Source organism: Leuciscus leuciscus (assembly GCF_965113295.1).
Source record: "Leuciscus leuciscus genome assembly, chromosome: 7".
Classification (NCBI taxonomy): domain Eukaryota; kingdom Metazoa; phylum Chordata; class Actinopteri; order Cypriniformes; family Leuciscidae; genus Leuciscus; species Leuciscus leuciscus.
Genome location: NC_138731.1, coordinates 22,049,690 through 22,318,117, shown reverse-complemented (window position 1 = coordinate 22,318,117; position 268,428 = coordinate 22,049,690). Strand labels below are relative to the sequence as shown.

At 38.6% G+C, this 268,428-nt stretch overlaps 9 protein-coding genes and 1 long non-coding RNA gene across 14 annotated transcripts; 2 read left to right on the top strand and 8 right to left on the bottom strand.

Moving 5' to 3' along the window:
* Positions 1-36,560: 36,560 nt before the first annotated feature.
* On the bottom strand, positions 36,561-45,328 carry LOC309503722 (UPF0524 protein C3orf70 homolog B). The gene is made up of 3 exons (XM_082176490.1): positions 44,459-45,328; positions 43,961-44,149; positions 36,561-37,291 (listed from the first exon to the last, which is right to left on the bottom strand). The coding sequence occupies exons 2-3, from the start codon at positions 44,142-44,144 to the stop codon at positions 36,702-36,704; spliced, it is 774 nt and encodes a 257-aa protein (XP_082032616.1). The 5' UTR covers positions 44,145-44,149; positions 44,459-45,328; the 3' UTR covers positions 36,561-36,701.
* A 3,337-nt stretch (positions 45,329-48,665) lies between these two features.
* ehhadh (enoyl-CoA, hydratase/3-hydroxyacyl CoA dehydrogenase) lies at positions 48,666-57,504 on the bottom strand. The gene is made up of 7 exons (XM_082175671.1): positions 57,183-57,504; positions 56,764-56,867; positions 56,438-56,607; positions 56,121-56,232; positions 54,908-55,012; positions 51,204-51,545; positions 48,666-50,005 (listed from the first exon to the last, which is right to left on the bottom strand). Exons 1-7 carry the CDS (start codon positions 57,254-57,256, stop codon positions 48,753-48,755), a joined length of 2,160 nt encoding a protein of 719 aa, XP_082031797.1. The 5' UTR covers positions 57,257-57,504; the 3' UTR covers positions 48,666-48,752.
* A 384-nt stretch (positions 57,505-57,888) lies between these two features.
* tmem41aa (transmembrane protein 41aa) lies at positions 57,889-66,063 on the top strand. Its single transcript, XM_082175695.1, has 5 exons — positions 57,889-58,127; positions 62,724-62,874; positions 63,736-63,897; positions 63,995-64,133; positions 64,211-66,063. Exons 1-5 carry the CDS (start codon positions 57,955-57,957, stop codon positions 64,429-64,431), a joined length of 846 nt encoding a protein of 281 aa, XP_082031821.1. The 5' UTR covers positions 57,889-57,954; the 3' UTR covers positions 64,432-66,063.
* Positions 65,660-134,950, bottom strand: igf2bp2a (insulin-like growth factor 2 mRNA binding protein 2a). Of its 2 annotated transcripts, none has more exons than XM_082175673.1 (16): positions 134,520-134,950; positions 133,414-133,474; positions 99,918-99,966; positions 98,746-98,797; positions 93,474-93,537; positions 92,363-92,650; positions 90,864-90,998; positions 90,650-90,772; positions 87,245-87,380; positions 86,119-86,253; positions 83,231-83,299; positions 81,511-81,627; positions 80,466-80,540; positions 80,128-80,259; positions 70,783-70,896; positions 65,660-69,720 (listed from the first exon to the last, which is right to left on the bottom strand). In XM_082175673.1, the coding sequence occupies exons 1-16, from the start codon at positions 134,692-134,694 to the stop codon at positions 69,625-69,627; spliced, it is 1,821 nt and encodes a 606-aa protein (XP_082031799.1). In that variant the 5' UTR covers positions 134,695-134,950; the 3' UTR covers positions 65,660-69,624. The 2 variants fall into 2 exon arrangements, with proteins under 2 accessions (XP_082031799.1, XP_082031800.1); XM_082175674.1 differs by lacking the exon at positions 134,520-134,950 and adding an exon at positions 134,083-134,469.
* A 1,536-nt stretch (positions 134,951-136,486) lies between these two features.
* On the bottom strand, positions 136,487-146,498 carry tra2b (transformer 2 beta homolog). Of its 3 annotated transcripts, none has more exons than XM_082175691.1 (8): positions 146,311-146,498; positions 144,779-144,924; positions 142,505-142,685; positions 142,224-142,412; positions 137,653-137,768; positions 137,306-137,425; positions 136,993-137,069; positions 136,487-136,830 (listed from the first exon to the last, which is right to left on the bottom strand). In XM_082175691.1, the coding sequence occupies exons 1-8, from the start codon at positions 146,341-146,343 to the stop codon at positions 136,820-136,822; spliced, it is 873 nt and encodes a 290-aa protein (XP_082031817.1). In that variant the 5' UTR covers positions 146,344-146,498; the 3' UTR covers positions 136,487-136,819. The 3 variants fall into 3 exon arrangements, with proteins under 3 accessions (XP_082031817.1, XP_082031818.1, XP_082031819.1); XM_082175692.1 differs by having other exon boundaries at positions 137,315-137,425; XM_082175693.1 differs by having other exon boundaries at positions 142,517-142,685; positions 146,311-146,497.
* A 1,235-nt stretch (positions 146,499-147,733) lies between these two features.
* On the bottom strand, positions 147,734-162,538 carry tspearb (thrombospondin-type laminin G domain and EAR repeats b). The gene is made up of 15 exons (XM_082175672.1): positions 161,924-162,538; positions 161,416-161,493; positions 161,053-161,183; positions 159,564-160,437; positions 157,055-157,275; positions 156,690-156,916; positions 156,469-156,559; positions 156,203-156,359; positions 154,690-154,821; positions 154,022-154,254; positions 152,305-152,494; positions 151,533-151,765; positions 150,703-150,881; positions 150,501-150,602; positions 147,734-148,881 (listed from the first exon to the last, which is right to left on the bottom strand). The coding sequence occupies exons 4-15, from the start codon at positions 159,643-159,645 to the stop codon at positions 148,728-148,730; spliced, it is 2,001 nt and encodes a 666-aa protein (XP_082031798.1). The 5' UTR covers positions 159,646-160,437; positions 161,053-161,183; positions 161,416-161,493; positions 161,924-162,538; the 3' UTR covers positions 147,734-148,727.
* Positions 162,539-169,966: 7,428 nt separating this feature from the next.
* LOC309503012 lies at positions 169,967-172,361 on the top strand. Its single transcript, XR_014207464.1, has 2 exons — positions 169,967-170,329; positions 170,456-172,361. It is a non-coding gene; the product is annotated as an uncharacterized lncRNA (long non-coding RNA).
* sumo3b (small ubiquitin like modifier 3b) lies at positions 171,675-174,683 on the bottom strand. Its single transcript, XM_082175700.1, has 4 exons — positions 174,527-174,683; positions 173,744-173,872; positions 172,891-172,962; positions 171,675-172,576 (listed from the first exon to the last, which is right to left on the bottom strand). The coding sequence occupies exons 1-4, from the start codon at positions 174,545-174,547 to the stop codon at positions 172,514-172,516; spliced, it is 285 nt and encodes a 94-aa protein (XP_082031826.1). The 5' UTR covers positions 174,548-174,683; the 3' UTR covers positions 171,675-172,513.
* A 987-nt stretch (positions 174,684-175,670) lies between these two features.
* On the bottom strand, positions 175,671-181,017 carry pttg1ipb (PTTG1 interacting protein b). Its single transcript, XM_082174480.1, has 7 exons — positions 180,861-181,017; positions 180,052-180,104; positions 179,784-179,892; positions 179,216-179,318; positions 176,513-176,578; positions 176,330-176,376; positions 175,671-176,218 (listed from the first exon to the last, which is right to left on the bottom strand). The coding sequence occupies exons 1-7, from the start codon at positions 180,997-180,999 to the stop codon at positions 176,175-176,177; spliced, it is 561 nt and encodes a 186-aa protein (XP_082030606.1). The 5' UTR covers positions 181,000-181,017; the 3' UTR covers positions 175,671-176,174.
* Positions 181,018-183,991: 2,974 nt separating this feature from the next.
* Positions 183,992-262,139, bottom strand: myo10l3 (myosin X, like 3). Of its 2 annotated transcripts, XM_082175659.1 has the most exons (40): positions 261,843-262,139; positions 243,563-243,661; positions 230,769-230,927; positions 229,332-229,519; positions 228,043-228,177; positions 227,722-227,860; positions 227,530-227,614; positions 227,328-227,434; positions 226,710-226,839; positions 226,068-226,186; positions 224,216-224,362; positions 224,021-224,121; positions 222,156-222,222; positions 220,814-220,906; positions 220,429-220,497; positions 218,966-219,048; positions 216,241-216,349; positions 214,723-214,803; positions 211,028-211,152; positions 210,686-210,800; positions 203,277-203,383; positions 201,642-202,070; positions 201,481-201,514; positions 199,918-200,763; positions 196,976-197,099; positions 196,585-196,828; positions 196,327-196,422; positions 196,056-196,149; positions 195,919-195,974; positions 195,327-195,469; positions 194,200-194,394; positions 193,956-194,113; positions 192,424-192,547; positions 191,019-191,316; positions 190,002-190,209; positions 189,539-189,675; positions 189,208-189,328; positions 187,779-188,237; positions 186,508-186,699; positions 183,992-185,414 (listed from the first exon to the last, which is right to left on the bottom strand). In XM_082175659.1, exons 1-40 carry the CDS (start codon positions 261,861-261,863, stop codon positions 185,310-185,312), a joined length of 6,342 nt encoding a protein of 2,113 aa, XP_082031785.1. In that variant the 5' UTR covers positions 261,864-262,139; the 3' UTR covers positions 183,992-185,309. The 2 variants fall into 2 exon arrangements, with proteins under 2 accessions (XP_082031785.1, XP_082031786.1); XM_082175660.1 differs by lacking the exons at positions 243,563-243,661; positions 261,843-262,139 and adding an exon at positions 232,273-232,287.
* Positions 262,140-268,428: the final 6,289 nt, after the last annotated feature.

The following is a 268,428-nucleotide window of genomic DNA, read 5'->3' as shown; positions in this document are numbered from 1 at the left end:
GGAGGTGCATTTGACAGATAAGAACATGATGTGGTCCCTCTCAGTGGGGAATACTGAAGTCATTTAGAATGAAAGGGCAAATAACGACCAGTACATTTTATAGTTAATTTTTTGATCAGACGTAAAACACTAAGACAACAAGACTATAGTTGACCGAACAAAAAAGACAATTTATTACGCATGATTCTTTGCATCCAATTTCTTGTAAAGACATTCCTTTGAAGTAAGGTAAGGTTGCAGTCTGATTGCATCGCCGCTCTCCTCTCTGAAAACACTTCTATTTTTCAGAATTCTGCAGATCAGTCATTATCTCACAGCCAATTACTTGGGCACATGCCTATTTAGTGATAATGGAGTTTGCTAGTTTGAGAAGTAAACTTTGTGACACTTATTGGTGCTCTCTAACCCAGCGACTGCATCCCAAACAGTTGCTCTCATTACTCAGTGAGCTTCTGCTTTGCCCATTATCCTCTTCAATACAAGAGTGGCTAAAAACTTCTTAGTCAAGTAATTCCACTCAAGCCAACCCTCCAGTTCAGCATCATCTCTGCACAAAGCAACACAGCAACTCAGTACTTTTGACTTTTGTCATTGTCATTGTAAAAAAAAAAACTGAAACCATTCAGCCAACAGAAGATATAGGGTCCTATCTTGCACCCAGCACAATTGACCTGCTCTTAAAGGGAATGTGAGATGACGCTCTGATTGGTTTATTTCACGTTACGCCCAAACCACACCTATGAATAATGAAGCTACTTCAGACCAACCCATTTTAGATTTGCGTCGGGCGCAAGAGTCATTTATCCCGCCGGTATAATAGCAACAGCGCCCAAGACCCGCCTACAAAGCTTGCGTTTCGCATTTGATACTTGCATTTCAGATCGTTAAAATAGGGCCCATAGGCTTAAAGACATCTAAAGTGTGACCCATTTTATTTTACGTTTACTTCTGTTGGGTCACCACATAGGCAAGGTAAACCCTGGGTACTCAAAACCTCTTGAGAATAAATGAGTTCGAGGAAATCCTTGAATGTGATGATTTCTGAGCTAAATACTGTTTGAATCACCTCCATGTTTGCCAGGGAATCCCAACAGGCTGCTGTGACTGGGCTAATGACAGCAATCAATGATTATACACATACACACACACACACTTATTCACAGTCTCAGGCATTATCCATCACCAAGGAAACAAAGTATCATGGGAAAGTCCTTGATTGTTGTCTGAAAATAAAGTGAATCAAAACTAATGGATCTATTATCGTCATGGATAGACTGCAAGTGATGCTATTTCTTTTTACTGCGACAAGAATATGAAATGCAACATATTGCCAAGCTCTATCCTTTTGATAGCATTTCTGATTATTTTCCCCAATGAATTTGAACTCAAACGTCTTTTTTTTTTTTTTTTTTATGAATTAAAGTCGGAAATCCACACCACCTAAATGATGTAACCCACAGAGGAAACCTAACAGTTATGCTAATGTAATTTTCAACTGCTCTTGTGTATGGTGTTACGATGAAGGATAAAGATGACAGGAGAGGCGAGAATCCAAATGAAAAAAACCTGTTTAATGAACAAACAATTCACATTTATTTGAATAGTGCTTTTCACAATACATATTGTTTCATAGCAGCTTTAAAGAAAATGCATGTGTCTACATTACAATTTAGAGTGATCTGTTATCAGAGAACATAATACAGATCAAGAAGTTAGCTAACAATGTATTAATTTAGGGCAAAAACAAGAGCTCATTTAAGTCATTATTACAACTTGTGAACAATGATTACAATATATAGAAATTTAGCATTGGTGTATGTTGATTTGGAGTTGGCACCATCTCTTCACAGGTGTTGGGGCATCTTAAGTCTTCGTAAGGGGCTAAATCCAAACTGGAGTTGACGTATTCTAGCTACCTCAGGATGGGCATCTCAAAATAAAACAGAAAAGCAAATGGAAAATAGTTAGCATTGCTGCTGTTCATAACATTAAGCAAAGACAGCCTAATATGCATTTAATCTGATATAAATGGATTACAAGGTAATGAGATGCATTATGTTAAACAAAAATGAAAACAAAGGACTCGGAGAAACAGAACACTGGAACCATGAGGCAGCTCCAACACAACCAACCATATCAAAACAGGCCAAAACAACGGCTGACAAAGAACAGGAGAAACACAAGGGCTATATATAGCTACAAACAAGAGGCTAACAAGGAAACACGAAACACCTGTAGAAATAATCAAGGAACAAATCAAGGAGAAAAACTATGGGACATGAGACAGGAAGTAAAACAAAAGTCCCAAATCAAACACAGAGATCACGACATTTGCTGGAATGTTGAAATGCTTCCGACTGGGTGTCCGTAAAACATGAGCATTGAGGACTTATGGACATGTTTTAAGATGGCAGTGGTCATGTGGGATTTTTAGCCATGATCTAAACCGCTTTAAAAATGCCTGAAGGATGGGATGATGACTCTGGTGCACATTGACATGACAACCACCACATTCACAGCACTACATGAGACCAACGGCACAGGGCTGAGCTGAAAAACAAGCCAAAAGTGCATAACATCAGCATGATGCTCAGGCCCTGTGCTTGTTAATTCACCATCATTGAGCTTTGTTTGATGTGCTTGAAACAGCTGTAATCCTGTTTCTTTCAGAATAACGCTTCATCGTCTAATGTCAAAGTTACCATCAGCAGTTCGGTCCTGGTGTGATGAGAAGTGGAGAGCAGATGGAAAACTTACAGATGCAGGTGTCTGGGTTTGGATTTCACAAATTCCTCAATGGTTGTAATTGCAAACATGCATTGAAATAAGAAGACTGTTATTTGTTTAATCATTGAGCTTCTCCTAAAAACTGAAAGATTAAAAAGCGTTATATGGATAAAATTCATATATTCACTCACATATTCTCTATGCTCTGCTTTGACAAGGTTTCTATGCAGAATGTTATTCAAAACCTGAAAGGTACTTTTTCAGTATTCGTAATAACCTCTGATCTCAACAATAGATCAAGCTAGCCAGTGCAAGGTTATTTCCTTGTCACTGCACTCTGGGTTGAATGATAAATGGCTCTAGAATTTCTACATCCATTGAGGTAATTCACCAGTACAATCATACAGGCAACTCTTTAAAGACAGGTAAAATGAGCAGTGGCTACTTGCATTGCATGGTAGTATTTAACACATTTTAGTTCTTCAAAATGCAAATACATAAAAATATATTAACATGTAATCATAAACAAATTTCACTTTGAATCTTTCTTTACACTCTCTCTTCACATTATATATTTTTTAAATGGCATATTTTTATTAAGTATTAATGAAGGTCAGGATCACAGACATCAACACTGATGGCTCTATATATTTTTTTCCACTTCAGGAAAGTTATTACTAGTATAATGCATAAAGGCATTAAAAATCTTTTAACTTTTACTTTAAGTAAACTTTAAGCAAAGAATATTCACATAAACCCCATTATAATGAATGTCGCATTTAGCGTTGCCTTGTGTGTTTACTGCTATCAATGGTCTGTCAATCAGCTCTCTCTGGCGTTTTATTTTTTTTTCCACACCTTAAAGTTTATTTTGTGCATTATTTTCATGATAAAGTAATAATAAAATTACTGGTAAAATATTTTATCTATATTTTTATGTGAGGTTTGATCCTCACAATACGTCAGTATCACGGATAATTTCTTGAGTAAACCTACAATGTCCCTCCTTCTGATTTACATTTAAAAAAAAAATCCAACAGTGATTCTAACTAACAATTTTTAGTCAACTTTACTTAATGTCTTAAATTAATTGTAAAAATCTAGTAATTCACATGCTTTGTTTACTCAGAAAACCCAAGTAAAGATGAATTGATTGGTTTGAATTTGGTTTTTGAGGCAGTTACATTCTTAATGGACTTTTCACTAATTTCCTCCACTCCTGCAGTTATTTTTCTCTGTTTGCATTCCCTCATTTCCCAAAGTCATCTTAAATGCTGAATTGCCAATACAACTGAAAAATTTAAGAGAACATCACAAAAGCTGACTTCATAAATTGATGTTGATTTTCCTAAAATGTTATAATGTCACCATTATGGCGATTGGTTTTACATTTGGTTGGGCATTTGGAATTTCATTTATTTTATTGTAATTCTCTTGATTGGTGCAGCGATGCAGCAAGAAATCAGTTAATTGGTTTTAAAGGAAGAGAAGTAATATATATATCAATCGGTTGCATGCTTTTTTTAAGTAAGTCTAACTAATTAGATTTTACAGTGTGGACAGTCACTGTCATCTTTACCCTTTGTCTTTTTTTTTTAACTGCTAGTTATAGACATCTCTAGTTAATCATATTCCCATCAGTATTGGGGCCGTTCTTACCTGTCAGATTACATCCTGCCATGATTCACAAATGACTACAGATTGTACTCAAAGTGAAGGAAACCAAGCAGAGAGCTTACAAGTTCTGCATGCCTCAGCCAGAAACACAATCACTTATCATAACGGCTGCAAGTACATGCACAGCATGACCCCAGACTGCCTTGATTGGAACTTCCACAAGCCAAAGACCATGAGCATTCGCACATTAAATGTTATTCACAGAATGTCATTTTTACCAGCTGGATTCTGATCCTGACCGAAAAAGACCTGAGGCTAATCATCACTATGTGCCTGTATTGAGACACGTGCCCTAGGTTGCAGTGGTTTCCTGCAGTGGTTCTCAACTGGTGGTTTGCGACCCCAAAAATGATTGCACTTCAATTCAATTTTCACTTTATTGTTGGAATCTCTTCCAAAACATTTCTCGCATCCCATGCACAGTATTTACTGTCTCACATCAGTTCACATCAATACATATCCACACCAAGTAATAAAACACTATTTAATAAACACCACTTGATACAAAAACAACATATAATTATGTAAATACACAACCAGCTGCAGTGCATTGATTTATTCCTTCTATTTTTTTTTCCAGAACCCTGAGGCCTACTTAGACCCACAAATCTTGATTTATTAATTTTACAGACTGATGATCAAAAGATTTCCGTAATCTGTTTATTCTAGCATATGCTACTCTAAATCTTCTGTTTGATGGAAAAAGTTGATAATGATATTCCTCAAACAAAATATGAGAAGGGTCAGACATAATTTTACCTGTAAGGGGACAACTTTTATTTTTTTCATATACAACTCATGAAAACTTGACTCAAGCAATTGGCCCACAATCTTAGAGCAAACAGCAGATAGCAGCCACATGGACATATCCCATCCCATATTGCCTTGTTAATAATTTTTACATATTATTTGGCTTATGAAGTTAATAGTAATATGAATATATTAACGTTAAATATATTTAGTTATTTAATTAATTTAATTTAGTTGTTTTAGGAGCACTGATTTTTTTTCAGAGTTTTTTTTATATATTTTGAATCTGTTTTTATTTTATTTGTATTTTCTGTTTTCATTAGAATTTTTAAAATAATTAAAAAAAGTTATTATGTAGTGTTCTTGTAATTTGTTGTTATGGTTTTGTAAAAAAGGTCTATGTACTACTTTTAATTGTAGTCGTCAACAATTTTTTATTTCAGTTTTAGTTTTAGACTTAATGAAAATAAAAATGGTTTTGCTTTGGTAAAAAGCTCAAATAAAATAAGTGTAAGGTTATTTTATTTCAGTTTGTTTTTGATGGTTTTAGATTTAGTTAACTATAACCCTGCTTGATGCTTGACTTTAATAGTACTTGATTAACATCATGTTGTCTAAGCCTCGGCAATACAAACAAACATTAGGTGAAGGCTGCCATTCATTCATCAAGTGCTTTAAAACGTTTTGAAATCAGATGCATCTGCATACCTGACCAAAGACATATTTGTTAATACGTTTAATGAATCTTTTGTTATTAGAAAAGTCCCAAGGGAAATAGTGGTCTCTAGCTGTAGTGCTTCCCATAAAAAAAACGTTGCCAGGGTGACGGCCAAGGCTAATCATATGCATCAGCACTAAAACTGCCTCTAAAAGCATCATTTAATTTTCTCCACATGGCCCTCATCTCCCAGGACATTTAACAGTATCTCGCCGATAAACCCAAGCAAATCCGCAGTCAGTTTTGCATAAGTATATTTCTTTTATGTACCCAAACAGGGACGCTGTTAAACTCCTTGCATTGCTGTCAGCTCCAGAGACATTTGACTTTGAAGTCAACATCAGTTTGGCTGACAATTATAGCATGCCATCAGATTCATTCAAAATAGTTTGGTTTGTTTACAGTTTCAATAACCTTAAGAATAAAATATGGACCATATGGAATTTGATACTGTAGATGAGGCTTCTTTCTCATTACACACTAAAAGACTTTCATCAGAAATATCATTCCAACATTTTCTGCTTTCCTTAACCATCTAGACAGAATATCCGCTCTTCTTCTCTTGCTTCCGTCAGCACTGTACCATAACCCTACAGAAATTGTTTTCAATTAAATTTCTCTTTTTATTGCCATTCATCCAAGCCCATGATTATTGTGCGTGTCTCTGATAAAGAAAACAGCATCCAGCAGCAGCGTTGAAGATTAAATACTTAACTCTATTCATTTTTTCCCCTTGCCCTTCGGCATTAAAAATGCATCCATTTTTTTTATTTTTTTTATAAAAGTTTATTACGCAAGACTCTAAATATACAGTTCAGGGACTGCTTGTTCTCTGTCTTCAGCATGTCCGCTGTGGCAACTTTTTTTTTGCCTTTAACAGGGACTTGAGTAGCTTTTAGTAGCTGAAATGACCCATCTGCTCTTTGCAGCCATCAACGTTGTTGGTCAAAAAGCATTCAGCTCTGCCTGGCCCTTCATGCAGAATAAAAGATCATTAAAATAATAATATCTGTGAATAAAGGGAAAATAGGCACATACTTCTGAAATCGTGCACATTTCAGTTTGTTGGAAAGCAGTGAAAAATACATTGTAAGAACAAAGCAATTGGTGGAATTAAATCTTTGAAATATACTCAGTGTATATCTGAATATCACAGAAATAGCTAAATAGAACACCATTAAATGTAATCTCTGTATAGTTTCATGAGTTATGCTTGTAAAATATTATTTTCAATATACTGTATCTATTGCTATTGGATGCACTGACACTATTGGATGAGAACCGAACTTGAACGATGATGACACCACTGTTTACTATTGAGCTGCTTTAAAGCTGATTCAACTGTTTCATAATTGACACATTTTGCAACATTGACACTGTTATTGAACTTTGAATTAACATTGAACTGAATTGAGTTGAATAACGACACGGTTGTCTTCTGTAGAGTTGTTTATAGCTGAATTCAACTCATTTCATAATTGATTAACTTTAAACAGTTATTGAACTGAACTGAATCAACACTGAACTGACTTCAGCTGCAAAATGACACCATTGTCTTCTGTAGAGCTTTTCAGCAGAATTTGTATTTGTCTCATGTTTGATGAAGTTTGCATCGTTATTTTCCTGTTTATTACTATGAAGCTGCAACAATCTGTGGGCTACTGTATAAAGCGCTCTAGAAATTAAGGTGAATTGGCTTGTTATGGGTCAATGACATATAAGATAAAAAAAAAAAAAAAAAAATCTAGTTATGTGTGCTGAGATCTTAGAATTCTACTCTTTGTATTCATGTTGGTTTTATGTGGTTTTGGAAAAAATTGTATACCATTTTCAAGAAGAGTTTTAATGTCATGTGGTGTAGCCACAAAGTAAAAAAGGAACATTGTATTTCCCTAACAATTTAAGTGTAGACCTGTCACAATTATGTTCTGTCTTGTCTGCACCTGTTCTTGTTAATCCCTGATTAGTTAATCTTCCTCCACCTGTGTCTAGTTAGTTTCCTCCCTGTTCTGTTCAGTCCCTTGTCGGTTCTCGTTAATGTTAGATGTGGTTGTGTATGTCCTGCCTGAACTCATCAAGTAAAGTTTTTGTTTAACCCGGATCTTCGTCTTGTGCCTTCAACTACCACCACACCATTACAAGACTGCTTAATCATCATTTAAAAAATAAATAAAAGTGGTTAAATATATTATACAGTAGTTTACAGATTGTTGCAGCTTCATATAGTAGGCCTAATAACCAGGAAAATAACGATCAAATAGTAAAAAGTAGGCTACAAATATTAGTATTTTACAAATAAATGTGTAAATTTATTTCATAAATATCCTACCTGATCAACAGAGATCAGAGATCTCACACAAAGATCAAATGATCTGATATTTTATTTTCCTGAGATTCACTGTCATCATGAGGGTCTTCAGACGTTCTCCCTAAAACATAATTTCCTGTATGTTTCTGCATGTTCTTTTTTCTTCATTATGATGTCAGGACAGTTGTATCACCCTGACCCCCAAATTAAATTTAACTTATGAAATAAAAACATGCAGATCATAGAAAACGTAGGCCTATATTTGATTAATTATATGTTTGAATTGCATTAATAGATCCGTTTATGCCATTTAGTTAAAGAACTGGCCACATGAGACATGGACTGCACTCTGCAGAAATACAGATCTACAAAAGACCAACAAAGACACAACTCCCATGCATCCCGCAGGTGACAAATAAAGATGAAAACGCAAATTTAACTGTTTTATAACACCCGTTTCAGGCCGTTAAGAACTTCGCTGTCAGTGTTGTGCATTCGCCATGGTTACTGCCAAAAAGTCATTATAGGAACACAACACGATGCCATGCTTGACTGATTGATATATGAGTAAAGCATTCAGTCACAGCAGGGCAGGGTTTAAGGGGTCTCTCTGTGCTGTCGGTCTTTTTCTTTCCTTAGTCTTTTTCAGAGCAGAATTGCCTCCAGTCACATCGCTTGCTGCCCTTGCCGTCCTATTAGATGAAAAGCTACAGTAATTGCCTGTCATCACATAGGCTACACTGCCCTTGACCAAATGTGACCGAAAAATAAAAGCCCTCCTCTCGTTGAAGCAGGGATCCATATTTTAGGAAGAAAAAAGCAAATGAGCGCTTCTGTTTCATTATTGTTATTTTGTTGAAACAAAAACAATAATTCCCAGTTTTAAGTAAGATTAAGTAAGTTATTTCAGCAATAGCAGCAGGCTTGACATGCAAGTAAATTCACCATCAGTAGTTCAAATTTAAAGGTGATAAAGGGAGTTATTTTTATTTTATTATTAAATTATTCCAGTTCAAAGGAACAGTTCCCAACAGAACCCTTTTTTTTTTCTTTTCTTTTTTTTATATCATGATTTACTCACCCTCACATTTTTCCAAACTTGTATACCTTTCTTACTGCTGCCGAGCTCAAAAGGATATAGTGGATGTGAATGTAAGTGACACATTGATGTTATGGTGTAATATTAACATGGGTCTAGATTCAGGGAATGCACAAAATGTATACCCTCAATGCAAACTGTTTGGAAACAGTCATTCATTTTTCAATTCCCTTTGGTGCCATTTGTAGAGCAGAAGCAACACAGCTCACCTTTAAACTCACCAGTGGTTTTGTTATGTAGTGTGTGATAAATGGCAATGTCAGGTACTGTAGTCACGGGAGGTTTATGTGACATGAGATAAAGCATGAAAATGCACTAACATCAGCCATGAATTGAAATATGTGTATGACCTTTGCATCATTAAGAGGCTTGAATGTGTAGTCTCTTCATTAAGCAAATGAGTGATTGTATGCTAATTACCAAGCAAAATCCAATTTAATATGGGGATCCGTCTCAATTTAATTGAGCTTGGAAAGACCCGGAGAGCAGCTGCGCTGTCATGTGTAATCCTATGTTCTTGTCACAGAGAGAAATGCAAATGCACAAATATTCTCACCCTTTGGATCTCTCTCTCTCTCTCTCTCTCTCTCTCTCTCTCTCTCTCTCTCTCTCTCTCTCTCTCTTTACTTCTTTCTATCTAAATGAGGATATACCGTTGAACTATTTTCTGGAATCTAAAGCGTCCCGCCCCCTACACATTATAAATAGATGCTGAAGCTGCAGCTGAAATTGGTCACTTGTTCACACATTTACTGTTTTCTAAATGGTGAATGGCACAGTGCACTATTTAGGGTATAAGGAACTATTCAGACAGTGTAAATATGCTTTTCATTTGGGCGAATTAAGTCTGGTTTCACGTTAGAGTCACGCGACGTGAACTGCCGCAGCGAAACCACAGTCTGCTCCGGTCAAGAGACACGATAACACAGAGCGGATCATGCAGGAGTCGGCGCAAACCACAAAACGTATCAGATCTTTTGAATTCTGCACAGAACGCTATATAGAAACAATTAGAGATTAGGAGGAAACTGCGGCTTTACCAAGCTCAACAGCTTTGGGCGAACTGTGGTAGAAACTAAACGCTATTGGCATTTTAAAATGTATGTGTGGAGTCCTGTTCTATTGAAATTGCAATGCGTGTGATAGCTCTGTTATTAAGATCTATGAGGTTGAGTGTTGGTAGACCTATAACTTTCGCAGCAATATTAGACACCTTTGTAAGTTTGGTCCGGTTTTTAACAGAAAGCATGCTAAAAAAACAGACAGAACAATACAATACAATACAATAGAATTGGCTGAATGATGCTTTGATAAAGTAGCAATAATAATCGAGGAGCAACGTTGAGTCCTTTGAGTTTTCAAATGACTGACATTCTTTGGTGACTTCTTTTCTGAATGTCCATAATATGCTGATCAAAGGAAAGTGTGTTGTCCAATGTTACTCCAAGATATTTGAAACTGTCCACTATTTCAACTGTTTGATTATGAATAACAATATTCATAATCAATAATCGCTTGGGTGAAGGGGGACTGACTATCAGCTCTTTTGTCTTGCTAATATTAAGATTCAGGTGGTTATCCTCACACCACTGGGCACAGTTCATTACAGTGGTATGAGAATCCATAAAGGAGTTGTTATATTGGATCAGGGCAAGAATGGCTGTGTCATCTGAATATTTTAAATATTTTATGCTGGATAATGGACTGATGTTGTCATTTGTGTAAAGTGTATACAAAAAAGATTGATGATGAGAGCAGAAGATGTGATTGAGGCCATCCGTACAACCTGCTGCCTACTGCTAAGGAAATTGTGTATAAAATGAATCAGCCGAATGGAGATATTGAGGTGATACAACTTCTGAATCATCAGATGTCTTTGGATGGAATAAAAAGCAGAGCTGAAGTCCACAAAAAGTATCCAGGCAAAGTTGCCAGGGGAATCCAGGTGCTGAAGGAGGAGATGGAGCAAACAGGCTACCGCGTCCTCTGTGCCCCTTTTAGCCTTATAGGCAAATTGAAGGAGTTCCAGTTGTGGATTAACAGCTGGCAAGATGGTTTTCAGCAACAGCCTCTCCAGGCATTTCACAATTAAAGATGTAAGAGCAACAGGTCGGTAGTGGTTAAGCTCCGTGGGCTGTGGCGTTTTGGGGACAGGGATTAAAATGGACATTTTCCATATGGAAGGTATGGTGGCAGTGAAATAAGCCTCACTGAAAAGTAAGTAAATAGATGAGAGCTCCTGAGCGCAATTCTTCAGCACCTGTGCCGAGATGCCATTGGGACCCGGGGTCTTGCCCAGCTTACATCTTGTGATACTTATACATAATCAGATTACTTTTTGCAAGTAATATGTAAAGTAATGCATTACTTTTAAATTTACATAAAAATCTGAGTTATTTTTCAAATAAGTAATACAAGTTACTTTGTTTTCCCATTTGTTAACCGACACCTCTCCTGTTCCCATATTGAGTTAAACATCACATAGGTGTTTCTTTCTTTTTCTTTTTTTCTTTTTTGCTGAAGTAAGACTGTTGAACTTCCGGTAACACTTTATTTCGATAGTCCACTTTAGACATTCTTTTAACTATCAGTAACTTTGCAACTACATGTCAACTAACTGTCACTAGAGTATTAGTAGACTGTCTGCTTAATATCTGGTAACACTTTATTTTGATGCTCCCCCAACAGAAATTCTACTGGCTATAATGAACTTGGCAACTACAAGTCAACTTATTCTACTAACCCGAACCCTAACACCTAACCATAACAGTCTACTGACAGTCTACAACAGTCCACTAATACTCTAATGAGAGTTAGTTGACATGTAGTTACAAAGTTACTTATAGTTAGTAGAATGTCTAAAGTGGACCATTGAAATAAAGTGGAACCGAACTTTCTTCTCCTGCCTCATTTCACTTTTGGATGTAATGGGCCTTGACATTTGCCAAAACTACAACTTTTGATTTTTGTTATTAAAAACAAACAAGCAAGCCCAGCCCATCTGAGAAAAAGTAAAGCAAACGTATATCGTTATGCATACTTTCCAAGAAAAGTAACGCAATTAGTTACTTTTTTAGGGAGTAATGCAATATTGTAATGTATTACTTTTAAAAGTAACTTTCCCCAAAACAGTAAGAATCACACATACATATTTAACATTTGAGACAGGCAAAGAAGCCGGCTGGGAAGAGGATCCACGTGCAGGGTAAGCTTTGTCCGAACACAAAGTAACTGAAGAAAACACGGAACAGGAGGGAACACACAGGCAGACAAGCTTAACAAGATATCAAGGGGGCGTGGCTAATAAGAAACACCTGGGGAGACTAATCAACGTTAAACCTACAAAGAACTGCAAAACATGGAGCAAGACAGGAAATAACATAAAAGTCCAGGAACATACAAGACGGGAACAGGTTAGAATCATAACAACATAATTCTTAAGTAATCTGCTCCTGTTGTAATCATAACTTGTGTGAAAAGGAATAAAAGGTTTTTTTTAAAAGGTTTTTTTGACTGCCACTCGTGTTCATTTCAGCTGGAAACTGCAGTGAATTGTATGAATACACATTTTGGGAGTTTTGCAAAAATGTAGGTAGAGGCACATTTTTCCATCTGTCCTCAAATGGAGGTTTTGTCTACTTTATCTAACTTCTGGAGACAAAATTGTCCCCAAAGTATAACTGAGTAAACGCACACACACGCACACGCACTACAAGAGACAGATAAATAGAGCAAAAAGCCATCTGCCTGACCATTTAGAAGGGATGCGACTTGGTTGAATCTCAACAAATCTCACAAGATGGAGAATATCATCAAAAGAACATGCAGAGATGAGAGCCCATCTGCTTCAGTCTCACAGCTCCAGAAATGGCCTCTCCTGCCAGCTCTCTCTCTCTCTCTCTCTCTCTCTCTCTGTAGCCTTTAGCTGTTCTTCATTGAGCTCATTATACAATGAATCATCAGAAAAGATGCTGATAGACTCAACTCACAAAGGTGTTGAACAGGTGAGGTGCTGAAACACTTATAGCTAAGACACACATTGGAAATGTTCTTTCTAAGTGTGTGTGTGTGTCTTTATCGAGTGTGAGGCTTTCATGGCAGTGTGCCTGGGGCAGAGGGGAGCAGGTGTAACAATTTTTGTATCAACCGTCCTGAATGAAGCTAAAACAGACTGGCTTTTCATATACAACATGAAAAGATTGTATCAAGCTATAAAAACAAAATGTGTTTAATAAGTATACAGAGGCCTTACAAACAATACAAATCGTTCTTATACCACATTGAACAAACGTTCCATTAGAAGCACTTTGGGGATATTTCTGAGTCCAGCGCTTTCCCATTGATTAGCTGAGAAGGGCTCACAAAAGACTAAAGATCACGGACCAAATTCCAAGTGTGGTTAAAAGGATGCTGCAGGGTTTAGCCATGGAAGGTCATGCTCGTCATTCATTTCTGTCGTTTACCTGTATCCAGGTCAGTGTCAGCATTGATTTGTCAGGAAAAAACAAACAAACAGAATGTGCCTCTTTATGCCACCACTGCTCACCCACTGTGAAACTGAGAGCTTTGGGTTCACTTCTTTGTTCACTTTTGTGAAAATGTCCTTTCTGCAGCACAACGGCCCTCTTACATGTCTTCATGCTGCTTCATTGGTCTGCTCTCCTCCCCATGGGTCTCATTTGGGGAAGCTGCCTGCAATTGGAAAGAGATGCGCAACAGAACCGTTTGATAGGGTTGAACTAGCAGGGATCCAGTGGTCCTCTGGGCTTTCATCTGCCAAATAACATCCGGCCCACAATACTTTAACAACCAGCGTGAGCCTTTATTTCCTCTCACACTTGCATGTAAAACTGCTGTTCTGAGCTTTGGTGACTTTTAATGACTTAAAGAATCTCAGTAGCACCCAAAACACCAGATGTCTGCTATTTTTGTGATGTGTCTGCAAAGTGAATATTGGGTCTCATTGAATTTAGCATGAACAAATTCTGTATTTATTAGTTTAAAACTTTATTTCTGAATGTTCGAGTATATATCAATTTAATGCACTTTTGTTAACCCAGGCACGTCCTGATTTTGTTGATCCTAGAACAACATTCCTGTCTGAAAATTTAATCATAACCATATCTTTACCCCTAAACCTAACCATACCCATAAGTTATCCCTAGAATCAGAGGGAAATTATGAATAACACTGATATAGTGATATAAACCTTAACTTGATGTAAACTTCAAATCTAATTCACTGTCGTTCAACTCCCCTAAAGAAATATGAAATATGTTCTCTCTGGACACACAGTTAGAGCAATCAAAACATGTTTTATTCCCTGAGTTATTGACTGAATTAAGGTGCATATGCTGAAACAGATGTCCATGCAGATGTCAAGCTGAAGTTTGAACAAAATATATGAATTATGTGTGCCAATAAAAGGACGTTTTATAGCATATCTTGAATGGGCATTTTGTGTTTCAATAAACACATAAAAAATCCCAATTTCATTAATTTACAGCTCATATCTAGTGCGTACTGTGGATGTGCAAAAGCCATTTTTAGCTAAGCCCCATTTTTAACAGATTAAGAGAGGAGAGACATCTCTCTTTCTTTAAAGATGAAGTGTGTAATTTTGGAGCTGGTAGAATTGTTTTTCCTATCTTAATATGCATAATTCAGTTGTAGGTTGACATCCCCAAACATTGCTGTGTTTGTTTGAGCATCAGTCCGAACTTTGTAACTTTGTATTAACTGAGTGCAACAATGCTCACCCACTTTTTCAGTGTCCTTGGTTTCAGAAAGAATTCCTTTCTATCCATTTTTCCGATAGGTTTTTTTTTTTTAAGTCTTGGTTTAGAGTCTTTTAAAGTTAGAAACCATGAACCAAACAAAGCTAAAGTAAATCACAACATTACAAACTTAGATTTGAAGCAAAAAAGTATTTGAAAATCTGACCAAAAACAAAGGTGCATCGCTGTGTACTCAACGGCTTTATTCAGAGAAAGAATGGCAAAATACCTGATTACTTAACTGAATTAAAAACAAAGGAGAAAGAGCAAACTATTGATTTACAGATGTTAAGTGTAATCCAGAAACAACATATTTTAAGTTTTTGCAAAATATGCATGTGTATACAGTATATATGCAAATATTTAAGCGTATTGGAAAACTGATTTGATGTCATTTACAGTGGAATTGGTGGCCGCTAAAGAGTGTTATTGACGTGATTTACCTGTTTCGATTCTTTGATGGGTGATGTCTTTGCAGAATCATGGGTAATGTAGTTTTTCACTATGAATTCTGCTATTAAAGATTATTTAAAAAATAAATTGAAATAATGAATGGCTTCAACAAAAGTATATACCATCAATTATCAATATCATAGCTCACAGTACAGCACAGGCTGTCTTTAAGTAAGGAATAATGTATTGTGAGGCGGTTGTTATAGCGAATAACAACCCCGACAGGCTGATCAGGAGCCCGACGCGAAGCGGAGGGGTCTTGAATCAGCCTGAAGGGGTTGTTATTCGCTATAACAACCGCCTCACTATACATTATCCCGCTTATTACATGGCTACCTACAAAATAAATAAATAATTTGACACAAAATATTGATTTAAAAAGGAGTTTATTGATTTAAAAACGACTGTATTGCTTCCGCTAAAGAAAATAGTCTGTTCCGCGTCCATAGCAACCCTCTGTTTTTCATGGCAACGGTGTGTTATACTTCGCAGCGGTCTGTTATCAAGAAATAACAGACCGCATTCTACATTGGAATTCAACCAAGCCATGTAATAAAGGTTTATAATTTATAAGAAAAATCAATTCCCCCATGGAGAAAATGAATGGAATTTTTACTTCCGTAACCCGACTTTTGCACTATGTGTTTGGAGGCGGATTATCTGTTTTTATTACATGGCTTGGTTGAATTCCAATGTAGAATGCGGTCTGTTATTTCTTGATAACAGACCGCTGCGAAGTATAACACACCGTTGCCATGAAAAACAGAGCGTTGCTATGGACGCGGAACGGACTATTTTCTTTAGCGGAAGCAATACAGTCGTTTTTAAATCAATAAACTCCTTTTTAAATCAATATTTTGTGTCAAATTATTTATTTATTTTGTAGGTAGCCATGTAATAAGCAGGATAATGTATGGCGAGGCGGTTGTTATAGCGAATAACAACCCCTTCAGGCTGATTCAAGACGCTTCGCGTCGGGCTCCCGTTCAGCCTGTCGGGGTTGATATTCGCTATAACAACCGCCTCGCAATACATTATCCCTTACTTTACAGACCAATGGCAGACAGGAGGAGTCTTCAGGAAAGCGGTTTGGCACAGTTAATGGTGCAGAAATGTTTAAAAAATGCTTCATGCTGGCATCTAAAAGATTTACAGTGTCCTAACATCTTCCTTATTACAACCTGACATGCAGTTTTGTTCTAGTACGTCCTTCATACTGATATATCAATAAAAGAAAGGCAAAAATTTGAGAGAATCAAATAAAAACTCTTGAAAATCCATTTCCTTTTGAGTATGAGCTAAAAATCAGCCTCACCACAGCTTGATATGCAGTTTTGTTCGGTTAAAGTAATAACTCTCTCCTAAATCTCTCTGATCCTCCAGAGTCTAACCAGCACAGCGACATCCATCTGGAATCTGTGAAGCGCAAACAGTCTTTGGCCAGTTGACACAACATCAGAATATCTCAGCGAGATTACTGTGATTGTATTCAGAAATAGATCAGACTTTCTGATTGGTGATAATCTCCTGCTTTTGACATAGAATTTGATGATAAATGAGATTGTGTAACAGTGTGTGAATAGCCAGTGATGGGGAGTTAAAGGGGTGGTTTGGGATTTTTGACATCGGACCTCATTTTTAAGTCAGCCTGGTTGTTATTCATCAGTGGAGACATTTTTTTTTCAAAATGATCCAGTCCTTATATTTGGATAGTTAGCCGATGCTAGGCTAGCGCGAGTCAATGGTATATGTTAGCCAGCCATTAAAAAACGTTTTACCCACTCCACAGTGCACCAAACGCAAATCAATTATAACACTAGACTATCGATGCAAATGTCCGTTGAGAGAATAATGTTAGAAATCAAACTTGCCTTTCATCTCAATGATCCCAAAGGAACTAGTTTCTCAGCAGCTGCGGAATTTGACTTTGCTCCGGTTAGCAATGCGGCAAAAAGTAAACACAGAACAGAAGCGCACTACAGTCGTTACATCCAGCTAACGTTAGCTAGCATTCCTCAGCGATATCAAAGTCGCGGCAGGTAAATACACTTGCGTCATGTGTGTACCGGCTCACTCGGTTGCCTAGGTAATCAATATCACTCCGCTGCTGCTGTAGACAAGGCTTATGATTACAGGGAACAAATTATAACTAATGCAATGTGATTAAAAGGTAAGTTTGATTTCTAACATTATTCTCTCAATGGACATATACATCGATAGTCTAGTGTTATAATTGATTTGCGTTTGGTGCACTGTGGAGTGGGTAAAACGGTTTTTAATGGCTGGCTAACATATACCATTGACTCGCGCTAGCCTAGCATCGGCTAACTATCCAAATATAAGGACTGGATAATTTTTTTTTTTAAATGTCTCCACTGATGAATAACAACCAGGCTGACTTAAAAATGAGGTCCGATGTCAAAAATCCCGAACCACCCCTTTAAATCAGTAAATGCAAAGTATAACCCTAATACTACTTGGTGATTACAGGGACTCATCAAATCACGCATTTAACCTTTTTTTTCTGAAATTATGGAAAAAAAAGATTAGTCAAGAATAGAAAATGATAAAAAATATTCAAATCAGGAATGCCAGAATCAGAAGGAGTTTTGGCATAAAAAAATGTCCGTCAAAAACAAACCATGTTGAATGATGTTCACTTACCCGGCAATTTTTTTCAATTTACCTGCCGTTTATTCTCCTTAGCATGCAGTGTGAAGTATTTCATTCAGGTCCCTGATCATTCCGATTCAATTTCAGTGAGTAAAGAACACATTTATACTCACATGCATTATGTATTACGTACATTAGCGTCTCTGACAGACAGCATGTTGAAGCCCCTCAGGCAGCCATTTTCTCCCTCTTCTCGGAAAGCGATAACACATTCAAAACATCCGGTCGTGGGTTTTCAAATATATTTGAGTTGTACTTCAAATGTCTCATGGATCATGCAGTTATATGCACCATTTGGGATGTTTTTGGGAGAATTTGACAAGAAACACTGCTTGATGTAGTGGATACTTTATCAACTGCATATTAAACAGTCTAATCACCCATTATATGAACATACACAGTAATGAAATACCATTTCAACAAGTTGATAATTTGATGAGGTAAATTTATCTATGTCATGTGATACCCCAAGGTTCAGCATTGTTAATTGACATTCCATTACTCAACATGCAAATTTAATGTCACTTCATATAAACTAAATGTTAAAGTTTTAGGAGAAGGAGCGGATAGTTTTACAGTGAGAATGTTTTTGAGATTTTCTAGATCCAAGACAGTGGAAAAATGCAAGCAAGCAGTTTGATCTTAATTAGATGTACTTCTACAGATCTGACACACAGCAAAATACCATGCTTAGACAACAAAACATAATGAAGAATGAATGTTGTTAAATACTGTGGGGAAAGACGGCATTCTTTAAGACCTAGACAAACAACAAAGATAAGAGTAACCCAGACAAAAAGAGCTGACAGGACACAAAAAAAGTTATGAAAGCGAATTCTTTCATTCCCTCCATTTTTTAGGTTTTCCAAGCATCTTGTAACAAGAATTAAACATCTTTCACTCTCACATTTAACATTTTTTAGAAGCCCGTTTCTTTTTCCCCAAAGATTCTTCATTTTGAAAATGATGATAATTCATCTCTTCTCTTCTGTATTCAGCCCTCCACACTCACTCACACATACACGTCATATATTCTCCCGTTTACTTTCTAAATGATTAGTCAGGTGGGCCGGGATTTGGGTGTGAAGGGAGCAGAGGGGAAATGTAGTGCCAAGCACTGTGTCATGAGTTTTATTGCACATCCACCTCATTAAATTCACTCAACTGACCTGCAACTTCAGCTATCTGTGCTCAAAACACACATCTTCTTTCCTCAAACAGGCTTTCCAAAGCCTAACCAGATCTCTCTTCAGCATCAAACCCACAATTGCTGACAAACAAGAAACCATATGAAAATTTCAATAAGCAGTCAGGCTTATTTAGCATGCAAGCGATGTTCACCCAAGTGGTCCAACCTTCAAAGTGGCTACTGCTGATTATAAAAGAGAGAGATTTACATCAAATAATATGATCAATATTCAGACAACACAAAAGTGCTGAGTGATAGAGCTGAACTGCAGTCTGTTATTGGAGTATGAATTTAAAATATTCATGATGGTGGTCAAAAGTTTTGAATAATTAAGATTTGTTTAATGTTTAAAGAAGTCTCTCATGCTCACCAAGGCTGCATTTATTTGATCAAAAACAACAAAAACTATAATATTGTGAAATGTTATTAAAATTTTATATGACATTTTTCTATTTGAATACATTTTAAAATTCATTTCTGTGATGGTAAAGCTGAAATGTATAATGTCACAAAATATTTATATTTTACATAAATACTGTTCGGTTGATCTTTATATTCATCAAAGAATCCAGAAAAATATATTTTAGAGTTTCCACAAAAATATTAAGCAGCAAAAACTGTTTTCAACATTGATAATAATAAGAACCATTATTACTAATTGAGCACCAATAATAATTGATAATAATTAGAATGATTTCTGAAGGATCATGTGACTGAAGAAGACTGGCGTAATGATGCTGAAAATTCAGCTCTGACATCACAGGAATAAATTACATTTTAAAATATATTAAAACAGTTATTCTAATATTTCACAATATTGCTCTTTTGATCAAATAAATGTAGCCTTGGTGAGAATATATGTAGCTTTGAACAGATAAGCACATTTAAAATGTACAACCTTTCTTCCCTGTAAAAATAAAAGGTGCTTGGAGGAACATTTTGGGGTTCTTCACTTTGCCACACCGGCGAAACCGTCTGTAGATCCTCTAAGCACCATTTCAAAAGGGGCGGTTCTCTGAGGATCCACACAGGTTTCCTGAGGAACTCTTATATGAAGCACTGTGTGGACCTGCTGTGGGTGCCTCCCAAAGCATACAACTTTTCTCAAGCTTCTTCTTCTTATTGTTGTGGTTTAAGGTTTAAATGAATCTATAAAATATGGGCTACTGAATAAATGTAAGCCTATTGTTAACCTTTCCTGCTTCTGTCTCCTAACCGTGGTTGGGAGACACAGATCCGTCTTCTCCAGGGCCGGTAGTTCTCCTCCCGGGGTTAACTCCCTAAACTTCACGCTGTTTAGTGTGATGGTAGCATATAAAAACAAAGAGGCCGTCTTGCCGAAGAGTTTAGGTGCTTTATTTTGCTGGCTGCACTGAAATACACTGCACATACATAGCTAACTACCTGCACCGGTCACCGTATCACTCTCACACCACTCTCATCCGCTGCTTCGTGGGGATCATACAGGGGGAGGGGCGCGCCTCGGACACGCGCACTCACTCACTCTCATTCACACACACACACACACTGAGCTGTCCTAAACTAAACACATTGGAGGCACATCCCACAACACTACCCCCACCATGGACTGGCAATTAACACTAATTCCATTCCATCTAAATGTACTTAGCACACACTCTCTATATTTGTAGGCCTAAAATGTGAAGAGATAGCTGTGTCCCAAATAGTATGTAAATCCAAATAGGTAGGTTATACTAATTTAACAAGTGCCTAAACAGTGCTAAAAGTTCTAAAGCTCATTCAACAGTGAACACAGGAGTGAAAACTTAATAGAAATGCAATAGTCTCTAATAAAACATAAGAGTACATCACCTTTAAAATCCTATTCTTCGGTGACCAGAGGTAATACTGTCTGACTAATCCGGTAATAATCAAAACATACATTGAATGCAATAAAGTGCAAGCATGTAAAAGCATTGAAAAGCTCTTCAGCTTTTTCTCTCTTTTTTTTTTTTTTACGTGAAAAAGTGCTTTTTGTAGAAAAGTATAGAACAAACTAGACTAGAGTCCAAAAACGTAAACTGTAAAGTCTCTAGTACAAATATGAACTGTCATAGGTGACTCACTCAGTGACCCAGTCCCCATACCGGAGTGGTCCTCGGCGCTGACGTTGGGGCAGAGGTTCGCGCGGAGACTGGTGGTGTGGCTCTCCCACCGCACCCCCACCATGGTCAAGTGTCACGGCAGGGAAGGAGTGGATGGAAGAGACCTGATCATGTGAGACTTAGTAGCAGGTGGAGTGGACGGCCGGGAGTCGCTGGGGCCATCACTCGAGGCAGTAGAGTAGAGGCTGAGCAGGCCGAGATCCTCCCGGTCTGCTGGGTGCCCGTCCACAGCTGGTGGCAGGATCTCAGAAGGCGTCCAGTTCTGGGATTGGTCCAGGACCTAGGTGTTGTCCAGGGGCTCACGGCTGCGGTAGCATTTGAGTTGATCATGGTGGACGACTTTGACCTTAGCTCTGGGGCCCTTTTGGATCCGGTAGACTAGATCGTCTAAATGTCCCATAACAAAGTAAGGTCCTTCGTAGGAGGGGAGGAACTTTTTGACTTTGTTTTTGACATGACGTGTTCCTTTGATGAGATACCACACCGCGTCGCCGACTTTGTACTGTGTATGGCAAGCGTTTTTGTCGTATTGTCTTTTTGCACGCGTGACTGACTCACCGAGGGCTTCTCGGGTGATGTTGTGAGCCAGTTCCAACCGCTCACGCATTTGTTGCACATACTCGGGGGCTGAAGATGCATGGTCAGAGTCCGGGGGCAAACCAGCCACAAGGTCCACTGGCTCACTTATTTCGCGGCCGAACATCATGAAGTTGGGGGTGAAACCAGTAGCGCTGTGCTTGGTCGCTCTGTTGGCCATAACTGCATATGGGATCATCAGATCCCAATCCCAGTGACAGTGTTCTGCAGTGGAGGCCAGGATCTTTTGGAGTGTGGCGTTGAAACGTTCAACTTGGCCGTCGGACTGCGGTCTGAATGGTGTAGTGTGGGTTTTATCGATGCCAAACAAACGGAACATTTCTTGGAATACCTCTGATTCAAAAATGCGTCCTTGATCGCTGTGCAGAGAGTGAGGCATTCCAAAGCGACACACCCATTCAGTTGCAACAACGTTTGCCACTGTCACAGCCTTTTCGTCAGGGATTGCGAATGCTTCAGTCCATTTTGTGAAATACTCCTGTATTACGGGTATATAACTGTTTTTACGTTCTGTCTCATTGAGTGGGCCCATAATGTCCAGTGCAATGCGTGACAGAACTCTGACAGTTCCCATGGGCGCTTGTGGAGTCTTGTGGGGTCTGGCTCTGCATGCGCAGTTTGTACAAGTCCGGCACCAGAGGGCCACATCTTCTCTCATGTGGTACCAGTAGTATCTGGTTTGAAGTCTGGCCACAGTCCTTTCAATACCAAAATGTCCACCTACTGGCCCTTCATGCATTTGGCGCATAACATCGAGTTGCATTTTACGTGGGAGAACAATTTGAGGATAGAACTGTGTGTCGTCTAAACAGTAAAAGCGGCGGACCAGTACTCCATCTCTGAAGTACAGTCTTCTCCATTGACTCCAGTACGTTTTGGTGGCTGGGCTGCATGGGGAGACTGCGACCCACGGGGGCCGCTCACTGCTGACCTCTAACCAAGCTCTGATTGGTGCAATGTCTGTATCAGCAGCTTGAGCCTGGCGCAACCCCTCCATAGTCCAGCCAGGAAACAGTCTGGTCTCGTTTGTGTTTGTCACATAAATAATCTCTGTTTGTTTTAAAGTGTCTGTGTTGGTAACATCGCTTACCCCCACCGGACTCAGCAATAGGGAGCTAGTGTCAGAGTCCAAATCACACTGAATTGCTTGGTGACTTGTGGTTCTCGGCTGCGAGGAAGGGTCCTGCATATTACAAGGACAGGACTGGCGGCAGGGCCTGCGGGAGAGACTGTCAGCATTAGTGTGTAAGCGACCTGGGCGATGGATGATTTCGAACTCGTACTCCGCTAGCTTCTCAAGCCACTGGGCTAACTGACCTTCCGGCTCTTTCATTCGCGTGAGCCAGCGCAGGCTGCTGTGGTCGGTTCGTACCTTGAAAGGCCTCCCAAGTAGGTACTGCCGAAAATGAGATGTGAAATCGACAATGGCTAGCAGCTCCCGTCTCGTAGTGCAATAGTTCTGTTCAGCTTTGCCTAGTTTGCGGCTGCCGTACGCCAACACACGTTCTGTGCCACCTTGCATTTGCGACAGAACAGCGCCGATACCTGTGTCGCTGGCATCGGTGTCCAGGATCATTTCACCATGGTCCAGTGGATAGCCTAAGACAGGGGCTTTGGGTGAGGCGGTGCTTGAGCGTGTCGAAGGTGGCTTGGTGTTCAGCGTGCCACTGAAAGTGTGCATTCTTCTTAGTCAGGTTATGTAACGGTTCGGCAATGGAGGCAAAGTCTTTCACAAACCTGCGATAGTAGGAGGCGAGGCCAATGAAACGTCTGACCTCTTGGACTGATGTGGGAGTGGGCCAAGCTTGGACTTTGTTGACTTTATTGGGGTCAGTGGCCACACCGTGCTCAGACACAATATGACCTAGATAGGCAACTTGGCGGCGGAACAGGCAGCATTTGGCTGGTTTCAGTTTGAGATTTGCCTGTTTAAGTCTCTGGAACACTTGGCTCAGTCGCTGCAGCATCTCGGGCACATCCTTGGCCAGCACGATGATGTCGTCCAGGTAGACGAGGCAGGTCTCCCACTGCATTCCGGCAAGGACGCGGTCCATAAGGCGTTGGAACGTCGCCGGCGCGTTACATAAGCCGAACGGCATAACGTTCCATTCAAATAGTCCATTACGTGTGCAAAAGGCGGCTGCGCGGCGGGCTCTTGGTGTTAGCTCAACTTGCCAATAACCTGAAGCAAGATCCAAAGTGCTGAACTATTTGGCGGTGGCGAGAGTGTCCAGCATGTCTTGGATGCGGGGTAGCGGGCACGCGTCGGTGATGGTATGGTTGTTGAGTGCCCTGTAGTCTATACAAAGGCGATAAGTCCAATCCTTTTTACGCACCATAACGATCGGTGAGGCCCAACTGCTGTGGCTGCGTGTGGCGATGCCGCTCTGGAGGCCCTCACTGATCTGCCGTTCTGTGCTTCGCTGCTTTTCCCCAGCCATACGACGAGGAGGCTGCTTCACTGGAGGTCCCGGCCGGGTTATGATGTCATGCTGCACAAGACTGGTCCGGCCCAGATCACCAGGTCCCCTGGAAAAGACATGGCTGGAAAGCCTGCCGCTGTGGGGACACTGGACGAGGACAGAGCTTCAGCTGGCTGGAGGAGGCCTGCAATGGCACCTTCTTTAATAGTCACAGCTTTGTTGCCAGGGTTAAAGAGGCGTAATGGAACGATGTTGGTGGGCTGTGAGTTGACTAGGGCTCTGGCAATGAGTACTTTGTGCTTTTCAACGAAACCTTTTGTGGGGCTAAGCATCATGTCTCCCTGAGCTTCTCTGCAAAAGTGCACGTTGCCCTTGACTAGGTACTCTTGTCCCGCTTCAACCACAACAGTTCTGGCTACTCTTACAGCGTGTGACTTTGGAACAGTCTCTGGATGAAAGTAGGGCACTTCTTCTCCAAACAGTTTTATGCGGTGCTTACCGAAATCAAGGCGGGCCTCAGCTTGGGTGAGGAAGGGATGGCCTAGCAGCACCTCATTGCCCTCTATGTCCGCTACAAGGAAGTCCACTTCAACTTAACGGTTGTTGATACTGACCGGTACCTTGGCCTCACCAAGCACTGGCACGTCTCCTGGTCCCACCCCGAGCAAAGTCTCTACGATGGATGACTGAAGCAGTGGTCTCACGTCTTGGTGAATGGCGTTGTATTGGTGAAGGGGCAGCACGTTCCTCCGCGCTCCACTGTCCAGGACTGCACATACCTCCAGCTCAGATATGCGCATGTGAATGTTCATTTCATGGTTCTGGCTTTTAATGTGGAACACAGTGGTCAGCGGGCTTTCTTTGGCGGCGCTTGAAAGGAAAGTCTTTGTATTTCTTTGAGGGGATGAGCACTGGCTCTGTTTGTGACCCCAACCATTACAGTTATAGCAGCGAATGTCACCCTTTTTAAAGTTCTTGTGCTGCTTTAGTGTTTTTGCAGATGTATGTGGGACAAAGTGATTGGGTGATAGGCTAACTGCAGAGGTAGTGGTAGTCACAGTCTCATTTTTGTCTCTTTCTCTGACAACAGCGGCCCGGGGCCTGCGTTCAGTGAGGTTGCGGGCCCCTGGCTGCATGATGCTGGTGACATAGGAAGCAGCTCTCTTGGTAGTGTCATGACGGTGGGCTATCTCGTAAGCTTTGGCTAGTGTAGCTGGACGTTTTTCTAGCAGCCTTTGAACTAGCTCCGCATCACCCAGGCCGTTTGTGAAAACTTCAACAGCTATAGCGTCTTGCTCAGCCTCTGACCAATCAACATAAGCTATAGCTACTTTTCCATAAATGTCATCTCTGAACACATGAAGCGCCTCACCAGGTTTACGCACTCTTTGCCTCAGCTCTACTGCTACAGCCGCTGCATGATCTGAAGAAGGGCCATAAGCAGTTTCGAGTTCCTCCAGCAGGCGGCGGTAGTCCCATTTGGATGAACGAGGGTTTCTGTGGACGATGGCGCCTGCAGCTCCGGTGAGGCAGAATTTCAGCTGAATGGCCATTGTTTTGACTGACCAGTAATTTGCCTCTGCACAGCTCTCAAACCTGTGCAGAAACTCTCTCCACGGTGTGCTGCCATCGTACTGGCCGGGACGTAGAGTGGGGACTCTCTCTTTGGGGTTATAGTCCTCAACACTGTCCGACAGAGGAGGCTGACGGGGCGCAGAGCGGCTCTTACGTGTTGGAGATGAGGGACGGGGCTGGCGCAACGGAAATGTCCATGTTTTACAGTCATGTCTGGATTAATAAAAGAATAGGGCCTGGGAAGCGTACTGGCTTCAGGTTTGGATATAGCTGGTGTGCTATGTACAAAACTTCCCATGTGAGCATTGGCAAAGGGATTTGTGACTTCATAGTGCCCCTCAAATGGCATGTCTGGAGCGAGATAAGTGAAAATGTGAATGTCTGGCCTTCCCACGGAGCCGTGGCTTTGACTGTTGCCTCTGCAAAAGGGATTTGTGGGCGAAAAACGGACGGGGCTGTCGAACGGCACGAACAGATCTTCTCCATTAGCAAGTGTGTTAGTGCAACTTTCATCACACAGGAATGGGTTATAATGTTTGCGTTTTCTCTCAGCCTTGCGTTCATAAGCTTTCACAGTACCTTGACTGTAAGTTGTCCTCAACATTAGTTAGCGACATGAACGGGTTTGAGTAGTTGGTTTCTCGTCCGTAAACATCGGAGGGATAGCGAGCGGCCGCCATGTTGTATTAGCTTATCCGCGCCGCTATTACAGTGGTATTACAGTCACTCGGCTTTACTTTTTATTGCCCTTTTATTTTCAATGCTCACCAGTCTTTTAACAACGTGAATGTCCCTTCGTGGTCGCCAGTGTTAACCTTTCCTGCTTCTGTCTCCTAACCGTGGTTGGGAGACACAGGGGAGATCCGTCTTCTCCAGGGCCGGTAGTTCTCCTCCCGGGGTTAACTGAGGAGAGGGACAGCTGTTTTCTCAGCTGTCCTAAACTGTATAACTATAACTTAACTGAGACACACTGAGCTGTCCTAAACTAAACACATTGGAGGCACATCCCACAACACTATGTATAAGGAATCAAACTTAAAGGGTTAGTTCACCCAAAAATGAAAATTATGTCAGTAATTACTCACCCTCATGTTGTTACAACCCCGTAAGACTTTCGTTCATCTTCGGAACACGAATGAATATATTTTGTTTAAAATAGTCCAAGTGACTACAGTGGCTCAACCTTAAGTTTATCAAATGACAAGAATACTTTTTGTGCAAAAAAAAAACAAAACAACTTTATTCGACTATTCATTTTCTTCTGTGTGGGCCTCTGACGTGAGTTCCAGAGAGCACCACGACACATGCGCGAGAACTGAGACACTCACGATCATTTGATGGGGAAGTGTGAAAGGTAAGCCATTCATTTTGCGGCACTTATAAGGCACTTTTACGTTTTTTCATTGGTTTCTCACGATTCGGACATCCAGGAAATGCACACTTTAGAACCATTTTAAACACTTCATCGAGACCCATTGCGTCATCTTCTCAGTTCTCGCGCATGCGTCGTGGCGCCCTCGTGAACTCACGTCATTTATTTTGCGCACAAAAATATTCTCGTCGCTTGATAAACTTGAGGTTGAGCCACTGTAGTCACTTGGACTATTTTAACGATGTCTTTACTAACTTTTCTGGGCTGGCAGATGCAATTACATTGCAGCCTAAGGAGTGAGACAGCTCTCAGATTTCATCCAAAATATCTTCATTTGTGTTCCGAAGATGAACAAAAGTCTTACGGGGTTAGAACAACATGAGGATGAGTAATTACTGACAGAATTTTCATTTTTGGGTAAACTAACCCTTTAAGTAATAATAGGCTAATAATAAATGTTTAAGGTTTAAGAACATTCGGGTTCCTCCAGATGCTGGCTTTTACGAAAGGGATCTTCCAGGAACCACTTAAAATATTTACAGATCTTACAATAACCCTTTTATAGAATTTGAGTTCCTCAAATTTCCCCCAAAGCACTTCAAGTTCTTATGGTAATGAAATGGTGACTTCAGAACCACAGAACTGAATACAAATTGCTTAAAGGATCCCATAAGTTCCTGTAAGAACCGCAACAACTGTCAATGGTTCCACCGGTCACCCTAGGGCACTTAAAATACATTTTGAAGTTCCGTGAGTATATTTGAGGCAACTTTAGTTTTTACAATGTACAGTCAAATGGTTTTACGCTTCAAAAATCTAATTAGTGAGACTTCATCTAAATATAATCTGAGCTAATTTAGTTAAAAACTGGGCGTAACTCAAATTTGTTTAAAAAACAATCGCAGAATGACAAAACCAGGTGCGCTTAGGGTATGGTTACATGACAAATGGCTAATGACAAAAAGTTATTTCATTAAGTAAAAGCATATGAATAAACATGCCTTCCTGTCTGTATGGCATTCTTGCCATCAGTTTCAATGATGCATGCCATCATCCACTAAATGCAAATCGTGATGCTAGAGTGTTTGAGAGACCAAAACTGGCACCAGAAATATTGAGACTTAGTATAATCAGTCTTTTTATTGCCCTAGAAGAATAAAACACTTTTTTATTGCCCTAGAGGGATATAAAACTAACAAAGATTATAGGAGCCTAACACATCTAAACATCAGAGGTAATGGCTCCTAAATACATTAAAATGTTCAGAGGGCTGGCATGAGGTACTTGAGCTTCTGAACAGATGAACTTATGAACTGTTGTCTGTTTATAAAGTTATTATTCAGGGTCTAAGGAGACAGGCTGAGGCAGAAATGAGAGAGGAGAGATAGAGAGGTAGACAGTGATCATCCATCACTCACTTTCAGTGTTGATTAGGATTCTTCCTGAAACAGCGGGATTAACAGTGACGGTTCAAATAGGCTTGTGTCCGCTGACTCTGGAGCTTTGCAGATGTTCGACAGGATTCAAGAGAGCAATTTGTCTCTGTCCCATGGGAAGGTTTACTGATTAGAGTTGGATTTACCAACGCTCGGAGAGAATAAAACAAATTTTCTGATGCAAAACGGCAAGGCAATGAGTCTGGACAGTTATGTTGCAATAATTTTTTTTTTTCAATTTTTTTTCATGCAATAGATATGCAAAATGTATAATAATAAATTATATAATTATTTACACAATAATTATATTTCAATAAATATTTGATATATTTTACTATTATTTTTCACAGGTTTATAATAATTTTTTCATTATAATAATTGTATTCACTAGATACAAATAGATCAGGGTTTTTTTTAGTTTTTTGGGGGGGGTATTTAACAGAAATGATGCCATTGTAATACCAAATTGTAAACACTAATAAGTCATGGTGCATTATTTATTTATCTATTTTTGTCATTTGCATGCAACATGTATGCAAATTTTTATTTTTTTATTTTTTTCATACTTAAATATTTAATATACTGTATTGTACTATTTTTTTAAACAACAACAATAGTAAAAAAAAAATTACTAAAAAAACAACACCAAATATGGTTCAAAACATTTTTCCATGGGCTTTATTTCTCATGTTTTCTGGAGGGAAAATGGTGAAAATTAAGAGTGGAGAGAACTGCTGAGATGCTGAAAAATGGTTGGACTAAAATAACTGCTCATTACAAAAGCTCACAGAGCTTCACTGCTTTCTATTGATAAACCTTTCTCTGGAAAAAATAACAACAAAAAAACCTTTTGCTGGCCTGTACATTGATAAAATGCTTGGCATTTAAGAACAACAGCATAGATTGAGCCCACATCAGACAATCTATAAAAGCACACAAACCAAATCACCAAAACAAGCACTTAGCACATCTGTCATTAAACATAATCCAGCCACAATGGCCTTCCACTTATCATCACAAAGCCCATCAGTATTCACCGCCAGCGAGCATGCTGCTCTTTCTCATGATAATAGACTGGGGGTGGAGAGGTGATGAGAGGGGAAAACCGCCAGCGTGCCGTATTCCAGGTCAACGTGGCACACGTCCCTGTGATGTGGAAAACCATCTGCTGAGCCCCCATCTGCACAGTCTACAGCCCCATTTACATGGCACTTCATCAGCAGAGTTGTGTTTGCCAGCCCAGCCCTTCCCTCACGGTTTCCCCACTGCACTCGGCCATTCAAACACAAATGAGTCTGCCACATTCAACTCCCTCGAGAATTTGACGACGGCCGCTGGGTTTTGTTACCATTTCATTTCCATATATTGAATGGAGGAGAAAATTGCTCAGTTTTGGATATGAGAGGAAATGAGAGGGGGAGAGGGAGTCCAGATGTACCTGTGAAATAGGCTGCTCTACATTAGCATACTTTATGGCTGGCTCTACCTTTAACGGTTTGGTGTGCAGATTCGAGGAATATTTGCAACGTGTTTTTACGAATACATGAACTAAAAGTATAAGCACAGAATTGGGAAGGCCTGGGATTGTCAGTGAAGTCAAAAACAGCTTTATCTTAACAGTAAGGATTTGAGCCAAACACCAATTACACCTTGTTTAAAACCCTCTTACATTTTTTTTAAGAATTAAATAAAATTACAAATAAATGTTGGTTAGATAAGTGAACACAATGAAACCACACTGGTATGGCACACATGTAAAACATTTTATTTTTACTTTTTTTTACTTTTGTGTTTAAATGTAGTTGAAATAGGTTGTGTTATGGCAGGTTCCATTGTGACAAATCACTCCATATAGAGGGAACACAAAAAGTGTACGTGTTCAATTATCTTTTTGTCCTGGGCAGTAGCCTTCTAAACACATACTGCTCAAACTTTTGGAAAATATACAATCAAAGCAACATACATGTATACGACTTTCTAAGTGTGACTACACCAAGTGAAGACTGCACAATGACAGTAAACACTACATATGTTCTCCTATAATGCAATATGTACTACGTGCAAGAGATGGTTTCTAGAAATAAAAGCATACTGAAAACATTTTGCCCCATATTTGAGCAGATAGATCGTATGTCTGCCTTGCCCAATATTTATCCTACTTTTAGCACTCTTTTTTGGGTATCATTTTGTTTAAGCATTTAGAACAATGAAAATCTGAAAATCTGCTATTGTGCTATTCTCTCATAGATTGAGTGGCTCATTTGTCACAAGTGCTTCACTAAAATGGAGTAAAACACTTGTGCTATAATTTGGATATAGACTGATTACAGATTTTGTCAGGAAAAAACACTCATGAATATGAATTATTCATATTTTCATGAATAATTAATAAGCACTTCATAATAATGAGTATAAGTTACAAGTGAGGATAATAACCAAAATAATTTGGCCCATTTAAGAACCTTTGGGCATGAATGCCGATGCTTTAGCTGTTTATAAATAAATAAAATTTAGTTTTGAAAGGAATTATGTGTAGCCTCATTTTTCATTTTTGTAAAAAAATAAATAATTGTAGTATGTAAGTAGATTCTAAATGTTCGGAGTGGATTATTAAAACCGTTGGAGATAAAAGCATCTGTAAGATGATCTTTCCTTTCACAGCCGGTTATCTAATGCTTCAGGGTCAGAAGTCTTCAGACTTCAATGAACAGAGAGACACTTCAAAACTATTACCTTAATCAGATTCATAGTCTCATCTGACCGCTGAAATCATTTTGAAGAAGACACAGACTCACACTATTATGAATGTATTCTTACCCGGGAGGGCTAATAACACACTCAGAACAATAAACATCTGTGCTACTGTCAATTTATAAGGTATAAATGAATTTGACCCTGTCTCATCAGCATTGGTTTTCCTTGAAAAATCTCTGTTTGTGCACGGTTAGTGTAATGAATGTTTGAATAGACTGCGGACTGTGGAGTCAGGGCCATGTTGAAGAAAAACAACAACCCCCCAAAAAAAAATCTTTGAGGAGAAGAGAAAAGCAATGAATATTTTACAGGGGGAGTGCAACTGAGGGCTCGGCGGGTGACTCAGAGACATTTATGGAGCTTATCAAACCCAGATCTCCAACAGAGGTCTGCATACGGAACACAGACTGTGGCAGCTGTTTATCAGGTGAACTATTGGTGAGGTCCCGATCCAGTAGTAGCTTGATTTACCTCAATCAGAGGGGAATTATTCCTGCAACGAAGGAGAGAAAAAAGATTGTCCTGAAAATAAGAATGTTCTCTCTGCCCATGAGATTGCACATCATTCGGCACATGCGTTTGCATGTGTGTGATTTCATTGAGCTGACTCAGTGTGTGTGTGTGTGTGTGTGTGTGTGTGTGTGTGTGTGCTCAGTCTGGTGTGGGCTTATGTATTAAAATATTCATAATTTCAGAGGAATATGTCATCTCTGAAAAGGACACAAGCAAAGCGATGTTGGAAAACCAAAAGGATGAACCTGCCATTTGATGTTCCGATTTTTTTTTTATTCTTTATGTACCATGCATTTATAATGGGGGAAATAAATGTCAAATTATAATTAAGATTGCTTGTGAGGGATAATTCACCCTCAAATGTAAATGTTGTCATTATTTACTCGCCTTCATGTCGTTTTAGACCTGAATTTAGAACTTTCTTTCCTACATGGAACACAAAAGGAAATGTTTTTAAGGTGCAAGAAGTGACTGGTGACTATATGCTTTTGTTGTATGGAAAAGAGCAGCATCAATATTCTTCAAAATATTTCCTTTTGTGTTCCATTGGAAAAAGGGATTTGGAAAAATGTAATTAAGATAGAGTTTTCATTTTGGGGGATAACTGTGCCTTTAATGTCATTCTGTTTGCAACTATTATATACCTAAAGGAACTATTCGTTTATAAAACAAAAGATGGTCAAACAAGAGCAGACATAGTAAGTGCTGTATTAAAATGCAGAGTAAGAGACAGTGTGCTAACAAATATGACACCACACAGAGAAGAAATCAATCACTGCACGTGATGTTTGCATCCGGCCAGCCACTGAAGAATGACTAAAGCACATTGCATGCTCTGTTTTTGATATAGCAGCCTGCATGCAGTGCAATATGACTGTTGCTTGTGAGGTTTTTGCATACAAACCTGTTTCTGATGGTGAATTGGGAAAGAATTGTTAGAATTTGATGATAATATTAAGGCAAATATCACCATTATCACTCATACTAATCTGTAACTCTAACCCTAAAGCTTTCTGTGAAATTTAGCCAGCAAAAAAGGTCCATTCTCTATTGTTAATATATAGCAATGTAAGAGGCATAGCTCACACAGAAATCCCTTTGAAACCAAGCAGTTTTCTGTTGCTTAATGTGGTAAATTTGTGTGACCAGATTGAACCTGTTACGAAATCTGCACGTGGAAATCTACCGCCTTCATCTGGTTCACATGGATTCCTATTGAAATTACTGGATTTTGCACATTCAAATTTGCTGAACAATGGTAAAATGCATCCTGTTTGTGATTTGAATATGAATGATTCCTCAAATGAAAAAAAATGTGTGCTATTACTTTTCACTATCACATTTCACTATCACATTAAAATAACCAACCATCAATGCCTTAGCAACCAGCTCAACCAAATGTGCTTGACGCGTGAGAACAAACCTCATTGGTTCTTGTTGAAGCTCAAACTTGCTGCGTAACACAAGAATAAATCTCATTGGTTTTCGGAAACTCAAATGTGCTGCGTAACACGCAAATGAACCTCATTGGTTCTTGCTGAAGCTCAAATGTGCTGCGTAACACAAGAATGAATATGGTTCTCGCACATCAAGCAAACATGCTTGAGCTTCCGTTTCCAACGTGAATAAAAGCCTAAATTTCCATCTTTTCATCATATAAAGTGATTGTGTCTCTTCAGAAAATTTGGACTAAACCATTAGTCCAATGGAATCCAACCATATGGATTAGTTTTATGATCTCTTTATGAACTTTTTGAAGCGTCAAAATTGCGTAGCTCTCAATGGAGGTTAAAAATCAAATAAAAAAGATCTTCATTTGTGTTTCGAAGATGAGCGAAAGTCTTAGAGATTTGGAAAGATATGAGGGTGAGTAATTAATAAAATAATTTTCATTTTTGGGTGAACTATCCCTTTAAAGATTTTTTTTTTTCATCATCCACTGATAGACTCAAATAGCACTTCATTTTAAGACAACATTTTTGGGGAAAGATATTTTTTTCAAGCAGGCTAAGCTGATTTTGTGATAGCTAGATGCACTAAAATATCATGACCTTTGCAAATTTCATCAGATTTGACATGTCCATTGTTTGATCTGAGCTCAGGAAATACTGACCAATCAAACTGAGAGTGAACATAAACATAATCTCCTCTCTCTGTTTAAACTATATCTAGTTGAATGCAGTGTGCCATCTGGCTGGTATCTTAATCTGGGCACCTTTTTTATTTTATTATTATTTATCATAAAGGCTGTATCCTGAAACAGAGCATGTGAATCTAAAGGTTTTATGTGGATTCACATTTAAAAACTATGACATCTTAAAATGACTAAGGCAAAAGAAAAACATTTTAGGTGTGTAATCATGAAAATTACAATAATAAGACCTTAGAAAAAGCTTCTCATTGAATGAGCACCATAACATTAAAGATAATGACTCTAGAACTAGAAGAAACCTTAATATCAAAAGACACCTGCACCTTTTTGTTCAACCAAGAGAACTGACGGAAAGAATTTGACGATCATGGCCATAATTGCTGGGAACATTTATGACTAATATCAATTATAATGGCAAGAATATAATTTGCACCCAATGTTCACAATGTGCCCTATTCATGTTCTGTGTATTGGAATAGGATTAACCATGATGAAAATGCATTATGTCAGCACTGTGGGCTTTGATTGGTCTTGCATAAGTCATTCGAAAAGCCAGTCATCTTCTGCACAGAGTTAGACTGTTAAATTATCAAATACCAACAAACCCTTTTCCTCTCCCAAACTATTAGGAATGGTGAACCTGATAAAGAAATGCCAATATGTCTTAATTGCACCGGCCACTGTAGTTCCTCTGCTAGCATAGGGTGCTAACAACACCATGGGTTTGATTTCAGGGAACACACATAATGGATACATAAACGTTATACCTTGTCTGTTACTCTGCCCTTTTAAAAGAACATGAAAAATGACATCTAAAGCACTGACCTCTTCGATGATGGTTGTCGAGATGCCAGCTTCATCACTTCTATACTTTAAACTCATGAAAACAGAACTCCTTCAGTGAAAATGAGATATCCACAGAGAAGGGTCCAAGGTGGCAGATATTTCACATTGAACTCCATATGCTGGTCAACTGGTTACAATCTGTTATAATGTGATTGAACAGTTTTAAGAACAGAGGTGTCATTTATTTGTTATTTTTCTTAAAGCTGCACTACAAAACATTGGCCTCTCTATCGCCATCAGTGGTGGAAAGAAAGTTGCAAGTTACTAAAAGAGTTATTAGGTGTGTTCGACTTAATGCAGCGCTGTGCAGACCGACCGATGTATGACATCAAAGTGACCCGAGAGCGATTCGAAAGCATACAGAACCGTCTGCTCTCGAATCCCTCTCACAGTACGTTGAAGTTATACTCTGATTGGTCTGTGCAGCGTCGCTTCAAGTAGAACACACTATCTTTTTATGTTGGTGGTGAGTCAACCCTGCTCTTCTGTGCAAATTAATCTGATGGTTTGAAGTTGTAATCTTACTAGCTACACCACAATTTACTAATAGTAAAAAGAAAGTCCAACAAAAATATATGTCATTTGAGCAAGTAACATGTCTGCCACAATAGTAGCCCGACCATCTTTGCTTGGTTTACTGACATGACTTGACGTAAACACAAAATATCCCACAAAAACCTGTCCACTCAAAAAAAGAATTCATTTTGAATGAATTACCCCATGTTCCCCAATTCATTTTGAATGAATTGCTAAACGAATACAAAGTTATGTCATGATATAGATGGTGCAGGCTAATAGGTCCATATCTCAGACTGCTTGCAATCACACCATTCTCTATAGGGCACAGCTGATTGGTTCCTGCTGTATCAGTAGCCAATGAGCTCAAGTGCTCAACCTTCAAATACTTGGTTAACATTTGCCTTAGCATTGCAAAGCGCTTTAAGAAACCCTCCAACTTCGCCAGCTCCACCTGTATAGATACGCTATGGTTAATTTGTACGCTATATTGCACAGCAACAGCATGTCCTACTTGCCTACAGCAGCGTGTCGTGTGTATGTATTGGCAGTAGCAAGTCCCGTTGCTCAGCAGCAGCAGCAGCCTAGCACATCTTTTCGGCCAAGTCCAAATATATCAACATTGTCATACCCATTACCATGCCAACACTCAGAGAGTTGTCATGACAGAACTATAATTCACCATGGCTTAGTGAATTGGGGTAAGGCAAGAACCCAATTCTGAAAAGTTTTTTATTTTTTTTATGTAGCCTACTCACTCACTTTTTTTTCCCAAAAAAGTATTCCGTAGTGCAGATTTAAAGTCAAGAACTGAGCTGTTAAACTTCAAACATAGGATCATATGACAATGAGAACAGAAATATAGATTAGAGACAAATGTAAAGTGTAGCAAAGTCTTTATGGGTGTAGTATTTTCCTCTACATACAATATTTATTTTAACACAATTAGTTAATCTTGTCAGACAAAGAGAGAGAGAGATGTGAAAAGAACAGAAAAAGAAAATATGCAGTCTGGAAATATCACACAGTAGTTTCAATATTTTCAATAATCTCCACAATGGATTTGGAAGGGGACAATAGGGCGCATTCATCCTGGTCCCATAGACTTCCCGGACTAGAGTGTCCATCCATGCTAAGTTCGTCCTCTTCCTCAGACTCTTCCTCATAGGACTCCAGATAGTGACCTCCCAATGCATTGATTCCCGAGTCCTCAGAGCTGGAGGGCGAAGAGCAGTGGCCCATTTTTGGTCCTTTAACGGTCTCCTCAATTGTCTGCTTGTCTTCAGTGTGCTTTTTCTGTGCTACCAGACAAGCAGGGTTTATCTGAGGTGGGCTAAGAGGAGCCTCCGTGTGAACTGGGGGCCGCTGAACATAGCACATCTTGCCGTTGATACGTTTGACAATGTAGTCATCGATAAACAGTTCGGCAATGTTGCAGTACTTCGGGGACTCGGGGCAAGGCGGTGGCAGGAAACAGGGGGAGATGCGGAGGAAGCGTTCAGTCAGAGAGATGGACAGATCAATGGTGTTGGTACAGTCAGATGGAGCGACCGGCACAGGTGTGCTGGGTAGCTGAGCCACATTGGTCATGGGTTGGTACACATATTTACCTGTACAGACAGAGTAAAAGGAGATCATTACCTGAATATCTATCAAAAAGCACATACTAATTCGTGTACTAAAATTGTTTTACCTCAACAAGGCTGAAGCAAGCAGTAAATTCAAATTAAGGCTTTGAGAATATTTAGCTAGCAAAACTTTAAGTGTAACTAAAACAAAAAAAGGAGATATGCATTGCATTAAAACTCACAGGATGCTTCATTATGTATAATCTCTTGCAGTGCACTGCAGTATTAATGCCAGCAGCCTCTGGTCTGAAAGTCATCATCATTTACAAATACATTTATTTTTGTTTTCAGTAAAGCATAATACATCAATATCTCACATGGAGACGGTTATCCAAAAACCTGTGGCGTCTATCTACAGCTAATGAAAACTACTGCAGCACACCAGTTTAGTTCATCTTTGGACTTGCTGTCAGAAAAGAGAGATCAAAATCTAAAATAGTCAAGTGTAATTCATTGAAACATATTTAATTACATAATAATCATTTAAGATAAAAACACATTTTTGGGTTGTATTACAGAGCAGCAACACTACTTTCACAGAATGAAATTAATGCTTATTCTACACATTGTAGCATTTCTTTTTTCTTTTCTTTTTTGCATAGTCTATGTTAAGGTCAATGTTTCTTGCCCCCAAAAGAGTTTTACATGATCATTTTCCACCCTTCCTTTGTTACTGTAGCTTTAAACGTGTATGTATACTGTAAATTACCTCTGTTTTGATTGGTTATGAAATGAGTAACAGTGCAACTGCCAAGATGCTGAATGTTAAATAGGCTTTGATATGTACACCTGGTTGTTTCTCATTTACTTTTTAATTAAGGGCCATTCACGTCAAATACTTCAAATGATCAAATATGTGAAATAAATGATTAATCTGTTGGCTGTTAATTATAAAATCAAATCAACATGAAATACAAAAATAGCAGTAAATACAAATGTACATATATCATATCATATAATAGAATAAACACTCTTTTACATAATTGGACTGCTTCTTATTATATTATATTATATTATATTATATTATATTATAGCTTTCTATTGTTTGCCATTACAGTACATTTTAAATGGAATCTCTGTTCCAAACTTTGGATTTGGAAGTGTTTTCTTCACATTTTAAGAGCTGATTTGAAAAAATTACCAAAAACTACTTTTTATTAGCTACACATTTAACAACATTGTTCTACAGATCTAATCTGACAGCTAATATGTCACTGTGGTGTCTGCAGACAGTAAACCTACTAAACCAGCTTGGCCTAGAATAGAATAGAATAAACTGAAACCACATGTGAGATATAAAATAAAAACATGTTTTAAAGGTTGTACTGATTACAAGATAGACATTTTATCTTTTATTTTATAATATGTTTAAATAAAATTCACCACATGGGCATTTTTGACCCCACGTTTAAAAAATATAAAGCAGTTTTTTTATGCCATTTTATTCCTGTGTCCCACGTGAATCCATGTAAGTCCTAATATGTGACCCTGGATCACAAAACCAGTCTTATGTTGCACGGGTATATTTGTGGCAATAGCCAACAAAACATTGTATGGGTCAAAATTATAGATTTTTCTTTTATGCCAAAAATCATTAGGATATTAAGTAAAGATCATGTTCCATGAAGATATTTTGTAAATTTCCCACCTTAAATATATAAAACATTTATTTTTGTGAATGGATGCAGCACTATCGCCAATAGAAATGGACAACTTTAAAGGCGATTTTCTCAATATTTCGATTGTTCTGTACCCTCAGATTCCAGATATTCAAATAGTTGTATCTCGGCCAAATATTGTCCTATCCTAACAAACCATACATCAATGGAAATATTATGTGTTCAGCTTTCAGATGATGTATAAATCTCAATTTAAAAAAAAAATACCCATAAGACTGGTTTTGTGGTCCAGGGTCACATATGATGATTTCTGATCTAACTCTTCTGCTTTGTTAACAGCTTTGTTAAAATAGGCTACTATCCCTATTATATTTTCACTTTTATAAAAGCTACTTAAATTTCCTAATTGAACTAAGGTCTAATCCTGGCTTAATCTAAGCCCTGTCTGTGAAACCGACCTTCAACATAAAAAAAGAAAATCTTGTTTTCCATGAAAGATCCCCTTTAAATCATAGTGTAAAAGTTTGATCAAGGAGGATTTTTTTGTCCCATTTGTCTTTTTTTATATTTTTTATTATTTTTTGCTCCCCTTTGTTGAAAAATGGGGATGGGGGTATGGAAGCCAGCACCATACAGTTAATTTCCGTTTCGTTCCACATATCTGCAGAATCCAGCCGGGGTGTGATCAGGACATCTATGACAACACTAATCCCCTGTTATCTAAGGCCCAGATCCACATCCACTCACTCGCTCATGGCCTTTGACAGTAAGTCTCTTGTCTCATATCTCTCTGTCTAAAGGTCTTTCTCGCATGCACACCCTCTGTCTTTCTCTTTCTCAAAAGCATCCCCTGAATTATACAGGAGTCAGCTCTACAGAGATAAAATATGACAGCAGCCCCATCCATCCCATTCACTTCCCCAAAACGGATTTATACAGGTCACTTAAGAATGCATTAGACAGCAACTGTCAAATATCTTGTGTTTGGTGCTGTAAACAGATGACTTTAATTCCAGGGTATAACTAACTAAAAGTAGTGACACTACTAACTAAACTACATTTCAAATGGGAGTAGTTTTTTCAAGTAAAAAGTGTAATGACTCTCTCATATCAAGCACTACAGGGAGTTCGATTAATTTTAGTGGATGGATATTCATTCAGATTCAAAATGTTCAAAAACAAAATTCTCAATTTATTTGTGCTGCATTTTACATCCTATTTTCGTACTGATATACAAAATAATAATATATACTGCAATAATTTAATGAAATCATACAATATCTGGGTAGTGTAATGGAACAGATACTACTACTACTACTACTACTACTACTACTAATACAGTATATTATTAATAAATGGCATTTAAATGTTGAAAGTAATAGTAGTTCTAGCAAACAATTCCTGCAGCCCCGAGATTTGATATGATTTCTTTATCAAATTCATGAGATGAACTTAATAAACATATCTGGCCAAGAAAAGCAAAGACAACAAAAGCAACACAAAAGCAAAACAAACTCATTACATTCTAATGAGATTCCAAAATGCACGGGGGTGCCGACTATCTCAACTGAGCGGAACACAATTATTTCACCGCACTTTTCTCATGTGCAATCAACAATAGAGGTTCCACTTGTACGGTTTGGCATTCATTTACAGACTTCTGTCGGTTCTTTGTTTTATAAATCTGTTGGACAAGGACCGGATCTCCAAGCCAGAACGGAGCTCAGAGAGGAAATCAATGTTTGACAGCTGCAGCTGCAGGCACAGAGCCAGAAACAGGAGGCTTCCTTCTTGACGTTTCACACATGGCCACATAACATCACTAAGCAGCACGTACACGCCTGGAGCGCAGACGCCACTCTCACAGCTTCTGCTCTCTCACCACAGCCCTGGATTTACTCAGAGGATGACTGGGTACTGTCAAACCCAAACACAGCACAGGTGCTGTGCAAGAGCAACGTTAATAAATCATCACAATGTACACCATAACACAGCGGTGTCCCGTTGGGGCACTCGTTGCACCCTAAGAACAGTCAAGACAACAACACAATAAAGACTGTTTGTCTAGAATGGAAACAGAAATGCAATTTGGGGGATTTTTTATTGTTATTTAGCAGTGCCCATTCAGTGGGGTCAGTAAGATTTTTTTTTAAATGTTTTTACAAGAAATCTCTGATGCTCAACGAGGCTGAATGTATTTGATAAAAAAATTTGTAAAAACAAAAATATTGTGAAATATTATTACAATTCAAAATAAAGGTTATCTATCTGGAAATCCTGTTATGGTAAAGCTAGATTTTCAGTATCATTACTTCAGTCTTCTAATATGCTGATTTGCTGCTTAACATTTTTGTGGAAACTTTTTTCATATTCTTTTGATAAATAGAAATTTCAAAAGAATAGTATTGGTAACTTTATTTTAAGATGACGTAGTTACACATTACTAAATTTACGTACTATAGTAATAACAGTAAATGATGCACTTATTACAAGTAACTAACCCTAAACTAAACCCTAACACTAACCGTATATCTATAGTAATTACATACTAAGCACAATGTAACTACGTCACAGTAGGGTGTAACCACAGTATTTACTTGAAATAGATTCAAAATAGTCTTTACTGATGCATCCTTGCTGAATAAAAGTGTTCATTACTTTCTTTCTTTCAAAAAAAAAAAAAAAAAAAAGTTCTGACCCCAAACTTAAAGGGATATTTCACCCAAAAATTTAAATTCTGACATCATTAACTCCCCCTCAAAAGAAGATATTTAGCAGAATATGGGTAATCAAACAGTTGATGGGCTCCATTGACTTCCATATTTGAAAAAAAAAAAAGGGAAAAAAATAGGGCACATCACCTGTTTGTCCATCAACATTCTTCAAAATATCTTCTTTTGTGTTCAGCAGTAGAAAGAAATGCATACAGGTTTGGAACAACTTGAGGGTTAGTAAATGATTGACTGATGACAAAACTTTCATTTTTGGGTGAACTATCCCTTTAAGTGTATCACATTATCTCCACTAAACCAAAAGATCTGTAGATCTGTCATAAAATGAAAAGTGCTTCCCCTGATGATAAGCCATGCATGGAATCGTGAATAGCAGTCGCCAATTGTGCAAGGTGTCATTTCAAAAGACTTAGTTTCTACAGTTCCGCAACAAAGCTCCAGGATTTCCAGCCATGAATTATTTAACAGATCCGGCATACTAAACAATACATATCAGGGTGCGCTTGTTGTGTTTGTAATTTTATGGTACATTTAATGCTTTTGACAATGGCACACCAGTCAGAAGTTCTCACAGGGCAAGTGTGCCGGCTGATAAACCGCGAGCACACATTAACATAATGCTCTGTCTCTCTTGCAATAATGGCAGATTACAGCTGTCATCATGAGCACAAACTGATAAAGGAAATACACACATAAAAAATAAATAAACCACAGAGTGTCTACCCCATCCTACAATCCAAATTCATTATTTTGCAACCTCATATCTCACACTGTGGATGTATGCGATCATACAAAATGATAAAACTGCATGCAAACAATGATGCACTGCATAGCTGCATTTGTAGACCAGTATTACATTAGAATTTATGTTGATTACAGACATGCTTTTATTGATCAGATAAACAGAGTAACCCTATCTGTGTTGTAAAAGTAATCACAAACATAGGACTAGCCAGTAGCCTAATAAAATATATAGAGGAAAATATAGAGGAAATCAAAAAAACTACTGATGGCCGTTGAGGATAATAATCTTTTATTATTTGATGGCTGAACTTAATAAAGTTCAGCTCCCTTGGCAGAAGTGTCATGAGAGGGTATTAAATTCGGTTTGATCTGTTCACACAGTTCTAAAGGGCTCGTACTGACATTTACCTCCCTTAAAACTCAATGAAAGCTTTTCCAATCACTCGGGACCTGAACTCAGTCAGAGTGACGTGAACTAGAGGAAGTGAACATCATGCTCTAGGATCCGAGCAGACGCTTCCTGTGTGTATTCGCTCATGACTGGTGGATTCAGGGTCATGTCCAGCTAACGACTGGAGAATATAGAGGTGACGCCAAGGTTCAGGAAGCTCTGATAAAGTCAGCTATAGAGGTTTGAACTCTCACAATGGATTTGCTCCTGAGATATGTCTGGGGAGATCTAACACATCTTGCTTACTAAGAAATTGTCAAGCTTGTGCTGAAGACATATAATGCTGAAAAAGCATCTGTGTGCAGTTACTGATGACATCACAAGCTCATAAGTGTTCCCAAATCAGGTTGCGTGATCATAGATGCAATGCATAGTGGTGTTCAAATAAATGTCATATTTGAAACACTACACTCAATTGGGTTAATTGATCCTTAAGGTTCTTGACTCAATTTTAAAGAACCCTTTGTGCCCAAAAGGTTCTATATAAGGAGAAATGTTTTAAAAGCTTGCGTAATAATTTCATGTTTAATGGGTTATTTAAGAAAATCTAGTCATGAAGTATGTTTACGAGTTGTTTAATTCATAACATTTAATAAAAAAAATTATTAAAACTAAATGAATTAAAACTAAATCAATCAAATCCATCATGGGATCATTTCATGGATTTAGTTTTAATTAATTTTGTTTTTAATTTTAATTCAATTTTATGAATTAAACAACTTGTAAACATAAGGGAATACATGAAGCGCCTGACAGAACGCTTTAAGGTTTTATAGAACTTTTTCTTATAAGAGATGAGATTCATATAAATAGTCAAAGAAAATGGAAAATGATGTATTTACTACATAACCAATTTTTTCTGCAAGATGATTGACAGTAGATTTCTTTCTGCTATATAGAATATTTGGGTAGTGATCTTTAATCATACTATCAGCTGCATTATTGTGTGAAGTGAATGATATTTTATACCACTTCTCATTTTAGAACAGTGCACACTTACTATTGTATCATAATGTATTTAGAATAGAATAGAATAGAATAGAATAGAATAGAATAGAATAGAATAGAATAGAATGTATATGCATGTCAGAAGTTGGTTACTTACAGTGACACCAGCCTAAATGGCAGCACCAGTGCAGTTTGAAACACTTTCCGTGGCTGTGTGTCGCGCAGATGGACAGTCCATCACAGGGAAGAAAGTCTGGTCTGCCTGCACAGCTTCTGGCCAGAGCTTGAGCTTCATCTAACTTATCACTCTTCAAAGCCTTCTGCACTCCGGTGTAAGCCATGGTTACTGTAAGAGAAGAGACATGCAATGAAGATACACTGTCAAACAGGGGGTCACCTACTGATTTAAGATACATTACAAAAAGGAAGGTTTTAGTCTAAAGTAATAAGAACTGATAGAGGAATGAAATGTATTTATGTCAGACTTTACGGTATATGACACGTTTATTAATTATTTATTGTATTATATAATTATCATGTAATACACGTAGGCTACTATAATTTGTGTTATGTCAAATATTACTGTATTAAAAACAAATGATGAACAGCAGAGTGTTAGTCTCAAATAACACGAACTATAAAAGTATTTGCTTACCTCATTCACTTACAGCTGATGATATCCTACCATCACACAACATCTGCATTAAACTTCCCACAACATCAGCATTAACATCCCTGTAGCCGTACTGAACATGAAGAATTGCATTTTTCCATATTAAACTGAAATGGCTTTCGATGAGGATAATCCTTCATAGATTTCCAGAGAATTATCAGCTGATTAAAATAACGGAATCTGGCAGATCCGTACTGAGGAACAATCATGCATGTAAAAGGTCCTGGAGCGCTCGCTATTTAAGGAGAGAGAGAGCGAGAAAAGCTCAGCAAAGCAGCGCAGATTGAAACTTATGTTTCACATGAGCTCCTCGTGTTGCAGTCGCAGTGGATGCTGCTGCGGGACTGACTGAGCGCTGATCGCACACTGACGGGAAATATACTGCACACACACAGCTGCAGTGACAACACTTGACCAGAAGACGGCGCTCAGAGTCACTACAAAGGTTTTCTCATTCACATGATTTTATTGTATAGTAGCCTACATAAGGAAAGACGGCTACACTTTATTTTAAGGTGTCATTGTTACAGTGTAATTATATATTTAAGTACTGAGTAATATTAATTAACTACATCATGTACTTTACTCTAGGGTTAGAGTAGGATTAGGATTTGGTTGAGGTTTAGTTGCATGTAATTGCACAATTTACTGTTATTGCTATAAGTAGGCTACATAACATATGAATGTTTTATTATTGCTATTATTAATAATTGTCTTAATTTGACTACCAATCTTTAAATATAGCAGTGGAAAAAGCAAAAGACGTAAAAAAAAAAAAAAAGGAAAATGTATGAAAAAGACATTGATTATTTGACGAATCACTATAAAAGACATTTTGAATTAAAAATTCATATTTGAGTTTTCAACGAACATTTAAAAGATTTCTTTAAAAGAAAAGTGAGACATTTTTTACATTTGTTCCCCTCTAAGCGAGCTAAAATGATATTTCAGTCAAATTTACACATTTCCCATTAATTCAGGATGTTTCCAATGGAAATTATTAGAATGTATTCAGGACGAAGGGCAGTGAAAATATGATTGTTTTTAAAAAAGTGGTCTTGTGTCTCACTTTACCCCAGCTTAGGGGTAAACTGAGACAGACCAGAGAAATCAAGGGGGTAAAGTGAACCAGCTGGGGGTAAACTGATGCACTTACTTTTTCCACTCTGAAACTTCCATAACAACACATGTTGTAACAGTAAGAATCTTGACAGCTAGCTTGACAACCACACATTCCAGAACTAATGTCGAACTAGTAACAGAATCATGGAGATTGGTCAATTAAGCAAATTTTTTTGATGACCCACCGGTGCGCATCCAAGTAAAGGTGCAACGCCCTTGGCGTGCTACGGGTGAATGGCACACTGGAGGAAATTCCTCCTAAAAAAAAAAAAAGAACTATGTCCAAATTATTGTGATACATTTGGAAAACTCAATGTAGTCAGACCTCCCCTGGCCAGCCCAGGGAGGGTGGCCTGTCCTGAGCCAGATTCGTATTTGTCCGCCACCGCTGGAGCTCCGTCTGGAGCAAAGTCGGTCCTAAAACGGACCTTTGGGTCTTTGTGGAGGAGGGACAATGCTCTGCTCAGACAAGGAACATGGACCAGAGAACCGTGGTGGTCAGACCGGGTGGGGAAACAGCCTGACCCAGCCCAGGGAAAGTGCACTTTGTGCGGGCGAGACTTCCAGTAAATAGGGTCTGGTTTGGACACCCAGTCCCTTGGTGCCAGGGCGTGCACACCGGTGAACGTGCACCGTCCTGGGTGAGCTAGGGGTGAAAGACACACTGGAGGATATTCCTCCTTGTAAAAATGTCCAAAAATATATTGTATTTGAAGAAGAGCTCCATGCTCGCAGACCTCCCGGGCCAGCCCCAGGGAGGGTGGGTCATCTCCGGTCAAAGTCAGATCCGTACACCTGCTGGCGCTCCTGCTGGAGCAACCACGGACCCTCGGGGTGTTGTAGAGGAGGGAGACGACACTCTTATCGGACTAGGTAATGGAAAACAGACGCCTCCGGGTTGCCTGGGGCCCAGAGGAGCGCACCCTCTCCTTCGGGCCGTCAAGTCGGGGTGCCTGGTCGATTGGAGCTTCGGACGCGCCTGGGGATGGAGCAGCTTGCTCCTCCCCGATTTGCGTGTTGACCTCGGGAGACTCAGATGGCCCGTCTGAAACAGATGTCCGCAAAGGTGGCCGCGGGCGCGTCGGGAGGCTTGGATTAGTTGGGGCCCCCCTGGCATGTCTTAAGAGCCAAACTTTGCCCTGCGCCTCCCCCCGCTTTGAAAGCACCCTTCCTGGTTACGGCCTCGATCCAGATGCCTCCTGCCCCTGCCCCCGGTGGATGGTTCCTCATGCGCCCTATGAGTGGCCGTGTACCTGCGCATCGCGGTTCACCGTCCGGAGCTTCTCAGTAGATCCCAAAGGTAAAACGTATGCATGTCGAACAGTCGGTCTGGGTAAACGGCGAAGCGACTCCAGGGGCTTGAGACACCCCTGGAGAAAAAGCGGTGGAGGAAGGTCCTCCTCCGAAAACAAAACGGACAGTGTCCGTGAGGTTGCAGATGGACGAGATTCCCATGCTGACTTTACTCCCTAGCAGGCTCCCAGGGAGAGTGCGGAGCTCCTGTCGGAGCGACCTCGGTCCTAAAACGGACCTTGGGGGTTTTGTCGAGGAGGGGACAAACGCTCCATTCGGACAAGGTGAGACGGAGCAGGTGCTCCACCTCTTTGCCTAAGCTACTGCACCCCAGGCTACTGATTTTACTTCCCCCTTCTTTTTTTTTCTTTATGAATCTTAGAAGGCTTGACTTGTCAATATTTCTCTCCCTTGCAGCTGCTCTTATAGACTTCTTTCCTTCCTTGACCTCAGCGGCTGCACTCTCCATCTCCTCGAGGGGTGTTTTGCCCCAGGTTTTCTTCCAGGTGTATTGCCTTGGCATGATGGCTTTTCTACTATGTTTATGACATTAAAAATAAAACATATGTCATGTAATATTACATTAAAATATGTTTAAGACTAAACTTAACTTGTGCCTCATGTCTCACTTTACCCCACAGCATTTGTCTCACTTTACCCCACCGCCACATTTTAGAAAAAAACGATCTCTCTTAGCAATTCAGGCTTATCTTCAGCTAGCATCATCACATGGTTTTATATGTTGGTAGTTCATCAACATGTATGATATAAGTTTTTTTACCTGAATCAATTTGCTTTGGCACAACAGTTGATTAAGTTGACAGCAAGAAAATGTACTTTTACATGCAAAAAAAATATTTTTGTGAAAAAAACATGCTTACGACAGCACCATGAGGTCCTCTCCTTCATGGCCAAGGGGAAATGGAAGGGGCTTGAAAACATAATGGTCATATGACCACAATTGTGTTCCATTGCCTAGATATAGGGGGTGTCTCACATTACCCGATGTCTCACATTACCCCGTTCTCCCCCTACAAATATTTTTATAAAAAAAAAAACATAGTTGTGTTTTCATATTTTATGAGGACTTTCAATAGACATAATAATTTTTATATTTTACAAACTGAAAATGTACAACACAACGGAAATGAGCCACAACGGAAAATGTACAGCACAACGGAAATGAGCCACAACACAATGGAAAATGTAGAACAGTGCATGGCATGGAAAACTAACTCGCGCTCCGAGAGCCCTCTAGTGGTCGGGGAGCATTTCCGTTGTGTTGCGGCTTTATTAGTTATGTTGTACATTTTCCGTTGTGTTGTGGCTCATTTCCGTTGTGCTGTACATTTTCCATTGTGTTGCGGCTTTATTTCCTTGTGTTGTACATTTTCCGTTGTGTTGTGGATTAATTTTGTTGTGGATAAATTAAACATTGATCATGGTTCCACAAAAATATTAAGCCATTTTAATATATAGATTAAAAAAAATTCTTGACCACCAAATCAGCATATATAATGATTTCTGAAGGATCATGTGACACTAAAGTCTGGAGTAATGGCACCAATGGGCATGAGACCAGTGCTGCGCAAAAAATTAACCAAGGTAATAAACCACATTACTAACAGGAATTTACAACCACAGTCCTTTCTGCCAAAACTATATATATATATATATATATATATATATATCTGCTTCTAAGAAATGCAAAAATACACAGACACAGGACATTAAAACCTATTCGTGGTGAAATAATAAGCCGACACGACATAGATAAGAGTTGAGAAAGTCGATTCTTTATTAATAACCGGCTTTATGTCGAGTTTTAAACTTAACATATAGCATGTTGTTCATGGCGCTCTTAGAGATGGCTGTGCATTGTTTTGATATGCTCTCTCCATTTTTGGATAGGAGGACTGCCACAAGCCACAAGTTTTTTCAGAAGAGGACTGGGCTCTAGATGAGACACATCAGGATGGGCTTGGTGGTAATGCTCCAATCTCTCCAGGACTCTTTCCAGGCCCACCATGCTGGCGTAGAACATGGGCCCACCTCGGTGCCTTGGAAAGCCATAACCGAACTGATAGATGACATCAATATCCTCCGGTCGGGCAGCTATGCCATCCTCCAGAATACGAAAGCCCTCGTTGGCCAGGGCGAAAAGGCATCGCTCGATTATTTCCTGATCTGTAATATTGCGCGGTTTAATGCCGTACCTGCTCCTGTACGTCTCAAGGAGGTTCTGGATCAGTGGGTCAGGCTTTGCGTTTGTGCCCCCAGGTTTGTCGTACATGTACCAGCCACGACCGGTCTTCTGGCCAAACCTGCCTTGCTCACAGACCATGTCTGGAATGGGACAGTACTTACGCCCTTGGCGCCTACGTGGGGGATTTTTCGGGTCAACATCAGGCCCGGTCAACCCGGATTCCTTCCGGACTCTCCAACCAACATCAAGACCTGCAAGGTCAGACATCCTAAAGACACCCATCGCAAAACCAAAGTCCTCCAGAACCTTGTCGATTTGTTCAGGTGTGGCCCCCTCCTCCAGCAGGAAGGTGGCTTGATCAGAGTAAGGCTTCAGCATACGGTTTCCGACAAAACCAGGGCAGTTTCCAACAGCAACACTCACCTTTCCCATCCTCTTCCCAAGGCTCATCGCTGTAGCGACGGTTTCACTTGAGGAGCGAGGCCCACAGACAACTTCTAAGAGCTTCATGACATGTGCCGGTGAGAAGAAGTGCATCCCAATCACCAGCTGCGGTCTATCCGTCACACCGGCCAGCGCATCCACATCCAGACCAGAGGTGTTGGAGCAGAGTAGAGTGGTTGGTCTACACACCTTGGACAATTCTTGGAAAACACGCTTCTTAAGTGCCATGTCTTCAAAGACTGCTTCAATAACAAGGTCCACATCCTTCAGGTCCTGTAAGCTGAGGGTGAATTTGAGGAGATTGAGAGAGGCACTCACTCCCCGTCTTTTGGCATCTCTCTCCAGCATGCCAATCACCATCTGCCTGCCAGTCTCCATGAGTTTCTTGTCTGACTCTACAGCAATGACAGAAATTCCCACACGTGCAAGAGACACAGCAATGCCCCTTCCCATAGTGCCCAGACCTAAAAGGGAGACAAATTAATGGTCAATATGGAGTAAAACAAAACCACCAATTTAAAACAACATAGGCACAATTAGACTTGTTAATTGGCAGATGGTGAAACTGATCAGAGCACAAAACTGTGCCATATTTCTATGCATGAGGGTTTGTACACTGCCAGCATTCTTCCTCTGTGATAACAGAACATCTCTACTTGTCTCAAACGTAAAGCAAACAGATGTTTCAACACTTCTGAAAAACAACATTGGCACACTAACAACCTATACGTGTGCATAAAGCTGTCCAAGATAAGAATATTGAACAGAAACAAGTTTTTTTAAATGTATTTTTACAATATCAAATGTATGGTTTAAGTCGCTTGGGTTTAATAGATGGAAGTACATATAAAAAAATAATTAATGTAAAAAAAAAATGTTGTTTTTTCTTTGGAATATTAAAGGGATACAGAAAATGTTCAATTCTGTCATAATTTATTCATCAGTCATTCCAAATCTGTACTTTTTTCTTTGAAAAACATATTTAGAAAAATACTCTTTTTTTTGTCCATTCAATGAAAGTCAATGGGGTCCAATGTTCTTCTCTATTTCAAAATATCTTCTTTTGTGTTGCACAGAGGAAGGAAAGTCATATATGTTTGGAACATCATGAGGGTGAGTAAAGTTACCATTATAAAAATCATTATAGTTTTTATTTAATTAGCTTTTATGTTTTATTATGATTTAATAGTTATTTTAGTAGAATTTTTAGTGAATGTGTTTAGTAAATGTGTTATATGCTTTTGTCATTTTTACACGTTTTCTTTTTAATGTTACTTTTTTTTTACTAAACTTATTAAGATTTAGTTTTTATTTATTTCCATTTAGTAATTTTGAGTGCTTCAACTTATTTCATTTATTTGCCAAGGCAACATTTCTAATTTTTGTTTAGTTTCAAACAGCTCAAACAGCAGAACACGACTCTAGAAATGCCAAGGTCATAAGTTTGATTCCTATGGAAAGCAAATACTGTAAATGTGCATCTTGAATGCAATGCAATCCGCTTTGGATAAAAGTGTCTGCCAAATGCCTAAATTTAATACTTATAATAATTGTTTTTTATTATTCCATTCACAACATTTTTTAATAGTTTTAGATAACCAAATAACCCTGCTAACATCCCCAGGTCTTGTTCATGCACATAAAGACATTCTCTCTTGGTACCTATAACGGCTGCACTCCGGATCTCTCTGGGTTTGGTGTCATTCCATTGCGCTCCACTAGGTAGAGTCCATTTCCCAGCAGTCCTCTCAGCAAAGAAGCAGTACTGAAGAGCCCGGGCCTGGCCAGAGTTGAAGAGAGTGGCCATCAGTTCACTCTCCCGCTTTATTCCCTGGCTGTAAGGCATTGTAGCGGCTGCCCGCACTGCCTGAACACAAGCCAAAGGTGCCAACATTCCCCGAGCCTTCTTCTGAATCTGCATAGTGACCGCTTCTAATAGGGCATCCAGATCTGGAGGGCAGGGCACGGTCAGCGCGCTCAGTCTTCGGGAAGACAGCGGTTTGGCTGTGAAATATATAATGGATATTATATCAAAATATAACCTAAAGTGATAAACAAAGGCAATGCTAAGAGGATTGAACCTCATGTGGTATTTCTGTTCATTTTATAACAAACATGGCAATTACTCTGAATCAGTAGAAATGGAACGGTCAAGAAGAAATTCCAAAATACTTATGGTAATCAGTTTCTAAAATATGTTAGATTTATGAAAGTGTGTAATCGTAGCATTCAAAATACACAAACACTAGACCTGACTTGAGTCATCTGCCTATCTCTTGGCACGCACGCACACACACACGTTGTGTTTTCATGTTTTATGTGGACTCTACACAGACATAATGATTTTTATATTCTATCCTAGCCATCACAGAAAACTTTCTGCATTTGTAGTTTTGTACATTTTCAAAAAACATCATTTAGCATGATTTATAAGCTGTTTTCCTCATGGGGACCAAAAAATGTCCCCACAAGGACAAGGATTTCGGATTTCCCAGGAATCATAATTAACCTAATTATAACCAAGTCTTGATCCTCAAACAGGCCTTTAAAGGGGGTGTCAGGACCGGCCAAAATGTCTTCACTTTACTCTCTTGGTCCTCACTCCAATGGTCTAAAACTCAAACCAGTCCGAAAGAAAGATAGACACACACACACACACACACATTACACAACAGCCCATCAAAACTGCATTTTTAGTGTTTTGACTTCCTGCCTCACTAAAAGGATTACGCAGGGCGGTACCTGATTCAATATAGCTTTTAACTGCATTAGATTCATCTTTCTCTCTGGAATCTGGGTCACTCTGATGAGCCTTAAAGGGCCATCGGGACCAGAAACCAACAGTATTGTCTGTTTTCTGCTCTGTCCTGTTTTGAGCAATCAATAGAAAGTATATTGACAGGAATTAGCATTTCAAACAGTGTTGTTCCTTTCAAGAAACACATAGAAGCATGAGTGTCCAGTTTGATGTCTAGTGTGCTGTGCTATAGTGCACAATACAGATGTTGCTGTGGTTAATCTGTGGTGCTGTGGGAAGGACTTGAATCACTAATGCTGTGATTTATTGTAAGTAGGGCTGGGTCAGATCCTGATAGGTGCATTTGGCAGATGTTTCAACGACTGGAAAACAAGATAAATCTCTGTAGCTATGAGTGCCGAGAGAAAGATTCTACAAAAAGTGTTGAGGGAATATGAGTGTGGCACTTTTGATTACTTTTTAAATAGTTTTCTGTTATGTAAGTAAATTAATAAAACAGAGCAAACACAACAATCTTGGTTCAGAGTATTTTTCCCATTCATTGTAAAAAAGGATTTGAAACAATTCTTCAGGTAAAGAGTTGTAATTCAAGAACTAAACAAACCAGCTACAAGATTAATCACACCATTTCAATATTTGATTTTAGGCAACAACAAAAAAGACATTAATGATGAGTAAATAAACTACTCATCCCATGAAGCACTGTGAAAGATATTACTGAAGTTAAATCAATGATATAATATAAAACGATTGACTTACAGTATAGTAATTATGAAGTAAGAATGCCATTAAAAAGGGTGGAGTCAGTAAGGCTGCATTTGTTTAATCAATAACAGTAAAAACAGTAATATTATGAAATATTATCATAAATTTAAAACAACTTGTTTCTGTTTTAATATATAAAAAAATGTAATTTACATGATCCTGCATACATCATTCTAATACGTTGATTTGCTGTTCAAGAAACACTTATTATTAATAGTGCTGACAATTTTTTTTTGTGGAAACTGTGATAAGAACAGCGTATATTCATATATTCACATGTGATTATAGGTTTCACATGGGAATTTTACGTTTCACATGTGAGCTCATGGGTTTCACATGGGAATTTTACATTTGTTTCACATGTAATCACATGTGTTTCACATGTGTAAATGTTACAAAAGCACACATTTCCCATGTGCAAAACATGTTTCACATGTGATCCACATATTTCACGTCATGTCCATTTAACATGTTTTTACATGTTCATTTCATATGTGCAAAATCACATGTGCATGTGGTCACATGTGAAGGTCATGTGTTTTTTCTGTAAGGGATACTTGAAATTGAAATCTTTTGAAACAATGTAAAAGTCTCTGTAACTGTTGAATAATAAATACGCGCTGAAATGCTTTATTGGAGTGGGAGGTCTCTGCTGAGCTCTATCAATGGAGAAAATTAATGGGATTTCTTACCTCTGGGACTCTACCGTCTCACAATAGATATTAAGATCTATCACACACATGAGATTTATCATCCAGGCTAATTCTCAGCCATTCTCTTTAAACAAATTCTGTGTGGCCGCAATTTGAGATGGAATCAACCCGTTTACATTCGGACAAATTTGGACCATTTGCAATTTACCATTAGTCAGTAAATCAGGCACATTTGGCTGTTGTCCACCATACCTGTGCCACGTTTGCTCTTGCTCCTCAGTTCCATTTAGTTGACTGTTGCAAGGATTTTGCCGGGTTGATCTTCGCTCAGCGTGCGATTACAGTGAGAGCATTAGCTTTTGTGGCCAATCTTTAATCTCCCTCCACAGCTTATCCTGACTCTAGATGAACCCTGATCTCTCCGTAAGAGTGTCACTCACAACATTCACATTACAAGAGATCTGGCTCCCTCACTCTCTGTAGAGCATGATAAACAGCTGCACTTACTGTAGACCTAGAAAAGCCGAATAATTTGACAGAAATACTTCAGAGAGCCCAGCAATCGTTTCAATGATTTAATTGCTCTCATGTGACTTTTCATTACTGGAGGAAATGGGGGTCAAGCAGGAGGTGAAGAATTGGCATTCATTTTTCAGAAGCTGCAGAGAATCTCTAATTATTTTTCAGAGAGAGCACAATTTAACACGCTCCAAGCGACAGTATAAACAAAGATTTTTGACTTCACTTGCCCCGTATATAGTTAAGACGGCTGTACTGAAAGTCAGTACAAATATAACCATTAACATTTTGCAGGTTTTTAAACCAGTTCGAGGGGATTTAAAGACCATCTTATCATCAAAAGCGAATAAAAGATCTGTAATAATGAGAGCTGTTTTTACAAATAAAAAAAATATGCCATTTGTTTAAATTGTTCTCCAATGCTCAGAAGGTTCACAATTAATATTCTAATAATGTCTGTTCCTTTTGACTTTTTGAAAAATAGATCAAAAGCACAGAACGACTCTGAAACTCGTTGACAAGGATATGAAACATTAATTCCATTTGCTGTGACAAAGGATTTATCTGGAACCCTGACTCTGAAAGCCTGCCAAAGACTCGGCTTCGCTTTACTGTTCAGTCTTTTAATATCCGCATTTCTGCTTTGCAAGCTCATGCTCATGCTGACATACCTACAGCTCTCAGGGCAAACTCCACAGCCACCTCACAAGCATTCTGCTCTGTGACCTGGTCAACGATGCCCAGCTTCAGAGCCTCCTGGGAAGAGACATGGCGGCCTGCAATATGAAACAATAATTCCGCTGTTGGTAAAGGAGAAACTGAGCGATGTGGGGGTGCTTGTCTTGATTATTGTTTTGCTTTATACATTATGACAATGGGTGAGGAAAATCCCATCATAACCATAAAACAACTGAAATCTCACTGCGCATTTTTAAAGGATTAGTTCACCCAGAAATGAAATGAAATTACTCACCCTCACAGCGTTTCAATCCCATATGCTGTTATTTTACCAGTGGAAAACAAATGAGACTTTTTAAAGAATGTTCTTTACAGCTCTTAAAAAAAGAAGATATATGTGGTTATTATGAAATGTACAGAAAAAAGCACTGAAAAATTCATTCATTTCCTCTTTTTGCATTCCACCAAAATAATAATAATAATAATAACTATTATAATACATACATTTGGAATGACATGAGGATGTGTAAATAATGACACAATTTTCATTTTTGGATGAACTGTTGCTGACACGATTTTCTTTTTAGAGGTGTTTTACAGCAGAACTGAACACTGTTTGCATCATTGAATCATTATTTTCCTGTTTATCCCTGTAAAGCTGCTTTGAAACAATCTGTATTGTATAAAGCGCTATATAAATCTGTATTGGATAAAGCGCTCTATAAATAAAGGTGAGTGGATTTGACTTGTTGCTATACAAGCCATAAAGCAAATCAATCAGAAACAGTGCGCAATGCTGACACCTGGTGGGAAAAGTTTGATTTATTACTGAAAACAAAATGTAGTCCCCTACTGTTTTCATTTTTATCATAAAGTGCATTGGATGATCAGATTAACTGTAGCACTTCTTACAGTGAAGAATTAGTGAATTATTTATGAAATCCCTTTGAAAATATCAGAGACATGGCAGTTATTGAGCAGAAAAAAGAAAAAAGCGAGGGGCTCAGCTCACGCAATTTTAGCCAATCAGGAAATTCAGAAACAATCTCTGCAGGACATATTTCAGTCACTTGACTTTGACTGTTATGTTTGTTTTTTTGCGGAGCTGGGATTTACAGAGTAGGGCATGTGGCTGAAATTAGCAAAGAGGCTGAAATCTGTTGGGGTGAATTGTGGGTGTGCCAATAGGCTAAGTGTATGATTTACCCGTGGTGATTAGTTCTAGGGCAGCAGGAATGCCAATGAGCCTGGGAAGACGCTGAGTTCCCCCAGCAGCTGGCAGGAGGCCCAAAGTCACCTCTGGAAGTCCAAGACGTGCCTGGAACGCATAATACATTAAAGTACATTACATAGTGCATAAACCACAAACCAACAACCTTTCCTTCTCTTAATAAACTTCAAATATTGATATCAAAGTTCAACCCATTAACCTACAACATTGCAGCACTAGACAGTATTGCACAATATTCAAGCATGTAAGCATGCATGTTCATAAGAATACACAGCAGTATAAAATGGTTTACCTTAGAGTGTGCAATACGGTAGTGACACACGAGGGCTAATTCAAGGCCCCCGCCTAGAGCCACCCCCTCTATGGCAGCAACCACAGGCTTCTCTCCGGCCTCTATGGAATCCAACAAGGGTAGCAGAGGAGGTCCTCTCATAGGCCCAGCAAACTCACGGATGTCTGCACCTGGAGAAAAATGCATTATCATCAGATGGTCTTCTTACATAACTCAGCCAGAACAAGCAAATCAGTGAAAGACTTGTGCAACATACATGTGCCAGCATGTTTAACCTGAAAATGTCATTTTTATTTTTGGTGGATGTTTGACTGTGATATTCTAACCTCCACAGAATCTTCCATTCTCTCCACAGATCACCACGGCCGTGACCTTCGGGTCACTCAGGGCTCGATCCATGGTCTTTGCAATGCCATGACGCACAGCAGAACTAAGGAAAAAGAGCAGATGGGCATGTTAAAATCACTATTGTTCATTGACTTTAATGGGTTTGTATTAATGCACTTGAAAACACTTTCAAGGACACTTTGTGGAATTTGAACTCTGTCTATGTGGAAGATCATGTGTAACAATCTTATTTATAAAAGTTTTTTAACTACGTTTTTAACTAATGTTGTTACATAACAATAGGAAAATACATGCAAGATTAAAAAAATTGCTATACTTTGGTCTTGCTTTAATAAGAACAAGTACAAATGATTGCAAAATATGTAAATGCATTAATTTTTTGTAGGTTTTTACTCACCTTAAGGAATTGACTGGTGGGTTGGTAAGAGTGATCAGAGCAACTGATCGTTTAACAAGTTCATATCGAGCCATTGTGTTGAGCTGAACTGTTTTGTTTTGAGTTGAAAGAACTGCAGGACTTTGGAACTTGTGACCTGCAAACTCAGTGCGTCAATGCACTCTGATTTATTATTTGACACGTCACATCTCCTAAGTGTCTTCCGTGACGATTAATTTTTAATGCGATAGTATAAACACATTGCTTTTCCAAAAAAGCTAACGTTATTCAAATAACATCTGGTCACCGCAGGAGTCGGCTTCCATTCCCGGAAGTGAATTTACAAATTCTACTATGGTCAAGGACTGACAGAACATTAATCAAACGTCACATAAGTTTTGGAAACACACACATTTTAAATATTATTTTTATAATACGGAATATATTTTTATGTATAAAAGCTTTTTGAACACAAAATATTCAACTTTTCATGTATTTATTTTATTACATTACATTTATTACACTGTGGCATCTTTTTATTTTCAAAAAGGCAATGTTGATTTTGTCTGCTTGGTAAACTGGCGAATCAACGATTTCCACTAAAGCGAGGGACTTATGAATATTAAATAGATCGCGTGGCTATGCACGCCAAGAAGGTTACCAATCCGCGGTCACATAGAATAATTAATATTCATAAGTATGGCCTTCGCCTACGTAGGATTCGTACTTTCGCTCCCGGAAGTTATCCGCAGTGAATGGACATGCAGTATCTGCGCTCTCTAGTGACTTCGTCATGCGCTCGCTTGCTGGACTGATCGCTGTAATAGTAACGGCTACATTTTACCTTTATTTACTCTCCTCTTATCTCCCCCCTGGACCCCAGCTGCCTAAACAGGACCATGAAAGAGACACTGCAAAATCTAATGGTGAAGACAACCAAAATGAAATGGAGACTGCAGCCTCCAGGTGTGCCTCTCTAATGTTTGTGTGATGATAACTACGGTCTGTCTTTCGCTATATAACGATCGCTCTCGCAGCTGGAATTGTGATTTACCAGTCTTATGCAAAACATTCTGAGGATGTAGCTTGCATAGTGTAGAAAACGTAAACATTATTAAAATGGATGCTCTCTATCTTGTCCTTGTCTCCAGCTGTCATTTGTCCTTCTGCAGTGAAATTAGATCTGTTCTGTTGCTGCCATGTTCATAATGTAGAAGTTTTACTCGTGACCATTCACTACTATTATCTGCAATACTCTACCTAACGTTACTCATATTAGTATATTCATTTATCTATTATCTTGACATATTTCTAGGATAGCTTTTATTTGCTTTTTCCTCTCTTTATGTTTTTATTTTTATCTTACTGTTTTTTTTTCTATGCAAGCATAGAGAATCTTGCACTTGGTTCAACGCACCACCATTTCCGTTCCATACTTATTGCGTTTCTGTTTCACGTTTGTACACCTGCACGAACAAATGGCATTTCAGTCTGCTGGGCAGGGCCATTCGCCTATATAAGCCAGCTAAGAATACCATTTTTCTCCGAATCTTTTGACTGAAGAGCGGCAAGCAACAACTTTTGTGCTGGAGCGGTAGCCCGGCCAGCTACGCAATGCTCATTCCTGTTATCTCAAGGAACCAAGGTTACACTAGTAACTGGGACGTTCCCTTTTGATATGGTTCACTCACATTGCGTTAGTTGCCAACGCAATGGGAACGCAATCCAATAGCGCCGTGCTAATAGCACAGAACGAAGAAAACCGTCCTGCGAGCCCAGCCTATAAGCACTCAAAAATTAGGGTCCTAGATAAACTGCAAAAAGGCCTTACTGGGGCAGGATTGCCTAGGGACAAACAAAGCCATCTTAACAATCTGCAACGAACTGGAGCAAGTAACCTTATCTGATCATCTTTAGGACCCATCCTGACACTCGCACTGGGACGGGGAGCCAGCGCTCGCGTTTTTGCAAGCGTGAAGAGGAAAAGTGCTCTTTTTGTGAAGGTGTTTGTGTTTTATTTTTTGGCTCGCTATAACAGCGGTGAACCGCGTGGATGCGTGCATGCATTTTTTGTGGGTCAGACAGACCAGTTACTGACAACAAACACATCGTCGCCAGCGGCCAGAACTGAACAAGGTTGGGAGGCGGGAACAAATTCTCTTGGGAGGTGGTCTGGCCTCGGCGGGACCTTGCCTTCCCCTTTTTATGGCAAACGCATCAGAGCTGCTTCATCTTTGGCTCAGTGTCCAGCGCTATATTCGGGCAGGGACCCTGGTATTTAGGAAGGGGGTAGCACTTGCAGCTACAGGGGCGCTGTCTGACCTCATGCTCTGGTTGAGGCTGAGCAGGTGTCGGGCTGGTTTGGTTGGCTGCCGGGTTGACAAATGTTTTTTGCAACCTAGCACAGCCAAACTGGACCGCTTCAGCAGGAAGTGGCGGATGGCTTGCAATGATTTCTGTGCCGCAGTAAAGCGGAGTTTGGCCTGAAAGGCCTGGAGGACCGCCATTGTATGTAGAACAGATTCAGCTTGGCCAGCCGCAGAGTAAGCTCTGGCCACTAGGGTGGACGTGGTCCTGCACGGCTTGGAGGGATGAACAGCCTTGACTTTCCAAATCAGTGCTGTGGGTGGGCAGAGATGCCCGGCGACGGCTTCATCGAAAATGTTCTAGAGGGTGATTTTGTGCCTCTCTGTGATGGTACCACCAGCCACCGCTCATTTACCGACCATAGGCCGTTCTGGTAGGGATGTAGACTCGTAATGCTGCTTTCACACCAAACGCGAATAGTACGTCAAATTCGCGTCTATCGCGTCTAGTTGGACGCTTGAACATTTTGAATCCATTCGTTTGCGCGCGCAAGTGCTAGGCAGTTGTCTGTTTGCAAGATGGCTAATGTTGATCGAGCGTTCATCAAGAGATCACCGCTCGTATTTGCTCTGGAGAGCAGAACAGCGGCGTAGGGATCATCGTTGTCGTACTTGGGTCCACCAGACCCTCGATCCGGAGGCGTACCCAGTTTGGCGAGTTTCACCACTTGCTCCAGGAGCTGCGCCTGGATGATGGCCGCTTACAGCGGTACTTCCGCCTGTCCCACGCCCAGTTTGATGACCTGTTGTCCCGCATCGGAGCGAGGATCACCCTCGCCCTCACCCACCAAATCTGTAATTTATTTTTGTTTTGATGATAAATGGAGCCAGCCTCCAAAAGTAATTAACCTGTCCTGTGATTTTCACAACACTGTCCAGACACAAACTATGTTCTTATACACTAAAGTATGTTGGTTGTTACATTAGAATAATAATGTTTCATATAATCCAGATTTAGATATGGAATAAATAGCATTCAATACAAAATGAATATGTCTCATATATTGAAATCAAGTTTTTATGTGATAAAAGATTGCTTTGTTTTTACTTCACCACGTGACAGCAGCAAGCAGGCTCCTGATTGGTTAACGCGTCACGAACAGACGCCAAAGTTCAGATTTTTCAACTCGAATTCGGTCAAACGTGTGAATGCACAAAAATCACCAAATAAAATCACTTGCGCCAGATGATCAATTCGCGCGAATGAGGCGGATTCGCGTCCACCGCGCCGCGCTAAACGCCTCATTCTTGCCGCAGGACCTCCAGACGCGCGTAATCACGTCTTTACATTGACTTAACATGGAAATCACTCACACCAGACGCTCTATTTGCGGTTGGTGTGAACGCAGCATAACTGAGTGGAAGTGGGAGGGTTCTGAGCCTGTGGTAAATCTGTAAGCAAGCGTCAATACCTTGAATTTGATGCGAGCTGCAAGTGGTAGTCAGTGCAAAGAGACGAAGAGAGGTGTGATGTGGGCCCTTTGGTTTCGTTGAAGACATTTTACATTTACATTTACATTTATTCATTTAGCTGACGCTTTTATACAAAGCGACTTACAATTGCTATATATGTCAGAGGTCGCACGCCTCTGGAGCAACTAGGGGTTAAGTGTCTTGCTCAGGGACACATTGGTGTCTCACAGTGGATTCGAACCCGGGTCTCTCACACCAAAGGCATGTGTCTTATCCATTGCGCCACCACCCCCCAAGACAAGACGTGCTGCAGCATTCTGAATCTTTTGTAGAGGTTTGATTGCACATGATGTAAGTCCAGCCAGAAGAGCATTGTAGTAATCAAGCCTGGAAATGACCAGGGCCTGGATGAGAAGTTGTGTTGCATGCTCAGTTAAGAAAGGCCTGATCTTCCTGCTGTTGTGCAGTGCAAACATGCATTAATGAGCTGTCTTAACAATGTGGTCTTTGAAGGTCCTCAAAGATTACTCCAAGATTTCTGGTCGACCTTGAAGGGGTAATTGATGATGAATCTAGCTGGATGATGAAATCGTGCTGTAGAGTCAGATTGGCAGGGAAGATGAGAAGCTCAGTCTCAGTGCCAGGTTGTGGCACAAGTGAAGCACTCACTGTTCTCGCCCCAAGGTGTATAGGGCACTCGTGGCGTGATGCCACGTGACTAAATGCCGATGAAATTTCCTCTTTCAGGCATGAAATTTGCTCTCAAGATACGCTGGATGGCAGCAGGGGAGCTGCAGAGCTCATTGGCGCTGGTTAATCCACTTCTTTTCTTCGCAGTCTTCTTCAGAGTCAACGAGGAAATGATCTTCGCACTGAAGGAGAAAGATTCTGAGGAAAAAAGCATACCGAGCCACCTTATATTTTTTTTTCCTCATCTCTGATGAGGTGGTTTAAAGGGTTAGTTCCCCCAAAAATGTAATTTCTGTCATTAATTACTCACCCTCATTATATACCCTCATTAATTACTCACCCCTTCGTTCATCTTCGAAACACAAATTAAGATTTTTTTTTATGAAATCCAAGAGGTTTCTGAACCAGCCATAGGCAGCAATGTCACTGCAACTTTCAAGGCTCAGAAAGGTAGTAAAGACATTGTTAAAATAGTTGTAGTAAACACACAGCAGTGCTTCCATGTTCTACGTCAGAATGCCGGCTCACCATCGTGGTGCTCATGTGAACAGCATCGGCCAATAATGAGCCGGCATTCTGACTTAAGACCCGGAAGCGCTGCACTGTCTTTATTCCATCAACAGCATAGGAGACGGACACAGAAGAGAAGAAATTGTTGAATAAAGTTATTTTTGTTTGTTTTTTTGCACACAAAAAAGTATTCTTGTCGCTTCATAACATTAAGGTTGAACCACTGTAGTCACATGGACTCTTTTAACAATGTCTTTACTACCTTTCTGGGCCTTGAAAGTTGCAATGACGTTGCTGCCTATGGCTGGTTCAGAAACCTCTCGAATTTCATCAAAAATATCTTAATTTGTGTTCAAAAGATGAACGAAGGTCATAGAGTTTGGAACGACATGAGGCTGAGTAATTAATGACAGAAATTTCATTTTTGGGTTAACCCACCCCTAAGGCTGGTAACCAATGGGCTGTTAACATTGCAAAAGGGTGATACTTAAGGTATTACCAGAATGTATTTGAACCAGATAGGTAATGTCCAGATACTGTCCTTGAAAGTTTACCAATGTCATGTGACTTTATTTTGGTCCAGGTTGAAGTTCCCATCAGACCTGGATGAGCTGAAAGAGATGGCCGAGCTGTTGCAGTTTTATAAAACAGAGTACACAGGATATGTGCTGTTACTCTTTTGCAGTGCCTACCTCTACAAGCAGGCTTTTGCCATACCCGGTTCCTCTTTTTTAGTAAGAGCACAACTTTTACACAGAAACATTATTCTTGAATGTACACATTTATCCTTCCTATTGTGTTGCGGGTGAATTTAACCCGCATTCTGGTTAAACTGTTCATTTCTTCTGGAAATGTTTCTTATTTATGGTTATGAATGTGCATTCAAAGTTTTCTACACAGATATGTTTTGGAAAGGCTGTAAACATTTTGGTGACAACGATCAAAATGACCCTCACTGGTTTCCATGTGATTTGTCAAAAATCAACACCCAAGTCAGGCAAAAAACTGAAAATGTATAATGTAGCTTGCCAAAGACTTAAATATGAAATGCATGAGAACATGAGGACTGAGAATTATACAAATTTAAGAAGATAACCATCCAAGAATTCTGTTTCTTCATCTACTTGAGTTTTCAGTCACAATTGTATGTTTTTTGGATCTTAAATACTAGACTGTTGCAGCACTAACAGGAAGTTTGAGAAACCCATTTTACCCTGAAAAGGCTCTGAGAACCAGACATAACAAAAAGGCAGAGGCTATTTATTTACACCAAGTACAAATAGCAATAAATTCCACTTACACAAAGCACAAATAATGTTAGATGCTATTTATGCTTAGTTGTAATAATTTTCACCTCCTGCAAATAGTCACTGCAAGTTGTCATAAAAAAAAAAAAAAAAGAAGTTTTTTTGTTTTTGTTTGTTGTCTCTGACAACATTGGTATTGGCTGTTTTTAGCGAATTGCATGGGGTTAATTTGACCCCCCACACTAACAGTGTTCCCATATTATGGTCACAGCTGGAGGGTTATGTACAACATGCACCTTCATATCCTTTGATCTTGACTTCTACATTAAATGACTTTATCCCCCCCAGAACATCTTGGCTGGGGCCTTGTTTGGGACGTGGTATGGTCTTCTTCTCGCCTGTGTCCTCACCACAGTAGGTGCCACTCTCTGTTTCCTCCTGTCCCAGGCGTTTGGCAAGGAGCACATTGTGAGACTGTTCCCTGACAAGGTGGCCAAGCTGCAGAAGAAGGTACATCTAGTCATCTTCTAAGAAGTCTGAAAGCACGAAGTATTCTAATCATCACTGGATTTCATTTATAATTTTACTAATTTTTACTTTTTTCCAGGTCGAGGAAAACCGAAGTAGCTTGTTCTTTTTTCTACTGTTCCTGAGATTCTTTCCCATGAGTCCAAACTGGTTCTTAAACATGACTTCCCCAATACTTAATATTCCTGTCACTCTTTTCTTCATGGCTGTCTTCATTGGTAAACACTGTTAAATGAAGGAACATTTCCCTTAATATTTGTAGCATTTATTTGAAACATGTTTGTTTGTCTTTCAGGCCTGATGCCATACAACTTCATCTGCGTCCAGACGGGATCAATGCTGTCTCGTATATCCTCTCTGGATGACTTGTTCTCCTGGAGTGTGTTGTTGAAACTGCTCCTTATTGCTTGTGTCGCCCTGCTGCCTGGAGCTCTGATTCGTAAATACAGCACTCGGCATCTCCACCTGGATGGCCTTGAAACAAATGGACTCAGGCAAGACAAGAAGAACAGATAAGGGACAGTGTGGGGTCATTGATCTGATCCTACTTAGTCACTTTATGGGTGGCTACTATTTGAATTCAAAGTGTGTTTTTGATTTTTGTGGCCTAACATTTTTAAAAATGGAAGTGTGATTTTTTACACATTCTTTACTTGGAAAGCTGCTGTGTATTTTTTTGGCACAGGTTGTAATGTATGTGAGACAATGAGCTTTTTGGTGCCATTTTGGGATGTTCTGTTGGGTCTATTATGTTGGTCTTGAATTCTGAATCCTTCTTTCATGTACAAATCACAGTTTAAAATACACACTGTGCATTTACTCTGATTTAGCTGTCCATAACAGTCTTTTGTGGTTTAAAAGACATGGAATCTTGCAGTAAAGTATATGTATTTGAGGTATTTAATGCAGACATTGTGGATATTTTAAGAACAGACATTATGGATATTGTGGATTTTGGTTGTGCGTTACTGTTGTGGAAATTTCACATTAGCCTTAAAAAGTGAGCTACCTCACTGAGTGGGAAAATATTTAATATTTTAACATGCTGGAGTACTTGTTAATATTAAAATTGTAAATATTCACTATGGGTTTTTTTCTATATGGAAAGGCAGACATTCAATATGTGAAGTCATGCCTGGTCACTGAAAGCCCATCCACTTTGGTAGTGTTTAAATGGTATGTGCCAGTGCCATTAGGAACGCTGTGAGCAGAATGCAGTATTTTCATTCATCAAACACCCCATTCATATGAGTAAAGCTGTTTATGATGTGATCAATCATCTGACAATAAACTCATTCCATTAGCTTCTGTCAGAACATTTAATCACACCTGCATGGTGTTCATTCCAAGCAAGCATTCATATGCACAACTGAGGAGTATTATGAATGCTGCTTTAAAATTAAAGGGAAAATTTCATCACATTATGATTAGTGCATTTTGTTTAACCCAATCATTCATACCCAATAACAGGGGTGTCCAATCCTGTTCCAGCAGGGCCATTGTCCTGCAAAATTAAGCTCCGGCCTAACCCAACACCCTTGCCTGGAATTTTCAAGGGCTGTGTCCGAAACAGTCACCCCTTTTATAGTGCTAGGGCTACATGATTTTGGGAAAGAGTCTTGCAAGTTCAATTGTGTCTAATTAAGACTGAAGCTAAACTCTGCAGGACAGTGGCCCTCCAAGAGAAGGACTGTACACCCCTGGCCAACAAAGATGTCAACAAGATGAGCTTCGGACACAAGAATTGTATAAAGAATTTTATTGCTCAAATCCATGTTGATCAGCAGTACAGTTCGCCTACATTTCAAAACAACATGGTTGTTAGCAAAGAAAAACAAAAAAAAAGATCAGCTCTCAGTCCCCCTCCCCCACTACCCACAATCCAGCTAAGGGGAGACGGCAGGCAGTGCAGCAAGCCCAGTCTCTGTTTCACATCGCTCGAAATGAACTAACGTGAGAAGCTAGAGAGCTGCGTAGGAATGGATCTGCCGTGGAAAAGGCGCAAAGAAGTTTTCACAGCCTATGATTTGCGTTGATTTCTCATGCATCGCTCTGATTTCCTGCTCTCATCCCAAGTTAAACGCAATTAGAACGGTGTCTTCATACTGTGAGCAACTATAGCTGTGTTTGTGGTCTATTCTAATATCATTCGAATATCAAAAAACATAGAACAGCACCTACTTTAAGTCTCCGTTCACCCTAAAAGGGTGGCCCAAAAGCAAACAACAATGAGATTTCATGCCAAGACTACAAACAACAGCTAACCCTAAACTGACCTGATTCGTTCGACTTATATTAGCTATGACTTATGGCCTAAAGATAATGCAAAGACCTCAATTATCCCTAGCGTTATGTTACAGGATATCGTAATGGATAGCGAGACAGCGTGATTACCAGATTACAGAGACAATAAAACAGTGTGATGTTAGTTAATGCATGTATCGACTAATGCTTCTGTAAAGTTAAATACTGATGCACGACTGATGCACACGTGACAAAGCTTCGAAATACAAACTCTTTAAGAAAAGTTAAGAACCACTGTAGAACTTTAGATAGGTGTCTATCGACAGCGTGGCGCGTTACAGTTACAATAACACTTAAAAGTGAACCGAGTTACCATACTGCTACACAACCTGAACTCCATCAATGAGCAAACACCTGAGATTAAGCAGAAAGTCAATAATTCAGGGGAAATAACGCCCTCATTTGGCTACGAGCCTTCACAGAGACAAGAACCGTAAGAACCATGTTCAGCTTCTCAAGTGAAAACTTGTTAGAAGTCACTTGATCTACCAGAAGCCTCAAGCCTTTACAAACAGAAACGGCATCGGCACCTGGCATCTGTGCTACTCTTTGTGGATAAGTGTGGACAAGTTGCTTCAGTGGGTATAAAACAATTTACACAAGTCTACGGTAACACACCCCTTCCGAAAACGGTTACTAAAACTATAGAGCGGGACTTCTTGCAGTTCAGTAAACAGACAAATAATGTGAATTACTGTATGAATGCAAACCAGCTTTGCAAGTACACACACTTGGACCTGACCATGTAACTGTCTTCCATCTCGATTTGACATAGGCCTCGGTCTTTGAGAGATAACACGCATGTACAGTAGACCAGCAATAGATCCACTGCATTCAGAGCAGATCTGAGGCGACAAAAATACCTGCATTTGTGATTTCTGTGTGATTACAATAAACAAACACAGTGACTCTGTGATTATTATATCAAGTTAACAGAGCTGTTTTATTTTTTATTTTTTTTATTCATATCAAACCAGTTTTGTTTTGTGAAAGGCCCTGATAGAAAAACCTCAATTAAAAAAATTGGTCTTACTGTAATTCCTGAATTTGGACTCATTTTTTTTTATAAAATGAAAGCTGGCTTACGCTTCAGACAATGTAACTACTCCTGGAGAATGCTTTGAATTAAGCCATTCTACTTGATATTCATAGTCTTTTTCAACCATTTGTCATTGATCTAGACATCAGTACACAGTATCCATATTTAGAACCCCTTTCGGGCAGCTAAGTACACCTCAGTTACACATTCCATAAATCACGAGGTTGTGATCGGTAAAAGAACGCAGTAAATTCAGATACAGTTTTGAAAGCTTTAAGATCCATTCTTTGTCAGATGAACCTGAAGACTTCAGACTAGTCTTTTTCTTGAACTTGTATGATTATCATAAAAAAAGAAAACGTTCAAAACTTTCAGTTTACAAGGCATACAAAATGTTGGGAGAAAAAAAGGGAAATTAAGATTGGACTGAGGTACCCTGACGCCTGAGGTAGATCACAATACTGACATGCGCGCCAATCACATTCTGATCAAAGTGTTGCGTTGATTCATTACTGTTCTTACTGTTAGTATACTACCAATATTCATAGTCTACTTCCAAGAAAATAAACACTTCCCTTCAGAATAACATGGCAGTGTTCCACCCAAAAAAAAAAGAGACCTTTTCTGTTTGTTTCTGATTAATAGCTCTCATCACAAAATAGGAAAAAAATAGATTCATAAATATTTCTCTCTCTTTATATATATATCTATATACACACACGCATACACACAAATGGAAGCTGTGCGTATTGGCATAAACCTTGCGTCTGGAAGATGAGGCTTAGCTCTCATTGAGCGAGGGAGCTGTCTGTGATGTCATAGACTGGTGACGTTAAGGCCACGAGCTTCCATGGTCAAAAAGAAGAAGAAAATAAAACATAAAGTGATATCCATGCTGTCGATCAGTTTCCCAAAAACAGCCAGAGTATTGTAAAAAAAAAAAAAAAGAAGATAAAATTAAAACAAAAACAATATCGCTGACCAACCAGCTCACTGAACATGACAGGGAGGTGCTCTCTCTAAAAGGCTGCTTATTGTACATTCACAGCTGTCATGCCGTTTAGAAAGCTCCCTGACAAAGAGATTTAAAGCCAAACGCGGTCGTGTGTGTGTACCACAGGTGCCTCCTCGTCCCACAATCAACCTGACCCTCCATCACAGTTTGAGTCACCCATCTTTTCGTTTGCTTTCAGCATAGATTAAGGCAGAGTTCTTGGTGCACATTCGATTTCGCTTCTGCCAGTATCGCCCAATGTCAAGCCAGTAAAAGTGCGCTGTCATTCAGGCGCTGGTGCTTGCTTCAGATTTTTTTCATACCCCCTAAAGCAAACAAGGGGTGGTGACTCCCAATCCACATCTACTACATACCTACTTCGTCTCGTAATGACTGCCGCCACAAGAGTGTGGCAGTGATGAAATAACAAAATGCAGAGGCTGCAAAAACACTGGCGTTAAAATAAAAATGGAGTGTAAGAGCTGGATAGAAATAAGAATAAACGAAAAGCTAAAAAATTAAAGATATGCACAGTAAGAAATGTTTCAATGTTTGCATCCGTTGGCACACACAGGCTTAAGTAACAAGGATCCGTTGCGTTGGATGATGTGTCCTGAAATGCAAACAGGCTAAGATATGAGTAAACGTTCTGTCCTTTACATTTCCAAACATTCTCACATCCCATCATCGCAGAAATTAGAAAAACATAATGTTATGCGTACGCAACCGCGTATGTGCACTAATCGCCCGCTTGCTGGCTTGTGCAAAACAAGAAGAATTATACTTCTGCTTCAAAAAACTGTATATTTGTTCTAGTGTACTGGTGACAATACTGCTGAGGATCACTGAAATCGCAATCTGAGCATAAAAAAATAAATTAAAAAAAATCCGTCGCCAATTGCCAACTAGTGCACACCCACACTTACCTACCCAAAAAAACAGCAACACAACTCAGTCAAAATGCATCAGTGTACACGTGTTAATGGAGCGTCTTATCTTTGTTAACCCTATGTTAAGCCTAAATTAAGAAGTTTCTAAAGAAATTGTTACTTGGGGCGACCATGATGTGTCCCGTCCTGATAGTAGACGCCCCATACCTATTCGTCTCTCAGTCAGGGTGTGTTTGAACAATAAAAGGAACACTTGTCTTCCTTGCACTTCCTTCCTCCCCCCCCCTCCCTCCCTCCCCAAGCTGGCAGTGCACTCAGAGCCCTTCTGCCTGTGGCTCCTTCATCTCCCCTAGAAAGAAGTTCTTTGGTTTTGATCCCGCGGCTGCTGGTCTGCCCGGCCGGTCCCCTGCATCCGGTCTGGTCTGATTCCAGTTGGGAGGGCTACATTCATTGGCAGGTGCCCGCTGGGGCTGCCCTGATGGTCACTTGGAGCGGTGTGTCACGGGGGTGCCTTGCTGGTGCTTCTGTTCCTGTTGTTTCACCTGCTGGATGATCTCCCTGATTTTCCTCTGTGCAGTCTGTGGGACCAGAGGAGAGCATGTTTATTGTGCTAAATGTTTGGTTCCACTTCAGTTTCAATAGGAGAGAGGCGACTGCTTGAAGGTGGCACCACAAGACATCATGATTTCATGTTTGTGTTTTTTTTATTTACACACCCAATTCAACAGCGTTTAGCTTTTACATGGTCAAGGAACAAAATTAAGTAAAATACACTAACATTCAAAAGTTTGGGGTCGGTAAGATTTTTTCTGAAGTCTCTTCTGATCATCAAGGCTGCATTTATTTGATCAAAAATTTTAATTAAAATTGTGAAATATTATTACAATTTATATAAACTGTAATCTATTTTAATATATTTTAAAATGTAATTTATTCCTGTGATGGCAAAGGTGAATTTTCAGCATCAATACTCCAGTCTTCAGTGTCAATGATCATAATATGCTGATCTGCTGCTCAAGAAACATTTCTTATTATTATCAATGATGAAAGCAGTTGTGCAGATTAATATTTGTATGGAAACTGAGATAAAAAATAAATAAATCAGGACTCTTTTATGAATATAAAAAGCCTTTATTTTAAATAAAAATGTTTGTAATAATTAAAAATGTGTTTACTCTGACTTTTATTAAATTGAATCTCTCCTTGATGAATACAATTTTAACCCCAAACTTTTGAATGTTAGTGTATAACACTTGATGTTGCAGATTTCAATTCAATTTTGAAATGAAATGTTGTGCACAGTTAAGGTGAGCATTATTTTGGACCAATGAGTGTAGATGGGGCCACCCAGCTTGAAATAAATAAAGCCATTCATCCATGTTTCTTTAAGCAGTCCTGCACTGCACGGATACATTTACATACAGATAAATCTCTATTGATTGACAGTGATATCGCTCAGCCCTACTCTGCGCCTCCCTGACATGCTCTCACGCCCCACACTTTGAAAACCCTTGGAATAAAGCATAGCGTGTCTTCAGATTAAAGATCCATTACTAAAGCAGTACATACTAGAGCTGTAAATTTCAGACCTTAAGAACAAAACAACACAAGGTTTCTGAGAAATATCATGTATAATTTACCTGGCTGGCAAAGAAATGCCCACTGATTTTGACAAAGACCTCATCGTTCTCGTCTGGCGTTTGGTCCCGTGGCACTATGACCTCTGCACTGGTTAGGTTCTGCAGCTCGTTAACCTGAAAGAGGTTCAGAGAAACAAGCTGATGACATCACTACCTAACAGTCATAATGCCAGTTGGGTCAAAGTGTGCCAATGTTATGTGTCAATCAGATTTATAAAAGAACAAGCAGCACATATCCAGTTGCTCACAGGTACATGACATACATCAAGACCAATCTGCTGTTATGCCCTTGCCTTGGGTACCAACTGCAACGTCTACCTACTCTACAAATGATGCCCCGGTGGCTGAAGCCCCCATGAATAGAGACAAATATTTACAAGAAGCAAATCGTACAGTTCCTGAAACACATAACCCTGACTGAAACAGGTCACAGTGATTTGGATCAGCCTGCTCTCTTCAAAGCCTTAGACCAAAACGTAACAGTTATATAACATAATAACCAAACTTAATCAAGTTTTTTTTTCTTCTTTAAATAGCTTGAAAAAAGCTTTCATAGACTTTTTCAGTACTTTTGCACAGCAAATTACATGGAAAAATCAGTCGGGTACATATAAAACATTGATACATTTTTTTTACATATTCAAAATTTGCTCTGGTGGCTTATATGAGCTCTCTCAGGAACTATTCACACCACATTAACTTTGATTAATCAACAATGTTCCCATTCTTTAACAGTGAACATTTCATTGTTTTTGGGAAAGCTATTTTAAATGTTTTATGGATTCTCAGAATCAGTTTACTACTGCAAACACACTTTGACTCAATCATTTATAATGGTGCATAATGAAAGGAATATTGACTAGTGATGAGCAAACAGCTGTGATGATATGTGCTACACAACAACTTGTTTGAAACGGTGTAAACATTTTATTGTGAATCAGAATCATATGTTAGGTCTGGCATATTATTCAAACTCAGAGTGAATAGGGCTTTCAGACTCTGAAATAAATAAATAAATAAACCCTATTGAACACTCTGTTTCCCCCATTGTAATGTTTTTTTATTTTATTAATTCCACACTGAGGGCTGATGCCACATCGTCTGTGTTTGCTCACCCTGTCACAAAAACGGGTGGCTGTACTAAGATGAAGGAGATCAGCAAAAACCAGGGAGGGAGGAACCAGATGATATCCCAAGCCACAGCCAGTGCGATTTTCCAAGGCGGAGTCACAGGAGGGAGGAGCCCAGTTGGAGGCCTGTGCGATGGAACCAGGGATGTGATCTCCTGTGACGGAGCCGGCCATGGTGGAGACCCAGACGGAGCCGAGGAGACACGGAGCCAGGGGGTCAAGGCGGAGCTGACGGCTCATGGGGCCGAGGCGGAAGCGGGAATCCAGAAGACCGCAGTGGAGCCAGTGCGACTGAGGACAAATGTGGAGCCGACGGGAAGGCAGAGCCCAGTGGAGCAAAAGGGATGGAGGGCAGAAGTGCAACTAAGAGCCAGGAACCCTGCGGTGGAGCCAGGGTGACGTCTGACCAAGGTGAAGATCCATACCTTCAAGTTCCACAAGCATTCCCTCTGGGATGGGCTTTGCTGCAGTCTCGCGCACCTGGTCAGACGTGTCGTGGGGCTCAGGCTCCGGGGCGGAATAAGACTCAGTAGGGCTCACTGGCACGGCTCAGACTGGCGATGTAAAAAACGCAGAGCGAGCAGTCTGGATAGTGATTTAGGCATGCCAACTCCAAAAAGCCCCTGGTGTGTGACTCCACCCACAAATGGCAAACTGCAAAGTCCATGGTGATAGGAGGAAGGGGGAAAATTGGGTGTAAAAAAACCCCCGCCTAAATAAACTATTGATTCTGCACGAAGATGAAGGAGATCAGCAAAAACAGTCTTTAATCCAATAAATTCAACATGCAAGGAAACTCAGGAAACAATAGTACAACCACGTAAAACACTGACGAGACAGGACCAAGAACTGAACAAAACGGACTATATATATCAGACTAAATGAGGGAACACCAGGGGCCGGTTACAGTTAAGACTAGTCTTACAACTTAGTCATCACATTTTTTTCTGTCAACACAGACTGTTCATAACTGTTTCAAGTCAGTTATTGTCAAGTGTCTTTTCTAACTGTGCTCTTTCCCACTCTTGAAAAATATAGGTTCTCACTATATGAAGATGTAAACTGGATTCCATTCAATGATAAGGCCTTGTGAATTATTTCCATCCATTTATTTATTATAGCATTCATGTAGGTGAAAAACCTTTAAAGAAATAAACATAAATGCATACAGTGTTAATCACCAGCAAACCCAATAAGTTCATAAATTGGCAGGTTTAAACATGACTTAATTTTAACTTTTGCACAGAACTACATCAAATACATCAGTACCTTAAGTTAATGAACCATTTAAAACATGAATATTTAGCCTTAAATATATTTCACAAAGGTCTGAGTTAGTCAATATTACACATTCCGTTAAAGCTGGTAGGTATTATACAGCCCAATAACAATACATTACATATGTAATTTATTTTACATTTAAAGTACAAAATAAATGCATTTTAATAGCTTTTACACATTTGTATAGGTTAATTGACTGGATTTTAACCACAAAGGCTATGAAACAACCTATGCTTTTAACCATATTTATAAATGAATGGCTATTTTAATAAGTTACTATACTTAATACTTTTTTCCAGTCATCTCAATGGCAAAAAATTTCACAATCAACCTGAATTCACCCTATTGTATACAACCCTCCCGGCTCTGAACTCTTGCATCAATGGGATGTTCGTTTGCAAGATTGGCTGCAAGTTGAAGTGCTGTTAAGAACTCGCTGAAAGTGAGGTCTGACCCTTTTCCAAGACTTTGGAGAGCTCTCTTTGTAACACGCACTGCAGCTTCCGCAGCTCCATTTCGGTGTAGTGAATCAGCTGGATGCACTCTCCAGGCAAACTGTGTTCCATTCTTAACTGCATACTCCTCCAAGGTTCCTTTATCTTGACTTTCCAGGAAAGCATACAGATCCTTCAGTACAGGTTTTGCACCAATGAAATTGGTTCCTGGGTCTGACCTATAACTGCAGTAAACCTCTGGTATGCCAATAGGAAGCTCTCTGTAGAAAGAGTGTTGGCCAGCTCTGCATGAATAGCTCTACTTGCCATACAGCAAAAGACAACTCCCCAATCTTTCATTGACGCTCTTCTCTTGACATCGTCCTTTACTTGGTAGGGTCCGAACAGATCGATGGCAGTGAACTCAAATGGTGAAGCAGGTCTCGTTCTCTCTTCAGGTAGTTTACTTGTTGACATACTCTGGCTTTTGCTTTTTTGCAGGAGAAGCATCGGTCAACGACTTTTTGAGAAACTCCTCTTCCTCTTAAAACCCATGCTTTCCTTCTCATCCTCAACAAGGTGCCTGCCACTCCATCATGCCTTCACAAGCCAACAAGGTTGCGATCCAGGCATCAAAGGGCAAGAGGGGAACAGTTTTGAGGTCCTCATGAAAGACTTGAACTCTGCCACCACACCAAAAGTCCAGTTGCCATGTCTCTGTAGACAACCAGTCGATCTATTGTGGTGTTTGAGAAGATCACACCTTTTTGCACTGCTAAGCAGAGGTCCCTGAATGCATCTTCTCTTTCTTTGAGAGTGATAATACCAGCTGATGATACCACCTCCCACTTTAGTTTGTCCATTGTTTTGACTTGAATGAACTTTTTTGCAGCTCTCCAGACCAATGCCACCGTCTTGATCAGCCGTGTTAGATTGTTGAATCTCTTCACATCAATTAGCTCTTGAACTGCTGTTCCACCAGGTGGTCTACTTGGTCCCATCTGGGTTGAACTCCGATTTACTTCTGGCTCTTGTTTCTTCAACTGAGCTCTGATAAGTGCAGCTTTTTTCTGGATCTTGGTGATGTTTTCTCTGGCTGCAGTAGCAACATCTTTAGCAGATTTAATTGGCCACTCATTCACTGGTGGACTGAGGAACTTTGGACCTGACTACCACTCAGAGTCTTCATTCAAATCTTTAGGGCCAGCTCCTCTCGTGATGATGTCTGCAATGTGCATTTGCCCTGGAACCCATCACCAATCCTGGACGTTGGTGCTGCTTTGAATCTCTCCAATGCGATTCGCAAAGAAGGTTTGGTAGCCATAACTTTCACGCTGTACTGCTCCTAAGACGGTATGACTGTCAACGAGATGATACCACTTCTCAATTTGGACCCTGCAATGTCTTTGGAAGTACTTTTTTAACCGGGCAGCAAAGACAGCTCCGCACACCTCCACTTTTACGGCATCTCCCTTATAGTCAAGGGGGGTCAGTTTGGCCTTGGATTCAACAAGCCTCATGGTTATGCCTTGACTGCAGCTCCAATGCAGATACAACAATGCTCCGTATGCATGTTCACTGCCATCAGAAAAGGTGACACCAACGGGTTTGACAGCAGAATCTGGGGGTGTCATGGGTCTGATGAATTTATTCTTCAGGTATTCTTGGTTGGGCCGTAGTTAACTTTGGACTCTTGGAAGGCCAAAACCTAGTGTCACCAGACCTAGTGGATCATACAGCCCTGAGACTTGACTTAGAAGTTCTCTTCTGGTGAGTGGATTTGGCGCTTGTGATCTCACCTGCCCTTTTAATAAATCTGAGTAGACTCAGGGCTTTATGTGGAATCTGCCAGCTTTTAGGATCTGCTCAACATTCGACGTGATGACCTTCAGTTGATCCATGCTGTAGTGGGAAGTCAGGATGTCGTCGACATAAGCATCTTCTTGCAGAATCCTTAAGGTGATTGAATATGGGTAGGTTTGCGGTCTCTCGCATGGCCAGTTGAGCAATGCAGCCTGCTGGTTTGTCTACAATATTTACCCTTGTTATGGCATATTCTTCAATTTCATCTCCTCCAGAATCGCGCCAGAGGAATCTGTGCAGATGGACTTCTCTGTCTTCCAGCCAGACAGAGTTATACATTTTCCCTATGTCGCCCAAGGCAGTGAAGACTCCAGCTCGGAACCCCAACAGGACAGCACGAATGGGGTTGAGCACGTCGGGACCTTTGAACAGCAGGTTTTTCAAGCTCAAGCCTCTAAACTTTTGGCTGCTGTTCCAGACGAGCCTCGCTGGGGTTGCGACAGAGTAAGGATTTGGAGCGATTAGGTGACTGATGTACCACAGTGGCCCAGTCCAGCTCTCAATCACCTAATTTGACAACTTTACTGCAGCTTTGCGATGGACCATGTCATGCACTTGCTAGGCAACTTTCCATTCTGGTTCCTTTGTCAGTTGTTTTTCTGTCCTGAGGAATGTTGCTTGGACAGCCCTTTTGTTGTCTGGCAGGGAAACTGGATCCTCTGTCCATGGGTATTTAGCATGCCAGTGTGGTTCCTCACAGTGCTCATCTCCATTTACATGTTAAGCCATTTTTCACCATTTCCGCTTCTCTTTCTTCAGCGAGTGTCATTTATTTGCCCAATTGGCTGGCAATTCCCGCAGCGACAACCTCCACACTTGGGCTCACAGGTGGCTCCAATGCTGTCCCACTTCCACCATTCCAGGAAGTCTCGCTTGAGGGTTATGGTGCTATATTAAGGCCCAATCCCAATTCTCTTTTATACCCCTTCGCCTACCCCTAACCCTTACCCCTTGCCCCTTGAAACAGAGTTGCAAGGCGTAGGGGTGAAAATATTCCCCTAAGAAATGGGACACCACTACTACACCGTTACACGTCATTATACGTCGTTGCTAGCGCCTACGTCACAGGGGATGCACCAATGTTTATCACAAACTTCCAAGATGCCGTCGTCAGCGGTAGTCGTGCGTGAGTTACAGCTATTTTTTTGCATTTTTCTTCTGAAGTTTGCAGAAAACAACGGAGATGACGATATCTTCGACGTTCACACCAAACGCGAATAGAGCGTCTGGCACGAGTGATTTCAATGTTAAGACGCGCGTCTGGAAGTCTTGCGGCGCGAATGAGGCGTTTAGAACGGCACGGTGGACGCGAATTCGCCTCATTCACTTCACTTCAAACTTTGGCTTTTACAACCGTCATATTGTTAACGAACTTTAGCGATTTTTTTTTTGCAACCGTTTCTTTGAAGAACATGACCGTAAATATGAACACAAGATTGAATGCGACATAAAGAAAATTATTATTGCCAGTCATGTTGCCTCTGTAGCCGGTGTATGCAGGTACATTTCTCATACCCCTTCGTTTGAAGTGTGGTCCCGAAAAATCTTCGTTTCAAGGGCTATCTGGCCCTTCCCCTAACCCCTACCCCTCCAACCAAAAGAGAATCGAGACAACCCTACCCCTTCACGGGAACGCGCAAAACGGAGGGGTAGGGCCAAGGGGTAGGGGCAAGGGGTGAATTGGGATTGAGCCTAAGCGGCAGGATACACAGGAGACTGATGAGTAGCTGGACTTTTACAGGTGAATTTTTCGTACTTGACTGCCGCAGTCCTCTTTGAGTGTGCAAAATGAGTTTTTGACATATGTCTGTCTCCATAGACAATACAACCTGCTGGGTCACTGCTCAATTTGGTGGCTCTTGTTCTGGCATGCCTTGGGTCAGACCTGGTCTCCTTCCTGCTGAGTTCATCTTCTCTTAACTGCTCCAGCTGCTCATATATTGCCTCCTGCTCTTTGAGGAATTCGAGGAGCTTGTCAAACCGAGTTTGTGGTGCAACAGCATTTGTCTCATCAGCAATATAAACCAGCCATTCCTTCTTCAGTGACTCCGTTTAAATCAGCTCCACTATTTTCCTGGCTTGGTGACCTCTTACTGCCGGCATTGCTTTCAACTTCCACAATTTCAAGGGCAATAGCAGCTCTATTCCCAAAGCGATTCTCCAGGACACGGAATATTTCTTCTGCTGTATTATAAGCTGTAAGTCAAAACTCTCTGGCCACTTTATCATCGAGACTGTCCAGCAGCTGAAATTTCTTCACCTCTTTTTATCCGGTTGGTTTGCCATGCCAAGCAGAGCTTCCCATTCCTTTCTCCAGCGATGAAAATCACGTTTACTTCCAGCAAACTTGGGAAGGGAAGTAGGCTTCAACTTGATGGCTGGCCTTGGAGAACTATGGGCTGTAACTGCTCTCTCAGAATCCTGCTCGATTTTTGCTTGAATAAATTCAGCCTTTCTGGAAACCAGCTTGGGGAGACAGACCTCAAGCTCCCTCAGATGGCTTTTAAAGTCTCTTTGCTCAGCAGAAGGGGCCCAACGATTCCACCGGACATGCGCTTCTCTAGCAGCTTTAACCAATCCTCCCAGGTGGCTCAGCATGAAGTCGTATGGTTCCAGGTTCGCACAAGGTTGAACAGAAAAGACCCGGTCACACTCCGCCTCTGCCGTTTTGGTCCCCAAAACTGTCCCAGAGAGTCTTCAAAATTAAATCTTTACCCTCCTTCGGTTTCTGGTCACATTCTCTTGCTGTCTTCTCTAGGTCAGCCCTTAGCCCGAACTTAATGTTGGCACGTCCTCTGCATCCAGCTCAGCGTAAACCTCTGTGATGAAAGCAACCTCCACGTCCTCATTGGCTTCCATGACTTTTGTGGCTTGTAGTGAAAGATTTTTGAAGCTTTCTTTGAGCTCTTCCTCACACATATCCCTATGGGTCCTAGAAACGGAATTGGCAAGCTGAGAAAAGAATCTTTTTGCGCTGGTTCTTTCAGCTTTAAGCTACTCCAACGACTTTGTCTCCGCCATACCCTCTGGTTGGAACAACAGAATAATAATGCACTCTTTGCGATGACACCATGGCAGTTTACCTTTCTTCTTCCAGGCCTCCAGGTGAGTTTCAAGGTCCTCCAATCCTGGCTGCGGTTTTTCACTGTCAAGTGTCTTTTCTAACTGTGCGCTTTCCCACACTTGAAAAAGATAGGTTCTCACTATTTGAAGATGTAAACTGGATTCCACTCAATGATTAGGCGTTGTGAATTATTTCCATCCATTTATTTATTATAGCATTCATGTAGGTGAAAAACCTTTAAAGAAATAAACATACATACATACATTGTTAATCACCAGCAAACCCAATAAAGTGCATACATTGGCAGGTTTAACATGACTTAATTTTAACTTTTGCACAGAACTACATCAAATACATCAGTACCTTAAGTTAAAGAACCATTTAAAACATGAATATTTTACCAAGCCTAAAATATATTTCACATAGGTCTGAGTTGGTAATATTACACATTCAGTTAAAGCTGGTAAATGTTATACAGCCCAATAACAATAAATTATTTTACATTTAAAGTACAAAATAAATGCATTTGTATAATTTAATTGACTGGATTTTAACCAAAAGGCTATGAAACAACCTATGCTTTTAACCATATTTATAAATTAATTGCTATTTTAATAATTAAACAATCTATTTTTAATTATATAGTCAAATCACTTAAGTCATTATTTTTATTTATATCAAACAGGTTTTAAGCAGTATTTCATAGTATCTGAAGTATTTAAACAGCTGTCCAAATCATGAGTTACCAAATTAAACCAAGCAAATTAGGCAAACTAAGTAAATTAAATTTAAATAAATGTAAAAAACTCTAATTGTTAAACGAAGTATAAACATATATACGACTAGGCATATTTCAACACACTACACCAATAAACACCTTATAAGATAAAAATACGCTACTTAAGAACAATGGCGCGATTTACAGAACGTCATTGAACGCTATATTCGTTCACATTATTATTATAACAGCAACTAGCAAGCATGACAAAGTAATGCGTATCTTAACCAGCAGAGCTTCAGAGCTTACCGGCTGTCACTTCAGAGTTCTTTGGTGAGTACCCGATCCCGCACAGTGTTTAAAACAGACATCAAGCTCTAATACTCGAACCAGCGCTGCTGTCTGCCGTAGCCTCAGCTCCCGGTGCACACAAACAATAGCAACGGTGCGTTGCCTTATCCGGCCTGGGCACACGCAACGGATTGCAGATTAGTTTCACCTGGTACTAATGAGGGAATGCGGGGTGACAGGCGGTTTGCCGCAACAGTTATATAAAAACGTAGATTGGTCTAATTTGATACTAGAAAGTAAGACTGATTGCCAGTTGACTCAACACTTGTTGGTCATACTAGTATTTAAGACACAGTCAACATAAGGGCTATGTTTATACAACCGGCCCCAGGTGAACAGAATGAAACTGACACAGACTGAGAAACTAGGTCACAGGAAAACAGATCTAAAACACACTGAACAGAACACAATCCTGATACATGAAGGAGTCCTACTGTTTTATATGGCGCATCACTGAAAGTTTCTGATCTTACTTAATACCTTTATATTTCACTGTATTCTCACCGTTTTGCCGCCTTTCCCGATGACCCTCCCAGCTGCTGAAGAGGGCACTTTTATATGTGTCTCCAGCTTCACTTCCTCTTTTGCAGTAAAGAAATTCTCTTCTTTCAGCTTCCCAAATATCCTGCCCTGGGCCTGAAATGCAGAAGCAAAGACACTGTTCATTTTTCAGGGGCATGATAGGGTACAGCAGTGCTAAAGGCCTTTACATTTCTTATCAACCGTCATTTACTTTTGGGACCAAACTCACATTTTCAATCATTCATTCATTCATTCAATTGCACCTAGACTGAATGTAACAAACTGTACTGGGCTTTTAAGTATGTATTACATTCCTTTACCTTAAACTGAGCTTCTGGTGGGCCAGTGATGATGACCATCCTCTGAGTGACGTCAGGACTCTCTGCAGGTGCGATCTGAACATGAACAACAACAGGAACAAGAACAACATACCTTCAACAGATGAGCTCAGAGGAGAGTTCCACTATGAGTGTATTTCTGTACACATCTTTTTGTTCAAGATATTAATTCAAGATATGAATCAACAATATTTTCTGAGATAATCAACAACATGCCACAAATGCTGTTGACATAGATTAATTTGCTTTAAAGAATATTCATTTTATTTCTAGAGCTACATCTGAAGTGTAAACCGTTCATTCAGGTCTTTCTCTTGAAGTCACATCACACAACCACCAGAGGGATCTTTTCCAAATTAATAGAGGTATAAAGTTTCAATTTATCCATGTTCGGTTTGTATTATGACTCTGTGGTCAAGAATTCAGTTTGGTAAAATATTTGATGTCATTAAACCATATGCTGCAGTAAAATGCACCACACTGTAAAATTACATACAACAATTCACACTTTGTGAAAAGTCTATAAACATCTATAAACAGTTCTGTTGCTACTGTCAAAGGTCACTGACAGTGTACTGTGTACACTGTTTCAATGATATTAAGAATTACTTTAAGTATTGTTGATCAAATTAATGCAGCCTTGGTGAGCATAAGAGACTTCTTTCAAAAACTTTTTAAAATCTTACCAACCCCAAACTTTAGAACGGTAGTGTAATAGTTTACATGCCATTCGACATGAAATGAACCGAGGCACAAACACATACTGAAATATGAGGTTGCGGAACCCTACTGATTACCCAGCTTCCTACAGGACTGGCTGAATCAACAGTTAGGAGGTTACAGATGATTGGCTCACCCACACTAGGCACTAGGCCAAATCTTGTTAGATTCAAATCAAGGATCTCAGCAATGGGACACAGAAAACTAGATGGATAATTGTGCTCTGCGTAACAAAAACATACAAAGAACCTTCATTTTGCAGATGTGACATGACAGCGCAGGCATTTCAGTAGGCAGGAACTCCTACCTTAATAGAGGCTCCTGCGAATCGTGCCAGTTGTTTAATATGTTGACCCTTCTTGCCAATAATAGCACCGACAGCCTGAGTTGGGATAAAGAGGTAGACCACCTCCTGTTCAGGAGCCTGCAGTGGAGAAGGCAGAAGAAACATGCAAAATATTACACCTCTAATTCAATTTGATGCTGTAAATCAGGGATTCCTCTAAAATCCACCCGAGTATGTGATCCTTTTACAAAAGTGATTCGTAAAAATGTCCATGTGTCTGTTTACTGCAGTTACTGAACTGTACCTGATACTGCTCAGTTCAGCACAGGCTGGAGGTTGAGCCCTGAATTCTCCATTTATCACGAAAGTGAGAACACAAACCACTTATCTGTTTCTAAAGCCCTTTTTACACCTGGTATTAAGATGTGTTTTGGTCGATCGGATCACAAGTGGACAACTCTAAATACAGGTGTAAACAGGGTCTAAAACATTTAGAGCTTGTTCACTTTCGACCACTTCCAGAGGTAGTCGAAAAAGCATTTGACCGGATTGCTTTCGTAGAGTAAACACTGTTGTGGTCGAACAGCCACAAAAGACCACCTACTCTCCGCCTACTGACCTGATGCATAAACATTATGGGAAGAGCCAGACAGACAGGATTCAAACTTTTTCGCCTGAAGACCTAACTTTAGTTTGATGACGAAAAACGTACCAAGCAATGTTCTCTCGGCATTCCTGATTTTCTAACAAACACTCGCGTTCAGCATGGTCTTGCGGTTGTCAGTACAGAAACGAAAGCTGCTCTCCGTTTGTTTTTCCGTCGTCTCTGGCCGCGTTCAAATATAAATTGCGTGTGATTATTTCGTCCATTAGATCGAAAGATCTGAAAAAAACCCATATATTTACCCACCCATAGACCCTCTGCTAGAAGAAATCAGGACAGAAGTGGTGAAAGTGGACAAAAGAGACGGATTAAAACACCAGGTGTAAACGGGAGAGTGTCTCTCGTCTACTTGTGATCCGATCAACCAAAACGCATCTTAATACCAGGTTTAAACATGGCCTAAAGGACCTGACCTGCCTGGCACCCCAATGTGAACCGTACGAAACCGATGACTCATGGTTCAGACTCTTAGCATGGGTGACAGTGATACATTGAAGAGGTCTCAGAGATTTTTCATTCATAAGTTAACAGCATTAGCTTGTGGTGCTTAGTACTGTCGGATGGAGAAAGAGGTTGTTATTTGGTGAATAACTACCAAGTTATTTATTCAAATAACATGAGACATTGCTGTTGCACTGGATCACAGTAAAGCTGATAACTCTGTCCATTGTTCAATTGGTTCACTAACAGATTTAGTCACTCCATTTTGTGTCAGTTACAGAATCTACTAACAAACCATCAATGGATAGGAAACATTTTCTGCGTTTAAGTATTTCAGAGAATTTTGAGTATATATTGTGTAAAATAGGTGTTTATTTAAATAATCATTTAAATCATTTTGGGGACATCATATTTGCCATCATTAAATTGTATTGCACATAAAATACAATATATATCTGCATTATATATCAGAATTATATTGGCCACCCCACTCTCTAGATACAGTATCAATATATGCAATTATAAAAAGAAAATTTGTTGGCAGTATTTTTTTTTGTGGCTGGAACACTATTCACCAGTTATAATCTAGAAGCAGAACTATCTTTTTTACGGGACAGTTTCAGTTCCAGTACTCACTGTGTGCTGGTGAGAGACGGCACTAGCAGGCGGAACACCGTACAGCCCACCCAGCTGTGATGAGTGACCCTGGAACGGATGAGATAGGTCAATTTACAAATGGTTTACATCTCAAGAATACTTCACTGGCTCTCCTTTATTACACATGCAAATACTGAAATACTAAGTCCATAACTGGAAACTGAAGAAAAAAAAAAGAACTGCCAACACTCATTCAGAAACCTGAATGAATAATAAACAAAAGAAAATTCACCAGCCACACTTTGAAATGATACATTTATAAGTTATATCTTTAAAAAAGACATCGGCCCTTTTAAAAGCTGCAACCTACAGTGGCCTTCACAAATATTGGCAAATATATGATAAAAATAAGCAAAACTGACTGTGAAAGTTTGTTTTTGCAATTTCTCCTCTTGGTCTTTCATTCAAGATTTTCACAAAAACCTAACCTTTAATTAAAGTCAAATAGTTGAAAGAAAAAAAGTCTTACCATATTTGTTTTCTGAAATGTATGTATACCACAATTATTGGCGCCCCTAACTAATGAGTAAGAATCTAACTGAAGTATATTCCACTTCATATGGTATGTTTTTAAGTTCACCTCAGTGATCAGGAACACTTAAATGATAAGTCATCATGACTTCCTGTTTCACTTGGCTCTAAATATGACGTGACACACAGGCCAAATTCCTATAGTCATCCATCACTATGGGAAAGACCTGAGAATACAGTAATGATCTGTGACAAAAAGGTTGTTGAGCTGCACAATTCATGAAATGGCTATAACATCACAGTTTAATTGTTATAAGAATACTTAATTGTCACTATCTGGGCAATAATTAAGAAGTTTAAATAAACTGGTGATGGTAACAATCTACCTAGAAGAGGTTTTGTAACAAATTGTAAAGATTTGGAGAATTGCATTATGCTAGTTGAGTCTTGGGGTCAGAAAGTCTTCAAAACTATGATCAGACCTCACCTATTTAACCACAACTTGTTTGGGGAGGTTAAAATAAAATAAAAAACACCAGAGGTGGGTTTGACATAGACAGAAGCATAGCCATTTATAAAAGTACCTCATCCCCACTGTGAAGTATAGTGGGGGGATCTTTAATGCTAATTTCTTTCCAAAGACCCTGGACAACTTGTTAGGATATACGGTATCAAAAACTCCAAGTACCAGCAGATATTAAATCAACACCTTATCGACCCTGTCAAGAAGCTTAAACTGGGCTGTGGTTGGATCTTCCAGCATGACAATGATCCACAGCACAACTCAAATCCAAACCCCATAAAAAAAAACTGTGGGATGAGATGAAGAAAAGAGTCCACAAGCATGGACCTCTGATTCTGAAGGATCTGGAGAGATTCTGTATGGAGGAATGGTCTCAGATCTCTCGTCATATGTTCATCAACCTTATTAAGCATTATAGGAAAAGATCCAGAGCTGTTATCTTGGCAAAGGGAGGCTGCACAAAGTATTAAATGAAGGGGTGCCAATAATTGTGGAAAAATCTATTTTATGATAAGAATTGTTTTCTTACAACAATGTGACTTTAATTAAAAGATTAGATTGAATAAAAGACTAAGGAGAAATTGCAAAAACTAATTTTCATAGTTTTTCTCATATTTATCAAGGGTGCTAATATTTGTGGAGCCCACTGTATTTAGTATTTTATATATTTTTTATTATCATTAAAATACTCTTACAGTTTTTATTAATATCTCATTTTGAATGAGATGTTTTGTTAATATTTCACATTTCCATTTTAATTTCAGTTAGTAATGAAGGTTTAGAGGAAATGGCTGAACAGCTGGCTTACTAGCATAACTAGTAACTAGCTGGCTGATGAGGATACTAGCATTCTACTAGCATTTGATTTTCAACAACAGTTTGCAAGCAAGCTTTGTTACTTATTGACAGTAAATGCCAAAGTTTGTAATATTATGTAGAGAGCTTGATTTACCGTAAGCAAAGAACTGCACCAAAAAAAAAAAAAACTGTTGTAATAATCAAGTTTTACAGTCCTACTGAGGATGATAAAAACCAGCTAACACTCATTCAATGAGTGCCTTCTCACACACCCACACACTCATTCTACCTTCATTAGTTCATCCGTGAGCCATAAGCTGTTCTGTCTGACTCATCACTAAATATGAAGGGGAATCCTGCAGCACGTTAACCGAACGGAAGGATTACACAACTCAACAATGAGTAGATGCGTTGTAAGGTGAGTGCTCACTGAGAAAGAGATGATGTGTACAATGTGATCGAGAGGCTAAATGTCAGGATAGTTCACCATTTAGATTAGAATTCTGTCTTTAATTGCTGAAATTGAACTGAGGTAGAAAACATGATGTAGTCCTTAAAATTTAAGAATGTTAATGGACTGAAATTCGTTGTTTCTGCAAGAATCGTTTTTAAAAATGTAATTTTTCAGGATAAATTCCCCATAAAAAATATTATTATACACAACATAAGGGTATTTCCAGAAATTCATGAGATTTATAACAACTGTTTTCAAGTATAACCTACACAAATTTGTATTGTTTTAATGTTTGATCCATTTTGATAATTTAACTTAATGAGTGTCTAATTACTTAAATAATTATAAATAATTAGTACAAATTAATTATATAATTATTAACATTTTGTTACAAAATGTGTGTTGTAATAATGAAATTCCTTGTATGACTACATTGCATTTCTGTGAATTACAATTCAGTAAATTTGTCCTGTTATTCCCATTCAAATTTAATTTTGAACATTCTGTGGTGTGAGTCCAATTGTTAAAATCTGAATTTTGCCTAGCTAAATGTAATGCATTCCTGAGGCTGAAACATCCAAATATGTTGTAGTTATAAAACTGTGGTTTGTTTGCACTCACAAGAAAAGGGTTGTAGCCAGTTGGGGGTATGGGTGGGACGCCTCTGGGCCCAGCAGCTGGTGGCAATACTGACAGACCGGTTGAAAAGATGCCCAGTGCACTCAGGCTTAACCCGGGGATAAGGTTGGTTTGTTGCTGCAAGACAGAGAAATAACATCATGGATTATGAATGATTACTCAGGTCATGAACACAAGCTATCATGTTTTTCTTGATAATAACTCTAATTTGAGATTAGATTTCTAAGTTTCCATGTATTTCTGAGCTGTATGAACAGTCTTAACAGTGTGAATATTTGTTATAAAATCTTGTAATATCGTTCCTGTCACGCTAGGTGGCTCCATCGACCCGGTGCATCATTTTATGTGGTAAGCGCTTTTAGATAAGTTTGTATGCTGTTTAGTCTTGACAGATATATACTTGATTTTTCATTTTCTGTCTGATTCATCTGCTGTGCCTCTTTCATTCAAAACGGAATTAAGTTTACACGGTTCAACTAACAGACAGTTACACATGAAACTGTCGCAAAAACACTTGATCCAAGCATTAATAATTTACCGTATGCCTGACTGAGGACTGACTAATGTGTGACTATAAATGAAACTGCATTAATTTGATCTGTGTAGTTGATATAGGCCTCTACCGCAAAATAAATGACTCACTAAAGATGAAAGGAGTCCTCGGATAATGCGACGGTGTAAACTAGAACGATGATGCTATTGTTACAGTATTTGCTCTGTCTATGGCTTCAGCTCCCCCAGGCACAGGCAGTGACGTCATGTGTGTAAACAGGGAGAATGGTGTACATGTGCGTGCATGTCTGCGTGAATGGCTGTTGACAGGATGCGTTCTCCTTATGCACGGCAGGGGATGAACTGACTCAAGGCTGTTTCCTATAAACACAGTCAATAACTGAACACAAGCAAACAGTCTAAAAGCCTTGTCGTCTACTGCAGGACTCTGACTCAAGGCTGACCACGTTTGACACATTATAAACAGCATTTTTATGTAGAACATATCAGTGTTTCTTTAAGTTAAATCTGAAAAATGTCATATTGAGTATAACATCAAAGACAGTGGATTAAAATGAAGTGTGAAAATCCTGTCATCAAAACCGCAAACACTTACGTTAATAGCAGCAATGTCATTCTCATAGGCTTCCCTCAGCTTCCTCGTGATCTCCACTTCAGCCCTACAACAGGCCTCGATACTCCCTTTCACTATAATGGTTCTCTCTGGATTATAAATAGTTAAATCCTGTAAACTGTGGGAAGAATGGACCAAGAAGGAGAAAAAGCAGAGTAAAATTACTGGTACATATTTAAGAAACACACAAATTCCTCCTGTCAGATTGGAGCAATGTTTGAATTGAGGGCATTTTTAATGATTCATTATTATATTGTGCATATGATGTGACCATATTTCTATTGGTTAATATTAGAATGTTTTAAAAAAATATTACTTCAGTCTGAATGTGTCAATATCTTTTCTATTATTATTATTATTATGGTAACATTTTACAATAAGGTTTCATTTGTTACCATTAATAAACTACAATATTTAACATGAACTAACAATGAAAAATACTTCTAAAGCATTTCTTAATCTTAATTTCTGCATTTACTAATATATTTTTAGAATTAAATCGTATCTTAACATTAGTTAATGAACTGACAAACAAACAATGAACAATTGTATTTTTAATTATTAACATTTACAAAGGTTAATAAATGCTGTAAAAATATATTGCTCATGTCACAGTTATGCTCAGTTAGTTTCTGTTTTCATGGACTTTTGGTTTATTTTCAGTCACGTGTTCATCATCATTACCCTCATTTACTTTGTATTTAGTTGCAGTCTTTTCAGTTCCCTGGTGTCCGGTCACGTCTATGTTAGAGGTTGTGTTATGGTCGCCTGCCTGTTTGGATTGCCCTTTAAGTGGATTATTAAAGAGTTTTGAAACTTGATCATCATCATCTTCTTGTCCTTCTTTCAACCTTGTGTAACAGATGACTGGACCACAACTAAATATGGACTGTGCAGCTCAATTCACTGCTTTAGCCTGCCAAAGCCTTAATTTTTTGGACTTTTCAGTTGACTTTTGTCGTCTTGCCATCACCTGCCCTTGCGACAACGAAACCCTGAAGTCATTGTTCTGGATCAGGGCAAATTACCACCATCCAGTAGACCTAGAGAGTGTCTACTCCCGATCCGGAACACAGCTGAACCCAGAGTCCGATTCACCACCTTTGACCGCGGAAAATTTGTGTGATCCCCCGCAGACGGAGATCTACCGTGGTGAGTGAGCCAGAGCCGGAGGAAAGGAGAACAGCGCTGACCATCACCCCAGAACAGGAGCCCCAGAGTGAGTCTGACCAGGGGTGTGAGCCCCAACACCAGTGGCAGAGTGAATGCCAGTAAAAGTGGACTCTGAGGACTGCCTGATCGTTCTCAGTACGGAGGTATTGCTTCCAAACCTATCCCACCCGGTATTGTACTCTACATCATCGCTGCCTAAAGACATTGAGATCGTTATGGACTGTAATTTATCTGTTTTTTCTTTATCATTGCTGTTTAAAGACAGCATTGAGAATTGAATGGACTGTGTCTTACCTACATTGATCCCGTCAAGTTTCCTGTCATCACCATCACCGCAGAGCTCAGCCAGTCCTCCAGCCCCGCTTCTACTGGATACTTGCAGCCCTTGCGACTTCTCTGGATACACCTTAATGTGACGTGAAGCCTCAGGTCGTGCAAACACCAGCCTCGCCTGGGCAAGAGGATCCTGTGGCTCTGCCTCGGATCCCTTCGCTCCACCTTGGCCCGTCAACCTGTTGGCCACGCCTTGGCTCCTCCCACCTTCGGCTCCACCAGAGACCCTCGGCCTTGTGGCTTCCTTGTTGTCTGTCCACCCCTACAGCTACAGTGGGTTTCTGTAGGGGGGAGGGTCTCTGGGGAGGGTCTCCGACCTCCATCGGTCGTCCCCCAGATGTCGTCCTCCCTCCCTCGACTCCACAGTGGGCTGTCGTCACTGCCAGGCTCTAGGTCCGCACCATTGACCTATCACCGTCATCGCCGCCAGGGGATCATTGTCATCCACACGTCACCATTCATCCGTCACCATATCCGGTCGCTCCGGTTCCACCGTGGTTTCGGGCCCCCCCCCTCTGCTCGCTCCCATGAGCCATCAGCTCCACCTTGGCCCTCCAGACCTGCGGTGTCACCCTGACTCCGTGTCTCCTCGGCTCCATCTGGGTCTCCACCACGACCGGCTCTGTCACAGGAGATTGCATCACTGGTCCCTCCTCCCAGGCCTCCACCATGGCTCCTCTCTCCTGTGATTCCATTCCAAGTCATTGTGCTGGCTGTTTCCTGGGTCCCTGCCTGGCTCCTCCCACCCTTCCACTACCCCATGGACTATATTGACTGTCTCTGTTTGTTTACACCCCTCTCCAGCTCCACGTCCTCCTCCTCAGATGGACATTTTTACTGCTATAGTGTTTTGGTTTTGTTCCTGTTTGCCTGAATGTCCTGTCATTTGACCTAGTTTCCCAGTGTGTTTGATTAATGATTCCGTTCACCTGATCTTTTAATTATCTTATTAGCTCTCCATGTTATCTAAGCCCTGTGTTTCCAGAGTTCATTGTTTGGTCACTACTTGATTTGAAAAAGGGGGAAATATTTAGGGGGATATTTATTATTATCATTATTATTACCGTATCAACAACATGTCAATAGCAACATAAAAAGAAACAAAATTTTACCCTGCTACTTTGCTTATTTAAAAAAATATTATTATTATTACATTTTCCATTTAATTTCAATTGATTGTGTATAATAATTTATTATACAGAGGTATAATGTCTGATCTCGCTGAATGCACAATGTAAGCACAACAACCACATCTTCAAAATATGGTAAGGACTCTAACCATAAAGCGTGAGTTAACTGGAGCACAGAATACGAGAGATCTGCGCCATGTCATAGAATTTGATGTCATGTCACAGTGCATAGATGTTTGCACTGTATCGTTGCTGTGTTGTTCTTGTGCTGAATATTCTATTGCATTCCTCTCTTATTCCACCTGGAAGGAAGTGGGACTCTATGCAGAGAGCAAATTATTTGAATCTGTATTGATGAGCATAAGTAAATAAGGCTGTTTTTAGAGGGAGAGCAAAGCAATGACGTCAGGAGTGCTGGTTAGGGTTTAATTGGGTGACTCACTTCCTAAGCGATCTGTGTGACCAGCACACACTTTATTTCTGGGAAATACTTAAAACCACCTGTACACTGATGCTCTGCACCACATCCTAGCACTCAGCAGCCCATTACAAGGTCACATCACATGTTCAGGTCATGTTATGATCAATATCTTGACAACAAAACAGCATTACCTATCAAAACAAGAGCTACAGCTTTGATTTAAAAAGACAAAACATAATAGATTTAAAAATAACAGCCACAAAAGCAAAATAATTATGAGCTTCCATTGTTTTCACCTGCTGAAAGCCATCAAACGTAACAGACACTCACGAGGAGATGGTTATCTTGGTCTCTGTCTCTTCTTCAATCTTCTTCAGGTTTCTGCCCTCCTTCCCGATCAGTCTTCCAACCAGACTGTTGTGGGCCAGGATCTTCATAGGAATATCCTCAGTTCTACAGAAGCAAAAACACAAGTTAACAATTACATAGATGCATTTAAAGAACACCGCAAAATAAAAGCAGACTTCGGAAGAATCAGACTTACACTTTTGTGTCATCAGCCTCTTTCTGCATGATGTCCATGATCATACGGCACGCGGCGGAGCAGCCCTCAGGAGTTGAGTGGATGGTGATGGGCTTCTCTGCCGCTCCCGCGTTCTCCTTACGATGGATGTCCACCCTAACAGGACAGGAACATGACCATTCAGCAGCGATCAAACTAAGCTTTGTGAAAAGTTGTCACTGTAAATCAAGCAGGTATTTATAATCAACGTGAATTGATGGTCACAGCCAGATTTGATTAATAAATGTGATATTTTAAGGATATTTCATGTCCAAAATATACCGATGATCTTATCAATGGATAGTACACATTTTCTGTGTACTAATATCATATATTATGTAAATTTGTATTTAAGCAATTCTATGTACAGTTTGAAATAAATTAAGGGCTAGATTTACTAACAGCTTGCGCCAGCGCAAACACTTTTGCCGTTAAAAAAATAATACTGTCAGGATTTACTAAAGACAAGCAGTGAAAAAATTTCGCTAAAAAGGCGTGGACATTCATTTTTGCGTCTGAGCTTATCGTATATGCATTTGTAGGAGTTTCCCTTTCAGACACAAAATTTATGAGAGGAGAGTATTTAAATGAATCACGCAAGGTGATTTACTAAGGTTTACGCTAGTCGATTTACTGGTATTTGCACCATTTTCTATCGCTCAAAAAAAGCATGTCTTAACCCATTTTGCACCTGTGTTGTTAGTACTTCACCCGCTTTGCTTGTTTGCGACTCTGCGCTAATTTGAGCTGCTCTTGGTAAATTGCGTTAGTCATTAGGGAAATGATCCAGCTGCGTCTGTGTTCTGTAATTTGTGTGTCATAAGTAGATCACGCGCAGAACTTTCCACTCCCATCAACGCTTTTATGTAATTGTGCTCTCATGCTAATTGCCCTGTTTAGTAAATCTGGCCCAAATACTTTTATAAATCCAAGAAGCATTAAACTGATCAAAGGTGGGAGTAACAGCATTTATTTGAAATATAAATCTTTTGTAACATTATAAATGTTGATCTTTTTAACTTAATATTCACCAAACAATCCTGGAGAAAAAAAATCCACAAATATATTAAGCAGCAAAACTGTTTTCAACATGGATAATAAGAAATGCTTCTTTAGCAGCAAATCAGCATATTAGAATGATTTCTGAAGGATCATGTGACACTAAAGACTAGAGTAATGATGCTGAAAATTCATTTGCCATCACAGGAATAAATTACACTTTAAAATAAAAAACAGTTCAATTAAATTGTAAAATTTTTCACTGTTTTAGGTCAAATAAATGCAGCCTTGGAGGCTCCTATCAAAAATATACTGTATATATAAAAAAACAATAGTACCGAACCCAAACTTGTGAACGGTAGTGTATATCACATTTGTAATTAATAAATGTATTATATAATTATACAAATAATAATTGTATTTATATTAATTGAGGTCCACAAAATGAACTCTTATTAACCACATCAATACATCACACTCACTTAGACTGTGTCTGTTTGGTGATGTTTTTGATTGTGAGACCCTCCTTGCCAATGATGGCTCCCACAAACTGTGTGGGCACCAGCATGCGCAGGGGGAAGTCTGGCTGTTTCTGTCGGAGCCCCAGGGAGCCTCCAGAGGTCCCGGGCAGGGAGTCCTGTTCTCGTGATGTCCTTCCACCCCGGCGATTCCGGGTTGCAGGCAGTGGTGGAGCAGCATCCATATCCAAAATATAAGACACTTTAAAGGAGTAATCCTCAAACGTCTGTCCTGTTAACTTCTCTACAGCGCTGAAGACAAGGACAGAGAAAACTATCAGTGGAATACAATGACAGTGTAAAGGTGGAGAGTTTTGCCATTTTTTTAATCAAAAATCAGGGCTGGCAGTGTGATGGTAAATACCCAGTGACAGTTGTGTCAACCAGTGGAGGTTCTGCAGAAGATGAGGTTCAATGCAGACAACTTCACTGCATCAATATCAGCTGGTATGCATGTATATTTAGCTGCTATTTTACAATGGTGTCAAAAATGGCTCCTCATGTATAATCTATCACAGTTTTGAGTGTTTTAAACTCATGTTACATAATGTATAGCAGTTTTTGCACTAATTTCAGACTTGTTCATTTTTCGCAAAAAAACAAACAAAAGAACACAGATGAAGTCTCTTTAATTTTAGTATAAATGCCACAAAATTAATTGATTATGTAATATATAAAACATTTTGGGATAAGATTTTTTAGGAAAAAAGTGTATATATATACACACTATTAATGTGACAAAATGTTTAATTTTGAGTAATTTTATATCACAATGGTGGTGTATGTTATGAGGATATAGTTATTTTGCTGAGTACTTTAAGTTCCTTAAATATGTGCATTCAATTAAGATGACATTAATATGTGTTTAAGCTTGAAATGTATACAATTATAAATATTTTATATTACAAATATTACATATTTAAATATTATTAAACAAAATTAGCAAATATTACAACATTAGGTTTTTGACATACCATTACCATGATACATTTATTTATGCTCTTACATATGATTTTGGTCATATCCCTATCAATAATAAATAAAAAACTAGAAAACTTTATTCTTAAATTCTTACATTTTAGCCTCCTCTTTTGTTGAGTACGTCACATTCACCACTGCTGTTTCTGTATCAGTGTTAACTGCAAAAAGAAATGAAATCAGGTGAGAGAGGGAGTGAGAAGTCAATATTTAGAAACAAAGAGCTCGGTCATATTCATAAGCATATGAGACTGCAAGCTTTTGTATGAAATGCATACAGACAAACAAATGCAGTTTTACATTAGTGCTGTGAAGAGCCACTTGTGTGTGTCTGCATATTAAATGAGGATTACTGTGCCATGGCCACATGTGTACTTCACAAGAGAAGCACAAAGCAACCCTGACGTCCATGGATCAAAGCTCTGTGCATCATCTAAATACAGACACAATGAGGGCAAGACCCTACACTTCAAGAGTGTATGCTGCTATACACGTTCAACTGCCAACTATACACTTACAACTCAGGACCTTATGATCCTGATCAATAGAATAAGCATCATATCTGCATGCAAATCCTTCCCAGCTAACACACTAAGTACAAGTTATGTAATCGACTGGTACTTTCTGGTAATTTCATGACTTACTAATTGACAACGTAACTACGACATTGAATGCTCGTAATTTCTTTTGCTCTTTATATATAGTGAAGTGATATAAAGCGCACACCGCGAGTCCCGGCTCACTGACCTTTCCCAATCCCGTCCCTCTCTCTCTCCCACCTCACTTCCTGTCCACTCAATACTATCTTATCATAATAAAGGCAAAAATCGGCAAAATGAAATCTTAAAAAAAATAAGTCTTGATTCAGGAAAAACATGTTGTTTCTTTGACTGCACACTCTGCGACCCACCAGTTGAGAAACGCTGTGTTAAAAGGTCAAGCTGTATTATACTTTCTGAAGACTGTGAAATGGGACTAAATGAAAGCTGTTCCACATTACAAGAATTCCTCTTAGGTCACTGCAATAATTACAGACAGAAGCCACTGCAGAGACAATGTGTATGCGTATGCGTATGTGTATGTGTATGGTATTTTTAAGAGGAAAGCCTGCCTCTTTATTGATTAGATGGAGTTGTGTGTCTAGAGAACTAGACAGTCTGTCTGAAGGAAGTGGGATGGCTGGGCAGAAATCCAGAGCTTCACACATGAAGAGAACCACAAAGCCTCACTATAATGCAGCTCAAGCGATCAATCTCAGAACCAATGAGTGTCACCAATGAAGACACATCAATAGGCCCTGAGAAAGAATGACGAGAACTATGTGTCCTCATGTTATGCCGACATCATATTTATTTCATAAGATGAAATTTCCTTTTCTAAACAATGCTGGAGTTACAATTATTATTTAAGATAATGACAAGATCATTATTTTAGATCTATTGACTTATTCAAAAATACTGGGAAAAAAAATTGAATAGCTTGAATATACCTCTTCTATTATAAGCATTTTTAATTTCTGACTTAGAAATTAATTTCTATATTTTTTTAAGGGCATAGAGTATAAGATATAAGAAGGATAAACTCTCCTGATATTTACTGCTTATTAATATTTGATTTTTATATAAAATATGACAAACTCTCAGATAATTTAACTTTTTACTAGGCAAAAATAGTTCAGTTGAAACATATCCCCAAAAACGTAATATGTGACCCTGGACCACAAAATCAGTCTTATGTGTCTTTTTTTATTTTTATTGAGATGTATACATCATCTGAAAGCTGAATACATAATCTTTCTATTGATATTAGGTTTGTTAGGATATGACAATATTTGGCCTAGATACAACTATTTGAAAATCTGGAAACTGAGGGTGCAGAAAAATCGAAATATTGAGAAAATCGCCTTTAAAGTTGTCCATTTCTATAGGCGATTGTGCTGCCTCCACTCACAAAAAAATTTTTTTTTATATATTTAAGGTGGGAAATTTACAAAATATCTTCATGGATCATGATCTTTACTTAATATCCTGATGATTTTTGGCATAAAAGAAAAATCGATAATTTTGACCCATACAATGTATTGTTGGCTATTGCCACAAATATACCCGTGCGACTTAAGACTGGTTTTGTGATCCAGGGTCACATATTATTTTTGAATTAGTAATTAATGATTTTAGTAAAAATGTCATTCACATGTATTCAATGTTTTAGGATAAGATTTGTACTTGACTGTTACACCCCATGACAGTTTTAGAGTCATTAAAATATCATATAAATATAAACTTTAACTTGAAAACCATTCAAAACTATTGAAACCAACATAAATACAAAGAGTGCATTTCTAAGAACTCTGTATGCGTTTTAAACAAGATTTTAAAAATATTTCTCTTTTCTTTATTGTGGACTCTCATTCTGGATATCACTGACACATTTCCAAAGATGAGAGAGTTATTGTCTTGATCATGAACTACATAAAAGGTGTAAACAGAGTCCAAAACATTGCTCAGTGAACATTTGAAGTGAACAGAAACTTCTGAGAGCCCTTTGCATTTGGACAGGTGTCTGCATCTGATATCAACATAATATGACAGATCATGTAAAGCACCACTGTACCAACATTAAGTTAACACACTGATAAAGTAAGTGATGTGTGTCATGAATTACAAGAGTTCACAGGAGACGCATGTTAAAGCCAGGTGTGAACGCAATCGGTCTCTGAGAGAGAGAGAGAGAGAGAGAGAGAGAGAGAGACCACAGGCGCCTACATTTACCTCCCTTCTACCATGCTGCTCCTCCCTGAAAACACACACATTACAGCTGGAGCCTCGCCACACTCTCCCACTTCAATCCACACACTGCTGCGCCATCACACTGCTCATTTCAGCCATAGTGTTCATCTCTCTCTCATGCACTGTCTGTCTGAGACTTCCTCTCATTCACACTCAGTCTCAAGAGCACCCCCCCCCCCCCTCCCCTTCTCTTTTGGGAAAGACAATTACAGAACCTCACAACTGAGACGTCTCCACTGGCAGCATGTGTTGATGGGATTTAAGTTTGGATAATGTGTGATCTAAATGCACACATTGTCTCTGTAGTCCATAGTCTGTTAGCAATTTAAATTCATCCACACACGGGTATATCAGCAAATGTGCTATTTGACAAAGTCCCCAATAGAAAAGATAGAAAGGCTAATGTTTTATGAGCAGGGAAGAGTGTCTTAGCATTTGTCGTCTAGTCATAGCCAACGTGGTCCTAAATAGCCTGTTAGTAGCACTTCATCATATTGTCCAAATGACAGAAAAAACTGAGTGCTTACACAACTACAATAAACTTTATGGGCCCTATCTTGCACCCAGCGCAACTGACTTTGTACACCGACGACGCATGTATAATTCCTATTTTGCACCCGCGCACAGCCGACTTTTCCATCCACAGACGCACGTCGGTAAATTAGGGAATGAACTTGCGCTCCCGGGGGCGGTTCAGCGCAAAGAGGAGGCGTGTTCCGGAGCAAACGTTCCCTGATGCTATTTTGCAGGTTTAGAAAACAATTCCGCCACTGACCAGGACGCGTTGCGCATGTTATTCATATGCTATTTTAAGGGCGCATGCTTGGCCATAAAATGTAGGGTGTGCACAACGTGCATACACTTTGATTCTCTCATCTACACAGAAGCAGCAGTTTTCATTTTTGCAAATCATACATTATTACAAGGAAAAATATTAACACACGAGGGAAATCATTGTTGTGTCCTTGAAGATGTGAAAAAATAGGCATAAATCTAGCTTACACATTTACCCAAATTATTATACGCCTGTTTAACCAAAGCTAATTTGGGTGTGTTTCTCCCATCCCCAATGCCACTTCTCTGTGTTTTACGGCCCTGACGAGAACGTCGGTCTCCTCGGCTGTGAACCGCTCCGGGCGTGCGCCTGGCAAATCCACCGTTTTAATAGCAATCTGCCATGAAACAAGCACGCCTGCTCTTAAAGGGAATGTGAGATGACGCTCTGATTGGTTTATTTCACGTTACGCCCAAACCACACCTATGAATAATGAAGCTACTTCAGACCAACCCATTTTAGATTTGCGTCGGGCGCAAGAGTAATTTATCCCGCCGGTATAATAGCAACAGTGCCCAAGACCCGCCCACAAAGTTACTTGCGTTTCGCGTTTGATACTTGCGTTTCAGATCGTTAAAATAGGGCCCTATAACTGTAAGTTAATGTGATGCACTTACTGGTTCAGATGCGGCCGTTCTAATGACAGACAAAACATGTATGTCCAAATTCTCTAAAAAATTTGCTGGTCAAAAATATAACCTTGTAACCTCGCAATTTGAACTTGATTTTGGTCAAATGTGACCCTGGACCACAAAACCAGTCACATGGGTAATTTTTTTCCATTGAGGTATGGTTGTTAGGATAGGACAATATTTGTCCGAGATGCAACTATTTGAAAATCTGGAAACTGAAGGTGAAGTTGTCCATTTATGTTCGCGATTGTGCTGCATTCACTCACAAAAATAAATGTTTTATATATTTACGGTAGGAAATTTACAAAATATCTTCATGGAACATGATCTTTACTTAATAGCCTAATGATTTTTGGCATAAAAGAAAAATCTATAATTTTGACCCATACAATGTTGGCTATTGCCACAAATATACACGTGCGACTTCAGACTGGTTTTGTGATCCAGGGTCACAAATGTTAATAAAATAATGAAATATGCAAATGTGTGTCTGACCATATACAAAGCCACAATATCAACTTTGACAACACAGTCTTTAATTATTATTTTTTTTAAAGTAACGGGTTTGAACATATCAGGTTTCCGCTCAACAACGATGATATGCATTTTTAAATGCTGTAACTAGTTAGTAGGGATGTCAAAAGTCAATACTTAATAAAATAATTTGTGTGCATGCTCTGCTTATGCTTCATGGTAATGCAGCTTTTCAAATTCACCTTTTTTTGAGTAAATGTAAATGAACAGACCTGCCATTTTCTATTATTGAAAATATGAATCAAACAAAATACTCAAATTTTTAATATTAATAAAACAAATGAGAAAAAACTCTGCACATGTACATTAATATTAAATAATTAAGGGAACGTGTTCAATTGCATAATATATCAAATTTGACAACCTTAATAGTCACCATTTTCTTTCCCAAGTTCTTCACTATTTATTAAAAACTATTTTGTCTTCACTAGTTCAATTAATAGTAGATCATACAAGCAGAAAGCATGGTAATTACAAAATAATTGTATATATTGTTAGATGGAATATAGCATGTCATACCATGAGGCACTGTTTGAAATGTCAACTAACCAAATAGAAAATACCATGGCAAGTCTTTACCTTGTTCCACATTTTCTACAGTACCATACTGTGCTAACAGGCTGTCCAAAACCTGCAACGAGAAGAGCACAATAAGTTAAACACAATCAGCAAAACATATAAACACATAAACTGTTTTTAGATAGAATACTAGAAAATAGGAGAGTTGGAAAATAAAAGGAATGCTTTACCCCAAAATAAAATATTCACTATTATGTCAAATATCAAAATCTGTATCCTTTAAATTAAGAATACCTGTACATAGACTGCTGTTCAAAAGTTTGGGGTAGGTAAGAATTCTCTTATGCTCACCAAGGCTGTGAAATTAAATTAAAAATAACTTTTCTGTTTTAATATATTTTAAAAATGTATTCCTGTAAAGGTAAATTTGAATTTGCAGATTCATTACTCATCTTAAACATTTCTTATTATTATCAATGTTGAAATCAGTTATAAATCATGCTTAATACTTTTGTGGAACCCATGATACATCTTCTTATTTTTTTGATGAATATAAGGTTAAAAAGGACAGCATTTATTTGAAACAGAAATGTTTTGTATCATTATCAATTTCTTTATTGTCACTTTTGTTTCATGTAATGCATCCTTGCTGAATAAAAGTATTTAAAAAAAATCTTACTGAACCCAAACTTGGTAATTAATGGTAACTACCAAAAAAAATGGTAATGTAGCTCTTGCCATTTCATAGTTTTGTTTGAGAAAAAGACTGAATTTTTATTATTCACTGATATTCTGCAGTTCTACCAAAGCTTGTCCAGATTCAAAAGTGGTGTGCAAATGTCACAAAAAAATGGCTTTGTTATAGAATGAACACATCGTTTTTACACAGTGAGCCACTAAACTCAAGAAAGCAATGCAGAATACAGAGGCACAGTGTCCAAATACACAAACGAAGTGTGTGTGAGCGTGTAAGTGGGCCAGAGCTCACTGTGATGATGTCATCAGGATTTACAATCGGGTCACCAGGGCTGAACACTCTCCAGACAGATTCACACGGACTGAAGAGGAAGTGTATTTGTGTGTATGGGCGGAGATTCTCTAATGCATCGTCAGTTAGAGAAAGAAAGCGCTGCAAGCCCAGAGAAGACAGACAGAGTCCTGACCACACACACACACACACACACACACACACACACACACTATTCTCTCTGCCTGAGCAGTTACACACTCACCTCCCACTGGAGATGAGGAGGAATGTTCCGGATCTGAATCTTCCGACTCCTGCAGACACAGAAAGAAAGCGAGAGAGACAATGAGACAAAAAAGAAAGTGAAAGAGAGAAAGGAGAATTCAGAAAACAGAAGCGCAGCTATATTCAGCGTACGAGTGCTACAGTGTTAAAACATACAGGCTTGCCAATCAGATCCAACAGGGACTAAAGAAACAAAGTGAAACAAAACACTTACAAAGCTCGAGCATCAAAGTGATGCCAATGAAAATCATGATGGTGTGTGTGTGCATTGACAGAGATTTACAACTAAAGCAAGCCGAAGTCATTCCTCTTCAGCTGTCCACTTATTGCAACATGAGCAACAGTAACCATATTCTTGAAATATTTTTCGATCTTACTAGAAATATAAAATTGAAAAATATTGTGAATATGGTAAGGATTTTACTGTCAAAGTTTGAAAACAGTCTATTTTGCTCACAAATGCTCCATTTATGTAATAGCCTATTCTAAAATATTATTACAAATTAAAATAACAGTTTTCTATTTTAATATATTTTAAAATGTAATTTATTCCTGTGACGGCAAAGCTGAATTTTCAGCATCATTACTCCAGTCTTCAGTGTCACATGATCCTTCAGAAATCATTTTAATATGCTGATTTGATGCTCAAGAAACATTTATTATTATCAATTTTGAAAACTGTTTTTGTTGCTTAACATTTTTGCAAGATGGTGATACTTTTTTCAGGATTCTTTGATGAATAGAAAGTTCAATGAACAGCATTTCTTTGCATTTATTAAAATCATTTAATAAATTTAGTAAAGCATTCATTAAATAGAAAGCTTTTGTAACATTATAAATGTCTTTGCATCCTTGATGAATAAAAGTATAAATTTTTTGCTCTTTTTTAAAATGGTATCGTTTCCACAAAAATGTTAAGCACCAAAAACTGCTTAAAAAATTCAACTGCACCAAATCAGCATATTAGAATGATTTCTGAAGGATCCTGTGACATTGAAGACTGGAGTAATGATGCTGAAAATTCAGCTTTGCCATCACAGGAATAAATAAAAAATTGAAATGTATTAATTTTTTTTAATTGTAATATTTCACAATATTACTTATTTTACTGTATTTTTTATTAAATAAATGCAGCCTTGGTGAGCATTTCTAAAACATTACAAATTGTAATGTTTCCAAACTTTTAACAGGTACTGTATATATATATATAAAATAATAATAAAAGAGAACTAAAAAAAAAAAAAAAAAAAAAAACCTGGCCCATATTGATATGGTCACCGACAGATTGTGCATCCCTTTCGGAGCATTTTTTATTTTTATTTTTTTGGGAGAATTTAACATAGATTGCAGTATTTTGATATAAAGTCATTACCAAAGTCTTTCTACACCAAGGTAAAATTGGCTCAAATCACAAGCTCTATGATTCATTGCGGGAAACTGTCCAATGATGCATGCTCAGAAGAGAGAGAGACAGAGAGAGAGAGAGAGAGTCAGAGAGAGAGAGAGAAATGGCTTAGTTAAGAGTGAGCAGGTCCCTCATTCACAACTTTGCACCAGAGCGACTCGTCTGTGTCTGTGCTCCATCATTCGTCGAGTCCGACGCTACCCAACAACTTCTGAGAGTTCTGTACCGACACCAAAGCCACACAAACCGCTCCACCACAAGCTGTTAACAACTACATTAAAATGAGTGGAATCGAGCAAGCCAGAGGAAAGAGATTTAAAAGAGCAGTGAGAGAGAGGCAGAACGAGATCTGCAGAGGCACTTTCACACTCCGTTCATTAGGGCTCTCCTGCAGGTAGACTTTGATTAGACAAACGGATAACAGTGAAGCGCAAGAGGCTTACAAAGATGTGCCGAGCATCATCTTCCACCGTGCCCGAAAGTAAGAGATTAATCTCATTCATCCAGAGTGCACTGAATACACAGTAAAGCTGCCCTGACTGTTACACATTTCCTCACTCTTTGCCCCAGCACACTTTGCAATACTCTAGTGAGAGCTTTGCTCTACGTGGTATCGAACACACACACACAGCTCTGTAAACCGTGACACTTCCTCCACGCCCCTCAAACCTTCTAACTGCCTCAGTCTTAGCGCATCCCTTCAGCTTCGGCTAATGCTGTGGCCTGCTAACTGTCAATCCCTCTATGCTTCCTGAGAAGGGGTAATTTCCCATTTCAGCATGGCAGTTCAGCTAGCTCAAACCTACACCTCCTCATCCTGACCCTCAAATTAGAGGGTTCAACAGTAACACCGTCTCTACAGCGGACATGAGCAGCACCTCTTGATAAGCTAAATTGCTCTCATTATAATCAATGGAAGAGTTCACTGTAGCAAGTTGTGACACCTTCAATTGGCAGACATGCTGTTTCCATTCACGATGCACTTGTAAGGGCTACTCCAGTCACACTATTAACCCCGTCTGTCTACAAATAAACAGCTTTTACTTAGTTACATATATTGTATATATGATTTTTTATTTATTTTTTGCCATAAATTGTTGGTCATAAATTGTTGGCCATAAAAAATCCTGATCAATTTTAAGCAAATCTCAAATACTGTCCACCCCTAATGTATTATTATTTATGAACTGTATACCTAATGTATAAAAATTTATATTCTGTCATAATTTACTCCCTTTCATATCGTTCCGACCCCTGTATGTTAGATCTCGATTCAAACACCTACGCGATTTTATTCCTAAATGACAACGATTCGTCTGTGACTATTGTTATAGTCTGACTGTGACTACTACCTCTGACGAAATCACAGCGAACATTCAGATCTGCGTTGGCGCTGCCACTGAGCCAGACAGCAGTTGTCATGTTTAGGTATGAAACACCTTCACAAACAGTCTTAGTATCATTATTTAATTTATACAAGTTTATAGTTCGAATATAAAACACAGATGTCTAGTGATCAAAATAAAATGAATCAACTTTTGAAAGTAAATTGGCACTTCAAATAAAGATTGTATCAATTAAATTGTTACACCAGTAGGTGGCGACAAGAGACTTAAAAAGATTAGTCAGAACCTCTAGTAAATTACACGTTATATAGTCTTTTCAGAGTCGTGATCTCAATTTATTCCGAATCGTGCATCTCTACTGTATGACTTTCTTTCGTCTGTGGAACATAAAGAAGATATTTAGAGAAATGGTTAAATGTTTTTTGCCCATACAGTGGAAGTCAATTGTAACCAAAGCTGTTTGGTTACCAACATTCTTCAAAGTATCTTCTTTTGTGCTTCAGAGAGCAGATAAAGTCATACAGGTTCAGAAATGAATAAGGGTGAATAAAGAATGGCAGATTTTTTTATTTTGGGGGAAACTATCCCTTTGATGGTTCATTTACTTTAGGCACATAGAACTGTTTCTAATAGCAAAAGGTAGATTTGTTTAGGTCTGTGAGTTATGAAGGGGAAAAAAGCGGTCAGCTGTCCCCCCTAGTACAAAAAATGAGAAAGCTGGATCAGAGGAAAGGAAAGAATAGCAGCAACTGTTAATTTCTCTGTCATGCCTTGTGTTGAGGTTCAAATGCCGACGACACAACAAGTGGACGACGGCTTCTTTTTTTCTGTCTGCTCACTCTCTCTCTCTCTCTTTCTAACCACCATAACCATCCATGTTCTTTCCCTCTCTTTTCCTCCATCTCTCCATCTTTCCTCCACCCTGCTGGGGTGGAAAAAGTGACAGTGCTCTCCACAACTCTTCAGGGGCTCCTCATTTTCAGCATGCCTGTGGCAGCACTGGATTACTGAGCCCTTCCTGGACGTGCACAGGCTCAGATGCACACGCCCTGCCCATCACAGGAGGATCATGGCAAACCTCAGCATGAGCATCTCTCTGCCTATCTTCTACGCATTCACACTCACAAAAGACATGTACATAAGGACTTTAAGCTGTCCACTTTGTTTGCATGCACTCAGTCTCCTGCACAGTGGTGTTTACCACTGTAAAAAAATGATATGATCAATAAGTTATGAGAACATTATGTTTTTACAGTTTAATGTTATTTAAGTTGAAATGACTTAAACATCAGTTGATTGTACTTAAAAATTTAAGGCAGCAACTTTTTTTTTATAGTAAACAAGTTTGAGTCCAAGTCCAACTTGCGTCATAATCCCGTTTCCAAATTTATTTATTTTCTCACCGTTCCTATGAATAATGTGGCAAAAAAGTCCCCAAAAATTGGTTATCTGGCAAATTTTTAGAAATGTATTTTTAATGTTTCAGTATCATAGAAATGATACTGAATTATTGATACTTAGCTGTGCATGCTCATTTCGCATAGTTTGACTAACAAGATGCATTTTATTTTTTCACACTGTACATTATGGGCCCTATCTTGCACCCAGCGCAATTGACTTCGTACACCGACGCATGTATCATTCCTATTTTGCACCTGCGCAAAGCGGACTTTTCCCTCCACAGAAGCACGTCGGTAAGTTAGATAATACACTTGCGCTCCCGGGGGCGGTGCAGCGCAAAGAGGAGGCGTGTTCCGGCGCAAACGTTCCTTCATGCTATTTTGCAGGTTTAGAAAACAATTGCGCCACTAACCAGGAAAAAATAGTTTAAAGTCAGTGGCGCGTTGCGCATGTTATTCATATGCTATTTTAAGGGCGCATGCTTGGCCATAATCAATGTAGCGTGTGCACAACACGCACTTTGATTCTCTCATCTACACAGAAGCAGCAGTTTTCTGTTTTGCAAATCATACATTATTACGATAGATAGATGATAGATAGATAGATAGATAGATAGATAGATAGATAGATAGATAGATAGATAGATAGATAGATAGATAGATAGATAGATAGATAGATAGATAGATAGATAGATAGATAGATAGATAGATAGATAGACAATTTATTATAAAAGCATACATAGCTTACACATTTACCCAAATTATCATACGCCTGTTTAACCGAAGTTAATTTGGGTGGGTTTCTCCATCCCCAATGTCCCTGACGAGAACGTCGGTCTCCTCGGCTGTGAACCGCTCCTGGCGCGCGCCTGACAAATCCGCCGTTATAATAGGAATCCGCTTTAGAACAAGCACGCCTGCTCTTAAAGGGAATGTGAGATGACGCTCTGATTGGTTTATTTCACGTTACGCCCAAACCACACCTATGAATAATGAAGCTACTTCAGACCAACCCCTTTTAGATTTGCGCCGGGCGCAAGAGGCATTTATCCCGCCGGGAAAATAGCAACAGCGCCCTTTGTGCGCCCACAAAGTTACTTGCGCTTTGCGCTTGACACTTGCGTTTCAGATCGTTAAAATAGGGCCCTATATGTTTTGATGCCCAAATTCGTAGCATTTGTTGCATTTAAAATGATGTTTTAATGTTTTAAGCTATGAAACTTGAAAGATGTTCTCATGGTACAAATTACCTCTTATATGTGACCCTGGACCACAAAACCAGTCACAAGTCGCACGAGTATATTTGTGGCGATAGCCAACAATACATTGTATGGGTCAAAATTATCGTTTTTTCTTTTATATCAAAAATCATTAGGATGTTAAGTAAAGATCATGTTCCATGAAGATATTTTGTAAATTTCCTACCGTAAATATATAAAGAAAAATATTTTTGTGAGTGGATGCAGCAAAATCGCGAACATAAACTTTAAAAAACTTTACAGCCGATTTTCTCAATGTTTAGATTTATTTGCACCCTTAGATTCCAGATTTTCAAATAGTTGTATCTCGGCCAAATATTATTCTATCCTAACAACCATACATCAATTGAAAACTTATTTATTCAGCTTTCAGATGATGTATACATCTCAAATCCAAAAAATGTATTTGAAGTTTTGTGGTCCAGGGTCACATATGTCAAAAGATCGAGGCAAATTTGATTTCACACGTCATTACCCCTTTAAACTATTTATCGGTTATCGGCCATAACATGAAAAAATTATCAGTTTATCAGTCCAAATTTTTTACATTGGTGTATCCCTAAAAAAACACTGAAAAGACACATGCACAGAAAAACAAAACTCTAAGTTCACACACAAACACTGAGAGGCAGGATCTGGATCTCTAAGGATCAATTTATGATGTGCCATCAGGAGGGGGCAGGTTTATTAGCTTGTTATTTTCGAATCTCTTCAGTGAGTATTTGTTTATATTTATGTGTAATGGAGCTGAACCCAATGCACTTTTGAAATCGGTCTCACAGACCCCTTCACCCCAGTCCAAAACCACCAGCACTAGAAGATGCAGACTGAATGCACTGCTTACCGTATGTTTGTTGAACGTAACCAAGTTGTCTGCTGCTGGTTTAGAAAAGGGTGCCAGACAACTAAATAAAAAAACACGCTTCTCAATTTCTGCCTTTGAATATCTGAGGGTGGCCACGTTCAGTTGAAAAGCTAATATTTACAGCAGCCAGATGCAGCGCACAAGCTAGAAAACCATGTTGGCATACAGATCCTCACATCCGCGTGGATGGTGCGAAGGAACGTTCGCCACTGGAAGCGGCGTGCAGCAGACGGGTCAGAATAGGACCATTCACCTTGGGCCAGGACCTCTCAGACCTGCTAACGACCACCATCTGATCATCCCTGTCAGCCAGACGAAATGTTATTCACCATACATAAATCACTCAGCCACAACGCGGGCACGTGAGCAGGGGCGGATAATTGGGAGTCACACGTGTGCAAACAGAGAACAAACATTCAGGCGTTCCTCATTGGAGAATGAGAAAGAGGTGGACCTCACTTCTCTCTAATGCCCTGGCCGTGGTGGACACAACAAAGACAGGAAGCGGACTCTTATCTGGATCAATGCACAGGAAATGAGCACAGAAAGCCAATTAAAAAGTGACTGGCACTTTGGTTACAATGTCATGTTATGAATTCACAGTTTTGATAAAAAAAAATGCTAATAACTGACTTAGGTCAATTTAAACCTTTAATGTTATTGTTGTGTTTGTAAGGTTTACAGCTTTAGTTGAGAGAGACATGAACTGTACCTGATATATCCAAATTAATCGATATTGAATGAAACTGAAGTAAAATCAAAATCGAATCAAATTTGTATCAATACCCAGCCCTACCATTTATTGTGGCATCTTTTAAACTAAACATACTAGTCTCATGAAAGGAGCAAACGTTATGATGTGTAACATCCACAGGAACAAAAAATTCACTCATGCAGAGATGAGACATAGTGGCTCCACTCCATATGGGTGGCAGGACACATAAGACTCACACACTCATGAGGGTGTGCAGAACTGACACCAGGCGGCAGCTCGCAAGCCACAGACAGCCAATGTTCCATGTCTGTCCTATACGTCCCACAGTGTGGCCTCATAAAGAGTCAAAGAAGAAGAGCTAAGTTAACAGTTTTAGGAATGGTTTGCTCCCTCCTCAGATGCATGAAATGCGATCCTACTTCAAATGTCTTGTCTTGGGCTGTGAATCTACCCAGACACTCCACATTCCTGGCTTTAATAGTTTTGGATGCACAGGAACTTTAAAAGCCACAATGGGTTTCCCTCAGTCTCAGGAGCCCTGTGATAAATAAGCATCTATGCTTGCGAATGTCCTGGATTCTGAGAATTTCACAGATTCATAGAGGGTATTTTGGAAATGTCAGGACGAATGTGGAATTTATTTTACTTTAATTTCGTTCTTGAAAGTCACATGACAGGAATATCAGAGCTCACTTTGCTCTTCTTGATGAAAATGTCAGTGTGTGGAAGTGCTCACTTCTACAACTGAAATGCTGAATGATGGTGTGGTGACGTAATTAAAGATTTGGGTGGATTATTGGTTTGTAGGAAATTACAGTAGTCTGTTCTGAGAATAAACAAAATAAATGCAACAAAAATGGCTGTTTTATCAAAGTGTCAAACAATAGTCCATATTTTTAGGGGAATACAAATTCCCATATTCAAAAACTACATAACACAAATTTCTTTGGAAACACAGTCTCCTAAACCAGCTGTGTTCAACCATGAAGTTGCAAGAGATTGCTATGGGGTTTGGCAAAAAAAAAAAAAAAAAAGTACTATTAATTAAAAAAAATATTTTTTTAGTAACGTTTAGTGAGTTTTAGTCATTTTAGTGAGTATTTTACCATATTTTTGATCAAATAATTCAAGAGACTTAACTCAGAAACATATTACTGACTCCAAACTTTTGAAGGGTAGTGTACATCTAACAGATGGGAAGAAAAAAGATAATAGAGAGTGCCACACTATCTCCACCAGGTCACTGTGATTTTACCAAGTAAGACATGTTCCAGGATAAACATATTGTGTTGACCCTGGACCAACATTCCAGTCTGAAAATGTAGCCCTAACCTGTCCCTACCCTTAAACCTAATATCCATAACATATTAGCCCTAAAATCAGAAGCAAATGATACAGAGGCAATGCCTTGCCTTGGTTGTACGCCTAAACTTGATATAGACTGTTAACTTGTTCCTCAAATCTGATTGGTGTATTGGAATGTTGTTCCTGGATCAACAAAGATGTTAAATCAGGTTCACCATCTCCCCCTCACCAAAGTCAAATACACAGAATCAGCTAAAAGTGGACAGTAATACTATAACACTATCAGCAGCATTCAGAGCGCACAAAAAACTGAGGTTAACACCTAAACTAGAGGGTCAGTCTTCTTGTCAGATAAGTTACTGAAGATGGTGCTGTGAGAACTTTTTCACAAATGTTTTGTCTGTCTTGAGATCAACACAAATGACTTCCGCTGTTACAACTGACTGAGCTTTCAGTGTTTCCTGAAGTCACTACAGAACTTCTCACGACAGGAACTAAAACTCGGAACTGTCCAAGTGTCACTGGAACACTCTGTACTTCCCTAACGGCAACAGAACAGACACTTGTAAAAAAGAAAAGAAGATCATGCCACCTTGAAAAGGTTTCCTCTCATAGTCACTGTATTTCACGAATAAATTCAAACACATTTGTTTTGTAGTTACTAGTCATCTTTTTAGTATAAAAACAATTTACGTTTTAAAATCCCAGAAGAAGAAATGTGTCAATACTCAGTCTCAGGCTGTAAGGAGGCAACCAGACGAGAGACAACAGATCTCCCGCCAAATAAACATCACAGGGAAAGGCAATGTTTTATACAATGTGCTCAAACGACACCAAAGAAATTCAACATGATGAATGTGCCGCATGTGACAGTGACGTATATAGCTAATGCTCAGGGATTCATCAGTGCAGAAACCATCTAACCATACTGATCTAAACTGCCTTCTGTGCTCTGCCTTAGACATACAAAGACCTTAGGAGAACAACACCACCATATACACACTTTCCCTCTCTCTTTCCCTCTCTCTCTCTCTCTCTCGTTTGCTGTCGCTCTCACTCTCAGGGCGAAGGCTAATGAGAATGCAGAGTGTTCACCTGCCTGGATGAGATCCTGCAGAAGGGAGAAGCTCCTCACGGGTAAATGGAGGCAGCAGTTCCCTGACAGGCCCTCTGCTGCTGTCAGTATTCACTCACTGAAACCAGTAGTCACTAGTCAGAGAGTCGTGCTCTTAAGAGCCACTCATGAACTCCCAAACTCGGTTTAAGAAAGAGAACTATATGCAGTTAGGAATCCTAAGTTCTATGACTTAAAAGTTTTGAGGAAGTAAAAAAACATTACGTCAGAAAAGGGTTTTTATTTAAGAATTAAAGAAAGGGTAAGAATTATTCATAAGCTGCCGTTTTCAATTAAAAACAGAAATTTCCGAAAAAAAGTCTATTAGTTAGCATCACTGAATATTACATGTCGTCCTTAACATTTCTATCGTAAAACAATTGTCAGATATTTAGCTACTTACATCTTATTCCACTCTTTCACAATTAAAACTGAAGTGTTACTGTAATTCACGATCAGCTTCTGTGAACAGTAAGGCCTTCTTTGATTTAATTGGCATCTCAATCATTTCTTCAGATACATGTGCTGACTGACAGATAGCCTACTTGCGCAGCAGTGTAACGTGTTTGAGATGTTGTGCTTTCCAGTGCATAACCTACATTTCACATGTATATATTCTTCATCTGTAAATGTTACAAACTCGTGCAAATATTTCCATATTTCCATTTCCACTCTGGTCAGGAGTGAATCTTCGCCAAACTCCATAGATTTCCATGAACGATTGCCGCCGCCCGCTTGCGCAAAAAACAGATGGAGTGCAATAATTCTGATTAAAATATACATATTGCTAAAATATTTTTTGTTGAACAATTATGTGCCATATGTAGAATTTTAAACTAAACAAGTAAGTGTATTTTTATGATAGCAGTAACTGTAAAGTGACTATTGTAATAGGGTAGACCTAATCAAATGTAGGTTAATTAGTTTGTGCTTTTGTTTGTATTTATTTGAATTTTTAGTTTAGTAAATTTAAAAATAAAATCTTTATTTTTGTTTTTAGATTATAATGTTACAATGTTAGAATGTAATGTGATTTTAACCCATTTTTGCACAAAATATACTATTTGTAATTTGTACTTATTTTAATACTGTCTTTAACAATATAAAAAATGTAGGCTCAATACTAGAGTTAGTCTAGTAGTTTTTGGTGTCATAACCTTATTTATTAAGGTTACATGGATCAAAAACAACTAAAACAATAACTAAGCCTGTTTTATTTTATTTCATTTCATTTATTTATTACTTTTTGTGTTGGGGCCAGTGAAAATTTTGGCACGGCAAGTAAAAATTTCAACCCCTGGCCCAAACGGGCCACTAGAAAAAATCCTTAACATTGAGCCCTGAACAGAGTGGTGCGTAATGAAGTGCACCATAGACTGTAAAAAAAAAGATGTCTCCACTTCCTTCCACTGTAGAAAAATGAAGCCAAAATATCCCAAAAATGGTCATTAGGAGCCCAGTCTGCTCAGTAGTGATCCTGAGGTGGAGCCGTGGCATCATGGTCCTGTCCATACCCAGACTCAATTGCACAACACAGCTGTCAATCATTGTTACACCCTGTTTGTATAGCATCAAATTACTAAAACCAAACTTACTGGAAAAACGAACACTTTAACATGCGTCAGTGTGATAAGAACTACATGAAATGACAGAATTATTTGAAGTGCAATTGGATTTTTTTGTTGTTGAGAGGGCAGGGTTTATGACCTATATTGCAGCCAGCCACCAGGAGGCGGTTGAAATGTTTTTGCTTAATTTTTCAGGACTGTTTTTTTAATGTTTGTATATTTTTAGATTTAGTGATTGTGAAGTTGTTTAAAAGAGAGCCTTTCTAATAGTGTTTTTGTTAATTACCATCCCCCCCCATTTATAGTCCTCCCTACAGGCAAAACTGACGCTCAACAATTAAATAAATTAATATAATACACAGCAAGTAGCAGCAGTAACAGATGACACTGACAGTGTATCTTTACAGTATACATGTATCTGTATACCCAACAGGTTTGCAGAAATTATTCATATTAATACACATAACATATCTCCCATAAAATGCATATAGCTACACTCAACCATAGAGAAGCGAGACAGATCTCTGTGAGCAGTATATTCACTACAATTACAATCCTATGCGTCAAATCATGCTCTTTGCAGCTAGCTAATACAACTGAAGCGTTTTAAAAAGAGGGGTAAAAAACAGCAGATACAAACATATAGGGCCCTATTTTAACGATCTAAGCGCATGGTTTAAAGCGCACGGTGCAGGTGCACTTAGGACGTGTCCAAATCCACTTTTGCTAGTTTAACGACGGGAAAAATGGCCGGCGCGCCCAGCGCATGGTCTAAAAGGGTTGTCCTATAATTCTCTTGATGAGTAATGGGTGTGTTTTGGGCTTAACGTGCAAATAAACCAATCAGAGTCTCATCTCCCATTCCCTTTAAAAGACAGTTGCACTTGCGCCAAAGCTGATTCGCTATTTACATGGCGGAATTTGATAGTGGAAAGACTGAACACGTCTTCAGAGAGGAAATAGAGCTGCTCGTGCGCGAGGTTAAAGCGCGTGAGCAGACCATCTACGGGAAAAGCCGGACGATAATAGGGACACGATAATAATCTCTTACATTGTAATCCTTTTATTTTTAATATGTGGCTAGTTTGTGTGCTGCTGCGTGTCCCTTTTTATGTAATAAGTAGAGTGTACGTGCGTTGTGGGCCCGCCTATAGGCTCATATTACTAACGCTCAAAATAGCAACGCACCAACAATGCGCCTGAACACACCTCGTTTTCAGACCAGCACGCCCATGGGCGCACAAATCAATAGTGTCTGACTGCAGACTTACACTTGCACTATCAGACTTGCACTCTCAGTCACCTGCGCTTCCTCTGCAAGTGACGTCACAATAATATAGGATTAGGGTAGGATTAGGATTTGGTTTAGGGTAGGATTAGGATTTGGTTTAGGGTTAGTTGCATGTAATTATGCATAATTTACTGTTATTGCTATGGTAAGAACATGTTATTATGTAGTCTGAGAGTGGAAGTCTGAGAGTGCAAGTGCAACCCTTCTCGCACAAATGGGCGCAAATACATTTGCTATTTAAACAACGTTGGCGCAGGACGTGAAAATGATAACTGCGTCGGGCTGAAACTAGCAAAAAACACTTGTGCCGCGCCTGGCGCCGCATTGCGCCAGATATATGATAGGGCCCATAAGGTAAACAATTCAGTCAGACAATCGTGCTACTGCTTTACATATATACACAAGATTACGTTGTGTATATACTACAATTTACAATGCAGTGCTCACTGCAGGCGTAACTACCACTCGAGCAGCTGCACTGCAGTTCACTAACACACACGCACACACAGAGATCACACAGCAGCACTCTCTGAGAAAGCCCCGCCCCCTGACCAGCACAGCCTATCAGAGGGCACTACACTCTCATCCAATGAGGCAAAACAGTGACAAGAGAACTGAGGGAATTACTAAACTGAAGCATATTATTGTAACACACAAACTCGCTACTTTTTAGTAGTGTTTCTAACAACTTCTTTATTTGTGAAAAATACTAGGATGTTTCTATATTAAGTATAAATTAAGGCAGGAAGCAAGAGAGAAATTACTACTGCACCATGCTACATAACAGAACACAGTACCCTGCAGGTACATTGAGTTCACTGTTTGCTTAAATGTTCAGCTGAAGAGATCACAGGATTTGGAGGAGGGCACTGTTAGTCCACTGATGCATTAAGTAATCAGCATGCTGGGAGTTTGCTTTCAAAGCATGGTGCAGAGTTGTTGTTTGGTAAATAAAGGTACAGTCTGCCAGCTGTTTCCAGTCCTGCTCCATTTTATGGGTCAGCCACACACACACACACACACACACACACACACACACACACACACACACAGAGAAAAACACGTCAACACGAATCTGCAAGTATTTATCAGTTATTTTGTGCTTTCATCTCCCATGGGCGACAGTGAGCTGCTTGTTTTACTCTTTGAGAAATACATGCTCTAAACAGCAGCCCCATTAGAGAAACACAGAGTACTTCTGGTAAGGAGCTTGTCCACTTTGCTCCAGGATATTAATGGTTGAGACAGCAAGAGACAGGAAGGAGTGTTTACATGAGGATTCCTCACTGCATCTCTAAAACTGCTAATAGAGTCCTTCCCAAAGCTTTGGTTAGAGCTTGAACAACACACATTTATTATTTTTCAGTCTACATTACAGCTCTAAAAGTATTAAAATGTTTTAGCTGAATTAATTGGACAATATGCCTCAAGTCAAAATGAATAAAATGAACCCCAAATGTACATCCTTTTAGTATTAAGTCATTGTTTATTTATAAAGCACCTTTCCAGAGCAAGCGTTACAATGTGCTTTAATTACATCCAAAATATGAAAGAGAAATCAAACATTCAAAAGTCATATATTGTTGCAGACAAAAAAAAAATCAATGCATAGACGTTATGAAAAGTGAGTTTAGAAGTAAATTGATCCCTGCTGAAGAAAAACTGCTTAAGCTAGCCTAATCGGATTTGCTGGTCTTAGCTTGTCAGACCTGTCTGTTGGCCGGTTTTAAACTGGTTTTGGGTAGGCTGGGAGACCAGCTGGCTAACCACCAGCTAAAACAGCTAAAACTAACTGCAGATTCACAAAAACAAAGTCGGTACTTCAAGTTTCAAGTTAGCTGTTTCAATGTTCACTAAACACGTTAAATTGACAGCCCTAGTTTAGCCTATATGTTTTTTATGTCTCTTTAGTACTCATCCAGCAAAAGGAAGCCTATCAAACAGGCCTGTGGAAAATCCCAAATCAATTTCTGTTATGGTTTACATTAATGTGACTTCATGTAACGAGTTCATGAGGTTGAGTTACCAAATGTAATGAGTAAGCCAGTGCCTTAGACTCTTATTGCTTACAAGAAGCATGTATTGGGTTCGATAGGAGTGTAAATAAAACTCAGAATCATGCATCACCGTGATGGAGAGAGAAACTAAATTAACCTTAAGCAGCTTTTCACACATTTAATGAATTATATACACCACAACATTCATTTATATACTAATTTACACCATCATTTATACAGCTGTATTTCATTACAAATCTGACTTAGGGAATCCTCTGATTTGATACTACAAGTCTACAGCAAATGATGTATAATGGCAATAGAATTTACATAAAATTAAGTGCAAACAACAGACATGTCTGTGATTTTTTACAAAGCTCAACCACTGACAAAAAACACACTGCCAACAGTGAATGTTGATGCAATGGGAGTAGACCTAAATGCAATACTGTACACTGTAGTCAACATATTTCACAATAGTAACCTTGATTATTTATTCGATCAATTATGCAGCTCTAGTCAAAAGGCCAACAGCAAAAGAAATAGAACCAAACGGCAGCTGAGAAGATCAACAGTATTTTAATAAGACAACAAGGAAGTTGTAGAGGACATTTTAAAATGTTAGTGTTGACAAAACAGGGATGTGTGAGAGAGACTGTATCTCATCTGAAACCCAGTTGGCTCAGTCAACGGGCTGATGATAGCATGAACTGCCCTTGGCAGGCTAGTGGTTTTTCTGAGCCTGCTCTGGCACACAGAGACCAGTTTCTCCACTCCATAAAGTGACGTCCATCACAATCCACCTGTGCACAGAGAGTTACAGGCCTCTGAATTCAAAAAATAAATCTCTCTGAATACCATATAACAGTTTGACAGCCTGCAAAAGGAGGGAAAGTCCTGGATTGTTATGAGCAGTTACAGAAAATACCTAGTTCTACAACGTACACACACTCCAATGTTTACAATTCAAAGCTCTACCCAGCCTATGGAATATAAGCTCAGACTGAAACACTGTTATGATGCCAGAACTACCAGCACATTAACCAGAAGCGGCTCCTGGCCATAAATGTAGGTTGGGCAGATTCTGGGTCTTCTCAGTTTATGATAAACATTTTGTAAGCTTTAAATTCTAATCGCTGATCACATGCAGACACACTTTGGGCTGAGGTTTAACGTCCTTGCATTATTCAGCCTGAGGGTGTCGGTCTAATGTTGATTGACAGGCGTACACACAACACACCCATAGAACGCTATCTTAGTATTGCCTTAATGTAGTATTTATTGCCTCCGAATGTTGTTTTAGAATGTTACAAGTTGTGAGTTCTATTCTCAGAACAAACATCAATCAAACACAACAGAACTATATAAAGGCTATTGATAGGAAGAACAGACATGTCAACTAGTTACTGACCTAATGTGCTTAAGCGGATTGATATCCTCTTGGTTTGGAGTGAGGTTAACATTAGGTAAACTGCCCCAATGGCTCTCAATTAGAGTGCATTACAGTTCCATTTTTCACCACAGTTTTACATTGGAAAATTGGGCTCTGCCCCACTTGCCCTTGCAGATGAGCCGTGGCTGACATGAGCATATGCCTGCCTACATTTATTTATGAACAGCAATTGACCCTTCACTATGCTTCGCTCCCTTAGATTATTACAAGCTTTTTTTAAGAACATCCCATAGGACTGAATAACAGTGTTATTCAGTAAAAAGACAAAATAATGAATGGATAATATTCATGGGATGAAGCAACAAAACGAAAAGTATTTTTATATGTTGTTTTCCTAATTAATAACCTTATAACATGTTTTATCTCATGATTAGCATATATTCCATCAAATATTAATAGATAAATTCAGGCATTAGGAGAACATCACTGAAATACTGATTCACAAACTTCAGCCTGTGAAAAGCACCAAAGATCTTCATATTCAATCACTCACTGCACAATAAGCTAACACATCAGAAGTGACAGAAGAACAGACCTCAATATGACACTACAGATACATCTGCATGATACTCTATTTCTCAAGAAAACATGCCAGGAAATGTGTCAACATTTAACAATAGGAGTAATGACACACATCTACGGTAAGAAAACTATTTTCAACTCAGGGAGGGACAGTGTTTAAAAAGCCTAAGATTTTTAGACTAAACTGATGAAGATGTACCTACCCTTTAAAGTAAGATAATTACCTGAATTACACATGCATATCTGAATCCATCACATCACCATATGGCAGCACCAACTGCTATTCAAACAGTCTGTTTTGAGTTTTACTTTCATTTTCACCTAGAATATTCCAGAATTTAACAAAATTCTGGATTCTGTTAGATTCACTGATGTATTATCATCTCATTTGAGCTAAAAGCTTTTGTTAAAATTAAACTTCAGTAATTTTAGTTTTTATTATATTTCACTTTCAGTGCAAATTCAGTTTATAATTAAACAAATAATTAAAAAAATTACATAAATAATGTACAAATATTTTGTATTTCTTTCACAAAAAGAAGCTTAAAGAGATTTTTTTAAATTAAGATTTAGGTTCAAATCTTATGTTTAGTTTATATAGTTTTATATAATATATTTTTTTATTATTATTTGAAATATATTAAACATTAACAATTCTAATGCTTGACATGGAGGCAAAGAACCACCCGACACGAAGCACAGCTAGCTGTGGATCATCCCGCTTTTACCATGGTCATTTGCCAGGTTTGACAAGTTAAAGCTGTTATTGATGTTTGAGGCAATATTTGGCCTCAAGGGTAAAAATGATGGTTCGTTTTGTTGGTTAAGATCTTTTTTCGAGTCATTTCGTTCATTTCAGCGGAATGTATTTGATCACATCAAATGTTGATCAAAAAAAATTGCAATGCAAGGAAAAGGCCAAATTATGAGAAAAAGAAACGATTCATTAATTTATCTGGGTCTTAAGGCTATGCAGTCTGTTAGTTAACCTCACCTCCTGAAGCTGTTCGTTCATTCCGTGACATCCTCATAAACCGAGCTTTGCAGTCTGTAGTACCGGATACAGAATTGATTAGTTCATGTTTCGAGTCTATGAGTCTATCGACTTCGGGTTTGAGTCGTTCGTTCATCACATGACAGTCCCATTTGCTGAAGCTATGCTGTCGGTACTGGATACAGAATTGATTAGTTAATCTCTCGAGTCGTTCGGTTTTATGTCACGTAACTGCATGTTGTTATTAGGCTATATATAGGTATCTTTATCAAAGTGATTTTCCCCATCATAGATAAAGTTTAAAGCATTACCAACTCTTTAGTACCACATTCATATGGAAAAGAACCATCATGACAGAAATAAAAAAATATATAAATTGAAAGAAATAAAAAAACTATAATTTGAGACCAAACCCGCAGCTGTAAAAAAAAAAAAAAGACTACGCGCTTGTTTATGAGTGAGTTAGGGAATTATTAACTCATTTATGTGTCCAGCGCTGTCACATCACGTCGCGTGACAAAAGAACGAAAGACTCAGAAGAATCAGACCCGAAGACTCGAGAGGTGAACTAATCATTTCTCTTTCCGGTACTGAAAGTATAGCCTCTATGGGGCTGATGGGAAGAACAAAAGACTCGGACCGAACCCGAAGACTCGAGAGATGAACTAATCATTTCTGTTTCCAGTACAGAACCTACAGGATGCTGCGCTTGCACGGTCAACACAAAATGAACGAATCACTCTCTGAGACAACTCGGTAGTCCCGAGTCATATTAAAGATTCGTTCAAAATGAACAAATTGTTCATGACCGACCCATCACTATAAATCAGCCACAGTGATGAAGTAGTGTGGTAAGGTTACTGTGGCAAGCCGGACGGAGCCTAGGGCCGTGTGAACTGGGCGAGGCCGGTGGCGTGATTGATAATGAGCGTCACCTGTGCGACGCACCGTTCTAGAGTTTCTCACAAAAGGAGGTTCAGAAGCACAAAAGGAGGAGCAACGTCAGTGAAGGACCAGGCCTGGACTGTTTTACGTTATGTTTTGTTTATGTGTGTGGCAGTCGTCCATGAGGGGCTGCTGCTTTTACTTTCGTTTTGTGTTTATTTATTTATTGTAGTGTTTGAAACATTGAAATGTCCATGATCCTTTAACTCCGTTACAGTTACATTTATTTGAATTAATGATTTATAGCATTTATTTGAATTAATGAATTATCTGCATCCTCTTTCTACTAACAATGAAGTTGTGAGTTTATTTACTTCAAAACCAGGGATGTTTTGATTTCCTGAGAAATATATAATGTAGTGATTCAGTAGCGAAGCTAAAAGTTTCTGTGCTTCTGGAAGTTTATTAAGTATAGGGTTGTGCCAATGGACGATATCATCGTCACGTAATTTAACATATTGATTCGTGTACACGGACACGTTTATCTGTTTCTTTTTTTCCGTGATGGTCAGCACGATTCCGTAGCATTAAGAGCAACTACAGTAGCGAGTAGTATGAAAGGCCGAAAATCCGGTTGGTTGGGGTAGTGGATGGGTCAAACAACACAGGACTTTCACCCAGGAGACCGGGGATCGTGTCCCGCGAGTCAAGTTTCCTAAACCCAACTGTCCCGTTGTTCTTTTACTAAACCCAACCGTCCCGTTCTTTTTTTCCTAAACCCAACCGTCCCGTTCTTTTTTTCCTAAACCCAACCGTCCCGTTCTTTTTTTCCTAAACCCAACCGTCCCGTTCTTTTTTTCCTAAACCCAACCGTCCCGTTCTTCTTTTCCTAAACCCAACCGTCCGTTCTTCTTTTCCTAAACCCAACCGTCCCGTTGTTTTCCAGCGTGTCATGGAAACGTAAGCCCACCCACGACCTTTTCCTTAACTTAAGGGGCCGTGTTCATTTCACGGAATTCTTCCGTGGGCCCATCGCGGAATTTTCGGCGATTCTTTCGCCTGTATACAGTTTCTCTGCTGCAGCCCGACTGGCAGAAAGAATCGTGCTACTTTTTTCCCCCTTACGTGCAACCTATTGGAAAGCCTGGATGAGTAATTAGTTGGGTTAGTAAAATAACGAAATTATATTTTGAGTAGAAAATAGTAAAATAAAAAGTGCTCACATTCTCCCCCCCCACCCCCACCCTTTTTCTGAGCCTGCTCTGCCACACAGACACCAGTTTCTCCACTCCATAAAGTGACATCCATCACAATCCACCTGTGCACAGAGAGTTACAGGCCTCCGAATTCGAAAAATAAATCTCTCTGAATACCATATAACAGTTCGACAGCCTGCAAAAGGAGGGAAAGTACTGTGTCCTGGATTGTTATGAGCAGTTACAGAAAATACCTAGTTCTACAACGTACACACACTCCAATGTTTACAATTCAAAGCTCTACCCAGCCTATGGAATATAAGCTCAGACTGAAACACTGTTATGATGCCAGAACTACCAGCACATTAACCAGAAGCGGCTCCTGGCCATAAATGTAGGTTGGGCAGATTCTGGGTCTTAGCGCTAGTTTATGATAAACATTTTGTAAGCTTTAAATTATAATCGCTGATCACGGTTTAAAGGGTTAGTTCACCCAAAAATGAAAATTCTGTCAGTAATTACTCACCCTCATGTTGTTCCAACCCCGTAAGACTTTCATTCATCTTCGGAACACAAATTAAGATGTTTTTGATTAAATCTGAGAGCTGTCTCACTCCTCCATAGACTTCTATGTTATTGAATCTTGCCGGCCCAGAAAGTTGGTAAAGACAATGTTTAAAATAGTCCAAGTAACTACAGTGGCTCAACGATAAGTTTATCAAATTAAGAGAATACTTTTTGTGTGCAAAAATAACGACTTTATTCAACTATTAATTTTCTTCAGTGTGGGCCTCTGACGTGAGTTCACGTAGTGTAACAGCGCAGCGCTTCTGGGTTGCATCACACACACGACCAGCGTCGGCCAATAGTGAGCCTACGTTCTGACGTACAACCCAGAAGCGCTGCGCTGTTACACTACGTGAACTCACTCAGAGGCTTTATAAAAACCTATTTAAAAAATATTTATTTATATATATTTTGTGGCATAAAAATGTCCAAATGTGGAGTTTTACTGAGTAAAACTACTTTTTGTACAGTTACCCAACTGTAAACCGCAAATGAACAGCGCACAAGGGTTTAAAGGTCCCATGACATGAAATTTTCACTTTCTGAGGTTTTTTAACATTAATATGAGTTCCCCTAGCCTGTATATGGTCCCCAAGTTTCTAAAAATTTCAATCGGTGTAAATCGAGCTTTTGCTATCTTTCTCTGCCTTTGAGAAAATGGAGGTTCATACGCGCTGATCTTGAATCTCCTCCTTATGACGTCATAAGGAGGAAATGTTACCTCCCCTGTCTCTGCTTTGCCCGCCCAGAGATTTTCCGCCCATGAGAAAATGCGCTAGGAAGTAGGAACGCGCGCGCGCGATTTTAGTTTGTCCACGAGACGAGAGATATCATGGCTTTTGAGCGAGCGAAGCATAACAATTGCTCAATAATTGGATGTACAAATGAACACCGAAGGGTCAATACAGAGCTGGGCTTGCTGAACGTCTGAAGCTAAAGTCTGGATCACTCTCTTTGGCTCAGCTACACACCTCGGACAAGTAAGTCAACTAATGATATATAAGTGTGTTGCTTTACTGTTTATGGTTAACGTTACCTAGATTTTACACGTAGAATGTGGCTGTAACATTAGCTATGCAGCTATGCAGTTTATGTGTGTGAATACACACACTGTAACGTGAGTGTTGTACACGTCTTTGTTATTTGGATAACCGTTTTCCTGTTGGTTATATGGCGCGCGCGATATCCGCATTTCAAGATCGCAGAGCTTGATGATATTGTAATAAGATAAATACAGACGTTACAGATCTCTCATGAAAAGGCAACAGTAGGTTCGCGTTAGCTACATGATAATAACTAAACCATCCGAATAAAGTACCGTATCCAGACATAATATTTTAAACTGACCATTCGGAAACTGCTGGAGCCGCTGAGTTGCAACTTCTTCATCCGTTGCTTCTCCATCTGGATCAGATTCTGGGTCAAACTGAAATGCTTGAAAGACTGCGTGTCTTCTTGCCATTGCTATATCCAACGTAAACATGCACGCCACGTTCCCGTTGCGCAAGATGGTCAAGGCCACACCCACCCTCCACCTCGCGCCGCCTTTCTCCTCCTCATTAGTATTTAAAGCTACAGACACCGAAACGGCCTGTCTGAAGGAAGCTCATTCTGGGACTGGCTTGTAGTGGCTATAATTCTGCACCGAGGCTGAATTTTTGGAAAGAGATTTCAGATACAGTACTAGGGACCACTAAGGCCTATATTAAAGCCTACAAAAAGTAGCATGTCATGGGACCTTTAAGTGGTGGAACATAGTGCAGAACAAAGTGCAGCCATACCAGGGCATTGTGCATCAAAAAGTTAAATGAAATTAAATAAAAATAAATAGAATGAAGAAAAATTACATCTATATAACAAAAAAATTTAAATACACAAAAAATAACTATACATTAGAGATGTAATTTAAAGGGTTAAGTTATGTTTATGCACTAAACAAGACCAATAACCTTGATTTATTTTTCCTATTAACACAGTATACCCCATTTTCCCATGATATATGTACTTACAAGGCATTTGCCCACCGGCAACTATAGTTGCCGCTTGGACTTTTGACTAAGTATACAAAAAACTATAGATCTCTTGTAAGATTTGTTTTGTTTGGATGATTCTAGAGACCTTCATGATTACGTATGTATGCATGTATGTATGTATATATATATATATATATATATATATATCAACAAAAAATACTTATTAGTAACATGAAAATGACCTTTCTTTGGGAGGGTTTGCCTTCGCCATGCTTCCTGGAAGTAGGGGTAGGAAGTTGACAGTCTCATGTGACAGGAAGGTAGTGAATACTGTCCCTTTTTTTGCCTTTATTTGGTTGTTTGCTTGCATGTCATTGAGATATAAAACATGGATAACATCTAGAAAAACACTTACAAAAGGAAAATGACAACTATACACTGCGGCAACTGTAGTTGCTGGTGGGCTTAAATGGGTTAACTCGTACTCCAGTACATCAAGCTTGACTTGGACTTCAGATTAAAGACCCGTGAACATCTCTGGAAAGCTTTCAGGTGTCAAATCTCATCGTGAGATAAAACATTCAAAATAGAAAATACTGTGTCATCTTAGAAAAGGTTATGTTCCTTTGATAAGTAAGGAAAGAGAAGAAAAGAGAGTGGCACATTGAAACAGAGTGTTTGCTGTCCGTCACGTTTACAGGAAGTGACAAACAAATGTCTTATAAAATGTCCTATTATAGTAAACAAGAAGTGAAAGATGGCAGCAAATATTGCATTTCTTTCTAAATTCGCTTTCAGTAAGTTTGAAAGACACAAACCACTCACCATGGTCATATTCAAAGCACTGATACTCAGTACCAACTGAAGTAATTTTGTATCCTAGCAACATGTCTGTTAGTGAACAATATCGCTGAGACAGTTAGCGCCTTTTGCACCATCAAAAGAGGCTTTAACGAAGGCACAAATGGGTCAAATAAACCTAAATGTCTTTTCAGATTTCAGTTTCAACAAATTCACTTCTTCAGTCTGTCCTCAAGGCCATCACACAAGTCCACATACTATTTTTTCCTCAGAGGACTGAGTCAACAGCGTAACCCAATATATTCTGATGAGCCACAAGTCAGTACAGGGGAATTTCAGAGGAATTCTTTGTAAACGTTTGTGGCTAATATTTTAATATTTCATTATAATATGCTGATGTGATCCTCAAGTATCATGTATTATTATTATCAATGTTGAAAACAGTTGTGCTCCTTAATATTTTTGTGGAAACCATAATAAAAAAAATCTGGAATCTTTAATATTTAGAAAGTTCAAAAGAACAGCATTTATTTGAAATATAAATATTTCTGTAACACAAAAAAATGCCTTTACTATCACTTTTGATCAATTTAATACATCTTTGTAAGTATTAAAACCTTACTGACCCAAAACATTTGAATGGTAGTGTACCTAACATGGGTTAAAAACAAGACTCAAAATACTAAAGCTAACATAAAAGGGGTAATTATTAATCAAAATTCTGTTTGGATGAGTCACATCTGAAGCTGTTGAAAAATATCCAATATATGCACCTGTGTCAACACACCACAAAAATTCTATATTAGTGAAACAAGTTTGTGATGTTGCTCATCATAAACCAAAATTGTTTCCTGCTGTTGCAAACACCGCTTAGTAACAAGTTATTCCTCATTTTGACTTGTTTGGGACACGTCCCTCCTTACTGTTGCATTACATGTTTCTAAATGCAGTTCTGCCCACAGCCGCACAGATAAAGCTACCTACAAATGTTATGTAACCCTAACCCAATGCCTTTACCATGGTTCGATATACCACCAGCATATGTCCTGTCCCTTCTCAAAGTACTAGAGATGGAGAGTGACGTCTAGCATATTTGAAAAAGACACAAGCTCTTTACCTTAAACACACTGGGTTTGTTCTGTTCAAAGGCAGCACATCAACCCCTAATAACAGGTATATTTCGGCAGACATAATTATGGCCCTATGATTTCTGCGATGTGGTAAACACAGATGGAATCGCTGAATCCAATCCAATCCAGTCATTGAAATGGAATTTACTGTATATCGTGGAATGTCACGGAATTTGACAAAAAATTTGGATGAATAAATCAAAAGTAAGGCTGTACACGTAACCTATTATTGTTAACACATTTATTTGATTAGGCTTTTTTAATTATTAATATTTAATTAAACTATTAAAACCGGATTTGGGGGAAAATCTAACGGATTCTTTAGGGTCTCAGGGTAGTGTCAGGATGATGAGCCTGCTTAAAGAAGATTTATGATGAGCCTGTTAAATCTACCAATGATCGCAAACTGCCTCTCGCTAGCATGATGATTTCAAGGGGTTCTTTCTCTGTGCCTGGCCTGCAGAGTCTGTCTCAAACAGGCTAAATATTTATCAGGGAGAGTTTCATTCAATGTACTCATTCACCGATTCCCACAATGAAGGCTGAGGCAGAGGCGTTTCCCTCAGTAAGAGGGTGACAAAGACACACTGTCCAAAAATGGTGCAAGTGAAAGACGTGGCTACATTGTTTCGTCCGTTGTCAAACTGCATCCACAACAGACTATCTATAAGTAGACCACAGGGCATAGAGGCCTTCTGTGCACTTGACTGAGCTTCTTGGCTTACTAATGCCTTTACGTATGCCACAAGCCCATACTGTAGCAGGTAGACTGTTTGTCACCTCTGAAACACTGCCCTCTGTCAGCGACTCTCAGAGACCCGTAGACAACAGCTAATGGTTCTCCTAATATGACTCAATGAATTTTTACATCAACAGCAGTGATTACATATCACTTTTCATTTTGCAGGGAACAAAATGTTGACATCAATTGACTAGTATACCAAGTGTGAGGTTGTATGATGATGCCTAACATTTGATAACGCTTTTTGTTGCCATATTGCTAACAATAATATTTAATATGCAATAAGAGCAGATGCAATGCAAGATGCAGATGCAAGATGCAGATAAAATAATAAGCAAAGAGCAGACTTCTGCTTCATTACAGCATATTTTAATATCTACCTGCTGTAACAGAAGTGCCTTTCTTTATACAATGCAAAATGTTTTTCATTTAATAACTTTTAATCAATAAAAATCTGTTTGTTATAATTAGTATATTTGGGTATTAGTTTTATTCCGAAAGGGCACATTAAATTGATCAAGAGTGACAGTAAAGACATTTACGTTTCAAACAGATTTATATTTCAAATAGAAATCTTTCCATTCATCAAATAATCCTAAAAAAAAGCACAAAATTGTTTACAATTAGAAATGTTTCTTGAGCATCAAATCAGCATATGAAAATGATTTCTGAAGGATCATGTGACACTGAAGACTGAAGCAATGATGCTGAAAATTCAGCTTTGCAATATTGTTTTCTATAAACAGTTAGAAAACAATAGAAAATAAAACTGTAATAATGTTTCACGATACATTACATTTACAAACTCCGACCCCAAACCTTTAAACGGTAGGCTAGCATATAACATTTACATTACATTACTTTTACATTATAAGGTGTACCTTATAATGTAAAATAACTGCCACTGCGATGAATGGACACGCAAACAGATTTCTCAAGGTATAACAAACCCTCTTTGGTAGATATATCCCAAAAAAAATTATCTAACAGCAGCGTATATACATTATGTATAAAAAAAAAATTCCAGGACCATCAAAGGTCCATCAAATAAAGCCCCCATTTCACAGACACGCTGAATTAATCATTCAAATTCCATCAAAACTCATTAGTAATGTTCTCAAGGCCTGTGGATGGATGTGATCCCTCCATCATTCTAGTCCACTGACACAGGACATTCATAACTAATCATCAAACTGAGCAAAACAATACTCAGAGTTGTGGACAGGGAGCTGGTGGGTGCTCAGAGGTTTCTGAGGACATGTTGTTGATGCCCTCTCAATCATACATATGGAGAGACAAAATGTAAATGGCCGATGCACGAGTGGGATTCATGAATAAAAATCTCACTGGCAAAGTTTCACAGTTACGTAGGGGAAGATCCCTCAAACACCAGACACATTGTGCTTTAAATGCCAAATGCAGATGGATCACGAGGGATGGACAGTGACAATTTCAATATTAGCAAGTTTTAAAAGGATGAAAACGCATCATGAAATTTAACAAGTGACAATCCAAAATCCACAATCTTTCTGAATAATAGAATTTATAACACTGGCAAGAAAAATCACAAATAACATCCATGTAATAATACAACTGTTTCTCCTAGAGAGCAATGAGATTAAATGGAGAGCAAATGGAGACAGTATGTGTAAGTATATAGACTTATACTTACACATTCTATTTCTCTTTTCTTCTGAGAAAAAGATCCTGGTATCTCAACCAAGTCTTTAAAAAAAGATCTCAATCATTTGACACAAACTGTGCTCAGATTTGCCAATTATTTCAGATGTGTTTTCTACATTCATTTGGGGTCAATGGTATATAAGAGTGTCTAAGTGAAAGTCTTAAAAATCGAGTTAAGCATGTGCGAAGTTCATGTTGGTTTAAGTTTAAATTTAATGACTCTAAAAATGTAATGTGCTGGGACCATAAAGTAAACTTGTTTCCTTTGAATGCCTTCAATACATGACATGTGAAGTCGCACATCTTTTTCTTTATTTTCAACACATGACTTCGATTTGGCGGGCAACTGTTGCAGCGAAGCAGTTTAATTAAAATATTTTTTTCTAATAAATAATAAAAGATTATGCCAAACAATGTTGCTCATTAAATGAGCCTTTTTTTTCATTATGATCTCCGGACAGTTGTATCACTCTAACTTTTGTTGAGTTTATGCCAAACAAATATCTAAATGAATTTATTTCAAAACTAAAACAAACATGCTCAGTACAGAAGACATAAATGAGCAGATGTGGACAAAAATTAGTCCCATTTAACATTTGATTTGATTTGTACATGTATGCATTTGGTGTTTTTATCCAAAGCAACTTACATTGCATTCAAGGCACACATTTTATCGGCCCATGCATTCCCTGGGAATCAAACCCATGACCCATTGAAATTCTACACTCTTGTGATTTGTCAACAGTTGTCTTATTTGTAAGTTTTGATTCCTCCTAGGGAGTTTTAGCAGAACCTTCAGAGACAAAAAGCTGATATTTAAATAAAACATAACTGAACAACCTCTGAGCAATCAAATTTCCTTCGGGCACTTTTACAAAATGCAATGTATAATGCAGGATCTGATCCATCCATCTTTGACCTCTCAAGAAAAAAGAAAGAAATACTCCTATTCGGTTGCCATAGTAACCATAGGATTATTCTCACTGTTGGGAGAACAGAACAGTTGGAGAACTGATAATATTTGCAAACACCGCTGGGTAAGGAAAAGCTCCCTGTAAGGGTATGGCGCACACTCTTCTGTTCTGAATGCTGTAAGATGAGGCAGCGTGCCCTTGATGCAGCTGCAATGAAATATTTACAGCTCCTTCTATATTACACATATTTCTTGTGACAGTTGCACAGAAGGACAAGATATATGCCATCGAGTTCAGCAGACTGGCATCGCCAGAGGACAACAAATGAAGCTTCGTAGTAGCACAACCATGAATGGAGATTAGAAGAAGAGGTTGTACTGGACAGATGGTCCTGACCAAGCCTGACACTGGGGGCGAACAACTGCTCCAACACACACACTCACACAGCGTTCAGTCAGAGTGAGCAAAGTGCAAGACGTGGCACCTGCTGGGATCTCAGCTGCCCGTTTCCCCCGCCCGCCATGCCACCCAAGAGCATGACAAACCCCAAAGCAGTGCCACTGCGCCATGAACGCTCACGCTGCGGCCGCTCAGCAGCACCCTGCTCAGCTGAGATATCCCACAGTCCTCTTCTGCAAACGTAGGCTTCCCTCAAGCCAAGGCTACAGTTGATGTGCATCTAATGGAGAAATATTAGTGGATATAAAACGAGACCTCCGATTTTAGTACTGGTTCGAAAGCTTTTTATCCAAGATTTTTGTAAATAACGTAACAGAAACAGTATTAGTTTACGCATGCTTGACAACAACAAACAACCTTATGATCATTTTATATTTGTACTGGAAATTGTTTACATTATCAGAAAGGATAGGGAACATCTAACCACAATTTGTGTTAGAATTTCCGTTTTTTTTTTTTTTTTTGTGAATACAGGATAAAGAAGCAGATATAATGGACAGATCTTGTTTCATTGTGGTGTACATCTAAGTGAAACACATTATCGAAAAAGAAAATGTCGGGCAGGGACTTGGTTCTATCCATCAGTTGTTGATTGAATGGAGGCAGATCTGAATGCAAGCTGTAGTTGATAGTGAGAAAGAGACAGAGTTTAAAAGGACTAAATGATGAGAGAAGTCCGGCATACATCAGCAGAGAGAAGTCTGTCATTTCACCAGAAGATTGAGTTATTATGATATTTTTTTAAATATATCGTTCAAAATAATGTGCTTTTCGAAAATAGACTTTACATCTTAATTCATGCAAATTTATAGCAATTTCTTTCAATCGTGTCCATTTCATAATAACCCCGTCACACTGAAGCCTTTTTCCTCATCGCAGTGAAACATACAGACAGACCAGACAGACACGTACAGGAACAGAGTCAGAGTACAGTTTGAGATTATAGTCCCACACCTTTCATGTACTTCCTGTCACCATATGGACAATTACACACAATAATCTGCTAAAATAAACATACAAATGACAACAAATAAGCCAGCTAGCAAATGAGCAACAAAACCATTAACTTTCAGCCCTTTGCCACTTGAAGGACAGAATCCTCTCCACTGAACAAAATAAAACATTACACCTGTTTACAGGCTCAACAATGGCACAAACTCAAAACAGGCCCTCTCTTTAATAATACTTAGCAAATGAGAAACATCATCATTAGCCCACTAGTCTACAAACAAACACTTGATAAGAGCGAGTGAAGAGAGCAGCCAAAGCTGCTTCAGGGGAGATTACAGCATAAAAGCTTCTACGACAATCTTTCTCACATTCTTTATGATAGAATCCCTTTCTTTCCTCTGCCCCCTTTATAACGATAAAGGGATTAACAAACGAGGAAATATGCGTTACAGTATTTTAATCTCAAGGGAGGCGAGGTTACAGAGCGCTTAGAAGACAACAAAGTACAGTAACAGTTCAATAACAAACACTGAATGGTAAAATAGATTTGCTGAGCTCCATGAAAGGAGCTGCACATCACATAACACCCACAATAGGGAAACCTCTTTTTCTATAATATCTTGTTTAGGCTTAAAAGATTTAGAGTAACAAAATGAATAATTCCCGGTTGCTTTCCTAAGGTAAGATACTGACAAACCAATATGGGGATTTTTAAGTGCCTGTTGTAAACCTCTGCAAAGGTTCACAGAGAACAAATCATTTGATATTCTATTTGAGCACGTTCTTACCGACACATTTTGAACGTGTGAAAGAAGACGAGGCAATGAATTCACAGAGAGTTTAAAAATGATTACTGATGCGTTTATGAAAACAAATTATGTCAGGACTGATGCCGTAAACCTAAAAGTACCTGAAGTATTCATTCAAAACTGAAACGAATATGAATTTTAGTATAACATTCGTTGCATACTACTCTTAGAAAAGAAACAATCAAGCAAGCATGAGTCGTTTTAATGATCTTTTATGATTTTGCACAAATACTCCATGATGTATTACAGGTCATTTGTTTGCAATATAAAGTGACAATAAATGAAGCTGTGATAGGGGGGAAAGGGTATTACTGAATCAACCTCATCTCTGAGATCCTAATGCCCCTGGGCTTTGTGACTAGTTCTCTATTGAGAGTTCAACTTCATAACCCACTTTTCCAGCTTCCACTTTACAGTTCTGTTCTTAGCCTTCATCATCTCAATCTCTTCAACTCATGAACAAATGGAGAAAAATCATTTGAACTGGGTGGATCATTTTTAGCCATCCGGATATAGCCATCAAATCTACAGTCTATCCTTTTACAGACATTCTCAAATAAATGTAAGATAACTAAATATTTAAACTGAAAACAGATAAGCAGGTTTATTGGGAATTAAAGAATAGGGGGTAACAATTTTTTTATTTAAACTACCTTTCAAGCCAATAAAATCATGATCAACAGATTAAAAACACTTACCGAACAAATTATTTGATTGTAAGAACTATAATCATGGAAACCTTACAGAGCATCATTATAATAAAGTAACAATTTCACTCAATTTAAAAACCATTAACAACTAAATTAAATGCATTATTATTTTTTAATTTAACCATATTTTCTATAATCAATTTGTGTCAGTTAAATAATACACTAGAATTTAAATATGAATGTTTGTACAGCAAGATTTAAACTCATTTGGCTAAATAACAACCATTTTATCAGATCAATAAAAATAAAAAAGAATCATTCCTAACAAACTAGATAATTAAAACATAAGACTTGCCACCACACAAGCACAGCATCAAGATATGACAAATGAAAATAGGAAATATGTCTAAACCTTCCCTGGTGGTTGAAAAAACAGATTGTTTAATAAATTCACAAAAACAGACACTTCAATAACAGAGCATGAATTAAAGATATATCTGGTTAATTACTGTTAGCTAACAACTAATTGCACAGCCATAAAACAAGCTATACATTTATAGTTAAACTGTGAGCACATTGATGTGAATCTATATATTTTGGACACATTTCAGATCATTTTAAAACATTATCAATGCACTGTAAAATGTGTCATTTAAAACAGATTCAAATGACATACAAAAACAATATTTTAGTAGCCCTGGAGGAACATTTGAACTTTTTACAGCATTAAATGTTATCTGTTGCATAAGTGCAGCTCTGCTCTTCCCTATATCTTCTCATGCTTCCACTCCCTTACTGCAAATACAGGACTCCACTCCAAAATAAAACATCACAGGAAAACAGGGAGAATCCTGAAAGCACTGCTTACTGCAAGCCACAAATTTAACAATCCAAAAGTAACATACATCAATGGAAAGCACAGCTGCTATTCCAAAAGATTTTGTAAACCAACAAAACCACTGCAATAGATCTTTCACAAAATACACAGGAAAAAATTACTGGAACATTTCTGATCTAAATAGATATCCAAAACCAATTCCCAAAAATATCATTTTAAATAATTATATCTTAAAAATGTTCATTCTGATTATTCAGGTTAGACCATTGTACACACTGAGAAAATAAACTGATAATTCTCACAAATCTATTTTTTTAGATTGAATTATTAAAATTATATATAATGTTTAGAGAAAGCTGACTCTACATTCAGGTAAAAGATAAAAGTTAAAATCCTGGTCTGACTTGTTTTACAGCTTGATTCGTGAAAAAAATAAAAAAGCAATGGGCCACTGAAAACAGTGGATCACTGGAATACAATCAAACAATAGTTAGTCACTTACAGATCAATATGGCAATATGGCAAAAACAATACTCATTTGAAATGTAATTTGTCTATCTATTTCACCATATGCTACGTGAAAATATTTTAACATTGCTGTACATGCTATATTAAATTGCACATACATGTAATATAATTTAATTTAAAAAACAGACATAATATAACTGCTTAAAATATTTCACAAAGAATTCAACCCTGTAAAAAGCATGTTTACTTTTAATTATTTCTGTAAATTGTAAAGTCTGTTCAGCAAATGCAATATACCATAATAAACAAATCCAATAACAAAATTCATTTATTTAGGCTAATTTAGACTCTTTGATTTAGTTTTATCATTTTAGTCTCTTCTAAGAGAAGCCAGTTTAGTAAACAAAAAAATTATTTAGTGTTTATCTTTTTTGAAAAATCTTCCAGAAGGAAAAAAAAAAAGCATCCCAATGTAAAACAATTGCCAAACAACAAAACTAGTTATTAAGCCAACAATTCTGTAAACAAGCAAGTCAGGGTATGAAAAATCTGAATAATAATAATAATGTTTAGGCCTATGTAAAATATTGACTCATACTCCAAAATGCCACTTTCTTTAAGGCCTAATGAAAAATTCCACTGACATGAAAACTCACTCATCATAAAATGTACTTTTAACAAGTAGGCTATCATAAGGTATTTAACCAGAGTATGAATATAAAAATGATACATGTATATTAAAACAACATCTGTTGATAAGCACACATTTTTCAGTGAAATATTGATATCACACGTCTCATTATTACACTATCCAAGTTAATACAAATCACAACAGCAACAGCAAACGTATGTGCTGCTCCACCTCCACTGAATAACTACGTCACGTGCGTAATGTATTTATTAGCATTACTCAATACGTACGAACTAAAATGAACACTTACGTAAATAATAACTGAAATACCTACAATCACTGGGCATGGGAGACTAATGAACCTAAAACGCATGCGCCTTGTGTGTGAGGATTATATCCCGACATAAATATGTCCAGATATCGCTCATATGTAACTTGAGCTGCTCCAGTTCGCTTCAGATTACGCCTCGGACTCTAGAAGCACTCTAGAACTACGTGAAACGTTCCAGAACGAGCTTCACACACACACACACACGTTCTGCTCGTGCATGCTGCTTTCAGTCATGTTAGGTTGAGTCTAGCAGCAGCATGGCCGACTCTTCCAAATCAAAGACTGTGCATCTTGACTGCGCACTTTATGCAACACACACCCCGAATTTACATGCCTATGAAGCGCCAGATACCAGTATGATTGTTGTTTACGAAATAACTCACTCACACTACAGCAATACTTATTTTTCGATTTAAACGTTGTGTTTGACGACTTGTCTGACGAGAAAACGCCGCAACAAGCCTGCATTTGATGTAAACTTAAAGTCTGTAGGCTACATGTAATTTTACATAAGCCCTAAATCTCAAGGTTGTGAGCTGTTCTAGCCATTTCTATGCCGCCCTCCCGTGGAACACACGCGCGGGCCTATAGGGGAAATCACGTGGGCCACGGAAGGGCCTAAACACGCGCCATGAGGTCATGCACAAGGATCTTGCTATAGTACAATTCAAGCATCAGAAAAAAGGGCGTAATTTCTGATTTCAGTTATGTGTTGGTTATAATTTCATTGCCATGTTTGCATTCTCACCCTGGATATATCGCACATAGCCTAAAACACGGTGTTTTTAAGCTTTTTATGAGGGGGGAAATGATAGCAGTCTGTGCTAGATAATGCAAAGAAACACCAAATATCAATATTTCTTTTTTTTTATGCCTGGCATACATTCAAGAGAGTGCTTTACAGTCAAAGCACTTAAAGACAGCGTATATTGTTTGAGTCAAGTGTGATAGTCACAAATAGTGCTTAAAATGAAATGCAAAAAAATCACAAGCTCATTAACCCTGCCAAGAAATATATTAATTAAGATAATATAAACAGGCAAGAAAAAAATAGTAGTAAATAGGTTACTTGAGGAGAAAATATATCATACAAAAAGCATCTCAAATTAAATTTCAATTTCGCCATACACATCACAGCTTCACCACCAACTTCCAAATATAGCAGACTTCATGCTTTGCATTGCAAAAGAATATAAATAAAGTCAAATTATTACCTTAGTTTTTTAGGAACTGAGTAGTCGACCTCGATCACTTTCCCATGTAATTCAACTTTCCCTGCGAGCAAAAAAAAAAAAGAAAGAACAAATGATCACAATTACAATCCTCCAGTGCATTATCGACACAGCTGATATATTTCAGCTTTTTTATTATATTTGTAAAACAAACAACCGTGCGTGAAACGTAAAGACGTGAGATACAATCACACGTGCAAGTTTTTAAATGTACGTCGGCGACGTAAGTGAGTTTCATCATGTCCACATGTAAGGTGTAATGTCTTAACCACATTTCCTATTATGCCTGATGATATTAATGCGAAATGCTTGATGAGCCGATACGATATAAAGAAGGGGCAGCCATGCTTTCCACTCCCACTAACCACATACAAGCAAAGAGGAGAGTTTGAAGAATGGGAGGTTTAAGGATAAGACTTTTCTGCCTAAATTTGTCCTGTTTCTTCAAGTAGGCTTGGATGTGTACTTTTATGTTGCATTCACTAAGACTCGCGAGCGTGCAAAGAGAATATAGAGGTGTTGTGCATCTGTTAGTGGCCTGGCGCAGCACAAAAATTGGCATCTCACCTCCGTCCCCCCCAGCTACCTGTTTATTAGCACTTTCCTCCAGACCCCCATCACCCACCTTCAAGACACCTCGTAAAAACATACCTGGACACCATAGGAACATGCATGTGACGCCTTCTCCTCGCTCAGTTCGCTCGCTTCTTTTCAATAAAATCAAGATAAAAAATAACTGAAAAATAATATGTGCCTACCACCCGAGCATCAGACCCATCCGATACATTCCTATGGGCCGATGGCTGAGAAATAGCCCGCGTTTAGTACCCCGGCTTGTCGAAACGAGCGTGCATTTGGAAGAATTATATCATAAATCCAACTTGTATCGCGTATTGGAAGCGCGCGCGAGTGTGATTGAGCTCGCGGGCGTTCATTCGCGCACTGGTCCGCTCGCGTGAAGAACTGGGAGCAGCGCGCGGCTGATGCGCGAGCGATACTTTTTCTTTTCTCTTCCAAGAAAGTATTTTACGGTGTCAGTCCCAGATATATATAACCGTGACTTTCCGCGATGTGAAAAACGCACTTACCGGACAGAGTCTCGATGGCTTTAATCGCCCAGTTCTGGTCGGGGAAATCCACGAAGGCATAGCCGGATTTGAGCAGGACCTGGTCGGTCACGGGAAGCTTCCTCTCGCCGAAGAGCTGCTTCAGGTCCTCCACGGTCACCGAAGGACTCAGATTCCCCACATAGAGTTTGTTCATGGTCTATCTATACGAAAATATTAACGTCCAAATATATCGGCGTGTGCGGGCGTGCAATGGATTGCTCGAAGTAAGGAAAACAAGGATTAAATAAAATAGAAAAAAAATAAAATAAATGTGCTGAAAATCAGCAGTCACCCCCCAGATGCAGCCGGACCCCCCTGCTACATATACACAACTATGTTCCTGCTCAAACTCTTTTACAGGGATTGAAAAAAAAAGTGTCGTTGCGACGTTACTCTGTTGGCAACAAGCGCCGCCTCTAAATAAAACCGCTCTTAAATATCACAAAATTACTTTTGAGGTGTTTATTGACTTTCTAGTGTTCAATTTGCCAGCATAAATCATTGGATAAGGCATAAAGATGAGACTCAATGAGCAACACAGGATGGTTTGGTCAATTTACATCCACTTACAGGAAGAGAATGTCTGTTCAAGTCAGTAAGTATATTGTAGTGACAAGTAATATACAGCCCTTAAGCTTGTGTTAATAATAAATGTATGCAGCCTGTGTGTATTATTCTCAGAGGCTGCTTTCATTTACAGTCGTGATTGACAGCTTGATTGACATCTTTAGGGTGTTGTGGATTGGTGGGCGTTTTCCTGGGTCCCTTGAGAGAATAACTCGTTTGTTTTATATTTCTTTACACTTTTCGAGTTTGATTCTAAATTTCATCTACGATTAATAATTAGGGCTGTAAAACCGTAAGCACAGACTCCAAAGAGAATAGCAGCTGGAAAATGGGAACGCCCACGTCAATGGAAAAGAAACAGGAATGTGAAGAAACCTTATGGAATTATGTTTTAGGAGGAGCATGCTCGTTATATATGAAAGCAATGCATTGATTCCACTTATGTAGATTTTGGTAAACGCCTATCAGAAATGATTCTAATATTTGAGGAAAATCTTTTCATCATGCCGTACCCGTGTGTGTGTATGTATGTATGTGTGTGTATATACATACACCCAAAGATAACCATTTAATATGCAATATCTAGATTTCATTCATTAAAAGTGTTTAAAGTCAATCTGGCAATGTTGAATTGAATTGTTGTTAGCCCTGTATATTTTTGCTTTTTTCTGTATGTCTACACATCAGCGATCAGTGTTTCATACAACACTTATCAGATCTCCAAATCAGACCCTGCAACAATATGATTGTGTCCAAATGCAGCAGTGCCATATAGCAAGTGTCTTAGAGCAGCTTTATCTTTACTAATACTGTAGCATAATCTATAACCAAATTGACAACAGTTACTGAGTTTGTTGTGCTTAAAACACAATATGTTAGTGACACTGATTCCAGATCTTCAGAAAGACGATTCAAATCCCTCCAATAGCCAGGTACGGTACAGGAAGGGAATCCCAGATTGGTCAGATAATGCAGACACCCACACCGTGTCCAAATGAATGCTAAATCCATAAGTACTCCAAACTAATTTTTTTACACATGCTGGAGAAGAATTTCAGTTGATACTATTATTAACAATATATTCTCTGAGGTAACTAGACTTAAATTGGAACAGTGCTCTTTCAGGCACTGCTGTTCTAGCATTCCTATTCATAAACCTATTAATTTCTCAACAGTTTAAGGCAAACGCCTCAAGAGAATATTTGTATGCATTACATAAATATGCTGTCCATAACTCCGCAATGAAATCACCTCCCTTTTCTGATTCTGAACGCCAAGACAATGGCTTGTAGCTTTTCTCAAATTTAAATCCAATCCTTTAGGTATAAAATCATACATATTTGATGTTTTGAGTGATTCAAGCATAAACTCACACCAGGTGGGAGGTATAAAGCATTTTATTGCAAGACCACCGCTAATCTTAAAATGCATAAAAACAAGGAGGTGTGAGCCGGACACTATCATATTATAAAATAAACATAAATTCTGCATCAGATCAGAAATGAAAGAAAAAAACAACACTGCAAAAATATTCATCCAACTATTGAAACGTCCAGACCGGTCAAAGACACATGAAACCTTTAGGCAAGAAATCGAAGGGATTGAGTTTAAAGTACATCCAAACTCATGCCACCAGAAATAAACATCTACGTCATCAACAATGTCATTGTCATCATAGTCTTCAGGGATGGTGAAAAGAGTTGAACTTCACTTCAGTAATGACCTGTAAAAACAAATATAAAGGATTTGTTTGCCTTCACATGCGTCACAAATCACTAGAACACTTACACTGCTTTGAGATTAAACACTCAAAACATAAAGCCAGGTAGACAATACAAAGGACTTTCATTCAGGTTTATTGTGGTTGTCATTGTGCAGTACTTACGAGGAGAGTAGGAACGAGAGCGTGATCGTGACCTGTATGGTCCTCCTCGGCTGTAGTACGGAGAAGGGGATCTTCTCCTGTGAACAGAAAGCTGGGATTTAATGAAAACACCAGCATTTACAGCTCATAACAAAGAGGTGACATTCAAACTGTAGCATACTGAACCATTTATAGTAGTAGAACAAATGACAATATCAGCCGGGTAAGCACAAATCTGAGCTACTGGGCCAGCAGAGAGGAAATCTCAGTGTTGTACCATGAAGAATGGTCATTACAAACACATCACACAGATAGCTGAAATGTAGGGGATCACCTGTATGACCTGTTGTTGTTGTTGTTGTTGTAGTAGTCACGGTCATCGTAACGATCATATCCACGCTCGTAGCCTCGATCATAGGAATCACGGCGACGACTTACACTCGGGCCTCCGCCACTGCACATGAGGAAAAAAGTTATTTGGGCTCAACATTGATTAACTCTTCATGAGAGAGAGATCAATTGATATTCACAATGATCAGTGTTTATCATCTAGAACAGTAGTGCAAAACTCAGTTCCCAGAGGGCCACAGTCCTGCGGAGTTTTGCACCCCTGATCTACAACATTCAGATGAATCATTTGACAAGAGTGAGATTAAACAGACAGTAAGGAATCAGACTCACTATGTTGGTCTGCCCATATATATTCCAGGAGTAGGTGTGTGAGGCCTCTTTGTAATAGAGTAGTCCACTCGAATTCTGCGGCCGTCTAGTTCCATACCATTTGCACGCTCTTTAGCCTAGAACCAAAACAGACCAGACTAACCCATACTGAGCATTCAATATTCCTTCTGCTTAAGGCCATTAATCGCAGGTGTCTGTATTGCTGGCCATAAAATAGCTGGAGAAAACAATACATTCTGTACTAGTGTTGTCACGATACCAAAATTATTGTTTCGATACCGATACCAAGTCAAGTATTGCGATTTCGATACTTTTTCGATACTTTTCCTGAAAAGGGAGAAACACTCTCAAATATCACTGCTGTGCTTTATTTTAAAACCGGGACAACATTCTAATCATATAACACACTAATAAATGAACATATGAACAGCAGATATATTAAACATTTGAACAAAATATGAAATATGAAATAAAAAAAATAAATTAGAGCAATGACATTCAAGAAAAAAAAAAAAAGATACATTTAGCAGCATTATCTCATTTATCATAAGAAACATAAGAGCTTTATCTTGATTATGAACTTTGAATAAAAATATGAACAGCGATTATATTAAACAATGTTTAATATTGGTAACATATGATAAGCCTCATTGGTGATATATTTGACATGTGGGGAGAGAGTTGTGGAAGGCCTATACTTCATGTTAAACAAATATATAGCAGCAAAGACAACAATAGGCTACAGAATAATTCGTTCTGTATTGAGAGGTGCAATATTTGAAAATCGATAATATTTTTTTAAATTACATTTATATTGTATTTATGTCAAAACTTTCAAACATCAAAATGTCATTTATTAATATGTATTCGTGTCAAAATGACATAGAAACATCTTTTCCTATTCTATTTTGCCTGGAAACGCTTCCAACAGGCTTGCGTGTCGCGTGAAAAATAGGCGTCGGTTCTATTTATAGCATACACGCGTTTTCCGCGCGTCTCGAGCTGCGCCCAGACGCGTGTGTCACGCAGGCAGTTAACATGGGAGCCGAAATAAAAACGGACACGACACGCAGCCAGTGTGTCGACTCGCCGGCCTTACAAATCTGGAACGTGGTCATTCTTAGAAGTATGATACTAATAAATTAAGGAATCGTGACGTTTTTCATTTCCTATTTACTTTTGAAGTATCGGTGCACCGTGCAACAGAGCAAGGCAGGCAACGTACTTCCATATGTCACTCCTCGCGTCATCTTTTTCTACGAGTCGTGGACCACTTGTGCTCGCACATGCAGCCATCTCACTGTAGTGTTTTGTCACATGACACTGACAGCGGAAGGTTCTTTGCTGCGTGCGTCAGGAAAAAAACACAGACGTCCATAGGGAGGCGTTTTTTCAAAAAAAAAATTTAAGTATCGATACTGATAAATTTAGGTATCGTGACTAGGGATGCACCGATCCACATTTTTCCACTTCCGATCCGATCCCGATACCTGAATTTGGATATCGGCTGATACCGATACTATTCCGATACCAGAGCTGTGTTTACTTTAATATTATTATTATTATTATTATCATTATTGTTTATTTTATATGATGCTGAAATTAATCAACTAGAAAAACAGGAAATATTGTTAACAGGAAAAATCCCATTCTGAAAACAAATATGCAACTATAAGGGTTTCAAATTAATTGTCATGTCAATATTTATTACATTCCCAAAATGTAAAATACTTGAGTGTTGAAATATAAGAAAAGTGCAAGTGTAAACATCTTTACACACAGGAAGGGTGATCCTCGCTCCGATGAATGCTCGATCAAAATCAGCCATCTTGCAAACAGACAAGCGGATTTTGCCTCAGACCCATCAATTTCGCTTCAAACTTTTGCTTTTTATGCGCGTCAATTTCACTCTGGACGCGCAAATGGATTCAAAATATTCAAGCGTCCAACTAGACGCGCAGACGCAAATTTGACGCGCTATTCGCGTTTGGTGTGAACGCACAGTAACGTGGTGCTTTTTTAAATGTTTGATTGCGTTCGTTGTGTTGTACGACACGAGGGAGCTTCAAAGAGCTCTGACTGAATTACTGTTTTGCAAACATTGCATTTTGCTGTCTTGCTCTGCGGTGTTTCCAGTGTGAAGTATTTCCACACAGCAGACGTTGTTGGCTAGCCACAATCTGCGGAATGGATTTCCTGAGCGGGGGTGTGTCTCATAACTCTGTGTCTCATTGAGCCGCGCCTCCGTTCAGGAAATCCATTCCGCAGTTTGCAGCCAGCTAGCAGACTCGCCGGCGGGAATCACTTTTGGAGTCATTTCAGCAGACAAAGTTAAAGCGCAGACATGACTCATGGATATCGGATATCTCCGCAGGTTGGATCGGGAAAATCCGATACGTGAATTACGCTGGTATCGGTCCCGATACCGATACTGGATCGGATCGGCCCCATCCCTAATCGTGACGTTTTTAATTTCCGAGTATCGCGATACTTTTGAAGTATCGGTACACCGTGCAACACTATTCTGTAGGGGTGTTCGGTTCCGGTTTTTTTGGAGTCGACTCCGACTCCCGACTCCTAATTTTGGAGTCGGTGGAATCGACTCCTCGACTCCATTTACTTTGAATTAAAATAGGGTCAGGATTCAGAAGGTGCGTCTCAATATGCTTCCTCGTTTCTCGCTCGTATGTCCTACGACCCTGAAACCGATCGAGCTCCGCTCTCATGTAGGACATCTAAATTCTTTAATTCCACCGGGAGGGGGGCGAGGAACGAGGAGGCTTCCTGAGGAGTCAAGAGCGAGGATACAAATGTTTCCTATACTAAAATGTTTAATCAACTAAACCTTATAAATCCCCCTCCTTTTCACATCGCAGCTTCTTCAAATCATATTTAAGTGTGCAATATGTTAGTATTAATCATTAAACTTGTAAAAGCAGACTTGTTTTAGACAGTGTATTTATCTATTTATTTTGTATATTATTTTATATAATTTTAATGTAGTGAAGCTATGAACTTTAACTTAAGCATGTTTAACTTTATTTTTTAACTTTTTTTGTTTAACATTGAAAAATATTAGTTATATTATTACCAGTGGTGGAGGAAGTACTGAATCTCAGTACTTAAGTAAAAGTACAAATAACCAGAGACATATTTACTTTAGTAAAAGTAGAAGTACCACAATGAAAACCCTACTTAAGTAAAAAGTAGCCTACCTGATTTTAAATGTACTTTAAGTATTAAAAGTAAAAGTACTTGCATAACAATTTATTCTCTTAATGTCTATATTCTAATAATTAGGGCTGTAACAATATGCAATATGAATCCGAAATCGCTACACTCAGATCTACGAACCTGTGTCGCGGTGAGAAGGCAGAATCGCGACACACACCTTTTTTGAAGTTAACATTATAGCCTACAATACGTAGACCTACACCACAAAACTAGTTGAGGGTAAATTATTTAATATTGGGCAATTCCATCGTTGTAAACGGGACATTTGCAGTAAAAACTTGAAATATAAATTCTCAGAAAATGCATTTAATACATATTGAAAAATATCAGTATGCGTTTTATATTTAATGGGAAATAGCCTAGGCTACACATGCGTTACGGGACACAAAAAATCTTTCACTTTTAGGTAGCAAAATATTTTTTTGTACCTAATTCTGTGAATTACACTGCGCAAACCAAAAGTAATACCCACCGGATGAAGAAGGGTTGGCTCTCCACAGAACATAAAATATTGATTTTATTTTATTTTTCGTGTTCCCATTTATGAGGAAAAAACAAAAGACGTGACAGTTCTCTGTTACGGACATGACCGCTCTGAAAGCGACTTTAAAACTTTCACTGAGACCTCAAACAGAAAGCACAAAGCCTTTTTTTTAAAGTGAATTTCGTTTTGTATTAATTGTATCTTAATTTTAATCAATGTTTCATCCAGGATTTAATAAATAAGTAAATATAGTAGAAAATAGATAATCACGACACGTAGGCGCCGGCGAGTGAACTGAAGCGCGTCTCATAAATGAACCAAAACTCAGCGTATAAGGTAGCCTATCTATCTATACATTATTGTTCTTTGTTTTCCTGGCATTACTTTTTTTTCCCTCTCATTTCTTTATCTTTTTATTTTAATTTCCGTATCTTTACATTCATTATAATCTTTTCGTTATAATGAACTGTTGCTGTGTTGAACTTGAAAAAAACACTCGACACTGGGAGTCGATTCCTGACCTGGAGTCGATTCCGACACTAGGGCTAGTGAGAGTCGAGGAATCGACTCTTTTGGAGTCGACTCCCCATCTCTACTATTCTGTACAGTACTTCAATAAAAACTGCATAATGCAACTTCACTACTGACAAACCACAGTATTGTCAATTATGCAGCATACTAGAATCAATACACAGGAAAATATAAATAACTTAACCTTCGGAATCAAACAATTTGGAAAAACCTGCATAAAATTGTCAATTTGCAATTTCGGTAAATGTGGTATTTCTTGTATAAACAAAACAGCCTTTCACTTTAAGTAAATCCATACAATCCATTCAAGTGGAGAATTCACCTCTTTTGAATCTTCTCTGTTCTCAAAGTAGACGAAAGCAAACCCCCTGGAGCGCCGAGACTGCTGGTCATACACGATGGAGACATCACTCAGAGGGCCATACTTGGAGAAGACCTCCCTCAGGTCTCTCTCTGTGGTGTACAGGCTCAGCCCAAACACTCCCAGGCAGCAGTTTGGGTCTGGGTTAGCCTAAAGGGAAATATAACAATACAGATTAGAAGACAGCAGTACAAAAAACCTCATGCAAAAAATGTAAAGAAATTGGCACATATGGAACTGACTCTTTGTCTCACCCGGTCACCAACATGTCGCCTACGGTTGGACATGGGAGAGTGACTGTGACTACTGCGGCGGCGTTGGTATTCGCTGCTGTATGACCGGCTGCGTGAACGTCTACGGCGAGAATGGGAGCGTGAACGGGAACGACTGTAATGTCTGCGAGAGCTCCGATGGGAACGAGACCTGTGTAAGGATGGAGTTGAGTGAAAAAGAGCAACAGACATGCAATCTATCAAGTTACCAACTGATAAGTCCTGTCTCAAACTCCTTAGACAGACCAGAACCTCCAGCTTCAATTTCATTATATATCAAGTTGCTACCAACACGTCAAATGATCAACTGCAGAGTGCATAAAATCAGTCCAAGGTGAGAGAATTATTATTTTTTTAATCTGGCCCAAATATCATTTCAACTTGTAACTGGAAAGCAGCAGGTGTGACAGTGTGAATTCCAGTTGTAGAGTCACACGGCCATTTCAACAGTTTTAAATGACATGCAATTTTGGAACAAAATCAAAAGCAACAATACTGCACCCTCATCACAAAAAACTTTGGCAAACAAATCCATTAACATTAATGTAAAATAAATAGCTTTTGTGAATTATTTTTAACCCTCTGGTGCTCCTCATTTACGAGTCACACTCGTAATCCTTCCAGTCAAAAGTGGCAATTTTTCAGTAAAATCAATGTAATATATTTTTGTTCAATAGTGTTTTTTTATTTAATATTTTGATGGAATTGCATGGTATCAAGCATGGATGGGCATTTTGTCAATTTTTCATTTGCGAGCACTGGTTGGTCTCAAAAAATGAGTACTCGCGATTTGTGGGCGGGGTATAATATTTTAATTAAACCACTGTTATGAAAATTTATGTTGACAAATAAGAATATGACATTATGTCTATCAAAATATGAAAATAAAATATGATTAGAAAAATAACACTGCTACATTATCAATAATGCATCAGTTTTCGAAAAAGAAACATCTAAAAGAAATAGCTGCATGCAGTGAAGCTGAAGAGTGAATGAACACCCATTCTATGACATATCCTATGAGATTAATCCGATATCCTTACATACACAAAGAGCGCAACATTACAACTAGCATCAGCAAAAAAGGACAAAATGCAAGTGAACTTAAATTAAGTTACATGCTACTAGCCAGAATCTGTTACTCCTGTTGTGGATGTGCTCTTCCAGTGAAACGCGCTGAAACATGGGCATCTAAAGCCAGCAGCCATGTCACCCTGTAGCCCAAGACTGGTTGCCCACTGAAGCTAAGCAGGGCTGAGCCTGGTTAGTATCTGGATGGGAGACCTCCTGGGAAAACCAGGTTTCTGCTGGAAGAGGTGTTAGAGAGGGGGGTGCTCACCCTGTGGTCTGTGTGGGTCCTAACGCCCCAGTATAGTGACGGGGACACTATACTGTCAAAGAGCACCGTCCTTTGGATGAGACGTTAAACCGAGGTCCTGACTCTCTGTGGCCACAAAAAAAAAAAAACCAAATTTGCCCAGTGGCCTCTGTCCATCATGGCCTCCTAATCATCCCTATATACTCATTGGCTTCATCACTCTGTCTCCTCTCCACCAGTAAGCTGGTGTGTGGTGGGCGTTCTGGCGCAATATGGCTACCGTCGCATCATCCAGGTGGATGCTGCACATTGGTGGTGGTTGAGGTATATATATAAAATATATATTTTCACAGTGATCATCCTTTTCATTACTGATATTCGCTGTCATATCCAAGTTCTCGTGCACATCCCTAATACCAAGTAATGTTTATAAAATTGTGGAAACAAATGGATCATAATTATTGTAACATTTATTGTTAATTTTTTTAGCTAATTTATAGATTGTACCCACAAAAAAAAAATCTGCATTTTAGTTTTTTTACACATTAATTTCTATGTTAGCCAATTTTGACTGCGAGGAGTAAAAGTGACTTTAAAGGGGGGGGGAATTCACAAAAAAAAAAATTCATTCTGAAGTAAAAAATTAAATAATCTAATGTAAGTAAAAAAAAAAAAAGATTGTCAAAAAGCACAGCAGAGGGCTAATAATTAATTCCACAATTTGAATATACAGTACTAACCCTTTTTTATGTTATTATGATTATGGCATTTTTCCTTTTCATTCATGTGAATTACTTGTTACTTATGTTAATGATTTTTTTTATTGTAAAACACTGCTTTCCTTGTATGATAGATTCAAATAAAGTTTGCTCTCTCTTGACCTACCAATAGAAAACAGAATACCTCAAAAGACAAGAAATACTCACCGAGTCTTGGACCTGGAGCGAGAACGAGACTTGGAGCGAGTGTGGTGGGACCCCTCTTTTGACTGAGCAGGTGAGCGATCCGGTGAGTGACTGGCCGACTTAGCAGATCCTCTAGGACTTGCGCTCCTAGAGGCCGAACGGGACTCCTAAACCAACCACATCCAAATCACGTTAAGAGCCAGAGAACATGGTCATACTAAGAATGTTAAACTAATAATTGTGTGTATGTGTATATATATATATATAAATTAGTTTGAGACCAATCTAGACTAGGATAATATGCAGCGATGATGGCCTTTTCACCGCAGGCATATGAACTAGTGTAAAAGCAATTTACTTTAATACACTTACAATATAAGAATTTGTAGTTTGACATGTAATGCATCAAATTATGTATGAAAATAACTAGTTGTAAATCTCTCATGCTACAGGACAATAGTTATTACTGCAATACAAAATGAACAGAATATTTATGCATGCACGCATGGGACAAACATACTAAGAGTTACTTAGCGCTGCGATCTTATCCCAGATAACTTCTGATCTTAACTTCATTACACATCTCTTCTTCTTTCTTCAGTTTCAATTTCATTTCTGACTTCATTCCTCTTCCCCCATTTCTCTCACTGCCCATAAATGCTATATGGGAACTTCTTTTGCTCCGCAATATTAGCATGCACTGAAAATTCAGCTTCAAATTATTCGCATTAACAACTTGACATTTGACTTCGTCCAGATTTCTCTTCTTCCAACCTTAACCTTAACAAAAAAGAAAAGGATGAAGAATGTGTAAACACTGGACATTACAACCAAGAATCCTATTGATATATTAGTGTGGGAAAAACATTATAGATGAACCAACAGAAATGTAAAGTGAGCTTTAATTTCCATTATGACACAAACAATTAGATTATTTCAGATGCATCCTGAGCCTTATTCATGCAAAAACAAATGTACATAATTTTGCATTTCTTGTAATATTACAAGAACATTTACAATATACATTTCAAGCCTACTGTTAAATAAAAATGCACGTGATTTTGAATCTAACTTGCATTTTTTTTGCTTTAAGGCTCAGGATGACCTTCTATCATGTATTATTAGCATAAAAATATTACTCATACAAGTTATATCTGTTTAATTAAACATGCAATGAGAAAACACTTAGTAAGGACTGTAAAACATTTGGCTTACTAGAGAAAAGCAAACACTGAAAAGCAGATAAATGCATTTTCTAGTATGAAAGCACGCTGTCTGTCTGCTAGCACTGAAGGTGGCTAACGTAACGTTAACTGGATACTTGGATTTCGGTACAAATCCATTTTACGTGTAGCCACGTCATTTTACAAAGTTATTTTAAGAAATGTTAAGGAGTAAATGCGATCGAGTCATTGCATTTGTACATAATCGGCTTAAAAAATAAATAAAAAAATGAATGAAGCCTGTCTGGCTGGCTAACATACAATATGGAGGCCATTTCTAGAAGAAACATGGCGCGTGCAAAAAGAGAAAATGGTAAAAACACTACATACCCGCTTCACGAATTCCTTCTCGGCGTCACTCATTGTTGTTTAATATACGCTGCAATTGTAACACTATGTGAGAAATTGCAGATAACACAATACAAATTGAGCGCCCAAACACACACAAAAATCGGACCTCTGTTAATGAACGCCTGTCTCGGTCGTAGAGGCTTTATTTAGAAACTAGCCTTTCCATTCCCAACCAACATCCGCAAGAGGGCGTCAAAAATACTACTCACAGATAAATGCTTTTTAGCAAAGCATGTACACTATTTATACGTTTATAGTAGACGTACACAAACATACTTTTATAAAATAAATTTTGATTACATAGCAATTTAATGCAAAGGTTAACCAAAACACGGAGTGGATGTTTTTCTTATAGAAAGATTCTTTACTACTCAGTAAGCAAAGAGCTGATTGGTCGATAAATAATGTCTGTTATCTTGTGCTAGACCGCAATTGGACGGCGCTGGTAGTGATTCTTCCCAAGTTCACTACACTCGAATATATGAATGGGAGATACTGCCGCACAGCAGAGTTTAAATTGTATTTCCGCGATTTTCTTCACTTGACTTTTGAGATGAGATACCCTGAACAATTAAACACTTACTTTTTTTCTCGTATGTATACTCCAGTTTTGTTGCCTTTGTATTGTTTTGTTTGAAGCCAACACAGCACAGTAGCTACATTTGAAAAGGAGAAGTGCGCGTATAGATAATACAAATAATGCCTTGTAAAATGATTTCCACCGGATAATAGGGATGATGAGAATAATGTATAATTTCTTCTCTGCAACCCTAACCTTCTAACCCTGCCTGAAGAACGCAATACACAAAATGTATTTAGCACACACAGATTATGAAAACTGTACTGATTATGAAACCACACATTAAGAAACCCCTACTGAGAGAAAAAAAAAAGAAAGAAAAAAAAACTATATGGCAAATTCAGGTAAACTGGCCAACTTTTTGCAGTTAATCTCAAAACGTCAAAAGTGCCCCAATTTACCTGAATTCACTGTTTTTCACCCAAGTCCAGTTTTTTTCATGCCACAGAAGTTCCAGTAGATGGCGCCTATACGATACAAAACTGCATTTTTCAACGTGGTGCTCACTGCAGAGCCAAATGACGTCCAGCTCCCTTCTCTGGACGTCATGGGTGGAGCTTTACATTGTCCAGCAGGGTAAGGTTAGGGTTAGCTCCACCCATTACGCCCAGATTACATTCAGAGAGGGGGAGCTGCATGTCATGCTCCACCCATTACCTCTGCAGTGAGAAGCCTCTCCATTTTTGTGTAATTCATTGTAATGAGTGACATGGGTCATTTATGTCATCCCCTTAACATTATTGTAGATTTAAACATCTTCTAAAGACTTTCCACTCAGAAATATCCAATAACACAATAAATAAACACATGTGGTCTATAAACTATACCAACAACACATCAATGTATTGTAGCACAAGACAAATTATTTTGATTTGACAATCCTTTCCCCTTCAGCCTTTGCTTCCAAGACAAGATGAATATGGCCTGCAGTTCATTACAAACTCAACAGGCGAAAAACGTACTAAAATTAAAATAAAAAAATGTTTAATTCAACCAAAATGATGCTGTGCTGGAACATCAGTAAATGACTAATAATCATAGTCACTAATATATCAATATAATAGCTTAAATGGCACAGCTGGTTTATAATTATGACAGAGAATCAAAACAAAACAGATAACACATTGTTCATAAGATGAACAACAACACAATTAAGTTCTAAAATAAGTTATAGTTGTAATATAAAAAGAAAATAGTCTGTGTATTTTTCATTATTATTTATCTATTATAAATATTATGAAGATTTTATTTATTAATTGCATATACTTGAACATACTTCAATTTCATGTAAAGGCCTTCTAATAAAACAGTGTAAATCAGTAGCTTACAAACAGTACAGTACAGTTAAATAGTGTCTTTGATGGCAGATAAAAGCTATTTTTCCAGTCGTTCATATATCGTGGTAGTAGAATAGTTAGCTGCCTTCATGTGCAGAGTAATGATGCATAACCAAAGGACATAGTGATATTTTAATCAACAAAGCATGTTGATGAACTGTGTGCAAGTAAGTGCAGGTTTGTGTCTTCAGAAATATGTTATTTTGCATGTTGGGAACATCTTGTTGTGCTGTTGTCGTTCAGGAGGTCAGTGGACTAATTCGAGTGTTAGTGTGGAGATTCATCCTTCAGCGGGTTTCAAGGCATGTCATTAAGTGGATTTTGATTTTGGATTCAAGTTTTGTATAACTTTTATATAGAAGAATATCTCATTTTAGGGGTTCATTTGTTTTCCAGTTAAAGATTTGAGTTATCGTTTCGGTCAACTAGTCTCCCTCCCAGCAGATCTGTCCCATATACAGTCCATATGTCCAGTGTCACTATATGGTCCTTAATTTAAGGACTTTAGAGAGAGCAGCTCTAGCACTGGAGTAGATGAGGTAGGAGCCATCGGTTGTGTTAAAAAATTCCCAGTCTCTGCAGCCATTGGTGCGGAGTCTGTGCACAGGGACAAAGCCCTCATAACCCTGCCACCTGCAAAATACACATTTATTAAGTTATTACAACATTTTCAAGAATGCATTGCATTGTCAGATCATCCATTTACTCTTATGACGATTCTTTTTTTCATATAATATTGCAGTATTTACTACTTATACTAGTATCTTCTCCTCTCTGATGACGTGTCTACTGGCGCAAAGGCGAGTCTCACGTGACATCACAGCAGTACCAAACCACAACCATCCAATCAATTCCCGATGGGCAAAATCAAGCCCCGCCCCCCAAAAAATATTGTTCGATAACCCATTTCAGTTTACGTTCGATTCACACGGGTCGTCAGCGTCAATGTTTGATGGAGAGCGTGTCTGAAGCTTGGTGCTGATGCAACCATCATTGTGACAACAGCCAATCATATTACATTCTGGTGTTGCATGAACGAAATTGGCTAGCAAGGATATTTGCATAAGGCGATCTGATTGGCTAACGCCTGCTTTGGCGCTTGAAAAGTTGAATATTTTTCAACTTCTGCTGCAAGCATCGCCAGTGACGCGACGCAATGGAACCCACAATTCAGTTCAGCAATGCATGATGTCACCCATTCAAAGTAAATGAGAAGCATTAACGCCTGATGTACTGTGATGTCATGTGTGATCGAACAAGCCTTTTGATATGTGCCACAATAGGAAAGAAAAGACTATCACAACTTCCCCAGTTTTTGCTCACCCTCAAAAAGGGACAATTTTAACATGCTATAAAAAATGATCTGTGGGATATTTTGAGCTAAAACTTCACATTCACATATACATACAAATACACATACACATACACATACTTGTAAAAAGGGGCATTATACCGCCCCTTTAAAGCTACAGTGTGTAATTTCAGGCACACAAGTGGTAACAAACAGAATTGCAATCGGGCTGTTTGGTGCAGGACTATCTGTTTAGGAAACCTTTGCCTTTGCATCTTTAACCATGTCTGACAGAAAGACATTTACATTAGTTTATCCAAATCAACCAAAGATGATACAAGAGGTTGTTTCTTTGTACCATTTTTTATAATGAAACTATAGTACAAATTAAAGACTTTGAGAATGACATTTTGAAATAATATATGGCATATTTTAATGTCTTTTAAGAAATGTCTATGACTCCTGGCATCTTAAGTTGAAAACACTGGTGATCTCCTTGTGTGTTCCGTGGGTGAATGGAAGTGAAAATTACATGAAAGTTGTCATTTTTCTCAGCTTTATTTTATCTCTTCCCTTTTTAAGACAACAATAAAACTTATTTTCTTTGCACTAAGTGTTAGATTCTGCTATTTAAACTACGCGCAAATAGTGGGAGATACTATTTGCACCTCAGTGTATAGTATACTGTACAACAAAACAGTATGCAATAATAACAACATATTCAGTGCAAATGATTATATTTATTAAAAACACACTAACCCTCACTGATAATGAAAAAGCCGACGCCACCTATCATCATTGCTCCTGTTATCAGCGGGATGTCTTTTGTAATTTTGACAGGCTCGATCAGACAACGGTGGACGGAGTTACTGTAAATAGCCTTTGCCAACAAGGCGGGCTATTTGCACTTGGTGTAAATGGACACTCCGTTATTTTAATGTATACTGGATGAGAGCTGTACCTGTATATAACACTGTTAAGAGAGTATGAGGTTCCATCATAGGAGTTGGCGACCACCAGGAACTTGTCATCTCCCACAGTAAAATACTCCCAGTCCAAAGCACTGAAAGATCCAGACAACAAAGTGTCCCTTAAATAAAAATGTGACAGCTAGAAAGTAAAGAGTTTTTTTTCTTTCTTATGACGGCCAGTTCACAATTCACCTGTTCGTTTCAATATCCTGAAACTTGATGAAGGTCTGAGATGCCATGCTGAGCTCATAGATGGTGGAGTTGATGGAGTACTGAATCTTGCCTTCTTCCGTTAGCATCTGACTGTTGGCAACAGCCAGGAACACCCTGTTTTCAATCTGGAACATCTCCCAGTCTATTGCCCCAAATGTCTGAAAGGACAATGAGAGAATTAAATGGCAAACCCCAGAATTCTTTGTAGCCATGCTAATCATGTCCCACACATACACATACAATATCATTCAAAAGTTTGGGGACAATAAGATAATAAAAAATAAAATAATTTTAAATAAAAAAAAAGTCTCTTACACTCACCAAGGTTGCATTTATTTGATCAAAAACTTAATAAAAACAGTAATATAATGTGAAATATTATTGCAATTTAAATGAACCTTTTTCTATTTTAATCTGTTATATACTATATGAAAATGTAATTTATTTATGTGATGCCAGAGCTGAATTTTTAGCATCATTACTCCAGTCTTCAGTGTCACATGATCATTCAGAAATCATTCTAATATGCTGATTTGCTGCTCAAGATTTATTATATATATATATATATATATATATATATATATATATATATATATATATTATAAATGTTTAAAACAGTTGAGCTGCTTAAAATTTCTTTCTTTCTGTTCTTTCAAAAACATAAAAAATCTTACCGACCTCAAACTTTTGAACGTAAGCGTATGTCAATCAGGAAAAGGTTTGTGAATGTGGACAGTATGTGCCCTTTTTTTTTCCAATTGTGATCATGATCATGATGAGAGAATATACAATAACATAATTTCACTCACTGTAATGGACTGATAAGACTGAAACATCCCTCCCAGCCAGATATAGATTGTAGAATCAATGACTGTTGATCTTCCATTGAAAGTATTTGCGACTACGAGGAAGTAATATGGGCCGATGGTGAAAAACTCCCAATCATAAGCACCAGCGGTCGGGATTGTCTGATTGACCTCAAAAAACTGGGTAACTGGGTTCCACTTGTAGATTACACTGTCAATATTATGGTTTCTCTCCCCTTTGGACAAAAAAATAAAACATGTATAAAACCTTTTTTTTTTTAAATCCATCATATAGCCCATTGTAACACAGAAATCCACTTGGACTGGCATGGCTCAGTTTGGATGTATTCCAACAGATGCAGGTGTATAGATGGGGCCTGTATGGTTATAAAGTGCTATGAAAGGTTACTTTTATGCTTGTGTTTCCGCTTTGATCAATGCCAGAGGCACACGTAAGAACTTCACACGAACGGATGAACACACACTCATAAGCAAATAGAAATTAAATGCAGAATCAAAGTGAACCACAAACAAGGAGACCTTTTAGCCTTAAAAAGATTTCCTTGGTGGTCTTTTTATTCAGATAGTGAGCCTCAAAGACCACAGATTTGTATGAGATTTGTATGGAATTCAATTTTAACCTTCTTTTAGAAATCGTATAAATGAACTTCCTCCCGTTATTGTTCAACAGACAAAAGCTGTGGAGTTACACAGGACAACAACAGTGCCACATGAGATGACAGACATGCATTGAGCTGTTTCTGATAAACATTACCTTGCCTATGATTGGCCACGGCGAGGAAAGTTTCGTCTTGAATGTTGAAAGCCTCCCAGTCACGTGCGCTGTGTGTGTTCAGAGTCTGATAGTGAATGAATTTCAGCTTCCTTGAGCTCCATTTATATATGACCGACTGCTCCTGGTCCCCTGAATCCTTACTTCTGCAGTTGGCAACAACCAGGAACTTCTGTTACAGGAAAATGGTGGTAAGAAATCATAACAGTAGCTTCAGTTAGTTAAAGGGTACTGTGATGAAAAACAAAATTAAATTGTAATGAGTTTTGCACTTCATAATTTTCGGTAGTTTCTGCATCTTCACAAGCCTTTAATTATCCAGGCTGGATTTCAAAGACAGAGGAAAAGGGCTGTGCTGATGGGAGTATTTTAATGAATTGCCTCTACCTCAAAACTTCAGTTTAATGGTGCATTGATTTATCTTTTAATAACTGGTCACTGGTGCAATTACAAAGGCTTCCTCCCTCTATCTCACTTTAAATTGAATATGAATCATATGATCTTAGACTTTCAAGAAGAAAAACATATGGTTAATTGCACTGCAGGTATGAACAGAGTCCCATATGGCTTTTCCTACTCTTGACTGTAATTATGCAGTAGGTTACGGTGAAGAGAAGCAGGAGGTGTCTGCTGTAAATTTAGGATAAAGCATCAGACAAAATTAATTTCTGTTATTATGCACATGTGATTTACAACATTAAAACTTGAGAGCCAGGTCTCCATCCCTTCTCCCACTTCAAAACCACATCAAAAATCACTCTAATGTGTAGAGAACAGCTGGGGATGCACCCCATTCAGAGTAAACAGACGTTCAGGACACCGCTCCATCTTTTGATAGTGCTAGCAGCTGTTCCAATTGACAGCGTAATCAATATCACAGGTTTTCATTTATACAACAGTTAGTTCCAGTCCTCAAATGTTATATATCAGTCCAACAGCACTAACTGTTTGTATCACTTGTGTATGCTTGTTTCAGATATACTGTCAGACTATGTATTAGTGTTGGGGATTTTTCGCTATTTCTTTCATTTTAATGAGTGAATCATTTACTAAACCAATTAAAACACACAATGAGTCATTGAATTATTCACTTAACCGACTCGTGTAAAAACACTTATTCATCCAGAACACTACTATGTTGTTTGAGGATGGTTGATTGTCCTGTGAATTCATTTGGGACTGTTTTTGTTGGCGGAGCAAAAAATAGACAAAGTAACCGGTCCAGCAAATTTTTTTTCTAAAATGCAAGTTACTCAATATTTGCTTATTTGACTGTTGCATAAAAGCAATAACCCAGCTAAAAGGGAACATTCTCAGAATGCTCTGGCAAGGTTCTTTCAAAGTTATGAACAAATATTCTTCCAGTAACGTTAATAGAATGTTCATTCAAATTGATCTGCTATTTAATAATGTTCTCAAAATGTTAATATAAAAACCTTAATTATAAATTGTTCATCTAACTTTTCGTCTAATTATTTAAATGTTACTTCAAAGAAACACATGAAAATTCAAAGGAAACATTCCTATAATGTTTGAAGAATGATACAATGGAATATTCCCTTAATGTTTTTATAACCAAAAACATTAACTAACATAACTAACATTACATAACTAAATGGGAATGTAAGCTAAAAGTTTTTAGAACATATTTGTGTTAGCTGGGATCACATTCTGTTGGTAGCATAAAGTCCACACACACCTTTTTGCCCACTGTGAAGTATTGCCATGCTTGTGCATCGTACGTGCTGATGTTTTGATATCGTTCAAACTTCCCATCTGTCCATTTGTATATTCCTGAACCGAGGTTGGAATCACGGTTGGCAGTCGCAATGAAAAGCCCTACAGAAGGGATGTGGAAAACTTCGATGTCAAATGTCTCAGAACTGGTGAATAAATCCTGGTGATCCTCCACGTAATCCAGCTTCTCTTTCACTGCAGAGATGCAATGTGATAGTCAGAAACCATACAGTGAAAAGTGAAAGTGACATGACTCGGAATTTGTCCTCTGCATTTAACCCATCCAAGTTAGTGCACACATCTTAGGAGTAGTGAGTGGTGAACACACACACACACACACATTGCAAACCGTGGGGCAGTGGACAGCCATTCACTCCGGCACCCAGGGAGCGATTGGGGGTTAGGTGCCTTGCTCAAGGGAACCTCAGTCATTTCCTGTATTGAGAATCAAACCCGCAACCTTCGGATACAAGTCTGACTCTCTAACCACTAAGCCATGACTGCCCCATTAAAAAAATGAAATACCTAATAATAATAATAAATCATAAAGACTGAAAATATCTATTTCAAACTATAAATAGTAGCTGTATTGATACAAACTGCAGTTGCAAATTACTGTTAGAAACTCACCTTGCAGCATAGTGAGCCACACAATGCCATCACAGAGAAACAGTCCTTTCTTCAGTGTGCTGAACCACAGCTGTCCCTCCTCAGAGTGTCCACAGGGAGGACTCACACCCGCAGTCACTCGAACCTCTGCCTCTGTGCAAAATAAACAGAGATGTTCGGTTTAAGAAATTATATAATCTGAATAAATAATGTAGATGACAAATATATTAATACCTTCCACAGATGCATGGCATAGGGAGCTTAGTTTTCACCATTTATTGCATGTAATTTTGAGAAGAAATAGCCTATCCTTCTAGTTAGTTTTATATTATATGATTGTAATATATAACCTGTAATCAAAATAAAAAAATGAAAGGAAAAAAACACATTTTTAAAAACAGTTTTAATATCCAATAAATAATAGGCCTAGTAAGGTGGTTGTTACACTATATGTTCCATGTGTCTTGTCAGGACTTTTGTTGTACTTCCTGTTTCTGGTGCCATGTACTGTAAGTAGTCTTTTGTAGTCTTCCCTGTAGATTAGTCTTATTGTTCCCAGGTGTGTTTTGATAGTCCATTATCCCCTGTGTATAGCCCTTGTGTTTCCCTTGTTTTTGTCAGTCGTTGTTTGCTGTAAGTTGTAGATGGCTGTTCCCTATGTTCCTTGGTTCTTCGTGTTCCTTAGGTTTACTGGTTCTCGTTTATGTTAATGTTTGTTTAATAAAACAGATGATTCTCTAGATCTTCTTTAGATCTGTTTCTCGCCTGTCATCTCTTCAGCTCCCTTGTTTTACTGTGGTTAAGTAGTTACTGACATGTAGTCTAGATAGATAGATAGATAGATAGATAGATAGATAGATAGATAGATAGATAGATAGATAGATAGATAGATAGATAGATAGATAGATAGATAGATAGATAGATAGATAGATAGATAGATAGATAGATAGATAGATAGATAGATAGATAGATAGATATTCCAGCCTAAATCTATCTGTAGACTGCATTACATAAGGGGAAATAAAGCAAACATGGCCTCTCACCGCCCTGTGACATGTCTCTCAACAGGCCCACAGTATGCAGTATAACAGTGATCTCTGCACAACTACACCCTGCTTTCAAACACCAGCACTTCATCTGAGCCAGAGAGAAACTCAAAGCACAAGGCTGTCAGTCAATGTCAGCGGATCAGTAACAGACCTGTGAGATAGAGTTACTCACATCCCCATACAATCACAGACCTGTGTTTACAGCTAAAACACACCGCATTCCTGTAGGACTTCAAGATAGTACATAGTGGACATTATAAACCAACTATACTACCCGCATCTCTTCAAGATTAGCTTACATTTAGTCGTTAGTCATCTTCAAGCTACTGAGCAAAGACTTGTTGAAATATGATAGTGTGTCCATTCTTTCTACATCCTCAAAATATGTAATTTTCCATCACCAGCGAAGTATATATTTTTAGTGATTAGTATGCATATTGACATGCAGCCGATGATAGTAGTGTTGATGTTTTTAGCAGTCTCACCATAAGGGTGAAGGGGAAGATCAGTGGATGATGGTTTGATCGGCAGGTGTAAGAGAGCCTGAGGAACAGAGAGTGCAGACAGCCGGGGCTCAGATGAGGGACATATTCGTGAGGTAGCATCTGAACCAGGTAACAGAACTAGCTGCCGAATCAAACCCTGTCAAAAAAAAAAAAAAAAAACTGTGGAATGAACAATTACATTCAGACTTCTAAGTATATTTAAAATCTTAATAAAATAATAAAAAGCATTGAAATGAGATACGAACAGAAAATAAGCCATTCCATCTCCGTCTGCTAGCAATGAAGAATGTGGAACCAGTTGTATCGAGATCATCGGTGAAGGGGCTTTCAAGCACTCTGTTTGAGACAAAACAGAATCATTCATAAGTTTATGCAACTAAATGATACATTTCAACACACAAACACAGATCATATATCATTTAAAATGATACAACCTGACATCTACAGTATTCCCAAAGAGTCTTACAGCTCGAGGGGTCTGCCACAGTCTACAGTGAGAATTGTGTAGTGTCCCGTCACTGCCAAGACCACAGTGTGCCAACGGTTATCATCCAGTCCTATTGCCTTGAAAGTGGTGCGCTTCTTGCGACCATGGCCCTTCTGCAGGAAGTGAAGATTGTTTTGGGAAAGTCGCAGGCCGAGGAGCAGCTCATCTGAATCTCCGTCCAACAGTGTGAAGATGTATTCACTCTTCTGCACATCAAAGAGTAAACAGTGATCGCTATCACTATTCAGAAATGTAAAACATATTCTAAAGGAAAAGGCTTCTGAAGAATCTTTGATGTTTTCAAACTCAAGCTATACAATATCTTAATCTTTTTTGGTTCCCACCTCAGGAGTAATTTGTGGGATTTTCAATGTGACAACGATGGAGAACTCGGCGGGAAAGAAGTTACAGTTAACGAAGAGCTGAGATGCAGGGAAACTGAACAGCTGTGGAGATCCAGAAAACTGGAATCCTCGAGAACCTCTGGACTGGACTATATGTATCCCGTCTTGCGCCGTGCCGGTCCCAGGAAGCACCCGAGACAGCAAGTCCAGTTGTAACAGATCTGTAAATGAAATTCACATAAATTAATCATAAACATGTACATGTTTTATACTGTTTGCTTTATATGTAAGGAATTATGTACTGTCAGCTGCAATAAAATACCAAATTAATATTAAATGGGAATGAAATATTGTTTTGAGCTGAAATTATTTAATCATGTGAGAAGAAAGATTGTAGAGAGAGAGGCTACAGACAATACAACTATACAATTTGAGACAATTATTCTAATATTATATATTTTATTATATTATATCAATTATATCTAGTTGATATTCTAGTATTCTAGAGAGCCATATAATAATGGCTTTATGACAAATGAAGACTTCAGTAATCCTATCCTGATCAGCCCTAAAGTAAAAATTGAAAATAAAAAATCACTATACGTAACAGAATTTTAAGACAAAGCCATGAATATTGTAAAAATGTGACTTTTATGACACTTTGATGACAGCAAAATTATATGAAACCACTCAATGAAAGAGTCACATAAAAGATAAATTAAGGTAAACCACATATTGGATAGATATACTCTGCCGTTCAAAAGTTTGGGCTCACTAAATTGTTTTAAAGATTTTTTTGTTAATAATACTTTTGATCAATTTAATGAATGAATGAATGAATGAATGTGGCATTTACAGTATATAGCGCTTCCTTGCTTGCCTTTTTAATGCATCCTTGCTGAATAAAAGTCACAGTAAACAAATGTATAATGTTACAAAAGATTTATATTTCAAATAAATGCTGTTCTTTTGAACTGTTCATTCATCAAAGAATCGTGAACAAATATGTATCATGTTTCCACAAAAATATTAACCAGCGCAACTGTTTTCAACATTGACAATAATAAGAAATGTTTCTTGAGCAGCAAATCAGCATATTAAAATGATTTCTGAAGGATCATGTGACACTGAAGACTGGAGTAATGATGCTGAAAATCAGCTTTGCACAGTAAACATAATTATTGCAGCTTCATTCATGCAATAGAATAATTTCTTAAAATTTTTTAAATATATATTTATAGTATTAAATAGTAATTTAATACTATAAATGAAACATTCAAAGGGCAAGTGTTCTTGTTTTGTTTTGACCCACTTCAGCGCATCAAAGAGGGAAATGGTTAGAGTGAAGAACACTTTATGGATCATATTTCAAAGACTTCAGCAAAGCAAAAGACACATTTTAGAGAGCAAACAAAATATCTCACATTCACATATACAGCTCAGTGATTTCAGTGTTCTGGTAGACTACACCTGAGATTCAATGGGCCTGTAATGCTTCATAATAAAACGTGTATATAGGTATATGACTCTCATAACTCTTATTTCTATATTAATTAAAATTCCGCATGATGTTCCGCTTGAAGAATTTTTAGGACAAACAGGATCACAGCTTAAGTCAGTTTGTGCGAAAAGCTGTCAAAATCTTTGCCATTTATTATTCTTCAGCATATTCAGTGGGTTAAAATAACATCATAATTCTATTTAAATATAAATAGATCTTCTAATAGATCTGCATCTACATGTTAGCAGACTTAGTTTGCCCAGTGGGATACTAAATCTATTCCTGTTCCATTATAAGCCCCTTTATGTTCTCAAAGAGTTTATTCAAATAAAACCATGCAAGACAGTGATGAACGGTAGTGTCACTAACAAGTGAAGTTTTCTGAAGACATTTAATTCAAGCAACAGTTGCTACAAACAGTGAGCAGATATACATGGTATAGAATTGCCCCCTAATTATCATTCTATGGAGCATGACGTCTTTCAGATGAAACCACTGTGCAACACCAGAGGTTTTCATAGAGTGGTTTACATCAGCACCTGGCAACCACATCTAATCTGTGTCTTCTTATACACCTGATTCCCCTGGAAACCGAGATATTCAGAGCGGCTTATCCTGACCGAGTAAATAAACCAAAAACACGCTGACTTCTGACAATATAGTAATGTGACAATTACAATTGATTGACATTTGCGTCTGGATTTTTCATTCTTCTGAATGATCACGAACATCTGCCTTTAATTATTTTTCCGAAATGGTTTACTGAACATAAAGCCCATAATCCAATGGCAATTCAGTAGAAAGTCTGCAATAATTACTAAGGATAACATGACTCAGATAGTGTCTTTAACAACTAGGACAAGTTGTGACTGAGACTGGACTTTTTCCCAAATAAAATCTGATAATAAAGCTCATTTTAAATGATTCCCACTGATTATTCTTCCATCAAATGCTGCTAAAATGTGTCTGTTTATAGCTGCAAATGTGAAATCAGCGAGTAGGTCTGACCTGTGCATGGTCTCCATGGTCCAGACTGGCAGGTGATGATCCAGGAGAGGAGCGCACAGGCCAGCAGCAGCAGCTCCGACATCAGGCTCTCCACTCGCTCAGCTCCATTCACACACGGACAGACTGAAACAAACCCATTCTCAAAGCCCAAAGACCATCCTTACATCCGCACGGCTCACAGAGCTTAAAACACAACAAATCAGTTTTGAGGATGAGGATGAGAAGAGTGTCACTCTTAATTAAACTGGCATCTCATTTCCCCTTGTAGAGGCTGTGGTCCTCTGATGTCCTGTTTTAATCTTAATAAGCGTTGCAATCTTAATATATGATCAAACAAAATAAAATACAATGCACTTTTCTCACAAAATACATTTTCAAAAATCCCAACTTCTCTTGAGAGTCTATCAAAACTCCATAACTGTGAAGAACGTCCTCCTTAAACGGTGTCCGGTTGAGGTCGCTCTGCTTTGCTGTACATGTCAGTGTTCTGTGAAGGGGAGTGTAAACTCCACCTGTGAGTTATGAGCAGGGAGAGGTGTTTTACCCCGCAGACATTTAAATGAGAATAAGTCAGCTGTAGAAAGGAGGGGTTGACGTTAAAGAGAGAGAAAGGTGGGGCGAATGAAGCACACGGGAGAGGGAGGCTTTTTCCAGCTCTTATCTCATGTCTTAAAGGTTCATGAGGAATTCCCCACTGTTGTACATGTGTGTGTCAGGTTGCTCTTGTTCTAAACTGCATGGCTCTTTTCGATCGGTGTGATGAGCACGATACCCCGAGGACTCTTTGTCAAGGAAATCTCCCTTCAGTCAATCGTTTCCTCACCTGCATCTCAACCCATCAACCCATGTCTTGAACAACACCCCATGTGACTGGCTGGAGGGGAAACAACATTTACAAATGTTTAGGAGAAAGAAAAAATACGTAACTCTTCTAGTTTGACAAATAAAGCTCTGGTCATCGTTAATAATAGTTGATTAATGGTGCAATAGTGCTGGTATAAAGTTCAGCAGCACTGGGACTCTTATGTAATGTTCATATCACTCTGTGTGTGAGTAAAAGGGGAGTTGTGTAATTTTGCCTGAAGCAAGAAGTGGATATTTTGTTAGTCAGAAAACAAAAACTGTAAAATAACATATAAATACTCTACTTTAACTCAATCATTTTTTACATTATCCTTCATTCATAACTCTAATAACTAATTTAAATCTACCTACCATCTTTTGATATGAGATGTGTTAACATGTCAGCAGTATTATAAAAACACTGACATTGACAAAGAGTTTATCATATTTAATGTAATATATGAAGTTAGACTGTCACAATAACTGCACTGGAACCTTTATTTATTTATTGCCATTATATGGTGATAAGTCTTTTGTCAGGAATAATGTGTTATAAAAGCAAATGGCTGAAACAGTACTTACTTTGAGAGCCCTAAAAAACTATGTTCTACTACATTCGCCATGTTGTCATTATCATGTGACCTACCAGCGTCAGTTGCGTCGCTTCACTGCCATTCATAAATCCTCTCCCGTGGCCTCATGGGATAGTAAAGTGTCCATCGTATGCACACTTCAGAATCTCGCCGGAGAGTGTGCGATTTCGGATGCAGCCACTGTCTAAGTGGGACATAATTATCTTATAATTATTAATATTTAATGTGTCAAATCATTTTTTTCTAAAATATACTCATCAGAGTATATTAAACTAATTAAGTCTTACATGAATTTAATAAAATAATGTTCACCATGCATTTCAACCTTTCAATTAATTCAAACCATTTAATTTTGACAATAAAAACGATTAAAACAAATTGTACATCAAAGAACTGAGGCAATAATAAGAACATACTCTGTGCTTTTCACATATTTTGTCTTCAATTTCCTTCATCAAAGCTGCTCCAGCTTATCTGAAAATCTGTCATGGATTCTGAAGGTGTGAAGAAAAAAACACTTTAAGGAAACAAGAGGAGAGCCAGTGGTTGGAATGACAAAATATGACATAAAACAAAACTGCAAGATATCGAAGACATTGTCAAATGTTTGGTTGTGTTAAAATTTGACTACGTTTAAAGGAGAATAAAATAGAAACTACAACAAGAGGGGAAATTATCTTTCAAGATCGATATTTATCTGTTCTCTCTGCTCAAAATCCTCCCTGATTTTGTGCAGCGATGCCAAAGATAATCAGTTAAATCCAGCATGAAACTCTGCCGTGTAAACAGATGTCAAATAGTGTTCAGTCACAGCAGTTAAACCCTAATTTCTTCCTGACAGGAGACTAAAAACAAAAGAGACTACAAAAAAAGCAGCAGTATTGAAGCTCATTTCTTATTTTCTATGGAAGTAGCGGCTCTTACGTTTCTGTTTTTGTTTCATTATCAGCTTGAGGAAGAATCCTGGCGTGTTTGGGCAGGAGAATATCCGATCAGTGCATGAGAGAAATGACAGCTACTGTTTGCATGTGAAGTTCCCTTTGGAGGGAAATAACCTACAACTGTGACATCCACAATATAAACCCATCATTTTATTCTTATTTTACACAGATTGGACTGTTACATTTTAACTCTATGAGATTCCCATTTTAAAATGTGTCATAAGATGACACGCATTGACACACATTCTAAAAACTGTCCTGTATCAAATAAAATAAATGTGTCTCTTTCAAGCAGTCTAAAAAAATAAAATAAAATAAAGAACTTCTAACCAAAGTTCAAGAATACCCCTCCCCAGCTAACAGGGAAAATTCTCAGAACTTTTGATGACACTCTGGCAAGGTTCTCTCAAAGTTAGGAACGATTCAACGAACGTTCTTCCAGTAACGTTGACATAGCGTTCTTTCACTGTTATCTGGATTTTAGTTGTACGTAACGTTCATCTAATGTGTTTTTTTGTTTTTTATGTTATGCTTTCACAGCGTTTATGCTAAGAAAAATATATGGGGGAGGACTTGTGACAAGCTAACAAAAATATGTTGCAATCAAGTTATAAAAATGTTATTTGTTATCTGAAATGTTCCCACAATGTTTGCAAAATAATAAAAAGGAATGTTCCTTAACGTTTGCATACATTTTTTTAAAAATGCATAACAACTTCAAGCATAACATGATGGGAACTTTAGTTAAATATAGTTAGTTACAAGTCCTCCACCATAAATTTTTCTTTGCAGTGACAAAACTATTAAAAGCAAACATCTGTGTTTATTGTTCAGCCTGAGGGCTGTGTGAGGTCAGGTGGCTGTGATATTTCACTCTAATACATTGTAAAGGGGCAGCTAATAGTTGGGCGGCAACATTGACACTTGCAGTAAGCCTGTAATCAGGAAGGGAAGCAGCCCCAGTCATTACTGAGGGACATGCTCCTCATAGCTCTCTGCCTCAATCACTGCATCTCACCTACTCATTAACCCTCCAACTGACCACCTGACCTCAGGAGCTCCACACGCAACTACCCGAGCCTGACCCCATCACTACATGATGATGTCATGAGACACGGCAGATCTAATGACAGCAGAGAAACATTTATATTCATATGCATGATATTCTTTCTATGTACCAGTACAGATAGATGATGTGTTATCAGGATGGCATCGGTTTTATCAATTCGAGCCCAAGGAAGTGCATGCAAAGTTGGTTTGCCTTTGCAGTGCATTACACAGCATCTTTTCAATGTGACAGAACAGCTAAGGGGCACAAAAAAGTTGGAGATTAGTTGGAGTTTTTTTTTTGTGGAGATTTTAGGCATTGCAATTATGTGCATAGTTATTAAACTATTATTTAAAATGAGAACACATGACATTAGACTTTACAAAAGTTTAGTCACTTCTAGTTTAAAGGAACCGTATGTAAGATTGTGGACAAAATTGGTCCTGCAATCACTTTCAAAACCCCTCCCCCTCCCCCTGACTCGAGGTTGCCAGATAGGCTGGCATTTTTTATCCGACAAGTTTGTAGCTGCTGCTGTGGTAACTAGAGCAGAGCTGACAGCCCGGATGCCGAAACACTACTGACTTCGTGATTGGTAGATAGGCTAGGTCGAGGGTGGAGCATCAGGCCAAAACACAACATGACAACATCAACATCAGTTGAGGGCTGCAACTTCACTTTTAAATGACAATATCCTGGCCGGACTACTGTTGTCAGTGATATAAGTATTTGAAATGAACATGATTTCTTAATGTCTAGTGACATATCAGGGCCATTTTATGATTAATTGAAATACATTTCTTACATACAGTTCCTTTAAATCTTCAACAAAAATTTTTTTTTTTGCCACAAGGTGTGTCCTTTGTCTATAACATATTCCCATATAGTATTCAGTATACAGATGGAGGGAAAATGTATCATATATGCAACATCTCTGTCAGTGGCTTCATTGTGTGATCAGTTCTTTTGTTATTCTGAGCTTAAGTGTCATCTGATCCAAAGAGCCATGAACAATCACAAACTATCAGCAATATGGCCTAAAGCCTTAAAGATGGGTAAGTAGCGCAAATAGTTTTACCATTTATTGCACTTTGTTACTCTTTTAGTTATTTATCTATAGTGGCTAATGAATCACAAGTCTTACACCTTCACACAAAGTAGCTTATTTTGGGACTGAAAAATAAGGTGGATAATGTGACATATATAATTTTAATCTCTAAAGAGCCAAATAGCAATACAAGAACCTCTATAATATAACAAGGTGCCTTGTAACCAAACTCAACACAAGCTCACGCAAGCATGAATGAGACAGAGCCAGCAGACATATCACCCTGTAGCCTAAGACTGGTTGCACACTGAAGCTAAGCAGGGTTGAGCCTGGTCAGCACCTGGATGGGAGACCTCCTGGGAAAACTACTTTTTTGTAGGCTAAAATCCAGAAACATGTCATAATTTCAGCACTTCCGGTTCCAGTGTCAATGGGTTTTTTGATCTGGCTTTTGGTTAAATGCCTGAAATAAGGTCTGCGTTTAACAAGCTCAATGTGTTCTCATGTTTTATTCTACGACATCAGTAATACCCTCTTGTGATTTTATTAAAGCTTTTACTTGGTGGTTGCTATAGTCAAGTCAAGTCAAGTCAAGTTTATTTGTATAGCGCTTTTCACAATACAGATTGCATCAAAGCAGCTTCACAGTATTAAATTAAAATAATACAACAAAGTTTGTTTCAAGAGGAATTTACTTACTTAGTAAGTAAGTTACTTACTTACTATAGTGGCAAAAGGCTAAATGGTAAGCAACATTAAACATCATCACACTGAACAGGTAAACTAATCTACTCACTATAGTCTAGTCCCCTTTCACACTTACTTACTGTGTGTGAAAGTTACTTACTTACTTTATGATCGCACTCTTGCAAACTATTCTAACTCAAACTTTTTAAGCAAAATGTTCCTTAAATAAAGACTGAAAGAGTTAATGGAAGATTGGTGTTGGTTGTGTAAGCATCAGAGCTTATTTTCTGCAATAATCCAAAAGCCTATTGGATATTTGTTGAGGGAAGCAGAGTGACGCTAACTTCAGGGTCGAATCATACCATATTCTCTACCTCTACGCAAGTCAAAGATCCAAATCCATTCAGACACCAACCTACGTCAGGACATTTCAAAGCCTCTACATACCCATAGCATGGACTGCAGTTATACCATAGATGCTATCTGCCACTCCAGTGCCCAGGCTCTGAGATGCAGACTGAGGCCATCTGATAATTCCTCCAGCTCTCTGTGTCAGAGCCAACAGGGCAGATAATGCGCTCCACTCAGGAAACACTTTATCAGACTCACCGTTTCCCTGATCCCACAGCTCTTCACATCGCAAGGGCCCCTCAGCGCATGGAAGCCAAAGAGTTACAGTAGCAGATAACCACCAGCAGCTCTGTGATGCTCTATCAAAGCCCTGAGGTGTTTTGGGCAGAACATGAAGCGCATGGGGGACATCATTGGCTGGTATAATCGCTGGAATGATACATGTGTATAATGAAGTGTTGCATAATGCTGAATGAGGCCTGAGACTGTATAGACACCAAAGAAAGCTGCTTTTCCACTGTCGGGCCGAACGATTCTAAGAATGGTGAGGAAAGGTTCCAGTTATATTTCCACTTGAGCCTGGTACGGCATGGCATGGCACATGAATGCTGCATCCCAATTCAGAGGCTGCAGGGTGCATTCAAAGGTAGATTGCGTCACCGCAGAACAACGAAGGTCCCAATCCCTTCAAATGCGGCCTCCAAAAGCATCCTTCATTTCCCTTGAAATTAAGGATACAACAGATGGATCCTTCGCTGCCTTGTCTTTCCCAGTATTCATTGCGCGTCAAAGATGACATTTCAAAGAATGGGGGATTTCGTTCACTGTTCACGCGTTCGTTTGACTACAATAGTGGCCAATCGCTCTTCTGTTTACAGCAGCGGCTAATCGTGTGACTGCAGCGGGTCAACAATGCAAGGATTCTGCAATCTCTATGGCTGCATCTGAAATCGCATTCTTCCCTACTATATACATTTGCAAAAAGGGCATTCATGTCACTTTTTAAATATTAAAATAGAAAAATGTTATTTAAAATTTAAATATATATATATTTTTTAAATCTGTTTTTACTCTGTTGTGCCTTGCTGAGCATAAAAGACTTATTTCGAAAGAAATTCAAAAATATTAAAGCATCTTACCGACAACAAAAGGGAGTGAACTTAAGTGTAATGTGTTTACAAAATCATTTTTAATATGTAATGTTATTATAAATATAATTTTTGTAATCATAGACCTGTCCCTTCTTATTTGTTTTCTACATATATGTATGATACTTTTACCGACTGCACCGTTAAATCATTAAATCATAAAAAATATTATGAAATGTGTATGCCTATTTAAGCTTATTCGTTCACAAGAAATTCCCACTAAAGCATTTCTTCGAATCTGTAATCGCCTCACTGTTCTCACCCCTCATCCAAGAAAATGTTTTAAAGACATTCAAAACAGAATTAGTTTTTAAACTCAATAAAAACGCAGTTATTCAAGTTAGTTTCAGTCTCGCACAAAGCACGTCCACATACACTGCTGTTTTCTCACACTTGTCTTGTCTCAAATGTCTTGCTGAATGCATGACACAATAGCTGAAATAAGGTCAGCGTGTTTATGTCTGTGTCCAGACTGATGGTTGTCTACCTGACACGAGAGAAACATCAGAGCGGCGGGATCCTTTAATCAGACCAACCAACCGCTCATCAGCTCACACAACAGCATTCCCCTGTGAGATCAGACCATGAGGTTACTCTTCAATTTACAGCAGCAGCACCAGAGACTCTGGGGGACGGTGCTGGTGGTGAGGGCATTCCTTTAGAGAACCAAACACACACGGACAGTGACAACCCTGTAATCATATCCATCTGTACAGTCAATAATGTGTGAATAGAGAAAGGTTTAAGCAACGTTCCCGAACGTTTAAGAATTCGATTTGAATCCATTGCAAGAATTCTGTTTACGCTAGCTGATGCTTTGCACAAGACCAGCATGTATCATTAAAGTTTTAATCTTTATAAGTGTAACAAACACCTGCACATATCAAATAACACCATCATTCAGATGAAGGGATAAAGAATGCCGTGGCATTTTCCAACACGCTCTTCAGCCCTTTAATGTGAGTCAATATCCTATTAGGCCTTGATGTGGGCTGTAAGAGGTTTGCAGCCCTTCACCTGCTGCCATTGAAGACAACTTTTATCTAATGCGGTTCATCACATGGCCTTTGTCAGAAGCCAGCAGACAGCACGAAGACTGAAAGGCCTCAGAGTATGTGAATAGATTTGAACTCTGATCTCAAATCCAAGGAAATAGATACAACAAGGACTGACCTTGGGACAATTAAAGGGACAGTTCACCCAGAATTTTAAATTTTCTTATCGTTTACCTACCCTCATGCTTGATGTATATGACTATCTTTCTTCAGATAAACACAAACAATTTTTTTTTGTAAAATAATCCGTCTTTTTGAGTCAATATAAGGCCATTGAATGGGTGCCGCTCGGTTGACGCTTGAAAAGCCACACATGGCGAATTGGGGGTCATGACGTTAATTCATACGACCCCAGTGGATGAACCATTGTCTTCTGAAGTGAAATGACAGGTGTGTAAGAAAAGTACTAAATCATTGCTTCCGGTCTACTGTCATACGAGCGTTCATTAGAGGGATATTGTGACACGTGACGTAAGTGCGTTGTGAAGCTTGCTCGGTCCTCTGTGCTTCTGCGCGCACTTTACAACGCACTTACATTTATGTCAAGCTGAACTTGTGAACACACCCAGTACAGCAAGCCGTAAGTGATTGTTTATAGTTAAAGGTGAACTAAGTAACTTTTTTACCTTAACCGAACAGCTTCGGAGTCATTGGAATAGTTATATGACTTTTTTCGGGTTGAATGGTGGTCGTCTCGCACCCCCCAAGCGCCTGTGAGCCGAAAAAAGCACCCTTGCAACTTTGAGCCGGTGGGCCACCGGACACAGCGTCAGGAAGTAGCGCGCGATATCAGTTCTCTCGATGTAACGAGCTTTTGCTTTACGGCAAAAAAAAATCTGCTGTCATTATTGCGCTCCCTCACGCTGTTCGAACCCGAATGAAGAAGACGTTTTAAAGAATGTCCCATCTGCTTTGATGTCGTTGATCTACTAGCCTCTGGTATCTGAGAGTCGCCAACGAGTTTTTCGACAGTGTTGTCAAATATCTATTCCGAAGCTGTAAGGGGAGCTCTATAGAGAAACCTGTGAGCAAAAAGCGAGAATACAGCGAAGAAATTCCCAAAACTGCATAGCCCTGCTTTAAAAGAGTTTAAAATATTAGTATTTTTCTCTCACACACCTATCATTTAAATTCAGAAGACATTGATTCATCTAGGGTCGTATGGATTGCCGCTACGATCCCTGTGTGTGGTTTTTCAAGCGCCAACCGAGCGGCAGCCATTCACTTGAATTATATGGAATCACTCCTAAAAATCTTAATTTGTGTTTATCTGAAGAAAGAAAGTCATGTACATCATTCAGGGATGGCATGAGGGTGAATAAATGATGAGAGAATTTTCAGTTTTGGGTGAACTATCCCTTTAAGGGCAAAGAAGGAAAAATCCTTTGAAGCAAGCATTTGGTTTGGAATAAGAAAGGAACAATTTGTCTCCAGCTAGCTAAAAATCTAAAACAAATTTTGTAATATCGTAGGGATTTCACTGTCATACTGCTACAACAGACCGGCAATAAAAGTGACTTTGTGTACTTCATTGTAACCCAAATAGTCATTTTATCAATCACCATTACTGTTAGCCGTCATGTTGTGGATCAAGAGTGGGATTGAGAAACAATCATGTAGGCAAAATGTCAACATGGGATTGTGGAGACACAATGAAGATGGAAAATTTTTGAGTAGGGATTATTATGAAAAATCTTCGCTTTACAATGTTTGTGAAATCTTTCAATAAAAGAAATGCGTGATGTTTCCAAACCACGACATTCCCACTGAATGTTTGGGATGGTAAATGTCCCTTTGTACCCTCATTGACTCTCCACATGTACGGGCAGGTCAGGAGGTAATTCATCTGCCTTTAGAGGGGATTACTGAGTGCTTCAAGTTAAACGCTTGGGATAAACACACTTCTCTGCTCCTGCTCTCTGATCTCTCTGTTGCAAAATGTGTTGCCGTGTACGAGGGAGGTATTTTGCAGCATGCTGTGAACTCACTCATTAGCACAGTGGGACTTCTCTGTTTGAATCCCCACACAGACCGAATGTAAACACTGATACCAATAAACAAATGGAGCTTTGGTATTAAAGTGGCATCCAGAAGATGAGTGCAAATTGAAATGTAAATATTGGGGGGTTTTTTAGTTCACAGCCGAATCATGTTAATTGTGTGGTTATAACATTATTTAATTGCTGAATTATAAAATCATGCAAAGCTGCTATTCTGTTTTTCACAAAGGGAGAGAAACATGCTGATAGAAATAATCCCTCCTATCTTATTTCCTTAACAGTGTTATCAATCTTCCTTATTTCTCAGTCAGGTTTCAATGCTTAAATAAATTCATATCTGATATACAAAATGTAAACACTTTCACCTCGAGGGCTTAAAATGACAGTCTGTAACTAAACCAGTTATATCTCACTTGTTTCATAATAATGCTTCCAGGGTCCGACTTTTAGAGATTCATAATGAAGACATAAAGATCTCTTTATATAGATCTATTCATTCTGGGCTGTTATTTCCTTAGTCAAACATATATAAGACTGATACAAAACTGTAATTTAGCCTCACAATAAAACTCATCAGAGCACTTTTCTCAAGCACAATCTGAAGTCAGAACTAGAGTTAGACATCAGACAGATGTAAACATTACAACAAAAGTGCTGAAAACAGTTTTAAAGTGTTGTGGTGCCCTTTGCAACACTGGTATTTCTTTCTAGAGATACAATACAATCTCAGCAAAAAAATGTTCCTCTTTTCAGGATACTGAATTTTAAAGATAATTTAGTAAAATCCATACAAGCTTAACAGATCTTTATTGGGAAGAGTTTAAACAATGTTTTCCACACTTTGATATTGACACCCACTTTGTTTAGAGGCTCATTATTTCATTTATGTTCATCAAATGTCTGTATAACTTGTTCAGTTTGTATCAGTACTTAAATATTTTTATGTTCATTCGGATGTTTACACTTTAAGATATTTGCTGGAAATAAAAGCAGTTGAAAGTGAGAGGATGATTCTTTTTTGCTGAGTTTATATTAAGAAACGTCTCGGTTACGTATGTAACCCTCGTTCCCTTAGTAGGGAATGGAGACGTTACGTCGGATGACGACGAATGGGGTTTCGCCATTCGTCGTCATCCGACGTAACTCGGAGTGACAACGAAAGGGAACTTGACCTATAGACAATACTGAGTGGATGCAACCAAAAAGACTGCCCTCTCACCTCACTTACAACATTAGCTTCAGCGGGATTCAGTGACTAATATAAGAAAACATCATTCATAACTACTGGAACTAGTTTAATTTTATCCCATACTTATGGACTTTTAAATTAAGATGAGGCTACATAATTATGTCATTACACATAACCCAGTATTTGATTAGTTTGTGCATTAACTAATATTAACGATGAGCAATACATTTGTTACAACATTTAATGATCTTTGTTAACATTAAGGGGTTAGTTCACCCCAAAATGAAAATTCTGTCATTAATTAGCTACTCACCCTCATGTCGTTTCAAACCCGTAAGACTTTCGTTCATCTTCGGAACACAAATTAAGATCTTTTTTTTATGACATCTGACTTAAAGCTTTCTGTCCCTCCATTGACAGCCAATGCAACTACCACTTTCAAGCCCCAGAAAGCTAGTAAAGACATCAAAGTAATCCATGTGGGTTTAACCTAAATTTTATGAAGTGACGCGATTGTTTGCGAAAAATAATAATAATAATTTATTACTTTATTTACAAAATGATAGTCTCCCATGCTTGTTCACGAGAACACCATGGCATGCGTGTTCTGTTGACGCGTGGTAACTGAGGTTAAACCACTGGAGTCACATGGATTAATGAATGATGTATCTACTACCTTTCTGGGACTTGAAAGTTGTAGTTGTGTAGGCTGTCACTGGAGGGACAGAAATCTCACAAGATTTCATTAAAAAGATCTTAATTTGTGCTCCGAAGATGAACTAAAGTCTTACAGATTTGAAACGACATTAGGGGTGAGTAATGACAGAATTTTCATTTTTGGTTGAACAACTTTTCAATAAAAAAAAAGAGTTAAGTTGTTAGTGCATGTTAGCCTAGGTCCTTTAAATAATATCAACAGTTAAATAACTTTATTTTAATTATGTATCAAATGTTAAATGCTTTTATAAGTATTTCTCATTGTTAGTTTGTAGTTTCCTAATGTTAACAAATGGAAACTGATCTTAAGAAAATCTTCAGCACATGTCGATATGCTTGACTCCTTTAGAGACATTGAAGCATTATCAGAACTATTTTCTGACAAGCCAGTTTTAACCTATTCTAGAACTGCATTCAATCTTTTTGCAGTTGCTCCATCTAGTGGCAACCCATTTTATTTTCACTATACAGCCGGAAGAACAAGACACGGATCAGTATCAAACTAGATTTATTATATACAGTAGTAAATGGCCAACACAGGATCCTCTGCTCTCCTGAACACCACTGCCATTCCCATTACATTTCTCACACATGTTGAGTTGACTGTGAAGCTGCTATTTCACCAGGATAGTGTTTAATACTCTTGATATGCCAGAAAGGCTAAATGAGAGGGATGTTCCAATATGATGCATTTGCAAAGGGCAAAAAGTATGACAATAAAAACAAGGGGAACACTTCATTTGTATATCATGAAATCCAAACTTAGCAGACAGCAAACTTTTAAAGACTTTAATTAAAATAAAAAATTGTCTACTGGAATACGATCCACAATCTAGCTTTATCAAACCTGAGGTGTCAAACACAATGCTGCAATGTCGACATTTGAAATTGTCCATAAAAAGGGAGTCTTAAAGTAGTTTACTGCGATTAAAGAAAATTTGAGACCATACAAAGTAGTCACAAACATCCTTTCACAAAACTTCCCTCCTTGTATATAAAAATAGATGGGGGAGGCGCAACATACGTACATAATACAAAAACGTATATAATAGGCATACAATAAACTCTAAAGGTAGGGGGGAAATAACATTAGTAACTCATTTCCAATTCGGTTCAGGGAGAACATTGCAAAAATGGAAATGAGGTCTTTGGATGATTAAGAGAGAGAGAGAGAGAGAGAGAGAGAGAGAGAGAGAGAGAGAGAGAGAAAAACCTATTAACTTAAACATTAGATTTCCAAAACCTTTTCCATTTCAGCCCTGAACGGCAGTGGAAGTGAAGAGGAGCACAAAAACAAAAATCAAAACCATCATCCACATGTGCTCCATCTTTAGCACGTTCCTCCTGTCTGCTGCTGGAATACATCAATAGTGTCTTCATCTTCCATTTCCAGCTGAAAATTCACATGACACGAAAAGATGGAGAAACATTTTAATGTGAGGCCTAATAACGGAGCTCATTTGTGCCTGAGCTCTAGGTTTTCAAATACACTTTCTATGCCAAAAACATCTTAAATGTTTGGCTGATTGTATGAATTGATTAAACTCGTTTTACAGATATTGCATCCTCAAAGACATTTGAAGTCGATTAATACAACTGAACTAGAAAGTCACCATAGCAAGGGAGCATACATTTGTTTATTGCCCAGTTACCGCTTTCATGCGGAGCTGCTCACAACTGTAACAAATGCAAAGATAAAGGACAAACCTGTGCAGGTGTGTCTGTCTCATTGATTGGCTGACCATCAAACCTGAACCGTATTTGCCTTATGGATAAACCCTGAAAAAAATAAATAAAAAAATCCAAGTTATAGTCCTGCTCATCAACGAAACAATGTACAATGACGTACAATGCTTCACGTGTGCAGACTTCAAGGGATAGTTCACTTTGAAATTAAATTTTGGTATGTTTTAGCTTACCTCAAGGGCATCCAAGATGTAGGTGTCTTTTTTTCCACAGTAGTTTCAATTTTGATATTTTTAGGTCAAACCGTTCTTGTCTGTCAGTCATATAATGCAGGTCTATGGTCACCACCTCAAAGAGCAAGCACAGAGTCCAAATTAAAACAATTCCCCATCGTCCAAATTAAACAATTCCCCATTGCAAGTACACATTGATGGCCTAAGACACGAAACGAGCGGTTTGTGTGAGAAAATGAACTGCCGTAGCCAAGGCGACTTCTATTGTATATATCTATACCCGCCCGCGCTCTCAGATCACTTGGACGTGGCTGTGTACAAGAGGTAAAAACGATATAAATACTGTTCGTTTTCTCACACAAACCGCTCGTTTCGTGTCTTGGGCCATCAATGTGTACTTACGACGGGGAATTGTTTTAATTTGGACTCTTGTGCATGCTCTTTGAGACAGTGACCATCGACCTGCATTATATGACTGACAGACAAGAACGGTTTGACCTAAAAATATCAAAATTGAAACTACTGCGAAAAAAAGACACCTACATCTTGGATACCCTTGAGGTAAGCTAAAACATACCAAAATTTGATTTCAAAGTGAACTATCCCTTTCAGAATCACTGGAGCTCAAGCTGATGTCTCACCTGTCTTTCGCAGTATGCCTTCATCAGTTTGCTGAGGGGGGTGTGCCTTTTGATTTTGAACTGGACCACAGATCCATCCTGACCTGCCACTTTCAAATTGATGTGGTCATTTTCAGTCTTCACGCCCTCCTGAAATGAAATATGCAGAGCAAAATATACAGATGAAAGAGATTAATAAAAATGCAGGGGGTTGTTTTAATCACACATGAGGGTCTACACACACACACATCGGAAGAGTCATTCGCGCTAATGCCACATTGTCCATCACATGCAGCCGCTGTATTAAACATTAGATGTTCCTGACCTGTGATACGGAATAACATGCTTTGAGAGGTTATTAACGCGATAAACAGCAATACTTGAGTCTATAATATCTGTATTAGTTCAAACACTACTAAAATGAGCTACAACCTGAACAACTGTGCGAGAATTCAAACAGTGTTACCCTTTCAGTGCAACTGCGTTTGGCGCAAAGTTGAATCAACTATCCGCCATGAAAGAAAGCCAATCTGAGCATCTTGTTGATGCTGAAATGAAGCGAAACACTGCCGGTTTGATTGTTAGCGACAAGATATGTAATGGTTGTCCATGTAATTGGATGGATGGCTGAGTTAAATGGCCACATGCGGAAAATGCGCAAAATCTTTGTTGAAAACCTCTTTGTTTCCCTTCTAACCCCATATAAAGTGCAAGACCCAGACAATCTACATTCATGCATTATAATCACATCAAAACATTCCTCTCCATGCTACTGGAGCTCAGAACACAGAGACATGCATGTACCTTTGGTTTCTCTTCTGACATTTTTGTAGAAATGTAAGGATTTTCCTGATAATGTGGATACACAACAGCGCTACTAACGTTACCCGCTTCTGTCCTCCCCGCGCTCAGCAAGAACGCGCAAACTGAATTCGCCCATTTGATTGGACCGGGTAAAACCACGTGATTCCCAGCAGGCAGCTCTGGCCCGAGAACGCGCAAAATCAACTCGTCTATTTTATTGGACAGTATGAAACCACGTGACCATTCCTTCTGCTTGAGGTCTTGAGCAGTCTATGATCTTGAGGTCAAAAACAAGTGACTTAATTATGCACAACATTTAAATAATAGTGTGCGCATTACTTTTGCTTAATGAAAAATATTACATTATTCTTTTTGGGGTGTCAGGTTTAAAAACTGAAAACATTGTTAAACATAATTTAACAGTAATTTTCCAAGTGGCACAATCTTTTTTTGTACTTTTATTTGTACAAAAAAACTTTTTTCATGTTGTTTTGTGGTTGTGAAAGTTTATTGAAGATTATATATTAGAAAACTGAAGATTATATGTGATTATGTATATGTGATTTTATTAGTTTATATGTATGTATGTATATATATATATATATATATATATATATATATATATATATATATATATATATATATATATATATATATATATATATATATATAATGTTTAACAATGTTTTCAGTTTTTAAACCTGACACCCCAAAAAGAATAATGTAATATTTTTCATTAAGCAAAAGTAATATATATATATTTAAATATATACTGTACATACATACATATAAACTAATAAAATCACATATACATAATCACATATAATCTTCAGTTTTCTAATATATAATCTTCAATAAACTTTCACAACCACAAAACAAAATGAAAAAAGTTTTTTTGTACAAATAAAAGTACAAAAAAAGATTGTGCCACTTGGAGAATTACTCTAGTCATGATTTAGGTCAAATCTATACTTTCAAAATTAAATATGAATGACCTTATTGCAAAAAAGCATTTAGTTTCAAAGCTGAAACTTGCTATAACTTACATTAATAATACTAACAGCAGATCAGTCTAACAACAGATCAGTACTTCCTAATAATCTACAATAAACAGTAACAAATGTACAATATTCACTTTTATTCATCTTCTTTCTCCCAGTTTATTTGGCTTTGTAAATTGCACTGATAAATCAACCTTTTGGTAATTACAATAAGCTAGTGATTAAAACGTTGACAAACACATAACCAAGTTATATTGAAATATCATTTTACCATTTATGCAATCTGATTAAAAAGCTACAGCAGTAAACGACATGTACTGCCAACATAAAAATCAGGTCTGGCCCAATGCAGACTCAATTATAAACACGTCTTGCTGAATTTATGTTGTCGCTTATTTGGATTTGCAAAAAGTCATCAAGGTACTACATTTACAAAGCTTTTTTTTTTTAAATACAACGTCTAAATTGTGGTTTGCGTGCAGATTTGTTAAAAATCCAGGTATGAATAAATCAAATTTCAAGCAAATGGCAACAATGTATGCTTGTGTGGCCAGCTGGCAACTAGTACAATCAAATAAAAATGGAGTAGTGTTGGATAAGCAAGGAAATGTGAAAAAAGTCAACAGCGGAGCATCATCTCAAGTTTCTTAGTTGTTCTCAAATCTGGAGTACTGGTTATCCTTTGTCAAACCTGAAAGAGAGTGAGTAAAGTTCAAACTCTGAAACACAGTATAACTAACATTTATAAGTTAACTATAAAGGATACTTTTATACATAATTTATGATGAAAGGAAAATCTTACCATATTTCAATCGCATTTCATCATGTCTCTGCCTCATCTCTGCTTTCCTGCAACAAAATGATTTAAAAAAAAATGTATTCAAAATGATTCTTAACACTATTTCATCAAGACAAGACTCAATGGTCTCCACATTTATTAACAAACTCAAATGTATGAAATAAATTTTCCCACAACAAATCATACCTCTCCTCTTTGCGTAAACTTTTCAGATGAGTTTGTCTCTCCATTCGCTCATCATTCCTTCTAGACCTTTCAGATTATTAGGAACATTTTTGTTTAGTTATTTCTTATGTGCTCCAATGTGATAGCCATTATTTATTCATAATTAATAGCAGTAAAGAATTTGATATATATATATATATATATATATATATATATATATATATATATATATATATATATATATATATATATATATATATATATATATCAGCCAATCACATGACAGCAACTCACTGTTTGTATTTAAATAGGCAGACGCTTAAGAGATATGACTGGATATCATTATTGCAGTGTTTATGTTTCTAACATGTTATATGTTTGGCAACAGTTCTTCTAACCCTAATTGATGGAGTGTGTAGCCTGTCATTTATTAAACAACCATGTATGAAGACACATCATGGCCATATTCCAGGATGACAATGTCAAGATTCATCAGGCTCAAACTGTGAAAGAATGTTTGGGAGGGACGGGAGCATGAAGAATCACTTTCACACACCTCTGGCACCTCTAGTCCAGACCTTAAATTCAATGAAAGTCTTTGGGATGTGCTGAAGTAGACTTTACAGAGTGCTGGACTCTTGCATTGTCAATTCAAGAACAAAAACTGATGCACCTCTTGATGGAAATAAATCTTGTGATGTAATTTCCATGTTATCACTGATTTCCTACTAAGACACTACAGCAAAAAGAACTAGATGCGAAAGTTCGTCAAGACAAACTTTAAGTTGGCTTTCGAAAGTTTGGACCAGAACGTTTTTTGCTAGGCGGTTGCTAGGATGTTGCTATGGTGTTGCTAGGGTATTTTGGGAGGTTGCTAGGGTGCTCTGGGTGGTTGCTAGGTGGTTGCTAGGGTGTCCTGGGTGGTTGCTAGGGTCTTTTGGGTGGTTGCTAGGCGGTTGCTAGGGTCTTTTGGGTGGTTGCTAGGCGGTTTCTAGGGTGTTCTAGGTGGTTGCTAGGGTCTTTTGGGTGGTTGCTAGGGTCTTTTGGGTGGTTGCTAGGCGGTTGCTAGGGTGTTCTGGGTGGTTGCTAGGGTGTTCTGGGTGGTTGCTAGGGTCTTTTGGGTGGTTACTAGGCGATTGCTAGGGTATTTTGGGTGGTTGCTATGGTATTCTGGATGGTTGCTAGGGTCTTTTGGGTGGTTGCTAGGCGGTTGCTAGGGTGTTCTGGATGGTTGCTAGGGTGTTTTGGGTGGTTGCTAGGGTATTCTTGGTGGTTGCTAGGCGGTTGCTAGGATATTTTGGGTGGTTGCTAGGGTATTTTGGGTGGTTGCTAGGCTATTTTTGGTGGTTGCTAGGCTATTTTTGGTGGTTGCTAGGCGGTTGCTAGGGTCTTTTGGGTGGTTGCTATGGTATTCTGGGTGGTTGCTAGGGTCTTTTGGGTGGTTGCTAGGCGGTTGCTAGGGTGTTCTGGGTGGTTGCTAGGGTGTTTTGGGTGGTTGCTAGGGTATTCTGGGTGGTTGCTAGGCGGTTGCTAGGATATTTTGGGTGGTTGCTAGGGTGTTCTGGGTGGTTGCTAGGGTGTTCTGGGTGGTTGCTATGGTATTCAGAGCGGTTGATATGGTGTTACTAGGTGGTTGGTAGTTGTCACAGATGGTTACTATGGAGTTTTTATAGAGTTCTTACTTAACTAATCGCTATTAGCATGTAGCTATTCACTGCTAGCATGTGTAGCATGTTGAAAGTGCTGTTTGCTAGCATGAGTCAAAAGAGCCAAACCTCATCTCTATACAATGTTCTGATACAGAGATACAGGTCTTGCAAAACGGTTGCTAGGATACTCAAGTTTGGTTGCTATGGAGTTGCTTGGGAGCTGGGAGCTTTAAACTTAAGAAGTTTAAATTGGTTTAAAGTTTAAAGTAGTTTGAAGTTTATGACAGAGAGATGGATACACACACACACACACACACACACACACACACACACACACACTCAGACACTCAGACACACACACGCACACACACACTCAGAGTTTATGAGTTTAGAGTTTATAAGTGTATAAATTGATGAGTTTATAAGTGTACAAGTTTTTGAGTTTAGAGTTTATAAGTTTAAATGAGTTTAGAGTTCAGAGTTTATTAATTTATGAGTTTAAGAGTTCATAAGTCTATGAATTCATGAGTTTATTAGTTAATTAGTTATTAAATTTAAGTTAATTAGTTTATAAGTGTATGAGATTAGAGTTTATTAGTTTAAATGAGTTTCATTGGCTAATATATATAGAATGGCAGTTTGAATTAGTCTTCAAGGGATTTAGATTTAAATTTTTGTCGGTTGGTCAGTTTGAATTTTTTTAGAATGCCCAATGTTAAGTCAATGGGAGTTTTTCCGAGTTTTGATCGTCATTTGTAGGAAAACCGTAAGTCTGATCAGTCTGAAAAGGGAAAGCAACTAACTTCAGAACAGTTTGAAGGTCTGAGCCGAGTTTGGAGTATGTAGAGTTAAAGCTCTAGGAGGAGTTTGAGTCAACAGTTTTTCACAGAAGAATAATAATAATAATAAGTTTAAGTACAATATCAGTAAGTTGGCTTTCTCAGCCAACTTAATTAAATAACTGGCTTTAAACCTTTTTGGGTGAAAACACTAATGTGCCTAAGACTTTTGCACCCCTACATTGCCTTCCCATAATATAAAAAACTTTAATCACAAGCGCTGGTTTTCATCTTACCCAATGTTTTCACATTTACAGCAGCAGAAGCAGCAGACGAATATGGCGATGATGATCAACCCGGCGATCACAGAGATGGTAATGATGAGAGTCTGGAAATTCACTGTGATTCAAACAACACAGAATTGATGTGATCATTCATGTCCACAACTTGTACTCCAAAACAGGAAGTATATGCAGAAGGTTAAATACAAGAGTTTAAATGGAGTTCAAAGTAATAAAGTGAATGAAGTTAACGCTACTGTGAACTATGGACTTAGAATAAAGTTCTAGTTTTTACAGTTCAGCATACAAGTTTATATTCCCTATGCAGAATGGAAGATCATTATATACTTATGTTTTATGTAAGAGGACTAAAATAATTTGAATCTATTTGACAACAGATATACATTCAACAAGACACAATATTAAATACATTTACACAAATTACACTATTCAAACCTGTTCCTTATTTAAAACACAAAGGGAATGTAAACCGATGAGAAATGGGAAACGTAAACTGTGCATGTTCATGATAAAATACATCCATTAAGACAGTAAACGCTGTGTGTGTTATTATCAGTCTTACTCCAGCACATTCCCCATCGTGCATCTGAGAGAGGACAGACACTGTGAGATGGTAGAACGCTCTTCACTGGATAGTCAATGCATTTCTGGCTTGAGATGCACCACAAACACTGAACAAAAGATAACATACACAACCATTATGCACATTTATGTCACAGAACAATTGTGTGTGATTTTTCACCAATTATTGCTGTCTGTATAACAAATACTATGGGGTTTGGAAGTGTTATCAGTGAATAACAAATTATATGCACACTGACAAATCCTACCGAAACAATCTTCAGACATTCTTCACAAGTTGTGTTGGATTTTATAGTGCAGTCTGTGAAAAGAAGGCAGTTTTAGGGACAAGTCTGACATCAATGTTACAGCTGATTTCAACCATAGTTTAATAAATGAAATGTAAAACATACGGCATTGCTCAGAATTCTATTTTGACTGAAAATAAAACATATTCTCTACAAGCAGTTATATAAAATATTCTCCCTGACCTCTTAAAACTCCTTTGTTAAGTTTTCTAGCATGTGATTTAAACAGGGCACACTCTCTCTGCCTTTACGTCATGATCGGATAAAATTCCTATTTTCCAAGGTGACGGTTTAAAATTGACCATAAAAGCATCAACAAAACACGTTTTGAACCAATTTAGTCGTTTACGCTACAAATGTCTTTCAATAAGTAAAACTGCCTATGCTTGATCCCGATGTTTTACTGAGCCTGAGTCATATGATCAGCTGCTCTGAGGCACATTTGCAAACAGTATGGTTATACGTGACTTATTAAGACGTTACAATTTCCAAGAAAATAGACGATGTAGAACGAATAATTCGGGAAAGTGTGCTTGCTTGGTAGATAAACGAACTGCAAAAACATAGTCTTCGTTTGAAAACCCTACAAGCTGCCTATACATCATTTTGGGCATCATGTGCGCGTACCGAATCTGAAAGCTGATTCCCAAATATATATATATATATATATATATATAGGCTGTATGTATTGAAGTAAGTTAGCCATTGTTGTTTTACCGTTTCTACGGTTAAAAAGCTTGTAAACAAACAGCACTGTGGCCGAAACTTACTTGTTACTGGACTTGTCGTCTGAGCAAAAACAACAGCAAAACTGAAGACAAAGAAAACAAAAGACCGTAAAAAAGTCCGAGTTTGGATCATGTTGGCAAACGCAGCGGATCTGTGTTGGTTTCTGCCCTGGTCGGTCATGTGTTTTCTGGAAGGAAGGATTGAACCTCGTCTTTTCAAGAACCTCCCAGTTTCGAAATAGTGGTTTATGGTTAAGCAGGATTTATTTGAGGCATTGATTTTACAAGTTTGTTTTCTGACAAATTCCTGACTATTTTCTGACTGTTTATTTATTTATTTATTTTTGAAAAAAGACATGTTGGCATCTTAAACTTATTTAGACATTATATAATACCTAAAAACATCAATTATTATTTATTAAAATAAAAATATGTATTAAATACACATTCTGATCTGTTAGTATTTTTTAATGGCTAACACATATAACACTATATAAATGGCTTTATATATAAAAAAAAATATAAAATGTTATTATTAATAATAATAATAATAATAAATAAACAAAATATCTGTCTGTCTCTCTTCTAAATTCAAATTCAAATTTGCTTTATTGGCCTGACTGTAAATGATACAATATTGCCAAAGCTCGGAATACATAGAATAATAATAAAAAACATCAAAATAATAAAATATTGTAACATAACTTAAATTTAAATAAACAGTGTATCAAATCAGAACATGTGTGAACATTTGATACCACAGTGTTTTAACACACACACACACACACACACACACACACACACACACACACACACACACACACACACACACACACACACACACACACACACACACACACACACACACACACACACACACACACACACACACACACACACACACACACACAAGCATTCTTGTACATCTATCTTTATGAGGACATTCATTGACACAATGCAATCTCTAGCCGCTTACCCAACCTTACCCATCACAACTAAGTGCCTAACCCGAACCCTTACCCTAAACCTACCCTTACCCTAAACCTAATTATAACCTTATTCCTAAAACCAAGTCTTGACCCTCAAACAGGCCTTTAAAGGGGTCTCAGAAAGTGAGGACCGGCCAAAATGTCCTCATTTTACTCTCTTTGTCCTCACTCCAATGGTCTAAAACTCAAACTGGTTCTCACAAAGATAGTTGTACAAGTACACACACACACACACACACACAGTGGGTGACAGCAGCACCAGGTCGTCTGCATACAGCAAGAGCTTGATGCTCATGTCCTGTAGAGTGAGTACAGGGCCTGTAGACTGTTCCAACTGCACCGCTAATTCATTAATGTAAATGTTGAACAGCGTTGGACTCAGGCCACACTCCTCTTTTCTGGATGAGGAATTCTGTATGTTTGTTACCAATTCGTGTTGCACATTTGTTATTCGAATACATGATTTTATAATGTCAAAAACGTTACCCCCTACACCACTTCGTATGTTTGTAATATTACCAGTTGTGGCAAATAGAATCAAATGCTTTTTTTGAAATCGACAAAGCATGCAAATATTTTTCCGTTTTTTGGTCTGTTTTACGTGTTTATTGATTAGGGTGTGAAGGGTGTACATGTGGTCAGTAGTTCTGTGATTTGGAAGGATGCCAATCTGATTCGGACTCAGGGCATTGTGTTCGTTAAGGAAGCTTACCATTCTATTGTTTAAAATACTGCTTAATAACTTCCCCAGATTACTGCTCACACAAATGCCTCTGAAATTATTAGGGTCCAATTTCTTTCCATTCTTATGAATTGTGGTAATAAGTCCTTTGCTCCAGATGTCAGGAAAACAGCCTGAACAAAGAACATTGTTGAATAATTTGAGCACAGCCGTCTGCAGCTCAGGTGTGCTGTGTTTCAGCATTTCACCTAGAATGCTGTCAGAACCACAAGATTTCTTACATTTTTGGCTTTTAAGTTTGTTTGTCAATTCACAATATATTTGTGGCAATAGCCAAAAAAACATTGTATGGGTCAAAATGATCGATTTTTCTTTTATGCCAAAAATCATTAGGATATTAAGTAAAGATCATGTTCCATTGAGATATTTTGTAAATTTCCTACCGTCAATATATAAAACATTTATTTTAGTGAGTGAATGCAGCACAATCGCGAACATAAATGAACAACTTTAAAAGCGATTATCTTAATGTTTCGATTTTTGGCACTCTCAGATTCCAGATTTTCATTTTGTATCTCGGCCAAATGTTGTCATATCCTAACAAACCATACATCAATGGAAAGCTTATTTACTCAGCTTTCAGATGATGTATACATCTCAATTTTAAAAAAAATTACCCATGTGACTGGTTTTGTGGTCCAGGGTCACGTATTATGTTATAACAAACATATTATAACAGATACTAACAGATATGAACTAAAACAAACTCAAAAAATCTCAAAAATATTATTATTACAAGGGAATTTTGGGAAAAGAATTTTGAATGCATGTTGCAGATGTTTATTATTTTGTATCACACGCATTAGATTGTGGAAAAGCAAAGAACAAAGGAAAATGTAAGGTAATTCGTTAACATTTAAATAATCCACACCATATCTGGAACTGAAATAATTTATTAAGCATTTTGTAAATCCAGTTACATCAAAAAAAAAAAAAAAACGTTGATTTTCATCCTCTACACAAGCTGAAATATTTTGACTCTAAACTAATGGTGATGACTCTGGAATTGAACTGACCAGCAGCTCATCAGATTTATTAATGAAGCAATAATGAACAGAACTTTGAATGAGGTCGTGGTACCACACAAATGAGCCTCTGATACCACAGTGTCATCCTTCATTCATACTATCACTGTGTGTTACATCACTGATGTAAGTCTGTACATGACATGCCATCAACACAACATCATCATCCATACAACAACACTAACACTGAATAAATACCCAACCCACCCATAATTATTCACTCTCTTTTAGGCACACAAAATCATCCTTCAGTTGTATGCAGGCTTCCTTTAAAACATTCTTAACTATCTTAGAAAAGGTTTGATGTATGAACTAAAATGGATTTTCTTTTCTTCAAAGAATAGATTTACAACTGACCTACTGTGTGAAATACTGTGTGGAAAAACTGTTTGTTTTTTTACTGTATTCTTTTCTCTATTTTTACAGCTTTTCTGCGAAATAAATATCAGTACAGTGGTATTCCACATATTTCCTGTCAAATCTCTTGTTGCTATAACACCCAGAACACTCCACTGAAATGTTGAGATATTGCTTGTCTTTATACTGTACCTGAGCTTAACCCAGAAGGGGCCATTCACACAGAATACGTTTTTCTATTGTTTTGTAAAAATGCACAAGACGGAAGGGTTTGACCGTTGGACATATCTGACCATGAAAACGGTACATTAAAATCGGGCTCAATTTTTTGTGATAGCAGATTATTGCAGAAGTGGAAGCACTTAAAAAAATTGGTGAGTGTCTTCTTTAAAAACAGACCAAACTTAGTATCAACCTAAAACCATCATGAACTACAATCATTTCTTTTCACATCTGGGCTCAAAAAGGTGGATGACAGTTTCATTTTGAAGCTTTAAATAAATCTCTAGTCTAAACCTTGCATTGCCCTGCGTATTGCGTGTTTTAAACGCAAATTGACCTAAGGGCCAAGCACATCGCTCTAGTGCGTTTACAATGGAAAAGCAGCTCAGTGGAATGCAAAAACACATTTTGTGTGAATGGCCCCTTATGCACAATACATAAGAAAACACATAGATGAAAATGGCAAGACATAAAAGGCAGACAACCTTTTCCTCATTCTTTGAACCTGAGTTACTGAGTGAAGGTTCAGTAACAGATAAGCAGTAACACAGAAAGCTATCTAAATGATGCAAATCTGCACAGACCAGCCCTTGTGCGGAGTAAGGCAAATGGACAAGTTTTAACATGGCTGTTGACGCTTTCAGTCTGTGCGATCACTTCAGGCTATGAGTCTTTGAGAGCTCTCAACAAAACACTGTTTTGTTTGTAACATTAAAGACCCTGTTTGGATCGTTTCACTTCAAAGAGTGTTCAAAACTGAAAATGGCCAAAATCAGAACACCAGAAAGGAGCATGTTAAAGCATTCAGAACGTTGAGGTATTGGCGATGAACATTTGCTGGTTAACTAAGCATTGCACCACGTACTAACCAGACGTGATTGGATAAAGGAACAAGTGCTGATTTACAGGACATTCTGTTGAAATCTCATTGCTCCAAAATCCCACTCCACATAACTGTATATTAATCATTAAATGTGATACGTTGTTAGAGGGGTGGTTGTCTACACAAATGCAGATTTTTAAATGATGTTTGTCTTCTCACTGGTTCCTGTATCATCATCTTATATTCGCCAATCCGCATCCCCGCTGTTGAGCTCTTTTTTCCATCAATGAGAAGGAAATCTCTAGCGTCTTGACTGTGATTGGTCAGCACTCATCACCTGATCCAGTTGCTCCCAAAGCTGGCCACTGATCTGACGCTGCATCGCTTCTTAACTATCATGTTGATGTAGGCTTTCATTATTTTGGTGATCTCTCCAACCTGAAACAAGCCACAGTTTATACACAGTGAACACTTCTATTCAATTATATGTTGATTATGTATTCTTACAGGGATAGTTTACCCAAAAATGAAAATTCTGTCATCATTATTTGCGCCAAAACTCATAAGACTTATCTTTGAAAACCCAACTTTGAAGATTCAAAAAGCTCATGAAAAGACCATAAACGCAATTATTATGAATTGAGAAGTTAATCCAAGTACATGCATACAGCGCATTAAATATGGTGAACGGAAGTTCAAACACACTACATAACAGGCAAAAACAAACCTCATTGGTTCTCGCGCATCAAGCAAGTACGTTTGAGATTCTGTTTACCATATTTGATGGGTTGATCAATGTTTATATGTGACCCTGGATCACAAAACCAGTCTTATGTTGCATGGGTATATTTGTGGCAATAGCCAACAAAACATTGTATGGGTCAAAATTATAGATTTTTCTTTTATGCCAAAAATCATTAGGATATTAAGTAAAGATCATGTTCCATGAAGATATTTAGTAAATTTCCCACCTTAAATATATAAAACATTTAGTTTTGTGAATGGATGCAGCACAATCGCCAATAGAAATGGACAACTTTAAAGGCGATTTTCTCAATATTTCGATTTTTCTGTACCCTCAGATTCCAGATTTTCAAATAGTTGTATCTCGGCCAAATATTGTCCTATCCTAACAAACCATACATCAATGGAAAGATTATGTATTCAGCTTTCAGATGATATATAAATCTCAATTAAAAAAAAATTAAACATAAGACTGGTTTTGTGGTCCAGGGTCACATATGTGAATCAGAGTCTACATTAAAGCTGTTCATACAGTAATTGTGTTTGTTCAGAAGACTTGGATTAAAATGCTCCATTCATATAGATGTAGTTTACTATGTCTTTATGAACTTTATGAAGGAACAACGTTTTGGTGTAATGAACTTTTATGAACAATTTTCTCAGGTTTCATTAAAAATATCTTCCTTTGTGTTTTGAAGATGAAGTCTTATGGGTTTGGAATGACATGTGGATGAGTAAATGATGACATCTTTGGGTGAACTATCCATTTAAAATGACATTTGATTACCTGAGGTGTCTCAAAAAACATGTCTCTCCCATCCACTGTGATCTTGTATGTGCTGGCAAGAGGAGCTCCGAAGAAGACAATGTGTTCGTAGGGGAAAGTCTCCAGAGGTTTGGCCTCTCCTCTCTTATACACAGACACGTTCTCGGCACTCACGCTCAGCCAGAGGTCATGAGGGAAACCACCTTCTTTACACTGCACACAGAATCACAGCAAATGACAGATTAGACTATAGAAAAATGATCCAGATACTATCTGGGTGTGAGACAGTAAAGCAACTACCCAGAACATCCAAAGAATACCTTCGCAAATACATAACACACCATTCACACACCAATAAATTTTTCCTCAAATAAGCACTAATCTATTTGTTGATATAGTTACGTGATGTGAAGCCCAAGTATAGTAACCCATACTCGGAATTTGTCCTCTGAATTTAACCCATCCAAGTTAGTGCACACACATTAGAAGTGAGCAGTGAACACACACTCATACACACTCTCTAACCATTAGGCAACGACTGCCAGTGAGAAATGGATAGCTTGATGAGGAGTTTTATACCATTTCACTAAATGTAATCATCCAACCCAAAACAAGCAAAATGATATTGCGCTGCTTTTTTCATGTTTTGTGGCACTTTCAAAGTGAAATGTCCAATCAATGTGAAATGAGTGGCGCTAAAAGCACATCCAGTTTTACTCAAAACAGATGAATGTGAATTTAATCAGAAATTAAATGTCTGGTGATTGGCGCTAAAAGGTTAATGCTCTATCGCATTTGAAAATAATGTTCCATCTACTACATTAAACCCTACCCTAAACCTAACTGATAGAGGTTATATAAGCAAACAATAAGATAAAAATGCATTTGCTGAAGCAACCATGCCAATTTAGCTTGCTTCTGTAAGTCTATCGGCTCTTTTATCGTGACTCGTGTTTCATGGGTACCCGAGAACTTTGCATTACGAGTGCAATGCTAATTTAAGGGGAGCTACCGAGCAAGTTTACTAGAAAAAGTCATCAATATGGAGCTGGTTATGTTAAGTAAATGTCAAAATGTACAGATCATGCACTATGTTAAAAGTTCTCTGAGGTCATAGCATAGTATTGTGCAAGGAATCATACAAAAATAAGTCTGTATTAATCAAAAGTCAAATTATTTGTGTGAAAAGGAATAAAAGTTGTTGGTGCTTTACTGGCATGAGGGAATTTTATGTATAGTAACGTTTTTGCATTTCAAGATTTTCCATCTTTTGTTTCATCCTAAGTGCTTACCTCCACATCAAACAGCGTAGATCCATAGCCAGGCCATTCTTTAATGATGTTCATATATTTGAGCATGGCTTGGTGTTGATCCAGACCATTCAGTCGACTCCATTTCTCCATAACACTGGCCCTGGTGGCAGAGGTCTCTTCCTTGATCCACATTTCCAGCATTTGTTCCTCCTGCATGCTGCGCTGTTTCTTCATAGTGCCCGTCTTGAGTCCACGCCTCAGCGTGCCGTCCAGGAAGCTCGTCCTCCTCCTTTCTAGGGTCTGTCCCGGTCCAGCTGCTCCTCCTACTTTGGTGAACTGAAGTATGCGGTTGCGCAGACGGCCAGTGGGGTAGACGCTGTCCAAGCTCCAGTTCACCCGAGACACATCCCCAGACAGGTACTGCAGACGTAAAGCAGCCAGGTGCTGAAGGGTGTCCTCATGGGCAGGAAAGTGACCGCTTATTAAACTTTCATGAGCCTGGAGAAATGAATGAGGACAAAATTCACATCTGACTTCCACTGAACATTGCAAAAAAAATCTTTTTTGAAAAATGTATTACAAAATGGGTTGGGTTTGTGCTTCAAAAAAAGAAAAAGATATCTGCCAATGGATTATTTAAAGTTACGGCTTAATTTAGCTGGGTGCTGGGTAGTAACTGATTACATGTAATCTGGATTACATAATCAGATTCCAAAAATTAAGTACTTTTAAATTAAACTCACAACCCCCCTGCAGTTCCATCACAAACCCCAGTCTGGGAAACTCTGATGTAATGTAATATTTAATGCATGTTGTTGACAGCAAAGAATGGAATATATTTTCTTTCTCTTTTTATTTTTATATCAATATGGTACAAGATTATCCTATTCAAATCAATGTGATAAACGAGTTTGGTCAAAAGTAATCTAAAAGTAATCAAAAAGAAGTCAGATATCTTACCTTAAATGTGTAATTTAATAGATTACATCCCTTACTATCATTTTTGTCATGTAATTTGGAATCAGTAAATGACTACAATTTGTAAGTAATCTACCCAGCTCTGGTTGGTTTAAGCACAAACTTTTTACCAATTTTCTAAGAAAATTAAATTGAATTGAATAAAAAAGAATTGCTTCTCAATTTAATATATCTTGATTTAGGAATGTTTTTATTTCAGGAAAGCTAAAATAAAAATTAAATAAATATTAGACTTTCTATAAATATTAGATAATCTTAAATAAAGCTATTTATAAATATATATTATTTTAAATAATAAAAATGATAATAACAAAATAAATGAAAAATTTGACATTTAAACTAAAATAAAAACTGAAAACATAAATATAATATCTAAATCGCCTTTGAGATGAATGGTCAACATTTGTTAGTTTAGATAGTTTCTCCAGGTATTACACACCTCCTCAATTGGGTTGAACAGAGGCAATAAATGAAACTATAAATTACTGACCTGCTCAAACATGAAGACAAACTCCACTCCTTCCTTGGGCATGCTCTCCACATCTAAGAAACAATACAGTTTGAAGTACAGCTTCCATTGGCCGTCTTCCTCCACCTCACTTCCTGCCAGCCTGAGAAACAACCACCACAACAAACATTCATTTTTGTGTGCTACTCATTAAATACATTTATTTCACATTGTTTTCAAAGATTTTATAGATGTTATAAATGCATTACTGCTTTAATAACCAAGTGATGACACATACGCTTGGCAGTGTTTTGTAGGAATGGAGTTTAATTTCTGAGTGAATAGGTGCAGCAAATTTGAAGTGTAATTGTACCTCTCAAACTTGGCCAGCACATCGGCCACAATCACCCTGCTCTCCACGGCCCGGTCGATCGTGCTGTTGTGCTCGAACAAAGCAAACATGTTCCTGCTGTCCTCCATAGCCAAGCCTCGGATCAGTTTCTCAACCACCTACACACAGAAAAGAAATTAAACACTTCACCATCAGAATATTACACCATAAAGTTCCACACGCAATCCTGATTAAGAGGAATATTTGTTCATCCACACTGTTTTCAGTTCATTGTAAGGCACAGGAAGACTTTTCCCCATCAATTGCCATTGCCAAAAATTTTTTTAATGTTATATAATTGCATGATTTTTGTGATTACTTGTGTGGGTACAGTGGTTTAATTCTGAATCAACTAATATCTTATTACTCTCTTAAAACACTAGGTTAATGCATTGCATTGTTTTTGCAGTATGGCTGTGCTTTGCAGGCTGTTAGCATCCCTCACCTCTCCTGCTGTAGTGTGAGAGTTGATAGAAATCTTGCAGGAACCTCCACCATGGCAGTAAACGGTCGTCGTCATCTCCCGTCTGTTCAGGAGGGCGATGATCTCGTCTTGGGACGGCACGAACTCCCGTGCTTTTGTCTTCTTCAGCGACTCGCCAATGAACACAGCGAACATCTCGATTTCTGTTCCAGGGAAAAGCTCCTTTATCCTAAGAAGTGATCGATATCAGAAAATATTAATGTCACCAAATACAAAATATGATGTGGTCAGAATACTGTAAGTGTTGTTAGCGTTAACTGAAATAAAATAAAACATAAATATTAGACAAATAAAAATGAGAAATGTTTCCTTGGAAACTAACTGAAATACTTAAGTTGAAGTTGAAGAACTAAAATGACTACAATTAAATGGAAATACAATTAAATCAATACAGAAATTTATTTTAAAAAGAAAATAATAAAATTGACAAAAGCACAACAAAATTGCTAAAACTTAAACTGAAATTAAAATAAAGTGACAAAATAAATAAATACTGTAACAGTATATAAATAACACTAAAGTTATACTGCTCAAAAAATGTCCTTACGGTAAAAAACTAAAATTTTGTGATCCTTTTGTTATTAAACAGATAAACCAAATAGCAAGTAGTGCAAAGTGATGCAAACACACTGCCCTAAGGCAAAAATTTTATATGTTGTATCCAAAATATGTCATTTACATAATTCATGCAGATCCAGATTTTACAAACGATTAAACTGTCAAAATAAGACCACCCAAGACAAAGCCAGGATGGACCAAGTCAGTGTTATACTTTTAGGAGGATGCAATGAATTTGATTATTTTGGCTGAGGTACAAATGCTTAGGCCAGGATGTTATTGCTACCATTTCCTCAATTTTCTTCTCACAGTGCACCACAAACCTTAATATATATATTAGAAGACTAAATTTCATTGGAAAATGGCATCCATTATTTAACAGTTTGAAAGTATGTCATATTCAAGGAGTAGCTACAACACCTTTTGAGGTGGAATCTGAGGTATCTGAGGATGCCACGGCTGGGCAGGAAGGTGCAGCTCATGCAGGTCAGCAGATGCCAGTGTGACCGGTTGGCGAGGCTGTTGGGCTGAGGCACGTGATTGGTTTGTTTGATCAGCTGACAGTAGACTTCGTCTCTGAGCGGCCGCAGATCTTGACATGTCTGTAAGATGCCTTGAATGATGGGCATTGGGTCCGACACAGCTTCCATCTCCTGTAATGAGTTAAAGATCTTGACGGCCTCATCTTGCAGACTGGTGTAGCCTTTCTCCTTTTGCACTGCAGGAAGTAGGACAGGAAGAGGAGACAGATGGAGAAAGAGACAGACAAAGGGATTAAATCCATCATTCCACCAATCCAAAGTTCAAATGGTAAAAATGTGCGTCACTGAACAAATTAATCAACAACAACTCAACAATAGGGTCAAAATATATGAACTGTGTGTACAGGTTTGAATAGAATATTTAAGGGGTCTAGGTTTTAATAAATGTCTATTAAATGGCCTGCTGCCAGTTCCCACAGAAAATACTTTTGTCTATCAGTTTGTAAAACATGATATAATAATATAAAAAAAAAAACATTTTAAACATTTTTCTAAATTCTTGGATAAGTATTATACATGCAGCTTTTATGCCCTTCAATGAAAAACTTGCAATTTATTTAATAAAAAAAATACATATATAAAATAAATCTATCAAAAATTACTTTTTTAATATTTTTCATTTTAATATTTTAAAATGAAAAGGTAACACTGTAGAATTTGTATTTGTATATATTAATGTAAGTGTTTTAAAACAGTCTTTTGCTTTTACAAAAAATGTATGAATTAATCAACAGCAACAAAAAAAATTAAAAAATAATCTGTGGTAATCAACATCATGTCACAAATTGTATAAAAGCCAGAACATGAATATAACAATATTGTTAGCAATACTAACAATATAAATAGTATTGTCAACAGTGTTGTTTTAAAACTATTTATATACTATTAGAGTATATAATAATTTTAGTTTTAAGTTATAGTAATTTTATTATCTCTTTTGTATTTTTTTTATATTTCTATAAGTTTTAACCTATTTTTTAACCTATTTTTATTTCAGTTTTAGTCATTTTAATACTTTTTTAAAGTTAGTTGACAAGACATCCATTTCTAAAGTTTTTCATCTAATATTTATATTTTATTTTATTTGACCTTTATTTCATTTACGAAAACATTTATTGCATTTATGCATTTTGCAGATGCTTTAATTAGTTAATGAGCTACAGCAGCTCAAACAGCAATAGTTTTAGTTTGAGTTAAAAATAACACAGACTGTCTGCAACTAAAGACATTTAATAAAATAAAAACAGGAAACACAGGAATGGATCAGTGTAAAGGAGACTCACAGTTGACATTGACCTCTCCGTACGGTAGAGGCAGCAGCGGCGAGTGCAGCGGGTGCTGTGTGTATCTCAGGATGGGGTTCCTCCAGTACATCTGCTCCACAGCCTCCACATTAAGACTGCTCTCCTGCATCACCATCAAAAACAATAATGGCATTAGGGCTTATATGTACTCATATAACACAATATACATTCACAGATGACAGCAGGTGGAAACACAGCACACAGAAGTGACACAAAAGGTTTTTGAGCTTTGCTGTTTTTGCCATGCTTGATAAACTAGGACATACCAGTCAAAGGTGGTAAACTAGTTCAAGCTTAAATTACAACCTCAACGTAATTAACCACCTCAGGTCGACTAGCTGAAAAGGTGGATCTCAACTAGCTAGCAGTCCATCTAACCAGATGACATGTAAAACTAGTTATCAAAATATGGTGATATAATAATAATTCATTACATTTATATAGCGCTTTTCTCGGCACTCAAAGCGCTTTACATAGAAGGGGGGAATCTCCTCAACCACCACCAATGTGCAGCATCCACCTGGATGATGCGACGGCAACCATATTGCACCAGAAAGCCCACCACACACCAGCTTACTGGTGGAGAGGAGACAGTGATGAAGCCAATGAGTATATAGGGATGATTAGGAGGCCATGATGGACAGAGGCCACTGGGCAAATTTTGCCAGGATGCTGGGGTTACACCCCTACTCTTTCGAAAGACATCCTAGGATTTGTAATGACCACAGAGAGTCAGGACCTCGGTTTAACGTCTCATTCGAAGGACGGTGCTCTTTGACAGTATAGTGTCCCTGTCACTATACTGGGGCGTTAGGACCCACACAGACCACAGGGTGAGCACCCCCCTCTCTAACACCTCTTCCAGCAGCAACCTGGTTTTCCCAGGAGGTCTCCCATCCAGATACTAACCAGGCTCAGCCCTGCTTAGCTTCAGTGGGCAACCAGTCTTGGGCTACAGGGTGACATGGCTGCTGGCCATCTGGTTATCTGGATTTCTAGCAGAATAAAAGCTGCACTCAACTGAATACTACTCACTTTATAACTGAGATTCACCTGTCACTGTACATTTTTTCCTCAAGAAATAAATGAATCATCATAACTGCCATTGAATAACACACTTTTACAATGGCACTGGTAACTGAACATTTCTTGTGAGCCTCCACACCACTAGGTGTCAGTATGGCGTCCAGCATAAACCAAAATGACTGAGTACACCGTTAACAATTCAAAACAACAAGAAAATATCCTGCATAGATGAAGAACGAAAGCACTCAGAAATAATCAAACAAAAACAGAAAGAAGTTAGAAAAAAACAAGAGAAAAGTCTGAGTGAACAGCACACAGAGCACTCATCCGTGTACCTCACTTAACACTACAGTTTTTGACCCTGAGGGATTGCCGGGGCTTGAGAGGTATCGGCTTCCACAACTGAAACATGATTGTTAATAAGATGAAAAACCTCACTCTACAAGGGACCATGAATTCAATTAGATATTTTAGGGTGAATGTACCTTGATATCTCGGATGAGTTGCTGGGTAGGTGTTTCTATGGGAACTTTGTTGTCGATGGCCACCTGAATGGCTGAAGCCCATCTCATGGCTTCGTTCAGTAGTTTGGTGTAGAGACGGTAAGAATGCTTTCTCCCATGGATTATTATGTTCCAGTAACCTGTGGACAACCGGAGGCATTGGAAATTGTCTAACGAAATTCAAAGAAATCAATCAATCAATCAATTAGAAACCTTGTTCTCTCACCTGTCTCCTTGTAGACTTTCTCATCAGGCTGAACAACCGAGCAAAGGCTGTTGAGAACCAGTGTTCCCAGTTTAGAGGCACTGCGCTCTGATGATTTATAATAATCCAGTGAGTTGTTGGTCAGAACAAACCAACGTTTCTTCAGCTTGAGAGATGTGCTCTTCCCACTGGACTTCATCTCTTTATGCAGCCAACCTTATGGAAAAATTGAGGGAGGAAGAAATTACAATCACTTAGAGTATGAGAAGATTAAGATTAAAAGTGTGTATTATAGTGACTATAAAATATATTATCATTTCAAAAAAAGGAAAATATAAGGGTAACAGAGTTGACATTAATTTTATTAGGTATTTTAATAATATAACATCTGAAATCTACAAATCTAAAGATATCTTACAAAAATAGAGAGAATTAAGACAAAATGCAATTTTCATTTATACATGTACTGTGTATTTATAACAAAACATTTAAAAGGTGGATTTTTTGCTGATGCATTTTGAAAAAGTATTTTTTAACAAGTGTTTTTTGTTTTGTTTTTACAGAAATGTACAGTATACACTACCGTTCAAACATTTGGTCAGTAAGATTTTTTTGTTTTAGAAAGCTGCATTTTTCATGTTGGCTATATATATTTGATCAAAAATAAATGTATTTTATAATGCATTTAAAATGTATTTTATCCCTGTGATGTCTAAGCTGAATTTTCAGCATCATTCCTCCAGTCTTCAGTATCACATGATCCTTCAGAAATCATTCTAATATGCTGATTTACTGCTTAAAAATAATTTCTTATTATTATCAATGTTGAGAAAAGAAACCGTGATAGATTTTTGATGTACAAAAAGTTCAAAAGAACCGTATTTTTCATTAATTAAAAATACTTTTAATTAATTTTTATTAATTTTTATAGTAAAGGCATTCATATTGTTGAAAAAGATTTTGGTCACTTTGGATCTTCTTTCAAAAATCTTAAGTGATCCCAAAGTTTTAAACAGTAGTCTATGAAGGACACAAATCTGTTCTACAAATCTGCATCTGTTTTGCTGAATGATTCATCATGACCACAATGATGTAGCAAGTACAGTGCTGGTAAATCTTTGTATCATGTACAGACCGGTCTGACTCACCCCTCACTATGAACTCTTGGCCGTCTATTTTCGAGTCTCCTTTAGGCTTCTGGAGGAGGCCGATCCAGTGGTGCATTTCCTCTGGTGTGTCAGTGTTGCAATGGATCACGCGATTAGCAGTGATTATAACAAATGAGTTTGGCCTGAGTAAAAAAAATCTTATGAGTACAGCACTGTACAACCATTATGACAAATACTATTTAAAAATTAATACATTAAATGCATGCAATATGGACGATATAAAAAATATGGTCACACTTTATATTAGGTGTCTTAAACTACTATGTACTTTCATAAAATAAATTGTTAGGTACACTTTTGCTGATATTGAGGTGGGATACGGGTAAGGTTAGGGACAGGTTTGATGGTATGGCTACGTTTAAGGGTGGGTTAAGGGGTAAGGGAAGGGTGCAATGCAATGTAAAAACAGTACAATGTAAAAACATGTATGTACACAATAAGTACATTGCATCAAATAATTAATCTAAATGTTTGTTCATAGTAGTTAAAGACCCTTCATTTAAAGTTGGACTGAACATATTCTGTTTCTGGAATAATGCTATATGCTCAACACTATGATATCATGCATTACCTGTCTGGATTGTCGGAAGCACATACAGAGTCGATAAGCCCAACATCCAGTGTTCCCTGAGGATGAAATATCATACAAATGACATATTCAATGACACATAAAGGTGCTGAAAGTGTTAGATTAGTGTGAACACTCACAACTGCGTTCTTGGGGTTGGCCTGCTCGTGCTGCATCTGCAGAAGCTGTTCTGGACTGGCACTGTGGACGCGGCTCAGCACATTGAACCAGCCACTGTAACACAAGCATGAAGACAGGAAGCATTAGACCATGTTAGGTATTAGACGACAATATGAAATGAGTTATATTACACCACAAGGGGGCACAACAGATGAATAAGTTAACACGCACTGAAGAAACTCTCTTAGTCAGGCACACTGGCCTAAAATAAATACAGATTTTGAAATGTACCTTGCATCCTCGGGGGATTCCGCATAGATCTGGTAAGTCCTGTCCTCGGTCACGATATTCAGCGCATTCTCCTTCTCATGGTTGTCCACAATCTCCCTGCGTGAAACACCACAGACCGTCAGTCTATGAACATTAAAACTTAAAAAAATGCAACAGTAGTGGTGGACACTGGACTGGGTCAATTGGTCTTTTGCTTGTAAACACTAGCCAGTTGCAGCAGTTACGTATCGTCATTTACATTGCGCACTGAGTTCTTACTTGGCAGCTCTGATGTCGATGGTTCCCTTCAGTTTCTCCTCACTGTCGTTCTCGAAATACATGAGTTTAGAGTCTCGAAGGACGAACCAGCGCATCTTCCAGTTCCTGCGGGACAGAGTGGACATCCCTCCACCTTTCTTGTACAGCCAGCCTGACTTGAGAGAGTCCTGCTTTGCCCTGAACCACATGAAGGTCTCGTCTTTTAAAACACACCAGCGCCTGCGCCACGGGATCATCAGCCCACCTTAAAGATGAAAAATAAGAAACAGAACAACAAAATATTAATCTTTCACTACAGTCTATCCATTAAAAATGGTCAGTTTGAGGAATATTATTCAGTGGTATAGACATAAGCTAAACAATAAGCAAGTAAATGGTAAGAAACACTCACTTTTCATGTACAGGTAGCTGTGGAAATAAAGAGGTCCACTTCCATTAAGCAGATGCACTCTACCGTTTGACACCTCCTCATCTGTGTCCACATATCCATCGTTCTCATCATTGCTGTCCATGAACTGAGGGAAAAATAAAAAAAGAGTGTGGATGTCAATAAAGGGCTTTCAAATGTACCGTACTACAGTTCAAAAGTTTGTGGTCTGTTTTTTGAAACGAAAGAAATTAATACTTTAATTCAGCAAGGCTGGATTAAATTAATAAAGGTGACAGTAAGGCATTTATAATGTTAAAAAATATTGCTATTTCAAATACAAGCTGTTATTTTCTATACATAAAAAAAATCTTGTTTTGGTTCCACAAAATATATAAGTCAGCACAACTAATAATAATATTGATAACTTTACATTGATAATACTAAAATAATATTATTATTATCAGCATCGATTTCTGAAGGATCACGTGACACTGAAGACTGGAGTGATGATGCTGAAAATCCTTGCCATCAGGAATAAATGCCATTTTAAAATATACTAAAATAGAAAACAGTTCTTTTAAATGGTATTCATATTTCACAATATTACTATATTTTTGCTTAACTAAATGCAGCCTTGTGGAGCATAAGTGACTTCTTTTAAAAACGTTTGCATGTTTTTACTAAAATGTCTCTTCTTTACCCTGTAACCGAGCACTTTGTGTTTGCTGCGGTAGGACATCTGCATTTCACTGTCTAATCCTACTAGTTAATGCAAACAAAAAGAGCATGACATCAGTAAATGTGCTTCCGTTGTTAACTGTCATGTCAAGCTTCATATTACACCCAAACATAACCCGAATCAAGTTTCTGTGTTCAAATATTCTCTGAGAGTCAACAATCAAGCTGTTGCAGGACTGTGTTCGGAGCAGGTGTGACAGGCATTGGCTAATAGCTACACATTCTGGGAATACCCTGAGGGATAAAGACTTAATAAATATAACACATCATATGCACCTGATCCCCTCCACCCCCACCCTGCTCTAGCAAATAAAACATGAGTAGATACAAGAAATCCAGAGCAATAAACCATTTTGCAAGAGCAAATGCATTCATTATTGCATTATAACAAGTTAAAAAGAATTAGGGCAAAGTTCTGAGTGTTTCTGTTTTGCTCTAAGCAATACCGGATCTCACTACCCTGACACTCAACTGTACAGTATAAACATGACGAAATGCATATTCCTTTCCTGCCAAATTCCTTACAAGGCGTTCACACTTTGCAGTGAAAATTCAACTGGAAGTCGCTCATTTTAAATGACAGGCGACGTGAGTGACAGTGACCGCTGGCGATGCCACAAAGATTAGCAAACTTTATGCAAATGTTTAGTGACTGTTAATGGAAGTATACAGTGAAACTCACCAGCTAAAACAACAACTGAGGAGAAACACTACAACAAATGGGTCTATAGGTCAACTAGATGTCCATACTGGTTAAGATCCATATTTTTTAGCAGCAGTCCTTTAAATGGGATGAATTAATAGATGTGAATTCTCAAAGAAGGTTGTGATGTGCTCACAATGTGATGAAACTGTAAACATGCTGAGATGTTGTCTCTAAAGTCATGCCCTTTACAGCACCGCCTCTATGGCAACCCAAGCAGTGACTTTTAAATAAAGTAGACAGACTCAACATCAAAGAGAACTTGTCAATTAGTTAACTGACCTTACAATATACGGCTAAAAGCAATAAATGGTTTAACATTATACATTATGTAATTTTACAGTAAAATGGTGTCAAATTTATGGTTTTCGCAAGTAAAAAGTCAAAATTACCATGTAAATTACAATTAGGACATTCTCAGAAGTCCATGTGTGACATCGCGAATGATTAAATTTTTTATAAATAGTTTGCTTCTTCTTATTTTTGTTCTTGGTAACTAAATAACAGGAAATGAAACACAAAATGCCCTAATGTTACATTTTCTGTTATTAGTTAATGTTTGTTGCATTGTTTTAGTGTCATGTGTGTTACCCTGATGGTGTTTTGTCTGTGTGTATGACCCTGTGCAATGTCTATATACATGAGCATTGGCCATGTTTTATGAACAGGCCACTTACTATGGATTCTGATTCATCTTGTGTTTTTTGTTTTATCACTTGTGTTATTATGGTGTTCATCAGTACATTTTAAGGCAAATTGGTAAATTAAAATGATATCACTTACACATATACATAAATAAAATATGAGGTAAATGAAATTTATAGTTATAAGTTATAAAATATACATGTAGCAATATACCATCCTCCCGCAATACCAAAACATTGTCATCGCATTTATTACGCTGAATTTCAACCAAAGCTGCCGTTTGTACCGTACATTTTTAGATATTTTTTACAGTGTAGGTCTCCATTCATTGTGAGAACAATGACCATTTTGTGATATACAATTCTTAAAACGCTGATTTAAAAAATATATACGGTATATTATGTTAGCCATGAACATCCCATATGAAACTCAACTGATCTGGTCATGATCCTCAATCAGCCTAATTATTCAAGACCTCAAGATCAACTAGTTGATTCGTTTTTCAGACAACCCATTGACTAGTTAGTTCACCCAATCATTTAATCACCATTATCCAATTCCAAACTTGTATGACTTACTTTCTTCTGTGGAACATAAAAGAAGATATTTTGAAGAATGTCGGTAACCAAACCGCTTTGGTTCCTATAGACTTCCATGGTATTTTTTGTCCATACAATGGAAGTCAATGGGAACCAAAACTTTAAGTTACCGACATTCTTCAAAATATCTTCTTTTATGTTCCACAGAAGCAAGCAATTCATACAGCTTTAGAACGAATTGAGAGTGACTCAATTTTGACAGAATTTTCATTTTCAGGAGGGCTATCCCTTTAAAATTGTGTGTGATTTCTGTTTAAGTGTGAAAAGACTGAACTCACTGAGTCTGAGCTTCCCCTAAAGGAGTCTGTGCTGTTGTAGGTACAGGAAGATTTGCGTAGCACTTCCTCATCAGTGAGGTGTCCATCATTTGTACTTCCTGCATCCCCACAGCTCCCCAATGCCTCCTCAAACTCCTCTTGGTCATAGTCTGACTCCGTGTCGGGCAGTATACTGAAGCTGGTCTCCTCGACCGGCAGCACAATCTCTGTTAACATCCTCCTTTTATACACCAATCCATAGTCTTCTTTGGTTGGTGCCGGTACAGGTGGGGGAGGGGGTGGAGCTAAAGGTGGAGGTGGGGGTGGAGCTGAAGATGGAGGCGGGGGGATGTCTGAAAGTCTGTTTTGTTTGATGGAGGAATTGGATTTTGGCCGCTCCATCCGTGCAGGTGAGGAAGTGGCCATAAGACCTTCTGCAAAGGCGGGCGGTGGAGGCGGAAGACTGGAGAGAATCTCTTTGTCCTGAGGCACGGCAGCCGGGGGAGGGAAGTCACGGAGGGGAATACACTCGTCGTCCGCGTGGAAGCCTTCGTCCACCTCCTCCTCCGCCAGAGGCGCGGTTGTCTCAGAGGGGTCGTGAAGGTTCTCCTCGCTGGAGAGCGACTGCTCCAAGCCTCCGAAGTCCAGCATCTCCAGGAACTCCGTAGCCACACGTGAAGCCTCTTTCTCCAGGCGGTAGATCTCGGCGTCCCTCTTCTGCCGCAGATCGTCTCTGGAGCCGTCGTTTAGCAAAGATACCCCTTCGTCTCTCTGTCTCTGCAGCCGCTCAATCTCTCGCTCCAGCCGCAGAATCTCCTCCATCTGACGACTCTCCTCTTCAGATGAGTACTGACACAGGCTGTCCTTCTGGAATATGGAGGGATAGTGATGATACATACCAATAATATACAGTTCATTCTGTCAATTCAGCATTTTTATTCCATGGAACTCGTTTTGGCATTATGTAAACATCACGGTACAAGAGTGTTCATGATAAGCTATAACAAATATTTTAAAAATCAAGTTTAAAACAAGTTTGAAACACTTCAATTTAATGTCATGTAGTGTGACTATCATTTTTTCCCTTACATGTTACACGCATGCTGGTGTAGACATCATTTTATTTTCAAAAAGTTTTGAAATATAGTTTTCAAGGTAAAAATCTTTTTATTTACTTTTTTATTATAAATAATTAATTTGATCCATAAAGTTGCACGACATAACCTGAACTAACTTCGCAATCTCCTAAAAATGTCACATTATCTGATATTTTGTTTGTGAATATGGTGTTAAATATAATTTATAACAAAATAAATATACTGTATAATATAATTATTATAAATATAAATGGTTTTAATAATATAAATATTAATAAGCAGTGAAGCATTTTAGTTAAAACTATGATTACAACCTACTTAAGGTTTTCAAGAGGCCTTTTTGACCCATAAAGAACAGTACCATGTAATTGCCAAATACTTTCTGTAAGTGAAGACAGAGGATTAGGCCAAATACAAGAGATGTATCCTTTCCAGATTTGAAATCTCTCCCATAGGAATATAAAATCAAATCCAATAGAAATAATACCTTGTGGTTGTGATGATTTTTCCCCACTAAACTCCTAATATGAGAAAAAAACAGGAGAGAATCCTTTTAGACAGAGTAGATTAAGAGCACAGTCCATCAGCCAACACAGATTTTGGTTGACCTAAATTAAAATTCAAACATTTGCCCAGATTGTGTTTTACCTGCTGTGCCCTGCCTCTCTTTCCTCCAGTATCTGTTTTCTCTTGAGCTCTTCCTGCCTCCTGTTTAACTCTTCCTCTTCCTGCTGTATCCGTAAAGCCTCCCGTTCCTCCTCTTCTTGAAGCCTCTGTCTCTCCTCCTCCTCCTCTCTCTTCCTTTCCTCCTCTTGTCTTCGTCTCTCTTCCTCAAGTCTCCTCAGCTCCTCTTGACGTCTCCTCTCTTCTTCCTCTCTTCTGATTCTCTCCTCCTCTTCTCTCCTCTGTTTTTCCTCCAAGAGCTGGCGACAGAGTTGCCGAGCGATCTGTCCGCGGAGGTGTTTCTGCAGGACCACGGCAGCAGAGCGGAAGCGCAGGAAAGCTTGTCTCCAGAAGTGAGCGCGGTAGTTCTTTTGGATTGTGATGGTGCTGGTCCGGACTTTTTTATAGTGTTTTCTGTGAGAAGAAGAATTACAACATCATAGAGCAAGCCCTCAAGGATTTTCAATAATGATTCATTTACAGGGATATTATAATAATTATGAGTATATTATAGCAATTGCTCTATATAATAACTCTGTCATTAATGCATCAGTAACTCATTTAAAAAGCAATTAGCCACACAATTCAAAATATTCCGAGTTTCAATCACAAATATGAAAGACGGTTATTAATATAAAACACTCTGGCTATTTAGTTGTTTGTCATAATAAAAGATATGTGTTTGATCTGTTTGAGTAGCTTTGCCACAGTTCTCATACATTTAGACCAGGCCAACTAAATCAGAAAAATCTCATATCTGACCTGCAATGCTGGATTGAGAGTCTGTATGTGTGTTTATGTGCGAATTTTGGGGTGTTGAACTTTTATGCAAAATTAAGGCGAAACAGAGACTTCATCAAACCCATAAATAACATCAGTACAGAGGTGTTTATGAACACTAATCGCCCAGGAACCAAAATAGTGTCTCAACAGACACTTTACACAAAACAGATGTTGATATTTTGACGTCTGTCATGTTTGATTTACTATGGCATCAGAGTACACTCTTTAAAAAAAAGGTTCTATATAGAACCCTAGGGTTTTTTTACTCAATTTTATAGAACCCTTTATGCCAAAGAGGTTCTATATAAGGAGAAATGTCTTAAATGATTGCATATTACTTTCATGTTTATCAGGTTATTTATTTATTTTTCTACAGATAACTTACAATAAACCATGTACAGTATGCACAGAATGCATGTACAATAAACCAACATAAAATCCCTGATCATGCTAACAGCTCTCAAAACTGGCAAAGACTTGACTGATTCATGAAATAACAGCATGCAAATTTATTTACCTGTGTGTGAAGTGCTTGTTCAGTATTTGCAGTGAAAAGACACTCTTGATAACTTTTCATGGTATAACCCTCATTAGTTTCCCTGCACTTTTCATAATGAATCTAACCCACTTGGTTTTGCACTCAATGCACTGATTCACACAGCTCTGGTAAATCATTCTGTGATGCAACTTTCAACTCATTCACATATTCGATTATGGCAATCCATCCACTCAACTCAATAAAAAGTAACATAAGTCACAACCACAGTCTTTGGCAACTCACACGACCCCATTTAACAAAGCGTGGTAATGCACAAACACACACAAAGCTGCACCAACCTTGCCACATAACTTAGTACGTGGGCCCGGATCACCATACCAGCCGCTGTGCGCACCTCCTCTCTTTCCTTCTCCAGCCTCTGCTCCAGAGCTTCCTTCAGGAACACCTGCACGGCACCAAAGAAGAAAGACAAGGAGAGGGGGAGGGAAGAGGGCAGGTTTAGGTAAACTGACTGTTAATTCTCTCCAGACGGTGTGAGCACGTCTCCAAGTGTTCTCAGCAGGCTACAGGCTACAGGGAGCTGAGCTGTGGAGCTCTGCCATTGTGCTGAAACCACAGCGCTCTGATTTCCTGTTACTGCTGCTTCTCGGACTATTCCAGACAGACTGACGTGCATGGACACAGAGAGAGAGAGAGAGAGAGAGAGAGAGAGAGAGAGAGAGAGAGAGAGAGAGAGAGAGAGAGAGAGAGAGAGAGGAGGGGGAAAGAGTGGCTCTCGGCCAAAGAGCAGGCCACACCCTCGCTCTCTCTCTAAAAGACAAGAGACATGAAAGCTTAACCCTTTACTCACAGATGTTGACTCATAGAAGAGAAACCTCAGGAACACAGTTGAAGAAAAGGTGAAGTTCTGCATAATAAATGGTATCAATATATCTATAAATTATGTAAAAGAATAAACTACAGTGTTATACCAAAGAGTAATGGACTAGCCCCTTGACTGAGCCTGGTTCCTCCAAAGATTTTTTCTTACTCAATTTCTGTCATCTGATGGAGTTTGGGTTCCTTGCCACTGTCGCCTGTGTCTCGCTTAGTTGTGGTTTAGAAGACACTTAGTATTCTGTAACATTATTTATGCGACTGCACTGACACTATTGAATAGGGACAAACATTTTACAGAATTGAGCTGAATGATGACACTTGTGTTCTGTACAGCTGTCTTATATCAGAATCAAATTCATTTCATAATTGATGATTTTTGCAGCATTGACAGTGTTATTGAACTGAACTGAATCAACACTGAACTGAGTTGTGTTTTTAGAGCTGCTTTACAGCACCATTTAAATTAGTCCCATATTTGCCATATTTGATCATTTTCTTGTTTATTACTGTGGAGCTGTTTTAAAACAATCTGTATTGAATAAATCAGGGGAGCCAAATCTTGTTTCTGGAGATCCACCTACCTGCAGAGTTCAGACCCAACCCTGATCCAACACACCTGTCTATAATTATCACGGTTCGGTTGTGTTTGATCAGGGTTGGAGCTGAACTTTGCAGGAACAGGATTGGGCACCCCTGGTATAAATAAAGGTGACTTGACCTGACATTAAAAGGTGCATTCAATGCTTTGATGCTAATTTAAAAGTTTTACACATTATGAAATAAATCGTTTTTTAGTAAAGAGTCATCTGTCACACAACAAGACGACTGTAACGTGTTTTGTATGGTGTGGGTTGCCCTCCTCAGTGTATTTCACCATGTTCAAATGATGTGGCCCTAGTTTTAACTCAACCTCATTCTCATTGTCTGCCAGACTACAGATGTAGCATTGTGTTGTTTGGTGATGTGAAGAGCAAAAATTAGACAATGAAACACACTTAATACAATGTTTTGCCAGCCGAGACAACAGAAGAATCAGTACCTGCACGGATAAAGAACCGAAATGAGCTGAAACCAGAAGACTGAAAGACCAACAAAGAAAATAAATGAGCGTAAACATTGATACAGCCCACAAGATGGAAATATTTGATAAAGGAGAAAATTCTACTAAAGGCCAAGTTGCTTCTTTTTGTTGTTGTTGTTGTACAGGTAAGGGTGTAGACGCTCTCTAAAACTCACTAATATCAGTGTAATTTACATAAAACTCAGAGACAATCATGCTGATCCATGTCAACAGATGGCAGAGCAGCATCTAACACCATTGTGTTATCAGCACTTAAAGTACACAAAGAACAGCAATGCTAATGCTAGCTAAACAAATACTGACTGCATCTTTAAAGAAATATAAAACACACTAAGCAAAACATTCTACAAAAATATGACAGATAGATACATTTACAAAATAGATATATTGCTTAAAACAAAAACTGCTTCTAAATCTGTGTACCGTTATTTGATGAGTAACTTATCGACTATAGTGTTAATGTATGTATTATGAAAACTAACCGGACGTACTTTATCCTCCATGTTGGCACTGTCATATGACCTACAGTGTCAGTCGCTGTTCTCCGCCATTTATGAATATGACAACTCCTCTCATGGTATAGTAAAGTGTCTAACCTCCTGTTAAAACATATGGGGTCGGTAAGATTGTTTTAAGGTTTTTGAAAGAGGTCTCTTATCCTCACCAAAGTTGCAAATATTTTATCAAAAACAGAGTAAAAACACTAATATTGTGAAATATTATTGCAATTTAAATTAACTGTTTTCTTTTGGAATATATTTTAAAATTTAATTTATTCCTGTGATGGCAAAGCCAAATTTTCAGCATCATTACTCCAGTCTTCAGTGTCACATGATCCAATATTGAAAACAGTTGTGCTGCTTAATATTTTTATGGAAACTATGATTATACCAACATGAATTTCCATGCTACTATCTGTATTGATAAAGCTTAAAACTTGAGCTGAGATTTAGCTGGTCAACTAGCACGGTGGTGGAGCTGGCTGCCCAAGGACATCATACTTAAGTTAGCGAAGAAGACTATTGGGAACACCAGCAAAGCAGCATCCAATATACATCATATGCTGATACTAGTCTGTATATGCTGGTATTAACATAACCAGAATCAGGTCCTTTCAATTAACATCAACACTTACACACAGTGTCACGTCTGGCCTCCCACAGATTTAAGCCCATTGTGAGATTTCCTGGAACCGACGACCCAGATGTTCCTGTAATCGCGACGCACAGCTGCAGACGCACACACTGGAGGAAGTTTCCTCGTCCACATCCTTCCCCCATCCCACACAAAAAAAAAAAACCTGAGCCCCGATTCTAGGGATCACACTTCCTCAACACACAATCAGCATGGATATAATTACACACAAGTTGTTTTGTTTCGAGCAAGGAAACACAATCCCAGACCCCTTTCTTGATCTTGCACCCCTCCCCTCACCTCCACCTCAAATCTGACACTCACAAAAACACCACAAACAAAAGCCAGCTCCAGCGCTCGAGAGGACCTGTATTGAACATGCATTCTCTACTGATCACAATCCCTCCTGAATGAAATCATAAAACAAAACAGACCCTGAGCCATGAAAACAACCATAGTGGACCGCCAAACACGTACAGCAACGGCGGACACAGTCAAAGGTCATTGTCTGGAGATTTGACTGCCAAGCCAACTTAATCTATCATCAAGAATTCATGGAATACATTAAACTGTTTTTTTTAATAGAGACTGTATTTATATAGCTTACATGGAAAGCATGTGTGGAACATATGGGTAAACACTGATCAAACAACCTCCATATGCACTGCCTAATGTCTGATCTTCCTCTCCCAGCTGCTAATAATACTCCATGTTGCACTACAACGACATTGGTCCAGAGTCCTGACTGTGGTTTTTCTGTAGATTCCTGAGTGATGAAGACAAAAAGGACACAAAGTAACCTATTCCCAGCATTAAAGGATAAAACAAGCAGGATCTTCAAGATGGTTCTCTCTCATATAACCACTGCTATAAACTTTCTGATCTTATTGTGAGGAGTTAATTGCCACACATTATTAGGCTACAAAGAATAAAATTGTTAGTTTCCATAATCTTTATTGAAAATTTAATTACTTGCTCTGCCTCTCTGCTAATGTCACTTATGCAGTGTGGCGAATTGGATAATTTTAACCAATCGCCAAATAGATCTTAAGGCAAACTCCCATAGATCAGGCTATTTTGGTAAACATCTGTTTTTTAACATTTACTTAATTCCCATCAGATACAAAACAGATCCTGCCTTTCTAGATGAATATCTTATTTCACTTGAAAATATGTTTAATTATGGAAGCAAAATGAGTTGTGAATGGTAATTCATGTTGACATTAAACAAGGTATGAGATCTTGTGTGGACACTAGAAACCCAGCATCCAAAACAAAGCATATACGCTGGCAGCCAACTACACTGCGCCGCGTTGGAAATCGCATTCTGTCTGAGTGGGTATAACATTTAAATTTGACTATACTTCACAACCGTTAAAAAAGTATGTTCTATATAAAATGAAATTGGGTAGTATGAATGAAATTCGGACATTGTTACTGTCAGCGTTACAGTAACACTGTCATTCACTGCCATTCATAAATCTTCTTCCAGTACTTTTCGCCAAATGTTTTTCGAATACTATGAATTTGGACATACTACTCTTTTTTCCACATACTATGTATTAGCGAAGTATTTCGGATGCAGCACTGGTCATTTCAGAAAGAGCTAAACCTAACCAATTGGTGATGGTGGGGGACATGTATTGCTTTTGTGGAGGACAGTGTTGGGTTGCATTTTGGGATAAGATCTGCGCACAGAGGGGTCAATCAGCCCAGCTTCTGTCATGAGGACGTCAGCTTTCCGTGGGTGCATTAGGGCAACAGGCTATTTAACAAGTATGATGGTGGAGTCTGGTAGAGCAGTGAAAGCTGTAGGAGTAGCTGACCTTGAGTACATTGGATCTCTGACGTGCTGAGAACAAATTGGAGCCGTCCAGCCGTGACTCCACCACAGAACAATGAGGCTATTTTACAGCAAAACAATTTGTAAAGCATGACTCTATTCAGCAGGGAGCGAGTCTGCGTGTCCAGTGTGTGTATCTGAATTCATTTGTTTCAGTGTCTTTATGCATGTGTGTGTGAGAGACAGAAAGCAACATTCTAAAGGAGAAATACTGCATTACATTCAATCGTCTATTGAGGCCGTGATGAATTCAGAGGTATTGTGGTGCATGGCACATACCATCTGAAATGGTTTTTAATTTCTATTAAATTTAAATGATATGGCACATTTGTTTAAGTATTTTTATGACTATTAAATATAATCAATTACATTACTATATTTGTATGTATGCTATATAACTGAATTATCATAGATACTTATGCCTTAAAAACAATATCAGATGTTATGTTCCGTGCAAATGCAAAATCCTTTTATCTAAATATACACTACCATTAAAAATATGGGGCCTTTAAGATTAATTTAATGTTTTTGAAAGAAGTATCTTGTGCTCATCAAGGCTGCATTTATTTAATATAAAAATACTGTACAAACTGTTTTCTATTTAGATATACATTAAAATGTTATTCATTCCTGTGATAGCAAAGCTGAATTTTCGGCATCATTACTCCATGATCCTTCAGAAATCATTCTAATATGAGAATTTGATGCTCAATAAACATTTCTTACTATTATTGTTGAAAAGTTGTGCTGCTAAATATTTTTTTGTGGAAATGGTGACTCTCATGATTATTTGATGAATAGAAAGTTCAAAAGAACAGCATTTATTTGAAAAAGAAATCTTTTGTAACATTATAAATACCTTTACTGTCACTTTTGATCAATTGAATATGTCCTTGCTGAATAAAACTATTAATAATTAATCTAATCTGCTCACCCCAAAATTTTGAATGGGGGTGTGTGTAAAATATATTGCACATCCATTGACTGATTGACTGATAAACTCAAATCAGTACTTCACGTCCTTTTATTTTTTCTTTTATTTATTTGATATGTATCCTAATAAGCGCAATAATATACAATCATGCAGTATAGATCTTGATGGCCATGTCCATGTTTATTTTGCGATAATGATCATTACGTAGTACAGCCTGTGTATTGAAGTCATCTAATCGTTTGGTTTCAATTGGCTTTCCTTCATAATTTCCCACTCATGACCGCAAGGAGCACTGACAGGTCATCACCGTATTATTAAATCAAGTTATTTGATTTATGAGATAATTTATCTGCTTCAAATCAAACCCAAACACAAGTAATCACAGCAACACCGCATTAAGGCACCATCGAGCTATCAATGTGACCCCCTGATAAAGAGATACCCAAACTAGCTCTCAGGAAAGCCAGAAACCACAAGACCCCAAAGGAAATAACAGAGAGCACGCTGGATTCAATTAATTTAAAGAAAAGTGGTCTGAATCAAAGAACACAAGAATGCCTTTTATTTACAGTGCCTTCCTGTTCCTCAGAAACCTCAGAGCTCCTCTTACTGTAAAAACAGCCTGACTGAACCGCCGTACTTAATGTGTGGCAGAGAATGACCAAGGAGAGAGAGAATAATTGACTGATTACAAGATAAGAATGAATAGACACTGTTGAACAGAGAACAGAAAGTGTTCTTTTCAGAGCTGCTGTGCTCCTGTTGCCAAACGCCCTTAAAGTGCTGTGCTCTTCTTTCACGCTGACTAGATCGAGATGAGTCATTTCAGCAAAGTGAGGGAGCGCAAAACTTTTTTTTTTAGGGGGGTGAGAGGAGAGGAAGTATGAGGAAGAAAGAGGAAAGAATAAAGAGAGAAGAGGGGGAAAAAACCACCAGACAGAAAAAAAATCCCCTATAAGTGTTGCAAAACTTTAGCACGAAAATGTTCATATCGAGGTATTATATGAGTTATACTACAAAAAAGTCCCTAAGATTACCATAGTGGCAAGAATACATTTGTGAACCCTTTGAAAATATCTGGATTTCTGCTTGAATTACTCATTAAATGTGGTCTGATCTTCATCTAAGTCACAATTGCAGACAAACTAAATGACTAAATTAATAACACACAAACAGCTGTACTTTTCACAAGTTTATTGAAGACAATGAGTGATAATTTACAGTGCAGTGTAGAAAAAGTAAGTGAGTAAGTTAAGTAAGTTAAAAGGATAGTTCACCCAAAAATGAAAATTCTGTCATCATTTACTCACCCTTAAGTTGTTCCAAAAGTATATGAATTCCTTTCTTCTGCTGAACACAAAAGAAGATATTTTGAAGAATGTCAGTAATCAAACAGTTGATGGACCCCATTGACTTCCAGGACCCATTAACTGTTTGGTTCCCCATCTTACTTTCTTCAAAATATCTTCTTTTGTGTTCACAAAGCTAGAAGAGGCTACAAAAGCACTTCTAAAGACCTGGATGTTCATCAAGATAAGACATCCTGTATACAAACGTAGAAAATTCAGGACTGTTGTCTATAACTGTGACTTCAATGAAAGATTTCAGAGATCGGGAATTTTAAAGTGTTCACAAACTTATTCTTGTGACTGTAAATGCCCCCTTTTTACATTTTAGATTTAAATTCAAATACACGACTTTCTCAACACTACAAGGTATGAATATCAGGGATCAACCCACAGACTACATAAAAGGTTAAGTAGTTCAAACTGAGAAAGAAAGAGCTCTTATACAAAGTCATTGTACTCTTGCACAGATTATTTATATTGCTACTTTAAACTATGTGTGTGAACATGTGTTGGCCATGCAACCGCACCTTAGTCTTTCCCAGCTGCCACTCTTTCTTTGTGACGTCATACTTCGTAAGCAGATCGGCACATTTCCTCCTCTCGTCCGCCGTGTGGTTTTTGTCCCTCAGGATCATTGTGTATCTGCACAGGAAGTGGGCACAACTTAAACACATACAAACACATTCCACCTCACTCATTTTACTGTAAGGGAACAATGTCCTGATCAAACGTTAACAGATTCAGAAAAACATTATGGTTTCAAGGACTTTAACTAACTTTCCAAAAAAAACAGGCATCTTTTGTGCTTCAAACTTTATTTTGATGGACTGTCAGTGGTTTTGTGACAGTTTCTTGGCCACGTGTCTCACCTGCTGAGGAAGTCTTGGAAGGTTCTCCGTACAGGAAAGCCAGCTCTACGGATCTTCACTGTCTCCAGCATTCCAGAGTAACGAAGCTGATTCAGAACCACATCTGCATCAAATTTATTTGCATTCTGGAAGAAGATAGAATGAGATGTCCTTCAGCACGGATATCAACTGGTTATGCCCAATTTTGGTCACAAATCAATAAGAAACAGCATTCATAATCTCTCTCTCTCTCTAATATTATATTATGAAGTATATTATATACAAGTATTTTTAGTATCAGTACTTTTGTCTTATTTTCTGTTAAAATATATAAACATCCTTAAAAGCAAGATAAAAAACTTTGGGAAACACTTTATTTCAATGGTCTCCTTTAGACATTCTGTTGACTATAATTAACGTTGCACCTACATGTCAACTAACTCTCATTGGAGTATATGTATTAGTAGACTGTCTGCTTAATATCTGATAACACTTTATTTTGACGGTCCCCAAAATACATTATACTGACTATAAGTCCTGTACATGTCCACTTATTCTACTAAACCTAACTCCTTATTCTACTAACCCTAACGGTCTACTAATACTTAACTAATACTCTAATGAGAGTTAGTTGACATGTAGGTGCAATGTTACTTATATTTAACAGAAAGTCTAAAGGGCACCATCAAAATAATGTTTAACCAGGTTTATTATCAGAAAATATCTTAAATTAAGTTTTTTCTTTTTCAGCTTATTTTTCTTTCCCCACTGGCAAACAATGTTTTTATTTTCAATGCAGAAATGTTGTGAGGTTCTATGCTTAAAAACGGTATACTGTTACTGCTATTCATCACTATCAAGTAGTAGTTTCTCAATATCATTGTTAAATAATAATGGTGTATGATATATAAATCATACATATAATATATATTCTCTTATAAATAATCTTAATTTGGTAAAAAAAAAAAAAATAAAAAAAATAAATAATTTATATATATATATTGTTTTAAAGAAAGTTTGATATTTTTAAACCAGACCAAAATAATGAAATAAAACACTGAAGAAACAGATATTTGCTGTGTATGACATGATGTTTCAGTTGTTGATGAAGGATTGCGAAGACAAACATTTTATTTCAGGAATAACATAAACCAGATGAAACGTGCAATGAGATTAGGAATCTTTATAGGGCCTGTTTTGATTTGACTTTAACCGTAACCTAGGGGGAGATAATATAGATGCTTGTTTTGATCTGTCACATAAAAAACAAAAGACGTCTGTGGGCAGAAAAAGGGGTGAAACCCCAACGCCAGTCATGAAGCTTTCAACTGGGATTGATTATGTCTATTGTGTGAAGTGTTACGTCATGCTCAGTGGCGATCTGTAGCTGGATCAGTAACGTCAGTGCCTGGTGTTCAGCTGCTCCCACAGTCCAGTCCCATCAGGCCGTTTGATGACTGTGTTAAGGAGCGGGGCTCATTGTTGGTGGCCTGGACATCTGGTGCAGCTTAACTGCTCCACTATTGACTTTTGCCTTGTCCTTCATTTCAATCAGCAGAATCTCAACCAAAATGATCATGTCAGGCTAATGTGACAGGACACTGAGGTGTATTTCTGATCTCCCTGAGTAATTTGGGCATTCAACTTGGGTTAGACATGAAGTATGCAGCATTACAATGTCCATAAAGGGGCCTGAAATGGGGTGAGATGAGCGAGGGATCACTGTTGTGTGGCATAAACGATAGAAGAAAAGGTGTGGAATGACAGAGGGAGCCAGGCAGATTGCCAGACGAGACCACAGATCTCCTCCCTGAGGATAGTTATCACAATACAACAACCCCAAAAGAAGCGCCAACCCGATCCTCTGCCCGCTGAAACAAGAGTCCTTGATAAATCAATACAATCATAATAATTCCAGTAATATGGGAGCTCAAATGAGCACTTTTACAGCTCGACCGTATCATATAATGAAGGGTAGAGACTGCCTCTGGCTCTGTGTGATTTGCTGGCCATTATCTCTACATTCCTCTGCTGCAGGTCAGGAGTATGATTCTCCTCTCTGAAGCAGACAGCCGTGACCTCTGACCCCAGCACAGGCGGGTTTGGGCTGTAGGAATGTGCTGGCGGTGGGGATGGGCCGTTCCGTTCTGAGCAGATCAGCACAAAGAGACTCTATGTACAGAGCAGAACAGGACAGACTCAGAGCACTTGCTGGTTGTACAGCTTCTCACATGGAGATGATGCCAGAATGTTCTGTGATGCAAGGGAAATTTTACTTTAACATGAACAGAGACTCATCTGCTAATAATGATTTCGGTCACACTTTAGATTAGGGTCCAATTCTCACTATTAACTTACTATTAACTATGACTTTTGCCTCAATAAACTCCTAATTACTTATTATTAATAGTTAGTAAGGTAGTTGTTAAGTTGTTAAGTAAGGTATTGGGTAGGAATAAAGGATGTAGAATAGGATCATGTGCTTTATAAGTACTAATAAACAGCCAATATCCTAGTAATATACATACTATTAAGCAACTAGTTAATAGTGAGAACTGGACCCTATAAAGTGTAACCATGATTTCTTAATGAGTTTTTCATGTTTTCCTGTAAAATATCATGTAAAAAGTACCTTTAAAACTAGGTAAATTTATTGATTAATTATTAAAATGTATTATTAAAAAATGTATCAATGAATTGTATTTCTTATATTTGTCTAAACTTAAATTTGTACCTTTTAGACATTTAATGCACATGCTAAGTAGCTGACCAGGTTAACATTTCACTGCAAGTTATATTTTGTATATAACTGTTTATGTGGTGAATACAAATATTGAATCTTAACTATAAAAGCAACATTACATACTTAAAAAAATAGTACAAGACACAATACTCTTGTATTAAAAGATATAAAACAAGTCTTAATAACTTGTACAGTGTTGCTTCAAAAATGGATCTTGTTTCAAAACAGTGACCAGTGGATGTTCAAGGATCAAAGTCTTTATCTCATTGCCCTTGAAACTCATTTGCATTTCTGCATATTCAAATTTGGTGCATCGATATTTGGTTACGAGACAAGCAGGAACCAGCGCTGCTTGAGGTTACGGATTTCATACGTTGCACAACACATCTTAACTTGATGGGCATGCTTCACAATCTACAGTGAAAGGTAAAGTTATTGGTGAATAACTCAAACTTGGGTAGGTTCCGTAAACAAAGCTACTATAAATTTTGCAGGCTGAAAAGGTCCATTGCCCATAGTGTAGTGATGCATCAAGCATAGCTCACACGCAAAAAACACTTTCAATCGAAGTAGCTTTCTGCTGATCAGTGAGAATCACACGGCCAACTTTAACGTGAGCTAAATGTGTGTGGGGCACATTTCAGACCTTAAGTGAAACTCCCGATCGCAGATTCTGACCGAAATGACTGGATTTCACCCGCAAAATATTGCTGAACAAGAATAAATTAGGCTGCACCTTAAGACTTAAGAACACTTTAAATGTTTAATTTGTATGGACTACTTTAAGGTGCTTTTGGTCATTTTTGACAGGCTTTTGACAGACTTTTATTTTGGGGTGAACTATTCCTTTGAAAGTGACATTGAAGCTTTTGGAAGATTGGTTTTATTGTGATTGTGATTGACTTTACTCAATACGGAAAGTAAATATGGTTTGATTGTGATATGGACGGTACAAAAAATGTGTCGATCCTACCTTCTCCATGTTAGGTTTGATGCAGCGCACAAAGAAAGGGTTGGAGGCACTTAAAGTGGCCATCAGTGCATGAAGAGAGTCCTGAAACACAGTTACAATAACACTAAATTACACCCCTGCACAGGAAAGTAACAGCACCAAAAGGGCAGTTCAGCAACCAGAGCTGCTATTTGCTTGTCCGTCCCACATCTACTGTTGAAGAGGGCAAACACAGGCAGTGACAGGGCCCATATTTACCTAGACACACCAAGGACCCTTCAACATGGCACTCTGTCCCACAGTCTCAGACTGAGAGGCTCCAGGCTGGCTTTAATGACAGGGGAACAGGGGAACATGCACAGACCCTGTCAAACCCTTGTGCCCGGTTTGTGGGTAATCCCCTGGCTTTAAGAGCCACAGTACAAGGGCAGCTGCCAAATCCCCTGCACGGCAGTTATGACATGCAAAGCCCCGTAACACCGCAAACCAGCAGATATACAGGGACTTAGACAAAGAGGACAAAACACACACATGCAAGGTACACACACAGTCACACAAGTGCAGAAAAATAAACAAAATTTCTGCTAGGTTTGCATTCATAACCTTGAATGTCCACCCAAAATAGACAAGTACACAGGAGCTCCGTTTCAAAACTTACTGAGCTGCTTTGCTGATTACTGGCTACACAGGCAGCTTTCTTACAAGGGAGCATCCTAAATATCATGAAACCCATTAAGTGGCTGATTTGGAATGTTCTACATAGGCAGCAATTCTGTGTGTCACACAAAAAGGACTTGATGATTCGATGATTGATTTCAAAAGAGTGCAACAGTATCTGCCCACTTTTTCAGCGGCCTTGGATCCAGCATTTTTCCATTGGTTTTTCCCATTAGGATTATAAAAAAAAAAGTATTCTAAGCCATGAACCAAACCAACCAGCTATGAGGTGAATCAAAACATTACAAACTTTGATTTGAAGCAAAAAAGAATTTGAAAATATGAAAAAGACAAGACTGTGAAAGAACAAAAATCAAAATAAAGCTTTAAGGACTCGCAGAGCTACATCATTCGCAGTGCTTTATGGGAGTTGCCATAATTTGCCATGATTTGCAGATTTGGTGGAGATTTCTTTGCAGAATCAACCAGGAATTGGGCTGTTAAACACAATTATTTACAAGAAAATACGTTGAAATGACAGCTTCAACAAAAAGAAAATACCATCATTTAACATATCTTACAGTAGTGAATAATATATATGTTTTTGAACATTCTTCTTGATTCGTCAGCCATCTTGGATTTTTTTTATAAAGAGTTTGTCGCAATACATTCTTTTTATGTGAAGGATGTGAACCTGCCCATGAGTTTAGTAAAAACAAGGTATTTTAGCACATCTGCAATGCCTTATTTGCCTACATAGGCAGCTCACTAAGTTTTGGAACAGAGCACATGTCTCACAATCTTATCATCCTGATTCTCTCAAAATGTAGTTTCACATAGTTACATCACATGGCATATTCAGATCACTGATATGTCTCTTACCCTGAATTGAGAGCTGACGGTGGGTTTGCGGCGGGCAGTGCCCATCTTCAAAGTCTCGTCTCCACTCCTGCTACCAACACGCTCAAACAGGTCGTAGATGAAGTCAAGTCTGAAAAACACACAACAGAGATAATATCACTCACAGACATCATTCATATCAGCAGAAATATAGATCAGCAACAACTGCTTCAAGGTAGTTTTTAGAAGTATAAATACTCCAAGTAGTCTCTTAGTTAGTATAAGCTCATAAAAGCGGAATAAAGTAATGCTTTTAGATACAGTTTAGTATCAAAAGACATGATATAATATGTATAAATATCATAAGACAAGATATTTTTTCATAAGACACATTTTTTTGGCGTAACACTTTAAAATAAGGTTTCATTTGTTAACAATAGTTAACTACATTAGTTAACATGAAATAAGAATGAACAATACTTCTACAGTATTTATTATTCTTAGTTATTCTTAGTCTGTTATTTTTAACATTTCCGAATACATTACTTAAAAGGTTAGTTTAAGGGTTAGCTCAAACATGCTGCGTAACACGCGAATGAACCTCATTGGTTCTTGCGGAAGCTCAAACGTGCTGCGTAACACAAGAATAAACCTCACTGGTTCTTGCGGAAGCTGAAACGTGCTGCATAAGACGAGAATGAACCTCATTGGTTCTTGCGGAAACTCAAACATGCTGCGTAACACACGAGAATGAACCTCATTGGTTCTTGCGGAAGCTCAAACGTGCTGCGTAACACGAGAATGAACCTCACTGGTTCTCGCGGAAGCTCAAACGTGCTGTGTAACACGAGAATGAACCTCATTGGTTCTTGCAGCAGCTCAAATGTGCTGCGTAGCACACGAGAATGAACCTCATTGGCTCTTGCGGAAGCTCAAACGTGCTGTGTAACACGAGAATGAACCTCATTGGTTCTTGCGGAAGCTCAAACGTGCTGCGTAACACGAGAATGAACCTCATTGGTTCTTGCGGAAGCTCAAACGTGCTGCGTAACACGAGAATGAACCTCACTGGTTCTCGCGGAAGCTCAAACGTGCTGCGTAACACGAGAATGAACCTCATTGGTTCTTGCAGGAGCTCAAATGTGCTGCGTAGCACACGAGAATGAACCTCATTGGCTCTTGCGGAAGCTCAAACGTGCTGTGTAACACGAGAATGAACCTCATTGGCTCTTGCGGAAGCCCAAACGTGCTGTGTAACACGAGAATGAACCTCATTGGTTCTCGCGGAAGCTCAAACGTGCTGCGTAACACAAGAATGAACTTCATTGATTCTCGCGGAAGCTCAAACGTGCTGTGTAACACGTGAATGAACCTCATTGGTTCTTGCGGAAGCTTAAACATGCTGCGTAACACGAGAATGAACTTCATTGATTCTCGCGGAAGCTCAAACGTGCAGTGTAACACGCGAATGAACTTCATTGATTCTCGTGGAAGCTCAAACGTGCTGTGTAACACGAGAATGAACCTCATTGGTTCACGCGGAAGCTCAAACGTGCTGTGTAACACGAGAATGAACTTCATTGGTTCTCGCGGAAGCTCAAACGTGCTGCGTAACACGAGAATGAACTTCATTGGTTCTCGCCGAAGCTCAAACGTGCTGCGTAACACGAGAATGAACTTCATTGGTTCTCGCGGAAGCTCAAACGTGCTACGTAACACGAGAATGAACCTCATTGGTTCTCACAGAAGCTCAAACGTGCTGTGTAACACGAGAATGAACTTCATTGGTTCTCACGGAAGCTCAAACGTGCTGTGTAACACAAGAATGAACTTCATTGGTTCTCGCAGAAGCTCAAACGTGCTGCGTAACACGAGAATGAACTTCATTGGTTCTCGCGGAAGCTCAAACGTGCTGCGTAACACGAGAATGAACTTCATTGGTTCTCGCGGAAGCTCAAACGTGCTGCGTAACACGAGAATGAACTTCATTGCTTCTCGCGGAAGCTCAAACGTGCTGTGTAACACAAGAATGAACTTAATTGGTTCTCGCGGAAGCTCAAACGTGCTGCGTAACACAAGAATGAACTTCATTGGTTCTCGTGGAAGCTCAAACGTGCTGCGTAACACGATAATGAACTTCATTGGTTCTCGCGGAAGCTCAAACGTGCTGCGTAACACGAGAATGAACTTCATTGGTTCTCGCGGAAGCTCAAACGTGCTGCGTAACATGAGAATGAACTTCATTGGTTCTCGCGGAAGCTCAAACGTACTGCGTAACACGAGAATGAACCGCATTGGTTCTTGCAGAAGCTCAAACGTGCTGCGTAACACGAGATTGAACTCAGATTTCATCAAAAAGATCTTCATTTGAGTTCCAAAGATGAACGAAGGTCTTACGGGTTTGGAAAGACATGAGGGCGAGTAAATTATGACATTTTCATTTTTGGGTGAACTATCCCTTTAAATCAAAAGTTGAATTTGTTAACATTGTTAACATTGTAACATTGTTAACATTGTTAACATTAACAAAGACTAATAAATACTTAAAAAAATAAATTGCTCATATTTTAGTTGTCATGTTAGCTAATGCATTTACTAATGTAAACAAACGAGACCTTATTGTACACTGTTACCATTTTTTTTTCAGTATGAGAAGTATAACTTACAGTATATGCATCACTGATCTCATGACAAGCTGGAAAAACTTCGGATCATAGGATCCACAGCATTGTTTAAAATTTCTGAAATGAAGTGAATGATTTGTCACCTGCTGTCCTTCAGCATGTTGAGAATATCATCCCTGAATGTGTCTCTGTTCTTCTCTAGAATGCCACGCACATCATACAATACCTGACACACACACAAAGAAAAGTTATAAAATACATGTACAGTGACTAAAATGCTAATTGATCTATTTATTAATAGAATTTTTTTTACATAACTCCTTTATGTAAACCTACTGCATACATAGCCTACTTCATGTGTTTGCCCCAGCATTTCTAACTGAACTGAATTGAATTGTGTATGTGAAGAAAATACAAAGTCTCTGATTCCTGCATTGTACTTTCAGCCAATTGATGAGAGACCAAAGAGAGAGTTTGATCGAGCTGGTGCTGCCGAAGTTTAATGCAGTCACCTGTTGAGTATTACTCAGTCGTGACCTCCGTGGCGACAGATTCCTCAACAGGTCTTAACACCATGAAATAAACTCCTGATCTGTAGAGTATGCAGCATCCAAAACACATGCTGGGGGTATTTATATCACCAACTTGATAATTGCAATCTCTCATTTAAACAGATAATTCATCCAAAGCTCATAGTCCGATCTTTCATTTGTTTTGGCCAAGAGAGCAGATGCTAAAGATTCTGCATCTGAAAGCATTTGAAAGACTGGATTGATATTGTGGGCACATGTCAGACATTTTGCATGCAACTTGCATATCTCAGAAAGTGGTAAAAATCAGTATCTTTGGCTACTGTAAAGTAAAAAATATATATAAAAAATCCTTAAAACAAGATATATTTACCTGAGAAGCATGCAACCTGATGCAATATTGCTTCTCAAGAAAATGCATCTGTGTAGATGTTTTTTGCTGGTAAACAAGACTAAAATACGGATTATTTTTTGAAGTAAAAAAGTAAAAGCAAGTGAAAAGCAAGTAGAAGTGTGAAAGAAAACTGTCAGGAAAAAAAATTATTGCAACTAGAGAAGGAGCTGGACAGCATGCCAAATGCTTCTCATGGGAATGCATGTTAGCCGTGTGGTTTCCAGCACATTAAACTGTGAAGGCTTCGTGTAGTGCCCATGGTGAAAGGGCAAACCAACTCTTAACTTTCCATCTCTCTGTACTTTTTTCAGCATACTGAACTGACTGCTTTCTCTTACTCTCCTGAACAGACTCTCTTATAGACCGAAACTGACACTGACAGATGATGAGAGAGAGTGAGAAAACTGGGGAAGTCCAGAGCTCACTTCCTCTTGGCAGTCACACCTGTGACATATATAGTGATAGATCGGTATATCGGTCAATATTTTAGATTATAGGTATCAACAGAAATGGTCATTCCACCTGCTGTTGGTTTCAAAACGTAGCAACATGCAGCAACAAATGAAGTCTGATGTCAATTTAAAGCATTTCAACTTTTGGCAGACCTTATAAAATCTTTCCAACCTCACAAATAATAGTATATAAGTAATACTAAAATAACACTGTGTGTTGATGTAATTACCTCTCCTGCATAATGTTTAATACCAAACTGGTGATCTGCCACTCTTGGTTTCACGTAGTATGGGTTTGTCTGCAGAGGCAGAAACACATAACACATTATTTCACATTGATTATATTTTGCAGCGTGCACACTCAAAGACACTTCAGTCGAGGCAGACTGTATGTGGGTTCTCCGAGGACACACTCATTGTTCCCGGGGCCTGAGGAAAGCCTGCTCACGTTACCGTATTGTGCATGTGCGTGTGAGAGGCTGTGGGGGTGTGACTATCGGCTCAGCGTTGGTCTTTATCAGTGAGTTTAAAGAAGCATTAACTCTCTGTGATCTGAAATGAGACGAGGAGAAGAAAGCGCATATGTCTGTGAGGGTTTTGAAAAGGAGGACTTACGGCATGCCGGCTGTGTAGTTTCTCCAGCAGGGTGTAGTCCGTGCCTTTAGGGAATCTGCTCTCTTCATTGATAAGAGCCAACATGCCCAGTTTCTGAGAAAAGAGCACACTGATCTAAGCACACGCTCTCTGGCTCTCCACACACACAAAATGTATTATTATTAACCACAGGGGTCTCGTTCATAGTCATGCATTTGTATTTATGTGAGATATTGGCCAAAGGTTATTTTAAGAAGTTGATATTTTTCTGTGACAATGCAGGAGGAGGACTAAGATTGAAGATGCTAATTATTTCGGTAACACTTTAATTGACAGTGTCCTTGTTACGTTACATGTACTTACTCTAGTAATAACAGTAAATTCTGCATAATTACAAGCAACTAACCCTAAACCAAACCCTATTCCTTACCCTACAGTAAGTACAGTACGTAAATGTATAATTACACTGTAACAAGGACACATTAAAATAAAGTGTAACCATTATTTCTTTTTTTTATATGACCCTTTTTAGCCACTTGATATGGATGGTCTGATAGTATATTTGGCAAGGAGACATCTTTTCAATTTGAACTGGAACATGTCATTTTTACTGTAAAATAACATGCAATAATTTGCAATCTCTAAAACATTCCCTGTTGAATGTTAAAAAAACTGTTATGTATGCAAATTCACTTTAGTATGTTTAGCAGATAATGCACAAAACGATTACATTGTGAAACGTTCCAGACCTCTTAGAGACGTACACTACTGTTCAAAAGTTTGCGGTCAGCAAGTCTCTTATGCTCACCAAGGCTGCATTTATTTGATCAAAACTACAGTCAAAACAGTAATATTGTGAAATTTAAAATAACAGTTTATATTTTAACATATTCTAAAATGTAATTTATTCCTGTGATGTCAGAGCTGAATTTTCAGCATCATTACTCCAGTCTTCAGTGTCACATTTTTATGGAAAGAGGATTCTTTGATGAATAGAAAGTTCAAAAGAACATCATTTATTTGAAATAGAAATATTTTGTAACCTTATAAATGACTTTACTGTCACTATTGACCAATTTAACATGTCCTTGCTGAATAAAAGCATTAATAAAAATAAATATCTTATTGACCCTGCACTTAGGAGGGCAGTGTTAATGATGAAGAGGGTAGGAAATGATGCAGAGAAGAGACAGGTACATCTCCTGTATGAGCCCCCATTTACTTTTGGTAGACCATCTAATCAGCCAATATTTCTGAAAATGACTACTGTAGAGATCACATTCTACTGGTTATCGACAATTAAACAGTTTATAATGAGCACTGTGGGGTCCCAGTGAGAGCTGATTAAAGGTTAAAAGGCCACCTTTTCGATCAGATCCAAACACTCAGCGTTGTCCATCCAATCGATGGCCTCCCAGTGTATCCCCTCCCTGTGTGGAGACAAAGGAGAACCTCTTGAGCAACAGATACACACATCACAACACCACAAGTACACAAAGGTGGTATTATCCTCAGTGTTCATGTGATGAAATGAGCTGTGACCGGGCTCTGCTGACCCCCCCCCCCCCCCCCCCCCTCAGCCATCACATTTCAACACAAGAACACAACTGTGTGGGAAAGAGGAGACCCATTCACACATCTGGCAGAGTGCCTCCATAGTGACTACAGTAAGAAGAGGCAGAGAAACCCTTTCCCTTAGTTAATCTGCTATCTCTCCATCACTCTGCCCTAAAAGATAGTGCAGGACAGTCCATGTCATGTACATCATGTCACATACACCTCTGGGACACGTCGCACCTCCTTCCTTCTATACGATTTCACCCTGTTGTGACCTGAGCTCTCAATGACACCTGATAGCTTGAAACTACGTGTCTACAGAGCAGTCTGTGTCGGACTCTTAGGTTTTCCACAGCAGTTTCATGTCCTGATGATGATGTAATCTACGCACGTGAATGCTTAGTCAATGCATTACTGGTGTGCAGTCCAGTTGTATACACTTATTTATTTTTACATTCTGAACACACTTCAGAAGTCAAGAGGATGATAGAGCTTCTTTCACATGTCTGAGTATGTGTTGTTGTTTGCTAAAGCTAATACCTGAAACACACTGTTCACAAGTATTTGAGGCAAACACCTCTGGCTCAGAGGTGCAGTGAAATGTCTTAGCGTAAACATTAGCTTAAAGTGGTCTTTTCTAGAGTCGGTTTTCTTGCGTACATTAGCACAAAACAGCCAAATAATGGACTCTCATTTCTCACATGGATCATTTTCTCACTATAGCAGACATTAACATTAGTCATACATATATCTACAGTCATTTCAGGTGAAGTACTGTCATGGTAGAGCAACAGTTTGAAATGACAAGCTAGTTAAAGGTATATTTTTATAGCTAGCTGAATAATAGAACATCCAGTTTATCTGCACAGATATTTGATTACCGCATGTGGCAATATTCAGTTAACTAGCAATAAACATGTATGATTCTATAAGATTCTCAAGGTCTGAAAAATACGTTGAAATGTGTCAGAGTGCAATTCATAAGGCGAAACAATCACTCATTGCATTTTTAGAGTGGCCACAAAGGGTGCTCCAGTAAGCACTGCTGTTTTCTACAGTCAGTTTTCTCTTTCAAGTCACTATGCATGAGCAGTTTGAAAACAATCTTGATCAATCTGAGTATGTTAGTTACTAACTTAAGTATCACCCCCTTGAGTACAAAAGTCTGTTATCATCACAGTAATGCAAGACCTCATGTGCTGAATATGACTATGCACACTTCACTAGTAGGCAAAAACCAGTCCGAATGAATAGTATTTGAAAAATAGTAGACGAAAAGTATCCAGATGACCTAATACTTATGCAGAGATTCTGAAGTGTGCATCCAATGGATACTTTACAATCCCATGAGGCCATGGGAGAGGATTTATGGAAGGGGGGAAAGCGATGCAAGTGACGTGTCAATGCATATTTATGTAGTATGTCCAGTTTGCATTTATACGACACACATGCATACTTTGCGACGATTGGAAAAGCATGTTCTATATAAGTTTTTTATCAAATGTGTGTGATTTCAGTACACGTCTGGTATGGTATGGTGTGGTATGGCTTTATGGCCTAATTTTTTTATCTATCTAGTTAAATGAAGGATGGAAGACAGTGTAGAACTATCTAAGCTGGTTTCTAGAGCAAAATTATGTCAAAATCTAAGAATCAGGGTCACTGGCCCACCTGTTATATTCAAGCTGCTCCAGGGAGAAGATGTGCTTGTTGAAGTACTCCTGGAGCTTCTCATTGGCATAGTTAATGTTGAACTGCTCAAACCGGTTCACCTGGAGGGGGGAAAAAAAGTCATAAAAACATGACAACACGCCATCGGCAGGTTGTCTGTCTGGAACATTTCACCTCAACTCAACGAACTCTCACCTCGAAGTTCTCAAAGCCAAAGATATCCAAAATGCCAATGGACTTGAAGTTGTCCTTTCCTTTGATTTTCTGGTTGATTCTGGTGATGATCCAAGAAAAACACTGGGAATACAACGCCATGGCCACAGAGTCCCTGGAATCAATTGCCTTTGGAAAGCAGGGCAGAGACAAATATTAATCCAGAGACATTTTTCCTTTAGTTAGCCTCCAACAGTGCAATTTAAAACCATAAAATCAACAAGCAATGTCTCTGGAGATTATTACAAAACACTAAAATGTCTATTTGCATTTCAACATCATAAAAAGAAACTAAGGTTTTGTTGGACTGAATTTGCTACTCTCAATAATTGTGCGTGTCTTTAAACGTTTGAAAACAATGCGTGTCTTTCCTGATTTATAGCTGAGATTGGATCAAATACAGTGGCCCCAATAAGTATGTGCACACTTAAGCCATATTTAAACCACCCTAAGGTTTTCAAATTATACTCAAAAGGAAGAAAAAAAATAATTTCTGGTTGTCAAACAGTAGTGGAACATGTTGATCTTAATGTGATGATCTACACCAGTGCTAGGATACAGATACACACTGTGAGAACTGATTTATACAGTACATCCACTAAAACTGACCGACCAGTTCATTTTATAAAAGTGATGAAAAGTGAGGAAGCTCTTGAGAAATATCTGCTTCTGGAATTTCAGTTCAATTTCAACTCATAAACCCAGCAATAACCCTGAGCTGCTATTACTGGATTACAGAAGGAGAGAAAGTTAATAACCACAAATTAGCCTCTGCTATTCCTAAGAACACTAAACTCCCGTCTATTGTTTCAGCAACACTATAATTCATCAGTCAGAGACACTTCTGCCTGATTCTGAACTGTGTGTTGGCTCCATCAGAAAGACCTGAAAGAATGGCTGTTTGTGCAGGATACGGCCAATGGCAGCTGTTGAGGTCCTGGCCACTGTGTTAGTGCATTATGAGAAAAAGAGGAGGAGGAATAAGGGCCTCCATTAAGACGTGGCCCTGCTTTATGACCGCTAACACAGGCTGGAGTTAGTGGCCATTGTCTTTGTTCATGAAAAGATTGCTTGTGTGTCGGTCACAAAGGCCAGGGCCCTTAGTACATGCTGGATGAGATTTATGGGATAATGTGGGTTGGGGTCTCTTTATTCTTCGCATGCACACACTTTCATCCCCTAGCTCCATTTTCATTGGTCTAGCTCCCTTTTTCCAACCAGTTTCCAAAAACAAGCCTTTGATTTTCATTCACTTGACCATGAACTTGCATTGCGGGACAGAAGAATTCTCAAGAGTAAGTTTTGAAAGCTCTGCTCTAGCGCTAAACTGTCTCTTGTGTTTACCGTGCATATTTGTGTGGTAGGCTGCCCCCATTAGGCGGCTGCTAACCGCCGTCTCCACACTCTGCCTCTATTGTGTTTTTTCTCATGAGATCTTTATCACCGAGTTATTATAGCAGGAATCCGAGGGGACAAAAAAACAGGAAATGGTACCAAGTCACGCAAAGACACTTTTTACACAGGCGTATGGGTGTAAGCATGTTTTTTTAAATGACAAGTCTGTCAGTAAATCTGGGGTGAGTGGGGGTGTAGGGAAAGGAACTTGTCTCTGAACACACTGAGGGCACAGCACAGACATGTCACGACATGATACAACATGAAGGGTAAAAAAAAAAAAAAAAAATCTGTAGCAGAAATATAAAACTTTTTGAAACCATTGCCCAAGCTTATTCCAAAATGTAAATAAACAAAGACATATATCTTATTCCTAAACATACCAGTATACTATACATATACAACATCATAAAAATGGACGCATGTCCTGGTTCCTTACCTGTTCCACAGTGAGGGGCGAGCAGATTTCTTCTCCTCTGAGGATCATGGACCGCTGTGTCAGAACCTCAGACAGCTGAAAGGAGTCGAGTCCCAGCAGATCACTGACGACACTGACCACTGTCAAATAAACACACTGCATAAGCCTTCACAACTGAGGAAAGTGTGATTATTTATTATTATTAGGTCACTATCCATTAATATCTTATCCTGAGATAATATTTATTATTTAGTCAATATTCATAGAGCAAATTGAATCTTCAGTTTCATGCATGTCTTCAGCATATTTTTGAAAATAATTATGAAATGTTCCAAAAAACCTAATTAGATCAATTTGTGACCCGTAAAGATTCAAGTTTTAACCAAACCTACAACAATTCAAAAGCTTGGGGTCAGTAGGATTTTTGTTTTTGTTTTAAAGAAATGAATACTTTTACTCAAAAAGGATGCATAAATGTATCAAAAGTAAAAGTAAAAACATATATAATGTTACAAATAGATTCTATTCATCAAATAATCCTTAGAAAGAAAGCAGTATAACTGTTTTCAACATTAATAAGAATAAGAAATGTTTCTTCAGCGTATTAGAATGATTTCTGAAGGATCATATGACACTGAAGACAAACGCTGATCCGTATCGAACCTCCTTTAGTGGTGATCTGAGCACCCCCTGCAGTCATGAACTCAATGTTGCCGATCTGTAAGACCCCAGACAGCAGCTTGAAGACATCCCGGATCTCTTCCTCTGTGAATACCATCACTTTCAAAGCTTCCTACAGTCAGTAAATAAAATTAAACCATGAACATGTCTCTTTCCCCTTATAATACAGATTACAGAATAAAAACATAATAAAAGTCTAAATCTGCTCATTATATAAAGCGATCAAGTCTCTTCAGAAAATTAGGGCTAAACCGCTCAGTTCATATGGATTAGTTTTACAATCTGTTTATGAACTTTGTTGGACTGTCAAATTTCTCAGATTTCTTTAACTACATTTCATTTGTGGTTCCGAAGATGAACATAATCTCACAGGTTTTGAACAACATGAGGGTGAGTAAATGATGACAGAATTTTCATTTTCTAACCCTATAACTACTTTGTGCTGAACAGTTTACAGAAAAGAGATGATGTGGTGCCCTCTAGTGGAACATTTATTAAAGCTCAATTGCAGGGCATTAACCTCTGTATGTTCATGAGACAAGTAACTGTCTAAGAGTCAAGAACACTGTCAAACACAGACCATGCAAAATATTGACTGACCATCACACTATCATAGAGGTGTTTGTCATTCAAGCTTCTGTCTTTCACACAGCCAGACTGGTTGAGGTAATGATACGCCTCGGGAGAATCAGCCAGCATGTACATTTCTGAGGATGAGAACACGGAGTAATATAAAAACAATGGCCAGAGAAAAAGATTCAGCTTATTTAAAGTTGAAGTGTATAAAAAGCTAAAATCTCACCTCTGTGCTCACGCTTAGCACCTGACAACAATGCATAGAAAATATGATAGTTCCTCTCTCCCGGATTCTGCCGCACGACTCGATTCTGGAATGTTACGACATTTTTACAGCACAAAGCATTTAATAGGCCTACAGCTGCTCATCTGCAGGTCTATAAATGGCTAAAAAGAAAAAGAAGTAAATAAAAGATACCTTTTCAAGTAAATAATCAATAATACAGCCGCCCTGAATATTTCCACTCTGAGAGAAGTGAAGCTGAATGAACTTGCCAAAGCGACTGGAGTTGTTGTTGTAAACGGTTTTTGCATTCCCAAACGCCTCCATTATTGGACTGGAGTGGAAGAGAAGGAACAGGTGTTAAAATGGAAAGAGATACAACTGTGTGTGTGTGTGTGTGTGTGTGTGTGTGTGTGTGTGTGTGTGTGTGTGTGTGTGTGTGTGTGTGTGTGTGTGTGTGTGTGTGTGTGTGTGTGTGTGTGTGTGTGTGTGTGTGTGTGTGTGTGTGTGTATGACCTGCTCTGTACAATGGCCTGCTCCACCCTGGTGGTCCTCTCTGACAGCGGAGAGCCTGTGGAGTTCTGACTCATGACAGACAGGAACTTCAGCAGCAGTTTGGTGCTTTCTGTCTTCCCAGCACCACTCTCTCCACTGAGAACACACACACATGAAGCACACAGTAAACACACAAGCACACCTTTGTCTGCAGTTTTATAGGTTTGCATATTGTAACATACTTACTTAAGTAAAAATATCACAACCGTTAAAAAGTTTGGGGTTGGTAAGATTTTTAAATGTTTTTGAAATGAGTCTCTTATACTCCCCAAATCTAAACAGTAATAAAAAATAAAACTTTACTATCTTTAAAAATGTAATTTATTCTTGTGATGTCAAAGCTGAATTTTCAGCATCATTACTCCAGTCTTCAGAGTCACATGATCCTTCAGAAATCATTCTAATTTGCAGATTGGCTCAAGAAACATTTCTTATTATTATAAATGTTGAAAGCAGTTCATTTATTAATATTTTTGTGATACCGTCACACAGTCTTTGATGAAGTTCGGCATTTATTTTGAACAGAAATCTTCTGAAACATTATAAATGTATTTACTGTCATTTTTCATTAATTTAATGCGTCCTTGCTCAATAAAAGTATTATTTTCTTTATATATATATATTTCTGTAGGCTCATTAGCCTAACTTTGTGAAGTACAGAGTAAGGGCATTATGACTAGTGGGTAAAATTCCCTCTCCATGTCCAGTGAAGTGATTTATTGTTTAACACTTGTTCTGTTTGTAGTTTGTGGTGCCCTTAGAACTGTGCATACTCTCACAATGCTGTTAACTCCCTACAATTTGAAATGTTTTATTAAACATAATACCATATAAAGACTTTGCACAAACACCCAATCACTCCAAGCTGCCACTCAGGGTAAAGTTCACACTACAGGACCTGAAATGCTGTGGTGCTCACACTACACAACAAGGTTCCTTGTCATCTGTAGTCGTGTTGTTATAGCAGCGCGAATACTACTCAACATTACGCTGATGAGGTACACAAACTTCAGGATATTTTGTCAAGAGGCAATCCCAACCAACAGCGGGGGGAAAAAACCCTCTTCTCACAAAAATTCACGCTAGAAGTTCCCACAAGTGATTACGTGTGCGTTTGAAACCCACAAATGACCAAAAGCTGTCTGGTGAGCTTTACATCAAGAGGATCTGATTAATAGTATTTAATTCCTTTAAACTAGAATAATACTCAATGTGATGTGATGCCTTTAAGAGCAGCAGCAGCGTGTTACCTGATGAGCACACACTGACTGTCGTGTCTCTTCCACAGGCAGCGGTAACACTCGTTGGCCACAGCAAAGATGTGTGGAGGTAGTTCACCCAGGTGATGTCTGCTGTACACATCCACTGCCTCGGCGTCATACAGCCCTGATATCTGCTTATAAGGGTTCACGGCCGCTAGGATGGAGCCAATGTTAGTCTGCAAGAATGAACAACAATAAGAACATACAGGTTTGAACGCACACTGTTTACATTTTTTATGTTGAACAAAGTATGTATCGAAATGGAGATTTTGTTAAAACTCCAGGGACATTTTAACTTTTCCAGCCCAATAGACAATTTAACTAACCTTGACTCTCTAACACCATTCACCTGGGAAAAATAATCCATGACAGTATTTTGTATTGTATCATTTATGGTTCTAAAAGTTTCCAAGTGCTGATGAATTGTAATAATATCTACGATCTACAAAACATCGTAATAGTATGTTTTCTCATAGATTGACACTCAAATGAAATCTTTGCACTACAGATTTCCAATCGTGTTTATTTTTTTATTATTGTTGGTTTATCTAATAATCTACAATATACCTGTTATGTTTTCTGGTCAGTTTAACATTGTATATTGTGGTATATGTTAAAATTCAGTTTGACAGTTAAATAAAAGTAAAATGATAACATACATGTTAATGAAAAAAAAATCATAAAGCATGAATGGTAAGTAGTTTCAGACTTATAAAACTATCATCAGAGGTAATAGAAATTAGAAGATAATGTAGAAGATTTGTAAAACCAGTCGTCATAGTTCTTGGGATAAATTTTTGCTGCATTTATTTCATGCTTATTGTTGATACATGGACATTTTTGCACAGCGTTAAGCTCAGATTAAACCCCATTAAAGCTTCACAGAACAAAGTTCTTTTTAGGCAAAAGACTTCTCAAAGTACAGATTGTTCCCTTGTTTACATGAAAACACTGCAATCAAATTCCTATTTGAATTTAAAGTAGATAATTTGTGTGTGTGTGTGTGTGTGTGTGTGTGTGTGTGTGTGTGTGTGTGTGTGTGTGTGTGTGTGTGTGTGTGTGTGTGTGTGTGTGTGTGTGTGTGTGTGTGTGTGTGTGTGTGTGTGTGTGTGTGTGTGTGTGTGTGTGTGCGTGTGTGTGCGTGCCATGAGGAAAACAGCTTATAAACCATACTAAGTGATGTTTTTTGAAAATGTAAAAATGCAGAACGTTTTCTGTGATGTGATGGTTTGTGTGTGTGTGTGTGTGTGTGTGTGTGTGTGTGTGTGTGTGTGTGTGTGTGTGTGTGTGTGTGTGTGTGTGTGTGTGTGTGTGTGTGTGTGTGTGTGTGTGTGTGTGTGTGTGTGTGTGCGTGTGCGTGTGCGTGTGCGTGTGCGTGTGCGTGTGCGTGTGCGTGTGCGTGCATTTTGCAAAAATAACACTTACATAAATAAGGTCCTTCTGGTAGCGAAGAAAGAGGTTGTGCATGATGGCGGCCTCATGTAACTCGGCCAGAGTGGACATGTCCTCCACTCCACTGATGCTGGTGGGATGCATGGGGAAAACCTTTAGCCTGTTCACCTCACCCTGATCCAGAGTTATCACCTTCAACACACAAAAACACACAATCATGTCATTATCAACACAAACTATAAAGGGCTGTCATCAGAGGAGCAACTGGGACATTAGTTTTAGTGCTCTCAGATTAACCAGTACACCAGAGTAAGAGATCTGTGATTTATGCTGCTATGAAGCAACAGTGCACAAGACAGGGCTCATTTACAGGAGTATACATGTGGGCCGGAAGCTTGTTTTACTAATTTGTCCGGGCCTGCTCGATCTTTCTGCCAAGTTGTTTCACATTCCTGAAACCATACCCACCCATGACATCTTCACAGTGATCCTCTCACTTTCATTGTCCTGAGCGCTTCCTCCACGACTTGTCCTCAGAAATCCTTGGACACACTACATTATGCTGAATCACAAGGCTGATGTCTTCATTGCACACTGCATTTGAACCGGTTCTCTTTAATCTACTTAACTGACATTGAGGATTCCTTAAGATGGGTTTGCTGAATCATACAGACATTATCATGTGTATCTATTGTAATGCACTGTCATTCATTATTAACTGATGCACAAGCAACCCACCACTAACGCTGCACACACATCCTACACAAATCTTCAAGTAAATGTCAGAATATTATATCAGAAGAGAGATCATTTCTGAGCAGATCAGTAAACATTCACTGTAAAAAAAAAAAAAATTTATTAAAAAATTTTTTTTTCAGTTGGATCAACTAGGATTTTTAAGTCATTTCAACTTAAATTGCATTAAAGTGACTTAAAAAATGTGTTGAATCTTGTATAACAAAAAAAAGTAGAAATTGCTTAACTTATATTGAGTTAAAGCAACGGAAATTATGTTGTATTGTTTACAGTGTTGAGTTAAACTACAGACATAGAGAAAATGTTACTTATCTTCTTATCCACCTTTTTCCTAACGAGATACTGCGTTTTAAATTATGAGAGGAACTTTGGGGAAGTTCCACTCAAAAAGACTAACAAATCATTTCAAATCATAAATTTGAACAACAAAGAATCCTTATTCCTCAGCATCCTTTTGTTTAATGTTCGATGGTTGAAGGGTGAGTAGAATAATGCATCTGATTGTACCCAGTTTTTGAAAATGCTTGTTATTGTGTTCATAGAGTGAACCTTTCGCTGATTGTTTACAATTTAACGGAAGTTACTCCCATAATGCGCTCAAAGCGTAGGAAGAATGTGGATAAAAGAACACATTTAAACAGGCTTTAGACAGCCAAAGTCTGCTATATATGCAGACAACGTTTAATTAGTTGTGCTTGCTAAGGTGTTGTTCATATTTAAAGTTAGGACTTTGAACAAAACTGTAGTATTTAACTCCAGCACAAAAAATTGCCTAACCTACCTTTAACCAGTAGACGATAAAACCAGCGAAGGAAAACAATCACTCAAAACACTTTAGCAACTCATTTGGAACACCCTGGCAAAGAACTAAGTTAAATAAAGTCCTTAAAATTGTGTTGAATGTTTCTTTCGAAGCGTGTAGGTCATAGTTATTCTTGTAACTGAGATCGATGACAAATCCATTAGCAAAAAGTGCCACTAAAATTGAATGATGTCATACAATAATGATCTTATCATTGTGGCTCGTCAGGCCCGTCTCCAGACAGATGAGATTCATTGATCAGACAAGACAGAAAGGAAACAGCACTTTGGCAGAATCTCAGCCTCCACCTGAGATAATGTGATCTATATGGAGATACGAGACACAAAACCCATGTGTAGTAACACCTGAGGCTCTGTTTATCAGATTAAAGTTTCGGGTGTGAAGCAGTGTGAGTCTATTCTAGGGGGCGCTATGACTTTATCATGATTCATTCATGTATAATGAGGTCATTGTTGCATCATAGCTGTGTTAATGTGTTTCATAGTTTACGTTATCATTGTGTGACGCCTCATCTTTCACCAGACCAGGAATTTGCTCTCTATGGGTCATTTCACAACACAGAAGGACGCCAGACGCACTTTGGGTCAAAGTTCATGCACAAAATACATGAGCTCCAGCCACATGATTCATCCGCAAACATCCAGTAAAGAAGTCAAGGATGTTTAATTGAAACATTCCTGCTGATCTGGAGACAAATTCCCCAAATTCCTATTCATACGATGCTGGCTCCCACCACTAAGGGCAAACAAACAAGCCTGGAGGTTGAAACAACACTCTGTACATGAGAAGTGGGAGGTTTAAAATGCCAATAAATGTGTCTAAATCAAACATTCACAGGATGTGGTAAGAGGCAGGGCTTCATTACGTGGGGATGACCAGGAAAATGTCCCTTAGGTTGGTTCAAGTGTATGGGTCCATAAACATCCACAAAAAGGGTGTATTGTACCCTGTGAATTCAAGCAACGGCCATGAGGTCTCTTAAAAGATGAATCCACTTAAATGAATGTCACCACTAAAAAACTATAAAGAAAACTCAATTAAAATATTTTCATTAACAGATCAAATAAAAAAAGAATATAAAAAAATAAATAAAAATAAACTAAAACTGATTTTTATGACTCTAAAACTAACTGAAAAAAATCCCGAAGCCACAACTTAATTTATATTATTTAACTTGGGCAACACAAAAATAATACAATTAAAATTAAAGACTAAAACTACACTGAAGATAACAGCCATACAGGGAAATCTAACAAAAATAAAATTTAAATAAAGAAAAGCTAAAAATAAAATGGAACTATAAAAACTTAAAAAAAACTATAATAACCCTGAATTTAAATTATAAATTTAATATATACACCACCGTTTGAAAGTTTGGGGCCAACAATTTTTTTTCTAAAATAAATTAACACTTTTATTTTGATTGGATGCATTAAATTGATCAAAAGAGACAGAGAAGACATTTTAATGATACAAAATATTTATATTTTAAATAAATGCTGTGCTTTTGAACTTTGAAATATGAAGCAGCACAACTGTTTTCAACATTGATAATAATAAGAAATGCTTATTGCAGCAAATCGTCATATTAGAATGATTTCTGAAGGATCATATGACACTGAAGACTGAAGTAATGATGCTGAAAATTCAGTTTTGCCATCAAAGGAAAAAATTACATTTTGAAAACATATTCAAACAGAAAATATTTTAAGTAGTGATGATATTTTACAACATTCCTGTGTTTATGCTGTATTTTTAATCAAATAAGTGCAGCCTTGGTAAACATGAGATTACTTTAAAAAATATTTTAAAAAAACCTTACCAAACCCAAACTTTTGAACTAATATAATTATAACTTGAGCTGGTTTCATAAAATGAGACAATTTTTGTCTGATAATCTGACTCTCAAAGCAACATTTCATAATGCCTCATCTAATTGTCCTCTGCCGTTGTCCAACTCACTTATGTTATACAATATGTAACACAATTAGAGGAATATGACAACTGAACAGCATTGATGGCTACAAAGTAAATACTGAACAAGGGTTTTCTACAGCAACATTTACAATCTGATGCAATCTATCATAACTGCTGTCATTTTGTACTCAGTTCATGCTGAGTGCAAACAAATTGTCATAAATTTTGTGAAAATAAGAGTGTATTTAACATCTATGATCATCTATGCGCCCCCGGTTATAGTGTCCTGCTGTCCTCTGCAAATTGACACATGGCAGGGAGTCAGCTTGTCATAGCGCCATTAGCACATTACAGGCGTTCAGACAGGACAATGGGTGTCAGTGTTGACAGTGTGCCAGAAAACGGGAACATCACCTCTGGTTGCTAAGCAATGGACCATCCCTGGGAGAACTGGGAATCCTGATGATGAGATCATCAATAAAAAATGAGAAAAAACAACCAGTGCAGTCAGTTTGAAAAAAATGATGCCCTAGTGTGAGATAAATAAATGGAATTTCCTGGAATTTGAAGGAGTTATTATTTGTGTTCCAGTTTGCTATCACTATAAGATACCAAATTTCCACTTGTTTAGCGGAACTGTCCATTGTCCATGTAGGTTTATCTGTCTTCCTCAGAAGCAAGACTTCCTCATCATGCACGAAGTGATTAAGCATTAGGAATTGTTGTTAATCTTCATTTAAGTTTGCATGACTTGCATGAGAAATGGCATATTCATTCCTGTAAGTATTTTACAACTCAAGTATCAGCATTCAATAAATGCTTTCATGGTCTTCCAAACAGTAAGTACACACACAACATCAATGCACTTACATGAGAATCAACACACTCCCCTAAACGTGCGTGTGCATGTGAAACCATCTGCTAAATCCATTGATCCAGAGTTATAAAGTGCACAATCAATGTTTTCCTAATGTGACGTTTTCACCGAGGGCAGGGCCGCTGACTGATGCACAAAAACAAGGTCCAAAAAGTATGTTTAAATATTAAACTACGCAGTCTCATTTTAGGACTGGATTTAAACAAAAGATTGTTTATTCAAGCAAAGATCATTTTATGCTATACACATATTAGCAAATATATTTTGTAATGACTGCGAGACATCACATCAAGGCACTGTCTGCCATCTGTGTCATTAAAGTACTATCATTGCCTTGTATACGCAATAAAATTCAAATGAATTTCATCAAGTTTGTTGTATACTGTATCAGCTTATTAAAAGTAAATAATCTAAATGATTAATTGTCTAGTAACTGAAGGTTTGTAATTAAAAGAGTTACTGGCATCTTCTGTACAAGAGCCCTGCATGAGGCTTTGTGTTTGAAATACCACACCCTGCTGTATATAGAGCATAGACTATATGAATATGCATGAGGTGGGTGGGGCCTGATCAATAGGGACGGCCCAGTAGTGAGCAGACACATGGAGGCCAGCTGAAATGGCTCTACTCTTCACAGGAAGCGTTCTTCTCTCAACCCATCCGCTGTACCAGCGCTGAGTCACACCCTGCTCAAAGCAATCCCATAAAAACACAGGGGCTGCTTTACAAAACACTATCTATAGACTTAGTGAAAGCCAAGAGTCTATTAAATACTGCTGATAATGGTGTTAAAAGCATTTCAAGTGTAAAATGATTAAAAAAATAGGCTTATTATACAGTATTAATACATCAGTTACAAACCAGCTTTAAATAAAAACACAGATAATTAACTTTTTTGCACCAAAGACCAAATGAGACAAACAGACAGATAGAGTGAACCGACAGACGGACAGTTACATACATAGATACATACATACTGTACATAGACAGACAGAGCTCTGGCAAGAGGAAGTCACTCTTCTGAATGAGCTCGAGCTCAAGCTTCACCCCAGAACAGTGTGTCAGTGGAGTGTCAGTCTCTTCACACCTCACTGAACTCACACACAGCCTCCTGATCTCTGTTGGGGCATGGATGCCACAGTAAGCTCGCTAAATAAAACATGTGACGGGGTCCCATGCACTAACACTTTACTATGCGGTTTAATGAGCCAGACACTGCACTGCATGCCGGGAGTCTAACTGTCGGTTTGGGGTGTTAACAGTTTGAAATGAGAGTTTCATTTCATTTTTCATTATCTTTAGTCGGTATAGTCTCTGAATACTTCTCTATGGTCACACACTGTGCTTGGTTGAAATTGGCCTAAACACAAATTGATCACCACCACATTGGAAGTCATTTATGTTAAAATGCCCTTATTATGGTTTTTCGAATATTCCCTTTCATGCAGTGTGTGTTCTGCAAAGTTGTAAAGTCGAAAGAGCACGATAAATAAAGTAATTGTCTTCCAAAAGAAATAATCAACTCAGAACCGCCTAAACGAATCGTCTGTAATTTGAATCCCACTGCGTGACAGTTCTAAGTCACTAGAAAAGACATTTCACTAGAAAATATATTTTCTACCAGGTGTTCAGAATACGTAGTTTTGTGTTTTAGATTATTATTATTAGTACGTTATTACTGTCTTACTGAAATACTTCTGCTAAGATGCTGTGGGCCACTATTACTGTCACGAATTCAGCCTCTGTGGCTCCCTCCGCTCACCACCAGAGGTCACCATCACCTGAGTACTAACTCTGTGGACTTCATTTCCCATATGCCCCGTACCTGTGACCGATTCCACTCACAGGTGTTTCCCATTGACTCACAGGTGTTTTCCATTGACTCTATACTATTTAAACTGTTCTCCCAGCTTCCTCATTGCGAAGTCTTGTCTTGCCATGCAAACATTTCTGAGCGTTTATTCCGTGTGTGATTCCCCGTGTATGACCTGGACTGTTTACTGGACTCTGATTCTTTGCCGCCTGCCTATTCTGATTCCATCTGCCTTGTCATTTGATTATCCTGTGTGTTTGCCGCCTGCCCTGATCTCCAGCCTGAACTCTGACTTTGATTCTGCCTTATCTACATTGTGTTTGAAGCCCGTGATTGAACTCTGCCTGTTAGACTTGCATTCTGTTTTAATAAAGCTGCATATGGATCCTCACGACACTGACTCCTCGTTACAGAAGACTTCGCCGCCGCTCGATCCAGCAGCATTCTACCACTTCACCACCGAGGTCACGGCTCAAGCATCGGTCCTGGCCACACACCAGGAGCAGCTCAACCGATTAACCTCGCTTACTGAGGAACTGGTAAAGGCATTACAAACACTTCGTCTCCAAGTACCCAGCGATCCTGCTCCACCCCCCACTCCACCTCAGGCACATGCTATTCCCAATACCACCAGCCCTCGTCTCGCCTTCCCAGAAAAATTTGATGGATCTCCAGACAGATGTAAGGGATTCTTACTTCAATGTTCTATGTTTGTCAATCAACAACCCATGTTGTACCCTGCAGATGAGAATCGCATCGCATTTGTGTGTTCGCTTCTCACGGGGAGAGCGTTGGATTGGGCTACTGCAGTATGGAGTGAGGATAGATCAACCTTCCCCTCATATAGAGCTTTCATTCAACGCTTTAAAGAGGTGTTTGAGCACTCCGTTGGAGGAAAGGAAGCGGGTGAGCAATTGCTATCTCTCCGGCAGGGAAGGGGTTCGGCGGCGGATTATGCTCTATCATTTCGCACTCTCGCAGCTCAGACGGGGTGGCCAGATGATCCTCTCAAGCTACACTACCGTAAAGGCTTGTCTATGGAGTTACAGTCTGAACTTGCCTGTCGCGACGAGGGAAAATCACTGGAGCAATTCATCGAGCTGTCCATCAAGATCGACAATCTCCTTCGATCTCGTCGCACCAACCGCCTGCCCACTTCTTCCATGACACTTTCAACAGTTAATTCAGACGTAGAACCCATGCAAATTGGCTTAACACGCATCAGCGAGGAGGAGAGAGAGAGACGCATTCGACAGAGCTTATGTTTGTACTGCGGATTACCGGGACATCTAAGAGCAACCTGTCCTACTCGTCCACCCCGCAGTCCCACGGTGGTGAGTTCAATTCCCAAATCCACTACTAGTTTAGAGATTGCAGTCACTCTGGAGATAAATGGGAGAATCATTGAGACAGTGGCATTGATTGACTCTGGGGCTGCAGGAAACTTCATCGATATGTCTTTCGCAAATAATAATAATATTCCCCTTGTTCCCTATGACTCTCACTTGGCAGTTGCAGCGCTAGATGGCCGACCTCTGGGCTCCGGTTGTATCAAGTTCACCACTGAAGATCTGCAGTTGAGCACCGGAGTCCTCCACACTGAAACCATCCGTCTGTTTGTCTTTCAATCACCACAAAATCCCATCATCCTCGGTCTTCCTTGGCTGGAGCTGCACAACCCCTCTATCTCATGGACTAAGAAACAAATCACTCAATGGTCAGAGTTCTGTCTTCACAACTGTCTTCACAACATGCCTGTCAAGAAGAGGAGCGAGACTTCTTTAACAGATTCACTGCCTAGTGTCTATCAGGATCTAGCCGAAGCGTTCAGCAAGGAAAAAGCATCACACTTACCTCCTCACCGAGCCAGTGATTGTGCCATAGATCTCCTCCCAGGATCACAACCTCCCAAGGGCAGAATCTTTCCACTGTCACAACCCGAAGCAGAAGCTATGAAATCCTACATTCAGGAGGAACTCGCCAAAGGTTTCATCCGTCCCTCCTCGTCACCCGCATCAGCAGGCTTCTTCTTTGTCAAGAAGAAAGATGGAGGTCTTCGTCCCTGTATCGACTATCGATCTCTCAACGACATCACGACCAAGTTCCGTTATCCTCTACCACTCGTCCCGGCTGCTCTCGAACAACTCAGACGAGCAAGATATTTCACCAAACTGGACCTTCGTTGTGCCTATAATCTCATTCGCATTCGTGAAGGGGACGAGTGGAAGACTGCATTCTCCACCACGACGGGGCACTACGAATATCTTGTTATGCCATTCGGCCTGTCCAATAGTCCTTCCGTGTTTCAGGCTTTCATCAATGATGTTTTCAGAGACATGCTGAACCAAGGGGTAATTGTTTACATTGATGACATCCTGATTTACTCCGAAACTTATGAGGAGCATGTTAAACACGTCAGAGCAGTCCTGAAACGTCTCATTCAACACCAACTGTACGCCAAGGCAGAGAAGTGCGAGTTCCACCAGGAAACCATCTCCTTTCTCGGGTATGTGATTAGCTCTGGAGGGGTTGCCATGGACGAGAGGAAGGTACAGGCGGTATTTCACTGGTCCCAACCAACCACTCTCAAGGAACTACAACGCTTCTTAGGATTTGCCAATTTCTATCGGCGGTTCATCCGTAACTTCAGCAGTATCGCTGCCCCTATGACATCCATGATCAAAAAGGGAATCCAACGTCTAACCTGGTCTTCAGCAGCTATAGCAGCGTTCCGTTCACTAAGAGAGAAATTCACAACCGCTCCCATCCTGCACCATCCCGATCCCGAACGTGAATTCGTAGTGGAAGTAGATGCTTCCAGCACAGGCATTGGGGCAGTGCTTTCACAACGCCAGGGTGAACCTCCCAAACTTTTCCCCTGTGCGTTCTTCTCCCGTAAATTGAACTCCACCGAACAGAATTATGACGTTGGCAACCGCGAACTTCTCGCAATGAAGGCAGCATTCGAGGAGTGGCGTCACTGGCTGGAGGGGGCTAAACATCCGTTCACTGTTCTCACTGATCATCGTAACCTAGAGTATCTGAAATCAGCCAAACGACTCAACCATCGACAAGCCAGATGGTCACTCTTTTTCACCAGGTTCGATTTCAAAGTTACTTATCGTCCAGGCTCTCAAAATACTAAGGCGGATGCTCTCTCTCGACTTCATGAGTCGGACCTCCTATCGCCAGATCAAGAACCCATCATCCCATCCACTATCATTCTCGCACCTGTTCAGTGGGACATACTAACCGAAATCGCAGAAGCCCAGGTCACCGAGCCACCACCGGCCGAGACCCCACCAAACCTCACGTACGTTCCACAGGCCCTAAGACAGAGAGTTATGCAAATAGTACACAATAACCCTAGTTCCGGTCATCCAGGTATAACGGCTACAGTGCAACTCCTCAACAATAAGTTCTGGTGGTCTTCTATACGATCGGACACCATCACATTCATTCAGAATTGCACCGTCTGCAATACCTCCAAATCTCCGCGTCAATTACCTGCCGGCCTTCTTCATCCATTACCCATCCCACAAAGACCATGGTCACACATCGCCATTGACTTCGTGACTGACCTACCACTCTCTCAGGGCCACACTACCATTCTCACGGTAATTGATCGCTTCTCTAAAGCCTGCAGACTGATACCTCTTCCCAAACTCCCCACTGCCCTGGAAACTGCTGAAGTTCTCTGCAATAATGTATTTAGATTCTATGGTCTACCGGAGGATGTAGTCTCCGATCGGGGTCCGCAGTTCACCTCCCGAGTCTGGTCCGCTTTCTGTCAGCTACTGAACATTAATGTCAGCCTAACCTCCGGATACCATCCTGAAGCCAACGGTCAAGTGGAGAGATTAAATCAGGAACTCACCCGCTTCCTTCGCTCATATTGCCAGAAGCATCAGTCCGACTGGAGTCGCTATTTGCTATGGGCCGAGTATGCTCAAAATTCACTCTGCAAGCCATCTACAGGTCTCACCCCCTTCCAATGCATCCTAGGTTTCCAACCCCCATTGTTTCCGTGGTCTGGAGAACCCTCGGACTTACCTGCAATTAACTCATGGTTACAACGCAGTGAGGAAACGTGGAACAATGCTCATGTCCATCTACAAAGAGCAGTTCATCGCACCAGAGAACAGGCCAATCGTCATCGGCGAACCAATCCCAACTACCAACCAGGGCAATGGGTTTGGTTGTCCACCCGTGACATACGGCTCCGGTTACCCTGCAAGAAGCTCAGTCCCAGGTACGTGGGTCCTTTCAAAATCATTAGACAAATCACTCCAGTTTCATTTAGATTAGCCTTACCTAACCATTACCGTATCTCACCCACTTTTCATGTCTCCTTGCTCAAGCCCGCTGGTGGTCCGAGTGGAGAGGAGGTCCTAGATGAGGCTGGTGACCAGAGAGCTCCTCCCATCATCATCGACGGCCAGGAGGCTTACCGGGTCCACGAAATCCTGGACTCTCGTCGTCGGGGCAGGTTCCTCCAGTACCTCGTGGACTGGGAGGGATATGGTCCAGAGGAGAGGTCCTGGATCAATGCTGTTGATGTTCTAGACCCTTCACTCACTACTGATTTCCATAGAGACCACCCGGACAAACCTGCCCCAAGACCTCGAGGAAGACCCCGGCGTCGTTTGCCTCCTCGCGTCAGGAGCCGCTCACAGGGGAGGGGCTCTGTCACGAATTCAGCCTCTGTGGCTCCCTCCGCTCACCACCAGAGGTCACCATCACCTGAGTACTAACTCTGTGGACTTCATTTCCCATATGCCCCGTACCTGTGACCGATTCCACTCACAGGTGTTTCCCATTGACTCACAGGTGTTTTCCATTGACTCTATACTATTTAAACTGTTCTCCCAGCTTCCTCATTGCGAAGTCTTGTCTTGCCATGCAAACATTTCTGAGCGTTTATTCCGTGTGTGATTCCCCGTGTATGACCTGGACTGTTTACTGGACTCTGATTCTTTGCCGCCTGCCTATTCTGATTCCATCTGCCTTGTCATTTGATTATCCTGTGTGTTTGCCGCCTGCCCTGATCTCCAGCCTGAACTCTGACTTTGATTCTGCCTTATCTACATTGTGTTTGAAGCCCGTGATTGAACTCTGCCTGTTAGACTTGCATTCTGTTTTAATAAAGCTGCATATGGATCCTCACGACACTGACTCCTCGTTACAATTACATAAAACGGTGTCTATTAATGCAGATTGTCTGTCATTCTTACTACTTTGAGTATAGATAAAGGATGGAGCAAGATTTGTTTTACAAACGTGTATGTTACATTAGTCCTTCACGTAAGTGCTTGGTAAAATTGACGTCATCATTACTGTCTTTACAATGTGTACATGTGAGGACTGAGGAAGCCTCCAGAGCTGAAATTCAGTTATGGTAATAATAACTGATAATAACCAATCACAACAGACTGGGCCATCTGGCCAATCAGAGCAGAGCAGGCTGAAGGGAAGGAGGAATTTAGAGAGACTAAATCATCTGATGAGTCGTTTGAGAATTATAGAAAAATGTGGAGATATGCAATGTATATTATGAGAAATTTAAAGTTGTTGTTGTTGTTGTTTTTTTTTACATTTGATGCATGTAAACCTGTTGTAGGAGACCTCCAAAACAAAATTAGGGAACTTAAAAAAAACAAAAACATAATAGGGGCACTTTAATGCATGTAGAATATAAGAATTGCAGAGTTTGCATTAAATCTGGAATTGAAAAACTGCCGGTTTAAGCAATTATGGAAATTCTCAAGTATTAATCTATGGAAATAGTAATCAGTCTGAAGTGATTTAAATGTGGAATGTGGAAATCAATTTGTGCTGTATGTTCAGAATGACACACACGATTACTAATAAGATTACAAATTTGTATAGAAGCTTTCCTGTCGCAAGATAGTCCATACTGTATGTTCTGTTAATGATATAAAGAATCCAATTTTCTGGAGATTTAAAGGAGATTAAAAATGTATCATACAAAGTCTGCAAGAGATATTTAAACATATGAGCTGAACTGTACAGTATATCACAATTCCTAAATTATGTAGGATCAGAACAAAGCACACAGGCTACATGTTGACACACATCTGATAAATATATTCTGACCTGCATTCTTATTGTGCTTTGAGAACAGGATTTCCTCCAGACACAAAGCTTAAACAGAGGGCCATACTGATTAAACGCAGTGGCTAAACTCGGCTTCCTTATGGACATTCCTGCTATTCATATCAAACTATAGTAGGGAGAAACTGGAATGAATTCAAACCATATTTTACATTGCAGGACCTCACACAATTGAAGACATTAACAGTAAAACGTATCTCTCTCAGACAGATGGCCATCCGATTTATTAAGAATAAAATGGCTAAATAAAAATTGCACAAATAAAGGTGAAAGCTCTTAAAGAGAAATGAAAGTTCTGTCCTCATTTATTCACACTCTTGAATATAAAAGGAGAAATTTGAATGAATGTTCAAACTTTTTTTAATACAATGAAAGCACATAGTGACCAACATCATATTTTGGGTTCCACGGATGGAAGTCATACAGGTTTGGAACTCCATGAGGGTGAGTAATTATTCTTTTCATTTTTGTTCAAATAAAAGTTCACAGCAGGCCGTCGCTCTTACCTCTCCATAGTCTGTGGTGAGGATGAGAGTCCGGTCATCACAGCAGCTGACAATGGAGGGAAAGAGCTGCTCCTTATCCCGCACCCACACACGAGCTCCCTAAAAGACAGACAGACCATATGAGACATTAAATACAACAAACCAATCAAGAACAGCACAAAAAAGACAAGCTCATTAAAGATCTGACCTAAGAAGACAGAGATTTCCTTACTATTGCAGCTGGTACATAAATTAAATATGCATGTATATGGAGGAGTCAATATTATGTGCTTCGAAAAAGAGCTGAAAACAGAACAAGATGATACAAAGAGGATATCAGTCAGCAATTTCAATTGATCTCAACCACAGCCCAACCCTTAAACCCCATCATGGTCTTTCCATCATCATCATTAAAGCACCACAGCCATTCCGTCTCGCTACGTTTTCATTTTGTAGTCATACAGTGGTGCATTTGACTGGTAGAAAGATCCCTCCCAATGGGTTTAAACATTGTGGGCACACAGGCAGCACAGAACACTATTCATGCCAACAGCACATGCTGCAAACCAAAGTAAAGCCCTTTTGACAGCACCAAACCCTGTACTTTAAAAAGAGGGTTGTTTCTCATGTCAGTTTTATGAAGGGGCCTTTGCTTGTGCACTCGCCTCCATGATTGGGTTTTTGATGAGATGCCAAAGTGTTGCTTAGTGGCTGCTAGGGCATTCTGGGTGGTTGCTTACTGCCTCCAAATCAATAGAGTCAAGTCCCAAGATCAGTCTGAATTGTAAAAAGCAAACCCTCACCTTCAAGTCGTTCTAAACCTGTATGACTTTCTTTCGCCTGTGGAACATAAAATAAGATATTGTGAAGAATGCTTAAAGGGATAGTTCACTTTGAAATTAATTTTTGGTATGTTTTAGCTTACCTCAAGGGCATCCAAGATGTAGGTGTCTTTTTTTCCGCAGTAGTTTCAATTTTGATATTTTTAGGTCAAACCGTTCTTGTCTGTCAGTCATACAATGCAGGTCGATGGTCACTGTCTCAAAGAGCATGCACAGAGTCCAAATTAAAACAATTCCCTGTCGTCCAAATTAAACAATTCCCCATCGTAAGTACACATTGATGGCACAAGACACGAAACGAGCGGTTTGTGTGAGAAAACGAACAGTATTTATATCGTTTTTACCTCTTATACACAGCCATGTCGAAGTGATCTGATCTGATGTGTACGCAGACTGGTGCATAGATATATACACTAGATGTCGCCTTAAAGACATTCGTTCCAATGAACTGCCGTAGACAAGGCGACATCTAGTGTATATATCTATGCACTAGTCTGCGTACACATCAGATCAGATCACTCGGACATGGCTGTGTATAAGTGGTAAAAACGATATAAATACTGTTCGTTTTCTCACACAAACCGCTCGTTTCGTGTCTTAGGCCATCAATGTGTACTTACGATGGGGAATTGTTTAATTTGGACGATGGGGAATTGTTTTAATTTGGACTCTGTGCATGCTCTTTGAGACAAGTGACCATAGACCTGCATTATATGACTGACAGACAAGAACGGTTTGACCTAAAAATATCAAAATTGAAACTACTGCGGAAAAAAAGACACCTACATCTTGGATGCACTTGAGGTAAGCTAAAACATACCAAACATTAATTTCAAAGTGAACTATCCCTTTAACTGTTTGTTCATATAATTATAGTTAATGGGGTCCAAAACAACATTGGACCCCATTAACTTTCAATGTATGGACAAAATAGACATTTTCAAATGATCTGCTTTTGTGTTCTGCAGAAGAAAGAAAGTCATAGCCACAGGTTTGGAACGACATGAGCGTGAGTTTCCATTTTTGGATGAACTATGCCTTTAAGTGTATGCGTTTGCTCAAATCTCTAATGATGAAAACAGCTGCAACGAAAGGGTGGTCTAGCAATGCTTTTGTCTAATTGTGTGACATCCTTTAAACAAAGCCGCCAACTTCCATGTTTTCAATCGGAAGGCCAAGAATGCAGAAATGGAGATGCAAAAACAGGAAAACAAAAGTCTGGCTGCTAAGACCACTAGTCATTTCCTGCTGTTGTGAACTGTAACACTGTCTTAATGGTCGTTCACACCAAAGATGATAACTATAACCATACAGTTTTAATAACTGTTGTATATTCTATGAGAATAGGGAAGTCCACACCACAACTATAACGATAACCAAACAATATTGTTGGAATCACTTTGAGAAGGATTTTTTTTCAGCTGATGAAGGCAAAAACAATGACAGCCAATCAGAATCTATCCTGCTTTAAAGAACTCTAGCTTTAAAGTGGCAGTTGAAAAAAGTGCAACGTGTGCTTATAATAAACAGAACGTGCGTTAGTGTGGACGCTAATATGGTAAAAGTGATAATTACGGTTATTGGTGTGAACGGGCCTTTAGTGTGTATGGTGAGCCAGGTTCTGATCTCTCACACTTACACACTGACAGCCATAAATCTTCACAGCGCGGCCATTCAGACGGCCAATGGAGTGTTGAGAGAGTAGTTTGTCCAACAGCACATGAGAACCAAAGGATCAATGGGAGAGGCTTCCACCAGGAAACCCAATCCCCAAGGTCAGAGCATGAGGATATCAATCCTCATTAACTTTTAATAATGACCTGACATGTGCAACAGCATTGGGTCCCGTAGGCAACATGTGCAGGCATTCACACAATATACATCCACTCTTTCCAAAACACGCTGTATGAAGATGATCATAGACACATGATACACTGCAATGGAGACATGGAATATAATGAGGCCAGACACATTCAAGATTTTAAGTGGAGGTAATCGTTAAAGGGATAGTTCACCTATAAATTAAAATTCTGACATAATTTACTCACATTCTTTATGTTTCAAGACTTTTGGGTAGCACATTATTTTAGTCAAGTCACCTTCATTTATATAGCGCTTTATACAATACAGATTGTTTCGATGTAGCTTTACAGTGATAACAGGAAAATGTTCAGCTGTTGTTCAGCTGAAGTCCGTTCAGTGTTGATTCAGTTCCATTGTAAAGATAATCAATTATTAAATGAGTTCATTTCATCTATGAAGCAGTTCTGCAAAAAAGGACGTCATCGTCCAGCTCAGTTCAGTTCTCATACAACAGCATCAGTAGTCAGATCAATAATATTGTTGAATATTAAGTGTCCCCAACTAAGCAAGCCAGAGGCGACAGCGGCAAGGAACCCGAACTCCATCGGGGACAAAATGGAGAAAAAAACCTTGGGAGAAACAAGGCTCAGTCAGGAGACCAGTTCTCTTCTGGCCAACAAACGAACACGGTGTCATTATGATTCAGGCTGCATCACAAGACAGAATTCAAATCAGGATCATTAGCATTCAAATATTCATCCAGTTCCTTTTGCTTGAAGATCAATTCATCACGCCGATATGGATCCGAAGCTGGTCATGGGGTCTATGCGGAGGACCTGTCTGGTTCTTGTAGTCTCTGCTGAAGATCTGTGCCGATGGCTGTCATGTCGAAGAGGCCTTCAAAGGGGATTGTCTAGAAGACACGCTCTCAGCAAACATTCAGGGCTGCGTTTTGGTCGCATCTAGGTGCAAGTCCACCATCTGATCTGATCACACTGCTATAATAAAAGTGGATTGTGACCAAAGGCTGTCAAGAGCCAAAATGACCATTGAAGTATCATAAAAGTGGTCAAATGATTTCAGTTTGTTAATCACAAAGCTATCTTAAGACTATGACTTAGAATACAGTGTACAAGTTGTGTATGGACCACTTTTATGAGACTTTAGTGGTGCTTTTGTGTAATTTTTGGAGCTTGACAGCACCTGATCACTATTCACTTCAAGGAGGCTTTTCACAGGCTGCGATGATGCAATTCCACAGTTATATACATTGTAAGTCTAGCAACATTATTTATTTTCGCTTGTACATTTATAGCGCAGTACTTTGTGCTATTTTATCTTGGTATTAAAATACAGAAAACTAACATAAAATGAACACTGCTGAATAGGTGTTTCAAATATAGTGGAAAGAGTGAATGAGTGACAGAAACTTTGACATCTTTCTTTTTTCCTCTTTTGGAAACTCATAGAAATTCTATCGTATTTTTTTTTCTTTTGCTATTGGAGCTAGTGGAAGCACAAAAATGATATGTGTTGTAGACTCCTGTCTTTTAATAACCTATATGACTTCTGCTTCTGAGAACCATGGAAATGTGAAAAGGGTCAACTGTATGAATAAAAGCAGCTCAGACATTCTGCTAAATGTCTTCTCTTGCGAAAGAAATAAAATCATGCACGAATGGATCAACATGACAGGACAAATGACAAAAAAAAATTAGATGAACTCATTAAAACTTAAAAATAGCCACATGTTTTAATCCCAGATAGGTAAATCTTAAAAAAAGAATTATTCCCAGGTAGAATAAGATCTTCAGATTTTTAGCAAATATTATTTAATCATTTATTTAAACTTGGAATATGCCATCTTTGAGAACATCTTTCCCTAAACACACTCACCTCCAAACGCAATACCTATATTTACAGAAATATGATTAAAGCATCATTTTATTGAGCTGAAATCATGGATAAGATGAGAGAGATCAGCCAGGTCTGTAACTGGCACGGGAGGGAAATTACTCAAGCACAGAGCTCGGAAAAGCTGTTTCACGTGACCTGACTGAACTGAATTACATCTGAAGCAGGGTCTATGGATTTAAGAAGATCAGATGCCATTGTTACATAATTCTCATTTACAGCATTCGTGCTTTATGGCACATGATGTCATTGAATTACTTGTGTTTAATCTCATAGATTAAAGGAAGTAAACATAAGTCTCTCTCTCTCTCTCTCTCTCTCTCTCTCTCTCTCAATCTCTCTCTCTCTCTCTCTGTCTCTCTCTCTCTCTCTCTGTCTCTCTCTCTCTCTCTCTCTCTCTCTCTCTCATAACTGCATTAATAACTGCATTAGTCTGGTCAAGTCTCCGTTAGCTCTAGCAAATGACGTTTTGGAATGGAGAACGGAGGCGTAGGATTAGATGCGTGAGAAATTAGTCCTACACACAAGAGCGTTTTAAGGACAAAAACCTGACAAATGTCTTGAAATACATAATCTGAACAATGTTTGAAGTCTGGTAACTGTAGTATAAGCAGAATAATTGACTCGGGTACATTGAATTATCCGAAAATAATGCACCTGCTTCGCATCGTGGCCGCATTATCATCTCAGGTGTGCATTATTTTCTAATAATTCAACGGCCTGTCGTCAATTATTCCTTACTGAATGAATGGGTATTGTTGCTGGGCACTTTAATGATTAATACATAGAAATTATAAAATGCTGGCATGGGCAGAACCAATGTACTAACTTATTCATGAAGCAGATAACTGTGGTTCAGTTTGCTGACATCTATCATTATGGTGTAAGAATGAGGGTAAAAGCTTTCCTAGAATATTCAAGGATAATCTTAATGTTTCCCCAAGGAATGCTCAAATAATTAGTGCTAGGCATTTTGAAAAACCAACAAAATATTAAACTTCAGCATGTAAGTTGTGCTGCATGGTCAAAAATAATACCTCAAATCATGTGGCTTGTTGAGGGGTATGCAATTACTTTTCAAAGCAATCAGACTGATGATTTTGCCTAGTGGATGATAAACATTGTAATATATTCCATATCCCAAGCCGTATCGAGGGAGCAGATTATCACAGAGCATCTTTTGACTTGGGCCAGTAAACATCCACCAAACAACCACCCTAGAAACTGATCTTTCAAGTGAACAGAGAAATGCAGCCAGAAAACAGATGTTCTGCACTCAAGGACACTCAATGTCAAGTAGAACCATAGAAAAACATGTGACTTTTCCCCCAAAGTAAAGCCAGAATGGACAGAAATAAATTACAGTTATAGGATCTGGGCAAGTAAAGCTATTGTGCTCAGCTTCTCATATTTTTCCCAAAATGTCTTTCCAAACATCTGCATTACCATGTCATCTTTTTTTAAATCATGCTGAAACAGCAACGATGGGTTCCTCCCTGAGATCCTATATTTCATATTTATTTTCAGAGAACTCAAAGAAGAGAAGAATTCTGAAAGTCTTATAACATCCCCACTATAATGACAACGTTTGAGACCAGACATGTTTCCACTGGCACTGCTGGAAACCGCCGTATGATGTCATCAATTATGTGGTGAGGTTAACAGATTTTCCAGAAGCAAGCGCCATGATGCCTCTGAAAGACAGCAGTGTAAACCTGCTTTGTGCACGGGGTGAATTGTATAGGCAACAGATGGCCACAAAAACACAAACCTCCTCCTCCTCCTTCCATTCTCTCCTCCACTTACATCATTTCATCCTCTCCTTCCCCCACCTTTCCATCACCTCGGCAGTCTCAAAGCAGAATGGTCATGCTCTGGGTCCCAGAGGGCAACCGGGCGGAAATCCTTCAACAAAGGCCAGCTGGGCAACTCTGAGGCAGGGTTTTGTCTGTCAAACTGCAGCACACGTGCAAACAAAATAACTCCTTCGTATTACATCGTATTATACTCTGAGACATGAATCAGCTCCTTTTAGCCGGAACACCCGTGAATCGATAGTAGAAATCGAAATTTTGTGGGCAAAAAAAGGTCCATTGTGGGTTGTCAATAGTGTAGAGATGTATGAAGAATAGCGCACACAGAAGTAACTTTCACAACAAGCAGCTTTCTGTTGGTCAGCGCCGCAAATTCGCATAACCAACTTGAACGAGCGAAATCTGCAATCAGACTCCTTTGACTGTATTTTGCCCATGAAATTCATAAAACGGTAAATGTGTCTGCACCTTTACTCAAATTTCAGTTTGGAATAGTGGACAACATGGAACCAAGATGCTCATATGGGAAATGCTCATTTAAGTCGGGCTCGTGTCATTTGTCACTCCCCCTTCATCTTCCCAACATTTTCTCTTATTTCTACACTATTACTTTCAACAGAATTGGCAAAAAGCCTAAAAACTGAATACAATTTTGGTAAATGTGTAAATAAAAAAAGTCGGCATGAAATGGAAATTCACTCAACAAAAATATCTCTTTACTATATGCACCTTAATGCTCTTATTGTGAACCATTTTTGTAAAACTTTTTAGACCTTGCAATTTTGAACTATAATGCCTCGATCTTTCAATGAAATGCTTCTCTATGGTTGGTGACTGCTGGATTCCTCCAGCATCATTTAGTCTGCTTAAACCCTGTCCCTTTCTTATCGACTCAATCGACTGCAAGCTAACATTCAGACCTGCTTCTATCCAATCAATAACAACAATGGATAGAACCAAATGCCCGTCCAATTATTCTTATTTTGCAATGATCTGTTTCACTTAGAAGTACGTCACAGTTTGGAAGAAATTATCTGTTGCTACTGTACTTCCATTACATTGCAACTTCAATCTAGTTCTGGTTTTTAAAAAGCTTTTTGTTAAGTTTGATGAAGGATCTTAACACTAACTGTTAACCGGTAACACGGATGAGTGGAAAAAAAGTCCCGTGCCCTTTAAAACAGAAAGCACAACTTAAAACGCTCCGTCACTCTGAACCCTCAAAAAGGGCTACCATTACCTCTGTGTGTTTAACGGTGCCAAATTTGGAGGAGATTTGCTAATTAATGAGACTGAAACATTAATGAGACTACACAGCGCAAGGTGGCGTGTCTCTTTCTCCTTGTGGCAGGCAGCCCAAGACCAAGAGTATCGAGTGATCCAATCAACTCAACAAAAGAAAACTAATCAACTTCCACAAAATTAGATGTTATTTGGCAATTAGTCCAACGCTAATTTTCTTTTTCCGATCACACTGGCTGCATTGTTTGGCATGAGATGTCAAAAAAAGAGGGACAGATAACTCAGTACTAGACATTTTGTTTACCTTGTTTAAGAAGAACTCCTGTGGACTTTGCAAATATGTTCCAAAGCAGCTGCTCACACTCTTTTTCAATGAGATTCCTGCACACTATTTAGATCTCAAACATTGACACTTATTCAGATTATCATAACAATACTGACACCTCCGCTGACCTCTGGCTGTCCTTCAGTGCAGCTGTGCAGATGTGAAGAGCTCTTCACATTACAGAGGCCCTCGGATACTGAAGAGCAAACTGACTGGCAACTCAATACTGACTGCAAAATGACACACACACATACATACACATACAGCTCAATGAGTCTTGGTTTAATCTGTGCATTGCATAAGACTATGCTATATTTCTTGTAATTATCTTAAGAGAGAAATAGAGCAAAAAGCACGTTTTCCAACAATCGCGTATTTAACAGAAAGATCTCTTTGAACTCAATCCAGCAAAAATGTCCTCCATCGTTAGGACTGGTCCAACTGCTAATTTATTGTGCAATGGTAGATGATGGTTCACAAAGCTAACATACTGTTGTTCTATGAAACCAGTCAATGCTTTGAGTTGAGTTATTGCAATGTGACCAGGATCAAGGGTTTGAACTGCAGAATATTGAGGACGGAAATTAGGAATTGGTCAAGAAATTAGGTTGGTGTCTGATTAGATTGATTGAAATTACTGTCGGTCAGAGATCTACATATGTCCTTTGAACAGTGCTAACATAACCTGATGGGTCAGGACAGTCAACAACTGACTAGCCGGTTACTAGGGTCATCTAGTGAGATTATTAAGTGCTTGAAATTGGGTGAATTTAGGGCTAAAACTACAACTTTTTCTGTAACAAATTCACTCAGTCTTCAACAATACATTTCAAGACAATTTAGACTTCAAATCCTCTACTCTGAGCAATTTAAATGATAATACATAAGTAATACATAATTATGCATATATATAAGTGTTCAAATGTTCTGGGATCAGTAAGATTTTTTTAATGTTTTTGAAAGAAATCTTATATGCTCACCAAGGCTGTATTTATTTGATAAAAAGAAAGAAAAAACAGAATATTGTGAAATATTATTAGAAATTAAAATAAATGTTTTATATTATAATATATTTTTAAATGTAATTTATTCCTATGGTCTAAAGCTGAATTTTCAGCATCATTACTCCAGTCTTCAGTGTCACATGATCCTTCAGAAATCATTCTAATATGCTGATTTGCTGCTCAAGAAACATTTATTATTATTATCAAATTTGAAAACAGTTGTGCTGCTTAATATCTTTGTAGAAACCATGATACATTTTTCAGGATTTCAAAAGAACATTTATTTGAAGTGGAAATATTTTGTAACATTATAAATGTCTTTACTGTGACTTTTGGATCATTTGTGTCCTTGCTGAATAAAAGAATTACATTTCAAAAAAGAAATAAAAAAAATCTTACTGAAGGGCTATAATCTTACTAACCCCTAATTCACAATCAAACAAAACACTGAACATATCTAAAAAAGGCTTTTTGACAACTCTGTGTTCCATTAAAATACATGACAAGAGCAACTGAACCACACAAAAGACCAATCTAGTGTGAGAGGGGAAACTGTACCTTAGGATGCCTACTGTATGTCACAAGCTACCGCCAAGTGAAACCAAGACAGCTCTCTCCCACCCTATGTCCTCAACCTACCCAGACCTGCATGACATCAGCCAAGCCATTGAGAGGTTTGCCTCACCTCAAATCAGGGTCACAACCGAAATGAATGTTTAGCATCTTGTAGAATAAAATTCCTGAAGATGAGCTCAAACATTCTTTAACTCTAGGACACATTTCAGGAATTATTTGCAAAAAGCGCCCTTTTGTACGGTCCAAGCGATACATTTACAACATTAACAATTCAGAACATGTAAATTCACAGTTGAATTGACAATAGAGAGTGAGGCAGAGAAGGAGCAGTGTTTTGTACAGGATCCGATAAACAGCCTTGGCGCTCCGTCACTAGGCTGACAGCAGTATGAATAAATGATGGAAGGTGCAGCTGATCAGAAATTAGCTAATGGAGAGATTGTGGCCCCAGGGGAAGGACACTTCCCAGAATTCCCCCATATCAGACAATAGTGAGAGAGAGTGCTAATAGCATTGAGAGATTGTGACACTTAATGGTATTAACCTTACAACTGAGATGTTCGACTGATTAGCATAAAGCATAGTCTGGAGACGGTGATTAACGGTCATGGCAGGTTGTAATGTACTCTAAATGAATGAAACTTGTGGATACTCATACATTAGCTATATGGTTTTGTTTACACAGTTTGTGTCCAATTTATTTATTTATTTTCAGACAGCAAAGAAAAGGAAAGGAAATATATAATGGGAATTTGACATCCAACTTTTCTCTTAAAAAAAAAAACCCCATCGAATTCCAAAATAATTATTTTCCAGGTTTTGGCCTACAAAAATACATCATCCTTGCAACACCATATAGCACAAATACAGACAAGTAGGAAACTTGCAGGTGTGCATGTGTCAAACACCAATGTTTGCACACGCTATTTAATGGATTATTCTCTGAAAGGCTACGTGTTGGGCTTATGCTAAGCGTTCGCATCAAAACTGTAGTATAATTTGGGCTTAAGTGGTGGTGAAGACTGGAAGCTGTAAGTTGGACAAAATCATGTGCACAAACAACCTTTCTCACTGCTGTAAACCTTTAGCCAAGCCAAATACTGAAGTGAAGCGAAGTGTATTCAAATAAACAACAATCTAAAATGAATCATAGTATTTAGAATAAAACTGTAGCCCTCAATAGTAGAAAGATCCCAACCTGGGGAAGGACAGGGGCTATTACTGATGTGGCAGCTCTTCTCAGTTGTAGCATTCAACAAAGACACGACAGCCGTTCAGATAAAATTGGCCTTTTTATAAGAGATCAGCCCTCATCTGACAAAACACATAAGAAACGCTTCTCCAGCACCAAAACATCTCAATGAGGAAATGAAGGAGACATACAGTTCTGTCCACAGTTATTAGCATCTCAGAAGCCTTTGAGCGGCCTGATGCCACTATACTGCATCTTCATCTCACAAACTGTACAACAGCAGTTGTTGAGGAGTCAGATTACTGCCATCTTGCACTGATTCCTAATGTGGAGAGCCAGCAAAACAATAAATGTTGACTAAATGTGCAAAGGCTTTACCTCAGTCTCATAAAACATATGACAGTACAATATAATTTTGCCACCTGGATCGCTTTTCTATGTTGTCCTATACTTAAAAAAAACAAAAAAAACTTTCAACTATTCCATCATCCCTTGTGCATCAGCAAATAAGAGCGATAGGACCACACAGGTTGTGATCCCCACTGAGAACATAATGAGAAATGTATTTATCTGATGGAAGAGTTGGTTGGGGTTCTGAAGCCTTAAGCTAAATCTGCTTTGCCACATCCTGTAATGCACAGAGCTATAGCTTGTTGATCATCTAATGCTGACAATAACCTATTTAAACACCATTTACAGACAGAAATTACAGTTATTTCAACATAATATGTTTCCCAACAATACATAAGGACTCAATTAGGTTAGTATTCTAAGGTTGCAGTTTAATGGGATGGCAGAATGCTTGAACTTGTTTTTTAACCCATGACTGTAAGCCACATCATGTCACAGATGTCCCTCCATGATGTCTTAATCACAGGGAAAACTTTGTACTAAAATAGGAAACATGCCATCTGGGCTGGCTAAACAATTACATGCTGTGTTTTTTACTCTAGAGCTCTTGGTTTCTAAGTAATTGAGGCTTATGGATATTACGTTCCTGGCTGCTACTTAAGGGATATTTCACCTGAAATTCTGTAAAAAAAAAAAACAATTACTCACCCTCATGTCGTTCCAAACCCATAGGACTTTCATTCATCTTCAGAACAAAAATGAATAGATTTCTGTCCCTTTACTTCTTCAAAATGTTCATAAAAACATTGTAAAAGTAATTCACATGAATAGAGCAGGTTAACCGAAGTCATCTGAAGAGATACAGTCACTTTATATAATGAACAGATTTAATTTAGTCTATATAATTATCATCTATAAACCCTGATCAATGAGCACAACATACAGTAAATGTAAGCACAAACATGCTTGCTTAATCCATGAAAATCAATGGGTTTTGTTCCTGCATCTACAAATTGCATTCGACCAACAACATTAATTTTTCAAAACCATCTTAAACATATCAGCCATGGAGATGAGGAGTCCAGGTCAAGTTGCAGGTGGTGTGCTAGAATTAACATGCAGTATTATTCAAGATAACTATTATGAAACAAATCATTGTGATTGTGAGGTCATAGCAGGTTTGACATTAAACAAGCTTAAATTGAAGGACGATATTGCATGTCAGCTGTGCAACAGCTTAATCTCCTTACCAGTAAACCCCTTAAAACTTTTATTTATTAAAACGAGAAGAGTGGAATATCCAAGCAAACAAAGTAAAATATTCAATAAATAAAATGTAAATGAAATGTTATGTACAATTAACCACATTCCCAGTAGTTCCTCTGTTATTTGGTGTGTACCTGTGTGTCTAGCCCACAGTAAAAATGAGGCCTTCCACGGCCCCCTGTAAATCTTTCGGGGCTCCAGTCAGGGGTCCGTCTCTTGTGAACAGATTACAGCACAAGAACTGATTGTGTTAATCAGAGCCTTTAAAGCCTGTCTGCTACACCCGTCTGCTCTCAGTGCCCCGAGCTACAGCTGCTGACAGGGGCACATAAATAATGCTGCACCGTCACCAGAAGGACAGGAAGGATGGGATGGTACAGATATTATGAAAAGGTGGTTCCACCTGACTAATTTATTGGCCCCGAGAGGGTGATAATTGTACAGATGCTCTATTATGCCAAAACATTCTCACTGAAATAGTGTTTCTCAAGTCACTGGGCTTCCTCTATAAGAGTTGTAAAAAATTATACGTTTTTATTTTCATGAATAATCACAGGTCTAAACAGCGAAAAGTGATCTCACATGCTCAATAAAGGTGGAGAAAATCTGTTAAATATAGTTTGCTATCAAAGATCCTGTGAAAATTAAAGCATGACTACTCAGAGAACAAATGACAGTCTACAATCAGACGACCATAATGAAGTTAAGCCCCTATATGATCACATTTTGGAATTAGCATAATGACTATTTTCATTTGAAGGTGAAGAAGATAATCTGAATTAAACACATTATTCTAACAACAACAAAAAGACAAACACAAACACTATCCACCAAAAAAATCTCTCAACCAGACAACCTTCAATCCTCGAGCTGCCTGAATGGTATATTGGCACAAACTGGTATCTCCTTCCACACAATTTGCCCCTTAGGCAAAACAAAAGCTTTTCAATAGCACCGTTTGGTGTTGATGGCGAGGATCCATGGCTGCTGTATCTCAGCAGGGGGGCTGGAGCGGTGGCAGATGGAGACACAACTGAATGCAGAGGTACAGTATTAAGAAATGAAGGGGGAAGGGGTGCAGTGCACACACAGGCCTCAGAGGAGATGATAGAGGGAGCGCTATTTACATGCGCCGCGCCCTTTAAAAGACACTGTAAAGTGCAGCTAAAGAGAATGAGTCCCGTACACTGCCGTAGCTTAAATAGTGTAGTTAAAATAGCAACATTTTGATTAAAAAATGGCTCTAAAAAGTGCTTTTAGGAAACAAATGCTATAGAAAATCGTGATTTTTTTTTACAAAGCAGCGAATTACATTTCATAATACATATTGTGTCTAACATGAATGTATTACAGATCTTTCTAGTGCCCAACCCCAACAAAAATAACAATATTGTATTCAGTAGCTCAAAATTTCTGCCATTTTCAAAAGAAATAAACTCCATTTATAGCACACCAAAAGGGATGTGGTCTTCCTGAGTCATGCTCAAGACTTTTAAGGTCATAGTCATTGTGGTTTACTGTACAACCTGTCCAAAATCAGCTCCAAAACCGCCATCCTGTGATGAGAACATCTGAGAGTCTATTTCTATGAGTTTTCTAATAAAAAAAAAAGAAGGAATGGCATTAGGGTACTTAAACTCCATCACTAACAAGCCAATAAACAACAGATTGGCCACACAAGACTAATTAAACCCACAAAGTGAACAAAGAGTAACTGAATTGGGGTGAATCCATCTGGGTTTGTGTCCAGATGTACACTGCAGCCCAATAATCATGTAAAAAAAATTAAAAGAATCTCTCACAGAATAAATCCAGTCAACCCACATACAAAACCTGTATATGACAGAGAAGCTTTAATAAACGCATCAGTCCTGAGAAAAAGCGATCCTTGCTAACATCCAGACTGCATTGAGAGGGATTAATATGACCTTATGGGATTGCCGCTGTACTCATGTAGCCCCACTCCTGCTGAACACTGGATCAGCTAGCAATCCGGTTTGAACTGAAATAACTCCTGCACGTGTGAGAAGACAATTCATAATTCCTTATACCAACCTGCAGCATGACGAAAGCACTTACTGAGTACCTACAGTCAGTCTTATGACTGATTAGTCATAATAAGAGATTATGACAATGCAACTAGGCCCCTGGAACCTTAGAACAGCCCTATTATTGACAATAAACATGCAAATTCCCCCAAAAAGTTCTCAATATATGCATTCTTATTAAGAAGAGATGTACCCAAGGTCTGACAAACAAAATAGAAGTGGCGGGGAACAGGAACACATAATCTATTTATTGTTTTGTTCTTCCTGTCTAGTGTACCCAACAGAGTAAGGAGGAAAAGCTATGATTTCAGTCGCCATCAACATGAGAGGTTACCTAAGGAAGTCAAAGCCAGACAGAGAAGAATAGTGTGAAACCCAAACCAGAGGAACTTCAAATCCAAGAGCTATAGGGCGACCAAGAGGCATGGCTTGGAATCTCGGGTCAGGGTTACAGAGACTGAGATCCTCTGGACAGGAATGTGTCTGGAATAGGAATCTGTTGCTGGATTCGAGACACTGTTTCGAGAGACACTTTAAAAGCAGGAATTCCATTTTTAAAGCAGATCAGCTGTTGTTCCAGGCTACATGATCACTTCATCGATCCTTTTTTTAGACTGCTCTTCTGAAGTGGATGTTGTGGGTATTTTTATCATAGCTGACACTGGACTGAGCCGGAAATGTATTTGTGGTTCTGTGATTAATTAATGGACGCATGTGCTGCTTGAGGAATAAGCTGAATTCCTCTGGTCAGTATGCGAGGGAGAAACATAAACATTCCTTCATGCTAAGGATGGACACGAGTGCATGGGTAAATTACTTTGAACAATAATAATTAGGTGACTCAACTTCAAAATAATGAGACGAGTCAAAATGGGGCCTCATTTTTGCAATTTTGTGTTTAGTTACGGCTGTATCTTAGGGTCCAATTCGTGTCAACATTATCACAGAGACTTTCTCTCCAGTGAATTAGAGGGTGTTCACACAGGACACAATCATCCATTAAAAAAAAAAATTTGTGAGAGAATTAGAGGGTTTAGGTTTTTTTAGTGGTGCGTTAAAAAATGGACATAGATACAATAAAGGCAGAACTTCCTCAAGTGTGATGTAAAACAAATTTACATAGCGGAATGCCAACTTACACAATATATACATTGGAGGGAAAATCTAATTAGTAATACAATACAATACTGAAATAGTTTTCGACATCTGAAATGATTGACCAAAACAGTTAGCACTTCTCCGATAATGCGTTTTGACTGTGTTAGCTATTTTGTGCCAAATCTGCACACAACATGGATAAGCTTGCTACATCAAAACATGTCAGCAGTGTGGATGCAATTCACCGTCTACTAAAACAACTAAATATGATGCTAGAATAGCAATACGTAAAATATGTTCAGCGAAAATATCAAGCGTCTTGTTGACGAAGAACCAATTTTTTGATCACCTGTGAACACGACACCCCGAACAGCAGAGTTCAGTTAACCAATTATGCAAAGTAAATTACCAAAACTTTATACTTCAGTTTTTGGGTAAATGAAAACTTTTGCTTTTGTCGTTTCTGTAAAAAAAATATGTTGATGCATGACTATTAACTTTTTTATGGATTTCAAAGGCTTCTAACACACTAAATATACAGTTTCTTTGGAAACTCAGGGGTAACTCTTACTTTAAAGCAGTGATGAGTCTATCACAGGTGGGAATGTTGAGCGGAATGGGAATCCCATGCTTCATAAATCTCTCCATGGGAGGATGAATCGACTAGTTTGTCTGGGAACAACCACACTTAGTCATTAGGATCAATAGGCATGGACAGGTAAGCTCCAGCAGAATGATCTAAATGACACACTCTGAGTATTCAGTAGTTTAGTGACTCAGCAGCTGGCAGAGGAAGGATGAGGGCTTGTCTGAGGGAGAACACAGCCTGGAGGGGAAGCTAGGGATTTGGCAATATTAGTACGCCTTGTCCTAAGTGTGGATTCAGATGGGAAGGGAGGCAATGCTTTGACATATCAGTGAAGCATAACAGTGGTAATGTTAGCTTAACCCTGAATTACAAATCATACAAGCAAAGTGAAGAATCTTTAAGTCAAAGTTTACAACAATCCATCCCGACTATCAGACATATTGTTTTAATAATTCCGAACCATACTTTTGATTCATGCCTCAATAATTTCATTGGTCTCAGCTTTAAATCTGAATTCAAATGCTTTTAATGCTTCAGATTAATTAAAGCCACACTGACCGCTGTGTGGGCCAACGAATGGGAACTTCCTCCTGACAGTGGCCCATGTCTATAAATAATCTTGGAATGTTTGCGTTGTTGCTTCTAAGCCTCATCATTCAGGCCCTTAATCTTAGATGTGTCTCAGACCCGTTCTGTCCTCCATCCACCCCAAACAGATGTTTAATTACTCTTCCCATTTAGACCTTATGTGGTCCTCCAAATGCTCTACTATGAAAGCCTGACTTTATATGCAACTTCATATCTCACAATACAAAGTATGTGACTCTGAATATAGTGTTTTGTGGGAAAGCCTGTTTAATGGGGTAAAAATAAGTATTCTTTAAAGGATTAGTTCACTCCAGAATTAAAGTTTCCTGATAATTTACTCACCGCTCCATGTCATCCGACCCAGTGTGGAGGAGGAGGTCTTTCCAACTTCAAAAGCATCCGACATCGTTGTTTTACCTATTTTTGTGAAGGGCGTTTGACTTAGTCGTTGCACGTTCGCTTTGTAAACACTGGGTCGGTACTTCCGCCTACATCACGCGTGACCTTTCCAACGTCCGTAATGCGAAAAGTCATAGACATGCTAGTGCAAGAAGAGCATTTAGTTTTTTTAGAAAATGACCAATCGTTTCGCTAGATATAAGACCCTTATTCCTCAGCTGGGATCGTGTAGAGCCCTTTGAAACTGCCTTGAAACTGCAATTTGGACCTTTAACTCGTTGGAAAGACATGAACATCTTGGATGACATGGGAGTGAGTAAATTAACAGGAAATTTTAATTCTGGAGTGAACTAATCCTTTAATTAGACTCTTCAAAACCTTTATACCGCCAAAATTAGGAAAGAACAACAATTGCAGCGCAGAAAAAACAACTGGTTATAACAGTCTTTTCTAACTCTAACAAAAAGTGTATTTCTTTTCAGCACTGAACCCTACATACTCTTTGGTGGTCTGAAACATTGGAAGTGGGGAGGGGGTTTACAAGGCCATCTGAATGCTATACAGTAGTATCTAGTTAATACTGCTGCAGTGGGTCAGTGCGTTGTGTGTGAGGTCTGAGCTTTCATTGCCAGCAGGTTTGTTCTCATGCGCTGACACAGAGACAGAACAGCAAAGCCGACAGAGGGAGGCATGACACGCATCCTGGGGGTCTCCACTGAGGCATTTATGATCATTTTACTCCAGATCAAGATGGTATTTTGTTCACTGCTGTTCTGCAAGCACTAGTGATCTTCAAAGACAGTGAAGTGGTGTTAAATAACCTTTGAACTTGTAATGAATGTGAGAGGGACTCCCCAGTCTTCCTCACCTGGAGGGACAGAGGGTCCTAGCAGAATTAACACCTAATGATGAACCATGACAAGTGCCTTTAGACTTCATAGACCATGTTTGTATAGTTAAATAGACCTGATTTAGCAAAAAAGAAAGAACAATGGACAAAATGTATAATATGAATATAGTCTAGACAGAAAAATAGACATACATAGCCTACATAGGCTATTATTCTGGTTGAAATGTTTAAAAGATGGTAAAATATTATTGTATTAGACGCCGTAAGTTACAGTAAACGATAACATGTCAATTGTGATCAAAACTTGGAACAAGCTCAGCAACATCCTTTTAAAAGCAGCACCATCACAAAGGAAACAGGGAGAGACTGTCCCAGTGAAGTGTTCAAGTTTTCCACCTACCTCAACAAAGAAGGTATCCATCTGTATTATGGTCCTGTCCGGTGTTTGGTGATCAGGGTACCACTGACTCCGTGCACTGTATAGATGCTCTGCATTCACGCGCTTAAAGATAAAGCTGAAGTTCCCATCGTACAGTCCATTCAGTAATTCCTCTGATTAAGCTTAAAGTTTATTTTAAAAGCTCTTGGCAACTCATTCAGAAACCGCTTTGACGGGAATGTGTCTGTTGTGTGTATTAGAAGAAGCTCGTGTTTGTCCCAGCGGCAGTCCTGCTCGTCTCGCGCGGCGTGCGCTTGTGTATCTTTGTGTAGAGAAAACACTGAGGAGGACACCGGCTCATTTGCGTATGACTGCCGGGGGCGGGGCTTAGGAATAAGACTCCGCCCACTAGACACACCCGTGTGAGAGCATTAGAGCTGCATAATGGCACAGCACTCCGTATGAGGAAATTCCTTATAATTAAATGAAATGGTCTGGTTGGTTTTTTATCTCATAAATAACTGCAAAAGCACAATATTATATTGTGGTTATTTAATTATGCTGTTCAGAGTTGTTGTTGTTTTTGTTTTTTATATATAAATCTTATTGTGATGATAGAACAAAGGAAATTATTCATTTGTGTTTTCAATTTTTTAATGGCAAAACAGAAGTTTTGTAAATGTCCTCAGAAATTGCTCAGACTTATTCTACTCATTTCATGGAGAAAAAAAAATAAATAAAAACGATTTAAGGAGCCCATTAGCCTACTCATTACATGATTTTTGGCATTCCATGAGAGAGAGAGAGAGAGAGAGAGAGAGAGAGAGAGAGAGAGAGAGAGAGAGAGAGAGAGAGAGAGAGAGAGAGAGAGAGAGAGAGAGAGAGAGAAGAGAGAGAGAGAGAGAGAGAGAGAGAAATATCCAGGGAATTCTGGAATGGCTTTGACCCACTTAGTGTCTGGATTGTCCTCTTAGGAAAGTCACCCAAATTCAGACTAAGTCCCTGTATATCGGTCGTCACTTAAAAAAAAAAAAAAAATTGTTTTATTAACATATGTTAATTACTAGCTCTACGCATAATATCAAGTCAATATTTGAGAATGCTTGTGAATGAAATGTTACAGCTAACACAATCAGGGTGAGTCCACTCCCTCAAATTCTGGCAGTATCATTAACAAGAGCCACTATCTCAGCATGTTTGACCCTTACAATGGGGTTAATTATATTCAAGTGAGCTCCTATGAATCTCTGTTTGTAGCTCTTCTAAAGTCAAAGACTGAGGGAGGTCTGTCTGTATGGGTGTGCTACAGCTGCTCTTGCTGTAGGCACAGTGTTGTGACCTCTCTCATTTAGGTCAGCTTTCTATCAGTCTGAGTTGCAAGGACAGAGAAAGGCCTGGTAAACTATAGTTTTAAACCACTCATGGTACATATGGTATTCAGCAAAATTGTTGATTTGGCTGTACTGACACTGTTGGATGAGAACTGAACTAAATGATGGCATCGCTGTTTTCTACAGAACTGCTTTATAGCTTAATTGAACTCATTTCATATTTTGATGATATTTCAGTTATTGAACAGATCTAAATCAACACTGAACTGACCTCACAATGACACTTTTATCTTTTTAATGCTGCTTCACAGCAGAATTGAACTTTGTTTGCATCATTGCCTTTAAAGCTGCTTTGAAACAATCTGTATTGTATATAAAGCGCTACATAAATAAAGGTGACTTGACAAACTGAACGTATGGTGAATGCCAAAAAAAAAAAAGTGCAAGTAAAGTGTCTCGTCAGAGTTTTGCTCTGGGACTTGGGACATGCAGGCATAAACGTTTTTAAATGACTTGGATCCCAAACTATGAGTCTTACAGTAGTTCAAAAGTTGTAAAATGTAAAAGTGCATCATGTCTCCTTGAGAAAAAAAAAGTCCTATAAACTTTTTAAGATTTAATATTAGATTTGCTTGGATAAGAATCAATAGTAATGGAGTCAAGTTCTTTGGGGAATAAAATATTGTCCTCACCAAAACTCCATTCTCTGTTCCATAGCTTTATATTCAAAGCACTCTGTCATAAAAGTGGTCTGCATTACTGGGGAGGACATTAATCTTTAGTTAAGTGGCCTGTGAAAGATGTAGAAGCCTATAAGATGCCGTTTTTGTGGCATTGCTCAGATTCAATTGTGCGTTTTAAGAGCAAAGTGAATACAACTTATATAGCAAGCTTAATAACATTTATTGTAAACAAGTGTGACAACCGTGCACATCTTTATAGTTATGTACTTATACATTTAAAGAATAAATTCTAAGGCTTTTAACAAATGTGTCTTGCTCCAAAGATTGGCAGAGAGGAAGTAGTCCCTGCTTCTGATCAAAGTCGATACAGAATATTTAGCTCCGTCTGTGATGACAGACCTGCCCGCATAAGCAGTTACAGAGATGCTTTACGATCATAAGAGCTGCATACCAGAGTTAACTCTCAAAATGATCAGCTATATAGTAAATTGTGTATTTTCAGAACAGATCACCCACTGTCATGTAAACTAAAGAGAAAATGATCTGTTCCCTGCAGTCCAGAGCTGTTTTTGATTATTCTCTTGTATTTCTGAGCCAGGTTTAACCTAACTGGTTCTTATGCTTTAATCCGATAGTAGCCCATGTCATTAACTGTATGTAATGAAGCTCATTACCTAGCCTCATGCCTAGCTCTATTCAGCTTTATTCTGTGCAGATTTCAAATCACTCTTGCATCAATCCAAAACAGTGCTATAAACAGCCTTCAACTTTGTGTTTGCTTAAGGCTGAGGCATGTGGCTGGTATGAGAATGGCATCAGGTGCCGATGACAGATCCCAGCAGAAGGAGATCTGTTAAAAGACAATGTTGTGCTATATTGCTGATCAGATCAGTGCGATTCTGTCACTGAACAATATTGCTTTATGCTATAATTTACCCCTGGAAATAGTTTAGAATGACTGCTCTTTCTATATTTAGTAGCCTATAGTTCAGATGTCAAATTATTCTTCAAGAAAAGGTGAATGATCAGTTTCTACTGAAGTAGGTTATTATACACAGTCAAGGACCCTGTACATTGTCTGCTTGGATGGGTGAGTGTTGTGTTAAAGTGGTGCACCAACCCCCACTCATTTAAGCAAACACAAAAGATAGTGTATTTGTAATTAGTCTCGCATCATTTTAAACAATTTATCCTGGTTCAGCTGTGTGGTGTGCTTAGTGGGATGCAGCAACAAAATCCCAGGTTCCCAAATAGATGAAGTCTTGTGCAATACCTGAGGTCAGACAAAGAGCTCAGACAAAGGCAGGCAGTGGGGTGGCTGCCACTGGCTAATCAGAGCGGCCCATGAGGAAATGGGGGAGGGGAACAGACTGAGACAACCTGGCAGTGTTTCTGTATCCCAAGAGAATTTCTTCATTAACCAGCATCAACGCGATACATGCAGTCATTTTTTCATTTCAAACTCAGCTGTCAGACTAGCTTGTTTAAGTGATGGTGTTTGTCAATGCAATCTGTGATTTACAAAAAAAATTTGCTTCATGCATGTTGTTTTTGTTGTGAAAATGATAACCTGATTTTTGAGCCAATCGGAATTTGAGTATAGAGTATATATTATCTTTGATAATAAATAATTAGTAACGAGTCCAAATGATCAGATCATGTGTTGTAAACAAACATTATGTCATCATGTGTCACTCCATTGGAAATTTGCTGTTTCATTCTGTTTTCAGACAAACAAGTATATACACAGACTAAATGAGTGATTTAACAAGGGGCAGGTGGACATAATAGGTTGTTATGGTAACTAGGCACACTCTTGGAAACTAAGGGTACGCTTACAAGACGTGGTGGGGTGTGGCGCAATGGATAAGACACATGCCTTTGGTGTGAGAGACCCGGGTTCGAATCCACTGTGAGACACCAATGTGTCCCTGAGCAAGACACTTAACCCCTAGTTGCTCCAGAGGCGTGCGACCTCTGACATATATAGTAATTGTAAGTCGCTTTGGATAAAAAGCGTCAGCTAAATGAATAAATGTAAATGTAAGACAACGATGTGCTAAAAACGTAAAGTTTTTTCTTTGTACAGATGACAACGTTATTAAAACGATCCCCGTTGGAAAACAACTAATAATGCTGTATTATGCATGCAAGTAGTTGGCGATGTCACCTGCGCACATACGCATTATTTTACTACAGTGCACTCGAGCCGAACGCACAAGCCTGCAGCAGAGCCATAAGGATGACTGTCCCAGGTGGAGCCGAGGGAGGGAGGAGCCGACTGGTTGATGGGCCGAGGTGGAGTGACGGGCTCAATGGCTTGAGGTGTCGACTGGGGATCCCCTTCCCAAGTTGGAGCTGGAGACCGGAAGACCCGAAGCGGATCAGAACACCAGAGCAGAGCAAACATAGGAGGAGACGAGGACCTGACAGAGAACCAGCAGAGTCATGGCCAGAGGACTGACTTTCTTAAGTAGAGGAGGTGGGAGAGGGAAGCTGGGTGGGACCATTGGAGACAGGAGACTTGGATGTCCATGGGGGGAGTGGCTGATCACTGGCTGGACTCTGGTTCTGTGATGGTCTTGGGCAAGGACATCAAAACTGGATAGACATGTTTCAAACAGTGTAAAATGGCTATAGTCCAAAGTCCAGTGGGCTATAATAGTTAGCTCTCAGCCAGTAAATATATTTTAGGGTTGTATCATCCAGACCGGAATGCTGGGCCAACACAGAACCGAGCAGAGTATTTCAATAATGGGAGATTTTCACAGGTGAAGACTATTAAGAGTGCTGCTTTATCCTTTTTTTGGATCCATTCTTCTATAATGTGCAGTCAGCACGCACGAAGATGAAGAAGAAACAAAGAGACAGCCTTTATTAACAATGCAAAATACTCCAAATCACTAAATCACAGAAACAACGTAGGAGAAACGCTAACATAGATCATAAACAAGAACCGACAAGGAACTGAACATAACAGGGAGTGTAAATACAAGGCGAACATAATGAAAGACAGGTGCAAACCATTAGTAGCCATAGAAATAAACAAGGACATAATCAGTAACCCAGGAAACTGAAACTAAACACAGCAGGAAAACAATATCATATCTGTATCCGTGACAATTGTATAGACAGCCCTAACGTTTAATAGTTTAATAGTTTAATAGTTTAATAATATGTTTTTATTTAAAAGGTTTATACATCTATTATTATTCTAATAGTGGGTAGATAAATATCGACAAAATATGCTGTTAATAAATTTATTCCAGATAATATTTTAATACTTTGTTTTAGCACAATGTCAAAAAAATAAATGAAAAATTGCATTTATTTTATGATGCTTTATATTTTTCTCACATAGTGGGTCAATTGGTCTTGACTATTTATACATTAAAAATATACATAGGAAGGTCATCATATCTGGTGGTCTGGGCATCAGAAAATTTGAAAACTCCTGTCCTAGGGCACAAAGTAAGCCAGTACTGGGATGCCATCCAAAAAAAGGTGCATGACGCTCCTGATCTAGCATACCATCTCTGTGAGAAAACCCGAACAAAGCTGCTATCCGTTGAGCTATCAGAAGATCCACTACAGGACCTGAATAGCCCTTCTGTGTGTCAGTAGACAACAGAGTAACTCTTCCCTCCTTCTCTCTCTCTCTGACACACACACACACACACACACACACACACACACACACACACACACACACACACACACACATACACACACAGAGAGAGAATTAGTGCACAGAATATACTTCAGACATTTAAGGATAGTTGTGTATAGTTCATAACAATAGTTCTCTCATAGGGTTTTTGAAACTCATGTTCTGATTCTAGATCAGCTGTTCTGCTCTGGCATGCCATACAAATACCAGTTCTGTAGTCAATTCTGTCTGTCTGAGAGCTTGTTTGGCTCACATTCAGTCTCCTGACCCTGAGTCAGTTTACTTGCTGCCAAAATTGTAGACACAGCATCTGCAAACACATAAATGTATTATTCTCCGTATTTTGACAGTGATTTCTTGTGGATTAATGGCAGTCTTTGTAACAGTCTGACCCTCAATCAGGCCCAAGGCAAGGTCAATTAGCCCTTGGCTGAAAGCATCAGATCCCAGTTAATGGGGGGAATAGAAAGGATGTTAGATAAAGAGTTTTTCTAATGACTCACAGTTGTAGTGCAATCACTACATTATCACATGAGCAGGCTTGTGGTGATTATGTAAAAACATCCAAACAGAATGGCTCTAATGCTTTGATGCAGCAGCTGATCAACAGCACATGTATTGAGCTAATGTCACAACCAATGATAGATCAGATAAGAGCAAACACAGTCTGCCTCCCCAAAGATAAAATCATATTAAAGAGGACACACAACTCCGCTCTCAGTCAACAGCACTGTTGTATCTATCACCATCCTTGTATACTCTTTCATATTTTTTATTGTTTTCACTACTGCCTTTACAACTGACATCAACGTCACATTTGATGACAAACTGTTACAAAATGTTCTATGCATTTATACAGACATGCCCAGTTAATTATCAAGGATAGTAAAAAAACAAACATAATATAGCAGTACACAGGCAAG

Bases quoted from the DNA above. Each gene is read 5' to 3' on its own strand.
- myo10l3 (XM_082175659.1), bottom strand. From the start codon at position 261,863: ATGGATACCTTCTTTGTTGAG. The intron at 210,801-211,027 runs GTGAGACACGTG...CTTCCTGTGCAG, and splicing joins TTCCAAGACTTCCTCAGCAG to ATACACAATGATCCTGAGGG. The intron at 191,317-192,423 runs GTGAGTCTCCTT...TACTTCCTGCAG, and splicing joins CGGAGAGGTCAATGTCAACT to TGCAAAAGGAGAAAGGCTAC.
- pttg1ipb (XM_082174480.1), bottom strand. From the start codon at position 180,999: ATGACCGACCAGGGCAGAAACCAACACAGATCCGCTGCGTTTGCCAAC. The intron at 179,319-179,783 runs GTAAGACTGATA...TTTGAATCACAG, and splicing joins ACGATGGGGAATGTGCTGGA to TGAATTTCCAGACTCTCATC. The intron at 176,579-179,215 runs GTAAGATGAAAA...ATAATCTGAAAG, and splicing joins TGTAAATGTGAAAACATTGG to GTCTAGAAGGAATGATGAGC.
- tra2b (XM_082175691.1), bottom strand. From the start codon at position 146,343: ATGAGTGACGCCGAGAAGGAATTCGTGAAGCGG. The intron at 144,925-146,310 runs GTATGTAGTGTT...TGGTTGGTTTAG, and splicing joins AGAAGGAATTCGTGAAGCGG to GAGTCCCGTTCGGCCTCTAG. The intron at 142,413-142,504 runs GTCAGTTCCATA...ATTTCCCTTTAG, and splicing joins GTGACCGGGTGAGACAAAGA to GCTAACCCAGACCCAAACTG.
- LOC309503722 (XM_082176490.1), bottom strand. From the start codon at position 44,144: ATGGCTTACACCGGAGTGCAGAAGGCTTTGAAGAGTGATAAGTTAGAT. The intron at 37,292-43,960 runs GTAAGTAACCAA...CTGTCTGTACAG, and splicing joins CCATTTAGGCTGGTGTCACT to GTAAATATGTGTACCAACCC.
- tmem41aa (XM_082175695.1), top strand. From the start codon at position 57,955: ATGCGCTCGCTTGCTGGACTGATCGCTGTAATAGTAACGGCTACATTT. The intron at 63,898-63,994 runs GTACATCTAGTC...ACTTTTTTCCAG, and splicing joins TGGCCAAGCTGCAGAAGAAG to GTCGAGGAAAACCGAAGTAG. The intron at 64,134-64,210 runs GTAAACACTGTT...TTTGTCTTTCAG, and splicing joins CTTCATGGCTGTCTTCATTG to GCCTGATGCCATACAACTTC.
- igf2bp2a (XM_082175673.1), bottom strand. From the start codon at position 134,694: ATGAACAAACTCTATGTGGGGAATCTGAGTCCTTCGGTGACCGTGGAG. The intron at 87,381-90,649 runs GTGAGTGTCTGT...TTCTTCCCACAG, and splicing joins ACCAAGATAACCATCTCCTC to TTTACAGGATTTAACTATTT. The intron at 70,897-80,127 runs GTGAGAATACAG...AACCTCTTTCAG, and splicing joins TCGGGAAAGGCGGCAAAACG to GTTAACGAGCTGCAGAACCT.
- ehhadh (XM_082175671.1), bottom strand. From the start codon at position 57,256: ATGGCTCGATATGAACTTGTTAAACGATCAGTTGCTCTGATCACTCTT. The intron at 56,608-56,763 runs GTTAGAATATCA...ATTTTTCTCCAG, and splicing joins GAATGGAAGATTCTGTGGAG to GTGCAGACATCCGTGAGTTT. The intron at 50,006-51,203 runs GTACCAAGAGAG...TCTCCCTTTTAG, and splicing joins CCGGAGTGCAGCCGTTATAG to GTCTGGGCACTATGGGAAGG.
- sumo3b (XM_082175700.1), bottom strand. From the start codon at position 174,547: ATGTCAGAAGAGAAACCAAAG. The intron at 173,873-174,526 runs GTACATGCATGT...ATTTCATTTCAG, and splicing joins TGTCAGAAGAGAAACCAAAG to GAGGGCGTGAAGACTGAAAA. The intron at 172,577-172,890 runs GTTTGTCCTTTA...GTGAATTTTCAG, and splicing joins AGACAGACACACCTGCACAG to CTGGAAATGGAAGATGAAGA.
- tspearb (XM_082175672.1), bottom strand. From the start codon at position 159,645: ATGTCGGAGCTGCTGCTGCTGGCCTGTGCGCTCCTCTCCTGGATCATC. The intron at 156,560-156,689 runs GTAAGACTCTTT...TGTCTCAAACAG, and splicing joins TGTGGCAGACCCCTCGAGCT to AGTGCTTGAAAGCCCCTTCA. The intron at 148,882-150,500 runs GTACAGCTCTCA...TGTATTTTGCAG, and splicing joins CTTAACAGTGTTATATACAG to GTGGCAGGGTTATGAGGGCT.